The 288,358-nt window shown below is 42.5% G+C and overlaps 1 protein-coding gene across 1 annotated transcript; it reads left to right on the top strand.

Annotated features, from left to right (window-relative positions):
• The first annotated feature begins 67,747 nt into the window (after positions 1–67,747).
• On the top strand, positions 67,748–267,535 carry LOC126221762 (uncharacterized). The gene is made up of 5 exons (XM_049942180.1): positions 67,748–67,752; positions 69,476–69,606; positions 151,228–151,373; positions 175,917–176,032; positions 267,376–267,535. The coding sequence occupies exons 1-5, from the start codon at positions 67,748–67,750 to the stop codon at positions 267,533–267,535; spliced, it is 558 nt and encodes a 185-aa protein (XP_049798137.1).
• Positions 267,536–288,358: the final 20,823 nt, after the last annotated feature.

The raw sequence follows: 288,358 nt of genomic DNA, 5'->3' as shown, positions 1-288,358 counted from the left end.
AAAGCAGCATTTAGTTTCTGAACAAGATTCTGAACATGGGCTTTCCACAACAGCTTACTATCTATCCGTACGCCTAGGAACTTGAACTGTTCCGTCTCGCTTATAACATGCCCATTCTGTCTGATTAAAATGTCAGTTCTTGTTGAATTGTGAGTTAGAAACTGTAAAAACTGAGTCTTACTGTGATTTAGCATCAAATTATTTTCCACAAGCCACGAACTTATTTCATGAACTAAATTATTTGTTACTGTTTCAATATTACACACAAGATCCTTCACTATCAAGCTGGTGTCATCAGCAAACAGAAATATTTTTGAATCACCTGTAATACTAGAAGGCATATCATTTATATAAATAAGAAACAGCAGTGGCCCCAGCACCGACCCTTGGGGAACGCCCCACTTAACAGTGCCCCATTGGGACTGAACATCACTACCACTCTCAATATTGCGGAGAATTACCCTCTGCTTTCTGTTCTTAAAGTAAGAGGCGAACCAATTGTAAGCTACTCCCCTTACTCCATAATGGTCCAACTTCTGCAGTAATATTTTGTGGTCAACACAGTCAAAAGCCTTCGTTAAATCAAAGAAAACACCTAGCGTTCGCAACCTTTTATTTAATCCGTCGAAAACCTCACAGAGAAAAGAGAATATAGCATTTTCAGTTGTTAAACCATTTCTAAAACCAAACTGAACATTTGACAGCAAATTATGTGAATTTAAATGCTCCAGTAACCTTGTATATACAACCTTCTCGATAACTTTAGCAAACACCGATGGCATAGAAATAGGTCTAAAATTGTCAACATTATCAATGTCTCCCTTTTTATAAAGTGGCTTCACTACCGAGTATTTTAATCGATCAGGAAACCGACCACTCCTAAAGGAAAAGTTACAGATATGGCTAAGTACTGGGCTAACATACATAGAACAATACTTCAGTATTCTGCTAGATACCCCGTCATATCCATGAGAGTTCTTGGTCTTTAGTGATTTAATTATTAACTCAATCTCCCTCTTGTCAGTATCATGGAGGAGCATTTCAGGTAACAGTCTCGGAACACTTTTTTCTAAGAGCGCTATATGATTCCCTGTTGGAATTAGGTTTCTATTTAGTTCACCTGCTATATTCAGAAAGTGATTATTAAATACTGTACATATATGCGACTTATCAGTAACACGGACATTCCCACTACGCACTGATTCTATATCCTCGACCTGTCTCTGCAGACCAGCAACTTCCTTTACGACTGACCATATGGTTTTAATTTTATCCTGAGACTTAGCTATTCTATCTGCATACCACATACTTTTTGCCTTCCTAATAACATTTTTAAGCACCTTACAATACTGTTTGTAATGGGCTGCTGCATTTAGATTTTGACTTTCTAACGTTTTGATATAATTGCCACTTTGTTCTACAAGATATTCTTATCCCTCTAGTCAGCCACCCAGGCTGCCTGTTTGTGCTAGTACCCTGTTTTAAACGTTGTAACGGAAAGCAACTTTCAAAGAGCATGAGAAAGGTCTTTAGAAAAGCATTATATTTATCGTTTACTGTCTCAGCGCTATAAACATCTTGCCACTCTTGTTCCTTTATAAGGTTTACAAAGGTCTCTACAGCAACCGGATCAGCTTTCCTGAACAGCTGATGACTATATTTAACACGAGTTGCAGCATAAAAATCTTTTAAAGTTAAAATTTGCGCATCATGATCTGAAAGGCCATTCACCATTTTTCTAACAGAATGCCCTTCTAGTAATGAGGAATGAACAAAAATGTTGTCTATGGTTGTTCTACTGTTCCCTTGCACTCTCGTTGGAAAGAATACGGTTTGCATAAGATTATATGAATTAAAGAGGTCTACCAGCATCCTCTTCCTTGCACAATCGCCGGCCGCGGTGGTCTCGCGGTTCTAGGCGCGCAGTCCGGAACCGTGGGACTGCTACGGTCGCAGGTTCGAATCCTGCCTCGGGCATGGATGTGTGTGATGTCCTTAGGTTAGTTAGGTTTAAGTAGTTCTAAGTTCTAGGGGACTGATAACCACAGCAGTTGAGTCCCATAGTGCTCAGAGCCATTTGAACCTTGCACAATCACTTATACAATTAATATTGAAGTCACCACATATAACTAACTTTTTGTATTTCCTATAAAGTGAACCAAGAACCTCCTCTAGCTTTAGCAAAAATGCTGTGAAATCGGAGTCTGGGGATCTATAAATAACAACAGTTACAAGTTTAACTCCGTTAAATTTAACCACACCTGCACAACATTCAAACACCTTTTCAGTGCAGTACTTTGAAACATCAATTGGCTCAAATGCGATGCCGTTTTTCACATACATGGCTACTCCCCCACACCGCAAAGAGCTCCTCGAAAAGCAGCCAGCCAACCTGTATCCTGGTAAAGGAAGCCTCTGAATTATCTCCTTATTTAAGAAGTGTTCAGATATACCAATAATTTCAGAGGCAACATCTATAAGCAGTTCACTAACTTTATCCCTAATACCTTGTATATTTTGATGAAATATACTAATTCCCTCATTACTCGGATACCTAAGCTTTGTCAAAAGTGATTCCCTTGTTAGAGAGACTTCCCTTAAGCAGGAATACCTATCAGCTGACTTCAATCTAAAAAAGGTGCAGCTCTAACACACACTACTGCAGGAATTTTCCCATGAGTGATCCCACCAACCCCACCTATGCTGTCACCTATAAGCTTTGCCAACCTCCCCTTCCCATACCTGTTGAGGTGCAGGCCGTGTCTAGTGAAACCCATCCTGCTGATAGACTCCACCGACACCACTGAAATGTGACCCATGCTTTCTGTCATCAGCGCACCCCCAAGTCTCATGTTATTACGCCTGACGGCTGTATTAAGATGAGGCCGATCGTGACGCTGAAACAGTTCCACGAAATGCACATTCGTGTTGCCAGTCTGAGTGGCTATCTTTTCCAGGTCACCATCTATGTTATACTCCCCATCCCTACCAATACTATTACCAGCCCCACCCACAATCACTACCTGATCCTCTTTAGTAAAATCCCTACATAACCCCCCTATGTTAACAGTCACCTGAGCCAACCCTGCATTAGGCTTCACAATGCTGGTGACCTGGTACTCACTTCCCAGCACTTCCTGCAACTGCTGGCCTACACCTCTGCCATGTGAACTACCTAACAGCAGAACCTTCTTCTTCCTCTTCGACTTTGCAACTGTTCTAGGCACAGTAACTACTGAGGTCTGCTGCATACTTCCTACATCTGCAGCAGCTACTAGAGATTCCTCTCCACTAGACTCTGACAGTTGGTCATATCTATTGTAAACACCAATAGTAAAACTATCTGAAAATCTTCTTCTCCTAGCAGATCTCTTGCCAACAGCCAGCTCCCATTCCCCAACCCCCTTCTCCCTCCTCATCCTATCTAGCTCCTCCTGTGCGTTTTTCAACTGCACCTGAAGGGCACAGATCTTACGCTCCTGCTCCTCTATCAGTTTACTCTTGCTACATAACCTGCAGTTCCAGGAGAGGATCTCACCAGAATGCCCACTGGCTTCCCCACTGCATTCCCCCCAGTGAAAATACTTCGAACAAGTGTCACACCGCAATCCACTACTCACGAACCTACGGCAAAGCCCACACTTCTCACTCATGGTAAAATTTTACTTTTTCTAAGTTCCGCTACTACAATAAGAAGATGCTAAAAACCTGACTACAATAATCACAAACTTACTCTACAAGGGAAGTAACTACTATTATTAACAGTATTAATAAACAACAAATGTGAATATAACAAAAGACTAATACAGAAAGAGAATCAAACGTCTAATCACACAGTAACGAGCTGTAAACAGTTCCCAAAAGGTTCTTCTGAAATTATTTCACCAGAAAACACCACGAACACCGGTTGAAGACTACTAAAGTTCCTAAATAAATCACTATGCACAAACAATTAATTAGTACTTAGCTTTCGATGCGCCGCTACAGCTGCAACTGGTCAGCGCGGAATGTAAACACAGGCAAGAGGTTAAGTTGCTCGATACGAAACACTCACAAATATCACGTCACAACAGTAGAAAGGCAGAGCTGAATGAAGAAACCACTAATACGTCACTTATATAGTAAATATTATCACAAAAACCGTTAAAATATGTATCTGGAACCTAAAAATATATGAAAACTTAGAGAGCGATCTCACACGCAGTCACTCGCTTATGACTCGCTTATGACGTCGTATTACAAAACAGTTTTCATGCGTTTGGAGTGTACACATCGAACAATTAGAAGTCCAATGCATCCATTATATATATTACCTTCTCTGTGTGCGCCAATGTTTGAATTTCTCTTGTCGTTCTTCACATAGTGGACTAAAGATGACATTAATGAAGCGTCGAAACTCGTTGCTTAAACAGTAAAATTTTTAGGAAGAATTATGTCTGTTGGTATCCGTTGTCTGCTAGAAATTTATCAGCCACACTCCTGCACCCACATCTATATGATGGATCTCCAAAAATTACTTCTTTCTTTATCCACATGTCCTTTATTGATTCATTAAGAGCCTCCCGCAAATTTTAATAATTCAATCTCTATGGCGTCCTCTACTGGTGCTTTATTCTTCTTTAAGCTTTTAATTGTATTTTTCACTTCCCCCAAATCCGATGTCTCGACTTGTTACTCCTCTGCTTCTGATTCTACTTCAAATTTCAAATTCAGTGCCTCCTCTTCCTCATTCATGGTTTCCTCTGTGTTTCCACCTCTTTTCCCCTCAATTAACTAGCAAATAGTAATGGAACAGCAGACAGGTTTTAACAACTGACACACTCGTTGATTGTTTATTAGTCCAGTCGGTTTTTCAGTCAAATGAAACAATCAAATTACACTAGTCTTTGCGACCAAGTCAGCTGTATGATGGTCTTCACTCTCACTCCAGGTTTTAAGTGTTTCACCTAACGTCACACAACCGACTGACACAAGTCTCTGACAATTACGGCAGTTATATGAATGAACCGTGACTAAGGTTGGCCGCTTTTTTTAGAGGCAAGTAACGTATTTTGTTTCAAAGAGAGGCGAATGTACGTTTCTAAAAATGAAGTTAGTCCGAAAATTATATATTTATTTATTAAAATAAGAATTTTTCGTTCTTCTACCATTAAATATGGATTTTTAGTTGGCTTTGAAAGGTTATTAACTGGTGCTACATTACAAACTTATATTGATAAAAATGGCGAATTATTACTTTTTTATTTAAATTCCTTGAATCGCTGTCTGTCTTCTCATCGATAATGCTGTTTCGGTAAGTATTGAGGTGAAGCGAACAGAAAGCACATAAGGTACCTTGTTTAAAATCGTTTGGTGACTTAACCACCTGCTTCTAAAGCATATACTGCCACTTGTAGGAAGTATTCTGCCTCTTTTTTCTTTTCAAGGAACATTTGTCATTATTCGTAAATTTCTTTAACTAATATAGTTTCAGAATATGAATCATCCTTGCAGAAACGATATGCCGCATTGAATTTGAGTATCAGTTATTGTCAAACCATATCATTTCTTCCATTCCCATGCCACTGAGCGTTTCAGCATTTTCATGCAAACACAAAGTTGGCAGTTTCGTAAACGCCTGGTCATAAACTAAAAATTACGCTTTGGCACTCAAAAAAAGCAAATATCGGAACGGCTTTACCGCTGAAGGCAATTACCGGATGTCGTCAATAATGATTTAACAATGCCAAAACGATCTAATGTTTCCGCTCAGAATTTGATGATTCGCACCACGTCGATAGTTTTCATTCGGTTACTCCCTGAGACTAGTTTCACTCGAAAGAATAAATGAATAATTCAACCGATACTTGAAACTACAACCGAATAAGAGGATTGTTTTCCAGCAATTGTATGAATGAATTGTTTTCAGTCGGTTGTTCCCGTCACTATCGGTGAAAAATTTTTGCCATCTTCCCAAAGCTTTGCTTTTGTCTCCAATTAGGCTTCCGCCATCGCTAACCTTAAAAGATGGCATTTAAAGAATTTCATTCTGAGGGTTCGTTACACCATAAACGATGAAAGACAAAAAAATCTCATCTACTCTCTTCGGATATGTAATTTGCTTCAGCCTTTGCCGCCATGAAAGTAGAAGAAGAAGAAGAAGAGGAGGAGGAGGGGTGGGGGGAGAGGAGGAGGGGAGGGGGGGGGGACCGAATGAAGCGAGACGACAAAGACCTCAGCGCGCTTCCGACACTCTGTGACTTGCCAGCGCCACGTCAATCGCCGGCGAGTGGGTCTTTGGTGGGAGCGACTGCAGCAGCCAAAGTTGCAGAAACGCCACCTGCAGCGGTGCAGTCGCCTTCCTCCACTGCCCGACTGCCCTCCGACATCCGCTTCCGGTCCGCGTCGTCTTCCCTTCGCCTTTGGAGGAACGCGGCGCGTTAAAAGGCTCCGTTTTGTCCAAGGACTTCTGCGAGAGGCGCAGCCGACAGTGCACTGCGGAGCACAAAGGCGGCTCTGAGGATGTCGCCGCGTTACCGTGGTAACGCGCGCCGCTAACTAGCGAGCAGCCGAGCTGCCAGACTGAAACCACCAGCCTCGTCAGAGCGCTCAGACAGAAAATACAGCTTTGCATCGCAAATCAGGACACAAGTCTGCAGGCAACGCAGATTTAAAGGGAGGTAACGTCCTCTCCCGAGGCAGTTTGTTAGATGCTTTAATAGCTGACAACTTTGTTGCTTTTGCAAAAACTAAAAATGAGAAGTAATTCAGAAAATGTGACACAAAGCGTTACCGAGGCAGCACTTAAAGAAATCTCCGCTCTACGGACGTTTCGAATTTTCCAGATTCTCTTCGTCGGACACGTTGCGGCTGCAGGAGTCTCTTCTTATAACTTCAGGGATAACCGTAACACAAAATGACATTCCAGTGACACAGCAAACAAACAAAAGAGTAAATAATACAGCTGTCAAACAAAGAATAAACGTAGATTATAGGCTGTGTCAGAGATGTTGTTGCATGGAATCTTTCACTTGTGCGTAGCACTGAATCTTACACATATACACTGTACACTAGCTTGTATACACTTCAACTCCTGTGCGCCCTCTCAATACTTCTTAATCACTTGTAGAAAACATCGTTCCACTGTATCATGTGGTTACCTTTTGATTAAGAGATCCTAATGTTTTTGGAAACAGTGTTGCAAATATCTATGAAGTGAATAACATTATTGATAATTTCAAAAATAATATACTGCCTTAATCATTATCTACAAATTAAATTAAAACGACACGATGAAGCCTTCCTGTACGATTGTAAGCTTTCTATGTAATTTATCTATAAGTGAAATACTGAATACTCGTCTTTCAAAACCTTTCTCTTCGTGTACCATGTGCCTTGGATATTGTATTCAACAGCTGAACAAACTGCTTTTAGGTTGGCCCTGCGTTGCGCACATGAAGATTGTTGTTAACAAAACATTCATCTCAGTGAAACTCTGAACTTCAGTAAATGAAAATGAATCCAATTACATACCAAAAGAAACTAATTGTGTACTCTGGAAATACCATTTAACTGGCACTCGATACTGAAGTACATTATAAAAGGTACCTAGCATGAAATCCAACGTCTGACTTGAGATATTTACAAAATAAAATATTGCTCAACACGAAAGAAAGTAAATGATGTTACCTTCACTGTGCACTGTAAAAATAAAAAATATCTGCTTACTTCGTACAACAGTTGAAAATTCTGACTACGTACTATTTGCTCACAAGAATACAAAGTGAGATCGATCCTGAAAGAAAAGTAACTTACCTCTCGCTAAGCATGCTGTTTTGTGCCTGGTGTACTGACGTTCTCGAAAGTAAATTCAAATCATCAAATGCAGCAGCCAAAAGAAACATAATCTACTCTAAATTCGTTGCCGGTAAGAAACAATTTGCGGGGTGTAGAGTAAGGTGAAAAGCACACATGACAAAATATTTTCAGCTTTACTAATAAATTTCTGAGAATTTACGTCTAGAGTAATGTATTGTATGGTAAGAAGAAATCTAAAGTGATATGGTAGACGGAATGGCAGATCAGCATATAGAAGGGTCAAAATAACCTTCGGAGAAATTACAAGCAACGCCATCGATATTAAGAGGGTGGCAGGAATTCTGCTGTTAAACATAGAAGGGAGCACAGATAAGGGGAAAGAGCACACTGAAGGACCCTACGGCGGTGAGGAAGTTTCAGGTGTCGCAGTAAAAGAAGAAATGGGATTCGAAATGGAAGGCATGGAGGATCCAGTACCAGGAAGAGTTTAAGCGAGCTTTGTAAGACTTTGAAGCAAATAAGGCGGAAGAAATAACAAATGGCTTCGGAATTTCAAAAACCTTTTGGGGAAGTGGCAAATGGTTCAAATGGCTCTGAGCACTACGGGACTCAACTGCTGTGGTCATAAGTCCCCTAGAACTTAGAACTACTTAAACCTAACTAACCTAAGGACATCATTAACATCCATGCCCGAGGCAGGATTCGAACCTGCGACCGTAGCAGTCGCACGGTTCCGGACTGCGCGCCTAGAACCGCGAGACCACCGCGGCCGGCAGGAAGTGGCAATCAAACTATTGTTCGGTGTGTATGATCTACGAGAATGTAAGACTTTTGGAATTTCATTCACACAATATCGACAACAGCGAAAGCAGGTAAATGCTACAACTGCCACACAATCAGCTTAAAGTCTCATACATCGAATTGCTGATGAAGATAAGCTACAGAAGAACTAAAGAAAATTGGTGATCTGCAAAATGACGATCAGTCTGTGTTTAGCAGAGGTAAAGCCTCCAGAAAGGCGCATTTGACATTATAGCGGAACCAAGGCTTAAGAAAAATCAAGACAAACTCATTGGATATCTCGCCCCAAGAGAAAGCTTTCGACAATGAGAGAGCGGTTCAAAATTTTAAGAAGATTAGTTGTAAGCTACAGGGAACGAAGTGTCATACACAATATGATTGAGAATCGAGAGAGAAAAGTATGACGAAGTTCTTGAATTAGAAATCGTGTAAGACAGGGATCCAGTGTTCCGCATGTAATGTTGAATCCAAAATTCGAAGAAATAATGAAGGAAAGTACAGAAAGGCTCAAGAGTGAGATTAATTTTCAAGGTGAAACTATATCGCTGATAAGATTCGGTAATGCCATAGCTGTGGGACGTGTTTAACTGCATGGACGGCCGAATGAAGACACATTGTGGATTGAGAACAATGTGGAGAAAGAGGTGATGAGTAGCTTGAGCTTTTTTGGTGTTGATGATCCTTTGTGGTGATGCTCTCCACATTGATTGTCTTGTTTTAGGGGTCAAAATGGTGAGCCTGGTAGCGTCTGTGATCAGTAATCAAAGCACGGGTTCGAATCCCCCCACCGCTTAAATTTTGAATAATAAACAGCATTTGCGGCCGAAGACTTCCGGCATAAGAAGTCCCTCTCATTCTGCCTTGTCAAAGAAAGTGAAGCAACACACAGGCGTTCAGTCCACTCTTTTGCCTTTGGGACAGGGAACTTCCCATAAAGGAATAACAATCGGCAATGATCAACGGCATGAGCATGCAGAAGGCAACAGAAACTGCTGCATTAAAGACATATAATGTGTATCCTCAGGACAAGTGGACTATAACTGAAAAAGCGTCATGATGATATCTCCGCTGGCAAAAGATTCAGGAATCCTCCCCATTCGGATCTCGGGAAAAGACTGCCAGTGGGGACATGACCATCAGAAAAATATTCAATAAAAATAGGAAAGGATAACGTTCTACGAGTCGGGACGTGGAAAGTCAGGAGCTTAAACGTGATAGGTAAACAAGAAATCTGAAAAGAGCTATATATTATGTATAGTGGAAGTCAGTGAAGTGAAATCGAAAGAAACCAACAATTTCTAGTCAGATGAGTACAGGGTAATATAAACAGCAGCAGAAGAAGGTATAACGGGAGTAGGATTCGTAATGTATAGGAACGTACGGCAGAGAGTGTATTGCTGTGAACAGTTCAGCGATCGGGTTTCTCTCATCAGAATCAAAAAGCAAACCAAAACCTACAACGATCGTTCAGGTATACATGCCGACATCGCAATCTGAAGATGAAGAGAAAGAAAGAGTATATGAGGATAGTGAATGGGTACTGCAGGAGACGAATCTGGGAGATGAAAATAGTCACGGCGGACTGGAATGAAAGGCAAATTGAGTACTGTACGAAATTTCAGCTAGTAATAGCGAGTACTATGTTCAAGAAACACAACAGGGGGAGATATACCTGGAAAAGTTCAGAAGATACGGAAATATTCCTCTTATATTACATCAGGATCAGACAGATTCCTAAATCATATAGATTGTAGGGCCGACGCTGGAGCAGATACAAAATCAGATCACAACGTAGAAATAACGAAGAATAGGCTGAAGTTTGAATGATTACTCAATAAAAATCAGTACGCAAAGAAATGGGACAGACAAATACTAAGGAATGAAGAGATACGTTTGAAGGTCTCTTACTGCAAATAGCAATAGCTAAGTAGCCAGTAGTTGAAGAGGATAATTGCGAAGAAATCATGAGAGCGGAAGAAAGATCGATGAAAGAAGGAAGTACAAAATTTCAAGGAAATTTCGGTATACAGAAACACAAATGCCTGGGAAATGAAATAAATAGGAAATGCAGGGAAGCTAAGAGAACATGGCCGCATGAAAAAGTGAAGAAAACGAAAAAGGAATTATTGTCGGGACTGACTCAGCATATAGGAACGTGAAAACAACCTTCGATGAAATTAAAAGCAATGGTGGTAACATTAAGAGTGCCGCGCGAAATCCACTGTTGAATGCAGAGGAGAGAACGGATAGGTGGAAAGAATATATTGAAGGCCTCTATGAGGGGGGGGGGGATAGTTGTCTAATGTGAAAGAAGAACAAACAGGAATAGATTTAGAAGAGATAGGGATCCAGTATAAGAATCAGAATTTAAAAGAGCTTTGGAAGACTTAAGATCAAATAAGGCAGAAGGGGTAGATAACATTCCACCAGAATTTGCAAAACCACTGGGGCAAGTGGCAACAAAACGACTACTGACGTTGATGTGTATAATATATGAGACTGGCGATGTAAGATGTGACTTTTGGAGAAAAATATCTTCCACGCATTTCCCAAGAATGCGGGAAGTGACAAATGCGAGAATTATAGCACAATCACCTTAACAGTTCATACATCCAAGTTGCTGAAACTATGGTATACGGAAGATTGGAAAAGAAAATTAAGGATGTGTTAGATGACGATCATTCTGGCTTTAGGAAAGGTAAAGGCAACAGGGCGAAGGTTCTGACTTTGTGGCTGACAATTTTAACAAGACGAAAGAAGAATAAACACACGTTCATAGGATTTGTCGACATGGAGAAATCGTTCGACAACTTTATTTCAGGAAGAAATTTCTAACAGTGTACTTTGGCCGCACAGGACTGCATGTTAGTGAAATATGGGCTGTGGGAACACCGGAACAGGAAAGAATACATGCAGTTGAGATGTGGTGCTACGGATGAGAATTGAAAATTAGGTGGACTGATAAGGTTAGGAATGAGGAGCTTCTGCGTAGAATCGTAGAGGAAAGGAATATGTGGAAAACTCAGACAAGAAGACAGAACAGGATGAAAGGACATCTATTAAGACATCATGCAATAACTTCCATGGTACTAGAGGGAGATATAGAGGGTAAAAACTATAGGGGAAGACAGAGATTGGAATCCATCCAGCAAATAATTGAGGACGTAGGTTGCAAGTGCTATTCTGAGATGAAGAGCTTGGCCCAGAAGAGGAATTCGTGGTGGGCCGCAACAAACCCATCAGAAGACTGACTGAAAAAAAAAAAAAGATGGACCTAGCTTTCATCACCTGTCACAGTGTTGTTAAGGAACCCATCACCTTCACCCTCAAAGTGCAAAAGAAATTGTTGACATATTATGTCTGATCTCTTCTGTTACACGTCAGAAGTTAACATTCAAGGGACACACTGTGCTACTAGTTCTTGATACAGCAGTTCTACTATGATGGGCTGTATACTGTCTCGTGATACGTCGCACATACTTGATAGCTGTGTCTGTGTTGTCCGACACTTTTCTCTAACGATTTCATCAACCCGGTTCCGATTATTATCCTCGGTTGCCGTACGCGGTCAAGCACCGCCGTTTCCTTCATTACGAGCACACACAACCCGACGCCGCAATTAATACAACCATTTCATTCCCCTGTGGTTTTCAACTCGAGGCATGTTTCCTGCTGTCAGAAACACGATTACAGCATGCTGATTTTCACGAACCGTCATCGTTACGCTACCGTTTGGAGCCCCCTGGCGGCAGAGGGTTGCAACTGGTGTCAGCGAAGCAGGACCGTCGAACGAGTAATATGTGTAACATGTAACACCTCAAATGATATTGAGAATGGGATAAACAGTGTAGGCATTAATTTTCAGCACACCCTCGTAGAAAGATATTGTAAAATAAGTGGACGAGTGAGTCTTGAAGTTCGTAAGGTCAGCGAGGAGAGAGAAATTGATCTACATCTACATCTACGTGATCACTCTGCTATTCGCAATAGTGCCTGGCAGAAGGTTCAATGAACCATTTTCAAGCTGTCTCTCTACCGTTCCACTCTCGAACGGCGTGCGGGAAAAACGGGCACTTAAATTTTTCTGTGCGAGCTCCGATTTCTCTTATTTTAACGTGATGATCATTTCTCCCTATGTAGGTGGGTGCCAATAGAATGTTTTCGCAATCGGAGGACAAAACTGGTGATTGAAATATCATGATAAGATCACGTCACGACGAAAAATGACATTGTTTAAATGACTGCCACTGCCATTCAGGTATAATGTCTGTGGCACTTCCTCCCCTTTTACACTATAATATAAAACGAGCTGCCCTTCTCTGAACTTCTTGTCATCCGTCAGTCCTACATGATGCGGGTCCCACACCACACAGCAGTACTCCAGAATAGGGTGGACAAGTATCGTGTAAGCAGTCTCTTTAGTAGAGCTGTTGCACCTCCTATGTGATCTGCCAATGAATCTCAGTCTTTCGTTTGCTCTACCCGCAACATTATCTGTGCGGTCGTTCCAATTCAGATTATTTGTAATTGTAATCCCTAAGTATGTAGTTGAATTTACATCCTTCAGATTTGAGTGACTTATCGCGTAATCGAAATTTAGCGGATTTCTTTTAGTACTCATCTGAATAACTTGACACTTTTCTTTATTCAGCGGATTTCTTTTAGTACTCATCTGAATAACTTCACACTTTTCTTTATTCAGGGTCAATTGCCACTTGTCGCACCATACAGATATCTATCTAAATCATTTTGCAGTTCTTTTAGTTATCTGATGACTTTACAAGGCGGTAAATGACAGCATCATCTGCAAACAATCTAAGAGGGCGACTCAGATTGTCTCCTACGTTGTTAAGATATATCAGGAACAATAGAGGGCCTATAACACTTCCTTGAGGAACGCCGGATATTACTTCTGTTTTTCTCGATGATTTTCCGTTTATTAGTGCGAACTGTAACCTTTCTGACAGGAAATCACGAATCCAGTCGCACAACTGTGGCGGTATTCCATAGGCACGCAGTTAGGTTGGAAGACGCTTGTTAGGAACGGTACCGAATGCCTTCTGGAAATATAAAAATATGAATTTGACGTCTCCTGTCGATAGCACTCATTATTCCACGAGCATGAAGAGCTAGTTCTGCTTCATAGAAACAGATTTGACACTTAGAAGGAATAGCATAATTGGAAATGTGTTAAGATGTCAAGCAATAACTTGTATGGCACTTGACAAACCTGTAGAGGGTAAAAATTGTGGGGGAAGAAAAAATTTAGAGAAAAGAATTAAGGGAGACGGATACAAGTGTTACACTGAGATGAAGAGGTTGGCACAAGAGATGAATCCTTGGCGGTGAACATCAAATCAGTCAGAAGACTGATGACAAAATGAAGCTACGATCAAATAAATGGGAAGCTTTGCCCCTTCACCTATTGCAACGAACCATCTCGGTATTCATCTGTAATGAGTTCGGAAAACAGAAGTAGAATCGGTGGATCAGTTAAACAAGCCAGAACCGCTTTTGAATGAATTTGTTTTTCTTTTTCTGGCCCTGTGTGAACTAGCTGATGGACAGTCTGCCCTAGGACACCTGTTATCTCCGCTGGCAATGTCCGGTTGTGCCTCGTTTTGTGTGGCTTCCAGCTGCCGCCAGCGCAACCATCGATTAATCGCGCGTTTGCCTTCCGGCTGGAGCACTCGTATCGGCCGTTTGAGAGTGGTACGCCAAAATGAAATGTGCTCCAGTCCGGGTCTGTTACAGGACGCTCACTGGCGAATGCACGCAGGGAACTAGGAGACAAGGCGCGTCAGATGACATTGAGGCAGCGCTCTGTGAAATTCTACTGTACGTTTACGGTGAAAATGATGTCTGGTGCAACGTTGCTGGGCCGACATTTTGGCGATCCCTACACCCACATGAATGTTCTGCGAACGACACGAAAGCAAAAGACGTCATATGACAACATTTAGATATTACTTGCCACAAACATAAATTTACCTTCTGGTTTCTCTTCATTGGCAGCCAGCTGTAAATCTGACAACATCAGACGAATGAAACACACTTATCTTATCCGTTCTATGTTTTGAATGACTAATATAGCATTTTACTGAATCATATGCTTTTCTGGAGTAATCGACACTTGTATTAGCATCGGGTGTTGAGAAAAGCTCATGCTTCAACAAAGATAACTCACTTAAAATTTCCTTTATTCTTCGAGATACCAACAGCGTTCAATAAGCAATGCAACATTTTCTTTTTCTCGGCCCGTTTCAGTTGTAAAAATTTAAAATTACTAGACACTATGTAGGAAAGCAGCCTACTCACGCCGTATAAAATTCACATCAGTCTTTCCATTGTGTGCCAGCCAGTCCGCTGCAACTAGCTCTGACGTCATAAATGTTGCGCAATACTTTAAAAATCAAGTAAATAACCTGAAACGTTTCTAGCATTTCAGGAGTAATACTAAATCAATATGTGTTGAATATCAGTTCAATAACTTTAACCATTTTCGAAATTTGGATGTTTTTCTGTAAAAATCATTGGCGCAACAGAAAAGAGCTAGAAACTTAAAAATGTATATTTAGATTCCTTTTTCATAATAATTTAGTAGAAACAGTATTCTGGATCTCACAAATTAAAATTTTAGTTGAAATTCATGATTTTCTGGTTTTTGTCTTAAAAATTAAAGAAGCAAGATAGATTAAGTAGGCGAACAAATAAGGCTAGGATGTTTACATTTAAGTAGAAGGGAGATCCGCTATAATCATAAAGATGTGAGAAGTTTCAACCGAATAACCATAAAACTATAGCGATAGCGTATCTCCAAAGGGCAAGTTCAGAGCTCGTCTACTGCGTGTAGTGTAATTAAATTAATTCCCTCGCCCAAAATATGTAACTTAGCCACGTCAGACTTTTATTATGATTACTTACCTGTGTGCTGATTGCACATTTAAATTGAGAGCTTCATCGGCCATCAGCAAAGGAAGCAATGATTTATTCAATAACTTAAAGTGGTGCATTACTAGCCCAGCGGCTAGTCGAGAGAGCGGATTTAATCAGGCGTTCCCTTAGTCGTCCGCACCGCGGCTTTATATATAAGAAAGCTGCGCGAGAGAGAAAGGCCCCAGTTCTCTCCAGACGCTGATTAGCGCACCATCTGTGCCTGGAGTCGCATCGCATAGGTATCATTCCTATAAACAGCCTCGGATGCCGTAATAGGTTACTCGGGATACGCGTAACCATGAAATCGTTTTCGAGTGAAGTGTTAATTCTGGGATGACTTTAATGATCTATCTTCAGTTTGCGTATGTCGTATTTTCACGTGCCGCCGCGGGACAGACATTCTACCATTATTTAGCGTGGCGTTTGATCAACATTATCATCAAATTATGGCGAGCATTCACTTAAACATTTAATTTGAACAGTTATAGTTGCATCAGCGCATTAGACTCTGAACTGCTCTGGTAGTTGGATTGTGTGGATTCCTTTTTTGGTCTGTGACTTTCAGAATATAGTGAACATTTTAGACAGAATCGTTTTTGATTATGAATCCCAGACAATCTCCTAATTCCTCAGAGCTATAAGCTGTAGCTATAAGTGTATTTCTCAGATGAAGTGGGCACTAGGAATTCTAATTACAGGCTTCACATTTTGCTAATCACTTTCTGGTTGCCAATATTGTAGTTAGAGAGCCAGTGTTGAGAAAGGCAAACAACAGCACAGCATTAAATAAATAATAGGAACATTTTATATAACAATAATTTCCACCTGCTGCCCCACATATGGTGCATCGGCCAGGAAATACAATACAAAACACATATATTTAATAACAAAATAATTCCACCCGCCGCCCCACAACTAGACACAGAGCTTGTTGTGGGACAGTCCCTATAGTTTCACGAAGGTCCGATAGATGGCGGTGCAGCCTTCAAAATAGCCTCTGCAATGGGGTTGTGTTCCAGGCAGAGAGCTATCATTGAGTGGGTGTGAATAGTAACACTCTGAGTCGTTGTACGAGGCATCTGTCATCACCGCAGTAACATATCATCTTCTACCAGCTGCAAAGGCCGTGATTGCTGCAATACTGGAACGTGTGGACACTCTCATCCGAGATGATAAACGGATCACCATCAGACAACCTGCAGCTCAACTGGATGCCTCTGCTGGTAGTGCTGATGCACTTGTCAGGGTACTCAACGGCGTGTGCCGATTTTGTTCCCCACTGTCTAAGAGAAGATCATAGTTTAACCTGAGTGTTTCGGTAGTTAGGTTTTCGAATATCTGCATATTACTAGACACAGTTCGTCCGTTTCCGTCAGGGTCTAGAGTAGAGTTGGGCAGCAGGTGCCGATAGTCCGTTTATCTGCATAGTTTAGTTTTCGACGGTCTTTAGTATGGACAGGGACTGTGATTGTTGTGTGCGGATGCGAGTCGAGTTGGTGACCCTTCGCTCGCAGCTTCAGGCTGTGATGGCTTCAGTTACACAGCTTAAGGCTGCAGTGGATGGGCCGGACGTGGGGATCCAGCAAGTCAGAGTCCCCCGATCAGTCCTCACCAGTGGCCAATCCAGTTACTGCTCGCATTGAGGCTGACCCTTCGTCTGTGGTCGAGTGGAAGGTCGCCCTGGGGCGAAGCAGGCGGCGAAAGACTTCCCAGGCAGCCGCACGTAAAGTCTCTCCGGTTTGTATGACAAACAGGATCCAAGTGCTATTCGTGGCTGACACTGTCGCTGAGCCAGATGCTATCGCCTGTCCTGTTTCAGAGGAAACCACTCAGCCTGCAAGATCTGGGCAATCGCAGAGGGTGGGATTATTGGTAGTTGGGAGCTCCAACGTTAGGCGCGTTATGGGGCCGCTGAGTGACTTGGATCACAAGAAGGGTAAGAAAAGCAATGTGCACTCCATGTGCATACCAGGTGAAGTCATTCCAGATGTGGAAAGGGTCCTCCCGCATGCCATGAAGAGCACAGGGTGCAGCCAAATGCAGGTGGTTGCTCATGTCGGTACCAATGATATGTGTCACTTTGGATCAGGAGAGATTCTCTCTGGTTTCGAGCGGCTAACAGAAGTGGCAGAAGTGGTAAAGGCTGCCAGTCTTGCTTGCAAGATGAAAGCAGAGATGACCATTATCAGCATAGTCGACAGGACCGATTGTGGAACTCTGGTACAGAGCCGAGTAGAGGCTCTGAATCAGAGGCTCAGACGGTTCTGCGACCGTGTAGGCTGCAGATTCCTCGACTTGCGCCGAAGGGTGGTTGGGTTTCGGGTTCCGCTGAATAGGTCAGGTGTCCACTATACGCAGAAAGCGGCTACACGGGTAGGAGGGACTATGTGGCGTGGACTGGGCTGTTTTTTAGGTTAGAGGGTCTCGGGAAAACACAAGAAGGGCTTCAGTCACAAAGGGTGCAGGCTGAACACAGATAAAGGAACCACTGGTATAACATTTATAATTTGTCGTAGCTATGTTGGGAAAGTACCAGAGCTCCAAGCGCTAATAGAAATCACTGATGCTCAAATCGTTATAGGCACTGAAAGCTGGCTAAAACCGGATATTCGCTCAGCCGAAATTTTTGCGAAGAACCTAACGGTATTCCGAAAGGATAGGATAAACATGGTTGGCGGTGGCATGTTCGTTGCTGTCAGAAGTAGTTTATCTTGTCGCGAAATTGAAGTAGATACTTCCTGTGAATTAGTATGGGTAGAGGTCATTGTTGGCAATCGGAATAAAATAATAATTGGATCCTTTTACCGACCTCCCAATTCAGACGATACAGTTGCTGAAAGGTTCAAAGAAAACTTGTGTTTGATTTTAAACACGTACCCGACTCATACGATAATAGTTGGTGGTGACTTTAATTTACCCTCGATATGTTGGCGAAAATCCATGTTTAATTCCGGAGGTACGCATAAAATATCATCTGACATTGTGCTCAACGCAATCTCTGAAAATTATTTCGAGCAGTTACTTCACGAGCCCACTCGAATAGTAAACGGTTGTGAAAACACACTTGGCCTTTTAGCAACAAATAATCCTGAGTTAATAACGAGCATCAAAACTGATTAAGGGATTAGTGAACACAGAGTTGTCGTAGCGGGATTGAATATTGTAATCACCAAATCATCGAAAAATGAGCGAAAAATATTCCTATTCAAAAAGGCAGATAAAAAATCATTGACCCCTTCCTAAGAGACAATCTCAACTAATTTGAAATTAATAATATAAGTGGAGAACAGATGTGGCTTAAATTCAAAGAAATAATATCGGTAGTACTTGAGAGACATATACAAAATAAATTAACAAACGACGGACAAAACGGGTTAGAACACTGTTGCAGAATCAACGAAACAAGCATGTAAAATTTAAACAGACGCAAAATCCCAAAGATTGACGATCTTTCACAGACGCTCGAATTTTAGCGCGGACTTCAATGCGAGATGCTTATAATAGTGTCCACAATGAAACTTTGTTTCGAAACCTGGCAGAAAATCCAAAGAGATTCTGGTCGTATGTGAAGTATGTTAGCGGCAAGAAGCAATCAATGCATTCTCTGCACGATAGCAATGGACATATTATCGAAGACAGTGCTGCCCAAGCAGAGTTACTAAACACAGCCTTCCGAAATGCCTTCACAAAAGTAGACGAAGTAAATATTCCAGAATTCGAATCGAAAACGGCTGCCAACATGAGTAACCTAGAAGTAAATATCCTTGGAGGAATGAAGCAAAGTAAATCAATTAAAGCAAGTCTTGTGGTCCAGACTGTACACCAGTTAGGTTCCTTCGGAGTATGCCGATTCATTAGCTCCATACTTAACAATCATATACAACCGTTCGCTTGACGAAGGATCCGTACCCAAAGACGAAAGTTGCACAGGTCACACCAATATTCAACAAAGGTAGTATGAGTAATCCACTAAATTACAGGCCCATATCGTTTACATCGATATGCAGAAGGATTTTGGAACATATATTGTTTTCCAACATTATGAATTACCTCGAAGAAAACGGTCTATTGACACATGGTCAACATGGGTTTAGAAAACATCTTTCCTCTGAAACACAACTAGCTCTTTATTCACATGAAGTGTTGAGTGCTATTGACAAGGGATTTCAGATCGATTCCGTATTTCTGGATTTCCGGACTTCATTAGCCTATTATTTCGTTACATTAAAAACTCTTTTAGTTGAGCTGACTTATAATGTAACATTACTTGTATTTCAGTTTGGCTAAGTATATTTATTATGAAATGAATAAATTTCCCGCTTCAGAGTTCTTATAACTATTGACTGCGTTGCATTTTATCATAGTAGCCTGTTTGAGTTTTATTATAATTAACTGAAAGGTCAACCTTTTGTAGTCACAGCTGTCGTTATTACCTGTTAGTAAAATTCTCTATTAGCGAATGTAAGGTGATTATGCATCCGTGTATAAGGTACGTATTGACAGTAAAAGGCGTGTAAATATTTTCTTCATTTTGTGCGCTCTATGTCACGTGATCCGCAGCGTGCCGCTATGAAGTGCGGTCATGTTTTGATTCATCATCGTTAGCGTTGTGTGATTTCTGTTTTTATTAACTCCGGCTAGAAAAACAGTACATTTTTCATTGTGTTCAAGGTGCTACTTTTTTCATATGAGTGAATCAGTCTCCGTCAGCCATACTTCGTCCAATCTTTTCATAAAACTAGGCTGTTGAATTCGAGTTAGGAGACTCTCACTGCTACACTTCTAGTACTGATGGCGGCCCTTGAAGACCGGGCCTATTAAAAGCGTGTCAACATAACAGACTGCGATCTTCGTGTTAGATCATATTACACAAACATATCCAGTAACTTTCGTAAATATTGGGAAAGCAACACAGCAGGAAATAGCCAGTTAACATAAAAAACGAAACAACAATTCCCGAAGCCGCTAAAAGAATCATATGTGTGGGCGTTATACTTTGGGGAGGCCAGTTCTGGTAATTAAGATCTATTATTGTGACACGCTTTTGATAGGACTGGTCTTCAAGGGGCGCCATCAGCAAAAAGTTTGAAGCTGGCAGTAGGTGAAGTAAGATTCCTTATCACCAGGCATTGGGCCAAAGTCTTGGTTTAACTCAAAATCTATTCAAACCTAGTCATAACTCCTCACGGTGAGATGAATGTGAGGCTGTTGATGGTGATTAGTCGGTAGAAGGGGATGATAACCACCTCCCAAAGTCAATGAAAGTGACTTATCCCATTCCAGATGAAATAAAGTCTCATACCAAAATACTCCCCTTGTCATATTTTAAAGTACGTGCATATTGAAAATGTTCAGCTCACTATTAGGCATTTGCCTTTCGCCATACCATAATTTTCAGTGTGCTGGAAAATTGCCGGCCGGGGTGGCCGAGCGGTTCCTGGAACCGCGCTGCTGCTACGGTCGCAGGTTCGACTCCTGCCTCGGGCATGGATGTGTGTGATGTCCTTAGGTTAGTTAGGTTTAAGTAGTTCTACGTTCTAGGGGACTGATGACCTTAGAAGTTAAGTCCCATAGTGCTCAGAGCCATTTGAACCATTTTGCTGGAAAATTTAACACCGTTTCGTCACTCTGATCGTGATGTGTTTATGGTTCAAATGGCTCTGAGCACTATGGGACTCAACATCTTAGGTCATAAGTCCCCTAGAACTTAGAACTACTTAAACCTAACTAACCTAAGGACATCACACACACCCATGCCCGAGGCAGGATTCGAACCTGCGACCGTAGCAGTCCCGCGGTTCCGGACTGCAGCGCCAGAACCGCACGGCCACCGCGGCCGGCCGTGATGTGTCCCTACCGATCTAGATCATTTTGCTTCAGTTCATCGTATTCACATACGACTTCTTACTGGCCATTATTTTGTTGTATATTTCTTCTCTGACAGCCATCTGAGCAGTTTATTCACGTACTTGCTTAACATATTCTACCAACAGCTAGATTGCACGTTAAATCAGAGATTACATTTATTATTTTGTGTGAATAACCATCTTCGTCTTTCATTTATCTTCCGAGGCTGCTCTTTCTGGTAAACTGATTCTGTTGTATCCTCCTCTTCAAACTATCTTATCACATCCCTAACCATTCTTATGAGTATATTCAGAAAATTAAAAATATCTCCTTGACTGTGACGTTTCAGGGTGAAAAATAACAATGTATTTCTGTTCGAAAGTCGTTTTACATCTCTTGCTGCCCATTGTGATCTTGTAGATCACTTGCGACAATGGAACAATAGCAAGTGAGCGAACTGGAAGGAACTGGTTGTGACAAAGATACACAACGCTTGTTTACTGAAGCGAGTTCGTGTCATTTTCCTCCCGTGAGTGAATATTAAAGATTGTTCCCTTATGACGCTAAGAAATCAGTTATTTTCAGAAATGCTTTTTGTAGCTTTTTACAATGATTCAACGAAGCTTTTTTAACAGCTATCTGTCTACTGATGCAGGATGCTTTTGTGTGCAATTTATACATAATAGCTCTGATGGTATCGAAACTTATGAAAAAAAGTACCTGGCTGAATATTAAGGACAGTCCTTGTACTCTTAATTTGGCGCCTTTTGCTACTCTGATTAGTGCTTGCTGAGTGCCAGTTACATTCCGTTCAGTGTTCACGTAGAAACCAACGCTCAGCGTTGATTTTCATGTCATTCACATAGCGCTTGCTGGCTTCCATCTACATCTACATCTACGTGATTACTCAGGAATTCACACTTAAGTGCCTGGCAGAGGGTTTATCGAACCATTTTCATACTACTTCTTTACCATTCCACTCTTGAAAGGCGCGTGGGAAAAAGGAACACCAAAATTTTTCCGTTCGAGCTCCGATTTCTCTTATTTTATTATGATGATCATTTGTCCCTACGTAGGTGGATGTCAACAACATATTTTCGCATCCGGTAGAGAAAGTTGGTGATTAAAATTTCGTAAATGGATCTCACCGCAAAGAAAACAGCCTTTGTTTCAGTGACTGCCACCCCAACTTGCGTATCATATCAGTCACACTCTCACCCGTATTACGCGATAACACGAAACGAGCGGCCATTCTTTGCACTTTTTCGGTGTCCTCCGTCAATCTTACCTGGTAAGGATTCCACACCGAGCAGCAATATTCCAGCAGAGGACGGGCAAGTGTAATGTAGGCTATCTGTTTAGTGGGTTTGTCGCATATCCTAAGTATTCTGCCAACAAAGCGCAGTCCATGCAGTACCTAAGAAGAGCACCGCTAACGATGACAGTAAAAAGAAAAAGAAAAGTTCACCTGTAGAAAAAGCCGAAGGGGCACTATGCAAAGAAACAATAGTAATATCGTGATAGTATCCGTAGTATAAGTCTTGTATGACAATGGAAGAGCTTTATTAAGAAACCATTTAGAAGAACGCTCGACGACGACAGACAATAATAGTTTTTACTATCGGCCTCTTACAAGGTGATCTCTTGATCACCTGCGAAGAATCCACCTTCTGGACAAAGTCGCTAAGGCACGATTGTGCGTTGGCGCTCGACCCCGTCGTAGTCGGTGGAATTCTGGTGGTGGAAGTAACTTTTGTTTTTCATCCTCAGGTCACTCAAATGCTATTAAATACTATTTACCACCTTTCAACCAATTACCAAGTCATCACCAGATGATTTGAGAAAATCTGGACCCATTCATTTGTCTAATTACTATGTAATGTACTCAGTTAATTGAATGACGAGGTGGCAATACGTCAAAATCGGTATTAATTATATCTAAGTGACCTCACGTTGAAAAATAAAGCAAAAAAAAAAAAAAGAATTGACCGTCTCTATGCCTCCGTAAGGAAAGTAGGACAGAGAATAAATACAACCCATAAACTGAATTTCTACCAAATCTCCGTAGAACGCAAAGATAATCTAATTACTGTTACACTGTTACCAGTATAACAAAATAACTGCAGCAGGTTGCTGCTTTCCCAGGAAAATATTCACCGGAGCAGTCCTGTTCGCAAGAATCTTATCGGCTGATAACTAGATCAGCCAGTTTTGAGAACGTTTCTCGTGAAGATACAGCAATATGGCTTAAAGTACTTTAAAAAATGCACAAAAGCAGTCTCGACCCCTAAAACATCTACTTCGATGGGAAGTGGTTTCAGGCAGTTTTTGACCGTCCTCAGACCTCACACTAAGATTGTAGGCGATGGCGGTGAATGGAGCGGGTATTGTAATCCACGAACGTCAACTGCTCATGACGAGTTCGCTTAACAGTACGAATTTTTTCTGCAGATGCCAAGTCTGTACTTGGAAATGTAAATTACTTGCACAATCTTAAAATGAAAAAGTTATTGTAATGGATTGCAGAGGCATCATCCATATTGTGCAGACACTAATAATTCTCAAGGGAACTAATCCACTGGTAATGGATCGCTATCAAGCGATACCCCAATCTTAGAAAAAAGATAAAATTTATGTGGACCAAGGGACACACTAACATTAAATACAATAAAATAGTCGATGACTTAACAAAGACTGCCGCTGAAAACGGCAAATTTAAAATCAACTCTGCCATCAAACCCAAAGACTGCGTTATATACGAAGGGGCTTCCAAAGTTATACACTATTGTGGCAAGCAAAGGTGACTATTATTGATTGCTACACTACTCTTCAAAGTGACCCATGACACAATTTTTCAACATAAACACCAAGTCTCTGTAAACAATGGTCGGAACGGCGTACCGAAAGTTGAATTATTCAACGACACAATTCCCTTCCTTGTTCCATACGAGAACTGTTGTGTGGATGGCGACATTTTTGTAAAATCCCTTTCTCAAAGATGTTCTTTCAGATAACCGAAAACATAAAAATGACATGGTTCAAGATATAGAATATATTGACGAATCAGCATCATCCACGTCAACATGGCTTTTGTTAAATTGTTGGCACAATTTCACTAGGGCTTCACAAGACATCACATTTGATTCATATATCACCAGAACTTTACGAATAATCTGTGTGTAATTTAGTATTGTCCCATGTACGCCAATTTTAGATCTTGCAACTACAAACTTTATTTTTTTCTCTCTGTTAGTAAGGTACAATTTTCGTTAAGGCAAACTAGTCCCACTGTAGACACTAATTTGTATGCTTTGCACAGTCGTAGCCTTCGACGAACTAGAGCTGCTCAGCGAGTAACTGACAGACACTAAACTGGATGATTCACTGAGGCCCTCCGGTCAACGGCGGCGGTAGCCTAAATACACTACTGGCTATTAAAATTGCTACACCACGAAGATGACGTCCTACAGACGCGAAATTTAACCGACAGGGAAAAGATACCGCGATATGCAAATAATTAGCTTTCCAGAGCATTCACACAAGGTTGTCGCCGGTGGCGACACCTACAACGTGCTGACATGAGGAACGTTGCCAACCGATTTCTCATATACAAACAGCAGTTGATGGGCGTTGCTTGGTGAAACGTTGTGATGCCTCGTGTGAGAAGGAGAAATGCGTACCATCACGTTTCCGACTTTGATAAAGGTCGGATTGTAGCCTATCGCGATTGCGGTTTATCGTAACGCGACACTGCTGCTCGCGTTGGTCGAGATCCAATGACTGTTAGCAGAATATTGAATCTGTGGGTTCAGGAGGGTAATACGGAACGCCGTGCTGGATCCCAACGGCCTCGTATCACTAGCAGTCGATATGACAGGCATCTTATCCGCATGGCTGTAACGGATCGTGTAGCCACGTCTCGATCCCAGAGTCAACAGATGGGGACGTTTGCAAGACAACAACCATCTGCACGAACAGCTCGACGACGTTTGCAGCAGCATGGACTATCGGCTCGGAGACCATGGTTGCGGTTACCCTTGACGCTACATCATAGGCAGGAGCGCCTGCGTTGGTGTACTCAACGACGAACCTGGGTGCACGAATGGCAAAACGTCATTTTTCCGGATGAATTCAGGTTCGGTTTACAGCATCATGATGGTCGCATCCGTGTTTGGCGACATCGCGGTGAACGCAGATTGGAAGCGTGTATTCGTCATCGCCATACTGGCGTATCATCCGGCGTCATGGTATGGGGTGCCATTGTCTACACGTCTGGGTCACCTCTTGTTCGCTTTGACGGCACTTTGAACAGTCGACGTTACCTTTCAGTTGTGTTACGACCCGTGACTCTACCCTTCATTCGATCCCTGTGAAACCCTACATTTCAGCAGGATAATGTAGGGCCCCAAGGTTGCAGGTCCTGTACGGGCCTTTCTGGATACAGAAAATGTTCGACTGCTGCCCTGTCCAGCACTTTCTCCAGATCTCTCATGAACTGTAGTATCGTGTTGAAGCAGCATGGGCAGCTGTACCTGTACACGCCATCCAAGCTCTGTTTGATTCAATGCCCAGGCCTATCAAGGCCGTTATTACGGCCAGAGTTGGTTGTTCTGAGTACTGATTGCTCAGGGTATATGCAACCAAATTGCGTGAAAATGTGAACACATGTTAGTTCTAGTATAATATATTTGTCGAATGAATACCCATTTATCCTCCATATTTCTTCTTGGTGTAGCAATTTTAATGGCCAGTAGTGTACATGTTGTCGAGAGCGCGTTGGCGGCGTGTTGCATCCGGGTGTGTCTCCCTCGTGATGTCGCACTTGATCCAGAGTCTACTAATTGATCTTTCCACTTCATCTTTGCCAACAAGTGTCTGGCGACAGTTTACGCCAGCACATTCATGGCAAATCATTAAACACTATATTTTACCTACATGACAACTTGGCATGGGGTCCATCTTAAAACGAACACATTTTGTAACATAAATTTTTGAATTCGAAGATGACAGTAAAGTCTGTCGAAACCGGTGGTATATATAAATGGCTTTGGAAAGTATTTCCCATGGTGTGATTTATCTGGTGATCCCATGCTTCTACTCGAGAGGGCTAAACTGAGTGCCAGTATCACAAGCGTTCTCTTCTCCTGTCTCATCACCATACAACACAAATACGACACCACGCTATACAACCAGCCTTTATAATCACGTACACTGAAGTGAGGCACTTCAGATATATGTACCTCCGTTATAGGGCGTGTAAATTATGAAAACGCTTTCCGATTGGGTGGCTGAGGCTACCCTTCCAGTTCATTAGACAACAAGGCCACACTAATTTTTCTTTAGCTGTATGGATATGATGTATTTAGACTGTTACCATGGCTGTCTTTGTTACTGTGTTTCGCGTACCTGCTACATTCCTGTGTTTGTAATAAACGCACCCCGCGTGTTCCAGCAGCAACAGCAGCAGCGGCGGCGGCGGTGGCAGCGGCAGTGGTGGCCTCCCCCGCTGCCCACCCCCGCCGCCCACGCACCCGCACTGGCTGCAGTACCCCGGGCTGCCGCCCGCCGCCCACTACGCCCTGGGCTCCGTCCTGCTCGCCATCGGCACCGCCGGAGTCCTCGGCAACGCCCTCGTCCTCTTCGTCTTCACCAGGTGCGTGCACCAGGGCAGCGTTGCATTGCCACTTACCGCAGGCGTCATTTCCACTGGTGTTGCAAAGTGTTCGTAGTACGAATACGACGTGAAATGCTTGCAAAATCCACACTGGGCCAAAAAATTAACGGATCACATTTTTCGAAGTGCCATAATTGCCTCCCATTGCTGTGTAGAAGTCTGGAACTATGCTCAAAGGTGCCTCCAACGTGCCTCTGTTATTTATTTACCAAGAAAAATTGCCAATCAGACGTATGTTTTGAGAAGTTATTTTACTTAGACAAACAGTTTCGGTATCTTATTAATTCCATCTTCAGGCCCCTATGCACTCCATGTATAAACCATCTGTTGTATCGATATTTGCATAACTGGAGCCATCAATATCTGTATTCCGTGATTTCATTTTTGGCTTCCGTTATATAAATGTCGATATAATTGATTGTCTATACAGAAAGTTTATAGGGCCCTGAAGATGGAATTAATGAGATGCCGAAACTGCATGTCTCAACAAAATAACTTTTCAAATCATACTGCTGTTTGGCGGTTTTCCTTGGTAAATATTTGATCTGAAGCTGTCCCATATCCACAATGGATTAACAGTAATTCCTCTGTTAGGCTGCAAAAGCGTGGCGATCTTCTACCTTACTCTTGGGCTCTGCAACGTCTCAAACAGCAGAATGTCGACACATAAGAGAAAAGGCCATAGTTCAGACGTACGTGTCAGGTCTGTGGTGGGTTAACGGCGCCTGTAGACAGGCAGCCTCTTGACACAGCTCCAGTTCCTCGTGCCTACTGCAAGGCGTAAGAGCAGCAGCATAACTTGCCTGCAGGTGCCTAAGACTCTCGGCACAATTTTCCTCTGTACAGGTAGAATTTGAAAACGCTCACTACAGGCAGGGCGGTGGCAGCGTGAGTGTTACCAAACTGGGAGCTATCAGAGAAACTGAGTTTTATTCACACCCGTGTCAGTGTGGAAACACCCCTGTGATCACGACACGGGAGGTCACGAACCACATGGGCTGAAAAAGCGTGAATATTCTTTGCTGCTAGATCACATTCAAAGTTTGTCTAATGGTTTTTATTAGTACCTAGTGGTCCATGGCCACACACCAGGTCCTAAACTGCAGTCGCACTTCACTCCAAAGAGATGCCCTCACTTTCACTGGAGTTTCAGTCCCACGATGTCCTTAGAGTATGGTTGAATCATGCGAGAGCCGTTAGCAGTCTCAAAGCTTGTCAAGAACGTCGTACTGTTGCTCATCACACAATGAACTATTTATTGTCGAATGCGAAATGCGTGGGAATCAACGCCCAAGGTAAGGGGTGATTTGACTGCCACCCTTTCGACCACCCCCTAAGGCCTTTTTGTGTCAATTCTGAGCTGCGGCGTGTCTGAAGCATTTTCTTCGGCCATCCATAACACAACCGTGTGATTTCAACATTTGTCGTCGCTGTTCTGATTTCCATCGAACGAGATAGCAAAAGAAGTGGTGAATTCGCAACACAGGGCATAAAACGGGCAGACTTCTCAGTCTCTGTTATTTCGTAAGTAATACAGAAAATAGCTCGATATCCTACCAGTTAAAGGTGCGTGCATCTCTTGATGTAATTTTTTTTGGTTCCAGAATGATTGACGTAATGTTAGCTCGTCTTCCACTATGTCTACTAGACTGAATAAACGAAAATGGGAACTTTCCATCCTCAAATTATTGCCTCTTGTTCTTTATCTCTCCATCAAAAAGCCTTATACTCTTGCGGAATATTCTTATGCATCGAATTTCGGAATTAATTTGGATCTTGTGACAACAGTGAAACCGTCATGTTCAGGAAAGTTCTGAATTTTTCACGTTTTATCACATTTTCATTGAAATGACCTTCTCTTTGCACTGTGATCTTAAGCTCCTTCACATCCCACTGCTAGGAAACTAATCTTCCTTACACCAAAACAATTAATTTTCCCACTAATTAACTCTCCACTGGCCCCTATCCGTTCACGCACATCCCTGCCTCGACCAAAACTAACTGAACCTCAGTGCTGGCGATTCCTCCAGACTACAGCTTTCACTCTTTCGTACTAAGAAAACAATTTGTTCTTAAAATGTAGGCGCTTTTCTAGTAATAGTCAGACATGTTAAACCCGTCTCTTTTAATAATTCTGAGAACCACATTAGACTGACTCTACTTAATTTGCTACTTCTCAGCTGCCAAATTTTTAAACAGAGAAATGCTCCTTACCAGAGAAAAGCTGCGGAATACACAGATGTTACATAAAGGTTGGTCAGATACTGAGGAGTTTGTAAGGGCGTTGGCGAAGAGGTTGTGATTGGAAAGAAAAAATTGGATATATGCGTTGTTTTCGTGGTACTTGGCATTGAAGTTAGCCAGTCAGGTCATTGTGCGTGTAGATTCAAACATACTGCCAGAGGCAGTGTCGTCAAACGTATTCTTCGTTTGGTTCCCTCAAACGGAACAAATGAAGCTTTTGCTGACTTAGCTTAAATTTGGCACTTCAGAATAAGTCACATTTTAACTGGTAATGAGTATTCCAACTAGTGATAATTCACGGACACACAGATGTCTGGGCATTACCGCATTTTATCGCGTGCAAGCGCTGAATATGCTCGCGCAACCACCTGATTTGCTAACGTCAATGCTAAATATCTCGGAAACGGCACAAGGTAACGAATTTTTTCTCAGCAGTTACTTCTCACCACAGCTTCCTTGAAAGAACACCATTACAAGTTTTTCAGACTGTTTATGATCATCCTGTATAAATGCGACTGCCAGTCGGGGCCGCCTTATCGTAGCACTGTCCGTGAGAGTGGGAGAGTTCGTGTGCTTCAGTGAAGCTGAGAGCTGCTCTCATTAACGTGACCACCGTCTATGTTCGACGACAGCGTGCAGTAATCACTCGCAGACGGCAGATGCCAGCACCAACAGAGGATGGTATATAAAGCGTATCAGGTGGGGGGAGGGGCGACTGCGAAAAACAGTGCAGCTGGTATCGTAATCCGGGAAGGGGTCCCTTAGTCTGACGTCTAGAAGGCCATGGCCATTGGCTTTCGGAGCAAGGGTGGAAGCATTTCCGAAATGGTTAATTTTCTAAATGGTTCGCGTGCCGCCGCGATTAAATTACAGCGAACATGGCAAAGTGATACTATCCAGAATCGGCGCCGAGGCAACTGTTATGCACCAAGGGGTTAACATCGGCTACAGAAATGTGCAACTGTGGAGCAAGCTGTTCCACTGTTGAGCCAGCTGTCTATGCTGTCCAAGGGCGATCAACAGTGTCTCCTCAACGACTACCCAGCGTACGCTGCTGCTTTCGGGCGTCCACAACAGGCGCCTGGTTCATTCACCCTTGTTGACTGCTGTTCACCAGTGACGAAGGCTGGAATTTTCACACCAGTACCACACTTGAACGTCCGCTATGTGGCGAAAGGTGGCCTTTTCCGATAAATTACGTTTCTTGTTCCATCGGCCAGATGGCCGCTTGCGTGAACGTCGTGAAACGTATGAAAGCAAAGGTTCCAGGCTGAAGGAGGGAATGTTGTGATCTGGCGAACGTTTTTGTGCCACTCCCGGGATGATCTTGTCATTCAGGAAGTCACAATGGTTCAATACAGAAGTAGGCATCTCTCCTTGGGGACAATGTCCACCCCTACTTGCAGTTTATTTTTCCCTGGCAGAATGGCATCTACCATCCGGACGATGCAACGTGTCACAGAGCTCGCAGTGTACGTGCGTGGTTCGAAGAGCGCCAGAATACGGTTACTGTACTCCCCTGGCCACCAAACTTCCCGAGCCGGCCGGTGTGGCCGTGCGGTTCTAAGCGCGTCAGTTTGGAACCGCGTGGCCGCTACGGTCGCAGGTTCGAATCCTGCCTCGGGCATGGATGTGTGTGATGTCCTTAGGTTATTTAGGTTTAAGTAGTTCTAAGTTCTAGGGGACTGATGACCTCAGTAGTTAAGTCCCATAGTGCTCAGAGCCATTTGAACCATTTTTGAACCAAACTTCCCGGATTTAAATCCAAATAGACTGAGCTGTTCACAACATGGATCCTCGAGCGAGAAACCTACTGCAGCTGGCCACGGTGCAGGAGACGGCATGGCCCCACGTCCCTCTCGATATCTTCCAGAATCTCATTGCCACTCTTCATGAACCTTATCGACTCTCTTACTACACGTACGGGCTGCAAAAGTTGGTTATTCGGGCTTTTGCCAAGTGTTCATATTAATATGAGTGGACGATGTATATCGGGGGAGGAGAAGGTACCGGCTGTTCCGTAGGGCCGGGAGAGCTCTTGTGATGTAGTGAAACCCACCCTCCTAGGGGAGGAAACTCTGACGATAAATCCTGCTATCCCAGGAACAGAAAAATGCAAGCTCCACTACTGGGCTAGCTCCACACAGTGCACGAAACGCGGCCAGGTGACAGTTATCATTAGCAGGTACGTTACAAGTGTGCTTCGGAAAAGGATCGAAGGGTACAAGACGAAAACGGCTTGACGGATTGGTTTATTAGTCGGCACATGGAATATTGAAATGTATATAGACCAGGACAAAAATCGTACTGTTGGAATTGCAGTAATTTAATTTAATTAATCACTGCATTACAAGAAAATATATGGTGTAGAGAAGGGATTTTACTTCAGGAATATTCAGTAATATGTAATTGAGCTGCAAAGAGAATGGGAGGCATGGACAGGATTTGTTGCGAGTAACTGTTTGCTAAGGCAAATGAAGAGCTCCCGTTCCTACAGCAAGAGGATATCACGTCTCAACTATGTGTTGTGAGTATAGAGACATAACACCCCTTAACGCATATGCACTACAAACCGTGATTGACAAGGAGAGGAAAACTGTGTTCTATGATGAACTAGAAAGAACAGTGGAAATGACTGGTACAAGAAATATTAAGATAATTTCGGGTTTAGGGAGATTTCAGTGCCAAAGGGAGACAGAAAAACATGCGCAGGCCGACAATCGTGAAGGAGAGTATAGATGCGCAAACAAATGACAATGTGCTGCGTCTCATCAGTTTTACGCTAAGCTAGAATCTTGTGGGCTCGACGACTTTCCCCAGAAATAGATACACAAGGAGACCTGAATTCCCCAGATGGTAATATTATCAATCAGATAATCACATGCTTACAGATGAGATGTAGAAGACGTGTATGACAGATAATAGATGTTACAGAGGGGCCGATGCGGACATAGACCATTACCTAGCAATCAGTAAACTACAACTACGCTTCTGTTATAATAGAAAGAGGAACAACTTGGTCAAGAGATAGTTTGCTGATTAGAGGCTTCAAGATACAGATTTGCGTTACCAGTATAATGTCAGAAAGAATAACAAGTTTCAAAACAACAGTAAAGAGAGAGGTGTTGGTGATCAGCGCGATGATCTATGGGTCACTAACTGAAGCATCAAAGAAAATTATAGCAAAAATAAAGCCAATAACCAAGACCAAATGGTTTAGTGATAGATGTGAACAGGCTGTGAAGGCCAGGAAGAGAGCCAGGGAAACATATTTGACAGAAATTGTGCAGAAAATCCGCAGGCAGCAAAGAAAATAAAAAGAGAAACAAACAGGATTCCGAGGCCAGAGGAAAACAAATCAAAACCAATACGATTAGTGAAATAGAAGGAGCAAATAGAATATTATACAGAATAAAAGTGTTTCAGATCATGAAACATGTGAGGAAAGTCAAAGAAATGAGGCATTAGCTGTTAATGATGAGTATAGAAATACGGTAACGGACAAGGAAATGTTTTTGCATAAGTAGAGGGAATATTCTGAGGAGTTTCTGAATGCTGGAGACCCTGAAAATGTTTTCCCAGAAGCTAGGATTACTGAGAGTGTAGAGGAAGACGAAGCGGAAGTAATCCAACAGAATGTAGACAGAGTAATTAAGAAACTGGCTAATAATAAGGCGCCAGGAAAAGATAGTATAACAGTATAGATGTTGAAGAAGGAGGTCAAAAATAGTTCTGAAAAAGATATACATTCTCATAAAGAAAGAATGGAAAAAGGAGAAGATCCCAAAAGAGTTGAGGTCAGCAACCATTATTCCACTGCACAAAAAGAACAGTAAAATGAGTTGTAATTATAGAGGTGTTTCTCTGCAAAGCGCATCATACGAAGACTTGTGAATTATTCAGGAAAAGTTGAAGTCTTCTGCTGAAGATCGTTTTGGAAAGTACCAGGCAGGTTTACGTACAGGGAGAGCAATCGTTGATCAAATTTTGACGATGAGAAAAATCTAAGAGTAATACTGGAAATTCAGTTATCGATTTCTGGTAACACTGGTATATTTCTCAAAGGCTTTTAAGACAACACTGTGAGAGAGCTTGGCATACCAGGGAATTTAATTAAATTGGGCAAGTGTGTACAGGCAAGGGGAGATATTCAAGGATTTCAGCACCCGAACAAGTGTGAAACAAGATGATGCCATTTCACCATTGCTTTTTTTTATTCCCGGAGAATGTAATTCGGGAAAATGACAAAAGGGTGCAGCTAAATGGTAGAACACAGTTATTAGGACATGCAGACGACACTGCGACATTGCAAAAAATGGCTCTGAGCACTATGGGACTTAACGTCTATGGTCATCAGTCCCCTAGAACTTAGAACTTCTTAAACCTACCTAACCTAAGGACATCACACAACACCCAGTCATCACGAGGCAGGGAAAATCCCTAACCCCGCCGGGAATCGAACCCGGGAACCCGGGCGCGGGAAGCGAGAACGCTACCGCACGACCACGAGCTGCGGACAGCGACATTGCAGCCATAGCAGTCAGAGGAAGAGATGGCATTAGGAATTTCGGTAAAATTGGACTGAGGATTAATATCCAGAAGGTATAATAACCTAAATCGAGAAATCCATCAACATACTGTCAATGGTTCTAAAAGTTATTGAGCTGCGGACAGCGACATTGCAGCCATAGCAGTCAGAGGAAGAGATGGCATTAGGAATTTCGGTAAAATTGGACTGAGGATTAATATCCAGAAGGTATAATAACCTAAATCGAGAAATCCATCAACATACTGTCAATGGTTCTAAAAGTTATTTCATCTGAAGCAGATAATGTAATAAAAAATCTGTCGATTAACACCAAATTTAAAAGCTTTAACATAGTGATAGTACTAGTGTTATTAGGGGGAAGAAACCTGTACCACAAAATAAAGGGTACCTGTCCATCTTTGAAAGGAAAACCATTAGAAAGATATTTGGACCTATCCGCGAAGACAACACCTGGAGACTTAGAAAAAATCAGGATCGCTACGACTAGGACGCTAGACACGTGACGGGCCAAATGTGTGCTTACGGGAAAAACTTATGGAACTCGTCCAAATGTAAGATCAAGGAAGCGATGGGAGGGTGAACTGCAGGTAATTGTCCATGGCGGCCATCAATGCAGGAACAATGTAAGGACGTCGCATGATCTTCAGGATCCGTGATCGCCAATGTATGTGTCTGTATGTACGTATTATGTACAGGTGCATTAACAGAAGAATATTACACCCTCATTCAATATTTTGTCTTACGTTTCTATTGACATAAAGGCGTGAAATCAACAAAGGAAATTTAAAAGACTAGCGAGCAACAGATTTATAATACTTTCCTGCTAGATATAGGAGTGGTGATAGGTTGTTGTGTAATACTTAAGTAAGTGAAAATACATCTATCATATATGCCTCCACATTTCTATGGACATTTTATTATTACTGTAATTGCTTAACGTTACATAGATACGTATACAAAATACAGAATAGGAATGCAATACAAGAATTCTCTCGTTGATTCCCGTCATACGGAAAGCTGTAGCACCATGCTCACTGTATGTCAGCTGCCTGGCACGTCGTTTATAAACGTCACGTGACATAGCTATATGCAGTTTTCGCTCTTCCTTCACCAGATGGTGTTCCGCAGGCTACGCCTGTCTGCTTTCCATCATTCTCCCCGCAGAGTGGTGCCTCAGAACACAAACTGGTCTCTCCTGTTCGGCAGTAAAGTCCGGCAAATAGCAATGTCCTCTAATTTCGTCGTTGGTCTACCTGTTTGAACTGCAGTACAAGCTCCAATATCACGGAAATTCATTCTTTCTCTCTCACATATAATTATGACATTGACTTGAAGCAAACAAATACAACAGTCTGATAAAAAATTTTGTAAATTATAAAAATAAAGCTTTTCCTTGTAAGTATATTCTCACGACGAATTTAAATGGGCCATATTAACTATCTATCGTGTTTGTTAAGTCTGGTGGTTTCTAGATTGTTGACTTCAGTACATCCAACGGTATATTTTCTTGTTTACAGGGCCCGCCTGTTGCTACTCCTTCCCTTGCTTCATCCAGATCACTTAACAAAAAAAATTCCTGCTCTACCGAAACCTAGTCTTAAAAAATACGGAAGTTTAATTTACAAACTCCACTGAACTCATAATGCTGCTTCTCTAGAGTGTATCATATCTTTTGGTGTAAATACTTGTTGGTAGAACGTCCTACTGGCATTAATCTTTATACCTTTCTTTCTCTTACTTTACTCTGCCTCCATCTACATCCACACCATACTCCGCAAGCCACCTAGTGGTGTGTGGCGGAGGGTACTTTCAGTACCACTATCTGATCCCTCCAACCCTGTTCCACTAGCGATTAGTACGTGGGAAGACTGACTGTCGGTAAGACTCTATATTGGCTCTAATTTCTCGAATTTTCTTCTCGTGGTCAATACGCGAGATGTATGTGGGGGGAAGTGATATGTTGTCCGATTTCTCCTGAAAAGTGGTGTCCCCAAAATTCAATAGTAAATCTCTTTGTGACGCACAACGCCTTTCTTGTAACGTCTGCAAGTGAAGTTTGTTTAGCATCTCCATAAAGCTCTCTCGCCAGCTAAACGATCCCGTGACTAAACGCGCCGCTCTTCGTTGGATCTTATCTATCTCCTTTATCAGTCCTACCTGATAGAGATCCCAGATAGATGAACAGTACTCAAGAATCGGGCGAACAAGCGCCTTGCAAGCCACTTCTTTCGTGGACGAGTCAAATTTCCTTAAGATTCTTCCGATGAATCTGAATCTGGTGTCTGCTTTTGCCACTACTTGTTTCATGTGCTCATTTCAGTTAAGGTCACTCTGAATAGTTTCGCCTAGATATTTTAGGGCAGACGCTGTCTCCTGCTGTTTGTCAACAATAGTGCAGCTGTACAGTTATCGATTTCTTTTCCTATGTATGCACCATATGTTACATTTAGTTCCGTTCAGGATCAACTGCCAGATCCTGCACCATTCATCAGTTCTCTGTAGGTCTTTCTGCAAATTCTTAGTATCTTCTTGTGTTTCTACTTTGGTATAGTCAACTGTTTCATCTGCCAATAGCGTTAAAGAGCATCTGAGGCTTTCTACTAGATCATTTATATACAGAGTGGTCCATTGATCCTGACTGGGCCAAATATCTCACGAAATAAGCGTCAAACGAAAAAAATTACAATGAACGAAACACGTGTAGGGAGAAACCAGATGGCGCTATGGTTGGCCCGCTAGATGGCGCTGCCATATGTCAAACGGATATCAACTGCATTTTTTAAAAATAGGAACCACTATTTTTTATTACATATTCACGTAGTACGTAAAGAAATATGAATGTTTTAGTTGGACCACTTTTTTCGCTTTATGATAGATGGCGCTATAATAGTCACAAACATATGGCTCACAATTTTAGGCGAACAGTTGGTAACAGGTAGGTTTTTACATTAAAATACAGATAGTAGATACGTTTGAACATTTTATTTCGGTTGTTACAACGTGATACATGTACCTTTGTGACCTTATCATTTCTGAGAACGCATGCTGTTACAGCGTGATTACCCGTAAATACCACATTAATGCAATAAATGCTCAAAATGATGTCCATCAACCTCAATGCATTTGGCAATACGTGTAACGACATTCCTCTCAACAGCGAGTAGTTCGCCTTCCGCAATGTTCGCATCTGCAATGACAATGCGCTGAAACATGTTGTCAGGTGTTGTCGGTGGATCACGATACCAAATATCCTTCAACTTTACCCACAGAAAGAAATGCGGGGACGTCAGATCCGGTGAACGGGGCTATGGTATGGTGCTTCGACGACCAATCCACCTGTCATGAAATATGCTATTCAATACGGCTTCAACCGCACGCGAGCTATGTGCCGGACATCCATCATGTTAGAAGTACGTCGCCATTCTGTCATGCAATGAAACATCTTGTAGTAACATCGGTAGAACATTACGTAGGAAATCAGCATACATTGCCCCATTTAGGGTGCCATCGATAAAATGGCGGTCAATTATGCTTCCTCCCATAATACCGCACCATACATTAGCCCGCCATGGTCGCAAATGTTCCACTTGTGGGAGCCATCGTGGATTTTCCGTTGCCCAATAGTGCATATTAAGCCGGTTTACGTTACCGCTGTTGGTGAATGACGCTTCGTCGCTAAATAGAACGCTTACAAAAATCAGTCATAGTCCCGTAATTTCTCTTGTGCCCAGTGGCAGAACTGAACACGACGTTCAAAATCGTATGCATTCAATTCCTGGTGAACAGAAATATGGTACGTGTGCAATCGATGTTGATGTAGCATTCTCAACACCGACGTGTTTGAGATTCCCGATTCTCGCAAATTTGTCTGCTCCTGATTTGCGGATTAGCCGCGACAGCAGCTAAAACACCTACTTGGACATCATTATTTGCTGCAGGTCGTGGTTGCCGTTTCACATGTGACTGAACACTTCCTGTTTCCTTAAATAACATAACAATCCGGCGAACGGTCCGGCCACTTGGATGATGTCGTATAGGATACCGAGCAGCATACATAGCACACGCCCGTTGGGCATTTTGATCGCAATAGCCATACATTAACACGATATCTACCTTTTCCGCAATTGATAAACGGTCCATTTTAACACAGGTAATGTATCACGAAGCAAATACCGTCCGCACTAGCGGCATGTTACGTGATACCACGTACGTACATGTTTGTGACTATTACAGCGCCATCTACCACAAAGCGATAAAAGTGGTCCAACTCAAACATTCATATTTCTTTAGGTACTACACGAATATGTAATAAAAATGGGGGTTCCTATTTAAAAAAACTCAGTTGATATCTCTTTGACCTATGGCAGCGCCATCTAACGGGCCAACCATAGCGCCATCTGGTTCCCCCCTTCAAGCTAGACGAGTTTTGTTCTTTGTAGTTTTTTCATTTGATGCTTATTTCGTGAGATATTTGGTCCGGTCACTATCAATGGACCACCCTGTGTACTGCAAACAGCAACGCTCCTATCACACTTCCCTGTATTGGGAATGGTAGGGACTGGTGTCAAATAAACGTCATTCGTACAATTAGAGATTTATTATAATAAACCAGCGCAATGCTCGTTAGGTAAAATGATCAAAGTTTTGCTCAAAAGTTTTAAATGCAGTTATAAGCACCAAAATGAGTCCAGTTACCTTACCTTTACGGAGTGTGTTCAGGACTCAAATCAGCCACCAGTGTGGATGCACCCTTCTACTGGACACTGGCAGCGCAGTCACTGGTACTTGTAAAAGAACACATTTAAATAAGCCACAATCATCAGTTCACAAAAGTCGGTGGCTCTTCAATATTTCACACGATTGCACACTGCATTGTACACATCCAGATATATATGTTTGAAATACCCCATCACCATAGTAATAGATAATCTAAACCCCACAAATAAGAATAAGTTAAAACATGAACGCTCCTATGTAGCACCAATAGCTATTGATTGTTGAATATTGAACCAACAGCAACACATCCTGGAAAACATGGTACAAGCGTAGTACAGCAAGGATAAAACTTGCAAGCAACATTACTGATGACGGAAACCTAATCGAACACATTTTAACAAAAAGTGCAGCATTGACTGGAACAAGTCACAGTAGTCACATAATCTTAAGACAGGATGTGCCTACTGAGCAAGCTCAGACCAGCTGTAGCACTCATATCTACTCTCCCTGTGCGCGCTGGTACTCAAACGAGTAATGGCCATTTTGAACCTAAGCAGCGTGCGATTTGCAGGGGGGGGGGGGGGGGGGGCTCCTCTGCATCAGACCATCCCCTCCTCTGGTTTTAGTTTATGCATCCCAACCTGGGATGTTTATTTCCCACGCACTGGAGTAAAACTTTACATATAATTTGAAATTTGTGGAGCCGAACACTGAAAGTTTTTAATAAGTCTTACTATTAATACTATTAATATGTTTCAGTTTTCTATCATCAGAATAAGTACAGTTTTTCACAAATGTGCCTCCACTTTGTGAATTCCTCTCGTATACCTGTATGTAGATGATTTTGTAAGTAAGATTTACCTATAATGTACTTTTAAAGATATAACAAGGAATGGCTTTTCTGATAATGAATACGCGTGAATAGTGAGTTTCGGCATTAACATCTATTTATAAATAGCTGGTTAACTATGCGTAACGCCACGGTCCAAGCAAGTAACATATATAATTCTACTAACCGATTAAGGCATCCCCCCAACTGGTAAAAGCACAAATCGCACCCTGAACCTAAGGCAAAGAATATTTAGTTCCAAACCGCAGTAATAGGCAAAAATTAAGAAACAGGACCATTATAACACCAGACAATAAGTAATCAGCTCTTCAAAGGTGTGTCGGCTCCAGTAAAAAAATAAATAAAAATAAAAAAAGAATTTAATAAGTAAGAAAGTGACTGCAGACCAATAAGGATTTAAGTTCCAGAAAATAGCACTAAACAAGATTGGACTGTATCTTAAAGTCGTCTCTACAACACTAGCACACAGCAATAGGAAATGGTCTGAAACACGTTCACAAAGCTCAGTTGTTTTTGGTTGAACATATGCTGTTACAAGTGGGAATGGCAGCGCACACTCTCTTGGGTACCACGCGTAAAGCCGTTGCTGGGATACACGGAAAGAGCGGAATCACGCTATGCTTTGATGAGTATCGACTGTGACGCCAAATTTTTTCTGTCCTACTCCATTTTCTCTCCTGGTTCGTCGAAAATGACTCGTCTCTCATTTTTAGCTTGCTATTGCCTGTCCTTGTTTCATTTGCTAAACTCATCTCCAGGTCGACAAAAAAAATTGCTGAATATACATCAATGTTTTCCATTGCTTCTGGTGTCCATGTTCCTTAAGTGATATTCTTTTCTGCCTCCTGATCTCTTGCTTCTCTTACAACTTCTTCACATCGTAATGTACATGTATTTGCATCGTCTCAATCAACAGTTGTATCAGCTGATGCCTTGCCACTCTTCACGCTGCTTTCCGCCTTTTGAACATTTGACAACAACGTCAACATTACCGTCTTCTCTCCTTTCACCTTCCGGGGATTGCTGAAGGATGGGATATAACGCGTCATCCTTGACCATTACCGTCAGAAGTTCCCACAGATGATGTATTGCATTGACTGAATAGCAAAGACGCATGTTCAGAAAGAAAGGAATGGAGGACAGAGGAAAGAGATGGTAGACGTATATCACGTACACCCAGTTTTCGAACATAATATTAAGTATATCGCTTGTTTGATTCCTGTTCTTCAGTTGACCTACATTGCTCAACTGCAGAATGGGAAAATTGTGCAAAAAGGAAAGAAAAGAGAAAAGACAGAAGTAACGTTGGCATGGAAACATCAGTTGACACACCTGAGTTGTATCCTGTACTTCAGTTCATCTGTATAGGTTAAAGGCAGTTCGGGATACTAATTGAAGGTATATCAACTTTTTCGCCTTCTCTAGCACTAGGATCCTATTCATTAGTTGACGTATGTACGTCAACTGAAGTACGGGATGTAAATTTTTCAGGTGTTGCTTTTTTCACCTCCGCTACTACTATACATCATACAATTCTTCGGGTTATACTTGAGAAATCGACATACGTAACATTGGCATTCTGTACCTCAGTTTAACTAAGCGAAGGTGAAAAAAAAAAAAAAGACATTCATAAATTTGTATCCCGTTCTTCAGTTGACCTCTATTCGTCATCTCACGTATGGGATACAGATTTTTCGAATGTCGGTCTTTTCGCCTTGTATAGAACCAGTATGGACTGGAAAAATATCGTAGCAATACTATTGCTAGCGATGGTGAAAAAAAGCAACAACTTTAAAACTTGTATTCTTTACTACAGATTACGAACCCATACACAACGGAGAACAGTATAATGTGGCGAAGAAATAAACGAGAAAGACAAATTCAGTAAAACGCCAAAACAAGACACTAAACTTACCGTACACAAACTCCCCCAGAAAAAAGCGAAAGCTGGCCTTGGGAGACGTCAACAAAAATCACATACCTACATACAAACACAATGTCACAAAAACACACATACACACATACATATAAACCAGATGTTTACATCAACAAAACTGTAATTTTTTTTCTGTTCTTTACTTTCGTCTTTCTACTTCTGTCCTTGTAGCCTTTCGTCTGTTGTAATGTCGATAGATTCTTCATCTTTAAATACTGACTCCCAATCATCCTGTCTTCTGCCATTTTATAAGTTCGTGATGTTCCGAGGTCCTTTGTTCTGCCGATGTGCAGTGGGACTGCCATTGCGGTTGAACTCCTCATGCTACTCCTTCCACGTCGTGTTGTCGTCCCATTCGGGAGGACTACGGTTGAAACACGCGTCCCGGTATTCGGATTTAGGTTTTAGTCATTTCCCTTTACCGCTGAAGGCAAATGCCGGGATGGTTCCTTGGAAATGGCATGGCCAATTTCCTACTCCATCCTTCCCTAATACGAGTTTATGCTCCGTCTCTAATGACATCGCTGTCGACGGGACGTTAAACATTAATTACCCCTTCCTCCTACTCGTCTGAGTGACGTCAGGTTGGTCCGTATGCCGTTGAGTTCCGTGCTTCTTGCCTCCCTTGTACCTTGACTTTCCATGACGTAACTCTGTTCCAATATTCAAGAATATCACAAAGAACGGATATTTAAAGAAGAAGTATAATAAACATGTGATCTAACATGCGTATCTTCGATATTGTGAAATAAGTCTCTTCTACTGCAAGCTCTTTGCTTTCCAAACTTCATGATGTAATACTATAGACCAAAACAAGAAATAATGTCTAGTAAAGATGGGCTCTAAAGTGTTTACTTTAAGAGCTATACTAACTTGTTCATCTTCACTACTATCTCTGCTACTGAACAAGTGCTCATATATCTTAAGGTATGCATTTTAGATCCCTCATTTACTAGATAATTTTGCTTTGTACCTGCCATATCCCTGAATATTGACCATTCCTCGTGGGACATCCTGTGTAACAGAAAATATTAAAAACACCTACAATTATTCTCTTTAAATTTTCATTCACATACAGGCATGGAATACGTTAAGGGAATATAAAAGACTAGCTAGATTCAAATTTGGAATAAATTCCTGGCAGATATTAGATATTAGACTTATGAGGGCCTGCTATACAATCACAGGAGGGCCTCAAAATGTAGTCATTATAGTGTCGCATGGTATATTAGGCAACGATGAGAGATGAAACCAACGTTTCGTCAATGGTAACAGTGCCCTTCATCTGGATACACCAAAAACAAGGTTGCTGCGTCCATGGCCGAAACATTGGTTTCATCAATGTTAGATCCTTACATTATGTCACGGTTCCATACCTACAAAACTTATACTTTATAAGACTCTGGCCCTGGAAGCCTACACAGTTACTGCATGTAATTTAATGCACAAGGAATACAGCCTATCTACAATGCAGAAAAACTTATTTCTATTAGAATTCAGTAAAAATATTTGTGTCTTGATTCTTTATTACTTTTTATTTTTACTGTTTTAACGTTGAAATCACTCACATAATTTAATTAGTTAAGAATTTCAAGTCTTTTTAAGAAAATCAAGATAAAATTGCAATTAAAATTTTATCAGCTATTTTGAACGTTGTTATTTATGATGATATTCGGGATTTTAAATTGGAGATTAGGAAACAAGAAAATTACACAGGTGGCAATGAACAAGGAATAATATTAATTTAGAAGTAAACAATGATTATGTCAAACAAAGATATTCTAAAATTAATAAATATAAGAAATATCATTTCAGGAGCCATAGGTCTTAAAGTCTATCTAAATCTTTGTTCTTAGCGCAGACGATGCCAGTGACAATGAAGATGAAGTAATGATATTATATAGCCAAAACATCCCGTCAGATGCTCTTTAATTGGGCCAGTCTGGATGGTCTGACTGATGACTATGTCCGCTGCTACTATAGCGTGTTAGATACCTGACAACTAGTTTTTCACGTGTAGTACGAAGGCCCCTCATGAAGTCGCATTCACACTCAACAGACGGCCAAGTATGAATCATAGTTAGAGCAGACAAAGGTGTGTGACTTAGGAGTCACCATTCTCCTAACAATTACTATACGCGAAGTACGTAGCATGTCCCCAGTGACGTAATTTACATATAAATATGCAGATTTCATAGGTCATAAAGAAGCATGGTATAAAAAATAATTTTCATATGTTTTCACGTTACTCCAAAAAATATAATTCGAGTAGATACATATCGCGTGGTTGGCACTTGGATGGGTGACCATGCGGGCAGCCATGCGCTGTTGCCATTTTTCGGGGTGCACTCAGCCTCGTGATGCCAATTGAGGAGCTACTCGACCGAATAGTAGCGGCTTCGGTCAAGAATATCATAATTACGACCGGGAGAGCGGTGTGCTGACCCCACGTTCGTCCTATCCGCATCCTCCTCTGAGGATGACACGGCGGTCAGATGGTTCCGATGGGCCACTTGTGGCCTGTAGATGGAGTGGTAGATACGTACCACAGGCAAATGATCATACAAAATTTTGAGGTTATGTTACAAAATTTCTCATCTGTACCACTCATCAATATTATTTACCTGCATTTGTCTCTAATGGCTGTATGAAAGTAAATGAATGTGGTCTGGCACTGTCACACTGAAAGAGTGATTATGATGTTTAGTTTGTGGGGCGCTGAACTGCTCGGTCATCATATCCCGTACTAAGACCCAATTTTGTACACAGTCCATTCTAGCCACAGTCACAAATGATGATGAAATTATGAGGACAACACAAACACCCAGTTCCCAGGCAGAGAAAATTCCCGACCCGGCCGGGAATCGAACCCGGGCCCCCGTGATCCAGAGGCAGCAACGCTAGCCACTAGAGCACGAGCTGCGGCCACTCAAACAGTGGACCAACTCTTGCCATTCGAAACTTGGTTACAGCACGCTGCACCTCGCGCACCGACATACCGGTAGTTAAGTTATACACTGCCATGTTAACCCTATAATTCAGAGCCGTCTAGCGACAGGACTGCAAATTTCTAGATATGAAGAGTAAAGATGTAGAATGTTAATAGCTTTTGTTTTCCTTAAAAAGACTCAATGTTATTACTTTTCAGCAAGTTCTAGTGAAGTCGCTGTGTAGTCGTAAGTTGTTCCATATTTGTCATAAGAGTGCAAATTTAAAGTAACAGTGAAGGCATTAAAATGCTGCAGAATGGAACAACTTGCGTACTTGACTAGAGAGAGATGGAGGCATGCTACATAATTTTCGGTGCATCCACACTACAGTAGTTAAGTATTAAAACCTTAAGTGGTTACGTGATCAGATGATGCGACAGGAACATCAGCTACGGAATCAGATCATTGCCATGCCTTTGTTCAATTACCTGTATCTCGGTGCATGAAACTGATTGAAGATAGAAGAATGAAGTCGATGAACATCGATTATGTAACGTGATCTGTGATTTGTTAGTACGAAAGAGATCAAATCGACAAAACATTTTGCATAGAGTTTGTGCTGTATAGATAAACATACATCTAGAGGTTGATAGCGCTTTGTTGTCTTTGTTGATAGTATCCTCGTTGCGAAAACATTTGTATGTCTGTTGTAAACAAATGTTGAGCTTTAAACATAAATCGTCTTCGTGTGTGGGGCAATAGTCACATCACCGTAATATTTACTAGGTTTCATCATTTCGAGGTGACGAGTTTTCCATGTGAGGAATTGATTTGCTTAGTGGTATGCTGTGCGTTGCTTCAGATAGATAGATTGGAATACTACACAGTAATAAAATTCTATTATCTGGGCAGTTTATCGCCAGCGGTGATTCACGCAGACTAGGATAGGTTTGTGACAGGAATACTCCTTCATTTGAAATAGCAAAGAAAGGAAGGGCTCAAAACAGACGTACCCTTTCATCGTTTAAATGGGATCAACAAGATGTAAGACTAAATACTACAAAAACAGATGAAAACCTTTAGAAAGTGTTCACTGTGGTATTGGACTATCGACCACTAGAAGTACCAGATTTAGCTGACGTAAGGTGTATATCAGTCAAAACAGCACGTATTATATGAAGAACTGGCTGCATGGAACTGTATGAAAGCCCACCGACGCATTAGGTGAATGAGTATCAAAAGCAAATGCATCAACGAGTCTCTGATCTGACGTAAAAAAAAATTCAAGCAACTTTATGCCCGAATGTGTTTCTGTAAATGAGAGGAGAGTTTCAAAGGAAAGAGCAATCAATGCCGTTCGTGGAAGCTGGTACGTCTGTAACAATTGTGTCCTCGTTAGCGAGATCATGACAGTGTTTTGTAGGATCCAAAACGCAATATTCTTTCTAATAAGCTAGTAAAGTGTAAAAGAAGTACTAGCGAATACTACTTCACTCCACCGGACGAACTGAATCCAAAAGCGAATACGCAGCAGTGCGCTTGGGTTAAATAAGATAAATTCGTGTTTCATTTAGAAAACACACTCCCATGGCTGATTTTGCAGTAGTGGATATAAAACAGTAGTAGTTGTAGTAGTGGTGTTCAGTCCTGAGACTGGTTTGATGCAGCTCTCCATGCTACTCTATCCTATGCAAACCTCTTCATCTCCCAGTACTTACTGCAACCCACATCCTTCTGAATCTGCTTAGTGTATTCATCTCTTGGTCTCCCTCTACGATTTTTACCCTCCATGCTGCCATCCAATGCTAAATTTGTGATCCCTTGATGCCTCAGAAATGCCCTACCAACCGGTCCCTTCTTCTTGTCAAGTTGTGCCACAAACTCCTCCCCAATTCTATTCAATACTTCCTCACTAGCTACGTGATCTACCCATCTAATCTTCAGCATTCTTCTGTAGCACCACATTTCGAAAGCTTCTCTTCTCTTCTTGTCTAAACTATTAATCGTCCACGTTTCACTTCCATACATGGCTACACTCCATACAAATACTTTCAGAAACGATTTCCTGACACTTAAATCTATACTCGATGTTAACAAATTCCTCTTCTTCAGAAACGCTTTCCTTGCCATTGCCAGTCTACATTTTATATCCTCTCTACTTCGACCATCATCAGTTACTTTGCTCCCCAAATAGCAAAACTCCTTTACTACTTTAAGTGTCTCATTTCCTTATCTAGTTCCTTCAGCATCACCCGACTTAATTCGACTAAATTCCATGATCCTCGTTTTGCTTTTGTTGATGTTAATCTTATATCCTCCTTTAAAGATACTGTCCATTCCGTTCAACTGCTCTTCCAAGTCCTTTGCTGTCTCTGACAGAATTTCAATGTCATCGGCGAACCTCAAAGTTTTTGTTTCTTCTCCATGGATTTTAATACGTACTCCTAATTTTTCTCTTGTTTCCTTTACTGCTTGCTCAATACACAGATTGAATAACATCGGGGAGAGACTACAACCCTGTCTCACTCCCTTCCCAACCATTGCTTCCCTTTCATGCCCCTCAACTCTTATAACTGCCATCTGGTTTCTGTACAACTTGTAAATAGCCTTTCGCTCCCTGTATTTTACCCCTGCCACCTTTAGAATTTGAAAGAGAGTATTCCAGTCAACATTGTCAGAAGCTTTCTCTAAGTTTACAAATGCTAGAAACGTAGGTTTGCCTTTCCTTAATCTTTCTTCTAAGATAAGGCGTAAGGTCGGTATTGCCTCACGTGTTCCAGCTTTTCTACGGAATCCAAACTGATCTTCCCCGCGTCTGCTTCTACTACTTTTTCCATTCGTCTGTAAAGAATTCGCGTTAGTAGTTTGCAGCTGCGACTTATCAAACTGATAGTTCGGTAATTTTCACATCTGTCAACACCTTCTTTCTTTGGGTTTGGAATTATTATATTCTTCTTGAAGTCTGAGGGTATTTCGCCTGTCTCATAAAACAGTAACTGCGGAAAAATCTTGCTATTCGTTGTGTATGGTACCCTGCCATGTACACCTCTTACCTATATGAATTAAGATTTTGAATTTCGTTTATTATGTCTAAAACCAGCCTATTAATGTTCTATGTGGTACAAGTAATGGGCACATTGACAATTACTCGCATAAATCTCTTATGTCGCAGTTCTGAATTTCTGCAACAAATTTTATTACTAGGATCATGCACTGAGTCTCTTCTGATGCGTGTAGGTGAAGCCAGATCGTCAACTCGGCGAAATAATTCTATTCCTCGCTTTTGATAAATGAACCGACTGTCCGACAAGACAAAAAGTAATGCAGAAAAGTCTAATAGATGATTTGTCCTTACCAATTCATTTTAAGGAACTGTACAAGAATCGACGTGTTTTCATAGGCCTTTTTATGGATTGGAGGCTATAAACAACATTTGTAGTTGGACGCAAGACGCAATGTAGAACCCACAAAATCAAGCAGTTACCTACTGAACAATGAAGTTCTGTATGGTATCTACTCGATATGTTGTCCATCAGCTATTCATAGGAGAGAACTTTTACAGTTATTAAGGACACTGAAATTAAATCTTATAGAAAAATGACTTTAACTACAATAAATGGAACACATATTAACTTTTTGGTCCAGCTCCACGGTAGCAATGATAATCTGGCAAAATTTAGAAAGTCATCAATCACTTTGACTGCCACTTTTCTGTGCGTTGAAGTTGTTGGCCAATAGTGTACATATCTACAACTAGAGTCTCAGACCTAAGGTAAAATTTCTCTTTCTCTGCTGAAATGCCTTTTGGACCTCCCTCCAAGGACGAAACGAACAGTGAAACTGCTTTTGCCCATAATGGTCTAGAAAATGTAAGCAATGAAATTAAGTTTTCTTGCTGGAAGAATGTTACGCTACGTAAGATGTGGTCAGTTGATTAACTTTATTAGTGAGCATTTTTACGAGTGTGTTAAAGAGTTATGTAGTAAACAGAAATGTCACAGGGAGCAGAAAATCCTGGGGTAAAGTGATGAAGTGGCAGAACAAACTGAGAGAAAATTTGGAATACATTTCACATAAATTTTCTCAGCATGTTATAGTCTTAGGTGGAGATTTCAATTTACCAGATATAGACTGGGACACTCAGATGTTTAGGACGGGTGGTAGGGACAGAGCATCGAGTGACATTATACTGAGTGCACTATCCGAAAATTACCTCGAGCAATTAAACAGAGAACCGACTCGTGGAGATAACATCTTGGACCTACTGATAACAAACAGACCCGAACTTTTCGACTCTGTAAGTGCAGAACAGGGAATCAGTGATCACAAGGCCGTTGCAGCATCCCTGAATATGGAAGTTAATAGGATTATAAAAAAAGGGAGGAAGGTTTATCTGTTTAGCAAGAGTAATAGAAGGCAGATTTCAGACTACCTAACAGATCAAAACGAAAATTTCTGTTCCGACACTGACAATGTTGAGTGTTTATGGAAAAAGTTCAAGGCAATCGTAAAATGCGTTTTAGACAGGTACGTGCCGAGTAAAACTGTGAGGGACGGGAAAAACCCACCGTGGTTCAACAACAAAAGTAGGAAACTACTGCGAAAGCAAAGAGAGCTTCACTCCAAGTGTAAACGCAGCCAAAACCTCTCAGACAAACAGAAGCTAAACGATGTCAAAGTTAGCGTAAGGTGGGCTATCCGTGAAGCGTTCAGTGAATTCGAAAGTAAAATTCTATGTACCGGCTTGACAGAAAATCCTAGGAAGTTCTGGTCTTACGTTAAATCAGTAAGTGGCTCGAAACAGCATATCCAGACACTCCGGAATGATGATGGCATTGAAACAGAGGATGACACGCGTAAAGCTGAAATACTACACTATAGACCTATATCTCTGACGTCTATCTGTTGTAGAATTTTAGAACATGTTTTTTGCTCGAGTATCATGTCGTTTTTGGAAACCCAGAATCTACTCTGTAGGAATCAACATGGATTCCGGAAACAGCGATCGTGTGAGACCCAACTCGCTTTATTTGTTCATGAGACCCAGAAAAATTAGATACAGGCTCCCAGGTAGATGCTATTTTCCTTGACTTTCGGAAGGCGTTCGATACAGTTTCGCACTGTCGCCTGATAAACAAAGTAAGAGCCTACGGAATATCAGACCAGCTGTGTGGCTGGATTGAAGAGTTTTTAGCAAACAGAACACAGCATGTTGTTATGAATGGGGAGACGTCTACAGACGTTAAAGTAACCTCTGGCGTGCCACAGGGGAGTGTTATGGGACCATTGCTTTTCACAATATATATATAAATGACGTAGTAGATAGTGTCGGAAGTTCAATGCGGCTTTTCGCGGATGATGCTGTAGTATACAGAGAAGTTGCAGCATTAGAAAATTGTAGCAAAATTAAGGAAGATCTGCAGCGGATAGGCACTTGGTGCAGGGAGTGGCAACTGACCCTTAACATAGACAAATGTAATGTATTGCGAATACATAGAAAGAAGGATCCTTTATTGTATGATTATATGATAGCGGAACAAACACTAGTAGCAGTTACTTCTGTAAAATATCTGGGAGTATGCGTGCGGAACGATTTGAAGTGGAATGATCATATAAAATTAATTTCTGGTAAGGCGGGTGCCAGGTTGAGATTCATTGGGAGAGTCCTTAGAAAATGTAGTCCATCAACAAAGGCTTACAAAACACTCGTTCGACCTATACTTGAGTATTGCTCATCAGTGTGGGATCCGTACCAGATCGGGTTGACGAAGGAGATAGAGAAGATCCAAAGAAGAGCTGCTCGTTTCGTCACAGGGTTATTTGGTAAGCGTGATAGCGTTACGGAGATGTTTAGCAAACTCAAGTGGCAGACTCTGCAAGAGAGGCGCTCTGCATCGCGGTGTAGCTTGCTGTCCAGATTTCGAGAGGGTGCGTTTCTGGATGAGGTATCGAATATATTGCTTCGCCCTACTTATACCTCCCGAGGAGATCACGAATGTAAAATTAGAGAGATTCGAGCGCGTACGGAGGCTTTCAGACAGTCGTTCTTCCCGCGAACCATACGCGACTGGAACAGAAAAGGGAGGTAATGACCGTGGCACGTAAAGTGCCCTCCGCCACACACCGTTGGGTAGCTTGCGGAGTATAAATGTAGATGTAGATTGGGAAATAATTACATATAGTCGAAGGGTTTCCAATAAATGAAACATTTTGAGATACATTTACTTTCTGGCTGCCGCAGTGGTTCCCAGATGATATACCTCTAGTTGCGCTCTCATTAAGAACATGCTCTATTTAATTTGTGAATCGTTGAATAATTACTCTCACGTCAGAGTTCGGACTCTGACAATGAATTTTTTAGCTGAGAGTATCACAACAAACACAACATTGTCTGTTTTCTGCATTGTTGCAAATACATAGTACTGTGTGTCCCAGATTCGTATATTACTTCTGTAAGGCAAGCTATAGAATTTTACTTACCTTACTTGAGTTCCCTGGTTGCTTCCCAAGATGTTTTGAGAGTCTTGACCCGCCACGCTGGTTGTCCTCACACAATACCTCGCAGATACAGCAATATTCTCCAGAGAGAAGTTTGGTAAACAGGCAGCGTAGGAAGACTAGCGCACTGTGGCCTAAGACGGACAACCGATATTGACATTCGAGAGGAAAGCGGACGCAAAGAATTGGACGCTCCTACTGTACCGGGGGAAAGATCTCGAAACCAGCATCTCTGCGAATAATTTTACAAATCGCTCCACCGAATCAATCATTTCGTTAATTTGGGGATATGCAGAATCTTATGAAGCTTAAGTTGTAGAAAATCATTTAACAATGTCAGAAACAGAATAATGTCTGACACAAAACACCACTGTGAGACCAAATGGTAATGCTCTGATGGGTGCCAAGTACAGAAGCATCACATTGTCTTTGTGAAGTATCCATAATTGTAGATTATCAATATCCACAAGTGTAGATTATATGGTCTAGGGGCATGAGACGTTAATCACATAAATATACTGCTTTCAGTCATTAATAAAGTACATAATAATCATATTAATCATTCAGTAAATACTTCCCGATTTCGCCGAACGTTCTTTTGGTCTACTCCTTCATCACACGACAATGCTTTTCTTTCGTGAATTGCCCCTTTTTGTCTGATGCCCCCTCTTAGAACGAAAGGAATAAATTTGAGTGTAGGCTGTCACAGGTGGTGTCATTACAATAAAATTCTACTTGGTGTACCACCGCGACTTATTTGCTAACAGTGTCGAAGGATTAAGGCTGCCTGCAGCAATCGATACGTTGGCAAGTTTTACCACATGCGGTGCCGTCACACGAATAGAAGTGTTTTACTGAAAAAGGAACATATTTACTGAATAATCATAGCGATTTCTTAAAGGTAAGTTACGCACGTCTTTCGCGCTATTACCCTTACGCAACTAGAGCAGGGCATTGTCAGAAGAGAGTTATGTTGCGGTACGGTTAACAGGTGCTTCACAATGGGCGATAGAAGGGGCGCCGCATCTTTGCACACAGATTCACCGCGGCATGCAGACCAAATTCAGTGTCGCGTACAGCAGTAGTGAAACGATGTCAACAATATGACCGAGGTCGTACACATGTGCGTAATCCTGATCTGGAAACCCACATCATGTACCATTGGATTTCCACCTTTAGGCAAGCTGAAAGATCATCTGGAGGAAAAGAGATTTTCCGACGATGAGGATAGTCGCTCAACGGTCCTGAAATGGTTTCATGAACAATGTCAGGACATGCGTCGTTTAGCAATTCAGCGATCGGTAAAAGGTTATGAAATTGTTCACAGGAACCTACTACTCTGAAAATTGTGTCACGTATGTTTGTCACTCTCAAGTGCATTGCAGCATTCAGCAAAAGTTACTTGGTCTGCCACGTTAATGTGTGACTTTCTCTTTGAATTCCTCTCATAGATGAAAAACATTAAACACCAGAAAATTAGGAGATTCAGAGTTCTTATACAATCAATTGTGCCAGGTTACTCACAGTTAAAACAAATAATAAAAGCTACAAAATATATGCCAGTAAAGTTTAATTTTTAATTAAAAATAATTCGCGTGATAGAATTGTTAAAAATCAGTCTGATTTATCATAAGTTGTCATAGGCTATACAAAAATCACATGGTTGTTGAGTTATAGGGTTCCAAAACCTCTCAGTCGTACTGTTAGAGGTGCAGTAGACAGAGGGATGAATGGATAACGGGGAACTAGTATCATATTTTCCCGTCATCTTCCGTTTGCACTTTTGTCTATAGGACAATGGGATGGATCTATTTATGCATACATTATTTCATAACCAGATATGCTCTTTTAGCTTCACATAAAAAAAGTACGTGACAGGTTAATTAACGCACACATTATTCCAAATACACATTTACTTCTAAACATGTCATAAAATAAGAAAAGAAAACTTTCGAATACGTTTAGGGAGCTTTGAGAAATTGCAGCAGCCTTTAATACGACTGTGTCAGGAAACAAAAATAAATCGCAGAAGGTATAAAGAATGCTACAATGAAGTAAAAGGGCTGATATAATGAGACAGCGTTTTTATGCATACGGAACGAAGTGCGTTAGGATATCCTCGTTCATAAGCGATTCGTGCTCGGGAACTCGCATTTCTGCATTGCGACTATTAATTTTACACCATTTGGTCACTTAGCTTATCCCCAGAACTCAGTTTCAATACCTCTGCTTTTATATAACTGTAAGCAAGAAAATAGCGTAGGACAGTTATTACTAAATTTTCAGAACCTTACAAGCTCGGTTGCTTGAGGTAATACAGTATTAGTATTGGAATAACTTTTGTTCTTTCTCAGTGTAGTTTTGACGTGATGGCGGTGTTTTTATTAAGTTCACGGGAGAAAAAATGGCTCTGAGAGGATAGAGCTCCAAGCCGAGAGCAATAGATTCTACTATCGTAAACTCTACTTCTTGCTGAAATCAGGCAATAGTTTAAGGGTTAATCGCCGTATCTGTCCTAACATCTCACTGCTTAGGTAAAGGTCGAACCTATAGTGTTTCACCAGAGTAATTTCTTCAATCCGAAACAAGTGTGATGACGTGTAAATTGTTATGTATTGCTGACAACCAGAAAATATTTTGAACTGGAGAGAGGTTACTAAAGGTTCCAAGAACACTGAAAGGATTGATGCATTGGTTGAGAAAGGGGCTTTGTCTCGAAGTCACTGAAAGTCGGTACTGACGTCGGATAGCAATCCGTTAAAAGGTTATTTATCACAGGCGTCTCCGTCACGAGTGAAATTTTGTTACATCTGCTATAACTAGATAGTAGGTCAGCTTCTGATGTTTGTCTTCGATAACGCCGAGAACTGCTAATAGCAACTTTTATGGGGTAATTATTCTGAGAAATATTCATCTTTTTTCCACCAAAAAGTCTCATGCAGATGGCGCGGCTCAGGATAAGGCGAAAGCCATGTTGGTAACTTAAACAAGGCTAGAGCCACTTTACTTGTTCGATTCGAGTTTGTGCTTTAATTATTTCACAGTCGGCGAGATGTTAGTAACTGCCCTTACGTTCACAAATAACTGCTTATCCTACACTGGTAACCGCTACAACGAAAACCACTGCTTCATTACTACTACAATTTCATTAATATTTGTTCAAGTTCGTAACTTGCTTTCTGACACAGCAGAAACCGCAGAAACATACAGTATGGCACAGTGGTACAGCGTCGTAGGAAGCGCTTTCTGAATCTGGGATTAATTTCGTTACGACAGGGCAGATGTTACTCGGAATGAGTAGTGTGCGGTATGGAACCCCATTCCGTGTTTCTGCGCCGGCAGACAACAGCAAGATGTACAGCGTGACACCTCATCTGTCTCCGTGAGCGGCACTGCATACTTCGGCACAATGGATGGCAGTCTTCACAAAGCCGGAGGATAAACCTGCAGCGGGATGTGGGGCGCTGTCTCCACGGCCGACACGCGAATCATACTCGCTACCAAACAAACAGCTGATATTGCGGAATTAGTTAGTTAGTTAGTAAGTTAGTTAATTAGTTAATTAAATGTCCCATAGATTATTTGAAGATTTTTTTGATCGAAATGTGCGAAACGAGTCAGTTCACAAGATGATTCGTTTTAACGTGAATGAAAATACTATTTTTCATTTCTGTTCAGGCAGCTTCACCTACAAGTCGGCTTTCTTACAGGCTATCATTTCTTTAATACTGAAGAGGCACAGGAGCCTTTTAAGTAGCTGCAGGAGCAACAGTCTGAATGACTGACAGATCTAGCCATGTAACATCAGCCAAGATGACCTTGCTGTACTGGTACTGCAAATGGTTGACAGAAAGAGGAAACTACAGCCGAAAACATGTAGCTCTCCTGTATGATTAAATGAGGACGACATCCTTTGGGTAAAATATTCCGGAGATGAAATAGAGCCTGATTCGGATCTCCGGGTAGGGACTGCGAAGGAGAATGCTGTCATCAGGAGAAACAAAACTGGCATTAAACATTTCGGGGCCAGTAATATAGCGTCCTTAATCCGGTAGGTAGCTTAGAAAATTTTAAAAGGGAAGTGGATATAGTGGACATCGGTCAGCTTCGGGTGAAGAATTAAGAGAAACTCCTGATAATGGGAGTAAAGGTTTAAAAATGCATACATCAAAAAACGTTTTGAGTCACCTCGGTTCCGAGAGTTCCGGAACTTGTACAGAAAATTGGAACAGAGATCAAAATAAACATCATTTCCGCCCTTTTTACTGCTCATGAAAACCACACATTACATGTTTTATCACCATACAATGAGACCTTCAGAGGCGGTGGTACAGATTGCTGTACACACCGGTACCTCTGATACCCAGTAGCATGTCCTCATGCATTGATGCATGCCTATATTCGTCGTGGCATACTACACACAAGTTAATCAAGACACTGTTGGTACAGATTGTCCCACTCCTCAACGGCGATTCGGAGTAGATCACTCTGGGTGGTTGGTGGGTCACGTCGTCCATAAACAGCCCTTTTCCATCTATCCGAGGCATGTTCGATAGGATTCATGTCTGGAGAACATGCTGGCCGCTCTAGTCGAGCGATGTCGTTATCTTGAAGGAAGTCATTCACGAAATGTGCACGATGGGGGCGCGATTTGTCCCCCATGAAGACGAATGTATCGCCAATATGATGCCGATATGGTTGCACTATTGCTCGGAGGATGGCATTCACGTATCGTACAGCCGTTACGGCGCCTTCCATGACCACCAGCGGCGTACGTCAATCCCACATAATACCACCCCAAAAGAGGAGGGAACCTCCAAGTTGCAGCACTCACTGGACAGTGTGTCTGCCTGAGCGGGTTGCCTCCAAACACGTCTCAGACGATTGTCTGGTTGAAGGCATATACGATACGCATTGGTGGAGAGAACGTGATGCCAATCATGAGCGGTCCATTCGGCATATTGTTGGACCCATCTGTACCGCGCTACATGGTGTCGTGGTTGCTAAGATGGACCTCACCATGGACGTCAGGAGTCAAGTTGCGCATCATGCAGCCTATTCTGCACCATTTGAGTCGTAACACGACGTCCTGTAGCCGCACGAAAAGCATTGTTCGACATGGTGGCGTTGCTGTCAGGTTCAGCTAAATGGTTCAAATGGCTCTGAGCACTATGGGACTTAACTTCTGAGGTCATCAGTCCCCTAGAACTTAGAACTACTTAAACCTAACTAACCGAAGGACATCACACACATCCATGCCCGAGGCAGGATTCGAACCTGCGACCGTAGCGGTCACGCGGTTCCAGACTGCAGCGCCTAGAACCGCTCGGCCACTCCGGCCGGCCTGTCAGGTTTCCTCTGAGTTATAATCCGTAGGTAGCGGTCATCCAGTGCAGTAGCAGCCCTTGGGCGGCCTGAGCGAGGCATGTCACGGACAGATCCTTTCTCTCTGTATCTCCTCCATGTCCGAACAACATTGCTTTGGTTCCCTCTGAGACGCCTGGACACTTCCCTTGTTTATAGCCGCCGGCCGCGGTGGTCTCGTGGTTCTAGGCGCTCAGTCCGGAACCGCGGGACTGCTACGGTCGCAGGTTCGAATCCTGCCTCGGGCATGGATGTGTGTGATGTCCTTAGGTTAGATAGGTTTAAGTAGTTCTAAGTTCTAGGGGACTGATGACCACAGATGTTAAGTCCCATAGTGCTCAGAGTCATTTGAACCATTTTGTTTATAGCCCTTCCTGGCGTAAAGTAACAATGCGGACGCAATCGAACCGCTATATTGACCGTCTAGGCTTGGTTGAACTTCAGACAACACGAGCCGTGTGCTTCCTTCCTGGTGGAATGACAAGAACCGATCGGCAATCGGTCCCCCTCTGTCTAATAGGCGCTGCTCATGAATGGTTGTTTACATCTTTGGGCGGGTTTAATGACATCACTGAAGTCAAAGGGATTGTGACTGTGCCGGCCAGTGTGGCCGTGCGGTTCTAGGCACTTCAGTCTGGAACCGCGCCACCGGTACGGTCGCAGGTTCGAATCCTGCTTCGGGCATGGATGGGTGTGATGTCCTTAGGTTAGTTACGTTTAAGTAGTTCTGAGTTTTAGGGGACTAATGACCTCAGCAGTTAAGTCCTATAGTGCTCAGAGCCATTTTTGATTATGACTGTGATACAATATCTACAGTCGACGTCTATCTTCAGGAGTTCTGGGAACTGGAGTGATGCAAAACTTTTTTTGATGTGTTTACAAATCCAAACAGAGATTATGTATGAGTAGATCTAATTATGAACAAGACAATAGGAACACGGGTAAGCCTCTATAGCACTTTAGCAAATGGATTATCGTGGCCAAAATAGATGCAAAGTCAACACCCAGTTTATACGCCAGCTAGCCTACCAAATGATGAAGAGATTGGAAGAATGTGTTCTCACAGAGAATAAATTATTCATATAGTCAAGCAAGAGGAAAATTTATTCAATAGTACGGAAAGGAAGAGACGGAAGATGGTTTAAGTGGTACAAATGGCTCAGAGCACTATCAGACTTAACATCTGAGGTCATCAGTCCCCTAGAGCGTAGAACTACTTAAACCTAACTAATCTAAGGCATCACACACAACCATGCCCGTGGCATGATTCGAACCTGCGACCGTAGACGTCGCGTGGTTCCAGACTGAAGCGTCTAGAACCTCTCGGCTACACGGCCGGCCAAGAGACGGAAGAATAAGGATTGGGGGAAAGTAATGAAACAAGAAGCTACCTGGTAGAATTTTGCGCGAAGCATAATAGAAAGAATAGGTTTAAGAATCACGATTTTATAATACATAGAAAAGACCTGGATACACTGGCGGTTTCAGACTAATAATGCAGGGTGGACACTAAAAAAACCGACAAACTACAGGGATGGATTCCTGACTGGTAATGCGGGAAAAGCTGTCCTATGAAGATGTGTCCGGAAATAAACGGTGTGCGTGCAACGACAACAAATCGTCCCTGAACACAGTACAGAGCCGCGTCGCATCCACGTCACAACAGATGTTCGAAGTGGCCTCCAAGGATGGAATGCACGCGGTCACACGTCACATCGTGGACTGGCGTACACTTATGCACGTTTGTGCCTGTCTCCGCATAGCGGCACGGGCGTCGTGAACACACTGTCGAAGGGTCTGCACATCAGGAGCTGAGATAAAAATTCGGGGGGTTTAAGTTCGGTGATCTAGTAGGCCATGCTACAGGGCCTCCGTGTCCCATCCAACGTCCGAGGAAGGTGATGTGCTGGGGAACTGTAAGGCGGAAGTGCGGGGATGCTTCGTCATGTGGAAACCACACAAGCAGCCGTATTTCCGGAACTACATTCTGAAGCAACCCGGAAAGAGTATTCCGCAAGAAGTTCAGGTACGTTCTTTTGTTCCGCGGAAGTTCAGGTACGCTTCTACGTCGAGGCGTTGTGGAATACAAACCGAGCATGTGATCGCTAAGAAGCCGAGCACATACAGGGATGCTGAACCAATGATGACGAGACGCGTCAGCCATTCCACAACTGTTTTCTGTAGCTCACAGATGACGATTATGCAGTTTGATGATGCCAATTCTAGTAAAGGTTGCTTCGTCGGTAAAGAGGACTGATGACAGAAATCCCACAATTACGTTCAGGTGCATAAACCACCGACAATATCCTTCCTATAGAGAGAAATACACTGCTGATAAAGCTTAGTCGTTGCAGGTGATAGGGACAGTAGCGGTTTCATTGCAGGATACCCTTCATCGTATCGTGTTGGCAGGCCACTTGCCTGGAGCTTGTACTAGGGTTTGTCTCAATATTCTATGGAAGTCGGCTCACCAAATCTGGTGTAAGCACAGTCCATCGCATCCCTTTACGTTCATCTGTCTGAAAGGGCCCATGATCACAAAATGCCCAAAAAGCGCTTGAAATGTTATATGATGTGGTTGGTGTCTGTGAGGGTACTAGTACAGCCGTGCTGCCTCTGGATAATTTCCATCTGCTTGGCCGTACACAAACACCATCTTGGCTTGTTCCCGTCGTGAATACCGGACTATTCTGGTACTTTCGGTACGCTACGTCGATCACATAGCCTGCAACACACAATGAACATACGGCACGTGGTCAGATAAACTTTTATTCGCCAGCGCCATCTAGCGTGGCAAAGATATATTTCTAAACACATGTTCTTAGAATCTTCTTTACTCCATTTCATCAGGAATCCGTCAGTGCAGTTTGTCGGTTTTATTAATGTTCACCCTGCGTAAAGCAAAGATAGAGATTCCAGAAGCGTATTTTAAATTGTATGAAATTTCCGGGAGTACATGAAAACTGATGGATTTACAAAAAGCATAGGAAATTAAGGAGATGAGAACGGTATGAACTGAACCAGAGATTGATGACAGTTTCAAAGGTAGCATTAGGGAACGACTGATTGAAACGGGGAAAAGGAATAGAGTTGAAGATGCGTAGGTAGCTTCGAGGTACGAAGCAGTGAAAACACCAGAGGATCAAATAGATAAAATGGCAAGACAAAGTAGAAACCACTGTAGATCACCGGAGGAATTGAATTTAACTGATGACAGGAGAAAATATAAACATGCAGCGAATAAAGCAGGTGAAAGGGAATGGAAAAGACAAATACCAACTACAGAGAAATTGCAGAGGCCTTTGAAGAGAAGCAACTACATGACTATTAACAGCTCACGTGGAAGGCCAGCACTAAGCAAAGAAGGCAAATATTAAAAGTGGAAGGAATACATAGAAGAGCTGTACAAAGAAAATGAACTTGAAGGCAGATTGTAGAAAGGAAAGAGGAAGAACATCACGATGGAATGGGATATATGATACTGTGAGTGAATCTGATAGAGCACTGAAAACCCGAAGTTAGAATAAAGCCCGTAGAGTAGACTACATTCACTCTGAACTATTGATATTCTTGGGTGAGCGAGCCATGACTGAACTATTGCACCCGGTGTGAAAGATATACGAGACAGGATAAATACTGTCAAACTTAAAAGAGAACGTAATAATTCAAATTTCAAAAAAAGAATGAAGAAGGGATGACAGGTGAAATATTACCGACCTATCAGTTTAATACGTCATGGTTGCGAAATACTGACACGAGCTATTTACAGAATAATGAAATAACTGGTAGAAGCTGACGCGACCACTGGAAATGATTATACTAAAGGATAGCTCAGACATATTACATTGTCACTAATTAAAATAACAGCAGCATACTGTGTGCTGCTGACGTGACTTGACAGAATAATTAAAGCTATAAGCAGATAAACTCACACATTTAAAGAGGAGATACAGACAACGTCCACTTAAATGAACTGCCAGAATTTATTGCAATACATCATGTGATGAATGCTCGCTTATACAAACAGATGGTTCAAATCACATCTCACATAATTGATGAGACATTTGTATTAGGGTTAGCCAATTATTAACCGCAATTTAGTTATATTTTTCTTTATTTTGATAGTACTGTCGTTTTACGTTGATGACGCATGATTTGTTTATTTGTTGTTATATCTCTGCAATTTTCATGCTGCTAGGTTAGTTTCGCTATCGCTGCCGTGCTGTTAATCATGGCTGTTCCACTGTCTATCTGCACCAAAGAAGAGCAACGTTCAGTGATTCGTTTTTTGTGGTCGGAAGGCGTATCAGGGGCCGAAATTCATCGAAGACTTTCGGTACAGTACGGAACAGTGTTATGCCACAACGGAGTGTCTACGAATGGATTGAAAAATTCCGGAATGGTTGGAGAAGTGTTACGCACGACGAAGGAGCCGGACGACCGTTTACCGCCACAAATGAAGAAACCATTGAGGTTCTAGTGAAATGATTCTCTTAGGCAGACTATTAACGATTGAAAAAGTGGCACATCGTCTGCAAATTAGTCACGGTTCTGCCTGCGAAATCATCCACAACAAACTTGGGTTTCATAAAGCAAACTTGGGCTTCATAAAGTTTGTGCAAGATGGGTCCCAAAACAACTCAGTAACGAAGGGGACAACTTCTTAGAAAGGATCATTACTGGTGACGAAACGTGGATCCATCATTACGAGCCGGCCGAAGTGGCCGTGCGGTTAAAGGCGCTGCAGTCTGGAACCGCAAGACCGCTACGGTCGCAGGTTCGAATCCTGCCTCGGGCATGGATGTTTGTGATGTCCTTAGGTTAGTTAGGTTTAACTAGTTCTAAGTTCTAGTGGACTAATGACCTCAGCAGTTGAGTCCCATAGTGCTCAGAGCCATTTTTTTGAACCATCATTACGAGCCTGTGAGTAAACGGCAGAGTGTGGAATGGAAACATCCAAATTCGGCGTTCATGAAAAAGTTCAAGAGCAAACCGGCCGCAGGAAAACTGATGCTTACCGTTTTTTGGGACGCACAAGGTCCAGTACTGAAACATTATGGTGAAAGGGGCACAACGATAAACAGTGTACGCTACAGTGAGATACTTATCGCCAGACTAAAGCCTGCAATTCGAAGCAAACACCCAGGATTGCTGTCAAAAGGTGTTGTGTTGTTGCACGACAATGCCTGTCGGCATACTGCTGCCCACATTGCTGAAACGCTCCAGAAACTCAACGTTGAAGTACTGGATCAGCCTCCATATAGTCCCGATCTTGCCCCTTTTGAGTATCACTTGTTTGTTCCATTCAAACAGGCATTAAGGTGCCGTCGATTTGCCTAGGACGAAGCAGTGAAAGAAGCGGTGCATTTCTGGCTCGAACCGAGAACCTTCTTTTATGAGGGCATCAGGAAGCTTGTACAACGATGGACCAATAGCGTTGAAACGCAAAGAGACTATGTCGAAAATTGATGTTCTTGTACATTTCCTATTTTATTACAATAAAATTTTATAACTACTTTGCAGATAGTAATAGACTTACCCTCGTATTTAATGTATGACTAACATAAAAATTTTGTAAAGTAATATTTATACACTGATTAAAACTACTCTATATACGTTGTACCACTAGCGTAAATTCTGTGGTTGCTTTGCACTGTAGCAGACACGATCTCGTATACCAGGCGCTGAAATGAGAGATCAAATTTTGTATGTTGCAGTGTAAAGCATCAGATTAATTTACAATAATTGAACACTCTATACAACATAGTTTTAACAAGCATGTTTTCCGCTCCTTCACAAATTTTTTATATTAGTCTTACATTAGATCCAACTGTCAGTCTAATCATTTGTGTGAGATGGGGTTTGAACGATCTGCTCATACATGCTAGCGTTTCTCATGTGTTATATTGTAATACACCGACGGAAGAAAATCGCAACACCAAGGAGTTGTGCGTCATAAACGACATTTGGTAGGCGTGTTTCTTCACCTGAAAGATGTCTATTCAAATTTCGCGCCAGTCGTATAAGAGTGGCAGTAATATAGACACTGTGAGGATGCGAATCAGGTTTGTTTTAAATACAGGCTGTAAAGTTCGCGAACGTTAGTTACCTTTGAGATTGATCGTGGTAAGCTGATGTCAGACAATAATGTCTTTAATACGACAAAGACGACACTATCAATACCTCACTGAGTTTGAACGAGGTCGTGTCATAGGTCAACGACAAGCTGAATGTTCCGTTTGCAATTCTGCAGAAAGACTTGGCAGGAATGTAGCCACTGTACATGATTGCCGGCAGCGGTGGCAGCAGGAATGTACGACCGCAAGAAGACGAGACTCCTGACGGCCACTTGGCACTAGCGAGAGGGAAGACCATCGTGTTCGGCGTATGTCTCTAGCCATTGTACCGCATCTGCAACAGCAATTGGAGCAGCGATTGGCACCACAGTGAGCCAACGAAATGCAACAAATCGGTTGCTTCAAAGATAGCTCTGAGCCACTCGCTTTGTAGCGTGGATGCCACTGACCCCAAAGAAGCACCATTTGCGACTTCAAGGTGTCAAGTGAGAGCTCGTTTGAGGGTATGGTGAAGGTCTGTTGTGTTTTCTAACTAAAGTTGGTTCTGATCCTGAGCCAGTGATGGCCGTGTGTTGTTAGAAGGTAGCCAGTGGAGGACCTGCAACCAACCTGTTTGCGTGCTAGACACACTGGACCTAGCGCTTCAGCTACGGTCTGGTGTGCGATTTCGTATTACAGCAGGAGCACTCTAGTGGTTATACCACACACCCTGACTGCAAGACTTTGCGTCTATCTGGTGACTGGATTCGTTGTACTGCGACTCATGAACAGCGTTCCAGAGGATGTTTTGCAACAGGATAAGGCTTCCCCACATACACTACAGGCCATTAAAATGCTACACAAAGAAGAAATGCAGATGATAAACGGGTATTCATTGGACAAATATATTATACCACAATTGGCATGTGATACATTTTCACGCAATTTGGGTGCATAGATGCTGAGAAATCAGTAACCAGAACAAACATCTCTGGCCATAATAACGGTCTTGATACGCCCGGGCATTGAGTCAAACAGAGCTTGGATGGCGTGTACAGGTACAGCTGCCCATGCAGCTTCAACACGATACCACAGTTCATCAAGAGTAGTGGCTGGCGTATTGTGACGAGCCAGTTGCTCGGCCACCATTGACCAGACGTTAAATTGGTGAGAGATCTGGAGAATGTGCAGGCCAGGGCAGCAGTCGAACATTTTCTGTATCCAGAAAGGGCCGTACAGGATCTGCAACATGCGGTCGTGCATTATCCTGCTGAAATGTACATTTTCGCAGGGATCGAATGAAGGGTACAGTCATGGGTCATAACACATCTGAAATGTAACGTCAACTGTTCAGAGTGCCGTCAATGCGAACAAGAGGTGACCGAGACGTGTAACCAATGGCGCTCCATACCATGATGCCGGGTGTTATGCCAGTATGGCGATGAGGAATACACGCTTCTAATGTGCGTTCACCGAGATGTCGCCAAACACGATTGCGACCATCATGATGCTGTAAACATAACCTGGATTCATCCGAAATAATGACGTTTTGCCATTCGTGCACCCAGGTTCGTCGTTGAGTACGCCATCGCAGGCGCTCCTGTCTGTGATGCAGCGTCAAGGGTAACCGCAGCCATGGTCTCCGAGCTGATAGTCCATGCTGCTGCAAACGTCGTCGAACTGTTCGTGCAGATGGTTACTGTCCTGCAAACGTCCCCATCTTAGACTCAGGGATCGAGACGTGGCTGCACGATCCGTTACAGCCATGCGGTTAAGATGCCTGTCATCCCGTCTGCTAGTGATACGAGGCCGTTGGGATCCAGCACGGCGTTCCGTATTACCCTCCTGAACCCACCGATTCCATATTCTGCTAACAGTCATTGGATCTCGACCAACGCGAGCAGCAATGTCGCGATACGATAAACCGCAACCGCGATAAGCTATAATCCGACCTTTATCAAAGTCGGAAACGTGATGGTACGCACTTCTCCTATTTACACGAGGCATCACAACAACGTTTCACCAGGCAATGCCGATCAACTGCTGTTTGTGTATGAGAAATCGGTTGGAAACTTTCCTCATGTCAGTACGTAGTAGGTATCGCCACCGGCGCCAACCTTGTGTGAATGCTCTGAAAAGCTAATCATTTGCATATCACAGCATCTTCTTCTGTCGGTTAAGTTTCGCGCCTATAGCACGTCATCTTCGTGGTGTTGCAATTTTAATGGCCAGTAGTGTACAACTGTTCTATGCCAACGTGCTCTACAGAATATCGACAAGTTGCCTTGGCGTGCTCGATTACGAGATCTCTCTCCAATCTGACACATATAGGACTCAGACGACAAATCAGGTGTCATCCACAAACAGCATTAACCGTAAATTTTCACTGTGCAGCGGAGTGTGCGCTGATATGAAACTTCCTGGCAGATTAAAACTGTGTGCCGGACTGAGACTCGAACTCAGGACCACTGCCTTTCGCGGGAAGTGCTCTACCAACTGAGATACCCAAACACGACCTACGACCCACGACCTGTCCTCACAGCTTCACTTCCACCAGTACCTCGTCTCCTACCTATCAAACTTCACAGAAGCTGTCCTGCGAACCTTGCCAGACTAGCACTTCTGGAAGACAGGATGTTGCAGAGACTTGGCTTAGCCACAGCCTGGAGATGTTTCCAGAATGAAATTTTCACTCTGCAATGGGGTGTGCGCTAATATGAAACTTCCTGGCAGATAAAAACTATGTGCCGGACCGAGATTCGAACTCGGGACCTTAACCGTTCCTATATTGACCGACGAAGTGCAATGGCCATGGAAATCCTTCCCGCAAACTGGCATCTGGCACCTGTACATCACATTAGATGCACGTTTGCAAGCTTACATTCAACATTCTGGTGGTTACACTGTTAACGTACGAGAATTTCACATTCTCAATGACTTATCTCGCAGTCATTACGGTAAACTGCTACTATTGTCAAATATAATAACGCATGACAAAGAACATACACTGTATATCTGTTAGACACTAGTCAGTGGAATCGTATTGGAGCTAATGACGCGCGCAGACAGTAGATGATCTGGAAAACAGTTATCAACTGTGCGGTCCGTAGTATGTGCAGTAGAATTTCTTCGTTCGTAAAAGTTTTAGCTGACTGTTAATATGACATGAATGAGTGTACTATTTAGCACATTATTGTGACTGAAGAAGTAATTTTGTACTATTTAACAACAGGTAACTGCGTATAAATGTGACGCATAGGAGGCAGTCAAGTGAAAACGAGACAGATGGATAAAAATAAGTGAACTGTATATTATTATATAAAAGTTCATGTCACTGTGAGACAAGACTGTCAGTGCCTCCATGAAAAGAATTTTTGCGGTTGCCTACGGAATCATGTTGTCCGTCCACATGCTGGCAAGATTGTTTCGACTACGCTCCAAAAGTTTCACTGCGAAGCCCTTACGAATCATTCGTCGATTTTCTTCGGAGGAAGAGATGACCGTATAATGCCAAATTTAGAAGAACGGAAAATCCCCAAGACTGGCAAAGTTTTTCAGAAGTTCGAAACATAGCGCGTACTCCAGTGCGAGATGCTTTTAATAATTTCCACAACGAAATTCCGTCTCTAAATCTGTCAGAAAACCCGAAGAGATTCTGGTCATACATAAAGCATACCAGGGGCAAGATGCAAGCAATACCTTCATTGCGCGATAACACTGATGACAGAGCCACTAAGGCACCGTTATTAAACATTTTTTCCGAAATTCTTATACCAAAGGAGACGAAGTAAATATTCCTGAATTCCAATCAAGATGAGAAAAAAAGAAGTAGATATCCTCGTTGTAGCACTTAATAATGGCAAGATCCTCCGGTCCAGACTGTATAGGACTCAGGTTCCTCTCAGAGTATGCTGATAAAATAGCTCCATATTTAGGAGTTATATATAACGTATCGCTCACAGAAACATACGTACCTAAAAATTGCTCAAGTCACACCAATACCCATGAAAGGGAAGTAGGAGTAATCTGCTGAATTACAGGCCCATATCACTAACGTCGATTTGCGGTAGGGTTTTGGAACATATACTGTATTCGAACATTATGAAGCACCACGAAGAAAACGATTTATTGACACATAGACAGCACGGATTCAGAAAATATCGTTCGTACGATACACAACTAGCTCTTTATACTCATGAAGTAATGAGTGCTATCGACAGGGGATGTCAAATTGATTCTGTATTTTTAGATTTTCAAAAGGCTTTAGACACCTTTCCCCACAAGCGTCTACTAACCAAACTGCGTGCGTATGGAATATCGCCTCATTTGTGCGACTGGATTCGTGATTTCCTGACAAAAAGGTCACAGTTCGTACTAATACACGGAAAGTCATCGAGTAAAACAGAAGCAACATCCGGCGTTCCCCAAAGAAGTGTTATAGGCCCTATGTTGTTCCTGATCTACATTAATGACGTTGGAGACAATCTGAGTATACACCTTAGATTTTTTGCCGATGATGCTGTCATTTACCGTCTTGTAAATTCATCAAACGACCAAAACGAATTGATCTAGGTAAGATATTATCTCTATGGTGCGAAAAGCTGCAATTGACCCTGAATAAAGAAAAGTGTGAAGTTATTCACCTGAGTACTAAAAGAAATCCGCTTAATTTCGATTACGTGGTAAGTTACACAAATCTGATGGCTGTAAATTCAACTAAATACTTATGGATTACAATTACAAATAACCTAAACTGGAACGATATCACATAGATAATGTTGTGGGTAAACGAATGACTGCGATTCATTGGCACTTAGAGGGTGCAACATATCTATTAAAGAAACTGCTTACACCACACCTATCGGCCCTATTCTGGAGTATTGCTGTGCGGTGTGGGATCCGCATCAGGTGGGACTAACAGATGACATCGAAAAAGTACAAAGAAGGGCAGTTCGTTATGTATTATCGTGAAACAGGTGTTATAGTGCCACAGACATGATACGTGAATTGGTGTGGCATTCGTTAAAACAATTGTGTGCTTCGTTGCGATGGGATCTTCTCATGACATTTCAATCACCAGTTTTCTCCTCCGATTGCGAAAACATTCTGTTGGCACCCACCTACATTGGGAGAAATGATCATCACGATAAAATAAGAGAAATGAGTTCTCATACAGAAAAATTTAAGTGGTCGTTTTCCCCGTGCGCTGTTAGAGAATGGAACGGTAGAGAGACAGCTTGAAGGTGGTTGATTTAACCCACCAGCCAGGCACTTTATTGTGAATAGCAAAGTAATCGTGTAGCTGTACAACCATGATTTGCTAGGCAGTCGCAAACATTTTTCTATACCGGCATTGACTGTCTTATTTCAAAGTGGGATAAAGAATAATGAGTTTCTTTTCGTCTGTCTCGTTTACATTTGACTGCCCATTATGGTTTTCGTGATATACTCTGACAGTGTCTGTTACATTATTAGATATGTCATACATTTATTTCTAGTGACAGATTCATGCATTTTACTACTGGCAGCCATTAATTTTATCACCTAGTATGATGTAAACGTTTTTATGTTAACGAATGACATTTTATTACGCTTTTTCTGTTAACATACACTTCAGTTACTAAGATACAGACAGTTCTGTTTTCTAATGGTCTTTGTATGTTGTTTCCTTTGGTACATAGTCTCTTGATGATGGTCTGTGCACCGAAAATTAGTTATTCAATACAGGAAGTGTCCTAGCAGCTCTTGGCGGAGCGGAAGATCATGACACTCTTCAAATACACTACTGGCCATTAAAATTGCTACACCAAGAAGATGAATTGCTACAGAATCGAAATTTGACCGTCATGAAGAAGATGCTGTGATATGCAAATGATTACCTTTTCAGAGCATTCACACAAGTTTGGCGACGGTGGCGACACCTACAATGTGCTGACATGAGGAAAGTTTCCAACCGATTTCCCATACACAGACAGCAGTTGACCGGCGTTGCCTGGTGAAACGTTGTTGTGATACCTCGTGTAAGGAGGAGAAATCACGTTTCCGACGTCGATGAAAGTCGGATTGTAGCCTATCGCGATTGCGGTTTATCGTATCGCGACATTGCTGTTCGCGTTGGTCGAGATCCAATGACTGTTAGCAGAATAGGGAATCGGTGGATTCAGGAGAGTAATACGGAACGCCGTGCTGGATCCCAACGGCCTCGTATCACTAGCAGTCGAGATGACAGCACCTTATCCGCATGGCTGTAACGGATCGTGCAGCCACGTCTCGATCCCTGAGTCTAAGATGGGGACGTTTGCAAGACAGTAACCATCTGCACGAACAGCTGGACGACGTTTGCAGCAGCATGGGCTATCAGCTCGGAGACCATGGCTGCGGTTACCCTTGACGCTGCATCACAGACAGGAGCGTCTGCGATGGTGTACTCAATGACGAACCTGGGTGCACGAATAGTAAAACGGCATTTTTTCGGATGAATCCAGGTTATGCTTACAGCATCATGATGGTCGCATCCGTGTTTGGCGACATCGCGGTGAACGCACATTGGAAGCGTGAATTCGTCATAGCCATACTGTCGTATCATCCGGTGTGATGGTATGGGTTGCCATTGGTTATACGTCTCGGTCACCTCTTGTCCTCATTGACGGCACTTTGAACAGTGGACATTATATTTCAGATGTGCTACGACCCGTGGCTCTACCATTCATTCGATCTCTGCGAAACCCTACAGTTCAGCAAGATAATGCACGACCGCATGTTGAATTCCTGTACGGGCCTTTCTGGATACAGAAGATGTTCGACTGTTGCCCTGGGCAGCACATTCTCCAGATCTCTCACCAATTGAAAACGTCTGGTCAATGGTGGCCGAGCAACTGGCTCGTCACAATACGCCAGTCACTACTCTTGATGAACCGTGGTATCGTGTTGAAGCTGCATGGGCAGCTGTACCTCTACACGGCATCCAAGGTCTGTTTGACTCAACGCGCAGGCGTATCAACGCCGTTATTACGGCCAGAGATGGTTGTTCTGGGAACTGATTTCTCAGGATCTATGCACCCAAAATGCGTGAAAATGTAATCACATATCAGTTCTAGTATAATATATTTATCGAATGAATACCCGTTTATCATCTGCATATCTTCTTGGTGTAGCAATTTTAATCGCCAGTAGTGTATATTTCATGACCGTGGACTAGACAAAGTTCTTCGAGATAGATCCTCGACACAACAGGAGAACTTGAGACTGCTGAACTATGTGGCACTCTTTTGATGCAGGTTCCGGCGCCTGCGCGGTCCGTTCAGCGCGTTCATCGTGAACCTGGCGGTGGCAGACCTGTGCACGTCGCTGCTGCACGCCGCGGCCGCCGCCTCCTCCTTCAGCGGACACTGGGTGTTCGGCGTCGCAGGTGAGTGCTGCCAACCCACCACGCGACAGCACGACTCCTTTCCTAGACTACACTGCAGGCCACCTGAACTGCAACAAGATGGAAGGGCGTGCAAAAAACTTAACATTCCTATGAAGCCTTTTACACCGATTGTCAAGTGTCGTATTTCAACAGGATTTGTATTTTGACGTACTGATACAGCAATTTACGGTTCCGCGATATTTCTTCTCGCGTTGCTCGAACTCCCACGTCTGACGTCTGTATTTGGAATCTATGGCTTCGGTAGAACAATACTCAACGCCATGCATTTTCGGGGTACATAAAGGCATTGTTAAAAGTGCAGTATTATTTGCAGTGTATATTCATGACAGTTATCTGCGGCTGCACTCGCATATCAGTGGTTTTGTTATTAATGAATGATGGTGCGTGAATAAGCTGTTGCTTTGCAATAATGTCACATGCGTGCCAACCCACCAAGTGACCCAGGGCATGGCGATAAGGCGCGTGTACCGTCGATTTCGTGCAGCAGCGTGGATTTATGTATCGTGTCACTGAAGAAGCTATACATTATACGACGTGTACAGTAGGCAACAAATTTAACAATTTTCCAACCTGACATATGTTCAGACTTTGAACTCACTATTTCACCCTTCTAGGGGTCAATCTTTCTCTTTTTTTCCCTGAAAGTGCCTATATGCTGCATTAGCGTTTAATCTGTCTCCATATCAAATTTAATCGAAATCGGTTCCTTGGTTTAACAGTGAAAACGTAACACACAAACTTACACATTTGATATTAAAATGATAGTGTGGATTAAACATGTCGAGGATTGTTGAATCGCCGGTCGGGGTGGCCGAGCGGTTCTAGGCGCTACAGTCTGCAACCGCGAGACCGCTACGGTCGATGGTTCGAATCCTGCCTCGGGCATGGATGTGTGTGATGTCCTTAGGTTAGTTAGGTTTAAGTAGTTCTAAGTTCTAGGGGACTGATGACCTCAGAAGTTAAGTCCCATAGTGCTCAGAGCCATTTGAACCATTTCATTGTTGAATCCTATAACGGAGAACATATACAATTTTCACTAATATGATAAAGTTCAAAAGTCAAAGAATAATCTGCTTTTTTAAAGAGCAAATATTGCTCCTACGTTCGAGCAATAATCTTCAAAACAACAAATATCTTTTGGACACACTTTCTAAAGTAGCCTATGTTGTTCCTCATAGTTCAAGCCATCTTCCTGTCAAATTTCATAGAAATCAGTCGAGCGGTTTAGATGTGAAAATGTAACAGACAGAGTTACACTGAAGTGTCAAAGAAACTGGTATAGACATGTGTAATGAAATGCAGAGAAATGTAAAAAGGCAGAATACGGCGCTGCTGTCGGCAAAGCCTATACAGGGTGAGTCACTAACTATTGCCACCTAGAATAACTCCGGAAGTATGATATTAGCTGAAAAGTTTGTGGGACAAGTGTTGCATGCGACAACGTTGGCCATAATATGACGTTGGTTTTTTGTTGCTAGGTGGGGTCGCGTCAGAAATATAAAGATCAGCGTTGTTTTTTAAACGGAATGCTATAGTTTGGTACTTATTTTCTGATAGCGTCTATCGAGACGAATCCACTGATTTGTCACAGTAAGGTCTTTGAAGGTCAACGAAGGTCAAGAAAGAGCATGAACTTCCATTTACAGAAGGTTTTCGAACAGATGGCCATTGGTATCACTGCAGTGCTGCAATCTTCTTATCATGGATTGAGTCATATTCCTTACCACTTCTGCACTTATCGAAGCAAATGCTCTGACAATTTCTCTCCCATATCGAGCAAATAGCAAGTGTTCACTGAATACGGAGTATCCATCTAACGTGCCATTGACATGTGAACACCATTCCACCGTTTCGCAATAGAACACTAATAGGAATGGGTAGACTAGTAACGTCGAATGAAGCGAATGTGAATGATGTATTCCTTTGAAGAACAAGTCGATATGCTTCTCTGTTACAGAGAATACCAACGAAATTCAGTGAGAGCTAGAGACTTACACGCTGAAAGATATCCTCAACGTACTCACCCTACACGTCGTACATTTAAATATGTGTATGATAAATTAGGAACAACTGGGTCTTTAACGCATCGGAAACATATCCAGCAAAGGAAAGTTGCTAACGAGGAAACGGAGATTGGTACTCTTAGCACTGTGGATCGAGATCCTTGTGTTAGTTCACGCCAAATCGCAAGGGAATCTGGCATGTAGTCTTGTTAGTGTTCTGCATCCCCATAAATATCATCCTTACCATATCAGTGTCCACCAAGAATTAACTGGTACGGATTGTATGCGTCGCATTGAAATCTACCGATGGGCTCAACTTCAGATTCAGAAGGATGACACATTTATTAACTTGATTTTATTTACTGACGAGTCTACAAGGTATTTCTTCCAATAACAGACCAAATGTTTGTTGCAGGAATGTGGTGTACTTCCTACCATTAAGATTTCCTTCGATGAAACAGGGACCTATAATTCTGTCCTCCAGAATCCCGCACTCTTCATTCACCGACCACGGTTTTTGTGTGCAACTTGCCCCAGCAAACATGAATTTTCAGTTGCCCAGTAATGCATGCTACAAGGAACAGTATGTGGTACCAACATGATGGGTGCCTGGCAAATTTTTCGTTGATGGCTAGAAATGAGTTGCAGAGACAAATCCCAAATCGTTGGATTGGACGCAGAGGCCTTTGGTTTTTTTTCTTGTGGGGATTCGTAAAAGACATTTCTTATAAAGACATTCCAACTACACCGGTAGATATGCGAGAGAGAATTGTCAGAACACGTGCTTCGATAGCGCCGATGTGATAAGGAATACCACTCAATCCATAATAAGAAGATTGCAGCACATCGTTGTTACCAATGGTCATCACTTCGAACATCTTGTGTAATTTGACGTTCATGCCCTATTTTCACCTTGTTTGACCTTCAAAGACCTTACTGTTACACGTCATTGGATTCGTCTCGATAGCCACTATCAGAAAATAACTACCAAACTATAGCATCCCATTTAAACAAACAAAGTTGACCTTCATATCTCTGACACGACCCCACCAAGCAACAAAATCCAACATCATTTTGTGGTCTCCATTGTCCCATGCAACTTTTGTCCCACAAAGGTTTCAGCTCCTATCATACATACGGAGTTATTCTCTGTGGCAGTAGTTAGTGACTCGCCCGCATCTCGTGGTCGTGCGGTAGCGTTCTCGCTTCCCACGCCCGGGTTCCCGGGTTCGATTCCCGGCGGGGTCAGGGATTTTCTCTGCCTCGTGATGGCTGGGTGTTGTGTGCTGTCCTTAGGTTAGTTAGGTTTAAGTAGTTCTAAGTTCTAGGGGACTTATGACCACAGCAGTTGAGTCCCATAGTGCTCAGAGCCATTTGAACCAGTTAGTGACTCACCCTATATAATACAACTGTCTGGCACAGGTGTTCGATCGGTTGCTGCTGCTAAAATGGCAGGTTATCAAGATTTAAGTGAGCCAGAACGCAGATCAGCGAGTCTCTGTCGACAGACTCTTAGACCACCTCGTTCTTGGCGCAGATCGTCATTGAGTCGAACAGCGCCATCCACCCGCCTCTGCATTTAACGTACGAAGGGGGGAGAGGCTGTGACTCGTCTTCTCGGTTCTTCTTGGCTTGGTCGGCACACTCAGTGAGTCGCACAATCGAAGGCTCCCTCGTGGCAACAGGTTTCTTCTGCGTGCTCTTCTTTCGCAGGCTGTGGCGCGCAGAACACGACTATTTGTTGCGTTGTAAAAACAACACACGACGATTTGCTTCTCGCAGCGCCCACAGCACAGAACTTGTTCGTAAGCTCTCGTCGGCCAAGAAAGAGTAGAGCGCTGCGGCAGGGATGCTCACACCTCGCTGTCTCAGCCCGAACTCAGAAAAATCAAGAAATGTCTAAGGATTTGAGAGCAGGGCAGCGGGAATCGGCATTAGCGATGCAAACACCGCCAATCAGAGCTCTCGTGCTACGCTGTGTCAGAACGTCAACACACCTGTCTGTTTAATTGTTCGTACTGCATGCCGTCCGTTTCCACTTCAACATTCGTTGCGTACAGACGTGTATACTAATGAGGAGAAGTTAGATGTATTATTTTTATATGACGAATGTAAAATAAATGTCATGAAAACGCTACAACGATATAGCACTACCTATCCGGATCGTCAATATCCGACATGCCAAGCGATTGCACAAATTATTAAAACCCTAGTCCGCCCAGGCTGCTTGAACGTCGAGTAGAGGACAAGTAGGAAGACTGGAGCTGAGAGAGAACACGAAGAAGCAGTTCCGGCTACGACGCTAATGAATCCGCACGACGCTAATGAATCCGTACGAGACGTATTGCCAAGGATTGTGGAATCAGCCAGAAGAGTGCCGTTCGTATCCTGCAGCTAGACTATTTCCATTCCTATCATCTCTCAGTATATCGGGCAACCACCACGGTGATTTCGATCGACGTACATAATTACAGCAGATGAGAAGATAAATGCCTTTTGCACATTGTACATTAAGTTGTTTTTTATTATTATTTATCTCGTGCACCCAGACGCGTTTCACCTTCATTACAAGGCGTCTTTACGTGTGTCATGAAATAAAACACCATTTTCTTCTTTTGCACATACAGGTTATCGTTTACACTCATATTGTATAGAGCTTAAACAGTTTATTGAGATATTTACAATAAAATGGAAAACTATTTACAAGCCAGTGTCTAATTCATTATTTATAAGCCAGAAAGCTTTCTCTCTGGTGGTAAACTAGTTGAAAGTCCTGCACATTTCCTTTACATCATTGTTTCCAGTGTATAGCAATAACTTGAATTTTTGTGTGTATTGTGTCATCTGTTTTTGTAAGTGTTGCCAACTTACTCAGGTCTTGTTTCCATCTGCTTTTTCTCTGTGAATGCGTATGTGTGTACTTTTATTTTTATTTACTTTTCATCCTATTATATTCTTGAGAGAGAAATAGGATTTTGTTATCAATCATTGGTATTAATCACTATTCTACAGACATTAAACAGTGAGTAGTTCGTCATTCGCACGCGATCATTCAGTAGTATGTTCCTTTCAGCTTTTGTTTTGTGTGTGTGGTGATTTTCATGTAAGGATTTCATCACACCCATTGTTTGTTGCTATTTTTGTTAGGATGTCTGGTTCTTTCTGGTAGTTTTCTGTGTTGTACTGTCTACGGAGCATATACACTGAAGGGCCAAAGAAACTGGTACACCTCCCTAATATCGTGTAGGGCCTCAGAGAGCACGCAGAAGTGCCATAACACGACATGACATGGGCTCGACTAATGTCTGAAGTACTCCCTGTTGGAGGGAATTTAAGCCATGAATCCTGCAGTCCATAAATCCTTTGCAGTACGATGGGGTGGAGCACAGCACGTTGCAGGGAATCCCAGATATGATCAATAATGTTCATGTCTCGGGAGTTTGGTGGCCAGCAGAAGTGTTTAAACGCAGAGGAGTGTGCCTGGAGCCATTCGGTGGCAATTATGGACCTGTGGGGCGTCGCTTTGTCCCGACGTAATTGCTCAAGTCCGTTGGAATCCACAATGGACATGAATCGATGCATGTGATCAGACATGATTCTTACGTACGTGTCACTTGTCAGACGTGACGTATAAGGGGTCCAATATTACTCCAACTGCACGCGCCCCACACCATTACAGAGCCTCCACCATCTTGAACAGTCCCCTGCTCACATTCAGGGTCCATGGATTCATGAGGTTGTCTCCATACCCTTACACGTCCATCCGCTCGATACAATTTGAATCGAGACTCGTCCAACTAGGCAACATGTTTCCAGTCATCAAAAGTCCAATGTCGGTGTTGTGCCCAGGCGAGGCGTAAAGCTTCGTGTCATGCAGTCATCAAGAGCACATGAATGGGCCTTCGACTCTGAAATCCATATAGATGATGTTGAATGGTTCGCACTCTGACACTTGTTGATGGCTAAGCGTTGAAATCTGCAGAAATTTGCGGAAGGGTTTCACTTCCGTCCCGTTGAGCGATTCTCTTCAGTCTTAGTTGGTCCCGTTCTTGCAGGATTTTTTTCCGGCCGCAGCGATGTCGGAGATTTGATATTTTACCGGATTGCTGATATTCACGGTACACTCGTAGGGGAAAATCACCACTTCATCGTTACCTCGGAGATACTGTTTCCCATCGCTCGTTAGCCGTGTATAACACCATGCTCAAACTCACTTAAATCTTGATAACCTCTCATTTTAGCAGCAGTAAGCGACTGAACAGCTGCGCCAGACTTAAGTCTTATATTGGCATTGCCGACCACATCGCCGTATTCTGCCTTTTCACGTATCTCCGTATTTGAATATGCATGCCTATACCAGTTTCTTTTTCGTTTCAGTGTATAATAGTCAGTAATCACAACGACTTAACTCAGAATCAAATTTCTCCTCCAAGAATACATACGTATAGAACATAATAAAGTAAACTGGGAATATAAAATAAAATAAAAATACAGACACAACGAAGTTACATCAGCACACGGATAATCACAGAAAAAGTTGAAACGAAAGCCTGAGAATGTTAGCAACACTTACAAAAGAAACCAGATGACACTATGTACACAAAAAGGGCAGTTTAATATGCCGTACATTGAAAACAGTGACATAAAGGAAAAGTGCAAACTTTCGACCACTGTGCCGCCGGAAAAAACTCTTTGGCTTAGAAATAATGAATTATACCCCGACCTGTAAATACTCTGTCATTTTATTGTAAAAATCTCAATAAACTGTTTTGAATCTATAACCAATAGGTGCAAACGATAACCTACGTGTGCAAACGACAAAATGGGGCGGTATTTCAGCACACCCGCTGAAGATGTCTTGTAATTAAGGCGTACATGTGCACAATATAAATAAAAAAAATTTAAAAAAGCTTAATTTGCAGCATGCAAAAGGCTTTTTTCTTTTGAATTACTGTAATTTATACACCGCTGCTGCGAAAATGGCCAGCTAAAGATACTTTGTCGGTTTGCCCTTCGGCAACGGAGAGACAATCCTACGTTTTTCCAACGTGTGCTCTATACCGAAGAAGCAAAGTTTACTAAACACGCTGATATAAACTTCAGGTGCAACATCTGCTGCCATGGAGCATAAATGTATGGTGCGGAAACTTTACTTCATCTCAGGGCATCTAAGTGAGCATTCGTACGCACACTTTCTGACCAACATTCCGCCCGCTCTTCTAGAAGAGGTACCACTATCCAGTGTCTGTGGCTGCAACTGTCATATGCTAGATTCTAGCCCGTGTCGTACTCCCACATACAACTTTCGTAGACAAGCCTGAAACTAGGTCGTCAGTTGATTCAAGGGCAAATAAAGCTTTATTCTCGTAGCGCAGGCCTACCCTACGGTCTACAACTACGCAGTCTGCTCAGAGACACCTGTCTGGCAGTGTTTTCACCGCAAATGCCGTTTCAGGCCACCGCGCTCTTACATTCTTGGACATTTCTACGAATTTTGGTCACAGGTTTCAACGACAACATTAAGAAACGATATATCACTGTAATTATCTTCTCAAGAGCTATCGAATCCAATTATAAAAAGTGATACCAGTGCTGAAAACGCTCCAACACTTGCCGAAACCGCGTTTTACTACGTGTAACCGTTCACGAAATAAAATGGGTGTTGTGTCTTACGTGACTATATACAGGGTGATTAAAGTTAAACATTTAAACCGCAGTAGAAATAACATCACTGGTCAGAATGACGTCAACTTGCAAAGGAATATTATCGACGAAAGGGGAAAACTTATGGCAGAAGAAAAATAAATAGTTACAAAATGTAGCAATAGATGGCGCTGTAAGCGCCATAATTTAATAGTAGTCGATTACAAATAACAAATGAGTCGTACAACAATGCCTAAGGCGTACGTTTTACGTTAAAAAAACTGTACTGCTAAGTGTGCATGATTGTACAGGTACAATACTGTTAGTTACGTAAGCCCATCCAACCCAGCCAGGTCATATCACATCGGATGGGAAAAATCGGGTTTTAATTGCCCGAGGCAAAAATCCGCATAAAAATCATCACCCACATAGGTTTTTAATTTTCTTGAGGCCAAAAACCCCATAAAAAGCATCAATCAAAACCAAATCGGATTATTAATTTCAGTGCAACTGCCGCAAAACATGTTCATTACGCTGTCCACCGTTTTCTGCAACAGGTTGAACTCGAGAAACAGCATGTTCCACAACTGGTCGAAGTGTTACCGGGATCACGTTCAGAATTGTGGCCCAGTGCGTGCCTTAATGCAGCTATGTTTGCAATCGGAGCACTGAACACAACATCTCTCATATAGCCCCACAGACAGAAGTCAAACGGATTAAGATCAGGTGATCGAGACGGCCAGGCTGTGGGGAAATGGCAGCTGATAATACTAGCATTTCCGAAATGGCGCTTCAGCAGCTGCTTAACTGGATTTGCAGTGTACGTAGGTGCGCCATCTTGCATAAAAATGATCCCATCCACGCTGTTGGAGAGCTGGAATGACGTGGTTGCGCAAAAGACACTCATAGCGCTTACCAGTGAGGGTACAGGTAATAGGAACTGAAGCACCTGTGCCCTCGAACAAATATGGCCCTACGATAAACGATGCCGCAAACCCGCACCACACATTACTTTTTCAGGATGAAGTGGTACTGGTTGATTTGCGTGTGGATTTTCCGTTGCCAAAATTCGACAATTCTGTGTATTAACATATCCTGTCAGATGGACGTGGGCTTTACCTGTCCACAAAATATTCCACGGCAAATCATTGTCCACCTCCACACGAGCAAGAAATGATAAAGCAAAGGTCTCTCTTGCTGGCAGGTCAACAGGAATCAACTGGTGCACATAGGTAATGTTGAGAGGACAAGAAAGAAGGATATTTTGTAGGATTTCACGCACCGTGCTCACGAGTATGTCCAATATTCGGGCAATTCTCCACACACTACACGTTTGCGCTGCACCACTTGTCTCCTCCTGCATTGCTGTGGCCACTGCTTCCACTGAAGTCGAATCAATTCGTTTAGTGCCTCTACCAGGTTGCACACCAAAAGAATCCGTCTTTTGGAATTTCCGAACCATTTTCTCCAGACCCACGGCAGTCATCGGACCAACGCCTTTTTTCAAATCCTTGAGTGTCCGGAACTTCTGCAGAGTGATGTGTGCACAGTCATCATTCTTGTAATACAGCTTTACAAGCAGAGCGCGATCCTGCACTGAGACAATCATAGCGTACGTTGCAGACGCGAAAGGAGGAATAGACGTGTACCCGACGTGTTTACACCAACTTCAGTGGGTCGTGAGCATGACAGGTGTTTTCATTTACATTTTCTGACACATACAGCGACATTCATTGATCGTTTCTTACACTATTTTTTTTCTTCTGCCATAGATGTTCCCCCTTCTCCGAAAATATTCCGTTGCGATTTCACGTCATTCTGACAAGTGGTGTAATTTCTACTGCGTTTTGAAAGTTTAACTTTAATTATAAAACACCCTGTATATTAAAATGTATAACCTATGTCTGAGCGAATGTTCGTTAGAGTATTGTAAATCGTTCAAGATTTTTTCGAGATTTTTCTAATAACGTTTCCTCTTTATTTCTCTTTATTTATTTATATACTATATATGTTGAAACTGGTATATTAAAACACCTGAGAAGGCGAATTCAATGTTGTGTAAAAATTTTAAAATAATCGGCGGCGATCATTCTGAGATTTACGGTTTTGTACAAACGAACATTTGCATTTTTATTTGTATAGATTTTCTTACTACCGAATTTTCCATGTTCAGATTAAAACTTAATACTTCTAAAATAACATTCAGTGTCAGCATCAATAAAAGCTATGCTCTGCTTTGGGATGGGTTTAATTAATAACACTGAATGCGGTTTTGCAATTTCCAGAGCTTGATCTTGAAGCGGTATGGACACTTATATTCCTAAAGCATCCACATGATCACAGATTCGTGAAGGAAATTTTGTTTCCCTTATAAATACAAATATAACCATAATTTTGCCTCCTGTTTTCTATAAGCCCAGTAGTTAATATAGCGTTTGCAGTATTCTTACAGGTGTTCCAGTTTTAACGGCGCGCTGTTTGGAAATTACTTCTGATTCTCGTCGTGTTCCAGTGGCTAATTAATCTTGATGTAAACTTTGTGTTTGATTTAGTGAATAACTGTCGCCATGAGGTTCATTGATCGATAATAGATGGATACGATACGATGTTAGCTCCTAATATTGCTGTTACTCTTTCTCATATTGGAAGATACGTTCCATTTGATATGTCAATGAGAATTTAGAAACGCGTTTTTAAAACGTGAGTCAACCTGCATCTCACGCTTGTACAGTAACGTCGATCCTTTGGAGGAAAAGAACGGAAAAATGAGCGGAAAAATGTGTTTACTTATTATGTATTAGCACTCTTGTTACCTCGCGTACCTTCCTTTATATCTTTCCTGAGTAATTAGATCAATGATTGTGTATAAGTTACGAGAAGGACTACAGGAAGGACTACACCAGTATGCCCGAGTTCTACCAAATTAACTGCATTCTGAGCGTAGAGAGTTAGTGATAAACATACAGCGAATCAATGATGATCATCCCTCAAACAATGCTCAACTGAAGTTAGAAGCGACTAACGGTAGCTAGAGTTTCGAGATGTGAGAGAATTCTGTTGAAGGTAAGATTACGGATTGCAAATGATTCAATGCCTCAACGGCCTAGTGGTTCTTCATTTTATTTCAAATGTAATGTGAACGATTCTCGTTGGCTACCTCAGCTTATGTTAGGATGGGAGGCTTGTCAGTGTCATTCAGTCTGAAATTAGAAACTGGGACACTACGTCAGCAACCACCATTGTGACATGCCGCCGTAACGATGTCATGCTGAATCTGTTACAAATGGCTCTGAGCACTATGGGACTTAACTGCTGAGGTCATCAGTCTTCTAGAATTTAGAACTACGTAAACCTTACTAACCTAAGGACATCACACACATCCATGCCCGAACTAGGATTCGAACCTGCGACCGCAGCGCCTAGAACCTCTCGGCCACTGCGGCCGGCGAATCACATCTGTGATGGCTTTTTCGGGAAGTTCGATCGGTCTACAATTGAAATTGAAATAGGATGTATCTGACACAGTGTCTTCAGTTACTTCTCTACATAGTCGCCTTTCCGACTTAGACATTTGTTGAAGCGTTGTACCATCTTCATGTGAACACACATGAAAATCAGACGAAGTGAAGTCCAGGCTGTGTGGTGGGTGATGAAACACTTCCCACTGAAAACGTTGCGTGGGTGTCCTCATTGCCCTTGCATCGTGCGAAAGAGAATTACTATGAAATGACATGTATGTTATGTGGGGTTGCGTGAAATCAGGTACAACCTTGTAGCGGGCATCCAGACTAGGCGGGAGACACTATTGTTCTCAAAGTCCGTGTCCACCTAAAACGCAACAGCACCATGACCTGTTCCACAATTATAACCACTGCTGTCAACATCTGAACGTGAGGATCAAACTTTGCCTCTATGGAACAATGATCCTGTCATCAGTCTTATTAGGATGTTCTTCTGGGGGATCACCTGTGACGGCAATCTCAAAGAGCTGCAAACTCTACAAAACTCATACATATGGTTAATCCTTGGAGCACCTAGATCGGCAAAATATCAGGGACCTCGACCAGGAACTGCACATGAAGACCATCAAGGAAGTAGTCCTATCATCCACAGAAAAACAGCTCGCTACCACTGAAGCATTAAGGCACACTAACTACGAGGCACCTCCATTATGTGGATTCTGACGCGCGTCAGAAGTGGCGTAGCATCAGAGTTCCCTGCCCCATTATAGAGGCGCCATATTGATATAACAAACAAATATAAGTTTATAAACAAAAAAGGAGATAAATCAATGTAACGTTGTGTGATAGACATGCCATGCCAACTGAAACAGTATATAACATTAAATGAAATGTAATAAAGTAACCAACACCTTAGGACGACTAAGGGACCTAATGCCCAACACCCTTCTCATGCGTAAATAAAGAGAAAATTACCCCTTCAGCATTATACCTAGGAAGTCCAGCCACGAGGTGGTAATGCTTCTATTCTTCTAGGGATCTGTACGTATGCATTGTGTGCTTAGAACTGGAAAGAGCGCGATATGATGTTATCGACAGGCGTATTAGAGACACTTCCCAATACATCTATGCACAGCCTTATCGAATTTTCACTACCGTTTCCGTCTCGCGACTTTTCGGACCTGAGTTTCCGAACATCCTCGTACACAGACTCTGGAACATAGCTGTCATGATGCGTCGGTGTGGACGCCAAGAAACATTGTTAATCGCATCAAATCTGGGAAAACATTTTTTTTAGTTGTATTATATTGATGCATTAAGCACTTACGTACGACTTTACTGGAGTCATTTCGGTTTCATGCTTCTCTGCTGTATTATGTTCCGACAGTAATGTAACTAAATTAGTCTCGTATATTTATTTTACTCCGTCACGACAGCAACAGTCTCTCGTTGAAGCCACTGGGTGAAATTAACGTGCGGCGTTTGTCTTTAGCATTTTCGGACGCATGTTGTGTCAGATGCTGGGTACATCAAAAAAGGTACTGTGTTACGATTACGTCCACGTGGGTACCACACGACGGAACGGAAAAGGAAGAATAGATTCATTTTGTGACATGACTCATTCACACTTTTATGAGCTATGATTTAACCAGCAAGCGCTGCACTTAATTCATACTACTCGGAGCTCGGTACTCTTCTTTAATGTAAAACTCGTCTCTAATTAACACAAGTTTGGTGGGGGGTCAAACCCCAGGATTAATTTCGTATGTGAAAAAGACGACTACGGTCTGCATGCCTATACGTAGCTTCCTGCACTAGTTACATATTTGCGTATCTTGTATCTTCTTCATCCATCCCTTGAGTGGCGTACTGTGGAGGCTGTACTAAGTGATTTCTCTCCATGCCCGACGTCCGATAGTGATCAGGCACGCCGCTATCAGCCCTACTCTAGTCACACGAATGAGGAGGAAGTTCAACAATTTTCCATTTTTTGAGCAAAAGTCGGCCTTCTTAAACTATACTGCAGAGATTAAACTGAATATTGCAGCTCACGGCAATGGGCAACTTAGAGCTACAGAACAGTATGCGAAAACTAAATGAGATTTTCACTCTGCAGCGGAGTGTGCGCTGATAAAAGGGGACCGAGACTCGAACTCGGGACCTTTGCCTTTTTTATGCGAAAAATGATTTTTACAGTTTGAAGTATCTACATTCTCAATTCAGTTTCCTCGCTGCAATGTCTATTATAGGGTGTATTCTAGAAAATAACTGGTGCATAGTTGAAATCTGTCTTGCTTTATTATGCCCGATGAAGTATAATAGCGTTGGCATCATGTTGTGAATAGTAGAAGCATATGGGATTCGTTCCCAAGTATGTGAGTGGCTCGAAGACTTCTTAAGCAATAGAACCCAGTACGTTGTCCTCGATGGTGAGTGTTCATCGGGGGTGAGGGTGTCATCTGGAGTGCCCCAGGGAAGTGTGGTAGGTCCGCTGTTGTTTTCTATCTAGATAAATGACCTTTTGGATAGGGTGGATAGCAATGTGCGGCTGTTTGCTGATGATGCTGTGGTGTACGGGAAGGTATCGTCGTTGAGTGACTGTAGGAGGATACAAGATGACTTGGACAGGATTTGTGATTGGTGTAAAGAATGGCAGCTAACTCTAAATATAGATAAATGTAAATTAATGCAAATGAATAGGGAAAAGAATCCCGTAATGTTTGAATACTCCATTAGTAGTATAGCGCTTGGCACAGTCACGTCGATTAAATATTTGGGCGTAACATTGCAGAGCGATATGAAGTGGGACAACCATGTAGTGGCAGTTGTGGGGAAGGCGGATAGTCGTCTTCGGTTCATTGGTATAATTTTGGGAAGATGTGGTTCATCTGTAAAGGAGACCGCTTACAAAACACTAATACGACCTGTTCTTGAGTACGGCTCAAGCGTTTGGGATCCCTATCAGGTCGGATTCATGGAGGACATAGAAGCAGTTCAGGGGCGGGTTGCAAGATTTGTTACTGGTAGGTTTGATCATCACGCGAGTGTCACGGAAATGCTTCAGGAACTCGGGTGGGAGTCTCTAGAGGAAAGGAGGCGTTCTTTTAGTGAATCGCTACTGAGGAAATTTAGAGAACCAGCATTTGAGGCTGACTGAAGTACAATTTTACTGCCGCCAACTTGCATTTCGCGGAAAGACCACAAAGATAAGATAAGAGAGATTAGGGCTCGTACAGAGCCATGTAAGCTGTCATTTTTCCCTCGTTCTGTTTGGGAGTGGAAGAGGGAGAGAAGATGCTAGTTGTGGTACGGGGTTCTCTCCGCCACGCGCTCTATGGTGGATTGCGGAGTATGTACATGTAGATTTCAACAAATCAATTGAAAATTTTTGTTATATAGGGTGAACCAAAAGTCATTTGATGGAATAATGTAGGCAGAGAGGTAAAAATTGATAAAAATACTTGAAATGACGTTAGGTTTTACTCAAATATAAAAGAGAGCAGAAAATGACCAACAGATGGCTCTTCATATGATACAAAAGCTATAATTAACATAACAACTGATTTTTAGCAAAGACGATGAGGTTTTTTAACATACGTTCAACATATCGGATGTTATTCATCAACAATACATTTAGTCGAGGGACAATGTTGTGAACAGCACCGTACAGCGTATCAGTAGGTATCGTCAGAAACTGCTGTCGGATGTTGGATTTTAGCCCAATGAAGTCAAACAAATTGGGGTAATCGTTATAACCAATACTCACACAGACTGACATCTGGGGACCTGAGAGACCAAGTATGACGGGCGTGGCGGCTCAGCGCGCGATCTTTACCAAACGATGTGCGCAAGAGATATATCATATATGCAGCAATAAGGGGTGGTGCGCCAGCCTACATAAAAACAGGCATTTATCGACCAGGCTATGGATGATCTGACTCCCTCGCTCTCAACAGCTCATTTTATACCCGATTCTCTTGCGGCATCACTGACGTGGTCTTTGTGCAGCAGCATCTGTTGGCCAGTTTTTGCACTTGTTTTTGGTTTCAATGAAACTCAATTTCTATATTATTCCGGTAATTGGTGCACCAATTATTATTTGGCATGACGTTGCAAGAACTTTCACAGGTCCCTGCCATTGGAAGATGAGGACAAGTGTCTAATGAGGTACAGTTTTCTTATCTCACTGCAGATGAATGACTTAATTCATAACAGGTAAACTTCCTTGTTACTGTGAGTAAGCTCCAGAATTTCATCACTAATATTCGAATATTTATCACTAGTAATGTGTTTATTATCTTCTTCAAACATTTTATACAGTTAGTGACCTATTAGTGTGACGATTTCTTAAAAACAACCTGTGATGAAGTCATCGTAGGAAGTAAATTCTTCGTCGAAGAGCAATGAAATGAACATTTACGTTCAAAATGGCTCTGAGCACTATGGGACTCAACTGCTGAGGTCATTAGTCCCCTAGAACTTAGAACTAGTTAAACCTAACTAACCTAAGGACATCACAAACATCCATGCCCGAGGCAGGATTCGAACCTGCGACCGTAGCGGTCTTGCGGTTCCAGACTGCAGCGCCTTTAACCGCACGGCCACTTCGGCCGGCGAACATTTACGTGATGACCACATTGTGGAGTAACAGCATAGCGATATCTGACGTGTATGATAGGTGAGTAATATATCGCTTAGTGTACGTCCAACAGTTCGTGCTGACAGATGTGTTGGGAGTAATACAGGGCGTTCCACACACAGATGACGCGCTGTGTCTTGCGCTGTGCGTAAATAAGTCGCGGCAAGGCAGGCTAAGGTCATGGCGCACGTTCGTAGGCATAGAGGGAAAGAACTCACGTGTTGACATCCAGCAGCCATCGGGGACTGTCGCTTCCAGGCCACAAGCTGCCTTTGGCATCGGCTCACAATAAGTCAGGATGTGAGTAGTTTCCAACTCCTTTGCGGACTTAAGTTCCACAGTGACTAACTGACAGTACTAGTACATCGCCTGCCGCTCCCTTCATGACTGGGTGGTGCTATGCAAATGAAATACGGCACACCCATATTACTTCAAACTAGAAATGAACTTCTACGTCATTCATGAACATCTCTACATGTATTCCAGTGGGCCATAAAAGAGACCAATACTTCTGACTACCTTCACAAACCTCACATTGCACAGCACATGCATTCCTCCTCCGACTGCACTGTGACCTATCATACGTCTTTACCTCAAGTAATCTTAAAATGCACATTAGTGTCCTTACTTAGCAATACGGTTCTTTGCTTTTTCTGCGAACAAGTTTAATTGGCGTGATACAAATGAGGATGGTTGCAATTTTCTGTTAAAACAGAATATAAAACTATTTTCTTTTTCACATTTAGCCTCCTCCGTAACATATATCTCTCAGTCTACATCTGCATACGCCCGCGTGCAGTATTAAAATGTGTAGTCTTGGTCCGATGAAGCACCTGTTTTTTTTAAAGGTGGTACTCAGTACACGAGCTGAAAGTACATTTCTCTCTAAAGAACGTCAGAGTGAGGCTTCTGGAACATCTCTCCGTTTTTCATTAAGGAAGAGCGGAATTACGTGGAGTACGCTGGCGCGATTTTTCGGGAGATCTTCAAGCTTATCACTGGGGCAACGGTCAAATATGGCAGTTTCCAGTCTCAACCCTGGGTCGTCAGTGAAACAGGATTTGACATAGAGACTGAAGTAGCGCAGAATGTAGTTTGATAAAGTTGGGAACAAAATACTGAGTTATTTTGGAGGAAAATGAAAATTTTTCTGTTGTACATAGTTACCCACTTTCATACCTTCACAAAAAATATTGATGTGCTTTGTGTAAGATTTAAACATCCAGTTGAAAAATCCAAAGCAGTATAGGAATTCAGTAAAAGAGCATGCTGATATGTTTTAGTGGCAAGGGTTCACAATCAAGTCAATGTTACTGTTTATTTATGGGGTCGTGTGCTTCAGCGATAAAAATGTAAATGTATTCCGTATCTTACCATTAAGATTATATTTATTGCTATTCATTGTGATAACCACGACGACGATGTGAAAGAACATAATTTTATTGTACACAGACTTGTCAATGAATTAATAAATTAAAATTAATTCTAAAATAACTGTGGTTAGACGGTCATGGCACGACTGATATTATAGTGAGGGAAATGTCTGCCACTATCAATACACGAATACATTGTTGACCCTGTATTCCACTGTAAATGTTGCACTTCACAGCTGTGTCGTGATTAAATGGATTTCGACAGCCCGTAAGTCCGCTGACTTGCTAGTTTGATTACGTCAAAACATTTACATCTACAGCAACATTCATACCCCGCAAGCGACAGTATTGTGAATGGCGGAGGGCACCCTATACCATTACAAGTCATTTCTTTTTTTTTGTTCCAATCGTAAACAAAGCGAGGGCAAAACGACTGTCTCTATGTCTCTATACGAGCCTTAATCTCTCTAATCTTATCTTCGTCGTCCGAACACCAAATTTACGTTGGCCGCGGTAGAATCGGTCTGCAGCCAGCTTCAAATGTTGGTTCTTCAAATTTTCTCAATAATGTTTCTCCCTTCGCTTCAGTGACTCCCTTTTGAGTTCCCGAAGTGGCTCCGTAATACGACTAAATACGTGTCGTTTGAGCTCACCGGTAACAAATCTAGCAGCCACCCTCTGAACTGCTTCCATGTCTCCCTTTAATCCTACCTGGTGCGGATCCCAAACATTAGAACAGTATTCAACGATGGGGTCACACTGGTGTCCTCTGTGCTGTCTCCTTTACAGATGAACCACTTACTTTACTTTACTTTACATGTGGCAAGGGCGTTATCGACCACACGCCTGCTCTATGAGCCTCTTCCACTTCTGCCTGTCCAATGCGCTGTTTGTCCAGTTGCTGTCGCAGTTCATCCTAGTTGTGTCCTCCCGAATGTTATCCCGCCATCTGATTCTGGGTCTCCCTCTTCCTCTCGTTCCATCTATTGTTCTGCTGAATGCCATTCTAGATAGTCTGTTCTCTGTCATTCTTGCTATGTGGCCTGCCCAATTCAACCTTCTCCTCTTGAACACTTCACGATGTTACGGTGTTTGTACAGCCCTCTTAATTCTTCATTTCTTCGTAGTCTCCATTCCATGTTATTTTCGTCGTATACAGTTCCAAAAATTTTCCTTGGCACTTTTATTTCGAATATTAACAGTTTTTCTTCATCTTTCTTTCTAAATATTAATGTTTCACATCAGTATAACATCACAGGTTTAATGGTCGATTGATATAAGCGGATTTGGAAGTTACTGCTAAGTGACATATCTGTGAATCTATTCCGTATGCTTGTAGCTCCATTCACAGTCGGCAGTGCGATTCGGTGTAAAATCTATGAATGTGGTTTTCATCTATTGTCTTCCATCCATCGTTCGGAGGATATAATGTGAGGAAAGGGCAAGCTCAGTTTCCCATGAGTGATGCTGTCTAAAACCGTGCTTATTTGTAAAAACAAAGTAACAGTTTCAGCAACAAAATAACAATTTTAACCAATGATCATACCGGGTATTCAACTATTACTGAGTTAGTCTTTTGTCGCACATTTTTGTACAGTTCTTAGAAGACACCTTCGGCGAGCTGGAACAGCTTCCTTTCACAGTTATTGACTTTATGCATCAATTTTGACTGAAAATGAAGTATGCCAAAATTTACTAAGCGGTAAACTTGTATCATGGATTGAGCCACTTCTTAACTTGCAAATCAAGACAGCTTTTACTGAATTTCTGGATATTTTAAAGCATGAATCGGGTGTTACCAATCTGTTAAATACCGAATTGAGTTGACTGATAACTTCCCAGATGGAGAGGCCCCAATAAATTATTCCTAGGATGAAGTCATGAAAGGAGCATACAGGAACGAATAATTCTGTCTTCGAAGTCTCCTTAGGCTTTACCGATTTTTTGTTCTGAAATGTAATGGCGAGTATTGGCCAGTGGAGAACTATGGGAAATGAAAAATTTAGTGTTAAGACCTGTTCCACTGCCCGATTTGCACATCTGTTGTGTATGACTTGACCAAGTGCGCAACTTCATCACCCTTGACCTTAATCTAGTGTATAATCAGATACCATTGTAGGAGGTGAAAGTCTGTTTCGGCGTTTGTAACATCTAAACAATTTTTGAATTCAACTGCATCTCCTTCGGTTTCACACAGGTGCAGCTGTGGTTTCTCAGTTAATGGCCAGTGAGTTTCCTGACACCAAATTGTGGTACGTGTGAATACTTTGATGTCAAAAGTGATACATTAGGGTAGACAACACCCCTGTGAGGTTTGTGGGCGGTTGAGGAAGACAGGTCTGACGGTTAACCCGCTGCAAGCAGCTTTTGCCTGTTCACCCATGAAGATTTTAGACCACGTCACTTTAGCAGCGGGTATTGCAATTGATCTGGAAAGAGTAAAGAGATGAAGGAATTTTAAATCCCTGGAAATGATAAACAGGTTGCCAGATTCGTGCGTTTGATCGATGTTTTTAGAAAATTTACTATCGAGTTTGCAGAGATTGCAGTACCTCTTAATGAATTATACAAGGAAGGTTGCAAATTTCTTCGGCGTCCCTCAAATAAAGACTTGAAATCAGAACCCATATTAAATCTACTAGACATGTTACCATTCATCCTTCAAACTCATGCATCGACATTCGGAATAAACAGTTTTACTTCAGGAACAATATCGTGGCTAGATAATTAAGATCTGTGATCCTTTTTTACATTAATATATCAATTTTGTGAACATAGATATATTTTAACCACATGTTAATAAATTTGTAACCACACAACAGCAAAAAATGAAGAAAAGCGTGGTATCTGCGTGAAACGTACCTACCTCCAGTCCTCTAAAACTGAGAAAAAGCATTTTAAATTAACTCCATTAAAAAAATTAATTTTTTGTTTTGTTTTGGAAACAATCATAAGGATAAATTTTGGTAAATATCAGGCTGTTTTACTACCGCACAGCCGATTAAAATATTGCTCTCTCCTCATAACCTTATCGTTGACAATGGCTGTTGGTTGAAATTGATTTTATTTAAAACGAAACAGGTAATATCTTACAACAGATAATTGGGTATTAACACATGAATTGTGAAGAAATATGAAATACATAGATTGGAAAAAATTAAATAGCTACATGTGAGGAGCTAATGAATACAATTTTTAGAACAATGCATGTTAGCATTCCACCAATTCACTGACTTGAATTATGAAGTCTGCAACTGTTCCAAAGCCATATTACGTCATCTTCAACGACAACACAGGAATTTAGTTTATTATAGAAAGGCTAGATATCTTTTGGTCAAAGTGACCAACAAATTCGAGATCCTTAAACTTTTCCTTGCCTATTGGTATTTCCTCAGACTGTAGGGACGTCTGCTTAGCTAAATGAAAGCTATCTGATCTTCTTTCTTGTTTTTTGCTCTTAATATCTACCCAAATGAAATTTTCTTGCAAATGGGTAGGTTTCATCTGAAGAACAAATGGTTTAGTCCTCGCAAGTTTACTGGCACGAACTCTGAACCAGCGGATTTTGTTTCCTTCAGGGACCATTTTCCTGTTGGTGATATTTTTTTTTCGATTTCCTTCATTATCTTTTAGTCATCTTTCTGCATTTACCTCGACACTAATTACCTTATTTTTCGACTTTCTGGCGTCGTAGTAATGTTTATAATCGTTAATAGTTTTTGAGGGCAGACTCGATAACTCTCAAATCGCAATCGTATGGGACATACCTGAGTCATGAAGTGAGGTATTCTGTCACAGAATTCTGCATATATAGACCAGAAAACAGTGTATACATCATAAGTATATTTTTATGTTTCGGTTCTACTCTTCACGTAAATCAGACCACAAAAATAAATCAGACACATTTCTTCAAACAATGAGTAAGACTGTATTTTCACAAACGGGGACCCATTGCCTTAGTTCCTCGTCCTGCAGTGGCCTTTACCCTAACATAAAATAAACTTTTTTTTCTTTTCCATAGTGGAGCCCCATATTTGCCTCTTGTAAAAAAAATGGATTATTGGTAGGAGCAATATTTTCTACATATCGCAAGATTAAGTTTCCACATGTTCATGCTCGGCATCTTTGGTGAAAGCTGTTGCGTTCATTGCAGGTATGTTTCTTCACCTCCATTCTTTTTGTATTAAAACTCGATGGAAAACCCGTAACTTCCCGAATATTCATTTGCCTATTTTCTATTAGAAACGAAAACAAAAAATGAAATTCCTTATAGTGTAATATATATATATATATATATATATATATATATATATATATATATATATATATATATATTTGCGTGTATTCGTGAGAGCACCTATCATATTGTGAAACAGCTACTTCGAGTGTCTTAACTCCATAGCTCTATAGAAGGCTATTATTTTCTCCTACAGCCGTTTGCGTTTCTCAGTTGAAAGATGTTAAAAGCGCTGCCATGTGTCAGAGATTTCTTCAGGTTCAGCTGACTACAGGAATGTGTTAGTAGTAAAGAATAGATATAGCAGTTACATATTTGCAGTACCTGTTTATCTTAGCATACAGTGAAGTTGCCTGGAACAACTACGAAAGAAAATAAATTGCTCCTAACCTTTCCTATCCTACCGGACACTGAGTCCAAAGATTAAAAGAAAAAGTCACCTGCTTGTAACAGGAATTTCTCTGACCAAGACAATTTGACACTTAGGCAACTGTAAGTCAGTCACGATGGTACACTCAGTGATGAAACAAAGCAGTAGGCTCTGACAGAAATATCGACTCTTAGACAAAGTGTCTAATAATGTATTTTAATACGACAGTATGCCATCCTAGGCAATGTATGACACTTGTGAGTAAACATTATAAATATGGAATCTTATATGGTTATATGACTTGTTATGTATTTCACTGTTATTGTCTAATCTGCTTTCACAAAACAATTGATAATGGCACTTTGAAGCCGAAATCATGATTGTGTAAGTGTAACACTGTAAATAAACAACAGTCTAATGGCGGTACTGACTTTAAAGAAATATATTATCACTGTGACCCCACATTATGAAAAAAATATCAAAATTCTGAGAATGTATCATTGGCGCACAGCAGTCTATGGTAATTAATGGTAAACTCTGGGAAATCCAGAAAAGAAGAGAATCAAAGCGTTTGGGGGTGTGGTCCTACAGCAGGATAATGAGTGGACACCGGATTATATGCATGTAAAATGCGTAAAACGCATGAAAAGTGTCGAAGTATGCAAGATCAAATAATAAAAGAACGTGGTAATGACTGCGTGCATTATATCTCAAAGTCGAACCTGTGCATATCAGTTACGAGGAAGAGTGCCGGCCACGCGAAAATTCGGTACATTGAGAACGTTAATATCATTTTCTGAATGGTTTCTGGTAGAGGTTAGAATGGGGGCCATTCTGAGATTATTTTCTAAAAATTTGCAAAATGGAGACGCATACTGTGTTTCAAGAATTGTTCAAAAAAATGGTTCAAATGGCTCTGAGCACTATGGGACTCAACTGCTGAGGTCATTAGTCCCCTAGAACTTAGAACTAGTTAAACCTAACTAACCTAAGGACATCACACACATCCATGCCCGAGGCAGGATTCGAACCCGCGACCGTAGCGGTCTCGCGGTTCCAGACTGCAGCGCCAGAACCGCGCGGCCACTTCGGCCGGCCAAAGAATTGTTCCTTCTTTGCTGTTGTTGTCGGTAACATATGGATGGGATGCCAGTGAGTCGCAGCGAATCTATCGATATGTACAGGACCTACAGTACTTTGAGATATATCACACACAGAGGGGCAAGGCTGAAAAGCTCCGTAACATTTTATTTAAAAATCGACATAGTCATGAATTTTTTTGAACAGCGTTAACTTTTAATTAATACTATTGGACCAAGCATAATTTACAACTTATTTTACATTGGCCGGCCGGAGTGGCCGAGCGGTTAAAGGCGCTACAGTCGGGAACCGCACGACCGCTACGGTCACAGGTTCGAATCCTGCCTCGGGCATGGATGTGTGTGATGTCCTTAGGTTAGTTAGGTTTAAGTAGTTCTAAGTTCTAGGGGACTTATGACCACAGCAGTTGAGTCCCATAGTGCTCAGAGCCATTTGAACCATTTTTTATTTTACATTTTTCTACTATTGTAAACATAAACGACCAAGTACTGTTCCAAATGTTCGGTAGTAAGATTGTATATTCAATCATTCAAAACATTTTTATAGATAGAAAAGGACCGCTCTACATCAGCTGAAGTAACTGGGCGGGGTATGAATTTGGGTGCCTTGTTTGTGGCTTAAAGTTCACCTGTCCCATTAATAAAACTATCAATTTGGCACAATGGTTCAAAGCCTGGGTTATTATTTAAAATGTTTTCAAACTTTTCTTTAAGTTTTCTTGGGAATACCTCTGGCAATGAGGACTTCACACGTATAATTTTATCCATTAACTGAATAGATTCATTCAACGCGTAACTTTGAGTTTAAATCCTTTTAATTCTTGCATATATATGGGGAAAATGGTGCTAATCACAGCAATGTTTCTTTTAATACCAGAATCATTAAAAACTTCGCTCCACTGGCAAACTGCCAAAGCCTCTGCACTATCGAAGTCGTTTACTACCCCTCTAATGGCCTCGAAATGTTCCCTGGAAAACAACACAGCATCGACCCACAGACCCCAACGAGTTACCACTGGTTCGGGAGGTAAAGGCACATTTGGTAGTTTTTCTTTGTAGGTCTTGATGTGAGCAGGAGCCTTTAGACACACTTTCTTTGTGGATGAAATCAGTTTATTTTCATTCACAAACGTGGAACGTACTTCTTCAGCAAAGCGATACACTCCATGAACAAAGCACATTACTTGAATGAAACTGGGATAAAATACTCGGAGGGCTTTTTCTGGTTTGGTCATATGGGGAGCAGAATCTGAAATAAACACAAACATCCATTCATCTGCAGAAGATTCTGCAAATATTTTTCTAATACCCTCATTCACATATCTGGCATTCATACAATGATTTACTTTTCCAAGTTCTTTGCAGGCCGCTAAATAGGAAGAAGAAGGCTCTTCTTTTAAAGCGCCAACAATTAAATTTGCAATGTAATGGCCACAAGTGCATTTAGTTTCGTCAACTGAAATCCAGAGAATGCTGTCCTTGAGTTCATTGTGTATTTCTTCCAGAACATTTGGGTAAATTGTCGTATATAATTTTAACGCAATGATAATTCATATGGTATATTTTGATTTAAGCAATATTTGCGCTGGAAGCCTTTGAGGATAGTGTGTGTGTGTGTGTGGTTTGAGGTTTTCGGGCACCTAAACAACGTGGCTTTGAGGATAGTGTTTGTAAATTTGTGAAGAGGAATATTGGTTGCAATGGATGCGTCACCTAGATCCATGTTAAACCGACTTTTTTGGTTAGTCGTGCTCCTTTCTTCTGCGTTCCTGCGATATGTAGACTTGTCTTGAAATGCTGGTCTATTTGAAACTTTTTTTGCACGAAACATTTTTCTCTCAAACTTTACAATATAAAACAATTCCAACATATGTAAATGTTACAGGATGGTCAGCTATTCACGAAACGACGTTTCTTTTTTCGGGTGGCATGGCGCACAACACATTACACACTACACGTCGTAAATACGTTCAGCTGTGTACAAGTAAAAAGAAAGCTAAACTGAAACAATGGGCGTGCGACTAAAAGCTCCCGCAGTTTAACTGTTGCCGACGCGTATGGTATGACAGCGGAGGGGATTAACCGGGGGTGCGGGCGAGGGAGCATTGACCCTGTCTGCCTGTTCCTCTTCTGGAATGATTTCGCTAGGTAGTGGCCTCTAGGTTAGCGATTGCACGCAGTTCTAAGTCGCGGTCAATTTGTGAGACATCAAAATCAGATCGTCTAAATTTTTAAAATATTGTAAACATACAGCGAAAATTTGTATCGTCTCTTGTTTTTAGTTAAAATATGCATTAACCGGTGAAAAGGAGTCAAATATGCAAGTGCATATGCAACAGGCAAATGCATATAATCCGGTCTCTAACTATGAGAATTAGATAGAGTGATAAGATAAGGAATGTGGAAGTTCACTGCAGAATTGGCGAAGAAAGGAACAAATAGAAACACTGACAAGGAGAAGGAACAAAATGATGGGACATGTGCTAAAACACCAGGGAATAACTTCAGTGATAGGGGGTAACACTGAATGGGAAGGCAGAGATTGGAATGCATCTAATAAGTAAATGAGGACCTAGGGTACAATCGATACTTATGAAGTACTTGGTATCAAATCAGTCGGAAATGTGATGGCTGAAGAAGGACTATATTATTGACAAATGTAGGACAGCTGTGGCGTAGAGGTGTCTTGTGACAACAATACGACTGCGGTTTGGCTGGAACAGAGTTTGCAACTCCACATGTAGAACTTGTTTTATACCGAACATTTTGAATAGAAATACATTACATCAACATAGTTCACAGAATTATTCGCAACTTTTATCCTTCGTGGATGTATTGCATCATTACTATTTAATGGTTGTCGAACGCGGGACTTCTGTTTGTTGAATGAATTCTTCTTATAGAAAATCCGGTTACTGCAAGCTAATTGAGGATTAGCCCAGCCACCTGTAACACTACCTATGGCTAGTGAGAGAGGGCCTGTATGCTGAAACGAGCAATATTCAGCTTTTTGTTTGAGAGGTTCATTTGTTTGTGACTGTAATATTGGGGGAAGGGAGGCAGTTCGCGATAACAGCCGGTGTTCAATGGATTGGCGACCAGAGCATAATTACAGCCTTGTCTATCGCAGCGCAGCATTCCTAGAAGATATAAGTTCTTGTAGATACTACGGAAGTGGCCCAAATCACAGCATAATAACTTTGACCATGTTCATTGGTGAACAATGGGATTCATTGCCTGGAATTCAGAAGACAGCATTATGAACGCTAGACGCATTTGCCTTTCGTTTTCTGGATCTACTAAGTTTATTTTTGGAAAAGGAAATTTCATCACGATCGTCGCTGCGGTGTAGCACTAAGGATTTTTAGAACACTGTGCTCAAACCCCGCTACTAAGAAATATAGCAAACTCATCTTTATGAACGAGACAATTAATTCGAAAATTGTATTAAAAGGCTAGTACAATATGGAAAAAAATTAACGGGAATATCCTACTCTGTAAGACATATGGGTCAAGTATGGAGGACGAAAATCATTTATAGGACATTTTCAGATTATTATGTTTCATTGTTATGCTACTGTGTTTCTTTTAAAGACTCCTTAGCATGCTATGTCTAGTTCCTGCCATTAGTAGTGGGATGGACATGTTATCTCACCTCTCGCCGATACAGACGTTAAAAGCTGAAGTATTTCATACTCGCTTACTGATTACCTTTAGTAGGCTACTCGTATACAGAGTGTTAACAACTATGAATACAAATCTGTAGTGTCATTAGAGGAGACAAAATGGAATACATTTGAGCACAGTTGAACAATTTCCCCATCAGGGGTCCTTGAAGGTTTTGACCCTGGAGTTCTCTTAAGCCTACGTTCTCAGTTGCTTCGTCTGCTCCGTTTGCAACACATTGACAGTGCAACACAGTTGGGTCTTGTTTCTAGAAAGGATAAGATTTACTGATGGCATTAACAACGTCCCGTGATAAACAGGTTGTCATTGTGTATGTATCTTTGTGTTCTCTTTAAATTTCTGTTGGTGTTTACAGATACTGATGACTGATTACGCTCTGACCGAGTTACCTGGTATGTAAGTCATTTATACTCAGCAGTCGAGCATCAAGTCACTTGTTGCTATACACTAGTGAAATCAAGGACACAGTAAAACTTCTGCTCGCACACACCTTTATTCTCACACGTCCATTTTACAGTTACAGTTGAAATATATCCGCTGCAGAGGGCAGCACAATGTACAGACTTAACAGGACACCAACAAATGGCGTAGGAGTCTTCATTCCCCGACATCCTCCCCACACTGGTCCATCTCGAGGGGGATGACCAGCTGGACCGGTCGACAGATCTTCATACCATCTGGCTGGCGGAGGATGATGCACGGTATTTTACTGTCTCTGCCATGCCGCACCTCTTCTACCACAGCCCTCTTCCACAAGTGCCGTGGTTTGCTGTCTTCTTGGAGCAGAACAACCTCTCCAATTCTCGCTTTCCTTTGCGAAGGGTATCCCTTCACCTCATGATATTGTCTTAGCAGCAGGAGGTGTTCTGTCTTCCACCTGCGCCAGATGTCGTCATTGACTTTTTGTCTGAGTCGGAACTCCTTGGCAAGGTCCTTTCTAGTTGCTGGCTCTGGCCCACATGGAATTGTTACTAATTTCCCACCATTTAGAAAGTGGGCTGGCGTCAATGCAGTGTCACTCTCTCCTTGAGTGATGAGTCGTGAGTTTATTGCGGCTTCTATGCTGATCAAGGTGGTGTTTAAGCTCTCTTCATCCACCTGGGAGCGACCAAGAACTTTCCTCAGGCAGCGCTTGACTGAGCCTATCATGCGTTCCCACCAGCCTCCCCACCAAGCCGCACGTCGTGGTATGAATTTCCAAGTGATTCCATGGTGGGCACAGTAGAGCTGTACGTCAGTATGCTGCATGGTTTTGAAAAGCTCTACCAGTTCTGAGTTGGCTGCATGGAATGTTGTAGCATTATCTGAGTAGACAGTGACTGGTAGGCTCCTACGTCCTGCATGGCCATCAAAAATCTGTCAGTGGACATGTCAGTTGGAAGTTCAATATGAATGGCCCGTGTTGTTGCACATGTGAATAGGACCATGTAGGACTTTTTTGTTTGATGTCCAGATTTGACACATAATGGTCCGGCAAAATCGATGCCTGTTACTGCAAATGGTCTTGAAGGCTGAAATCTGTCCAGTGGTAGTGGGGCCTGCATCTCTTCATACCGGCGACTGTGTATTATCTTGCATGGTAGGCAAGAGTGAAGAACTCTCCTAACAGCTTGTCGACCTCGCAGAATCCAAAATTCTTCTCGCAGTTCCCCTAACACAATCCGCACACCGAGATGATGCAGTCTTACATGTGTGTGTCTGATGAGAAGCTCAGTGAAATGGTGACGTCCATCCAATATAACTGGAAGCTTCTCTGAGTGTGACAGTGCAGCACATTGCAGCCTACCACCAAGACGAAGGATGCCATCCGATATAAAGGGATTGTATCGAGCAATCTTTGATTCATGGGCAATTGTTCTCCTGTACGCAATGCAGACAGTTCAATAGTGAATAGTTCCTCTTGAACTCTTCTGATCCAGTAGGTGCGGGCATTTTGTAATTCTAAAGCACTAAAACTGCCGGACATTCTATTGTTATTTCTTGTTGTGCTGATAAATCGCAATACAAAGGCGGTTATATGCAGTACTCGCCAATATGAACTAAACCTTGCAATGTCCAGTAATGGTTCAGTGATGCTGATCAGAGTGACATTTGCTCTCGTTTTGGCTTCTGGCATTGGTGGAGGTGGGGATAAGATTTCCAATGGCCAGAACTGCTTGTCTTCTGAAAGCCATGGTGGACCACCCCACCAGATATCAAGAGTGGCTAGCAGATTTGCTTCTAGTCCCCACGTGAGATGATCTGCAGGATTTAGGCTTCCTGGACAATGCCTCCATTGGCTGGGTGTGGTGTATATCTCTGTCACGCGATTACAGATAAATGTTTTCCATTTGTTTGGATCACTCCGTACCCAATCCAAAGTGACTGCTGAGTCGGTCCACAAGGTAGCTCTGTTGGCATCAAACCCTGTTTCCTGGCAAAAGTAATGAAGGAGTCGTGATCCGACCAATGCAGCAAGTAACTCCAACCTGGGTAGAGTTACCTTCTTGATAGGAGCCAGTCTGTTCTTGCTACAGGCAAGGTGCACAGTGCATCCAGTTTCAGTAGATGTCCTTATATACAAAACAGCGCCGTAGGCTCTTTCAGATGCATCACAGAATACATGCACCTCCGCAGAGCCACCTGTGCCCAGCTTCCCTATCCATCTAGGAATATGTAGTGATGACAAGTGATGAAGCTTTGAGACCCATGAGTGCCAACGACATGAAAGATCTGTGGGCAAAACTTCCTCCTATGTAAGACTCCTCAGCCATGTGTCTTGGAAAATTATCTTTGAAACGATCCCAACAGGAGTGAACACACCCAGGGGGTCATAAAACTGAGCAGCTGCTCGAAGAACATTTCTCTTGGTAACCAGTTTGTCCATTAGATTTTCAGCTATCTTCTCATAGTCACTGCAGATAGAGTCATTTTCTGTGTTCCAATTAATTCCTAAAACTTGGGTTGTGGTCTTTGTTTCAAGGCCTTTGACATCCCATATTGCCTTCAGATCATTCGAATTAGTTGCCCATTTGGACAATGGAAGACTTATCTGCTGGAAAAGTTCTGTCAGTTCATGGTAAACAGTTGCAGCAGTATCGCTGTCTCTAACACTCGCTACAAAATCGTCCATGAATACTGACTTGTTTACAAGTCCTGAAGATTGTGGATATTTTTCACTATTTAGTGCTGCTGGCTCCCTTATGGCAGCTGACAACAGGAATGGGATTGGTGCAAGTCCAAATGGCAAACGTTTGAAGCGATATGTAATCACGTCATTTGTGGTCATGTAGGCTCCACTTCCAGCTTGCTCAACACGATACCAAAGGAACCTCGTGAGGTCTCTGTCTTCTTCTTTCAACGTTAACTGCAGGAAAGCTAGGTCCACATCACACACTAAACCCACCGGAAGTGTGCAGAATCGCAGTAAGATTGCTGGAATATCCGGAAGTAAATTTGGTCCCTTTTCGAGGGCATCATTCAGCGATAGAGACTCTGGCTCATGTGAGGATGCACCGAAGACTATTCTGTACTTCACACTTCCACTGATGCATTTCTTCACAATGCGGTGTGGCAGGTAGAATGTGTTTCCAACAGTACAGTCCTCAGGTGCTACCTCTACCTGGTTCTTCTCAATACATTTCGACATGGTCTCGTGGCAAATGACCTTCAGATCTTCATTCCCTCGCAGCTTGTTTTGTAAGGAGCGAAGACGCGCTTCAGCAGTTGTGCGGTTGCAGGAGAGAGGCATATCCTTCTTTCGAGGCAAAGATACAACTCTGCGGCCATATTCCACACAGTATGATTCTCGGAATTCCTGATAAATACGGTGGTCCATGGGTTTTAATGCTCGCTCTTGATGTCCTGTTATCCCGATTGTCTCCAGGTCCCAAAATCGGCGCACTGACTCATCAGATACATCACTGCAGCTGCCCTGAATAAAGTTGACAGTTGCTCTGTTGACGGTGGTGCTAAATCTGTTTCCACTGAGAACATATCCAAAGATTGTTGGGAGAAGAACCAATGATGGTGATACCTTGATTGGTTGTTCCAAAATCACGATTCTCCAGTAATAATCAGCTCCAATCAGGATCTCAATAGGTAGATCTTCACTGTCTCCTTTAGGGTCTGTGAGTGGTGTACCACCTCTCAAGGCCATATCTCCTACATCTTGTGGCACTGATGGTTGCTGTGAAAAGTTATTTGTGCTTTGAAAGGCTGTTACTGATATGTGGGAATTAGTGGAGCATCCCATCATATTAAACTGCACCTTCTTCCTTGAGAGAGATGAAGCGTAACTGTATTCGAAAGTAGTTATCTCGAGAGTAGTGTTTCCAATGACACTTAGTTGGAGAGATTCGATCAGTGAATGGTGAATTAAACTCGATTGACTCCCTGTGTCCAGGATGGCACGTGTCTGTTTGCTCTTACCAGTGGGTCCTGTGATACTCACACGAGCAGTCTGCAGGTATGTGAAGTTAGAAGTCATAGTTTCAATTTTATTTACTGTTGTGGTATGGCTACTACAGATAGAAATGTGATGCTCTCCGTTACATTTCGCACAGGACGCCTTTCCCCGTTTGAAACACTGATTTCTGTTGTGGCCACGTCTCAGGCATAGAAAGCAACGGTTCATTGTCTTGAGGGCGTCGATTCTTGCCTGCAAGCTTGCAATCTTTTGGCAGTCTTGGCCCCAGTGCCCTCTTTCGCCGCAATACACACAGAAGGGCTCTGAATTCTGTTGTTTCTCCTTGTCCCTCTTCGTTTTAACCTTTACATGGAAGGCAGATGCTGTTGGTACGTAATTTTCGCGTGGTACAGTATCTCCACGAATTTTGCGTATGTTGATAGCTTCTTCCACCTCTTCATTTATGAACTCCATAAGGCGGGTGAGGTTCCCTTCTTCAATCTTTTGCCTTCGGGCATGAACAAGCCAATTTTTGCAAATTTCTTCAGGAAAGGCTCGAAGAAGTTTGGGTGCAAGCACTCTCCCATAAGTGTCCACATTTTCTCCTAGAGCTCGTAGTGCTTGGATACGCTTATGGCACTCAATGTAGGTGGAATTGAGAGCCTCTGGACTGCCTGAATTCGAAGTGTTAAGATTCTCCAAGAAATCCAGGTGACTTTGGATAATTCTGTTCCTATCCCCATATTTGGATTTCAAAATTTGCTTAGTCTGCTCATATGTATCAGCTGTAACAGCAATGCCATCGACCAAGTCCTTAGGTTCCCCATCAAGGTAACCACGGAGGAATACATGCTTGTTCATTGTTGACACCATCGGATTCTCGTCTATGGAGGCTGTGAACTGCTCCCAAAATCGAGGCCAAGCTTCTATGTCCCCTGAAAATGGGTGCAGTTTGATAGTAGGCAATTTTATGTCCATACAGGCGTGTTGTTGAGCCGCTGACATCGCGTTTCTGTCTCCTGAGCGCGCTCCTCCTAGAAGGCCTTCCGCCTTTCGGAGGGCCCGTTTGCATTTATCAGTATATTCCTCACAAGCTTCCGTGTCGGCTTCGTATTCAGAGTCATCCAGCAAGTCCTGTATTGTATCGTTGAGTCGGGTCAACTCTTCTAGTGTTTCCTGTAGGCGTTCCTGGAAGTGTTCTACTTCTTCTGCAGCTGTAGAACCATCGAAGGCGTTTATTTGGCTGACGAAACGCGTCGCATTCTATCTCAAGGTCGTCCGCTTCCGGCGCAGCCTCCCCAAGTTCGTAGCTACTGCTTCTGCCATGGTGAGTTGGTGGTTTTGCTTTCTGCCGCGAGAGTGCGATCAAGGACAAGACACCCCGTCAGTTGGATGCTATCGCTAAGGGATGGCGCTGTCCTGGAGTGTGAACCGTTAGCAGCCCCCTAGTGGTGTTCGTAGTTCTCAGCAGATGACGCGACCGTGAAGTTTTCATCTTCCGCGACCTTTAGTAGTGGTCGCTGTTGCTAATAGATGGCGCTGCAGTCTACCAATACTTTAGCAAGTCCCATTTGTGCTTTGCAAATAATACGCCAACTACCCTCTATTGCTCTGCCACCAACAAACATGCACCAAGTAACATCACATACAAATCAATCGCCCCGCAGTGTCCTTTGCTACAGTTTCAGAGCAATGCCGCAACTTATCTGTGTGAGCTGAACGTGGCGTGACGTGACCGGATTTTGAGATTGAAGTCGCTCAAAACCTTCTCCGTCGGCGTCGAGTCCTCTTTAATGTGTAGTAGCACTCTATCTCTTCATGTTCTCCCGGGTTTCGGCACCAAAATGTTGATACACACTAGTGAAATCAAGGACACAGTAAAACTTCTGCTCACACACACCTTTATTCTCACACGTCCATTTTACAGTATAGATGAAATATATCCGCTGCGGAGGGCAGCACAATGTACAGACTTAACAGAACACCAACAGATGGCGTAGGAGTCTTCATTCCCCGACATCACTTGTCTTCAGAACGATTTCTATGGTGCTGGAATTCAAACCAGGTCACATGTGGAAGACTTAAACGTCCATCTTCGTGGAACAGAGTCCCTTAGGCGAGAGCAACTCGAAACTTTTGGACCTCGCGGTCTAGAACACCAACAGATGGCGTAGGAGTCTTCATTCCCCGACATCACTTGTCTTCAGAACGATTTCTATGGTGCTGGAATTCAAACCAGGTCACATGTGGAAGACTTAAACGTCCATCTTCGTGGAACAGAGTCCCTTAGGCCATAGCAACTGGAAACTTTTGGACCTCGCGGTCTATTCATTTTGAGGAAGCAAAAATTACTTCTGTATTGGAGGATAGGTAACTTATCGCACAGCGAAGAGTCCACAGGTTCGACATGCTGTAGGCCACACCAGTCCTGTATTTTACGTGGCAACGCGTAACATCATAGTTGATAAGGCCTGGCTTTTGCCGTTGTGCTGTGTAGTGTTCTCTTGATTCGGTACTTTTCCCATCTAAGCCAACTGGATGTATTGGTTTTCGTTAATACATTGGGCGCTGTTACACTTTTCATTTAGAATAATATATCCCTTTAAAAAAAGTTTTGAATAATCTGCCAAATGCGCTGCGAAATTATTTGTCTAAAAGTAAGAAATGAAACATACTAGGGAAACGTTTGACATAACTTATTTGCTGTACAGGATTTTGAGCATCATTCGAAGACTTCTCAATTGTTCCTCTAAGCTGTGAGTAATTTCTCATTTTTCTTTAAATACTCAAGTTTTGTTCAGAAAGCATTATCTTATTGGCACCTTATTTGCTATGCTATCGTCGTCTGTTCTCGAAATGTCCTGAAACTAGCACCAAATTCGAAGGAAACCATATGACAAATATCATACCAATATTTCTTATGCACAAAATAAAGTAGGTGGGCACTTCTCAGGATCTGTTTCATTTAACTGTCGCAGCGCAGATTCTGGACAGTATAGTGGTTTGTGTGCAGTGGGGGAACGAATTCTGGATCTTTAATTAGACTGACACAATCGTTGATGATTGCTCACCATTTGCCAGTTTCAGTAGAGCTCTATCCCGTGGTCAACATCAGCCAATGACCGCACTGTAACAGTTGTGATACTAAATGTGACACTTCTGTCACTAAATGTAACTGGGTTTTCTCTTTCGATGCTGTCAATTGTCAGGATGAGCATTCTAAAGCATTCTGTCAGGGTGAAAATATTAAATAAATTAACTTTTCTCTCTTAACAACATGTGGGCAGGGTGGGTTCTTCCTTGGCTCGGGTATGAGGTCGAATGAAACATCATTTTTACATAAGATAACTTTTATTGAAGATTTGTACAGCTGTATCTTACTGAATGTTCTGGTTCGGAGAGCGGCAGCTGTGTCGCTTGTGAAGTCTTCTGCTGCGGCAGCGGCGGCGGCGGCGGCGTCTGATTACGCGTAGCGGTGTGTATCTCGTGTCGCCGTCTCGCCCAGCTGACTGGAGACGCGCAGCGTGAGGTGGCCGGTTTAATTATTGCGAGCGAAGTCGCGCATCGGATGATACCTTGGGTGTGGCGTCCCAGTGTTTCTCTTCTCTAAGCGGCCGCGTGTGTTGTGCGTCGGCCAGCGGAGCGGCGCGGCGGGGCAAGGCCAGTGTCCCGGACTGGAACCACGGACTCCCGCTTGCCAGTCTTCGGCTGTCAGGTCTTCATCCCAGCTCACAGGTGACTGCTGAGGTGAGGCCGTCTCCTTCCCGTCCTCACGAGTCACCCGGGTACGTAAAAATCAGACTTCAAATACCTTTTAACTTCTGTCTTCTGGCGCTGCGGCCGCTGCTTGCTATTCCATTACAGCGGCGGACTTGGTGCGTCTATACATGATGTAGACTCTTCTTGCATGACGGTCTTCAGCACCGAAACTGACTGAAAACTACTGCTACTTCTTCGTCTTCTTCGTCTCCGTCTCCGTCTCCGTCTCCCTCCGTCTTCGTCTGTCTGGCCCACTGCGTCTCGCGTATTTATTCACTTCAATTTAGTCGAGGTGAACGACTTTACGGTCATTGCCTCTTCTGTCACATTGAGAAGCTCCTCGAAGAATCTTCTTAACGTCGGTCATTGGCTCTTGGAATGTAGGCGAGGGCCTTTGATCCCATGTGACGACTGAGAAACACGTGAGCCGGTCATTGCCTCTTCTGTCACGTTGAAAAGGTTCTCGAAGAATCTTCTTAACGTCGGTCATTGGCTCTTGGGATGTAGGCGAGGGCCTTTGCTCACATACGACAACTGCGAAACACGTGAGCCGGTCGGGCGATGCCCTGACGGCTGAATCGACAGCGCCCGCTTATGTGGAACTTGCTGACTTCACGGTCATTGTCTCTTCTGTTCTGCTGTTCTGCCCGCTGTTTGCGAGTATGTAACTCTCTAAACTAAACCAAGTTTTTCATTTATATTCTAATTTCTAGTTCACTTTGATTTCACTAATTTATTTACTTAAGTACCACTCAACAGCACATTGAGACCTCAGTTCTTCACGTACGTAGAGAGAAAAGTTGCAATGGCACCTGTGACCTACCTGGATCGTTGTGGTGATTATAGGACGAGAAAAACTGGTTATGATTCCACTGTTACTGTTACGAGGAATGTGAAAACCGTTTCTTCCAACAGTCAATGTACGTGTGTCGCTCATGATTCGAGCCCCGCTTCTGGTAACGAACAGACGGTGCACAAACTCTGTAGCTCTGCAAAGTGGCATTTTATGGTATAGCAAGAGAGGTGCTGTCTCCTCTATCAGTCGAGGACTTGTATGCAGGAATAGTCTATTTTTTACTACATTGTGGCCGTTTCTCATTATCATTGGTGGTGTGGCGATGACGTATATGCTTCGCATTATATCCGTATCTACTTATGTGCCTTACAGTGATGTCGCACACTAATTTTTCGAGAGTAACATGTCTTTTTATTCTGCCTGGGAACCCTAGCCGATCTCGTGCATAGTTATCGTGCTTCCCGGTTTGTACAATCGTGTTATGGTGGGTTAGTAGTAGTAGTAGTGGTAGTGGTAGTACTGTGAGTAATGTCTTGGCTTACCATTATTTAAGCATACATATGTATATGATGTCAGTCATTATTAATGCACGGATCAGTTTTTAAAGCATCAATTATTTTGTAAATAAAGTACTGCAGTATACTACCTGTCCTTAGTGTGTATTCAGAATTTTAAAGGTCCAAACATTTAGTTTTGAAAGATGTATTCTAATTATCCAGAGAGAAGGGGGGAGGGGAGTGCTCGGCGGAACTAATAACAGTGTTTATCCACAAAGTAGTCCACAGGTACCCACGTAGGCAGCTGCGAGTTACGACTGGTTCATTGCGGTAGTATGTCCCTTCCTGAATGATGATTTCGTAGCAGTGCCTTTTGCCCTAGCCACCGGGTTGGTCACGTCCGAAACGATTTCAGAACCATTATTTTAATAATGCAAATTTATTTGCAATTTCAGGAATGATCTGATGTAATATTGGGCAGATATGCGGAGCTCTCCCGTTCATGGCCAGAGATTCAGTTGTAGTCCCGGCCTTGGGCTCTCGAAGAGTTCCATACCATATTCGAGTGTCACTTGGCTCGTTCGACCTGTGTTATCTGACGGATGCAGAGGTCGGGGGAGTACCTCGTAATCTAGGTGTGTATTTGAGGCAGTCTTTGATATTTCCACAGATGTGTTTGCCATTATTTCTATTGGAGGAAGGCCTTTCGTCCAGAATTGATATAGCAACAGTGACTTATGTACTAGCAGCCTGTTAGTAGAGGATTACACTTGTAATAGCGTAACTTCCTTGGCCTCTTCTGGGTTGGAGCAGTGTTCACGGCTATACACCACACGTCAGCGTTAGAGGAGTGCGTCTGTTCCAACGGGCGACCTACTATTCGCTAGGACGTTTGCTGATAATGATCGACTCAATCTCTAGCTGCGTATTTTGTAGCGCTGTTCTACACAAACACTATCTTTTGTTGGAAGCATCAGAATCATGGTATCATGTCACGTAGTCTATTAATGTGGTGGTGGCTTTGCAGTGGGTTTATCTACCACGTTGTGGAATTTCTTAGACATACAGTATCTTCAATTGGAAATCGGTAGTGCTAATAGAATTTTCTATGATGTCATTAATATGACATGACGCTATTATTTCTACCAATGCGTTCGTATCTAGTACATACATTACGACGTCACACACATACGAGTAATATAGTGGTGCCCTAGCAATGACAAATAATTCGGAGCCACGCTGCACTGTGATTGGATGAGGGCATCACAAGGTCGAGGCGATGCGAGGCAGCGCGACGTGATGTCACACGACTCCCACGATGATGATGTGACGTCGAAACAGAACTCACATTAATTGATAAAATGCATACAATTATAAAAAATTGGGACAAAGCGTAAAATGTTGGTGGTAGTGGTGTTGGCGGGGAATAAGAGTATTTACATATCTGCCTGGGTGTAGCTTCTGTTGGTGCCTTAAATAACATAATATCAAACTGATATTAACAATCATACCTTGAGTGACATGGACTGACGTCATTTGTCATTAAGACACAGATAAAGGCTACAACCTCCCCCAATGTTTCACATCTCCAGAGATAAATCTACCGATTGAAGTGTGCCAGTTATAAAAGATGAAAATGGAGAGGAAGTGCTTCAATAGCAGTTATAAATAATTTAGGAATGTGATCTACTGTGACTGTTTGAGAGCTTCACGACGTCGAGTCTTGTCGGGAACAGCGGGGTAGAGCTCTCGTAATTGTTTAAAGTATAAAAAACGTGGAAAAATACGTAAAATTGTGAAAAATGTAGAAAAAATAAGAAAATGGGCGAAAAATACTTAAAACTGAGGAAAATATGAAAAAATGTGGAAATTACGAATATGTACGTAAAACTGTGGAAGAATGAGAGTACTTAGCTATCTGCTAGTGTGTAGTATCTATTGTTCAGTAGCACACATTCAAACCGATACCACCAAATATCTAAGGAACACCGCCTGAACACTTTACTCTTAATTGGTGTCATTAAACCAATTCAACCCCCAGTGACTACTCATATACATAAAGGACACCGCAATAAAAATGTTTACCACAGTCAACAGCAATATTTACACATTAAATTAATCAAATGATCGCACAAGTTAGTGTTGGCACTACATTTGGAAGACATACGTATATTGTCTAACAGTTACAAGAGCAGATACATCCACTGGTGTCTGAGGATGGTGTACTGAACAACATCACATTAGATTTTACGTCATTTGCATATTAATAAAACCAGCTATTACAAGTAGTGCCTCTAAGAACAAGTTGTACGAGAAAAGCAATTAAAGCTTATTTCCCTCAGAGCAGCAGGTCAGATGCTGAAGTGTGGACACGAGGGCGAAAAATGGTTAGTCTACACTGACCGGCGTAGTCAAGTTGTGGTACAGTTACAGTCATGCAGAAAACATCAGGTTGTAAAATTTGTGACCCGTGTTGTGGGAAGACTGTTCGACGCAGAAAACATACAAGCAATACACTGATGTGTCCATGTATTACGATACCACAAATAAAAATATCTGTAAGTTGTGACGAAGTCACGCAAACGTTTTCAGCTATCCAGGAAAAAAATTGCTTTATTATAATTCCAGTCTTGCAACACAATTTTTATTTGTAATCAGATTATTAATTTCAGTCAGTAATGACTATCTTCAGATCTGAGTAAAAACTTGTTACATGAGACATATCACGGCGTTACATGTGATGGTGCAGTCAAAATCATTAGTCATTTCTACAGAGACTGATACTGTGAACCAAGACTGGAATTATAACGAAGCAAAAATATCTGCACGTATACCCATTACACCCAGTATTAGAAAAGTAGATATATATTTCATGTTTCCTCCTAAAATACTGGATCAATTTAAACCATACTACGTACACACACCACTTACTGTCTGTAAATAAACACTGTGGGGTAAGAAACACCTATCTCTCAAATAGGTAGGTTGAAAAAAGAAACATAGCTCACGTTGCACTAATAGCCTGACTATTCACGCAATGTTTGAGAAAGAGAGTACTTAGTGAGACGCACGGCGAAAAAATAAAAGGGAGTAGACTAAAGTTATGAAGCCGAATAGTGACGTTATTCAGATGCTGCTTGCGCTTGTTACGTTTTGTAGTGTCGGATCCGTCACACACCTTTATATTATTCTTGATTGTGTGCGGTCGTCTTCATGAACTGGTGGTCCAGCTACTGTGTCCCTCCCCTGTGTACGAACTCGCTCTTCTTCTGGACTTCGATCCTGTCCTGGGTGATACTGAACTATGAGATCACGACGACTACTTCGTATCACATTTTGTAGGCAGTGTCTGGATATATAGCACTGGATACACCAGAACAATTATATCATTTTATGACACGTATTTCAGGAGATATCCCAATATAAACATGGAGCAGCATGAAAAGTAAACTGGAAAGCTCAGTTTGCTAGAGATGTGAAATACAGTAAGTGTAGAAATATGAGTGACATATGATTAATATATGTGAAATATAAGTGACATGTCCATACGCAGGCAAAGAAGTGGGTAAATAGCTCCTCCAACAGCTTCTAACCAATTTAAACTAAACTTGGTACCAATGCTGCTTACTGTCTGGAAAGAAATATTGTGGGGATAGGGAATAACACCCTACAGGAGTGTTGCGATAATTTGTGGAGAGAAACAGAGAGAGAGAGAGAGAGGAGGGGAGGAGAAGATGGACGTCAGGAAGGAGGTGGATATGAAGAAGGGGAGGAGAGGAGGCGATAGAGAGGAGAAGAGGATATGAATAGAGAGAGGACAGAGGAGAAGGTGGACTTAGAGGGATGAGAAGGAAATAGAGTGGGGAGAAGATGGTCTTAGAGTGGGGAGTACGAAATGGACAGAGGGAGAAGGGGCAGATGGCTAGAGGGGGTAGAAGCAGATGAGGATAAAAAGGGGGAAAGAACAGATGGAAAGACAAAGGCGGGAGAAAGAGATGGACAGAAAGAGGGGAAAGAAGCTGATACTGAGAGAGAGGGGGGAAAGAGGAGGAGATGAACAAAGTGTGGGGTGGAAGAGGGGGATAGTGTGAGGGGTGAAGAGGAGATGGGCAGAGAGAAGTGAAAGGTGAAATGGACTAATAGACGATTTGAATACATACTTACCTGGGGCAATGCTGGGTACTGAGCTATCACAGTGGTAGGCACCTGATTTTTAAACTTCAAACACAGAACCAATTTTCGTCAACGTGTAAGTGAAGTGTTCCAGACAAGCAACGGAAACGCCATGAAAGGACCGAAGAATTTATCTGCGGCAATCGGTCACATAACCAACTCAAAACTGAAAAGCCCACCGCCTCTCCAAGTTGAGAATAGTCACTGTGCGTGGGCTATGCTGGTGTGCTCGCCGCTTCCCGGGGGCTCTGTGGCCAGTCTACTCACATATCGTGCTTGTGTACCGTCTCAAACCTTGCGCAGCAGGAACTTCAGTCTTTCCGCGAAGCACCACAGGTCAAGGCACCAACCCTGGCTTACAATGTACCGCTACAAAAGTATCAAAAATTGTTTCAATTAAGAATCGGCAATATCATCTGCAGAGATGAATCATAAAGTTTACGAGATTATACTGAGAAGCTGGAAGCTGTACAGTATTTGGTTTAGCAACGGTTTGGCTGAAAGAGATAAATGAAAGATTGCAAGAAAGCTAAAGATACAGAATTCACTCGAACTAGCCACCTTTCGATATTCAACATCACCTGTTTATTCAACCTGCGTCCAAAATGTAGATTCGCTTCTTGGATTCCCGTGAACCAATAGCAGCGTAGTGGGAATTCTTCTAGCTCCGAATTCAGAGCCTTTGTGCAAGACTGGCTTAAGGCCAAAGAGTTTTCATGTGCGAGCGACAAAGGGAACCAATGAAAGACAAATGAAAGAATAATAGTTTACACACATTCATGTTTCAATAGAGACACCATATAGTAAGTAATTATCGACGAGGATAGTATGGCCGGAATGTATGAAACGCTGCCAGGCAAACTAGTGGGAGAGATAAAAACTAAATTAGCGACCTGGTTCGTCCACGACGTCCAGGGCTTGCCGTTGCTGCTGCGATGGCCAAAACTTTAATGGCAGATGCTGACACATGTGTATATTACCGAACATCTAACTGTTCCTGGTAGCAAAATGCAGGAACGAGGTATTTACAGAAAAATTAAAAAGTTTTGAAGCCGACATCGGATGAGATAAATTTTGACACAGTACCCAGCTACTTGGCTTTCGTTAACAGCAGCCAAACCCGTTCAGATTTTTTCGGTTGCGTCCATGTATCGTCCCTTTATAATGAAGGCATCATTTGGAATTCTCTTATATTTCCACAAATAATGGTCACCTCCGTCTGAAATTTTACCAGGGAATATCCTAGTTCTCTCGTTCCTTCTGTGCTCTGAATATTCTTAAAAGTATCTCTCGGAGCTTGAGTGGACCCGGAACCTTGGCCTCTCCGGGAATAAGCTCTCCAGACAGATATATCCAGGCCCGACTGACGCTTTGCTTCCGTCAGTACCTCTTTGCTACCTGCATATGTTGCGAGTCTAGCAATCCAGTAGGAAAGGACGTTACAGGAAAATGGCTTTACAGATTTAATATTAACTCTGATCTGAAACATCCCGCGAGAGAGTTGCCAACGAAGTACAGCCGTTGGGCTGATCGTGACGTGTGCGTGGACAGCTCTGTTGGAAGAGCTTATTCTCGTGAAAGGCTTAAGTTTCGGCTTCCATTACCAGTCTAGCACAAAGATTTAAACTGCCAGGAAGCTTTAAATCAGAACACACACTCCGCTGCAGAACGAATATTCGCTTTGGAACCTATAAGGTTTACACGGTCCAGTCACGTTATTATGACCACTGCATGCGTTGGACGTCAATGTTCAATAACCAATTACAGAACGCATGAGGCAGCACAAGCAGGGGAAGATACGTAGAGCGTGTATGGGGCAGGAGAAACGGAAAACAGTGCTGCTGTTATCGTGAGCGATTTATTTGGCGTCCAAAAGCGCATCGTGAGTGGCTTTCGAACCAAGGACGGAAGCGTTACCGAGACGGCTAATTTTCTAAACTGTTCGTGTGCCGCTGCGGTTAAAATATACTGATCAGCCAGCACGTTATGACCACGGTCGTACTATCGATATAAATCCGTCCAGGCGATAGTAGTGTCACCTGGCGAGTAATGACTGTCAGTCAGACACAAGTACGGCGTATGTAGTGTCAGTGAGAGTGCTGTCCGTGTGTAGACTGTGGAAGGTGCGCTATCTACCTGAGTTTGACCGAGGGCAGATTGTGATGGTCTGGAAGCTCGGTTCGAGCATTTACTTAGAACTACTTAAACCTAACTAACCCAAGGACTCGAACCTGCGACCGTAGCAGCAGCGCGGTTCCGGACTGAAGCGCCTAGAAACGCTCGGCCACAGTGGCCGGCACTTGAGTCAACATGGCTCCATAGCACTGCTGGTACCTTGAAGAACCTCACAGACTCCCTCCCTACACGTACACACTGGAAAAGAGGGTTTTTCAGGTGTTTCACAAGTGGTCACATAAGTGTGACTGGACCGTGTATGTAGAACTTTTAAGGTTTTATTAATTAATCAGGTTCTGTAATTTTCATTTACACTAAAAAGTTTCCGTATTATTTATATGCAAATTATGTACGTGGCTTGTTTGATTGTGACGTCATGCATGAGTACTGTCGCAGGATGGTGGATAATGTCCTTGGTTACAAAAATTTTCTGAACGTCCGCAAGGACTTAAGTTTCAGTTATATGACAGCCTGTAGAAATCGAGTTATAGGCTGTCTTTTCACCGCATTCATTGAGCAGAGCAGAGCAACTCTAGGCGCTGAGCTGTGTATGTAAGAAAAAAAGTTCTAAGAACAGGAACTCAGTGGAAGTAGCAGCGTAGGCCATCGTCCGCTCCCTCGAGTTCCCGTATCTCTGGGCAGGAAAGGGAGGGGAAAGGAGAGGATAAGGGGAGGGAGGAGAATGAGGACGCGTGACCTGTACTTTACGCTAAGCATTGTTTCACAGCTGATGTAATTTAAAGACCTCTGGTTTCGTATCTTACCCTCACTCCTCTATTGTGACTGTTAGCTGCGTTGGTGACAGATTTTGTAACACCCTTTTGACGGATGTACTTTTATCATCTCTCATTACCTAAAAAACACTCCAATTATGAAATACATCATGACTTCGTGCATATGAGTGTATCAAACTACAAGGCAAGGAAGCGCAATATGGCACAAAAAATAGTTTCTGGCTATCGTAAATAATGTCTAACTGCAAAGGACAAATGGCTTTCTGTTTCCATTTCGGACCTAGTACCTTTACAGAGACGACCAGTTGCCGCTGCCTGCTTAGCTGTCGCCTCTGCGATAACGTAAATTACCGTGGACACTGTACTGGAACGACTGTTAAGCTTACCAACAGGAGAAGATAGTTAGCTGTAATGAAGCGACAGCTGGCACTAAATTGACTGCTGAGCTTATTGTGTGCCTAGAGGACACAACATCGGCGAGAAAAACACGGCAGGAAACACATAAACAAAACATACATGGTAGAACGGCCATTGATAAAATTCTTATAAACACTGTGAATTTTGAATTAATGAGTGTAAGATGTAGTCTCCGTATTAATTAAAATATAAAATGTTAGCAGCTCCTACACTATTGTTCAACAGGACACGTCTGCGTATTGTAATGAAGCGATTTATCACACTGAATTTTATATGACCAATGATGCAATTATATTTATGTGACTACTTACTGATGATTATCAAATTTTTTCTTGGCAAGTGCCCGGCAAGGTAAGGTTAGCAGGTCGCTTTTCTTGTCGTTACACATCAGACCGTGCACATTTTTCCAGATAAACTTACATATTTTATGACCAATTATGCAATTCTATCTAGTGACATATTAATTTTATCAAATTCTTTGTCCATTAAAGTCTTCAACTCTCGCCTCTATCAACTACACAACATACAAGATGAACACAAAGAAAGTCATTTCTTGTCGTTATATATCAGATCGTGCACATTTTCCATTTTTCGTGTATGTATGATTGTTTTCCTGTTTTGTTTGTATGCACTACGAAATCTTTAAGATATAACAAACACCAGTTGACTTTGACATTTTGCCTTATGATATCTCAATATCGTGACTATTTTACTTTTTTTTGCTACTACATTATGATACTCTGTGTACATATTTGCACCTGAACACTGTCTATGTTTTGGACATAATACGTTTTCTGTCATGCTATGCTTAATTATATCACTAGAAACCAGTTTTTATTTAATGGGTATATGATTTAAATGCAAGATATTAATCCTTATTCATCATTTTGAGAAAGCAAGAACGTGTAAAAGAAGTAAATTAAACAAACCACAGTGGATTACTATGAAATGGGAATTTCACCTTCGGAATGAACGAAAGAAGATGCAATACCTCGTCATGAAGAGTAAATGGATCAGAATTAACAAAAACTAACAAGAATATACTATACACATCGTATGATAGCAGTCTTAACTAATTATTTTTCTTTCAGAATATGAGGCGATTGATGCAGGCTGTCAGACAGAACTACACATCTTAGTTTTAGTGATGAAATATGCTAGAAATAAGAAACTCTATACTATGAATAGTTGTATGAAGTAAATGGTAATATGAATAATGAAGTGTCTTTTTGCTGATGATAATGAATGATGATGAATAGTGATGAAGAATATGCTAATATGAATAATGAAGTTTTTCTTTGCAGGTGATGATAATAATGAAGTTATGGTAATATGAATAATGAAGTTTTTCTTTGCAGATGAGGATAATGATGGAGTTTATATATTTACTGTTAGTTAAGAAATGCTATGTAGTTATTTAAGTATTTGTTGCAGTTCGTTTTGACAGTATGTCTTATGTCGCATGGTATAATAACTGAATGTTTTGGAGAGGACAGCTAGAGTACATACATATTGAGTACACGTTTCATTACCTGTTAATTCGAAGTTCACTACTTTTCAGCATAATATGCGTTTCTTCTTTCAGCTTAATAATCCATTTTGTATTTTTTCCAGGAGAAGCTATTCATGAAATTAATGTGCTACAAGCAGTTGGTGATTAAACCTGTTCTAGTACTTGAATTTTTTTTTACCCATTTGTGTGTGTCATTCATGAATGTGATCACATATACTCTACTTGTTTCATAACCTTGCTACAGCTGACTCATGACGAATGACGTAATTAATCCTTCTTTCCAGCAATAAGTCAAAAGCAAATATTTTCATCCCCCAGTAATTAATTATCGATCCCAACGCAATGCATTGCTAGCACAAAAAAAATAGACCTTGAATAATAGTTACAGTGTGTTACATTTTAAATATGTCTTATGTCACTGGAATGATGAGTTCTGAGTAATAGTGAATGATGTTTTCTAACCACAGACCTTGAGTAATAGTTATAGTGTGTTGTATTTTAAATATGTCGTATGTCATTTGAATGATGAGTTCTGAGTAATACTGAATGATGTTTTGTAACAATGTATAAATGCTATGCCAATAATTTCTGTAAATAATATTTTTGTTATACTCTATAAATGCTATGCTAATAATTAACTCTCATCTTGAAAGATGACTTCTGAATAATGCATACGAAATGGTTTGTAACTGGTTAATGAGTGACAGTAATTACCGCAATCAGATTTAGTTATGAAAAGTGTTTGTAATATTCAATACTTGCTATATGTTTAGTAACTGGCCAATGAATGCCACTGTTTCTTGTATTTTAAATTTGTCTTATGTCACTTACATGCTATTATATATGAATACCAGTAGCTTGATGCTACACTCATTAGCTCCTGTTTTGAATGATGAGTTCTGATGGTTTGTAACTGGCCAATGAGTGCCAATGATTACTATAACTAGATAAATTATGTTAATACTATGCCATTAATTAACTCTTGTTTTGAATGATGATTTCTGAATTATGCATAAAAATGGTTTGTAACTGGCCAATGATTACTATAACTAGATGAATTATGTAAATACTATGCCATTAATTGACTCCTGTTTTGAATGATGACTTCTGAATTATGCATAAAAATGATTTGTAACTGGCCAATGAGTGCCAATATTTGGTCTATTTAGACGACTTATGAATACTGTTCTGTAATACTCCATACATAGTACAGAAATGTTTAGTAACTAGCCAATGAGTGCCAACAATTACTCAAATCGGTTGATAGACTAGTGTAATTCTCTATGATGAGTAGTATAGGACTTAATGTCCTTCACCTTCTGACCTAAATGCAATATCTGTTTGTCCTGTCCATCCTCATGATCATGGAGCACTATATTTGGATTTTGCACTAATTCTACGTTGGTGAAAAAGTATCAGTTCTGCAGGAGTGTGGTGTTGACACATCATGCTGTCCACCACTTGAACAATGGAGATGTCATTATGGTCCCACTGTTTGGTGTACCTAATGTACTACCAAAATATAACATTGAATATTAAAACGACATTTCAGTGTCTTGGCTACACTGATTAATACTTCAGGGAAGAGAACTTCAGATTGTCTCACTTGGTGTTGTGCTTCTGTAGAAAGATATGGACTTTCAGTGCCACTACGTGCAACCTACTGTGCTGCAACCATGATGCAATCCTTCCCTTTCCTATCCTAGTTCTTGTAAAATGGTAAAAATATATACAGTGCGTGTACACTCTATGTCATTTATTAACATGTTTTATACTCATTGCGTATACTAGTTCTTGTAAAATGGTAGAAATATATACAGGGCGTGTCCACTTTATGTCATTTGTTAATATGTTTTGTACTCATCGCATATACATTTTGTCATTGCTTGATATGTTCTGTACTCAGTGCATGTGCACTCTATTTCATTTCATGTTCTGCACTTATATACATGTATATACTCTGTGACTGTAAACTTAGTTAATTAAGAAAAATTGCATTTACATTTTGTGATTTCTTGATATGTTCTGTACTCAGTGCATGTGCACTCTATTTCATTTTATGTTCTGCACTTATATATATATATATATATGTATATACTCTGTGACTCTAAACGTAGTTAATTAAGAAAAATTTGTTGCTCATGGCAAGTCCTATTGACTCACCATCGCTGCCAAATTTTTGCCCCCCCCCCCCCCTCCCAGTGGAGGGTTATGTAAGAGGTCCGAGCAGATGTAATTTTATGTAAGAGGTCCGAGCAGATGTAATTTCGATGTATTGCTCATGCGCTGCCTGCGATATGCAAGGTATAAGAGAATCGCTGACCAGAGAGCAGTGTTGACTGCAGTAGGAACTGTGTAGATATAGCAGTAAGTTGTCGCTAGTCTGCGCTAGTCTGCGCTTGTCTGGTCTGGAGTCTGCTCTGGTCTCGTCTGGTGTATCGAGTTGGCTGGCCCGGTCGCGGTGCACCGATGCCGGAGCCTGAGTTTTATTGTATAAGGTAAAAAGCAGCCTTGCGCATATCTATTAATGTTATGTGAACTCCAATGTAAATCTTTTAAAAATGTCCTAATAATAATCTTTGTCATATAAAGTAATTTCTAAGAAGCATTCATTTCAATTTAAAGAATTTACTAATTTCTCCAATCCATGATCATTCCGATTGTTGGAAAGAAAAAAGTCAGTTGCATCCTTCCATAAATGACAAATCTATCGGCCAGCATTGCACACAGCTGTGCCGGAAAAAGCTATTGTAAGAGCAGATAGTTGGGGACTTTATTGAGGTATGAATTTTTGCTATTTTTATTAAGAGTGATCTAACAGGGCCATGACGCAGCACTGCTGTCGTCCAAAATTTACCAGGGTACTGAATTTATTTTTTATTACGAGGTTTAGGAATTTTTCTCTTTTGAGCTTACATTAAATGAGAAAAGAATTTTGTGGGTACATTAAATGTGAATGTATTTCTGTACGGAGATTATAAATGGGAACCAATTTTGTTCTGAGGTTACACTAAAATTAGAATCATTAACCAAATAATATTTATTTTATTTTGTGGGGAAGTTACGCTAAAATTAGAATCATATTCTTATTCATTATTATTATTTATTTGATTTTTTGTGGGGAGGTTACAGTATCAATATCACAACATTTGTAGAATCTGGAAAAAGGCCTACCTTCTTGGTCTTGTGAATTTAGTTGTGGGGTTCTTCGGCACCATTTTGCCAATAACTTTTCGCATGTGCAAAACATCGATCAAAATATCATGTGCAGTGAAAGCGTTTCAGTGAAAGGGGTCAGCCATCATCCTCATTGCTAAACGGTGGTCTGATTTCAGAAGAACACGCTCATATTCCATGTTTTCATAGTTTCTGAAGTTGAAGGTCTCCCTGAGCAAGGTTCGTCTTGAACGTGTCCCAAAAATGATTTGTGTCAGCGAAAAATTTGTGCTCCTGATAATGAATGTTCGCCGTAGGTCTGTTTCAACTTTTCAAAGTTCACACTAGGCGGTTCCCTACTTTAACACAAAACGTGTTGGAATGAAGTTGCTCTAAATTCCTGTGTTTCATTTTCGTAACACACAACAAAATAGAACTTCACTGGTGGCGTTCTCAAAAATCACGTGATGGTATACGGAGCTGAAACTCATACTGGGCATCGAGGAGGGACCGGTCTACACAAATAGACCAACACCGCATTGCGAGATCGCTCGCAGTATTTTCGGTCTCATTCCTTTCCTCAAACAGCTCGTCATGTTCACTAATGCTGTGTTCCAGCATGTGCTTGTCTTGAGAAGTAGGTAAAAATGCTCTAGCCGGAGGATGAAATTTCCAGGAAGCACCACAAGTCCAAGTTTAGTTTTGCAATCTTTTATGTATTATCCATGTTAATAACTTGGATATCTTTGTTGTTAAGCTGCTTGTGTTACAGTTATGGTAGTTATCTGCTTCTCCTATCTCCAGGATGATGTGGTCCCCAGCCGCATAAATTTTATATACTACTTTGAATAATTGTTTCGTTGCCACTACCCTAAATTTGTAATGCAATAAGATAGGAATTTTATTTCCCTGTCCTGATAATATGAGGGCAATTTTACTAAGGTTCTTCCAGATGACGCAGCAGATCGTTATTAATTTCATCTTCCCTCACGAGCAGACAATTCCGCGCTTCTGTTTAGACCCTCGAAGTACCCTTTCCACCAATTCGCTATCTCCCCTGGATTTAACAATGGAGTTCCTTTGGCCGCTTACTGTTAAGGCCTTTTTTTATTAAACTGTCGGAAAATTATTTTCCTTTTCTCTTGGCTGTATGCGTCTTCCGATGATTTTAACACATTCTCCCCGCAGCTCTTTAGCTTTAGATTCCTTGAACTTTCTGTTCGTTCCATTTGCAAGTGACGTTCCTTTTCATTACTATCCTATTCTGAAGGTTTTCGAATGTTATTCTTTATACGATCAAATTAACTATTTCTTATGTTAACCACAGTTTCTTCGCAGCTACCGTATCTTACAACTATATCAACTATATTTTTCTGCCAGTGTTCCGTGATAGCTTTGTTTTAGGAATTCCATTCCTCCTGAGCTGAGGTACCATTACCGCATTATTTAAGTTCTTCCACAAGTTCAAAAGCATGCCATTACGTCTCAGTACTTCAGTATCCCACCTCCTTGTACGTTGATTCTTCTCAACAAGTTTCCTGAACTTCAGCCTAGCCTTCACCATAATTACAGTACAATCAGAGTCTGTATCTGCTTCTTGGTATACCTACCACGATGTAATCCTGCTGGTTTCTTTCTGTGTCTGGTGGTCGTTTTCAAATATAAGTCTTACCCTTCTGATATTCAAACATTGTTCTTGTTGTTGCTAGTTGAAATTTTTTGCAGACTAGGCGAGAGTCTCTTTTCTCTCGTTCCGTATTCTTCTGTTAACTCTCTCCCATATAATTTCCTAGTATTCCTTGATTATTAGAATTTCGTCTTCCTGTTCATATGCAATTACCGCCCCGTTTCTGCTCCCTCAGACAGGCTGCGAGAGCTAGATTTGGGAGACCGCTAAATGTTGCTCATTCTGCTACATACTCAAGAACTGGCTTTACCCTTTACAGTATCACTGCTTTGGCGTTCTGATGTAGATGCAGGCTTCACCAGAGTGAAGCATATTTTTTTGTAGCGAATTGAGCTTTTATAGTAGTCTCATATACACTCCTGGAAATTGAAATAAGAACACCGTGAATTCATTGTCCCAGGAAGGGGAAACTTTATTGACACATTCCTGGGGTCAGATACATCACATGATCACACTGACAGAACCACAGGCACATAGACACAGGCAACAGAGCATGCACAATGTCGGCACTAGTACAGTGTATATCCACCTTTCGCAGCAATGCAGGCTGCTATTCTCCCATGGAGACGATCGTAGAGATGCTGGATGTAGTCCTGTGGAACGGCTTGCCATGCCATTTCCACCTGGCGCCTCAGTTGGACCAGCGTTCGTGCTGGACGTGCAGACCGCGTGAGACGACGCTTCATCCAGTCCCAAACATGCTCAATGGGGGACAGATCCGGAGATCTTGCTGGCCAGGGTAGTTGACTTACACCTTCTAGAGCACGTTGGGTGGCACGGGATACATGCGGACGTGCATTGTCCTGTTGGAACAGCAAGTTCCCTTGCCGGTCTAGGAATGGTAGAACGATGGGTTCGATGACGGTTTGGATGTACCGTGCACTATTCAGTGTCCCCTCGACGATCACCAGTGGTGTACGGCCAGTGTAGGAGATCGCTCCCCACACCATGATGCCGGGTGTTGGCCCTGTGTGCCTCGGTCGTATGCAGTCCTGACTGTGGCGCCCACCTGCACAGCGCCAAACACGCATACGACCATCATTGGCACCAAGGCAGAAGCGACTCTCATCGCTGAAGACGACACGTCTCCATTCGTCCCTCCATTCACGCCTGTCGCGACACCACTGGAGGCGGGCTGCACGATGTTGGGGCGTGAGCGGAAGACGGCCTAACGGTGTGCGGGACCGTAGCCCAGCTTCATGGAGACGGTTGCGAATGGTCCTCGCCGATACCCCAGGAGCAACAGTGTCCCTAATTTGCTGGGAAGTGGCGGTGCGGTCCCCTACGGCACTGCGTAGGATCCTACGGTCTTGGGGTGCATCCGTGCGTCGCTGCGGTCCGGTTCCAGGTCGACGGGCACGTGCACCTTCCGCCGACCACTGGCGACAACATCGATGTACTGTGGAGACCTCACGCCCCACGTGTTGAGCAATTCGGCGGTACGTCCACCCGGCCTCCCGCATGCCCACTATACGCCCTCGCTCAAAGTCCGTCAACTGCACATACGGTTCACGTCCACGCTGTCGCGGCATGCTACCAGTGTTAAAGACTGCGATGGAGCTCCGTATGCCACGGCAAACTGGCTGACACTGACGGCGGCGGTGCACAAATGCTGCGCAGCTAGCGCCATTCGACGGCCAACACCGCGGTTCCTGGTGTGTCCGCTGTGCCGTGTGTGTGATCATTGCTTGTACAGCCCTCTCGCAGTGTCCGGAGCAAGTATGGTGGGTCTGACACACCGGTGTCAATGTGTTCTTTTTTCCATTTCCAGGAGTGTATTCAGGAAACAATAGAATTTTATGCATGTTAGTACGTTTAAGAAACTTAGGAAGGCCCCTGAACATATTGTAGCGTATTCATCACACGAATTGCTTCTCGCTGTAAAATGTTTGCTCAAAACGACTGTCAAACTAATCCGAATCGTATGTTGTCAGCTGGCATTGTGCAGGTAGTACCGTTGTGTAGTGTCTATGTCGTACAACATAGTCCGAAGGAGCAGCCACTGCTTTGACGATGAACTCACAAATTACGATTATTGTTCAGCGTCGGCTGCAGAATATTTCACAACTCAAAATTTGTGCAAAACTTATACTTGAACCAGGATTTTCCGGCATGTCGCGAACGATCGCGTTAACAACTTCGAGTATGAGAGCAATCTCCGTTTGTGCTTTCTCTCATCATATTGCCTTGCCAGGCATATGTGTCCGGAGGAAAATTGCTTGAGACTATACAGCACGTCACAGACACTGCACTGCAATATTTCATGTGGTGGCAAGGCAGTAGAACGAGAGACTACAACGTCTCAACGTGCGGGAGAATCGAGGGAACATAGTGTGAGCACAAGGGAGTGTAGGGACACCAGAACAAACTGAGATTGGGCCATTCCTGGAGGCGTTCTCAGACAGCCGAAGATGTTAAGACAGCCGCTCGCTAGGAGCAGGAAATCTGGGCTCGAGTCCCGATGTAGCACGAATTTTCAATTGTTAGGAAATATTCTACAACTGATGCTGAACCACAATCGCAATTTGCGAGTTCATTCTTGATTGTGTAAATAGGCTTCAAACATTGGAGGCAACAATCACAGCTGATCGGTGGCACTCTTCATTAAACCAAAGTTCTTAACAAATTTATTTTCTGAAATACGGTAGGAACGGACTACGTCTGTCGGAGAACACAGCTGCTATTACGGTATTAATGTACGGCTTCTTTAACTGGATCAGCTAGGTGTTCGCAGACGGAAATTACAACGCACCAAATGTCGCTGCTCCTGATAGTCGCTTCCTCTTACCTCCCCCTCCCCTGTTCTTCCTGCCTGCCATCAAGCCCTCGATGTTTCATTTTTATGAGTGCGCAGGAACGTTTTGTGAAGGGAACGACATACTAATTCACATACTCTACATTTAAGCATCATCTTCGAGGAAGAATGAGTGTTCATCGTGAACTGATTCCCTCAGCCCTGTTCGGAATGTTTTCGATACTAAATTTAATGGATAAATTTAATTAATAGGATTTGTGATAGACTATGTCGATGGATTTAATGTGGAATGACTGGCCTGGTACCAGAAATTTTACTGCGGGGAGTAAAGTGGCCAGGTTTAGAAAAGCACCACTGGTTATTTGATGTCTTCAGCAGTGCTGCTTTCTACCAAGAAGTGACCAAACTAGCTGTAATTGACACTATTAGAGGTGTCAGTGACGTTGGCAAAGGAAGCTTTCTCCGTTTTCTTTCGGTCAAAACATTTAGGTTTTCAGATCGTTTGGTGATATTAGGGTTCACGAAGTGCCTTTTGGCTTACAAATATAAGTCACTGTCGTTTCCTTCGGTTGCATAGTTTCGCGTGTAAGACACTGATACAGACATGGCTTCAGATCGGGAAAACTGACAATTTATTCACTTGCTCTTGTCCTTCACTGAAAACTACCCGTAAGTTGCCTTGAATTTTATTACTGCCAACCGCACCTGTATTTTTCCCTAGAACTGTTCGTTTTAGCGTATTACGTGGAATATTGAATAGTTTTGCTGCTGCTCGAAGGTGTCCACTTTTTCTGGCAGATGGCCACTTTTCCCGACACATGGCTAACTATTCCCGACAATCCATTTTCAGTCTTTCTGTCTCAATGAGAGTTAGATAATTCCGTATTTTATACATAGTGCAACAAACATTAGAAATCGTTTTGTACGCAAAACTAGTATCTGTTATCCTACTCCTCTTCAAAAGTTTGAAAGAGCTTCAAGATGCCAGAAAATACATCCAGAAACAGAGCAACAAATGTGGGACCCGGATGAGATGCAAAAGGTAATTGAAGCAGTAAAGATGTGTTTTTGAGCAGCCGCAAAACTATTCAATATGCCACTTAATACGCTAAAACGAACAGTTCTAGGGAAAAATAGAGGTGCGGTTGGCAGTAATGAAATTATAGACAACTTACAGGCAGTGTGCAGTGAAGGACAAGGGCAAGTAATCCTTAATTACATTTTTGAAACATAAAAGACATTTTATGGAATTGCAATGAATGACGTGCGGCGATTAGCATTACAACTGGCAGAGCACAACAAAATACCACATCATGTCAACAAAGAGTCTGAGACGGCAGGCAAAGGCTGGGTGGATAAGGTGTCGGAGCTGTAAACGCTAGGCTCATGAACTGTGCGCTGGACGTGATGAGGACGACGACAACTTCACGAGCGAATTTTGTACATGACTTAATATTGTTTCAGAGTGGATGAATTGTGAAAGAATTAGGCTGAAATAGTAATCCATAATTAATCTCTGTTTATATCATTAGGAATGCAACAAGTATTTTCTCATTTGTGTTATTGGTCTCCTAGTAATAATCAATGGTGAAATCGAAACTACAAGCCTATCTAATTTTTTTAAAAACTAAACAGCCTATTTGGGAATGGTGGCAAAGGTTTGAGCGCGTTACTCCACTAAGTAGAGAAAAGTGGCCACTATATAAGCATTCAGAAAAAAACGTTTATATATCCTGTAAAATATACTCTTACCGTAGCTATAAATATTTCCTGTGATATCTTACAGTATGGAGATCCGAGATGTATATGCCACGAGCTTCGGTTAATAGGTACGATTTCGTGAAAATTCAGTTTCGCTCAATGTGATTATTTTTTCCCACCTTCCCCTATTGTTTGTTTAATGTTACGCTGATGCTGTCTCTCACAGGTAACCGATTTCAGTATTTTTGAACAGGAAACTCTAAGTCACTGTGAACTATAAAAGCAGGGAATATTTCTCTTCTGGAAACGTATCCGAACAATGGTGAAACATTAGCTTGTTAATGATGTAATGCGTGTAGCGAACAGTATCCGCATAAATACAAAACAACACAAGCGTGCAGGAATCAGAACATATGTTCTGTAATAAAGTCGTTGACCGCGCTCTGCGGAACAACATAGGACGATTGGCCAGTGAACAAAGCGGCGTGGGAACTGTATCAAACGATAAAGCGACAACAGACGGGAAACCGACCGCTTTTGCGGCAGTACTAATAGATCATAGAGAACGCAGAAGCGTGAAACCGGTCCGGACTTTGCGTAATGAGCCTGCGTAACATTCGATGGTATTCATTGGCTCTTGGGAAACAGTTTTTGGAAAATAAAAATTTTCAAGTCTAATAACCCTCTTAACGTCAGCGGATGTAATTATACGATTAACGTTTAGAAAACTACACTATTGGCCATTAAAATTGCTACACCATGAAGATGACGTGCTACAGGCGCGAAATTTAACCGACAGGAAGAAGATGCTGCGATGTGCAAATGATTAGCTTTTCAGAGCATTCACACTAGGTTGGCGCCGGTGGCGACACCTACAACGTGCTGACATGAGGAAAGTTTCCAACCGATTTCTCATACATAAACGGCAGTTGACCGGCGTCGCCTGGTGAAACGTTGTTGTGATGCCTCGTGCAAAGAGGAGAAATGCGTACCATCACCTTTCGGACTTTGATAAAGGTCGGATTGTAGCGTATCGCGACTGCGGTTTATCGTATCGCGACATTGTTGCTCGCGTTGGTAGAGATACAATGACTGTTAGCACAATATGGAATCGGTGGGTTCAGGAGGGTAATACGGAAGGCCGTGCTGGACCCCAACCGCCTCGTCACACTAGCAGTCGAGATGGCAGGTATCTTATCCGCATGGCTGTAACGGATCGTGCAGCCACGTCTCGATCCCTGAGTCAACAGATGCGGACTTTTACAAGACAACAACCATTTGTACGAACAGTTCGACGACGTTTTCAGCAGCATGGACTATCATCTCGGAGACCGTGGCTGCGGTTTCCTTTGACGCTGCATCACAGACATGAGCGCCTGCGATGGTGTACTCAGCGACGAACCTGGGTGCACGAATGGCAAAACGTCATTTTTTCGGATGAATCCAGGTTCTGTTTACATCATCATGATGGTCGCATCCGTGTTTGGCGACATCGCGGTGAACGCACGTTGGATGCGTGTATTCGTCAGCGCCATACTGGCGTATCACCCGGCGTGATGGTATGGGGTGTCATTGTTTACATGTCTCGATCACCTCTTGTTCTCATTGACGGCACTTTGAACAGTGGACGTTACATTTCAGATGTTTTACGGCCCTTGGCTCTACCCTTCATTCGATCCCTGCGAAACCCTACATTTCAGCAGGATAATGCACGACCGCATGTTCCAGGTCCTGTACGGGCCTTTCTGGGTACAGAAAATGTTCGACTGCTGCCCTGGCCAGCACATTCTCCAGATCTCTCACCATTTGAAAACGTCTGGCCAATGGTGGCCGAGCAGCTGGCTCGTCACAATACGCCAGTCACGACTCTTGATGAACTGTGGTATCGTGTTGAAGCTGCACGGGCAGCTGTACCTGTACACGCCATCCAAGCTCTGTTTCACTCAATGCCCAGGCGTATCAAGGCCGTTATTACGGCCAGAGGTGGTTGTTCTGGTTACTGATCTCTCAGGATCTATGCACTCAAATTGCGTGAAAATGTAATCACATGTCAGTTCTAGTATAATATATTTGTCCAATGAATACCCGTTTATCATCTGCATTTCTTCTTGGTGTAGCAATGTTAATGGCCAGTAGTGTATATTACATATGGGCGCGGAGTCAGGAGCTGAAAATGTATGTTACGGTTATGTAACTGAGATGAGAAACGTTGTAAATCGTCCGAGACGGGTTGTTGGGACATTACAGCAATGGTGTGGCTAGACGTGCGCTGTTTTGACATAGATATGACACCGGCAAACATCACTCTGTGGTGTACCTTTTGCATTTCTTGCTTTTTTATTTTAGTTTTCTTCAAAGGCAAAGAGAAGATGTAGTGCGGTAGCCCAGCGTAGAGCCTGCGCCTATCATCATGAATTTTTAATTTTCAAATGTTACAAACATCAGATGTTTTTCCTGTTCCTCAGTAAGAGGACTCGCTCTCTGTTAATGAAAGAAGGTAAATGCACATTATTTTAGAGCGTAATCCGAGGTAATCATTTTGGTTGTGAGAATAAGTAAAGAGTCTGTATTTTTGATCAGCAGAGAAGGATGAATATATTATTATTTCACCAGTGAAAAATTGTTTGAATCGTAATTCTAAGTAGTACTGCAATATATATAAAAACTCAAGAAGCCCACCTGTGTACTTATTCTGAAGATCCGATTACAAAAGTAACGACGAAAATGGTCAAGATTCTGTAGGTGGACACGGCGATCGCACGTAGTATTATTAATTGATGAACATAAATCTACAATAAGAGAAAGACTATTACGTTTATGTGGAACTAATATGAAAAGATTCTTTATCTGTTTACATGAATAGCCGAGCTCATTGTGCTTGTCCAACACGCCGAAAAACTCATCTTATTATTTACATCTTTCAAAACATTATTTTATTACTATATTATAACTCCGAGGAGGTAGCATTTGGATGTGTCTGCTTGCAGCAGACGACACTTTCAAACCCTACCGGAACAAGGACCATTAGGCTACCAGGAGGGCAGCAGGTAACCTGGAGTGTCACTGCAGGATGGGAAAAATCTGGACACTTGGCCATTACAGCGCCATTGTGTGGAGAGGTGCAGACATTCGGCGGAGACAGGAGCCGAAAGTTTATGTGAAGGACACAAAATAAGTAAAAATCAAACCGTCATGTCACTGATGATTATAATGTCTGTGTCTTTACTTCCACATCACAATATCTCTCAGACGTCGTAGCGGCCCCTTATCGGTTAGAGGGCCCGCACAGCTGACAAGCAAGAAGGGCTGCCGACCTCCCTTCTAGAGCTCAGATCGAAATATCGCCAGTGGATGTAAACAACAATAGGCTTTTGAATAAACACGGAACTACATCCTCAGAAGTTCCACCAATTGGAACTCATGTGCCTCATGTAGCACTCCAGCGACTTGGCATTATAAGCACGCCCAGACAGCCAGACCGGTGAGTGTTTATCTATCTCTAGGACAGCTCCGGTCAGCACTTACGCCGGCTCTAGCGTAGTATACACTCGCCATAGCATACAGTAGCACGTTGTATCTTGAAATTGGTGAGTAGATTTGGTCATTATTTTCTTTCATTGTCTTCTATTCTTTTCTGGTTTTGTCACCACAAGAACTGTGCGGTTTTATTGATTTTCTTGCGTTTGAAAATTAATGCATGCCAAAAAGGCGTTTTTTTTAAAGTATAATAAAGTGTGTTCATACTTGATTCTTAAGTTATTTCCTGCCAACCGTAGGACACTACATCAGATATGCACAGTTATAGCTATTGTAAATATTACGAAGGGGATTCGCAATTTGTGAAAACGTATTGACGACAGCTGTTTGTGATACATGAAAATTTACGTCGGACCAGAACTCGGGCCTGGATTTCCTACCTAACGCTAGTTGTCGCCTTAAGCACTTCGGCTCTCCTAGTATGCCTTGAAGACCGACGACCTACAGTTCCATATGGCACGTTGTCCACTATCCTTATTCTCGCACATTCCGTGAAACCCACACAGGCAGTAACAAATGTTTCAATATCTCTCTTTATACTACTGATCATCGCAATGTTTGTGTTTATAAAGTGTTTTTATCTTCACGTTACAATGCCACAGGACACTGTATAAACACAGACACTGTAATCATCAATTTTTTATTAAGGCGACCGCTCGCATTAAGTGAGAAGGGTTTGAGCACCGGTCTGGTGCAATTATTCAGATGTCACAAACAGCTGAGGTCAATACATATTCGCAAACTGCGAATCCATTTCGTAACAAACTATTCTACTTAGAAGTTAAGCAACAACACGAAATGAAAAAGTAAAACGATACGTGGCAGTACGTCTAATCGTTCATTAAGTAGACCGAATAGTGGTTAAGATATTGTAGATGAGGGATTTGAAAATACTTATTGACTTAAGAAAAAACTTCTAAAGCCCTTCACCAAGTTTAGAACCCCGTGTCTACATAGAGCGCCTAAAGAGCGCTATCTAAATACTGCTTTAGAATTTTTGAACGTAATAAATATTGGCTTGTCAAGTTCATTCCGAGAGCTACGAAGGTATTTTAATATCAGACAAATTATAAATCACTTTATACAAAGTCAGTAACCACCTTTAATGTAAATTCAACTATTTCTTATAATAAATATTAACAAACAAAGTCAAATTAACAATCTGGCTAGTGAAAATGTGAATAGCAGGAAAACTAAGAAGTCCAGTTATAATCTAAGTACATGACATGAAAGATTGTGAAATTCTCTTCCTAACTGATATCGAATATGTGGACGAGCAAGAATCTGACAAGGGAACCTCCCCATCGCAACCCCCTCAGATTTAGTTATAAGTTGGCACAGTGGATAGGCCTTGAGAAACTGAACATACATTAATAGAGAAAACAGGAAGAAGTTGTGTCGAACTATGAAAAAATGAGCAAAATATATAAACTGAGTAGTCCATGCGGAAGATATGCAACATCAAGGATAATACCCGCACCGCAGCGTCGTGGTTCCCTGGTTAGCGTGAGCAGCTGCGAAACGAGAGGTCCTTGGTTCAAGTCTTCCCTTGAGTGAAAACTTTAATTTTTTATTTCCAGTTTATGTGACAAACTATTATGTTTTCATCAGTATTTTGGGAGTCATTATCACAACCACAAGAAAACCTAAATCGGGCAAGGTAGAAGAATCTTTTTACCCATTCGCCAAGTGTACAAGTTAGGTGGGTCGACAACAAATTCCTGTCATGTGACGCACATGCCGTCACCAGTGTCGTATAGAATATACCAGACATGTTTTTCTGTGGAGGAATCGGTTGATCTATGACCTTGCGATCAAATGTTTTCGGTTCCCATTGGAGAGGCACCTCCTTTCGTCTACTAATCGCACGGTTTTGCGGTGCGGTCGCAAAACACAGACACTAAACTTATTACAGTCAACAGTGACGTCAATGAACGAACGGACAGATCATAAATTCGCGAAAATAAAATTTTCACTCGAGGGAAGACTTGAACCAAGGACCTCTCGCTCCGTAGCTGCTCACGCTAACGACGGGACCACGGCGATACTCGACTAACGCTCTCCTTGATGTTATATATGTTGCGCATGGACTACTCAGTTTCTATATTTTGCTTATTTTTTCGTAGTTCCACATAACTTCTTCCTGTTTTCTCGATTGATCTTTGTTCAGTTTTTCAAGGCCTATCCACTGTGACAACTTATAACTAAATCTGAGGGGGGTGCGATGGGGAGGTTTCCTTGTGAGAAATCTGAGACGACAAACCGCATACATAAGTGCGGCAGCCTTAGTGGTTCAGGTGACAAATTTTATGGGCAACAGTTTTGTGGACATGTCAAATTTTGTACAGGAGCGCTGTAAACTCATTTGCACTTGCAAATATTTCCATACTTGACCTGGTGAACTAACATTTCCACAGAATCGCATTTGGACTTGAAAAGTTTTGGACAGTTGGTGTCTTGGTCACTAATAATGAGCAGAAGCATTTGGATTTGTGAAACGTTTCGTTGCTTAGCTTCAATTACTTAAGCATTGAAAAGTAACATGGTGTGCTGTTCTTACGCTTTCTTCCTTACTGCCAGGGTCTCTGCTTGACATTGTGTTGCTTTCACTAAGTTAAAGATTTAATAAAAATTTTTATTTTTATACGTTGCCTAGCTAGTGTTCGGGCCAGACTATCAATTTTAATCATTGACTACAACAAATAACAACTATTAAGAAGTAAAAGTATTACATACTGCGTGATGCGACAGATGTGGGATCATACCGTTCGCCACCAACATTGACAATGAACACTAAATCAGTCACTCACTTAAATCCATCGATTTGCACGACAATAACGATTTTAAAGAAATTCAAGGTGCTTCTCTGTTGTCTTTTGCCATGCCCTTTTGTTGGCATATTAATATGTCTATGCATATGAAACATCAGAATATCTATAGTTCTTAGTGGTATTCAGTAGCGAAATTAGGTTCGGGTATTTATCTTAAATTATAAATCAGTGACATTGTTAGTCGATAAACTACTTCCCATTGCGATTTTCACTGTCGTCCTCAGTTTTCAAGACTCATACATTTACGCATCTACTATAAAACTTTCTCAAACATCGTCACACGTTCATCAGTAAATAATATTGTTGTACCTTTCATTCTAGTGTTACATAAGTCACCACGCAGAAGTACTCCACAACTCACAGCAGACAGCATGGCTAGAGTATTTCGAATTGTTACTTCAGTAATATTATATCTACGTACAAGCGTGGCTGAAGAGAATCCATTGGCGTCTACATACACATTGAACCGTGGATTTACTTTCAAAATCTTCTGAAAGAATTTACTTTATTTACTAGCGATTCATCAAGAACATTAACACATTTAATCACACTATGTGAGCGTGGAAGTAGTTGCCAGTGGGTAACTGATGAAAACAAATTTCTTTCAACAAATTGTAATTTTATTCCTAAAAACCCTTTCTTTTAAAAAAAAATTAAAAATTATAATCAGAAAGCACCATCTAAATATCAAGTTACAATTTATGCTGAGAAGCTTGCCGCTCCCTTTCAACACGGCCGTAGTCACGACCGCTCACAACAACCTCTGAAAGACTACACTGGTGCAAATCTGCAACACACCAGATTACTTTAAACTAAAAATTTTAACAACTCACACAAACACATAAACTATGCACCCCATAGAAGGGATGGAAATGGTACAAAACACTCATATTTAAAAAAATTACTTGCCCCCGAAAGTGCAACTTGTTTTTAAAAGAAAACTCTCACGGTGGAAGGGTGGTAACTTTATATACTAAAATGACCATTTAAATAAAAACACATGAAATGCAGTCTTACATAAAATGTACAAACATGCTCTACATTACACATATACTGCCTGTCAAGATGATAGACAAGATAAAAACATGTTTCAGGGATACGGCCTTGACACCTTAAGCAATAAATTCGTTGACACCGAATCCGTCAAGCATGACAGGCGCAGCTATTAACGTACGGCAGACCGACAGACAGACACTAACTGCCTAACAAATGCGGATGGGAGACAGACGAGCAAGCTGGGGACGAGAGATTGACCAGGAAAACAAGCAGAATTTAACAATTAAATGCAACAACATATCACGAATCACTTAACTTATAATAACTGCAATGTCTGGCGAAGACCTGGCGAAGCGCCCCCAAAACGCTCTCCCGAACCGTCCGCAGTCAGCCGCTTCAACGGACGCAGGAAGGCGCGCCGATCTCCCGTCTCACGGCGTCGCAGCTCGTGCCGGCCAGACCGATGTTGTCGGTTGGCTCCTGTTGCTCTCGTGTCGGCTGCGAAGCCACTACCCCTCGCTATACGGCGTGGCCCACTGGACTGAAGTGGCGACCTCATATGCGCGGACGCTCAAGACGGAGAAGTCATCTTGTGTCCCAGTGCCCGAACGACCAACCGATCGATCCAACCGCCGATGACCATTGCCTGAACAAGCTCGAGCAGACTGGCGGCCTAACACATACTAGCACTCCGGACGACAGACAGACGCTGACTGCCCCACACTGACCCGGCTGACCGACTGACCACACTCGCCCAGACTGATAGACTGACACTGACTGCCCCACACTGACCCGGCTGACCAACTGACACTGGCGAGCTTATAGTCACCCTTAAATGCACGTGAACAGGCAACCTTTCCCCTTTTCCACCAGAGGCAGACACCAAAGCTGCGATTGCCACAACGGCGCAACCGCCAGAAACGGAGGGCGACTGCTTCACACAACGCGCTGCGGCGCGCTCTTCAAAACAGCAATTTTTACCACGGCTCACACATTCTAGTTTCCACTTCGCCTCTTTAATGTTCTTCCGTCACAAATACGAAATACATAGCAGGTAACATAAACTGAAGCGTCTAAGAAATTGTTGAAGGCATGCTTATTCAGATACGTAAACAGGCAGAATACGCCGCAGCGGCCGGCAACGCCTATATAAGTCAGCAAACGTCTGGCGCAGTTGCAAGATCGGTTACTGCTCCTACAATGGCAGGTTACCCAGATTGAAAAGAGCTTGAACTTGGTATTACAATCGGTGCACTAGCGACGGCACACAGCATCTCCAAGATAGCGATGAAGTGCGAATTTTCCCGTACGAGTATTTCAGGAGTGTACCAGGAATCGGGTAAAACATGAAATCTCAGACATCGCGGCACCAACGAAGACTGAAGAAATCGTTCAAGTGACGGAAGTGAACCTTTCCGAAAATTACTTCATATTTCAATGCCCCACTCGTATACCCTGGATGACTGTTCAACACAAAGCCTTACGCCTCGCCTGGGCCCGATAACACCGACATTGGACTGTTAATGGCTGTAAACATGTTGCCTGGTCGGAGGAGTCTCGTTTCAAATTCTGTCGAGCGGGTGGACGTGTGATGTTATGGAGAAAATCTCATGAATCCATGGACCCTGCATGTCAGCAGGGAACTGTTCAAGCTGGTAGAGGCTCTGTAATCGTGTGGGGCGTGTGCAGTTTGAGTGATTGAGTCCCCTGATACGTCTAGATACGACTGTGTCAGAGAACACGTACGTAAGCATCTTGTCTGATCACCTGCGTCAATTCATGTCCATTGTGCATTCCGACGGACTCGGGCAATTCCAGGACGACAATGCGACACACCATACATTCAGAATTGCTACAGTGTGTCTCCAGGAACACTCTTGTGAGTTTGAACACTTTCGCTCGCCACCAAACTCCCCAGACATGAACATTTTTGAGCATATCTGGGATGCCTGCACGTGCTGTTCAGAAGTGATCTCCACCCCTTCGTAATCTTACGGATTTATGGACAGCTCTGCAGGATTCATGGAGTCCATGCCAAATCGTGTTGCGGAATGCTGCGTGATCGCGGAGGCCCTACATGATGTTACGCAGGGGTACCAGTTTCTTGGCCTCTTCAGTGTATGTTTGTTTATTGTCTCGAAAATTATACCTGCCGGCCGTTGTAGCCGAGCGGATCTGGGCGCTTCAGTCGGGAACCGCAAGACCGCTACGGTCGCAGGTTCGAATCCTGCCTCGGACATGGATGTGTGTGATGTCCTTAGGTTAGTTAGGTTTAAGTAGTTCTAAGTTCTAGGGGACTGATGACAGATGTTAAGTCACATAGTGCTCAGAGCCATTTGAACCATTTTTTTGAAATTATACCTTAAAATTTTCCAATTGCAAAACTTCAAGAGAATGCCTTTTTTCTCCAAAGCTCATTTTATATATAACTGCGGTAGTGTTGATCAACAATGGAAAGCCGTAGTCACACTTAATAGACCGCGACTATATCGAAACACGACAAGGTTTATCAGGAACCGTTACCGTTTTTGTTGACTTAGTTAACTTATATTACAAAGCAAAACGTTTCGAGTTAGAAACCTGAGCTTCATTTATAATGGCAAAACAAATATCTTTTAACACAGGTACATGTAGATTTTAATGTTGTTTGTACAGCCTGTACTCTTCGTTCAAAGAAAGAGAAGCACAATGTGATGCGGGAGAATATTCTCTTTATTTACTGGTTTGCTGTTCACATAATTTTTTAAAATACTCATTCACTTTGTTGATACTAAGTGGATGTTTCTTGTTGTGTGTTCTGTTACATCAATTCCTATGGCTCCTTGTATCATGTTAACATCTATACAGAAACTTGCAAAGGACCCTTAAAACACGTAGCTACAATCAGCTATACTGTGCAGGATTTTTTTAAAAATACTAATTAAACTATAGATATATCGACCCTGTTGTTATTTGTCACAAGGACTGCCTTTGAAAACCTAACTGTCTCATATCTGCTGATGATCTGAAAAATAGCTACAATATGAGGGACTGTGACAATTTAATGTTAACGAAGACAGTTTGGATAGTACAGTTGTAAATGGTTTAAACGCAAAAACTGGATATCCTTGAAACACTCCCAATATATATCCACAAAAGAAAACCACCTGAACCCATCTTAAATGTAAAAAATGACAGCATTTACAACAGTGTCTCCTCTGTTTTCAGCTACAGCCTGCATGATTAAATTTGCATTGCGTGCGCACGCGCGCGCGTGCACACATACACACACACACACACGAATACACACAGACACACACACATACACAGATCTTCGTATTTATCATATTTAGTTATGTTACCATGACATGCCCCAAATGAACAACGGATTGGTATCATTTATATATATATATATATATATATATATATATATATATATATATATATATATATATATATATATATATATATATATATATATCTTTCCCTCCCTCCATCTCCAGCCTTTCATCCCTATCTCTGAATCGCAACGAAAACTGTTATTTATGTATAATTTTACCACTGATGGCAACAGAATTGTTGTGCTTAAAGTCTACAAATAAAATAAAGGAATATGAAATTTAAGTTTTATGAACGTGACAGAATCGGATTTGTACACCACTTGACTTTATTACTCCAACGCATGTTGTATTCAGTATCTCAAACAATGATCTCCATAATCCCTTGAAACTTATTCCGAAGTAATAATGTTGTTATGATGTAAATTCTTTGTACTTTGTGATAATGTTTCTCCTTTGCAATATGTTCTTCGCACCTAATAGTTTCCAGACGCCATCTTTGTTTACAAAGTACGACTGTTCACATGTGATGTGTTATAGCAGTGAAAGGAACCTGTGGCCACTGAAGGTATTCTGTTTTACTAGTTTTATTTTCACGTTTAGTTTTTCTCCAAAACCACGTTCTGGAGGAGTGTTTTCTTCGTCCACTAGACAGTGCCACAAGTTCCCCCAAAACTGTAACACAACGCACACATTTGATAAAGTAACAAATTTAAATCCACTTGATGACGGAGCTTTACACCTTCGAAACGTGTCGTGGAGATAAACAAAAAGTTTTTATTTCTCCTTCTAGCTCCTTATACAAGTGTCGTCAATATAACTGCAGTAGTGCGTAATTTTATAAGTGATGTTGTCATTGTTGTTCATGAATTTATTTTGAAGGTAGTTAAAAAATTTCTGCAATGATCACATTGATTGTCCTGCCCACTGACAGGCTGACACCCTGTTTATACATTAAACTACTGAATGTGAAACTGTTTCAGGAGAGAGCAAGATCTGTTAATTGTATTAGTCTGACTAATCAGCTCTGGACATTGTGTGTTACTCGGTACATTACGTATAATTATCTCAATCGGTTGTTTGATGGGTATGCTGCTGTATCTAGCAAAATAAGTTTTACACTGACTGGGACCTGAAGTTTTATGATTGTCTTGTACTGCCTTCCAGATATTTTTTTATTGAGCAAGATGTTTGAAATTTATATCGGTTTTGTAAGACTGGATGTAGCATTTTCATAATTTTGTAGTCTGGATGGTTCACAGTACTTACAGTGAGTCTGAGGGATATAGGTCAATTTTACGGATTTTTGCTTGGGCCCGTTACCTTGGGGCTGTCGGGTTCACTATTCTTAATTCCTGCATTTCTTGCCTTGTGAATAAGAAACGTTATTTATTCAATGCTTCTTTCGTTTTTTGAAGAACTTCTGTGGATGGTCATGTGAGATTTTCTGTATGCCATTAATTTGAAAGAAATCAAGTGTCTTACTTAGATACAGTTGTGATCGTCACCTTAGCGGAACCTTTATCAGCTTTCAGTGCCACTGCACTGGCCTCTATTTTTAATCAACTGGTTCTCCTCTTTAGTAGCTGTTATTGAATATTTGTTCAAGTGTTTCAGGCAACTCTTGCACTGCTGCTAGTCGGCCACAAATTAAATGCGTGTTACGTGCGTGTGCGATAACAGAAAAGAGCGCTGGCAACTTATTTCGTCGTAGCAATTCTTCTTACTCAGCTCTACACAAGAAACAGTGGCGTAAGGGGAACAAGAACTTCTTTGCGGAAAAATGATATAATAATGACGTATCGTCAAGACCGATAACAAGAGAATAATTGACTACATTATAAATCAAAGAGATTCGCCGTGACGCTCTATGGAGCACGGAATAAGCACGAGGGGAGCGCTCCGCGCAAACGTGCGAACCTCTCTGACTGACAATGATGATTAGCTGATCGCACCCGTAGCATAAACGATCTGTTCTGGGCGGCATATGTTTCTATATTAATTAATTAGCTTTGTGATCTCTTAGGCCGTTTGTTTAGTTCTACCCACTTTTGTAAGATTACCTACTATTTTTACTGAGCAGATGATGTCCTCGACTTTATTCTCACTATGATCTGCGTCTAAGTTGTGTTTATGGCTTTTGTTTACTATAGGAAGTTTACCAGCAATTGAAGTGAATGCAGAGTTGACTACTGTTGGGAAAAATCTGTGACTTCTATGACTCTTAATGGTAGATGCACGATTAACACTCGACTGAGCTGTTATAATTTTTTCATGTGATGCACTAATCTCGTCTTATCTGTCACTCAGAGCTTGATTTAGGAAAGGGACTTGATGGTTCAAATGGCTCTGAGCACTATGGGACTTACCATCTGAAGTCATCAGTCCCCTAGACCTCGAACTACTTAAACCTAACTAACCTAACGACATCACACATACCCACGCTAGAGGCAGGATTTCAACTTGTGACCGTAGCGGTCGCGCGGTTGCAGACTGAAGTGCCTAGAACCTCTCGGCCACAGTGGCCGGCGAAAGGCACTTGACAAAAACATGAGAGCAGTTCTAATTGATATGCTATTTAACTGTTTCTACTTCCTGTAGTGTTGTTTCACTTAGAATTTCAATAAGATTTTCTCATCATTCTTTTGCGCAAACTTGGCACCGGGGGGAGGTATTATGTGCTTGAGTTTCACATATTTTTGGGCCACCAGATCCTTTTTGAAACAGATTCTGCGTAAATGGTCCTACGTTGTTACTCAATATTTTAATTTTAACGTCTCTGTATGTCTGAAATACTTGAACAGCTTGGCTTGTTGGTGTAAAATTAGTGCAGGCTTTATAGAACATCTAGACAACAGAAATACTGGAGAAATATTCGTTCATTACCATTTTTACTGTTCAGGGTGCAAGATTTAAACAAGTTGCGTAATAAATAAATGTCTATCTGCCGCTCTTAGCAGTTAATCACGACATTTTTGATACATACTTCATTTTTCATTATTTGCCTTTCTGAAAAACAGGGTCAACAGCTGCTCATAACGAAGGAGATTTTGAGCTATATCTTAAATGTTGACATAGTATGCAGCTGCAGTCCTTTATAGAGTGTGCAATGCTTTTAATTGTTGATCGTGGTGGTTTATTCAACGTAACATTGCCATTGACGACTAACAGAGTTATGGCTATTTCAAAGCGAGACAACTACGTTGGTGTCGTAAGACAGGTACTTTATTACTGCGAAAGCAAAGAGAGCTTCACTCCAAGTTTAAACGCAGCCAAAACCTCTCAGACAAACAGAAGCTAAACGATGTCAAAGTTAGCGTAAGGAGGGCTATGCGTGAAGCGTTCAGTGAATTCGAAATTAAAATTCTATGTACCGACTTGACAGAATATCCTAGGAAGTTCTGGTCTTACGTTAAATCAGTAAGTGGCTCGAAACGGCATATCCAGACACTTCGGGATGATGATGACATTGAAACAGAGGATGACACGCGTAAAGCTGAAATACTAAACACCTTTTTCCAAAGCTGTTTCACAGAGTAAGACCGCACTGCATTTCCTTCTCTAAATCCTCGCACAAACGAAAAAATGGCTGACATCGAAATAAGTGTCTAAAGAATAGAAAAGCGACTGGAATCACTCAACAGAGGAAAGTCCACTGGACCTGACGGGATACCAATTCGATTCTACACAGAGTACGTGAAAGAACTTGCCCCCCTTCTAACAGCCGTGTACCGCAAGTCTCTAGGGGAACGGAAGGTTCCAAATGATTGGAAAAAAGCAGAGGTAGTTCCAGTCTTCAAGAAGGGTCGTCGAGCCGATGCGCAAAACTATAGACCTATATCTCTGACGTCGATCTGTTGTAGAATTTTAGAACTTGTTTTTTGCTCGAGTATCATGTCGTTTTTGGAAACCCAGAATCTACTCTGTAGGAATCAACATGGATTCCGGAAACAGCGATCGTGTGAGACCCAACTCGCTTTATTTGTTCATGAGTCCCAGAAAATATTAGATACAGGCTTCCAGGTAGATGCTATTTTCCTTGACTTCCGGAAGATGTTCGATACAGTTCCGCACTGTCGCTTGATTAACAAAGTAAGAGCCTACGGAATATCAGACCAGCTGTGTGGCTGGATTGAAGAGTTTTTAGCAAACAGAACACAGCATGTTGTTATCAATGGAGAGACGTCTACAGACGTTAAAGTAACCTCTGGCGTGCCACAGGGGAGTGTTATGGGACCATTTCTTTTCACAATATATATATAAATGACCTAGTAGATAGTGTCGGAAGTTCCATGCGGCTTTTCGCGGATGATGCTGTAGTATACAGAGAAGTTGCAGCATTAGAAAATTGTAGCGAAATGCAGGAAGATCTGCAGCGGATAGGCACTTGGTGCAGGGAGTGGCAACTGTCCCTTAACATAGACAAATGTAATGTATTGCGAATACATAGAAAGAAGGATCCTTTATTGTATGATTATATGATAGCGGAACAAACACTGGCAGCAGTTACTTCTGTAAAATATCTGGCAGTATGCGTGCGGAACGATTTGAAGTGGAATGATCATATAAAAAAAATTGTTGGTAAGGCGGGTACGAGGTTGAGATTCATTGGGAGAGTCCTTAGAAAATGTAGTCCATCAACAAGGGAGGTCGCTTACAAAACACTCGTTCGACTTATACTTGAGTATTGCTCATCAGTGTGAGATCCGTATCAGATCGGGTTGACGGAGGAGATAGAGAAGATCCAAAGAAGAGCGGCGCGTTTCGTCACAGGGTTATTTGGTAACCGTGATAGCGTTACGGAGATGTTTAGCAAACTCAAGTGGCAGACTCTGCAAGAGAAGCGCTCTGAATCGCGGTGTAGCTTGCTCGCCAGGTTTCGAGAGCGTGCGTTTCTGGATGAGGTATCGAATATATTGCTTCCCCCTACTTATACCTCCCGAGGAGATCACGAATGTAAAATTAGAGAGATTCGAGCGCGCACGGAGGCTTTCAGACAGTCGTTCTTCCCGCGAACCATACGCGACTGGAGCAGAAAAGGGAGGTAATGACAGTGGCACGTAAAGTGCCCTCCGGCACACACCGTTGGGTGGCTTGCGGAGTATAAATGTAGATGTAGATTATGTTAAATCGGCTTTTAATTTCTCTTCTTTCTGTCTAGGATTCAAAGCGGAGAGTCAATAGTCGTGCTCTTAATGTTATAAATGCCTCAATCACCCATTTTGCTTTGCATGTAATAAATACTGACTTAAAAGGAGAAAGTTAACTGATGTATGATCGGATGTCATATAGTACATAACGTACAAATGTCATACTGGTTACAGTTCGCGAGATGCAGCATGCACTGTATCGGTTCACTGTATGTATTTTGGTTTAGTCAGATCGGTTCTAAACTGTTGCCATCTACTTTTATCTCTCTTGGTTATTCTCCCTGTACGACTCCAGTAGTGTGTTACATGATTTTTCCCTATCCCCCTTCATAAGCACTCTTTTATGTTCTTGAGAGTTCCTTATTTTGTTAACAAGACTGTATATTTTTAACGTCACACACAAAACTGAACTACGGTATTTGCTATATTTGCAATATCCATCCGGATAGCCGAGCACGTTTTAAGCAGTATGTTGGGTAAGGTAAAGTAAACTAATGCCATAAGTAGCGATAGTCAAGCCCTGAACGTTTTAGTTATGAAACAGGTGTAAAGCTTATGCTCCCAAAAGAAATTTGGAAATGCAGTCTAATCACACACACTTACATAATCTAGAGGAACTAAAATGTGGGTTTGGTACAGCTACCGTTAAAATATTGATTAGTGAATAATGATTCATCAGGAAAGTGAAATAGTATCGATTAAGTGTTTAATTGAAGCAGTGCCAGTGAGGAAGTTTCTTCAATTTTGTAATCATTAGCTTTAGGCGTAAAAAAGTATCTGACTCGTCAAAATCACCACAAAATTTATGATTATAATTTCCCCGTAACATTACAGTCATGTGCAACCTCATTTCGCCACATATTTAGCAAACAGCAACCGTCGAAGTATCACTCGTCGATCTACCTTTTCTGCATCTGTAACCTAATAGCATACGAAGAGAAACTACAAATTTTTAATATTTTGCGATTGCTGTTCAGTAGGTGGCCTGTGATGTAACAGTACATTCACGGACTGCGAATCGAATCCACAGCATGATGGAGGCCATACAACATGGCATACTATAAGACACGAGTTTGAAAGAAATGACTTCTTTTGCGTGGAAAGAATGAAGAAAGAAATTCATTAGTCAACATGCACATTATTACCCAATAAAAGAAAACAGATTTATATGCCTACATGGGATCTTAGAGCAACAGATGTAAAATTCAGTCTCACAATGCGCGATAGAGATATTAGGTTCTCAGGAGGCGACTTTAAAGTACATAGAACGCCTTCATAATTCAGAGGAGCATGATAAATTGAATCTACAGCATGGTGGATTGAAAAGGTAATATACAAATACGCTCCTGGAAATTTAAATAAGAACACCGTGAATTCATTGTCCCAGGAAGGGGAAACTTTATTGACACATTCCTGGGGTCAGATACATCACATGATCACACTGACAGAACCACAGGCACAGACACAGGCAACAGAGCATGCACAATGTCGGCACTAGTACAGTGTGTATCCACCTTTCGCAGCAATGCAGGCTGCTATTCTCCCATGGAGACGATCGTAGAGATGCTGGATGTAGTCCTGTGGAACGGCTTGCCATGCCATTACCACCTGGCGCATCAGTTGGACCAGCGTTCGTGCTGGACGTGCAGACCGCGTGAGACGACGCTTCATCCAGTCCCAAACATGCTCAATGGGGGACAGATCCGGAGATCTTGCTGGCCAGGGTAGTTGACTTACACCTTCTAGAGCACGTTGGGTGGCACAGGATACATGCGGACGTGCATTGTCCTGTTGGAACAGCAAGTTCCCTTGCCGGTCTAGGAATGGTAGAACGATGGGTTCGATGACGGTTTGGATGTACCGTGCACTATTCAGTGTCCCCTCGACGATCGCCAGTGGTGTACGGCCAGTGTAGGAGATCGCTCCCCACACCATGATGCCGGGTGTTGGTCACGTGTGCCTCGGTCGTATGCAGTCATGATTGTGGCGCTCACCTGCACGGCGCCAAAGACGCATACGACCATCATTGGCACCAAGGCAGAAGCGACTCTCATCGCTGAAGACGACACGTCTCCATTCGTCCCTCCATTCACGCCTGTCGCGACACCACTGGAGGCGGGCTGCACGATGTTGGGGCGTGAGCGGAAGACGGCCTAACGGTGTGCGGGACCGTAGCCCAGCTTCATGGAGACGGTTGCGAATGGTCCTCGCCGATGCCCCAGGAGCAACAGTGTCCCTAATTTGCTGGGAAGTGGCGGTGCGGTCCCCTACGGCACTGCATAGGATCCTACGGTCTTGGCGTGCATCCGTGCGTCGCTGCGGTCCGGTCTCAGGTCGACGGGCACGTGCACCTTCCGCCGACCACTGGCGACAACATCGATGTACTGTGGAGACCTCACGCCCCACGTGTTGAGCAATTCGGCGGTACGTCCACCCGGCCTCCCGCATGCCCACTATACGCCCTCGCTCAAAGTCCGTCAACTTCACATACGGTTCACGTCCACGCTGTCGCGGCATGCTACCAGTGTTAAAGACTGCGATGGAGCTCCGTATGCCACGGCAAACTGGCTGACACTGACGGCGGCGGTGCACAAATGCTGCGCAGCTAGCGCCATTCGACGGCCAACACCGCGGTTCCTGGTGTGTCCGCTGTGCCGTGCGTGTGATCATTGCTTGTACAGCCCTCTCGCAGTGTCCGGAGCAAGTATGGTGGGTCTGACACACCGGTGTCAATGTGTTCTTTTTTCCATTTCCAGGAGTGTATATCACCGTATCCAACTTCCAGTCGATGAAGCTGGAGCAGCCTACAAGTTTCTATTTTATCATGGAGAAATATATTGCCCCTTCCCTAATCACGGTGTAATGATGTGCAAGCCCAAATAACATTATCTCCTTGTAAGGATCCTGTAGTATACATAAAAATTGAAGCAGTAAGGAGGAGAAAGGAAAGGAAAGGGAAGGATCTATGATGCCAGCTGCATCGGGAGTTTACGCTGAATCAGCAGTGTCGGGTGAAAATACGAGGCGTGCTTTTTAAGTAAGTACCGTTTTGAAATTTAAAAAAGATGTGCTAAGATTTCTCAATAATTTTATTTTTACATTAAAGCCTGTACCTAATTTCCGTCAATATTGTGGCACTTGTCATAACGTTGTACCAGTTTCAGAATACCCTCCTCCTAAAAGTCTGCCACCTGACTTGTTAACCACTGCATCACCAGTGTTTTGGCTTCGTCATCGTCTTGAAGACGCTGACCGCCCATGCGTTTCTTCAAGTGCAGGAACAGTTGGTAGTCACTGGGCGCAAGATTAGGGCTGTACGGAGGATAATCTAGAGTTTCCCATCAAAAAGATGTGATGAGATCTTTGGTCTGATTCGTCACATGCGGACAGGCATTGTCTTGCAGCAAAACGATGCCCTTGCTCAACTTACCACGTCTTTTGTTCTGAATTGAACGGCGCAGATTGTACAATGTGTTACGGTATGCTGCTGCACTGATTGTCTCATTACGAGGGAGAAATTCCACAAGCAATACTCCTTTTCTGTCCCAAAAAACTGTGCACATAACTTTCCGTTTAGAAATTATTTGCCGAAACCTCACTTTTCTGGATGAATCTGAATGCTGCCATTCCATGGACTATTGCTTTGATTCTGGTGTGACGTAGGCCACCTATGTTTCATCGCCCCTAACAATTTGGCTTAAGAAGTCATCACTGTCGTTGTGGACCGCTCAAGGAAGAGCAATGCACTGTCTAAACGTTTGGTTTTGTGCACATCCGTCAACATTTTCGGCACCCAACGTGCGCACAATTTTCGGTAATTCAAGTGCTCGGTCACAATGCCATGGGCCGGCTGCGGTGGTCTCGCGGTTCTAGGCGCTCAGTCCGGAACCGCGCGACTGCTACGGTCGCAGGTTCGAATCCTGCCTCGGGCTTGGATGTGTGTGATGTCCTTAGGTTAGTTAGGTTTAAGTAGTTCTAAGTTCTAGGGGACTGATGACCACAGATGTTAAGTCCCATAGTGATCAGATCCATTTTTTTTCACAATGCGATGAAAAACAATACGAGAAACATTAGGAAAGTCATCCCACAAGGAGGAAATAGTAAAGCGCCTGTTTTCTCTCACCTTATTGTCCACGTCCTGCACCAAACTTTCATTAACGACAGAAGGACGCCCATTCCGTTGTTCATCATGCACATTTGTGCGGCCATCTTTAAATGCCCTCACCCACTTTCTTACCATTCCATCACTCATAATGTTTTCTCCGTAAACTGCACAGATCTCACGATGAATATCGATCGCTTTTCGGCCTTTAGCACTAAGAAATCTTATAACAGCCCGCATTTCACAGTCGGCGGGACTCACGATTATCGGAGGCATCTTAAACACTCAGTACACAACGTAAACAAGGAAGGCTCAGACTCTAATGGCGTCACTGCGTAGGTATCCAGTGCGCATGTGCAGAACGCCGACCGCAGCGCTGCGGCCGCGGTGTGACAAAGCAGCACTTACTTAAAAAACACGCCGAGTATGTGCCGAACCAGGGATCTGCTGGTTACTAGGCAGCTGTATCAACCACTGTGAAATCCGGGACACAGTGTTCTTCGCAACTGCGCTGACTATATCGCCACGCCTCACAGCAAACCTGCAGTACATTTTCACCGAGTGTCACCTATCAGCATTCTCTGTCCATTTTCTCCGTGCTCGCTACTCTGAGATTCCCGCAGGAGGTCGAACGTACCTGTGCATCTGCACTGAAGAAGGTGCAGCCACTGCCCATTTGGGCGAGTCCTGTACTTCCTAATAACTGCTGCCCACTGACAATGCTCTCATAGGTAGTGATTGTGTTGTGTCGATTCCCCAAGGTCTCGACACAATGAGTGGCCAGGTGCACGCGAAACCAACGCAGACGGGCGCAAATTCTGAAACAGGAGACTGGATGAAAACTATAAAGAAAAGAAGAGAGATTTTAATATACTTAACTTCAATGCAGTCCTGTTCTTGTTGAAATACATCTCTTGCATAGTAGCAAGCAATTAGCAATGATACACATGGCGCCCTGCTAGGCAGTAGCGATGGACTAGCTGAAGGCTATTTAATCTGTCTCTCGGCAAATGAGAGGAATACTTGGTAGGTCCAGTCGCAAGCTATGTCGTCCGTACAACTGGGGCGAGGTCAAGTCCGTGTCGTGTGACCTGCCATGTGGTGGCGCTAGGTTTGCGATTACATAGTGGCGACACGCGGGTCCGACATGTACTACAGGACCGCGGCCGATTTAAGTTACCACCTAGCAAGTGTGGTGTCTAGCGGTGACACCACATTCCTCCCCCGCAAATCGGCGAACGGTCGTGAGATAAGGCTTCCGCCCGCCGTGGGGAGGACCCCATGTTGACGTATGCGATGAGGTGGGGAGCCTAACAACAGGCGAGGCTGTGCCACCCGCACCCGGCCATTCGGTCCGAGGGGAGCTAGGAAACGCCTGCAAACCTAGTCCAGGGTGCACGTCAACATGAGGTGTAGGCGCACGTAATGAGACAGAAGGGTCGACCTCCATGTGGTCGGAGCACCCGACGGGCGAAGACGACATCTGGTCCGGAGTGGGCAAGAGGTCCATGGCGGAGGACGGCTGGTCACGGGAAGCGAGCGGCGGCGCGTGACCCAGGGAGGCGCGAGGCGGCTGCAGCGAAGCGTCCGCTGCGGGCGGCGCCGGCGGCGGCTGCGGCGGCGCGACGCCATGAGGCAAAATGGAAGGCATCGTCGGTAACACCTGGGGATGAGGCGAGCCAGTAGATGGGTCCCCAAGGCGCTGACCGGACGGCTCCGTCGCTGAAAGCAGACGGGGAGCGGCAGAACCCAGGCGACGACAGAGGCGCAGCTGATTGAGATGCCGACGCACCTCACCAGAGGCCCCCAAAACCAAATACATCGCGCGGCCGAGGCAGCGAAGAATGCGCCCTGCGAGCCAACGCCGTGAACCGCGATAGTTGCGATAATAGACAACGTCGCCAGGAGCAAAAGCAGGAGTCTGCCGCTGCACAGGAACCTGATGCGGCGGATGCAGCAAAGACATCAAAGTTCGATGAGGACGACCATGGAGCAATTCAGCCGGCGATCGACCATCGCGAGACTGAGAGCGATATGAGGACAAAAAGAGCAACAAAGCGTCCTCCCGAGAATGCGACTCTTTCAACTTCACCATCTGTGACTTGAAAGTCCGGACCAATCGTTCAGCTGCACCGTTTGACTGAGGCGAAAACGGCGCGGATGTCAGATGTTGAATACCATTGGCCTTGCAGAATGACTGAAATTCGGCGGACATGAATTGTGGGCCATTGTCGGAAACAAGAGTCTGCGGAAGACCTTCAATGCAAAAGATAGCAGACAAGGCTTGGATGGTGGCAGAAGACGTCGTGGAAGACATCCGGACAACAAAAGGAAAATTACTGAAAGCATCGATCACAACCAACCATCGAGCATTCCAGAATGGACCAGCAAAATCGATGTGCAAGCGTTGCCAAGGGGAAGTGGCTTTCGGCCATGCAAAGAATTTCCGCGGCGGTGCGGATTGTTGTTCGGCACACGCCACGCAAGAGGAGCACATATTGGTAATCGCAGCATCGATTCCGAACCAAGTACAGTGCTGTCGAGCAAGTTGTTTCGTTCGCACGATACCCCAATGTCCTTGGTGAAGAAGCTTTAAGACAGAGGACTGTAACGAACGTGGGACCACGACTCGGGATTGATCATTATCGGAACGCAACAACAAAACACCACGTCGTACAAAAAGTCTCTCCTTGTGAGCAAAAAAACGGCGAACCAAAGGATCCTCGATCCGTGACTTTGACAAGGGCCATTGCGTAGCAACAAAACGCAAAACGGGAGCAAGGACAGGGTCAGCAGCTGTGGCTGTAGCTACACGACGAAAATCAATCGGAAACGATGCGACCACGTCATCGGCTTCCGAATCAATGAACATGCAAGCAAGTTCGGAAGAATCGAATGCCTTATCCTCAGCAACAGGCAAACGGGACAACGCATCAGCGTTGCCGTGCTTAGCAGTGGACCAATACAAGATATCGTAGCGGTACTGCGAGAGAAAAAGAGACCAGCGAATGAATTTCTGCGCTGTACGTGGAGGTACAGGCTTGTTCGGATGAAAAAGCGATGTCAAAGGCTTGTGGTCCGTGATGATGGTAAAGTGACGACCATACAAGAAGTCATGGAACTTGGTAACACCAAACACGAGAGCTAAAGCTTCTTTCTCTATTTGTGAATAATTTCTTTGCGCAGATGAGAGCAATTTGGACGCAAAGGCAATAGGGCGATCATGCGAGCCATCCTTGTGCGCAAGCACAGCACCGATCCCGAAATCCGAGGCATCTACCATCAACAAAAGGGGTTTTCGGGGATCGAATGGCGTAAGGCAAGTATTTGAAAGTAACGCCGATTTCAACTGGCGAAAGGCGCGTTCGCATTCCGTCGTCCAGACGAACGGAACACCTTTACGGCGTAAGCGATGAAGCGGAGCTGAAATGGAAGAAGCATTGCGCACAAATCGGTGATAATAATTTACCTTACCCAGCACACTCTGTAGCTGTTTTAAGTTCCGCGGTGACGGCAAGTCCTGAATGGCACGAAGGTGCTCTGGACTCGGATGTATACCTTGGGCATTTATGACATGCCCCAGGTACGGTAAGGCACGAGCAAAAAACACACATTTGTCCTTCCTCAAGCGAAGACCATTCTGACGCAATACCGGAAATAATGTTCGGAGATTTTGCAAATGTTCTGCTTCTGTCTTTCCTGAGATTACAATATCGTCCAGATAGTTCGCAGCCGTAGGGACCGACGCACAAATAGTTTGTAAATATTGCTGAAATAAAGCAGGGGCGGATGCACACCCGAATGGCAGTCTTTTGAAGCGATACAAGCCAAGATGCGTGTTAACCACTAAGACGCGCTGGGATTCTTCGTCCACAGGTATTTGCAAGTACGCATCTGCTAGGTCCAATTTTGAAAAATATTTTCCCGGGCACAGTTTGTCAAAAAGATCTTCCGGGCGGGGCAAAGGAAAAGTAGCAGTCACCAGTTGTGGATTCACAGTTGCCTTGAAGTCCACGCAAAGTCTCAGTTTTCCGGAAGGTTTTGGCAAAATGACTAAGGGTGAGGCCCAGAGAGAAGCCTGCACACGTTCAATGACACCTTGAGATTCTAATTCGGCTAATGTTTTTGCGACCTCATCACGCAATGCGTGGGGAACATTGCGCGCTCTGAAAATTTTTGGTTGCGCGTTGTCTTTCAGTTCCAAATGCTCTTCATAGTTCTTAGCGCAACCAAGGCCCGGTGCAAAAATGTCTGCAAATTCTTCACAAAGACTAGAAACACTGGCGGAAGGCACAGTCTGATTCACTGATAGGACCTGATTTACTATAGACAAATTAAACAATTGAAACAAATCTAAACCAAACAAGTTCACTGCACTAGAGGAACGAAGAACATAAAATGACACAAGTTTTGTCTGTCCCTGGTATGTTGCAAGAAGGCTGCACTGTCCTAACACAGGTATATGCTGTCCTGAGTAACTAGTTAACGTAACATTTGCGGCACGCAATGGCGGGGCGCCCAGTTGTTTGTACGTGTCGTGATTAAGCAATGAAACTGCAGCTCCGGTATCGAGCTGGAAAGGTATCACTTTGCCTGCAAAGTCTAGGTCCACAAAAAGTTTATTGTCTTGTTGACGACAAGAGCGACTGTCTCGTGCAATTTGAACTGATACAGGTCCAGAAGCACTGGCAACTTTACGGGATTTCCGGCGACGTCGACGCACACTTTGGGTGGGACGAACACAGTCACTGTTAGCTAAAGTGTCACTGGACGGGTGGGCATGAACTACATGAATGTCCATGGGCGAAGGTCCACGAGCCTGATCGTCCTGGGTTCGATTCCGGCGCGAAGCAAAAGGCCTGGAATTTGTGCGATTGTCTGATCTTAACTTTTTCTGGCAAACACTTTGTACATGTCCTTTCTTGTGACAGTAAAAGCAAAGAGCTTGGCGTGACGGGCAATTTTCACGCGAATGTCTAGTTGCACACCGCGGGCAAGATTTCACTGCATTTGCTTGCTTACGCGGCGCACGTGGTTGCAAGCTAGGCGGCCGCAGCGAAGTCGGGCGCGAGGGCCGCTTAGCGTCCCGTGCAGCGGGCCCGGCGGGCCGATTAACGTGACACACTGCCGGCGAAGGTTCAAATGATGCCTGAGCAAAGTCAAGTGTGTCTTGCCTGTCCAATATGTCTATCACTTGTTGCAGGGAGGGATTAACGAGTTTCAAAATCTGTTCCCTTATGCGAACATCAGAAACGTTCTGTGCAATTGCATCACGCACCATAGTATCTGAATATGGGAGGCCACATTCACAGGCAAACGCGCAGTCTCTAGTAAGTCCTTGCAAAGTTGCTACCCACTCCCTGTTAGTCTGACCGGCGGTACGTTTTGTACGAAAAAACGTATACCGTTTTGCAACAACATTAACTGTTTCTTTGAAATAGGCATCTAAAGCCGACAAAATTTCCTCGTAGGTCAGAGTTGCTACGTCGCGTCGGGGAAACAATTTCACTATCACCCGGTAGGTAGACACACCGACACAAGAAAGCAAAAACGGCTGCCGCTCTTTACCTTGAATTCCATAAGCAGTGAGGTGGAAGTTGAACTGGCTGGCCCACTCAGTCCAGCTTTCGGTTGTGGCCTCAAAGGGCCTAAATGGCGGTGCGACAGCGTTGTGTGGCTGCGGTAGCGAAGAAGCGGCTGCCGCCGCATCGGTTTGCAGCGCACGTTGACCCTGGACGAGCTGTCCAAGGGCTTCCAATAACGCCTGCGTCTGCTGATTCTGCAAGCGAAAAAATTCGGACAGTACATCTGGAGAATGCGGCGAAGCCATGACACAAGCAAATTAGAGCAAGTATAACACAAAGACTGCAACGTGGGCGCGGCACCACTCCTCGGCGCCAAAATATTGTTGTGTCGATTCCCCAAGGTCTCGACACAATGAGTGGCCAGGTGCACGCGAAACCAACGCAGACGGGCGCAAATTCTGAAACAGGAGACTGGATGAAAACTATAAAGAAAAGAAGAGAGATTTTAATATACTTAACTTCAATGCAGTCCTGTTCTTGTTGAAATACATCTCTTGCATAGTAGCAAGCAATTAGCAATGATACACATGGCGCCCTGCTAGGCAGTAGCGATGGACTAGCTGAAGGCTATTTAATCTGTCTCTCGGCAAATGAGAGGAATACTTGGTAGGTCCAGTCGCAAGCTATGTCGTCCGTACAACTGGGGCGAGGTCAAGTCCGTGTCGTGTGACCTGCCATGTGGTGGCGCTAGGTTTGCGATTACATAGTGGCGACACGCGGGTCCGACATGTACTACAGGACCGCGGCCGATTTAAGTTACCACCTAGCAAGTGTGGTGTCTAGCGGTGACACCACAGATTGTTGTTGCTTGGCACGAGCGCTAGCCAAAGTCAAGTACGACACGGGCAGTGGAGGTCAAGTAACGTTCCCGGCATTTCTCAGATGTACTTGCTAGTTTGCTTTCGGTATAACTATTCACGCTGTGTTCTGATTGCTTTGAAGGCATCAGTGTGAAACGATCAGTGTCGTAATGTGGCATGCATAATATATCTGAAACCGAGTGTATTTAATAGTGTTTGAAATGAATAATGATTTCGTCTTTCAACAGACGGTACCTACTCCGTTCCACGTCGACCGCCTGCTAAAATTGGAAATTGCCCTGAAGATAGTCTAAAAATTGGCTCAAACCGTTCACCATTGGGATAAATGTTTTTATGCGATCTAGACTTTCAAAATTTCTTACTTTAAAATTTTACGCTGAGATCGCTGTTAATCCAGTAACTTTTACGAAAATCACTAGCACGTTCTCAAGTTGTGTCACGCTCACAGAGCTGGTACCCTGTGACGACAGCACCAGCTCCTCGCGCTCTTCATACCTGACTGGGTATGACGCAACAAGCATTGAGATGCGTGAAAAACTAGCTTTGATTTAAAACGGAGGGCAAATTAGCGACACTATACTCATCTAGTTTGATGACGAGAGCACTTAGCAACTTCCAAGAAACCTTGCCGATAATTTCAGTTTCGTTAGTCTGTCCAGAACTAATTGTAAGACATATAAAAAGTTGTTAGGGTCTTGCACCTTCAACGTTAAATATTTTACATGCACATTAACTCATTTGTATTCAGATCTTGGAAGCTTTATTCAAATGGGTGTTCGAATCCTTAAAGAACTGGGGTGGGGGCTACTCGTGCCCTCTAACCTTTCTATAAGTATCGAAGCAGGAAGTGTTTTTTTGTCGATACTTTTGGGAGTGCAATACCTTTATTCTGATAGTACTCGAGAGTAAAATAGAATTACTTTTTGTTCGATGCCGTGTCCCTGTCTTCATAGACCGTCAAATTAATCGACTATTGAGAAGTGCGCGCTTTGTTGCAGGCTGCCAGCTGTACGCATGCGCAGTGGGTCACTTCGGGCTGCTGTCCATCGTGACGTTGGCCGCCATAGCCGTGGAGCGCTACATGGTCATCACGGCCAAGCCGCTGTCCGCCTCCTGGAAGATGACGCAGTACACCGCCAGGAAGGTATGCACTGTACTGCTGGCGGAAATGAAAATTGTAGTAGTCTCGTATTACTTACTGTTTACTCTGTGAGTTACATCTTTCAGTTATTCATTGGATATAAGAGATGTTTGAAGCATGAACGACATCGCAAAAGGACTGGCGCCGACGATGGAATAATTATGCTCCTAAAAAAAAAAAAAAAAAAAAAAAAGAGCTGCCTCTGTTCATCTGGAATACACTGTTCTATGGAGTAATAAAGGAAAGCAATGCCTTTCTGGCCACAGACAGGCCGGTCGGGCCCAGCCGACTGCTATGTCATCGTCAGCCTATGACGTCATCGGTATGCGATAAGAGTAGGCGTGGTGTCAGCACAAAACCCTACCAGCCGTTGTCGTCTTAGCAAACCTATTGCTGCTACGTCGTAGACAAGCAGCTCGTCAATTTGCATCACGAAGCTGGTGGCCCTTGTTCCTGTCCTACCCTTGCAGAACAGAGAATCGAAACTAGGTCCCACTCATGGCAGTCAACTGCGCTGGCACTTCTGTTACGGAGGCGGACAGTATTCTGTGTAAATGTTTGTGAATGTCGGAATGGGAAGAAGAGCAGGGAAGCACCGAAACTGTGACAATTGAGTATCTATTGGCTTATGTCTCGGATTTTTTGTCCGAATTTTGCTTCACGATTTTTCTAACGTTTCGCCATCACGAGTGACAATGTAAAAGCATAACCTTCGACTGTTCATGATGGACTTCACCAGTAAAGGGGGATAACGTTTTGACAATGCCAACCACTCTTTCCACGTCAGAAAAATCAGCAAACAAAAGTCGGCCAGAGAATCCGAGACAGAAGCGTTCAGCAGCTTTGTCAACATGTGGCTACGAAAGCCTTAATAATTTTCCATTTACAGACTGAAATTTTCACACTGCAGCGGAGTGTGCGCAGATATGAAACTTCCTGGAAGATTAAAACTGTGTGCCGGACCGAGACTCGAACTCGGGACCTTTACCTTTGGCGGGCAAGTGCTCTACCAACTGAGCTACCCAAGCACAACTCACGCCCCGTCCTCACAGCTTTAATTCCGCCAGTACCTCGTCTCCTATCTTTTCATTCTGAGTCGTGCTTGGGTAGCTCTGTTGGTAGAGCACCTGCCCGCGAAGGGCGAAGGTCCCGAGTTCGAGTCTTGGTCTGGCACACAGTTTTAATCTGCCAGGAAGTTTCAATTTTCCATTTAATCTGTGGTGGTGTACAAGGACATTAAGAAATAAGTCGACACATTAAGTACGAAATCATTAAGTAATTGAAGGCATAAGCAAGCATAGGAGGTAATAGAAAGACGGTGCTACAAGAAGGTAAAAGATGTGGAAAGTTTGCTAAGCAGTAGAGGCAAAACTGTAAGTGCAAGCCGGCCTGAGTGGCCGAGCGGTTCTAGGGGCTACAGTCGCAGGTTCGAATCCTGTCTTGGGCGTGGATGTGTGTGATGTCCTTAGGTTGGTTAGGTTTAACTACTTCTAAGTTCTAGGGGACTGATGACCTCAGAAGATAAGTCCCATAGTCCTCAGAGCCATTTTTTTGTAAGTGCAAAACGTAGACCAAATTTACATCTAAAACTACGTGAAATCTCTGCAATTCAGACTTCTACATGAAATCTCTGCAATTCACACTTAGTGCTTTGTAGAGGATTCATAGAACTAAATTTAGATTATTTCTCCGCCGTTTCACTCTCAAATAGCACGTGGAAAGAATGAATATCTAAATCTTTCCGTGTGAGCTCCGAGTTCCCTTATTTTTCACGATGTTCGTTTTCCCTGTGTAGGTGGAGGTCAAGAAAATTTTTTCACATTCGGTGAAGAATGTTGGTGACTGAAATTTTTTGGAAAAAGCTCGCAGCAACGGAAAACGTCTTTGTGTTAATCATTGCCACCTTAGCTCGCTTATCACATCCGTGAAACTCTCTCCTCTATTTCGCAATAATATAAAACGAGTTGGCCTCTTTTGAACCTCCCCAATGCCTTCCGTCAATCCTGTCTGGTAACGATACCATACCACTCAGATGTACTCCACAAGAAAAAGGACGCGTAGTCTAGGTCGTCTAGTAGAGTTTGTTGCATCTCCTACATGTTCTCCCAAGAAACGCAGTCTTTTGTTTCGTTTTCCCTACAGCATATGGTACATGATGGTTACAGTTTAGGCTGTTCGTAATTGTAATTTCTAGGCATTTAGTTAAGTCGACGACACTCGAATTCATACCATGTCGTATAACCGAAATGTAACAGAATTTTTTCAGAATACATGTGGAGGAACTAGCACTTTTTATTGTTCAGAGTCAATTAATACTTGCGGCAGAGGCAAATGTCTCGTTTAAGTCGTTTCGTAATTTGTACTGACCTTCTGACAAGTTTACTAAACGGTAAACAGCACCTTCATCTGCAAAAAGTCTGAGGAACTGCTCAAATCGTATCCTAATCATTCAGATAGATTAAGAACAGCAGGGGCCAATAGTTACGCAGTTTGATTAGAAGACGCTTTTGAACAGTGGTATCGAAAACCTAAAAGGGTAGGATACTGAGAGGGATACACATAAAATTACCGTCTGCTACTGTTATACGATAACCTCCTCAAAGCTGGAGGCAAACTGTATCGCGTAATTATTAGTCAAGGCAATTATATTATAAAGAAGCAGAGCAGTGTTACCCTCTGGAAGGGATTTTGTTATGTTGATCGTGATATACCTAAAGGGATGGCTTATCGGAAGTGAAAGTCAGGATTACGTAAATATTTAAACAGTACAAAATAATAATTTACCTATCCAGTGTCCAAATTATGATAAAAACGGTCGCCAGCCTAATTAGGCATAAGAATGAGTAAGATTATTGTTCAAGAAAATAGATATGAGTAACTTTAATGGACAGACACAGCCTATACTTTATCACATGAGAGTGCAATGAACTCTGTCACTAGCAGATGTTGACGCTAAAGAAAGTGCTAACAGTTATAGGAGAACAAGGCTACTTGCATAAATAGAACCGAAAATGACACACACTTTTGCCTTCAAGGCTTGGTCAAACTGAATGGTTTCAATAATATTGCTATTAAAGTTCACTTTAGGAATATACAGTTAAGCATGGATTTAGTCTCACTTTTCAAACATTTTCCTATCTGACATGATATGTGAATAAAGTTCAGTGCAAAATTATAAATTTGGCATGGGTTTAATCTTTCTTTTACCAACTACTTTTCTAATTGACATGGGAAAAAATTCATTAGCAAAATATTCCTCACTGTCCCCTAAATAATAGAAGTTCATATATAGTGGTCTTTCTGTTACTTGTTACCTAGTATAAGCACAATAGACAAACTGTGGATCCTGTTACACTATTAGTATGCACTTCCAATACACAAGCACTTAGCAAACATGGATCTATAACTTTCCACAAATGCAGGTCACGACTGTTACTGCAGTGAGACACAATATTGACATATTTGTAAGAAACTGACTCACCTTTTACAATTTACAACAGGCAGCACTATGATCATTAACTAAGCAAAACTTTATAAGCTACAGTTTTAAGAAATTTTAATTTTTAAAAGTGACAGAAAATTGTCTTTATTACTACAGTCTTCTACTTTCAACAGAATGATTAAATAAGTAACTTTGAAAGTCCACAAAACGTTAAATTGGACTGTTTCAATCACTAGGAGGCTTTCACAAAGCTGCATTTACTACCTCCCACAATTTTACCAAATCCACAGTAAATCTGAATACTCCCTTTTTACCAAATGTCAAACAACATTATTTAATTAATTGTTTGCTTTGAGGCTTTCATTTTTTCCACAACAAGGGCACTCTGTAATCATAGTTCGAACGGAGAGGAACCTGAGAGGTGTTGTGATAAGGAAAAAATCAAGGTAGGTACATAAATTCAGTTATAAGTTACCTCATATTTGTGCACACTAAAACATCCAGTGAAGTGATTCTTCACTTTACATATTTAAAACTCTTTGGTTCCTTTTCAGTGATTGCGCAACGTGGTGGCGAGTGCATGTCGGTGGGTGGATTTCCAGGCGGAAATGCTGGTCTCCGTCATTTCTTGGTGGGGATGATAGGTACCAGTTCCAGAATAGTTCCAACTCTTTGTCCGTCCATCCGAGGCATTGGAAAGTGACACGAAAAGCCTTTCTCGGCACCAGCACGATACACAACTTTTACATGAGCAGTTGACAGTTTGGTAGATCGTCCCCGACTGACTCTTTCTTTCACCTTCCTATCCATGGCAACCACATTTTGCGCGCACTGCATGCTTCGTTCCCAAGGGGAACCACACCACCTTTTAGCTACAAAATAACTAAGAACCCTAAGTGAAGGTCAGCAGTTTACAAAACAGCAGCCAAACATATTAAATAAAACAGAGCATTTGCTCATACTGACATTTCTACAAAAAATTATTTAAACAAAATTATTCAACCTCAAAGATAAGCAAAGATATTATGTGAGAAAGCCAAAACATATAATTTGCTCATATTGTGCATATTACAGAGATTACACTTCATTACAGTATCGAATTAATCATACACTAATTACAGAAATTCAACGATGGGAAGCCGGCCGCTGTGGCCGTGCGGTTAAAGGCGCTTCAGTCTGGAACCGCGTGACCGCTACGGTCGCAGGTTCGAATCCTGCCTCGGGCATGGATGTGTGTGATGTCCTTAGGTTAGTTAGGTTTAATTAGTTCTAAGTTATAGGCGATTGATGACCTCAGAAGTTGAGTCGCATAGTGCTCAGAGCCATTTCAACGATGGGATGTTGAACAGAAAGCTAAATGAATCAACAAAAGGTATGTACTGTGTTAGCTATGGTGTTACATACATCATATAACAATGAGCATTTGAACTCACGAAGCTTCCCCAATGCTTAGACGACTTCTTGTGAAAAAAGGGACTCAAAAATTTATCCCAAGAGACGAATATTTACTGCAGGGTACCTTCTATTTTTTCATGAACCTGAGATTCAACTCATCTGCTCAGCTGTATGTGTGACCATGGTGTCTTATTTTAACTGCAGCAGATTACGAGGTCGAAATTTTCCCTGTAGCAACATCGTGGCATTGCTCCAAATTAACGGCGTCGTGATTTTAGATTTGATGGCGATATCGCTTGCTGTGAGCTGTTGTTTGTCTTCTACAGCAGGCGCGCTTTCTTTTTGAAAATTTTCCGTGATTTTGTTTTGTTGATATTTTTATGAGCGTATTACTTCGTTTGATTTACCAGGCTTCTCATATGAAGTCGTTAATTTAATGTAAGTCACGTAAGGGGATATTTGTGTTGTAGTGGGGTCCTGTGCGGGTGTTTTCAGTTTCTGCATTTACTTTTCATTCGTTTATTGAGGGATGTCGTTCGTCACGTCATATTTTAACATGTGGGGGTAAGGATTTAATCCTTTGTGGAACCACAGCTGGCACAAAGTCGAGGTTCACCATCATTAATTACGAAAGCTTTGTAAAACTGTACGTTTTTGTATGACCCAATATTTTCCTGAAAACTTTTTTTACATTCGTTACCCAAATATCAACATTGAACTGCTTGTTATTCGCACAACTTCCCCATTTTATTTGAATTATCGTAATATCTGATTCCAGAGGTTGCCGCGGGACATTAACTCTTCTATTACTATTCGATGTAATTCGCATACATGCTTCAATTAATTTATAAGAAACTGAGTTACGAAGAAAATCACGTTGCAGCCATCGTTCCTGTGTTCGTCGCAAACCTACATGTTCGGTAGCTCACTCACATATGTCGCATACTTTTGGTTTTCGCGAATATGTGTAAAACCAAATCCACGGTATATTTCCCGGTAAGGGCCAACATAGAATATACACCCATGTTCAGAAAAAGTAGGCCACCTTGAAGGGCTAGTAATAGGACGTTCATATTCTCAGAACATGTGCATTAGTATTTTCTGCAGACATAATTAGCATTTCAGTCAGCCGGCCGGTGTGGCCGAGCGGTTCTTGGCGCTTCAGTCTGGAACCGCGCGACCGCTACGGTCGTAGGTTCAAATCCTGCCTCGGGCATGGCTGTGTGTGATGTCCTTAGGTTAGTTCGGTTTAAGTAGTTCTAGGGGACTGGTGACCTCAGATGTTAAGTCCCATAATGCTCAGAGCCATTTGAAGTATTTGAAGCATTTCAGTCACCTCGGTTCAGCATGTGTCCTGTTGTCTAGTAGGCAAAGGGTCCGCCATGGACATTGATAACTTGTTCCATGTGTAATGGCATCGACGCCAATAGGGCGCGATTGGTGTCCTGTAGTACAGCCATTCGTGCTGCATTCACCTGGTTCCAAAGTTCATCTGTGGTAATCGGCATTGAGTCAGAGCACTGCACACTTTGTTGAAAATGTGTTATCATCAGAAATAGCTGTCATCATCTAGAATGCTCATAACACCATAATAGATGACTACGTAAAATTGGTAAGTGATTTTTCTTGCATCAATATTACGCACTTCTGGAGGCAGTATTCGTATTTTTAGAACTGATCAAAATGTGGGTCAAATAGCCCTAGTATGCACATTACAGGTACCATTTGAAATCTGTGACATTAGTTTTAAGTGCCACTTACATTTTCGTCTTTATACCACACATTTACATAACCTGGTTCCGATGGACCCCGTTGTTTATGTTGTAGTGTCATCAAATTAGATTTGGTTGTAATTGGTTACATTTTGTTGGTCTGCAGGGAATGCATTATTGGTACACCTTCATGTTGTTGTCAGTGCTGAAAATATATTATTACAACCCGCAACTCTGTTCAACTGTCAGCTAGTGTACTCCTGTGTTGTGTAACAGACCAAAATATTGTAGTGGATTATTAAGAGTATGCGAAGCAGTATAGTAATGTTGTAGGAGCTTGCTGCACAGCAGTGTTGTGTTTGACAGTCGATACGAACTCACACGAAAGCTGTCATTTGTAACACTAAACAATACAACTAACAGCAGCTACATCCCTAAAGTCTACAAAACGAGAGAGTAATGAGGTTAGTTCTTCACATTATTTTTTCAGATGTAGTGTCAGAATCTGCATCTAGAAAAAGGAGCAGGAAAGAAGATAGAAAACGCTTATCAAGCCCAAATCCTGAATTAGTTGTCAGTCAATGGGTAGCTGAAGATGATCATTTCCTTTCAGATATAAGTAGTGCTTCAGACGAAAACCATGAAGTTGTTCCTCAGGCAGCAGCATGCAACTCCTTGAGTTGTAAGTAGGCTGTTTAGGTTTTCTTATTGGTAAACGCCACGTAGCGCTCTGTATGAAAATCACTGGCTGTGCTGTGTGCAGTCTGTGGCTAGTTTGCATTGTTGTCGGCCATTGTAGTGTTGGGCAGCTGGATGTGAACAGCGCGTAGCGTTGCGCAGTTGGAGGTGAGCCGCCAGCAGTGCTGGATGTGGGGAGAGAGATGGCGGAATTTTGAGAGCGGATGATCTGGACGTGTGTCCATCAGAGACAGTACATTTGTAAGACTGGATGTCATGAACTGATATATATATATATATATATATATATATATATATATATATATATATATATATATATATATATATATATATAAAAAATGACTTTTGAACACTATGAAGGTAAATACCTTGCTTGTTCTCTATTAAAATCTTTCATTTGCTAACTATGCCTATCAGCAGTTAGTCACTTCAGAAGTTAGACTGTTTTATTTAGCTGGCAGTAGTGGCGCTCGGTGTATTGTAGTAGTTCGAGTAACGAAGATTTTTGTGAGGTAAGTGATTTGTGAACAGTATAGGTTATTGTTAGTCAGGGCCATTGTAGGGATTTTTGAAAGTCAGATTGCGTTGCGCTAAAAATATTGTGTGTCAGTTTAGTGTTGATCAGAATAAGTAAAGAGAGTAATGTCTGAGAACGTTCAGTTTTGCTCAGCTGTTTGAAAAGCAAATAACGTAAGAGGTTTATCAGCACAGTAATTCATTAATTTTTCTAAGGGGACGTTTCATAGAGTGAAGAACAAAGTAGTGGTGGTGGTGATGATGATGATAGTGATGATGATGATGATGATGATGATGATGATGACGATGATGTAGCTAATAATGCCTCTAGACAAATAAGCAGTGAAAATGCTAACATATATATTGCTCCTAATGGTAAGCGTCCCTCAGTACAAAATAAATTGCCTGCACACAATTTAGTGAAATTTATTCCACGACGATCAAGGGGCATAATCACTTACGCCCCCAAAGATGCATTCCTATAGCCATTGGGATGAAATTGTGAGATGCAGAAACCTAGAAGAAAAGAAGAGTTTGTGTACTGGAACGATGTAGCTAGAGACGAAATGTTCGCCTTCTGGAGAGTTTTACTTCATACTGGAGCGGATAAGAGTTGAGATGTTCCAGTCAGGGAACTTTTTCTGGGAAAGTTTTCCAATTCATTATATAGAGCTAAAATATCTGTGAGTCGGTCCGAGGTAATGAGAAGATTCATTAGATTTCATGACAAAAGAACAAGACGGATTAGGCCACAAACTGATAAACTTGCTGCTATATCCTCTGTATGAAAAATATTTACAGGACAGTGCAAGAAAATAATGATACCTAAAAGTGATGTTATAGTGGATGAACAGCTAGTTCCATTTAGGGGCCGTTGTGGGTTTGTGCAGTATGTGCCAAACAAGCATGGAAAGTATGGAATGAAAATATTCTGGAAGTGCGAAGCTGAAACTGGGTATTTCATTGACGGGATTGTGTACAGTGAAGACCTTTGCAGGCAATATTGCTGGTACAGCCAGAAATGTTACCGTAGATGATTATTTTACAAGTGTACCATTGGCAGAACATCTGTTAATTAAAAACCTAGCTGGAGTGGGAACAATGAGGATGAATAAAAGAGAAATTCCATAAGAGATGAAGCCAAATAGGAGCAGAGCAGTAAATTCAAGTCTATTTGCATTTGACGACGGTTAGTGTTTTGCCAAAGAAAAACAAGTGTGTAGTCCTCCTAAATACCATGCATCATGATAAATCTATAGATGAACAACATCATAAAAAGGAGCCTGAAATTGTGAAATTTTGTAAGTTATGGATCAACTAGTCCGTAATTACACATTTAAAAGACAAACTAAACGGTGGCCAAAGGGTCTCTGGTGCAACATAATGGACGTATATACTCTAAATGCTTTTATTCTTTACAAAATCCAACATCCCACATACCACGAATGGATTTTGCACAAGAGGACACTTTTCATCATGAACATTTCAGTGGAGATGATCCAACTGTTTAAGATCAGAAGATCGTCTAATCCCCTTTTACAGAAATCCGTACATCTTTTTACAGAAGTCCATACATCTGGATATGGAAAAGTTCATTACTATTCCTAAAACACAAAACAGCGGAAGATGTTCATTGTGTGCTGCTTCAAAGGACGGAAAAGCAAAGACAGTGTGCCGTAAGTGCACAAAACATGCGTGCTTGGACCATAGAAATGTGCTGCCTAACAATTGTAAAAATTAATTTAATCATTGTTTGCTTAATAATTTGTTCTTTGTGAGTATCATAACCGCCAATCTGAGAACAGTTTGTGATAACACTGGTGGCTTATGTATCGATTTTTATAATGTAATTCATTTAATGAAAATGATTCATTATTAAAAATATACTCCCTTTAATTTAATAAAAGTATTAAAATGATCACAGCTGCCTTATATTATACTGACAAACCTTAAAACAAAATATTTGTGCCTGTCAATATCCACAAAGTACTTTTCTTCACTTAAATTCTTGAATTAGGCATAACGCTTCCAATGTGCAAAAAATACAGGTCATGCACAGAAGGTCAGAGCAAGAGAGTACTTTGTGTGCTAAAGAGGTAATTACGCCAGTAATGCGTTTTAAAAATTGCGGTAAACGAACTCTTTCTTCAAAAGAATTTCCATTTATTAGTAATGCTGTAATAGTTATTAAAATGTCTAAATGAGGTCGCGTACATGGACGTATCACAGGTATTAAAACCGGCTCCAAGGTTCAGGGATGCTATCATATGTTTCCTTTTACTGCTTAACACATATTCGAAGACTGAAGCAAAATGTCATTTACGATATAGATTTCTTATGAAGGAAATTATTTCGTTGTGTACATTATCATGGGTGACATAGCACATCATCACTGAAAAAGGTATTGGTCACATAAAGAAAGATGGTTCGTAGTAATATCTACTCCGAATGGCGAAAACTCGAATACAATGCTGCAACCCAAACGTCCGTACCATTGGTATAAGAAGTATCGTCTAAAATTCCTCTGCCTCCCACAAAGTATGGAAAAAGCGAAGTATATCTGTATTTTCTTCTACAGTACAAAAAAATATCAGCTTAACACACGAAATATGACAATCTGTTCACGGCTGTAATAAAAGTACTGTCTGCAGCTGCATCGTTACCAACGAAAATAATTTTTCCTATGAATACGAGACTAAAAATCTGGCTACTGAAGATGTCACAGTCCTTCCAGTTCAAATTAACAATTTAAACGAATTTAGCGCGATATTACGTCATCAGTCTGCTCCATTTTTCAGCTAATACTGAAGCTACTGAAGTACCAACTGCATTTAGTGCAGCAGAACAAAACGATGAAATGATAAATACATGATCCACATGTGTGATGAAATGATAAATACATGATCCATATGTGTGGTTCATGTGTGTCATTCAATGAACGATGCGTTACCGGCATTAAGACGTTGCTCAGGGTAGCCTCATGTCTGCAAAAAGAATGCAAAGCCATTTTGAAAGCAGATAGTCAGAAAATAATACATGACATTGAATGACTGTATACTAAAGATATTCTGCTGTGCAGTAATTAGTTAATAGTAATAAGCAAAGTGATGAACGAACTTCGTCAGCCGCGCGGGATTAGCCGATCGGTCTGGGGCGCTGCAGTCATGGACTGTGCGCTGATCCCGGCAGAAGTTCGAGTCCTCCCTCGGACATGGGTGTGTGTGTTTGTCCTTAGGATAATTTAGGTTAAGTAGTGTGTAATCTTAGGGACTGATGACCTTAGCAGTTAAGTCACATAAGATTTCACACACATTTTTTGAACTTCGTCATCTACAGCGATTGTCAAGTGCGATTGAAAAAGAAACGGCTACTAAATCTGGCACGTACTCGTCGTCTCTGTGTCCTGAGTGGATTAATGCAGCAGCATCAATAGGTTCGAAGTGAACAGCGTACTACATAAACAGAATATTGATACTCGCTAATGGAAACACCAGATAAAAGCCAAACGACTTGACTTTTTCAGAATCAAATCAGGTGCACACAAACAAATCTACAGCACTCCAGAGCAGCAACTAATATGATGCTGCTTACCACGCAATATCAGATTACCGCTGCATTCATGTAAGAGCCATATCGTTATCAAAAGTCTTAGGTAAAATCACAAGAGGCTGTAACATATTTAAGGCTGGCAGCATCAGGAAGAGAGAAGAAATACCGATAACAAACGAAGTTGTTATTCCGTAATGATTAGTCAGTTGTCCAACAAAGATTAGGTATTTGTAACAGTAGCAAAATAATTTCCGATTTTTCATATCTAGCATGTACTTAGACACCACAAGACCTCTCAGAGGTGACTTGGGAAAAACCGTATGATGGCCGACAATAAAGGAGTTTGTCTAGTAATTGCTATGGACAGCGTTGCGAGTTCTAGCATGTGGAATGATACAGTTATGTACCCCCCCCCCACCCCCCCCCAAAAAAGGAACAGTTTTTGGCTTGCTGTAATCTACACCTATTGAAAACAAGAATATTGACTTAACTACAGCAACTTCTCATCTTCTACCATTGCTAAGCGGTTGGCAAGTGTGTTGAAGAAGAGAGTTTCTCGGACTATGAGATTATTACTTTCAACATATGAGTGTGCCAATTCGTGTGCTGGAAGCATACTTCAAACTGAAGAATTTATTATTACAGATGAAAAACTTAGTGAGAGGCTTCGAAGGTTAACTTTTGGAAAAACCTATACTCGACTACAGGGTGTCTCAGGAGGAATGGTCAGGTATTTGAGGATATGACAGGATCGATCAGTTGTAGCAAATAATTACTTGTGGACAACTGCCCTGTTACGAACGGTTTCCTAGATAGAACAAATCATTTTAATGTGCATTCTTACTTATTTTCTGTGTTATTCAATACATTGTCGGGTTTACCCTTCTCTACATGAACAACAGTTAGTAAACATTACAACATGTGTTGGACCAAGTATGAACTGAAAATTACGTAACTTTAACACATTCACCTCTAAGCATTATCGAACCCCTCACACTGTGATTGCTGTATTGTTCAAAATGAAAGTCCGAATATCCCACCGCCAATTTGAGTGCATTTGTGCACTCTTGGGGGACCACGTTGTGTTGCTTGTCTGACTGCGTCTGCTCATTCTATAACGAGGACAGCGGAGGCCATCATGATGTGAGCAAGCAATTCGTCTCGCTTATTTACCTTTCGTTTGTACTCCCCAGACTTCATCCAACCACAAAACCGAAAATCTAGTTGCGTAAGGTCGATCGAGCTTGGTGGCCAATTAACTGCTTAACCTCGAGGAAACCAGCGACTAGTTAAATGCGTGTAGTGACCGTTGTGTTTATATAAGGAAGTGCAGATTCGTCGTAGTGTCAGTGGTGTGTACTTTACAAATGTATGTGTGTGTGTGTGTGTGTGTGTGTGTACAGTCACTGAACAATAGGTGTGAGTACACTTGTGCTGTTCGTAACACATCGTAAGATGACACAAGGCTATGTGCACCACTTCACTACAACTTCATTCCACGGGCAAGTAATTTTATCTGTGATATTGTTAAGGCTTTCTATATTCAAGTGCCTCATAAATAAATCACTTAACGAATATTTGTACAGACGTAAAATAAATTACGAACACGGCAGTGTGAAGCACCTTAATCGTTAACTTTTAGGAATATCATAGTATGAAGGCTTTCACGACCGGATGGAGGTAAATCTTTTCGGATGTGAGGTCGTGGTCCTAGAAACTCTTCTGTTCGTGACGTTTCGTCATGACTGCGCTGGACATCCTCAGAGGCGCTCCTCCTCCTCTTGCCGATTGACCGGTCGGACGTCCGAGAACCACATATACACTGTAGGAAATCGGGCGTGGTTGAAGTAATAGGTGATGAACATAGATAATCCTTGTCAGAGATAAAACTTAAGTATCGATTGTCGTCTTGTCACAGATTAAATTGTCTAGCGATTCTGCAGAGCTGCTGTCCATATGTCACTAAGTTTCATTACCTCCTATTTCCTATTAAATTTATCCTGATGCTTATAAACTTTGATGGCGTCCCTACATAGTCGTGGGTAATAGTTTGACGATGTAGATAAAATTTCTATTTCAGGAAACTTCATTTCGTGGTTTCCTGACTGAAGAGCATGCTCTGCTACAGCTGATTTCTCTATTTTTCCTAGTCGACAAATACTTTTGTGCTGTTTTGTCGATATTTACGATCCTCATGGTAGTCTCAATATAAACTTTACCACACGTACACTGAATTTCGTATACACCACATGTCGACAGAGGAGGGCGTTTATCCTACATATATCGGTGTGCCTGGCTTATTATCTTTGTTGATCTAAAGATCGGTCTGATGTCATGTTTCTGCGAAATCTTACCGATCTGATCCGTTACTGTTTTAATGAAAGGGAGAGAAACTATATTTTTATGTCGTTGTGGTTCATCCTTGTGTTTCTGTCTTCTGTTCCTTGGTCGCAAAATTCTCTTTACCTCATTCCCTGAGTAGCCATTTTTCTTGAAGGCCTACTCCAGATGTTTTATTTCAGCAACCAGGTGTTCCGATGTGCATATCCTTTCGGCTCTATGATCACGTGTTAGTTCGACCACGCCCCATTTCCTACAGTATATAAGTAGCTCTCGGACGTCCGACCGGTCAGTCGGCAAGACTCGGTGGAGGAGCACCTCTAAGGATGTCCAGCGCCGTCATGGACGAAACGTTAGGAACAGAAGAGTTTGTTAGACCACAAACTCACATCGCGAAAGGTTTTAGACGTATCCCAGGGTTGTAATAAACTGTCTTTTAGTACGGATAATAATTTATACTTTCGTGGGTCCACGTAGAGAAATACCTTTCGCGTGGTACACTTATTATTAATTCAAAGCTGAGCACTTTCTTGACTGTGAAAAATCTCGTTACTTGAAGAAAAGATGGCCATGAAATGACAACCACGAGAATGTTTTTAATATCGATACTACTCTTTGCAGAATGAATGAAATTAACTTCACTTTAGTCTTTTGCTCCAGAAATTAATAGTGAAACATCTCCTTTTAGCTGTACGTCACGTAGTACTGGAGTAATTTACAAACGATTCAGCCGTCTTGCAAATGGCGACCAACAATACTAATTGCAACTCGCTCTGTAACGCACTTTATTATCTCCGAAAAATTGACAATTAATTTTTTATGCATGTAGGGAAGCTAACGTTACTGAAATATGTCGCTTTTGTTATCAATAACAGTATTTATTTTCCAGAAATACGTTACAAGATACATGCGTTTCAAATCGTGGCTTTCTCGTAGAATAATTCAAATCAGAGTAAAAACATCACGACACACTATTTCTGTTCTTTTCATTGTTCCCAGTGTCTTTACTACGAAACACAGATTCATTATAATGAAATGTCGATGCTGCTCTTCATACAAATCATAAGGAGACAATTAATATTTTACGTACTCTTTAGTACACAGTGCAACAATTCATTTTATTACGGAAACATTTTATGTCAACCATAAATAAATGTTACTCGTTGCCAGAGAACCAGTACAATGGCCACTTGGAATAACATTACCACAATTATATGAAATTTTGTGGAGAGTCATTCCACACTTACTGTCTGTTAATTACTCTCATTGTTTGTCACAATGCACAGTCTCAAAAACAAAACGTCAAGTTCATAGCGCTTTGGCAAGTGTATTGTGCGTTCATAATTGTATTTGTTTTGTTAATTAGTCAGTTCATATATCGTTTTCACCCACAAGCAGTTTTCAGGTGACGAGTTCACCAAGCGTTTTGAGCTACACACGATTACATAGGTTGTGAGTTTGAAAAAACATCAGTTAGTATTATTAGATAATATTTTTGTATTGTTTTTTGCTATTACTTGGGCACTATATTAATGACTTTTGGCACATTACCCACTATACTGATGCAACAAATGAAAACTGTACGGGAAAGTTGAACATTCCCTGGAAAGATGTTTGTTGAGCTGACCATTCGAGTTACAAGCAGTGGGGAAAAAACAGAGGGTGACAAAGAAGACCAACCCTTAGTCTGCAGACTGTTCCCATCTGAGCATTCACGCAATAATTACCAGTTTAATTAAAAACTAGTCTATTGAAGCTGTTAATGATGTTTTCAAAATTCACACTCCCAAGTTTTTAAAATACCAGTACAAGCATATATTTATTAAACGAAGTCATGCAACAGTTTCATTTAATTGTTCTCTGGATTTCAAGAATGCAAATGGGTGCTATAGTCGCTGAGAGTGTAGTGGGTAAACTGTTCACGTGTAACATAATATGCTGGAGAATTGGGTTTTACAACCTTGCAGCGCAATACATTGAGAGTTTGTTCTTCGAGTATCTGCGTCGGCAATGTAGACTCAGGCTACAGGAACAGACGCTCATAGATCGACGTGGATTGGCTGGTGAGCTACGACCAAGCGGGAACACGGCCACGCCCCATCGGTGGTCAGCTGCTGCAGCCAGTTCCGCCCTCCGGGTCAATCAGCTATTTGTGCGGCACGCGCCCATGTTGTCGTCGCCCGTATTGTTGCCGTGTGAACATGTTGCCGACACAGCATTAATACACTGATCAGCATTGTTGATTTAGCTGAAAAGACTCATGATTAGTTTACACTCTTCCAGCAGTTACTCTTGCATGTGAGTGTAATATTTTGTGTTTAGTGTGAAGCACTCAGTATTTTGTACATTTCTGGGTTGTAGGCATTAACTGTTTTAACTGACCTAAAAGAATATTACTTTCTTATCTGTCAATGCTCTTCACTAGCCACCACTATTTGTGTACACCAGTGGTTCCCAACAGGTGGTCCGTGGACACCTAGGAGTCCGTGAGCTGTGCCAGAGGGGTTCGCAAGATGCTATTAGAATAAAAAATATATTACATATATTTCAAAGACAAAGAATTTGAGCAATAATCAGAAATTTAACAATAACAATGATGGCTAAATTGAAAAAGATTTAAGCTCAATATTTTTTCAATAATGATTATGTCAATGTTTTTTCTAAGTACCAAAAATAGGAAACGTATAAAAGAATCTTAATTTGGATTTTTTGGGTACTTCATACTGTGATATGACAAGGTACCAATCAGGGGGTCCTAGAGAAAATTTTGTTGGGAACCCCTGGTATACAGCATGGTGAGCGTTTATTACGATCGTAACAGGTATGTAGCGCTTTCCGAATTCACAAATAGCACACCTGGCCTCGCAACATTCAGATGCCACGTTTCCAACTGTCTCTGACAGCTTGGAAAATGAGCACAGTCTATTTCCACTCGTATATGTAGCATAGTCCCAGTTCTGAATATCACTAATTGATGCGTCAGTCACTCGCTTGCTGTGGTTACAAAGTTTATGTTGCTTAGCGTCACTCACAATATAATCACTTGCACACAGTGTTCTTTTGATCACATTTTTTCATGCTTAGAATGTCCTCTTACATCATAGAGTTCGCACATTGTACATGATGAGAAGAAACACTGTAAGTATTTTCTCTTTAAGGGTCGTTTGCACACACAGAATGTAGCTTATGTCTGAGTGTCACATTTTTTCATTTACAATATGTTGTTGTCGTTACTTTTGACCACTTCAGAAAGTAGTAAGCGTCCGTCCGTGTTGAAAATCTGTCCATTAGGTCATGTGGACTAAATGATTCTTTTGGTTTTACAATTATTCATAAAGGGTCATTCCATAACCTGGAGTCACATGACACTGTCGCATCCTGTCGAGCTTCACTATAACAGAAGAAAGCTTCATCTAGAATTAATGTAACAGTTATGAAACGTACATGACTGTGTTCAGATGTCCAAAATAAGGGTAGATCTCGTTCCACATGAGGTGCAATTACTAGCAAAATCAGAGATCAGAGCGATATGATCAAGAATTCAAAGCTGGAAATAAGTAACAAGTGCCACCGGTACATACAATATTTGCTTGCTAAGGTCTCACTCAAGTGTACTCGAAATTGCTGACACGGCCCCTACACTGTCGTTATCTATATAATGCAGTCAAGTCAGCTGTGACATTTACCAGTGACACCTCGTGTTTAAGTGTGTCATTACACATATAAATTACGCAATACATCAAAATCCTTAATACTACAAACATACATAAATAAAAATCAACCAAATTAAAATGTCATATCTATACTATTTACAAAAACATAATCGTTGGTTTTCCTGCTATCAGACCTTTAGTATCAACTTATTCAGGGAGAATAAAAGGCTTTAAATTCCAGTGTGGATATGGGCCTTTCACGGTTAGTGTCCTTGGATTGGCTAGAAGGTAATTACTTTCATGAGCTATTCTCACAATTACGTGTGGCTCTACAACAGTTGCCATCCTTTATTAATTTTCTTTATGCTAGAGGTTTTAGGATGAGTCTTCAGTAAAACCAGACAGCCGTCTTGATACTCATACAACCACCTCTTCTGCTTATTGTAATTTCGGCTCCTAAGTGGAGCTTGTCTACTTACAGATGTATGAACTACCATTCATGCTCTTGAAATAGTTCAAAAACACTGTGTTTATCACAGGCATCAGACAGCAGTTACCCTTTCAGTTGTGTTTAAGAAAGTCAAATGCAGTCACGCACTGCGCGCATTACATCTTAGACAACAAGAAAACGTTATCAACAGCCGCAATTAAAATCGTAGTCTAATTTCTTAAGTTTGTGATTGACGGACTGCCTGCATTGAAACAAGACTAACCGTATGTACAGTGTTACTACGTTAACGAAATTAAGCATTTCCTTTGATAGAAAAGATAAGTAACACTATTTATACTGAAATGAAAATTATCTACTGTAAGCATGGGGAAAAAGAGGTCTGTGAAAATTGTTTTTGAATTTATAGCGACGAAATATAATTCGTCTTCACTTATTGTTCTGGGTTACGTTGCAGGTAATGTAGCCGGCCGGGGTGGCCAAGCGGTTCTAGGCGCTACAGTCTGGAACCGCGCGACTGCTACGGTCGCAGGTTCGAATCCTGCCTCGGGCATGGATGTGTGTGATGTCCTTAGGTTAGTTAGATTTAAGTAGTTCTAAGTCTAGCGGACTGGTGAACCCAGATGTAAAGTCCCATAGCGCTCAGAGCCATTTGAACCATTTTTGAGCTTACAGTGGTTGTGTAGAGTCTGACGCCTGCACATATTTGGTTGTGGGTCAGCCATCATCTCTACTATTCTGACGCTGTATGAGGCCAAGTTCGTCAACAGTGGCCATAAACTGTTCCAGGTCCGGATCAGTGAGAGGAAAATGTTTTTCCCGAATGACAATTGGTAGTCTGCCTCTTAGCATTCGCAGTACATCTCTTAGCGACATTGTCTCATCCTAATCTTTTCAAAGTAATTAAACAGGTTCCCTGTATAGAGTCTAAGGTTAGGGACTGTAATCCCGCTTCCTCAAGCGCTCTTGAACGCACGTCGACCAGATGCGTGATAGAAATAACTTTTCTAGTTCTGAAAAGTTCTGACGGGTGTTGGCGATTTCCATCGCCCATAATGCTGTATCTTCAGTAATCAAAGAAATCACAAACTGGCCTTTTTGCCTCTCTGACCAAGAAGCAGTCAGTATATTCCTAAAACTATTTATGAAAATTGCGGGATTTACCGTCTTTTTCTCTTCCGTGAAAGTGAAGTGTTCTGCTGAACCTCTTCTGGTCTGTTTAAAAATGGTTCAAAATGAAATGGCTCTGAGCCCTATGGGACTTAACTTCTGAGGTCATCAGTCCCCTAGAACTTAGAACTACTTAAACCTAACTAACCTAAGGACATCACACCCATTCATGCCCGAGGCAGGATTCGAACCTGCGACCGTAGCGGTCGCGCGGCTCCAAACTGAAGCGCCTAGAAACGCTCGGCCACTCCGGCCGTCTTGGTCTGTTTACTTGTGAGTGCAGAGCATTCACTTTACTAGGTAAAAAATGCTTATTTTGAGTAACTAGTTATTTAATTTGTGTTCGTATTCTGTACATTTCCTCTTTTATGTGATCCACGACACGCTTATAACGAGTATCGAGTACCTTGTTTAATCGTTCGGTTGTTCTTTTCCGATTTCGCGTATTCTTTCTCTTTCTTCTCTTTCCTTTTCCTTTACTGTTTCCCTTTTTTCTCGTTCGTGTTCCTTTATACTCTGCATATGGCAAGTGACATATGCGATGTGTTGAATCAAATGTTTGTGAAAGAACGTCGGAAATCGGCCGAATGTAGCAAGGAGACTAATGAACACATCTACTTGACCACACACAGGGACTACAGCGCTTGAAATGGCCATCGAAGGTGCTTCACAAACAAAAGAAGCGAAACGCATGTGAGAGTAATCAAACTTCCTGCAATTGGTTTCAGAGACGGAACGTACCTCCACGAATTTTGAAGCAACTATGCAACGACGGAGAAAAAATTACAATAAGTTAAACTTCTGTAGGCTTGGGTAGACAAACACCTTTTGAGTTTTACACTTATTACTAATTCAAAGCTGAACATTTCCTTAACTGTTAAAAATCTCGTCACTTGAAGAAAAAATAGCTACGAAGTGGCAACCTCAAGAATAAGTTTTGATATCGATACTACTCTTTGCAAAATAAATGAAATTACTTTCGTCTGTTTATTCGAGAAATTAAATCTAAACTGCATTATTTTGGCTTTATGCACCGTAATACTTGAGTAATTTAAAAAAAAGATTCTCTCGTCTTGCAAATGGCGTCCTACAATGCTAACTGTAACTCGCGGTTTACCGCGCATTATTAACGTCTGAAAAATGAACAGTTATTTTTCCATACATGTAGGCACGCTAATGCTACTGAAAGAAGTTTAGTCATGAATAAAAGCATATATTTCCCAGAAATACGTTACAAGTTACATATGTCTCCATCTGTATCTTTCTCGTTGAAAGACTCAAACCAGAATAAAATGACAATCAAAATCTATATCTGTTGTTTTCAATGCTGTCGGCATCTTTACTAAAAAACATAGATCTCAGTGGCATACTTAATATTTTTACGTAGTCTTTTGTACACAGAATAATAGATCGTTTTATTAAGCAAGCATTTGGAGCCACTATAACAAAATGTTACTCGCTCTCAGAGGAACAGTACATGCGGTTGAGATGCTCCCTCAAACCTCTCGTAAAACGTGAAGGTGCTCGTCGTGCTGGAAGTACATAGCAGTCTGCATGGCCAATGGAACATCCTCAGCGAGGTGATGTGGGTTAGAATGAAAAGTGAAAGAGTTGGAGTGGGTAAGACACAAACTTTCGAGCCACTAGCCCAAAAACAAATGTGCATTGTATGTGTTCTATCTCAGAAACAAGTCGGAATAGGGCATGTGTGAATCTGAAATTTTATGCCGCAAATAAGCGTTTCTGTCACATCCCTGAACATTGATCATTCCTCCTGGGACACCATTTGTTTAGTAAACATAGATTTACAAAACACAAAAGAAATATACAAAAATTTGCCAGAAGAATTCAAACCAGAACAAATACTGAAACTCTGATCACAGAACTTGACGTTTTACACGCCTCATGCAATTAAGCGTTCAAGACGAAGAACTACATGAGTCACAGAATTGGGAGAAAATCTGTCTTCTGGTGGATTTCTGAATTAACAGCAATGCGGAAAAAAATAAAACAACGCGTTAAGGCGATTTTATGAAAGGACAAGCGACAGCAAACAGCTGAGGGAGAAACGAAGGCAGCAATATCGGAAAGAGAAGAAGGAATGCAACGAATACAGAACAGCTATTCGGAAAGCAGAAACACAGTCCTGGAAAGAGTGCTGCAGACAGACACCAAAAAGCAACCCTTCAAACACATTCTATCGACGCACATCATGTGGTGGTGCTAAGTACATATGGGACCAAACTGCTGAGGTCATCGGTCCCTAGGCTTACACACTACTTAATCTAGCTTAAACTAACTTACTCTAAGGACTCCAACGTCCGACGGGGGAAGTCGCGCAAACCGTGGCAAGCCACCACAGACCACACGGCTACACCGCACGGCAGGCACATTGGGAAAATCATAATAATACTCCCAAGACAACTGTAAGCTAGAGTGATAACAGAGCCGTTAAGCGTTTAACCGGAACTGCCAACTGTATGGTCGAATATTTTGTGCCCGAGGACAATCAAACACAACACACGGAGATATCGCAAGCTAATAAGGTCTAACGAGCTGCTATCCAATGGAACGGTATATGTAGAGGTTTTTATACAGCCACAAATACAGTAAATTTTAACGAACTTTCCTGCAAACAAGACTCCTGTTGAAATTGATGTTAATAGTAAACTCCTCTTCGAGGAGTGTATGGCGCGTTCCCAACTATCTCACCGCTTTTTACGACAGTTGCCAAATAAACACTTTCTTTCAGAGATTGTTGAAATTAGGCAAAATAGTAACCTTTCTCAAAACTGATAAATAAAACAACTAACAGTGCCAGTAACAGTAGCAGATGACCAATGGAATTTCTGTAAGTTAAAATTAGTTAAGAACTTTGTCCGTTCAACTGCTGCACAAAAGCGCTTGTCAGTTTGGATACGTTAGCAGTTGAACACGACACTGCTGATCAAGTAAATTTTAAAGATGTAATAACGAAGGAGAACCGAAAGTGAGAGAAAAAGTTTAGTAATTTTAGCGTAATTGGCATTACACTGATTTATTTTCAAAGTAATTACTTTTAAAAATGAAAAAAAATATGCTTAACAATTTGTGGCTTGGTACAGATATTCGCTAATTAATTTCAACTGTTTTGTACTGCTTGATTATCAGTGGTATCTTAAGTTACATGTTAAATATATACGTACATCAAGTAATAGCAAGTGTTATATTGTACCTAGTTTACGATTCACGTAAATCCATTAAAACTCCACTCTCTGGAGAATAAGGGAGAAAGATTTATCTGAAACCCATAAACGGGATTAACTTAATCGCTTTTTGAGAGCTCTGAACCTAGTATAGCGTTAAATCTAGTGAGGATATGTCTGTGGTCTCCACTGAAGGACATGAAGAATTCTATAGTTAAGTAAGTTCGCTGAAAAAAAAACGTACTTATCATTTCAGCAGTAGTACGTATGGAAAGGATGACTATGCGATGTGTGAATTAGTTGGGAAAAGCTGCAGGAGTCCATCAAGATAGTCAATAGCCTAATGACTTAAAAAGAAGCTACGCCAATCAGTAAGCGATGACATTTTCAGCTCAGTTACTAACGAACATAAAATCTCCTTAATTCGCAACGGATTTCTTAACACATAATGTCTGTAGATTACGATATACAAGTGTTTATGTGGATAATACGAAACCGTCCATTTTATGAGGCTTACTGGATACTGATTTGATTTCATAGCTAGTTGAGGATCAATTTACGCAGTACTCCAAGCGAGATGGCAGGGTGGTTAGCACACTGGACTCACATTCGAGAGGATGACAGTTCAAATCCGCGTCCGGCCATTTAGGTTTTCCGTAATTTCTCAAAATCGCTCCAGGCAAATGACGGGGTGTTTCCTTTCAAAGAACATGGTTAATTTCCTCCCCCATCCAGGAAACAGTCCATGCTTGTGCTTCGTCTTTCACAATCTGGATGTCGAAGGTACGTTAAACCTTAATGCTTTTCCCCTTATTTCATGCAGCACATAAGAAACAATGATAAAAAATGAAATCTGTGAGTAAAGTTTCGCATTTTGTCGTTCTCGGGTCTAAGTAGTATATGCTTTTGCAGTTAGAAGCACAGCAGAGATTAATGTACACAATGAGGGCATGCACATTGTTGTACGAGCTTCGTTTGATATTTCAAATTATTGTTAACTTCTATGAAACTGCGAAATTTGAAGACATTATGTACATAATTATAATTAAGTAAATTATAAAATTCGGCCAATTTCTGATAGGGAGAACAGAGATGTGGGCATTTACACTACCACACAACTGTTCCCCTTCACGAGGAACACTTCTATTCAAAGAGGAACGTACAAAGATTGCTAGTAGTACAGTTTACAATTCGTATGGGAAATAAATTTTTCAGTAATGGGTATGGACGCTCTAAGTGAGAACAAAATTTAAAACATAACATTACACCAGACATGACGAAGGCGATACTGTGGCACTAGTAAACTAAGTTACCTAACGTGATCTGCATTTCACTTTGTCTTCCTGTAGTATCTAACTATGAGCGTTTTCGTGGAGGAACAGATCTGATATCGTTCTTAGTCAACAATACGCTGACATCTAGACATAATTTCGATTTCTTCCATGAACAGGAAATATTTCGCAAAATAATCAGGCATTTGAGAATGAATAAAAGAATGCTGCAATTGTCTCATCTTTTAGAAATTGTCCTGAATTCGTTTTGGTTTCCGAAAGAAATTACAGGCTTCATTTATTCTTTCGACGTATCTACTGGTAGCAAACGTTCCGTATTATCTCTGTAATCAGTAAAAAATGTAAAGCTTTGCAATATTATTACGTAACACATTCATCCGAATTTTACACTTTATACTACACATTTAACACAAACGGAAAAGGCGCTATCTTATCGCTGGCTCGCAATGTTAACATGGAGCCGGCCGGGGTGGCCGAGCGGTTCTAGGCGCTACAGTCTGGAACCGCGTGACCGCTACGGTTGCAGGTTCGAATCCTGCCTCGGTCATGGATGTGTGTGATGTCCCTAGGTTAGTTAGGTTTAAGTAGTTCTAAGTTCTAGGGGACTGATGACCTCAGAAGTTAAGTCCCATAGTGCTCAGAGCCATTTGAACCATTTTGTTTACATGGAATTGAAATCGATCAACATACTGCAGGTGTCGTTCCGTAAATAATTCGTGTCTCTTTGCTATTATTATGTCAGTATGACACAAACAATATCCGATACACGACAATAGGAAGTGAAAGTCTCGAGGGTATTGAACCGTATAGGATAGAAATAAGAGCACCTTTCTTGTACCGTGCAACAATACTACAACGGGTTCCTGTGACTTGAATAATTTATTTAGTTGAGTCATCCTGCATCTGAGTCGTCTAAGTAATTCTAGGTTAGTTATAAAACCGTAACAACTTCTCCTTTTCATGGTACAACAAGATATTTTGTCTGCTGTCTAAAAAAACACTCTCTTGTTCCTCTGTCAGATATCTTAAAGTAGTTGCGTCTTACGCGGAAAACACGAAGCGCCAGATGTTTCATGGCTGAAAGCAGCTAAATTACCTGAGAGCCCTACTCGCGAATGCAGCCGTGTTGAAAACTTCTGTTTCAGGGGGCACACGGCAAGAAGTGCAAAGTGGATCTGGCACGTCGCCAGCAAAGCCTTCACTGCGCCTGCTTACTGATATGCCCTGCCGCTCTTCCAGGCAGATGTGCCATCGCCGAACAGTAAAATGCTCTCACTCTGCATTTAGCTCTCTCCTACTCAACGAACAGTATTTGCAGTTTGCTACAAAATAAATAGGGTAAGGAATATTTATTTAGATAAGAAAACGTAAGGACCGTTACTTTTCTGTCGCGATATCCAGTTAATCATACGCTGTCAAGTTGAGTAATGGTATTTCACCCTATGCCTGTGTTAGCAAAACCCATTTCACTAAACGCGAATCATAGTGACTGGCCATGGTTCACAGACGAAGCACAACCGTTGCAATAGTCGTCTTCTCTCGCTATGATGCGATTTTACTGTAGGTGACGCGCGTGGTTGATATCGGCCAACCTTTTGGAAGGTTCAAATGGCTCTGAGCACTACGGGTCTTAACGTCTGACGTCATCAGTCCCCTAGAACTTAGAACTACTTAAACCTAACGAAACTGAGGATATCACACACATCCATGTCCGAGGCAGGATTCGAACCTGTGACCGTAGCGGTCGCGCGGATGCAGACTGAAGCGCCTAGAACCGCTCGGCTAAATCGGCCGGCCCCTTTTGGAAGAGTGGAACGCAACTTACAATGGAAACACTCCACTGCACCGTCCCCCCCCCCCCCCCCCCCCCAATCAGATTTTCCGGTAAGATGGCACGGTGGATAGCAGTGTTGGACTGCGAAAGGGGAAATCCGTGTTCAAATCTCCTTCGTGCCCCTTGCGTCTATTTTTTTTCCCACAAAATTATAAACTGTCCGTCCGGTGATTGACATGGCTGTTAGCTGTATTCAGATTTGTGTCTGTGTCGTGGTGTAACGTCCGTTTGCAACAGTGAGGTGTAACGAAGGGACCTCCAGACATACATACCTCCTATTTGTTCTACACCAGTATCGCATGTTATGATTCTCGCGTCCCGTTTTGGAAGTTTTGTCCCTTGCATTCCTTTGTTCCAACATAGTTCACACCCGTTATTTGTTGTTTTCATTTCTGTGAGATTCAAATGGTTCAAATGGCTCTGAGCACTATGGGACTTAACATCTATGGTCATCAGTCCCCTAGAACTTAGAACTACTTAAACCTAACTAACCTAAGGACAGCACACAACACCCAGCCATCACGAGGCAGAGAAAATCCCTGACCCCGCCGGGAATCGAACCCGGGCGTGGGAAGCGAGAACGCTACCGCACGACCACGAGATGCGGGCATTTCTGTGAGAGATCTGTGTGGTATCTCACTTGCTCTTAGCCGGCCATTGTGGTCGAGTGGTTCTAGGCGCTTCAGTCCGGAACTGCGCTGCTGCTACGGTCTCAGGTTCGAATCCTGCCTCGGGCATCGATGTGTGTGATGTCCTTAGATTAGTCAGGTTTACGTAGTTCTAAGTCTAGGGGACTGATGACCTCAGATGTTAAGTCCCATAGTGCTCAGAGCCATTTAGACCATTTTTGGACTTGCTCTTACTATTTATAATGTGTAGTTGCAACGGTAATGCGTGTATATTCTTACCACGTCACTCTTAATCTGTAACTCATGTATAGTATGACAACTGCCAAGACTACATGAGGAGAATACACAGGTCAAACGACCGGACAGAAGGTTCATAATTTTGTGAAAAAAAGAAAGAAGTATTACACGAGGAATATTTGCACACTCATCTCCAGCTTTGCAGCCCAATAAATATGGCAAATTTTTACGTGGTTTTTGCAGTTAGCTAGATGTTGCTCTTCTTGAGCTAGGATCGTTCACTGTTTCTACTTTTCTTCTTTTTTCACAGTTCAGTAGATCTTCTTTCTGTTTTCATACATGACCTATGCTCAGTATTTTATGGGATATCCCCTACGCCTTCTTACCACAACATCAGAGGGGGTACGATGGGGGTTTCCCTTGTTAGATTTTTTTGAAATAGCCAGTGATGGAGTGCCCAAAGTGCCATCTGTACGGGCCAGGCTAATTCATCAGTGACTAGAAATAATGCGGTACTTTACTGGACCTTCGACGTTCTGCGAATGGATTAACGGATCATAACTCAGAATAACGTTTCTTTGGTGACTGACCACTCTAGAAGAAAGACACCGCCAGGCTGATTTATATACACGGTATCAACTCGTAATACGGGTCATCTACAGATGCACATAACTATAAGCAACACAGAAACATGAAAGATAGAATAATTATAAGAGTAATTTTAAATTAAACGTATTATCTGTATAAAAGTAAAACTTCAAGAAGTAATTCATACATACTAGCGCGGAGACCAGTTTGTCGACAGCGCAAGGATTCATAGATTCAGTAATTATACGGAAAGCAACTTCGAGTGATGAACTGCACAATCATCTTCCGCAGCAACTGTTATAATTAATTATTATTGGTTTCCCCATCTGAAGCTTACCGCAGTAAAGAGTATTTTTCACCAAATGCGTTTTGCGTTTGTTTGTAAATCATCTTCTGACTTCATTCTGAAAATATGGATACAGAACATGTCTCTACATTTTCGTATGTATGGATTAAAATGGTATCATTGCTTTTTACTTCGTTATTATCGTAGGTTGAGGTCGAAGTAAAGTTAAATACCCACTCACTTTTGTCAATTTTTTGCCCTGTTTGAAGTCAGTTTGTCTTGCGCTGCATTTCACTTCACCTCCCTTTAGCAGAAGTTTGTAGTGCAAATAGTAATTTAGTTTCATATTTTCCAATTTCAGCACAGTGTTTATTTCATTCATTTGTTTCCAGTACTGGTTGTGAAAATGTCTTTTTTGCGTCAGCGTGCGAGCGCACGCGCGCGCGCGTGTGTGTGTATGTGTGTGTGTGTGTGTGTGTGTGTGTGTGTGTGTGTGAGAGAGAGAGAGAGAGAGAGAGCATGTGTGTTTTGTGTTTTGGCTGACGGGTGGGGGGTCTAAACGCCGATTACAGGCAGATCATGGGAACTTAGGGAGACCGGGGGTTGTAATTGGATGAAATATGTAGAAGGTTGGTTGATTTGGGGGAGGGCACCAAACAGCAAGGTCATCGGTCCTGAAATATCTAAAAGTGTGATCATATATCTACGTTTAAAATTTTTAAATTGTGCATACTAAGTAGACTAGTAATTAAAAAATTACATGGATTACCAGATTGATCTGGTGGTTCAAGACTTGTTTCGTACTACGTAGTTACGTTGTCATGACTGTGGTATTTGTCTTGTAGGATGAAAAGCTGTTTTTCTTGTTTATCCCTATGATTTTCACGGCTGTGTCTCTGGTATTGATATTATGTAGTCGTTGTAAGTTTTCCGTAAAGTTGAGTGATTTGCCCTGTATTTCCATCCTCTTTGTAACTCGTCTCAAATCTCGTAGTATAAGCTTTCTTTACATATATTTCATTTCAACTGATATATTCCTGATATGGATATGTTTTTTTACTGATCTTGAAAACAGTTTTTGAATTGAATTTTTGGTTTCGTGAGATACTTTTATAATTTGTTTCCTGAAAAAGGTAGGTATTCTGCGTATATATTTGTGACTGTACGTGACTGTATATGAAAATAAAAAGAATGTAAAAGATGGTATTGGCCGGCCGGTGTGGCCGAGGGGTTCTAGGCGCTTGAGTCCGGAGCCGCGCGACCTCTACGGTCGCAGGTTCGAATCCTGCCTCGGGCATGGATGTGTGTGATGTCCTTAGGTTAGTTAGGTTTAGGTAGTTGTAAGTTCTAGGGGACTGATGACCTCAGATGTTAAGTCCCATAGTGCTCAGAGGCATTTGATATTCAATGACATACAACTAAAGATATAGAGGCAGGTGTTTTTCAAAGATTCTGGGGAACAGGAACTGCCTTACAGCCTAAATACAAACATTAAACAGTTCTGCAAGTGCCTTAAGACAATATGAAATCTTCTGTGGTATCATAATGGGTGCAGGTAATCGCAGGACAATGAAGTCAGGAAGTAAACATAGCACCAAACCACATAGACTGGATCAGGGAATCCTTAAATAAAAGCGGTCAGCAAATATTTTGGATACTACATGAATGTGTAAACTGTATAGAAAACCCTCCCCGCGCCAAAAAAATGGTATCTGCGAGTGCTTTCGTTATAAAAAATTTAAGCATGTTTAACCACTGATTGTGGTATCATGATGACTCCAGACACATCTGCGGCACTTGTAACACTATTTAATATTCGTCTCTTGGACTTCACCTCATGTCACCTTGGCGAAACGCTTAAATATCGTGATAAGTTCTTAGAGTAGATCTCGACTGCTTTAATGTTGCCAGCGCTCTGCATAACATCTAGACACTGCGTGGCAACGTTATGAAGCATAGCCGTTGCTTTCTGAGAAACAGAAAATTGCATAACAGGTAAATAAATTGTGTCCTACAGATGATTTGAAATACTATGAAGCAAATTTCTCATTGTAAGGAATTGCAGGTAATCTGAGTGCAATACAGAGGCGTGTTGGAAAAAACTGAGACTACCACAAATGACTAATAATTGGCCTTGGACACTTGATGACGAAATGCGGAAGAAGCAGGTGCCGGTAACATTGAAATGATCTTCCGCAGCAACAGTGTACTGCCCCAACACTTGGCAGAGTTAATAACCAACAATGACCAACCACTACCGATGGAAGCCATGAATTTGACATTTGCTTGTAACGGAGCTGTGTCCATCCAGGGTAGAGGTCCGTAAAGCTTCTTAAGCACGGCTGCGTATTGATAGGAAAAAAATATTAAACTAAAAGAATGGAGTCTAGCTTTTGCACTGATATACGTATCTGGGCAACAACATCAACAATTAACAATATCTGGCCCTTGGCCGTAACAAATCATCATATCTAAGATCACTTAGGTAGTAAAAAATAAGACAGTAAAACAATTTTTGGACATATCTAGCATCATATCACACAACTACACATTAGTCTAATAGTACTAATGTCAACTGATACCTACCACAACTCTTTATCAAACTATCTACACATGCATATTAATAAATTCTCATACAAAAACAGAAGTATTTGGTTATTCAAATAGAACAAGTAAGAAGATGAATCTCAGAAGACACACTGACAGTTTTGTTTAGACGAAATACTTGGATATTACTACAATTAATCAGTTTCGTCGTTTGTGTTTAACAACTAGAACTACTCTCGCTCAGGGTGCACACACCAACAAATCTGTGTGCCACCGACAAGTAACTACGAGTACAACTTGCTACTCGACAGCCACAGACTTACGTGCAGAATACTGTCACTAGGAAATCTACCCAATGCACGACTCCTATACCACACAGTACACTGTATCAACCATACAATCACTAGCTGTAAAAGCACTCGGGTAGCGGTGCTCTTCACTCTCAGAAGGCTCTTTCTCCACCTCGGATAACTGTCCGTCCGGCCGAGAAAACACTCCAACCGCTCCGGCAGGCTGTTGTGTCTACACAGTGAATCCGGCCGACAGTACCGCAGCATACCAGTTTCTCTAGTCCCTCGCTCTCGTGTCTAATCAGAACAACCTTGTTCGTCTGAAGCAGCAAATGACCCAACACCTCCAGTCCCAGCCCACCATTATGGATACCTCAGGCGCCACGCCAATCCGGCACGTGGCGATGCTCTGCAGGCTTGTCCACTGCTTTCAATGCGGCTACGGCGCCTCCAGAAGTTGTTGCTGGTTCCATCTGATGCACCTGACTGCTACTCTCCAACAGTCCTCGCCACCGACTCGGCCAAGGTGGTGTTCACGGTAATCACGCCCGCGGCGTCAGCTCTCTCGCGGTAACAGCAAGAGATCTCACACAAAATGACTTTCTGCGGGCGAGTAAATCAACCATGCCGCTTAACATTGCGCATTGGTAAAAACAACAGCACTAGCATTTTGGGATATCACGTTTCCCGTGTAGTACAAATCCACCACATTAAGCAAAGTTGTTCTGCACACATCAGTACATTTTGACCGATCACTGGATGCCTGGAACCTACAGGGTGTTTCAAAAATGACCGGTATATTTGAAACGGCAATAAAAACTAAACGAGCAGCGATAGAAATACACCGTTTGTTGCAATATTCTTGGGACAACAGTACATTTTCAGGCGGACAAACTTTCGAAATTACAGTAGTTACAATTTTCAACAACAGATGGCGCTCCAAGTGATGTGAAAGATATAGAAGACAACGCAGTCTGTGGGTGCGCCATTCTGTACGTCGTCTTTCTGCTGTAAGCGTGTGCTGTTCACAACGTGCAAGTGTGCTGTAGACAACATGGTTTATTCCTTAGAACAGAGGATTTTTCTGGTGTTGGAATTCCACCGCCTAGAACACAGTGTTGTTGCAACAAGACGAAGTTTTCAACGGAGGTTTAATGTAACCAAAGGACCGAAAAGCGATACAATAAAGGATCTGTTTGAAAAATTTCAACGGACTGGGAACGTGACGGATGAACGTGCTGGAAAGGTAGGGCGACCGCGTACGGCAACCACAGAGGGCAACGCGCAGCTAGTGCAGCAGGTGATCCAACAGCGGCCTCGGGTTTCCGTTCGCCGTGTTGCAGCTGCGGTCCAAATGACGCCAACGTCCACGTATCGTCTCATGCGCCAGAGTTTACACCTCTATCCATACAAAATTCAAACGCGGCAACCCCTCAGCGCCGCTACCATTGCTGCACGAGAGACATTCGCTAACGATATAGTGCACAGGATTGATGACGGCGATATGCATGTGGGCAGCATTTGGTTTACTGACGAAGCTTATTTTTACCTGGACGGCTTCGTCAATAAACAGAACTGGCGCATATGGGGAACCGAAAAGCCCCATGTTGCAGTCCCATCGTCCCTGCATCCTCAAAAAGTACTGGTCTGGGCCGCCATTTCTTCCAAAGGAATCATTGGCCCATTTTTCAGATCCGAAACGATTACTGCATCACGCTATCTGTACAGTCGTCGTGAATTTGTGGCGGTACAAACTGCCTTAGACGACACTGCGAACACCTCGTGGTTTATGCAAGATGGTGCCCGGCCACATCACACGGCCGACGTCTTTAATTTCCTGAATGAATATTTCGATGATCGTGTGATTGCTTTGGGCTATCCGAAACATACAGGAGGCGGCGTGGATTGGCCTCCCTATTCGCCAGACATGAACCCCTGTGACTTCTTTCTGTGGGGACACTTGAAAGACCAGGTGTACCGCCAGAATCCAGAAACAATTGAACAGCTGAAGCAGTACATCTCATCTGCATGTGAAGCCATTCCGCCAGACACGTTGTCAAAGGTTTCGGGTAATTTCATTCAGAGACTACGCCATATTATTGCTACGCATGGTAGATATGTGGAAAATATCGTACTATAGAGTTTCCCAGACCGCAGCGCCATCTGTTGTTGAAAATTGTAACTACTGTAATTTCTAAAGTTTGTCTGCCTGAAAATGTACTGTTGTCCCAAGCATATTGCAACAAACGGTGTATTTCTATCGCTGCTCGTTTAGTTTTTATTGCCGTTTCAAATATACCGGTCATTTTTGAAACACCCTGTATGATCCAAGCTTGGCAAATAAGTACTTCCGTTATTTGACTAAATGGTGCAAAAATTTGTTTTTATGCTTCGGTTACCGAATTTCTTATGGCGGTGTGTTGTTATGGCCCAGAGACACAGTCACAAACATAAGTCATCTCCAAATATCGGCGGCAAAATATTGCCCTAATGGGAACGGGTCCAAGGCGCTTGAGTGTAGGCCCCTATGATTCAGGCTGGTGCTTTGCACTACTTCACAGGACGCCTGTCTACATATTCGTTCTTAACTTGGGGGGGGGGGGCTTGGTGGGAGAGACCTTCTGCCGTTTTATTCACGCCTGTATCAATGTCGCACCCCTCAACTGATCACGCCACTCATTTTGAATGGTCCCTAGTGGCTCCACGCTGTACATGAAAGCTAAAATGGAGTTCATTTTCCACTCTATAGCGGAGCGATCACATTCATGGGGATGTAGCTCCATAGTGTCTTCAAAGAAAGGTTGTAACGTCCGAGGATGTCAGCAGAGGGAAAGGTTGTCAAGAACTGCATGTTGCTCATTGTACTGCAAACTGTCGAATCCGACCGCGAAATGTGTGGGAATCAACGCCTCATGGGAAGGGTTGTTTCATTGCCGCCCTTTATGCCAATCCTTTAGGCCTCTCGTCCCTATTCTGTGCGACGGCTTGTCTTGAATGTTTTCCTGGCCGTGCATAAGGAAGTTACGAGATTTCAATGCCGGGCGTCACGGGTCTGACCTGCATCACGGCGCGTCAAAGGAAGGGGCGAGCTTCTGAGTTTTGGACTTTATTTCACTTGTCTTGTGGCGTTGCTATTTGGAGCGTCGTCGTGCTCGAGGGTGACTTCGGCGGGCACCACGTTTTTGTAGCATATAAGGGAAAATTGTATGCATCTTTGAGACAACTTGTGCGTCGCAATGGGAGTTAAATAATAAAAGGTGATCCTTTAATTTTGTTGAGCAATGTAGTTCCTGGAATCACTCCTTGAACTCTGTGTAGTTCATAGTAGTGCGAAGAAAATCTGCCACGTCTTAACAAAAATAATCTTAATGACCTGTGGAATATGGCCGAATTTGACAAACAATATTCTTATTTATTTATTCTCATAGAATCACATCGCATGAGACGGAGGTATGATCCAGCCTCACCACAATATTCTCATAATCGTAACTTCTGTCACACTGTTATCAACATAGTTTGGCATGTGAAGCGTGAGCGCAGAAATTCTTTGACACCGTGCTACATGTTACGTCGCAATGAAAGCCAAAAATGGTCAGAAAGAGAAACATGGAGCTCGTCCAAATCGTATTCGTGAAGAAATAGTCCAATCTGTCGCGAAATAATCAGAAGCATTTCCACAAACCACAGACATTACAGACGAATGCCGAACCGGTACGAAGTGTACAATTGTGGTCTGAATATAGAAGCATTTTATCGTAATTACTTTCTAAACTGCTCCAAAGGAAGAACGTTCAACCGGATATAGAAGACAAAGGAGAATGTTTCTTCAGTTGTTTAATACTGTGTTTCAACTACCAAAGTCAGATACTTTCAGGATTTGTGATGGGCTGTACACTATACTTACCATTCCGAAGTGTACTTGCACAGTGGAAAAAATGCAACCTACGAGTGTCCACATAATTAGCCCTGTTAAAACGTTCAGCCACCACTCCGTCCAGTACACGAGAAAATCGAGAAAAAATATAAATTAAATAATTTTGATAATTACTCGTGGAGCGGTGCAATAGAATTCTATCCAACTTCTCGGAAGAAAAAAGAATCCCAGAAACACTGCAACTATGTGACCAATAAGTATTCGTATGTTCGATCGAACTTGTAATTCTTCCTCTCAGGACTATAGCAAACTTACCATTAATCGTATGACCAAAAAGGTCCATCATCATACAACAGAGGGAATGCACGAGTGAACTCACAAGTAATGCAGTGCCTGTTTTGTAAAGAATTCTCACAAAATATATCATTCTCTTAGTAGATGTAAATTAGCATGTAGCACCATTCCACTAAATAACTAAAATAACTCTTCTGTCAAAAATCAAACAATGGAAAATCCAGGATGGAATGTAGCAATACTAGAGAAGGAAAGTTGCTACTCACCATATAGCGGAGATGCTGAGTCGCGATAGGCACAATTAAAAGATTCACACACTCATAGCTTTCGGCCATTAAGGCCTTTGTCAGCAGTAGACACACATACACACACACACACACAGACAGACACACACACACACACACACACACACACACACGCACACACACACACACACACACACACGCACGCACTCAAGCAAACGCAACTTGCACACACATCTGCAGTCTCAGAGAGCTGAAACTACACTGCAGTGTTCAAAAACGCAACTTCGGGAATAAAATCGATAAAAAATATTTCTCTTCCTTAATGGCTCAATTTAACCGCTATACACAACAGTTTCAAGGTTCACACTTTTAGATGCTGTTTATTAGCTTTGCTTCTACTGTTTAATACTGCGAAACCACTTCTACTCACGATATACGACATACCATTGCCGTATACAGACAAAAGGGAACTGTCCTTTCCGCGATTCGGAGTGGCCGAGCGGTTCTAGGCGCTGCAGTCTTGAACCGTACGACCGCTACGGCCGCAGGCTCGAATCCTGCCTCGGGCATGGATGTGTGTGATGTCCTTAGGTTAGTTAGGTTTAAGTAGTTCTAAGTTCTAGGGGACTGATGACCTCAGAAGTTAAGTCCTATAGTGCTCAGAGCCATTCCTGAACCTTCCGCGATTTTTGGATTTCAAAAGTACATCGTATACTCTCCAAAGTTTAATATTCATTATTGTCCAATCCTAGGAACAAACCTAGGCACGGTAGCCAAGATAAAACACTGCCGAATAACTTTGCAGTTCTTGGTGATCTAATAATGTAGCAGCTTAAACTTTTATTATAATGTCCATGACCTATTTGATAAGACCTAATATGTTGTAACTGCTACACAAGTTGATTAAGTCGAATTTTCGCTGCTCAGTAGTACTCTGCTCATGGAATAGAGGTTTCGCAGTAATCAAGGTCACAAAAGTTTGCACTAAGTAAAGAGCTATACGTTTTCATGAAATACAGTATGAGAGAGCCACTACCTTTGTCGCGCACATCAGCTCACGGGTAAGCTCGTCACACGCTGTTCTGTTCTAATAATTTGCACATATTCCCACTGCTATCAGTTGGCCAGCGTGGCAGAGGCGAAGACGTAATATTGGTACTCCGTTTTTATAATGTCTTTTTAGTAGAATAAGTTTGTCGTCATTCAGTATAATTCTTATGCTTTTAATGAGGGGTTACCCATGGTAATGGGGACATACTTTACGTTGGGCGCGCTCGGCACTTGACAGTCGATTCTTGGCCTACTCTCGACATGTGCCAACAGAAATAAGATTATCTCTGAGTAAGGGGCCGTAGATCTCTTACATCGAGTCACATCCCCTTACGTACCCCTGAAACGATCTCTGTCGATTTCTGTTAATTAAGAGCAACGTGTTGGATTCTGTCTGCAAGAAATTCTTGAATCCAGTCACAGACCTAGTACACGTATTCGGTAAGATGAGACTACTGTAAGCACAGCTGTATCGAGGTTTAGCACTACTCACCCGTCTCACCAAAGTCATCAGAGGCTGGCAGGTCATTGTACCATACTTAGGGTTGTCAGAAACCCTAATACGACGTGATAGCTCTCAGACTGACAGTTAAAGACGGCTGAAAGACATTAGCTGGTAGGTCTTTCTGAAAACTCATAATATTGATTGTTCGGTCGTTCTTGTTGTTTATCTAGCACACTCAGAACCTTATTTTTACTTCTGCATGAATGTCATCATGTACATGAAAGAAAGATGAACAATTAGCATAAATTACAATATATTATTTAAAATAATTCAGAACTTACAATGCGAAATGGCCACCGAAGCGTGCGTTTTCTTCAAGACTAGAACAGGGAGCGTATGTAATATCGCTGGTCTTTTTGGTTTCTTGCACTAGCGAGTGAAAGAACAATTACATTGCTAGATAGATTCTATACGGTTATCTTATAAAGTCTGTTTGTACCGTTATTATTTCGTTTCATTACAAATTACCGTTCTGACAGTTAATTGTACGCGTATTTTAAGAGTCCCCGCGTGATGCTTTCAATATTTTTAAGGTTTAACAATTTTCATTTTACTTCGTTTTTTATCTGACTTGTTGTCGCACGGTTTTATATTTCGTACTGTGTATCGGTATAACTTCACATCATAATGTTGTCCTTAGCTGGTGGGAAAGATTGTGACAGTATTCCATTTTCCGAACACTTCATTGCAAAATGTAGAATTCCTGTCAAAATCAAAGGACAAATGTTACAAGAACCCAAATATATGGTAATGAAATGACTCAATGCATGTTTTTATAAGGCTGTTACAAGAACTGTGTCATATTTGCCTACTTTTAGGGTTATTAAAAATGAAAGATGTTATTTTTAATGAAAATATAACTAAGCATTAAGGTAATTAATATTTCTTTTTAAATAATAATTAAATTATTTCGATGTAAAAACTGTTGATATTAGCACGATTCTAATTAGCGACTTCATGATACTTGTTTCATGCTGCAAACTCAGCTGCTGACAACTACAGGGTGGCGCACGAAATGTGTTACAATTTTGTTTTTGAATATAAACTTTATTGTTAATACAACCTGAAAGGAACATATACTACAATGAAGAGCCGTCCATGGAGATTTCTTCTAACTCAGCACATGCTCAATATGTCCACCATTTCTTTTCATAACTTCCTTCAAAAGAACACTGAAGTTAGTGATTACTCTACGGCACATGTTTTCCGTAACTTCACTACAAGCTTGAAGAATAAGTCTTCTGAGCTCCATAAAATCACGTGGACGTTTCGGGAAAATTTTTTCCTTTAGGTACCTCCAAAGAAATAAGTCACATGGATTGAGGTCTGGAATATTGGGGGGCCAATTTTGTCCGTCATTGAAGCGACCTGGAAACCTGAGTGAAATGATCGTGTAAAAACTCCAACACAGTATTTGCAGTATGTGGCCTTGCTCCATCTTGCATGAACCACTGCGTGTTGAAGGACAAGAAGCTGTGGAATGAATCTATTGCGAAGAATGCTCAAATAACGCTCGCTGTTCACAGTTTCTTCAAAGAAAAAGGGTCCAATAAGTCCGTGACTGGAGACTGCTGCCCACGCTGTAATTATCGGAGCATAATGTTGTCGTCCATGAAGCACTTGTGGGTTTTCAGTGGCCCAAAAGCGTACATTTTGTTTGTTAACCACACCGTCTAAATGAAAATACACCTTGTCTGTAAACCAAACGTTGTTGAGAGTTTCTTCCCTATCCTCCACCCACTGAGCAAATAGTAGTCTCTGCTGATTGTGTTCTTCAGTGAGCTTCTGCGCACAGGTCATCTTGTATGGGTACATATGGAGGTCACTTTTAAGAATGCGTTGAACGGAGCGTCTGGATATTCCCAGTTGCACTGCTGCCTTTCTACACGATTTCCCGGGACTTCTCTGTACAGCAACTCGTACCGCTTCAATATTCTCCGGCGAACAAACAGGCTGAGGCCGAGGTAGCTTCGCTTCCAATAATGTTCCTTCTTGTACAGATTTATCGTACATCCTGTGGATGGTCTTCTTGCAAGGGACCCATCGTGTGTTAAACTGTTGTCGTAAACGCCTCTGAGTCACAACAAGGCTTTTCGTCTCATGAAAAAGTAACACGATTGCCTATCGTTGCTGTGTCGTCAGTCTTCCATTGTCAGCCATTGCTGCTTACTAGTCTCCTAGCGGCAATATCGTGAATTACACGTCATTTAGTAACTCATTTGTTTTTCCAAGCTCTGATGGTACTGCTGTAGAGATCGCAGCGGGATATCTAATGTGCGTCGTAAATTGTGAAAGAAACAATTGGTAACACATATCGTGCGCCACCCTGTATATTTAGTCATAAAATTAACCTTTATCAACTTTTTTGAGAACTACGACATACTGTTTTAGAAAAAGTATGTCTGAACACTGAGCTTCATATACTAAAGATTAAAATTAAAGAGTGCCAGTGCTGGAGGTCCTGCTGCCACACAGAGACGTGTCTTCAGGGAGCTCTGTCCGATCCTTCGACGGCCACATCTTGTGGGACAGTGTTTCTCCCTCGAAAACATCTGCATCCACGTCATAAAATCGTCTTCTACTTGCTTTCACTTTGAGGCAATAAATTTACTGTAATCAAAATAATTAATAAAACAGTGTCACAAATGTTGAATAAATTTCAGAAAGGACGGGTGTAGTTTCTTTCAGAACATGTCTCACACGAATAATCAAGTTCAGTTGGTAATGGTGAATTTTAATCCAAAAGGAGGACCAAAGATGGAGAGCAAAGAGTGTGAATTCGCACAAATACTGGCCACTTTGGTGTGTAACACAGATTCTTACAGTGTTTTTGTTGGTATTTTATTCACTTTTTGCCTTTCGTTTCTTTAGTGGTATAATCCATGCTACATAAATTTTAATAACTCAGTTCAGTTTTTCGCTATAGATATTACCCGTTTTACTCTTTGCATGCAGTATCTGTATGATATGTGTATAAAACAGTTTCGTTAAAATGAAGCAATTGGTTGTTATCTCGTTCTGAAGTCATTTCTCTTACCTATAATTGAATTGGTAATCCTGTACGACTATTACGTGGTTTTAACGTGAGATACTATTTACATTTCATAACGCAAAATCTACAGTAGTTTAAATTTTTTATATATTTTAAAGCAGAGGAATTGAAACGGATCCGCCGTATCAAATTCATATAATGAAGTCTCTCTGTTAATTCTGTGTTTCGTTGCCAGTGGCTGCCTGTATCCGACGGTAACAAACATCTAAAAAGTAAACGAGTCTCTGACCTGTATCTTTCCTGTGTCCTAATCCAGTAATTAAAGCCATAATGTATGATTGTAATGACCTGAATGCGTATTTATCACGAGTGGCGTAAAGTCTGTAGACTATTGTAACACATTTCACTAACTTTGGGTGCCATGGATAGAAAAGTAGAGAAGTTTAACTGTACTGACAGGACGAGCTGTTCGTCAGAGGATAACAGTGAATTTAGCGAGGGGTACTTTGTCTTCTGTTGGTAGTTTTCCCCATCACATTTTCAAAGCAGGACCACTGGTCAGGATCCTGTTCTGTCAGCGTCCTGTTCTCCGACACTTCGTCGCGGCACTAAGCAAGGGTTCAAGTATTTTGGTAGATGCTACCTAATAGTTAAATTTGTTAACATCGAGTACAGATTTAAGTGTCAGGAAGTCGTTTCTGAAAGTATTTGTATGGAGTGTAGCAATGTATGGAAGTGAAACATGGACGATAAATAGTTTGGACAAGAAGAGAATAGAAGCTTTCAAAATGTGGTGCTACAGAAGAATGCTGAAGATTAGATGGGTAGATCACATAACTAATGAGGAGGTATTGAAATTGAATAGAATTGGGGAGAAGAGAGTTTGTGGCACAACTTGACAAGAAGAAGCGACCGGTTGGTAGGACATGTTCTGAGGCATCAAGGGATCACAAATTTAGCATTGGAGGGCAGCGTGGAGGGTAAAAATCGTGGAGGGAGACCAAGAGATGAATACACTAAGCAGATTCAGAAGGATGTAGGTTGCAGTAAGTACTGGGAGATGAAGAAGCTTGCACAGGATAGAGTAGCATGGAGAGCTGCATCAAACCAGTCTCAGGACTGAAGACAACAACAACAACCTAATGGTTTCGTCGCAGGTGTTGGAAGGTTCTCTAAGTGAGTGATGATTGTGTTGAATAATTTTGTTTCAGTTTTTGGACGTTATTGGGAAATTATGGTAGTCATTTCGGTTGTAATTTTCTGTGTGCTCGAGTATTCACGACTTCTGTGGTAGGTACTTTGTTTGCGGATCGAAATGCTCCGACGTGTTGTAATAGTAAAAAGAAACCATGTGCTTTTTTTAAAAAAATAATGACGTAAATTCACCTACATTGTTTCTAGTAAATTCAGGGGAAATATTTTCAATTAATGTGGAATTAAAATTCTTATTTTCAGTGATGTCTGGTGAAAGGTACGTGTTGATTTAGTATAATTAATAGTAGTAAAAATCATTGGAAATGTCCTGCGATTATAATATTCAAAATTTGTGAATAGTTAACAGCTGATTTTTCCAAGCCTATGTAAGTATATAAGCGTCTTCTCTCACCACAATCACACCATTTTTGTTATAATTTTGTATCGTTCGTCAACCAAGCGCAGTGGACTTACGGGTTTCTATCGACAGAAAAATGAATCACTTTGGCCCTGAATTTAAGATGGAGATCTTGACCTAATACTACTGAAGGTAACGCTAACAAGGTACTGCCTTAGGATGAAGACTACTAGATCTTTGCATGCAGGTGATACTTTTTGATTTGTTCTGTCGACTACAGTTACGTTGAACGGGGACGCATTGTGAACTACAAGATTTATTAATATTCTCTTGACCAACTAACACGGAATTTGAAAGCAAAAGCATAGAAACTTAATTAAGCTAATTGTTCCGTACCTGAGTACTGGCTGAAAAATAAATAAGAGAAAGCTAAGTGTGAGGCATAGTCCGTGTAGTGAAGGAACGGATACTACATTGGAGAGGATGTTAATCTTTCAAACGCGAGATATGCTCCAACAAAAGGATCTATGGCGAACGAAAGCGAACACTGATGTTTTAGCAAAGAAACCCACAGAGTGTGTACGAAACAAACGTAAGGAGGCAAGCTTGAGCTCGCTAATTAAAGATTCTGTAGTCAATAATAGGATGGACCTTTTTGTGATCTGAAAGAACAGACCACACACTGAGTGCGAACTGAAACAAATGTCTTAAATTGTTTGAGAAATTAACCATTCTCCAGAAGAGGAAAGATGAAACACAGATGAAGTTATCAATTACTATGTGGTCCACAATTGTCGGTAATCTACGAAAAGAAAGCTACCATTAGCTTCAAGGAGTCTCTCACAAGGAATATGACGAGCCAGTGGAACGTTACATTGTCACGCACTTCAAAGAACCGGCACAAAGTAGGAATTTGCTCGTTCGAAAGGGCACTCAAAAATTAAAATAACACTTAGGTTTACGCCGACACATCCTTTGAAAGTCAATATTAACCAACGTAATTGAAAATAGGCAAAAATATATCTTGATACCAAGTTCAGAAACCGATCGTATAGTCAATGAAAGAGGCACGAAGCCAACGTAACAAGTAGGACCTAGGCTCAGCCACACTCTTACGTGGACCAGGATCAGGGATTAAGCATTATTCCCTAGATTAGTAATAAATATTTTGCCTTTCAGTACCTGTGGATTTCCGAATTACGGTATATTATGTGGTTAAAGAGAGAGATTTTTCTTTGTGTCTTCGTAGATGTTGTTTGCAGTGGAGAATATAAATTGCTATGCTTATTTAATGAACGAACAAATGTATATCTCTTTGTATACTAACACCACGTGTTACCACATGCGGTTTTCAGATCTTAATAATACAGTGCTATGTTGTGAACTCTCGCGCATACAAAGAATGTTCTTTTATTTTATCACGAGTGAGGGCCATTTTAATTATCTGCGTGTACGTGTTTTGTGTTCACAAAGATCAATTTTCGTTTCTCAGTAATTTACTCAGTGGACAATTTATGGAACTGGGGTCTATCATGCAAGTCTCCACCAGATCTTTATTTAAATTAATAATTTGTAAGAGTGTGTTATCCGTTGCCTAAATTTAAATGTTGATTCAGTGTTATCCGTTGCTTAATTTAAATACTGAATATTCAGTCTCCGTTAGCAATTACATAACCCACCAGAAAGCACAAATGTTTCACACGATGACCCCATTCAATATAGATTTTATTAAATATTCTGCATAAAGAAGCCGTTTTACCATGTCTATGAAGCAGATGTTTGCAGTAAAAGGACTGAATGAGACGGAGTAGAAAGGCGAGCATTCTGTCAGCCTCTGTAAACTGTTAACAATTTTGCTAATGCATATTTTGACGGCTGAAAAGTAAGTAATTAATCACAGTTGTATTTCATTTGGGACTAGAGTCTCGTAGAGTTTTTCAAAAAACATCTTGTTAACACTGACTGTATAATTTTTTTACATTTTCCAGTGTTGCTGTTTCAACCTTAGATCATTTTAAAGTGTTAAGCAGTTGTCAACGAAAAAAAAAAAATCAGGGGAGTGTGTGCGAACCTCTGTGGCTCATGCAACCAGTCATACAGATGCTTTATGTGACGAATGCTGAAATGGGGCATACAGGCTCACATGTGTTTCACTCATCTTATTAATGCTGGCACTTGATAACGACGTATGGTCGGAGCGGCAGTCATGGAAATTGTAATAAATAATACGATCAATGCAAAATAGGAGTGATTTAAAAACTAATTAATCTTTACACGAATAGAAATAGACGAAAAGCCACAATTTCTGAAGTAGGAAACAAATTAAGATAGCAGACATGCCGGAGGCTACACATTAGTTGTATTTATCTCTGGAGGCCAATCATATGTTTTTCTTACATATAAAATAGTGAATCTACTGGGTAAGAACAGATGTACACAAATGTGTACGAAGTATATTTTATCATCAGTAAAGACTCTGCACGGGACGTAACAATGGTGAACCCCATTACAAGTTCGAGTTATTAAAGTCTCCTATGATGCGGAATAAAGATATATACAAAGCTAGAGAGAATCACAGTCAGACGGGAAATTAGGGGTAGACTGCGGAAATTATTTAAGAATGTAGTGGTACATCAAAACAAATTAGACAAAAATTGTGATTTGACTGCATCTCTGCCTTTCCTCGAATCGAATTTTTACTGGCGTCTAATAATATGGACGTGAGGATACGTTCCTTCCCTCTTCGATCTATTCGCAGGGGTTCGGCACGTTGGTCTCTGATAGCTGTTAGTGTCATTTGTTTATAGAACTACGGTCGCAACACATGTAGCACGTAAAAAATTATTGCCCACCAAATTACGCATGTTATACTGCAAGGAATGAAACACTGTTGGGAGAATAAAGGGGTTCAGCACGTAAATACTCATCAAGATGCTGTGATGTTCAAGTCCATGACCGAGCGAGGTGGCGCAGTGGTTAGCACACAGGACTCGCATTTTGGAGAAACCCGCGGCCCTCCATCCTGATTTAGGTTTTCCGTGATTTTTCTAAACTGCTTCAGGCCAATGTTTCCTTCGAAAGGGCACGGCCGACTTCCTTCCCCCTTCTTCCCTAATACTATGGGACCGATGACCTAGCTGTTTGGTCCCTTCCCTCAAATAAACCAACCAACCAATCAAGTCCACGAGACAGAGATATACTTCAGCTCTCCATAGACACGTCATTTAATTGAGAAGCTACTTGACTGAATAAGAGTGAAGAAGACAAGCAAGCTGCGTACCTGGTGTCAGATTAAAAAAAACTTTAAACAAACTGTAAGGCACACGACAATTATTTATTTTTTTCGAGTTATGCAAGAGAGGTTCCTCATGTAACCAAGAGGCGAACCGTACTGTAGCCTCTTGTAGAAGTCCAGGGAGTATGGTGGATGGTACAGCACTTCCCAGTCCCACCGACAGAACAGAGTAGCCACAGCTTGCGCTGTATGCGGCCGCTCATTGTCGTGCAAAATGATGGGTGGGTTGCGCAGAAAGTGACGCCGCTTCTTTCGCAAGGCTGCTCGCAGGTGATACTCCAAAAACGAACAGTAGTACTGTGCATTGACGGTCTGCCCTGGAGGAACGTAATGCGTTTGGATAACAAGCTGTGGCTGCTCTGTTCGGTCGATGGAACTAGGAAGTACTGTACCACCCATTATACTCCCCAAACGTACGTCCTTGTGACTTTGGTTTGATTCCGAAGATGAAGGAGCCACTTCGTGGCATACGCGTCAGAACTGTTCCAGAGATTCGACAGGCAGTAGACCGCTCCATTCGCACCATCAACAGAACAGGCTCTGCTAACGGTATAAAACGCCTTCCACATCGCTGGCAACGGGTTCTACACAACGCTGGTGACTACTTTGAAGGACAGTAACAGGTGCAAACAGGTAACTCTTTTGTATCGGTTGTGAATAAATAGTTGCACTATTCAAGTTCCAACCCTCGTATAATATGTACAAGAGCCAAGAGGAAACAATGAGAATGGAAGACGAAGAACGAAGTGCTTGAATTAAAAAGGGTGCAAGACAGAGATGTACTCCTTCGCCCCTTCTGTTCAACCTATACGTCGAAGAGGTAATGACGGAAATAAAGGAATGGTTCGAGAGTGTAATTAAAACTTAAGGTGATAGGCTGTCAGCGATAAGATTCGCTGATGACATTGGTATCCTCAGCTATAATGAAGAAGAATTACAGGATCTGCTGAATAGAAGGAGATACGTAATGAGTACTAAATATGCACTGAGAGTAAATCGAAAAAAGACGAAATGAGAAGTAACATAAATGAGAACTGAAAGAAATTTAACATCAGGATTGGTGATCATGAAGTAGATGAAGTTAAGGAAAGCTGCTATCTAGGCAGTAGAAGGAGCAAGGAAGACATCAAAAACAAGGTAGCATTGGCAAAAGGGGTATACATGTCCAAAGGAAGTCTACTAATAGCTGACATAGGTCTTAATTTGAGAAGTGAGCCTGTGCATTAGACGCACAGCATTGTATCGCAGTGAAACATGAACTGTGGGAGAACAGGAAAAGACAAGAATCAAAGTATCTGGAATGTGGTGTAACAGAAGAATATTGAAAATTAGGTGGACTGGTAAGGTAAGCACCAAGCAGGTCCCCACAGAATCGGAGAGAAAGGAATATATGGGAAACACTGGTGAGAAGAAGGGACAGGGTGGTAGTACGTCTGTTAAGATAAGACGGAATAACTTCCATGGTAGTAGAGGGAGCTGGACTGGGTAAAGTCTGTACAGGAAGACAGAGTTTGGAATACACCCAGCAAATGATTGAGGACACTTATTCGAAGTGTTACTCTGGGATGAAGAGGTTGGCAATGGAGAAGAATTCGTGGCAGGCCGCATCAAACCAGTCAAAAGGCTGATGACTCAAAATAATATTTAAAAATACTAGTAAAAAGTGAAAAAAGTCTGTTGTAATCGAGACTAAACAAATAATGAAAAATATCAAATATCGATTATTCGGAAATAGAATACCGTTTACAGTTTCAAACAGTCAGTTTTCCTATCCATAGGACAGTGAATCACTGGAAAATAGTGATCGCTTTGGATTTGGCGAAAGCGTTATTGCCAACGTTGAATTAAGGAGGAGGTAGTGTTAGGGCATGTGGGTGCTTTTCCCGGTTAGCTTGTGGTCCCCTTATTGCACCTAAGGAAATGCCTAATGCGGAAGAACATGAACACATTAAATGGGATAGTGTACTACGTACAACAAAGATGGTGTCAGGAAGGGAGGTTTGCATCAACATGACAGTGCATTTTGTCGTAAAGCAGCATGTGTCAAGCAGTGGTGTATGGGCAGTAACAGTTCTGTAGTGACAACTTTTGCGCCCAAATGGATCAGGATGGCCAAATGTAGCGGGAAGAGGTAGAAGGGACCATATTAAGGCTCGTCCGAGCTTTCCAAGTGATTTATTGTTTCCAACAACAGTGCCCTCATACACCTTGGTCCGCATCACAGGGCCCCACAATGCTGAGGAAGCACCCCAGCAGCCCATGCAATGCAATGCTGTGTCAAGCCGATCTTGTAAGCCATTGGAGTTGCGTCACCGCCAGGATGCCGGCATTTGGCTCGGCGGTCTGTGGCCCGCCGCTGGCTGACTACGGACCCCGCATCAGCCTCAGAGGGTTGAACCAGCGACGCGCCATGGACTGGAATGCTGGCGCCCCATCTGCTGCTGCATGTCACTGGTGGTTTGACACGCCCCGCCGTCCAGGAGAGCTGCCACACTTGAATGAATCTCGTTAGAAACCCGCACGTATTTACATGTTAGGTTGGCCAGTAAGCTCCTTCTGCCTTTGATTTGCGACATGCAAAACCACTGTGTATACTCTTTCAGCAATCTGACGGCCCTGTGGCCTCTATTCCACTTCGCAGCTGTTGGTATGCATAACTCACTGCAATCTGACTGGCACCTAGCTGTAGCTTGTGCTCAGAATATTGCACGAAACTTTCTTTCCATATCCTAAACAGTGGTGCCGCTACAGTACTGAAATGGATTAGCCAGCTGAAGTCCCAACCTGAACCCAGTGGAACTTTCACATGTGTTAGAATGTCAACTTCAGTCTAGACTCCAGTGTCCGACATCATTACCTTTGCAGGTTTCGGCTCTGGAGGAATCATGGGCCCTCCTTCCCCCCAGCAGATATTCAGACTCAAAATTGAAAGTATTCCCACCAGAAAGTAAGACGTCATAAAAGTGAAGGGTGGGACACGTCATATTAATGTGAATGATATGTATAGGCATAATTCCAATAAGATATTATTTTTCGCTCTGTTGTGCAAGATCGTACAGCCAAATCACATACCTTGAGCGAGGAAATGGGACTGTGTGTAGCAATGCAAGTATCAACACGAAGGTTGCAACGACTTCTGGAGTGATACTGAATGCACACAGTAGCAGGGATTGTTGCACCGATAATTTTTGGACCAACGACAACACAGGACACAGATGGACACTAAGTTGTTGTTTGAGACGTGTCCTCATTCTGCGTATGACATCACAATGGATGTATGCATGTGTGGTGGTTTTGTGAAGAACTGTAGTTCGAAAACTGTTTTCAGGATGGTAATAGGGGCTCAGCTCCTTGCTTGATGGTATCGGACTCTATTGGGTACACAACAGGACCACCTCCGGTTCATATAGCCGGTAATGGGGGCAGCAAGTGTTTGTTACATTTCTGATGTATTATGACCAGTGGCTGTGCTCGATTTTAGAATTGTGGTTCAAATGGTTCAAATGGCTCTGAGCACTATGGGACTCAACTGCTGAGGTCATTAGTCCCCTAGAACTTAGAACTAGTTAAACCTAACTAACCTAAGGACATCACAAACATCCATGCCCGAGGCAGGATTCGAACCTGCGACCGTAGCGGTCTTGCGGTTCCAGACTGCAGCGCCTTTAACCGCACGGCCACTTCGGCCGGCTTAGAATTGTGGGTAACGTTCAACATGATAACGCAAGATCTCATGTAGCTCAAGCTAACCAAAGCTACCTCGATTAAGAATGTGTTCTACTGTTGCTCTGGCCTGAACTGTCGCTAGATGACTTACCCACTGAAAACATCTGATCACAGACAGGCACGCCAGAGCAAGTCGACCAGTATGATCAATGAATTCTCGCAAATATTTGAAGCAAGAAGCAATGAGGCGCCTGTGTTTGTCATCCACATTCCGTTGATTTTATAACCAGCAGGGTAAGAGCCGTCATTGCTCCCAGAGGTGGCAACTGGAGCACCTTGTATACTGCAAATCGTCCACAAATTTAACGATACATTCTTCTTACTACACTGTACCAGTACAATAAGTACTATATTATTTTATATACATCCAGGTGTTTCTGTTCTAACCATATGTCATGAATTTTATATTTGGAACACGTGATGAATTCGATTATATATCAAACATACACGTTGAGACCAGGAAATTGTAAATAATTACTAATATAACCCTGTAGGTTTCCGCGGCTGTAGTCAGTATTAAATATTCACTGTATGGTACTGTGTCATATTACTAATAGTTGTCTCTGTTGAAACCTACGTTTCGGTCGCTGTGGCGACAACTTTCTCCTGACATACAGGTGTGTTTCTGTCGTCCCGAGTAACATATTTTTGTCATGACTGCTCTGCGTAAGGAGAGTATTGCACTAGAATATTTCTTTGTCAGAGTTAATATGTCAAAAGTATATGTCAAAGAAATTTGATAGTGTGATGGGGAACTTGGTGAAATCTCGACTTTCGTCCAACAAATGTGATCAAATCTAGAGCCTCGCCGTAGATTTGATCATGAAAGTCATTCGTCTTCTATTCGCTGCGATGTAAAATGTAACTGCTTGCCACTGGCATCGCTGCAGCAACTTGACGTCTCTGTAGTGTATTTGTCAACATGACTTCAAAGTTTAAGTTGGCGTGTTCCTTCGACTCTTTTTAATAACCTTGATTCTACTTGGGAGGGGGGGGGGGGAGGACGGGGGTGGGGTGGGGTGAGCGAGGGTTATCTTAGTTGTGTGCTGATGGGCAGGCGGAAGAATATACTGCAGCTACAGCCATTCGCTTTTACATCTGGAAACATCCAGGGAGTTTTTCAGCAAGCCGGAGTATGGGAGGTGGTCACACTCTATAATAACAATAATAGTTCTTATATTACATTCAAATTTGTCTATTTTTGAACTCTGTATGCCTCTAACTCAAAAGCGCATCATCTCTTTCGTACTTCTTATAAGTTTTGTAATTATTAGTACCCTAATTCAATTAATTATATTAATCAAAAATAAAAATAGTACTTATTGCCGATGCAGCTTACTAAATATGTATTTACCTTCAGGTATCCCTCTTCCAGTGCTTTATACATAGCTTCACATGTTGCGGGAGATATTTTGTTTAATGTGCATCGTGGCACTCGAGTGCTGTAATTGTAAACTAGAGTACCCTGTCCTGTATTAATAAATTGCAGTGTTATGGTGAGTCTGTCTTCTACATTTACTGTAATTCTCAAGTGCGTATTACATTTTCTAATGTGAGATGCCACTTTATTGAGCAAATACTAAAATGCACTCTCATTCACTCGTAAGCGATTTATTTGAGACTTGATGTCTTCCACTTACATCTCTCGTAACGAATTTTGCTGAATGTTTTTAGTATCTCAACCTTCGTACTTCCCGAGCAGTCACAGATGGTGAAATGCAATGTTAGAGAGGCCAAACTGCTAAAAACACCGTAAAAACGTGAACAGATAGGATGGGTAGATCACATAACTGATAAGGAAGTATTGAACAGGATTGGGGAGAAGAGAAGTTTGTGGCACAACTTGACTAGAAGACGAGCTCGGTTGGTAGGACATGTTCTGAGGCATCAAGGGATCACAAATTTAGCATTGGAGGGCAGCGTAGGGGGTAAAAATCGTAGAGGGAGACCAAGAGATGAATACACTAAGCAGATTCAGAAGAATGTAGGTTGCAGCAGGTACTGGGAGATGAAGAAACATGCACAGGATAGAGTAGCATGGAGAGCTGCATCAAACCAGTCTCAGGACTGAAGACCACAACAACAACAACCTATAACCCGCTGTTTCCCTGAACTATGTTTCCTTTTTTCCGCCGCTTCTCTTCAAAATGCTCACGCAATTCAATTGTGGTACAAGCAATTGCAGCGCATAATAACAAGTTTTTGCTGTCCACCATATTGAACTTCGACGAAAAATATGATGACAATGCAACTGCCCTTTTTACCACCATGTCAAACATATTTTCTAAAGAAATTTGCCCAATATTTCAAAATATTTCTTTGTGAAAGAAAAACGATAGCGTAATATCGGCCTAAGCCTGATATTACGTCTTAATTAAGAAAAAGTTGATATAATTGGTATCTTGTAGCAGGAGGAGTGGGAAACTTTTAGTAATAAGTTACTGTGGTGCTGGCAGGGAAAGGAGGGGGGGCTATAAATTTTTTTTGCCTCTTGCAATTTGTGCCGCGACTGGTGGTCATCGGCGAATGGGGTGTGTAGATCCCTGTTCTCCACATGCTGGTCGTGGGCCGCGCGGCGGCAACAACTCGCCGGTAACGCTCTGGTCTCGTGTTGTTTATGTGGGCTGGCGATCTGTCAAGGCTGGCAGCCAGAACGTTGCAAGTGAAGTCCATCGTATCTGTTCACGTTTTTACCGGGTTTTTAGTAGTTTGGCCTCTCTAACATTGCATTTCACCACCTGTGACTGCTCGGGAAGTACGAAGGTTTCATTAAAATATGTTTGGTTGACGCATTGTTTCTGCCGTCCGGCCACTGTAGATTTGTTATGCTGACCAAGTCTAATCCAGCGCCCGTGGTCCAGTATGTGCACTGCAACTGGCCTGCCGGTTTCGCCGATGTACAGGGGATAGGCAAGATAATTTGAACAGTAGTAGTAACGGGATGGTTGTGTTTGACGGTCAACAACGTAGGTGAGGCACTTGTCGCTCTGGACTACGCGTGTTCAGTACGGACTAGGCATCAACCTGCACTGATGCAGGTTCTTTACGGGTAGTGCACACTTCGTATTTGCATTCAGAGATTGAGGTCGACTTGCAATGGAAGACCTAACAGCGTTCCAAAGAGGGCAAATTGTGGGAGCCCGATTAGCTGGAGCATCAGTAACCAAGACAGCCAACTTATTCAATATTTCAAGAGAAACTGTTTCAACAGTCATGAGTCATGACAGCCCACACAAAACATGGAAAGACTTCATTGTGTAAATGTAATAGCGGACGGAAAACAAAAATAAATGACAGAGATCGTCGTACGCTAACACGAATTGTATCAAAAAAACACAAAACTACGGTGGCTAATGTGACTGCAGAGCTCAATAGCCATCTTCGAGATCCCGTGTTTATGGACACTGTCCGCCGAGAATTCCATAAAGCGCATATTCGTGGACGATTTGCTATACTGCAACCGTTAGTGATGACAACCAACGCAAAAAAACGTAAAACATGGTATCATGAGCATAAACCCTGAACAGCTGATCAGTGGAAAGAGGTCATATGGTCCGACGAGTCAACTTTATCGTTATTTCCAACATAGGACCGGGTTTACGTCTGGAGAACGCCAAAATAAGCCTACAATTCTGATTGCTTGATTCCAACGGTTAAGCATGGAGGTGGGAGTGTGATGGCGTGGGCAGCCATATCATGCTATTCTGCTGGTCCCATCATTACTCTCAAAGACTGTTTTATAGTCAACGATTATGTGAACATTTTAGGTGATTAGGTGCACCCTCTGACTCGCAAGCTGTTCCCCATAATGATTTCAGGATGATAATGCACTGCCTCACACATCCATGACAGTACAATCACGGTATGAGAAGCACGAAACTTAACTCCACCGTCTTCCCTAGCCAGCACAGTGCTCGGACTTGAACATTATAAAACCGTTGTGGGCGGTACTGAAGCGTTGACTTCGGAGCAGATTTCCGTCTCCCTCGTCACTACAGTAGTTAGAAGAGGTTCTGACCTAAGAGTGGCATCAAATTCCACTGAAGACTATACAATCGTTATATGCCAGTATTCCGAGAAGATTCGAAGCTGTATTACGGGCAAATGGGTGTCCAACCCCTTATTAATAAACCATTCCCAAGTCAGTACAGGAAGTGTAGGTGTTCATATTATTTTGCCTATCGCCTGTATGCTTCTCCACATTCACAGTGCAACTTGTGCACACCCGAAGTGCGCAGAGCATCTACTTCATCCACGGTGCAGCCACGGCTGCTGTAGAAGACAGGCTGGACACCAAGCCGTCGAAGGTGTTAGCCAATTCAGTCAGTGACATTCTTCACAGTTTACTACTCATTCCGCTACAAGAGACAAACTATATCGACTTGTTTTAAAAATGCTCAGTAGAGTAGTCGGAGCAAAAAGACATTGGCCGACTCAGAAAACGGCTGCTGTAACCGTGCCCGAAACGTTGATTTCAATTGAGATACTTAATTACAATATGACGTGGTACGTTACCCAGAAAACTTTCGTGTCAAATACTAACTGAATTTCACACACCGAGATAGTATGCGTTATGGCAAGATTGGACTCGTATTTCCTTCATCCGCTGAAGCTGAATACCACGACGGTTTCTTTGAAAGCGAGTGGCCGATTTCCCTCCCAATCCTTTCTCATTTAAAACGTGTTCTCCATCTCTAGTAATTTCGACATTGACGGGATGTTACATGCTAATCTTCCTACCTTCCTTCCTGAACTGCACACACGCTACGAGCAACCACTGCCACAGCTGTACCCTGGCTTACTGCCCGGGCGCCGCTAGTGGCGCCTCCAGCTCCCTCGAGGAGGCTGACTGTAAATCATTTTCAATATCTCGTAAGCCGCGCGCACGTCTCAGCGAAGATCCGCTGCAGCCGCCCCTGCCAGCGCCTCGGCTGCATCTGTGGGTAGCTCGCTCCGCCTGGGAGATGCAGCGCTCCGCCATTAGGGCCGATAAGCGGAAGGGGGGGGGGGGGGCAACGGGGCCCAGGGGCTGCAGAGTGCAGAGTGCAGGGAAGGGCAGCCGTCGCGCCTATTGGCTGGGCGCGCCGTCTATTTCGGCAGATACCTGAACCAGCTGCCACTTGCACGCAGCAAACCTGGGGGCTGCATCTTGCGAGGCGTCTGGAAAATTAATTCTAACCCCTGAAAAATGGAAGGAGCGGTAAAGAGACGTGGAGTGTAAGTAACGAAAGTTTGATTTTCCTGTCGTTTCCGCCTTTCTTTTGTCGCTTGAAGCTCTGCACACCAAGATAATTGGTTGATTCAACAACTTCACATTGTGCCCAAATTCCAGTCACTGGGTTACATTACATTGGATTAGGTGTACTTGTCGTTTCAGTATATCAACAGCGAGTAATTCCTCCAGCCAGTTTTCTCTGCCTCGTGATGATTGGGTGTTGTGTGATGTCCTTAGGTTAGTTAGGTTTAAGTAGTTCTAAGTTCTAGGGGACTGATGACCATAGTGCTCAGAGCCATTTGACCCATTTTCTGAACCTCCAGCCAGGATGTAGAGCATGTCAGAAAATTAAATAAATATTAGCGTAGAAAAACAGATATGCTAATGTTCTTCCCACATGTCCCAAGTGAAATTATTATGGATATGGAATACGTAAAAAAATGTCTTTAATAGATTTTGATTTAAATGGTAGTAGCAAACGTGTCACGAAATATGTAAATGTTCAATACACGGAGGTAGATATGATAATTCGTAGACTATGATAATCATGCATCATGAGACAGTAAACCGTATACAACAAATATTTAAACAATCGAGTTACGGTTCTGAAACATTATATGTAACAACAATCACGTCATTCCATTTTATTAGTTAAGTTATACAAATTAGTTGTTTCTGAAGAGAAATATGTCAATACGGTTCATCACCTATAAATCTCTTAGGCTCTTCTTAAAATGAATCTTGTAAATAGTTTTTTTTACGGCTGCTGGAAAGTTACTGAAAATGTGTCTTCCTCAGTGGATACTTTCAGACAAAGTCAAGTGACTTTAAAGCTTGTTGACGATCATTCTTTTTTCTAGTATTAATTCCATGAATTAAACTATTGATTTGAAAAAGAGATATGTATTTTAATGGCACATTTCATTAGGGAATAAATACGTTGTGAAGCGGTACTTAATATCCCTCCATCCAGAAAGAGGCCTCTGCAGAATGTTCGTTAGTTCACACCAGAAACAATTCCTATTACACGTTTTCGAGCTCTAAAAACTTTAGCATTTCTTTGATGAGTTGCGGCAAAAGACAATCGCATGTGATATTATGAACTGAAAATAAGCGAAGTATACCAGCTTCATCATTTTTATGTCAGCTACGTCTGACAAAATATGCAACACAAATGCTGTACCTTACCAAAAATATCCGAAAATCACCACATAAGACAGAATTGACCACTACATATGGCCAGAGGTGGACTCTCTAACATGAAATGGAGCGAGGAATATGCTGTCGTCAGAAAGGAAGCAGAAACAGCATAACATGGGGGCCAGGAGAGCTTAGTGTCTTCGAACGGGGACTATTGGATCTCATCTGAGCGGCAAATCCAACTGGGACATTTCAACCCTCCTGATGCTGCACAGGTCAACTGTGGGTGACGTGATTGTGGAGTGGAAACACGAAACCACAGGCAAGTCCAAACCTCATGTACTGATGGGTACGGAAGATCGAGAATTGAGGCTAATGTTCGCAATAAATGGCATGAAATCAGCAGACGTGACCACTCATGAGTTGCAGCGCGCTGCCAGCACTCCCGTTAGGACAGGGGCTGTGCGTATGAAATTAACGTGATACAAAGGTCGCTCAGAGCCCCATGTGCCACACCTTTACGAAGTCGGTGACACGCGGTTCTTGGGATGGCGTAAGGATCGACGCCAGTGTATGGTAGTTGACTGAAAACGAGTGATCAGGAGCGTTGAAGCGTGCTACAACGTGAGACAACTAGGTTGAAGTGTTCGAGTTTGGCGACTTCCAGGAGACAGTTATCTGTTACTATGTGTAGTGGCATCTGTGGTGCACAAAGGAGGTGTGGTTATCAAATGGTTCAAATGGCTCTGAGCACTATGGGACTCAACATCTGAGGTCTAAGTGCCCTAGAACTTAGAACTACTTAAACCTAACTAACCTAAGGACATCACACACATCCATGCCCCAGGCAGGATTCGAACCTGCGACCGTAGCGGTCACGCAGTGCCAGACTGAAGCGCCTAGAACAGCACGGCCACACCGGTCGGCGGTGTGGTTATCATATGGTTTTTCGTGGTTAATGTGAGGTCACCCTACTGCGCATAGGAAAATGATAAATGTGGGAATACACTCCCGGTCATTCAAATTCCTACACCAAGAAGAAATGCAGATGATAAACGGGTATTCATCGGACAAATATATTATACTAGAACTGACATGTGATTGTATCTTCACGCAATTTGGGTTCATAGATCCTGAGAAATCAGTACCCGGAACAACCACCTATGGACGTAATACCGACCTTGATACACCTGGGCATTGAGTCAAACAGAGCTTGGATGGCGTGTACAGGTACAGCTGCCCATGCAGCTTCAAAACGATACCTCAATTCATCAAGAGTAGTGACTGGCGTATTGTGACGAGCCAGTTCCTCGGCCACCATTGACCAGACGTTTACAATTCGTGAGAGATCTGGAGAATGTGCAGGCCAGGACAGCAGTCGAACATTTTCTGTATCCAGAAAGGCCCGTACACTGAAATGGAGGGTTTCACTGGGGTCGAATGAAGCGTAGAGCCACGGGTCGTAACACATCTGAAATGTAACGTCCACTGTTCAAAGTGCCATCGATGCGAACAAGAGGTGACCGAGACGTGTAACCAATGCCACCCTATACCATCACGCCGGGTGATACGCCATTATGCCGATGACGAATACACGCTTCCAATGTGCGTTCACCGCGATGTCGCCAAACACGGATGCGACCGTCATGATGCTGTAAACAGAACCTGGATTCATCGGGAAATGTGAAGTTTTGCCATTCGTGCACCCAGGTTCGTCGTTGAGTACACCATCGCAGGCGCTCCTGTCTGTGATGCAGCGTCAAGGGTAACCGCAGCCATGGTCTCCGAGCTGATAGTCCATGCTGCTGCAAACGTCGTCGAACTGTTCGTGCAGATGGTTGTTGTCTTGCAAACGTCCCCATCTGTTGGCTCAGCGATCGAGACGTGGCTGCACGATCCTGTCATCTCAACTGCTAGTGCTACGAGGCCGTTGGGATGCAGCACGGCGTTCCGTATTACCCTCCTGAGCCCACCGATTCCATATTCTGCTAACAGTCATTGGATCTCGACCAACATGAGCAGCAATGTCGTGATGCGATAAACCGCAATTGCGATAGGCTACATTACGACCTTTATGAAAGTCGGAAACGTGATTGTACGCATTTCTCCTCCTTAGACGAGGCATCACAACAACGTTTCACCAGGAAACGCCGGTCAACTGCTGTTTGTGTATGAGAAATCGGTTGGAAACTTTCCTCATGTCAGCACGTTGAAGGTGTCGCCATTCGCGCCAACCTTGTGTGAATGCTCTGAAAAGCTAATCATTTGCATATCACAGCATCTTCTTCCTGTCGGTTAAATTTCGCGTCTGTAGCACGTCATCTTCGTGGGGTAGCAGTTTTAATGGCAGTAGTGTATGAACACACTTAACAGTACTGTGTACCCCGTACAATAGATAATCAGTGAAGAGACGATGATTGTATCAGAATGACAGTGCAGCGGCTTTAAGCAGTATCTGTGAGGCAATGGTTTGTGAACAATAACATTCCTGAAATGCAATACCACAGCTAAAGCCCCGTGCAGAATCCAAAGAAACACCATTGGCGTGAGCTATAACGTCGACTTCACTCGTGATCTTACGTCCAGCATCACTGTGTTTTCTGATTTCGGCTGTTGAGGAAGAACGGGTTGTCATTCGTGCACAGACAATCAGACACTTCATTGAGAGTAGCTCCAGCAGAGTTAAGGCCGTTAGAAAGGCGAATGGTTGACTCTTCATGTACTACTGATGTTCACTAATGTGTCTAGATTCTTTTCATTAGCCGCTTCAGAAGTTCTGTGGTATGGCTCTTTCTGTTGAATTTATTATGAAACTGTAATCCTAAGAAGACTGTTGACTTGTTCCATCTGCTTGCAGTCATATTTTAATCATATACTGGAGGGAAACTTACAATTCCTGAAATGCATATGGCGTGATTTTCCAAAGTTCACTGATAAAGAATTCGCAAAGACTCGTTAATGAATGTGCATTAGAATGTCGTTAACTGATCTGTTTTAGACTTTACTCGATTTTCCCTTTATTGTAATGTTAACAAAACTGGTATCAGATCACAGTCCTGATGTCCGTTATGCAGGCACATACATGCTCAGAAACGACTGTGGAATGCATGGAGGATGATGGATTTTGTTGTACCATGTGCCGTTCCGTATAATAAGGCAGGTGGGAAGAACGTCTGCTTGAAAGTTCCTATTCCCTGTTATGTGGGCTGCCTCTAACTGGTATCGCATCTGATTGATTTAAAGTTGTATCTCACAAAAGAGAATTTTCTGTAAAAACTCAGCTCATAAGTGTACTTATCGAGGAGCTCAGAACGGCAGAACGCAAATAAACATCAGAGTCTAACTCTTACACGGTGATTCAGCTAATCTGTTCACTTCAGATATTTTCTGGAGCACTTAATATATTGTAATTCTGTGTTCGCCCAAATGAATTCTGGGGAAAGTTTCAGAAACCGCCTTATGATCTCTTTAAATAGCTGTATTAATTACAAGGATATCGGTATCGCTTTTTCAGATGAAACTAATCGAATTTTTGTTCCTCGTATTTTAATTCTGAGAGAGTTGAATGCAGCAGCGTTTCACACTTTAAAACCCGATCATTATGTTGGTAGAAATTACAATATTTAAAATAGAGAATTAATCGGTTTTGAACATGAAACCAACTGCTTTCTAACGCTAGTTTCATGTTGTAAAGAACTTTCGCATGAAGCTGTCGGGGCGCTTCAGTTGAATCAGCTAAGAGAGTCCGCTTGAAAAAGCTAAACAGTTGGCAAACCTTTCCATTCAAGCTGATACTAATGACACTTGGCTACATGTCGTCCAGCGTGATGTCTAGGGTTACATCATTAGTTTGCTACGGTAAGAGTCCTGCTCTGGTTTCTGCCAAAAGGGCACGGATGACAAATTGAATGGACTTCTAAAACAAGAAACTGAAATATAAGCAGCGTTAAATACAGACTTCTCGTCATGCTTTTAAAGGCAAGGTACAAACTTACAAACGAAATTACATACAAAAGGAAAATCACAAAAGACAAAAGAGTGTTGTATCTATTTCCTTAAAGTTCCTTTTATGTGTGTGTGTGTGAAATCTCATGGGACTTAACTGCTAAGGTCATTAGTCCCTAAGCTTACACACTACTTAACCTAAATTATCCTAAAGACAAACACACACAACCATGCCCGAAGGAGTACTCGAACCTCCGCCGGGACCAGCCTCACAGTCAATGACTGCAGCGCCCCAGACCGCTCGGCCAATCCCGCGCGGCTCCTTTTATGTGATTCGAAAAGATTCCTTTTTGATGGTTCTACTGTCTGCTGCAGTATACGGTTTCAGCCGCTGGTGCTAGGATTTTTAGGCACATGCTGCAGCAGTGCAATGTTTCAAACCTTATTAGGTAGTCGAAACTTGTTTATAGAGTTAATATTTGAGTTTACCCCAGGGAAAAAGTTCAAGCGAAAGTGCAGGCCAACTGATAAAGCGTTAGCGTCCTGTCCAGCGACTAAGAAAGTGCTGAGAGCTTTCCTCGCCACAAGCCAGCAATGAGCCGGACACCCGTGGTGCTGGTACTTCTCTAGGACAGCCGATATCACTTTCGTAATAAACAGAGAATGTCTACACGCAGTCAGTATTCTCAGCAGCACAGTAATGCATTTTTTTTACATCAGACCTTCCATGATAACATGCATCCATTAGTAAAGTTTCCATTGAAGGTATATCTTGTTGTCCTGTTGTCTTATCAGAACCGAGCGACAGAATTCCAACAATGTCCTGCGATATGACAGGCAAACCTACTGGTGAAGATGATACATGATTCTGACAAAAGCTGTTTCCGCGCAAAATGCAAACAACGCTGGGTTGGCTCATTCCAGAGGCAATCGCAATCTCGCTGGAGCTAGTAAGTGGATTATGAACAGCAAATGCAAGAGCGTCTATTTCGTTCGCTCTGCTTGTTACTAGGTTTCTCGTCACCGTTTTTCCTTTTTTTAGTTGACTTTTTATTCTGCTGGACACTGTCCGTCGGCATATTTCTGTGACGTTCTGCCGAACTATCGTTTTCAAGTTCCTTCAGCATTCTCCCTAGACAAGTTGCGTATTTAGTTTTTCTTGGTTTGTGGAAGACACTTCTATTTTTCAAAGTAACGTGGGCTTAACACACACGTGAACAACGCAGACCGAATAAAACCTACATTTCCACTGTGCCTCTTTTGTACTGTTATCGCAGATGTACAATAATGTTTCCTCCTTATATGATGTCTTTCCTTATTTGGTTATGGAACCACGAACTACCACTTGAGACAGTAATCGGTTCCATATTCGAACCAGATAAATCCTAACTTTTCAATTTTGTAATTATTCTGACTCTAAAATTAGATACTGAGGAGTAAATCCGACTCTTTGGTCAAGTGATATATACTTGTAGTTCCGATGTTGATAGCGATATCTCTGTAACCGATATAGCTGTGAAAGTAGACTATAGGTCTCGTTTTAAAAAGTCATCGCGGTCATCTCTGACTGTAAAATTATTTACTAAAAACCACTACTGTAATATCAGTCCTGTGGCCATTATGAAGTGGTCTTTCAGAGCGTTTCAAACATGAAATTTTATATTTGACACCTCACGACCACTACGTTCGCAGGTTCGAATCCTGCCCCGGGCATGGATGTGTGTGATGTCCTTAGGTTAGTTAGCTTTAAGTAGTTCTAAGTTCTAGGGGACTGATGATCTCAGAAGTTAAGTCCTACAGTGCTCAGGGCCATTTGAACCATTTATATTTGACAAATACACACACTGAAGCGCATTCAAATACAGATATACGTAAGCAGGCAAAATACGGTGCCGCGGTCGGCACCGCTTGTATAAGGCAACAAGTGTCTGGCGCAGTTGTTAAATCGTTTACTGCTGCTACAATGGCAACTTTCCAGATTTATGTGAGTTTGAATGTGGTGTCATAGTCGGCGCACAAGCGATGGGCCACAGCATCTCCGAGGTAGCGATGAAGTGGGGATTTGCCCGTACGACCATTTCACGAGTGTACCGTAAATATCGGAAATCCGGTAGAACAAAAAATCTCCGATATCGCTGTGGCCGGAAAAAGATCCTGCAAGAATGGGACCAACGACGACTCAAGAGAATCGTTCAACGTGACAGAACTGCAACTCTTCCGCAAATCGCTGCATATTTCAGTGCTTGGCCATCAACAAGTGTCAGCGTGCGAACCATTCAACGAAACATCATCGATACGGGCACTCGGAGCCGAAGGCCCACTCGTATACCCTAGATGACTGCACGACACAAAGATTTACGCCTCGCCTCGGCCCATCAACATCGACATTGGACTATTGATGACTGGGAACATGATTCCTGGTCGGACGAGTCTTGTTTCCAATTGTATCGAGCTAATGGTCGTTTTCGCGTTTTCGGGTATGGAGACAACCTCATGAATCCATGGACCATGCATGTCAGCTGGGGACTGTGCAAGCTGGTGGAGGCTACTTAACGGTGTGTGGTGTTGGGATTCCTGATAAGTCTAGATACGACGCTGACAGGTGACACGTGCGTGAGCATCCTGCCTGGTCACATCCACCCATTCACGTCCAATGTGCATTCCGACGGACTTGGGCAATTGCAGCAGGACAGTGCGACAGTCCACACATCTTCTGACTTTAAACACTTCCACTGTCCACCAAACTATCAGACATGAACTACAGACATGAACATTAAAGAGCATATCTGGGATGGTTTGCAACGCGGTGTTCAGAAGAGCTCTCCTTGTAGTCTTACGTATTTATAGACAGCCGTTCAGGATTTTTGGTGTCAGTTCCCTCCAGCACTATTACCGACATTAGTCGAGTCCATGCCACGTCGTTTCGCGACACGTCTGTGTCCTCGCGGGGTCCTACACGATAGCAGGCAGGTGAACCAATTTTCTAGCCTCTTCAGTGTATATCATCGTCACGCTGCCGTTTGTTCGTTGTTTAATGTGATTATAATTTTTTATATAAATTACACATGAAACAAGGCCCCGGGAGTAGATAACATTCAATTAGAACTACTGACAGCATTGGGAGAGCCTTCCCTAACAAAACTCTACCATCTAGTGAACAAGATGTATATGAGACAGGCGAAATACCCTCAGACTTCAAGAAGAATATAATAATTTCAATCCCAAGGAAAGAAGGTGTTGACAGATGTGAAAATTAACGAACTATCAGTTTAATAAGCGAAGGCTGCAAAATAATAACACGAATTCTTTACAGACTAATGCAAAAACTGGTAGAAGCCGACCTCGGGGAACATCAGTTTGGATTCCGTAGAAATGTTGGATCACGTGAAGCAATACTGTCTCTACGACTTATCTTAGAAGAAAGATTAAGGAAAGGCAAACCTACGTTTCTAGCATTTGTAGACATACAGAAAGCTTTTGACAATGTTGACTGGAACACTCTCATTCAAATTCTGAAGGTGGCAGGGGTAAAATACAGGGAGCGAAAGGCTAGTTACAATTTGTACAGAAACCAGATGGAAGTTATAAGAGTCGAGTAACATGAAAGGGAAGCAGTAGTTGGGAAGGGAGTGAGACAGGGTTGTAGCCTATCCCCGATGTTATTCAATCTGTATATTGAGCAAGCAGTAAAGGAAACGAAAGAAAAACTCGGAGTTGGAATTAAAATCCATGGAGAAGAAATCAAAACTTTGACATTGTAATTCTGTCAGAGACAGAAAAGGACATGGAAGAGCAGCTGATCGGAATGGACAGGAGGATATAAGATGAACATCAACAAAAGCAAAATGAAGATAATGGAATGTAGTCGAACTAAATCGGGTGATGCTGCGGGAATTAGATTAGGAAATGAGACGTTTAAAGTAGTAAATGCGTTTTTTCTATTTGGGAAGCAAAATAACTGATGATGGTCGAAGGTAGAGAAGATATAAAATGTAGACTGGCAATGGCAAGTAAAGCTTTTCTGAAGAAGAGAAATTTGTTAACATCGAGTATAGATTTAAACGTCAGGAAGACGTTTCTGAAAGTATTTGTATGGAGTGTAGCCATGTATAGATGTGAAACGTGGACGATAAATAGTTTAGACAAGAAGAGAATAGAAGCTTTGAAAATGTGGTGCTGCAGAAGAATGCTGAAGATTAGATGGGTAGATCACATAACTAATGAGGAGGTATTGAATATAATTAGAGAAAAGAGAAATTTGTGGCACAACTTGTCTAGAAGAAGGGATCGGTTAGTAGGACATATTCTGAGGCATCAAGGGAGCACGAATTTAGTATTGGAGGGCAGCGTGGAGGGTAAAAATCGTAGAGTGAGACCAAGAGATGAATACACTAAACATATTTAGAAGGATGTAGGTTGCAGTAGGTACTGGGAGATGAAGAAGCTTGCACAGGATAGAGTAGCATGGAGAGCTGCATCAAACCAGTCTCCGGACTGAAGACCACAACAACAAACAACACATGAATGTGATTTATATCGAAAGTATGTAGCGACTTAGAATGCGAGAACGATATATTTTAGAAATGCTTCCGCGCGGGATTAACCGAGCGGTCTGTCACGCTGCAGTCATGGACTGTGCGGCTGGTCCCGGCGGAGGTTCGTGTCCTCCCTCGGGCATGGGTGTGTGTGTGGTTGTCCTTAGGATAATTTTGACCTCCGAAGTCAAGTCCCATAGAGCTCAGTGCCATTTAAACCATTTGAGGACGGGGATTTTGCTGTCTTTTCCCCGAATTTTCGAAAATGTAGTGACGTCTTTCAGCCAACACGTTAGCAAGAGAATAGAATCAGTCCTCCGCAAGGATTTTTTGAGATGTTTGAAGTTGGACAAAAAGAAGGATTTTTTCACGCAAATGGGAACAGAATTTTGAGGGCCACGGTCGGTGATCGAGGTAGATGGAAGCTGACAGCTGGCAGAAATTCGTTATTCATATGTTTTGGAAGTGTAACCTAAACTGCTGACTTAATTGCAATTCGAATTTGGTTTCCTTAAACCTAGCAATACAAAAGTATTTTCCGCAACGCGCATTGCCAATGGGTGGGTGGAGGGAGGCGCTTTATGCCCATTCTAAAACAGGTAAAATATCATTAATTGCTGGTGAGATATTTCGAGGGTTAATCTTGCATCAGCACGCTCCACCGATGAGGGTATCTAGGTGCTATAGCCTCTGTGCAGTTTTTCTTTCATAGTGTTCCTTCCAGAGCTTTAGTCCCATTTCTCGTTAACTTAACTCCAGATTCAGCCAATTTTGGTTCACTGTTAACTCTTGATTAACTTTTGCTTCATTTAGGAGCAAATGAGATTGTGTTGAAAGGAGATTACTTGTTACTAACTTTTGTTCCCTTAAGCGAAATGAGATTCTGCTGAGTAAGAAAGCTTTTGATTGATCTGTATTCAATATCAGAGGAAATAAAATTCCGTTAAAAACAGACTTCACTTCTGTTACTTGTCCTATAGATTTTCCTGTTAGTTAGTGCAAAGGAAACGTAGTAGACTAGCAAGTTCCGCTTGCTGTGTCGGTGTTGTCCTTTGAGTAAAGGGGCCGGATTAGTCGATGCGACAGTAAAAGCAGCTTGAACACACATTCATACATATATATCTCTACATAGAGCGTGAGCCAGAATATCGGAAATTAGTAAAGTATGAACGTATAGTTTCGCTGTTACATTTATCCGGGATTGTACTTTATGTGGAAAATAACGTTCCCTGCCTGTTGTACGTCTGTCTTCTGGCAGGGATCACTCAAAATACAACAACGCAAGCGGTAATTGCTACGTGTCAAACGGTAACAACGAAGTCGTCACTCCATGAAATTAGGACATGTGATCGTGTTGTTTTGCTTGTGGAAAGGCAAATGCTACGGCAATTGACTGTGTTGCTACGAAGGTGACTTTTATGTAAACGTTTGTGTTGTGATGGCGGATACAAGCAGATTCACAACTGAAGAACGTCTTCTTCTTAGCAACAGCTACATGAGACGGAACGAAAAAGTGAATTAAGTTATTAAACTGTGGACTACTTTTTAAATGGTTCAAGGAAGAACCGCCAACGGAGGTTATTCTTCGAAAACTGGAAAGAAATGCCTCTGCAACTGAATCTATGACAGATGCACCAAGCAGTGGAAGACGTAAGAAATATGACCACGCTAATGAAGTCACTGAACGCTTCATTGTATCACTGCTTCTTTAACCAGATAAATCTACAGGTAAGTGATTAGCAGGTATCGACATTCCCAGAAACTCCATACGTAGTTGGATGGTGAGAGAACGTTACCGTTTATTTTGACCCAGCAACATAAATGAGGTAAGTGCTCATGATGCGAATACGCATACAGAAAGACAAAGTGTGAGTGTTTAAGAAGTATCTAAGAACATTCGTTTCAGTGGTATTTCATTAGTTCAAGTGTCTTTTTCTGTGAAATACTATATCTATTCGAAGTACAGAGTCGTTTCATGTTTTCGTTTGCTTTCCATGATGCTTGTTGTTTCAATACAATAACATTAAACGTACCCGATAGTGTCTTCTGGCCCATCCTGTAGAATCTGATTTCAGCTGAAGGATTTAAAAGGAAAGCAAAGGACTGCAGTCTGGCCGCCCTGTGACCATATGACAATAGTGTCATTTGGATGCGGAATGGTGGCGCATAGGGTCAGCACACCGACCTCCCGGCTGCATTCATCACTTTAGACAATGGAGCCTCTACTTCTTACTCTAGTAGCTGCTCATTCGGAATAACGAGACTGTATACACCCTATTCCAGTCCTGCCACAAACCAAAGATCCCTGGCAGCACCTAGCATCGAAGCTATGACTCCCACATAGCAGCCAGACACGCTGATGACCCAGCGACGGAGACCCACAGAGATGTAAACACACAGTATTTATTTATCTGGCAGCATCTCCGAAAACACAATTAGTTGATCTCGATTAGACTGGTTCTTTGTTGGTTTTCGGTTACTTAAACAAAAATCATCTTCTACCTAAACATTTACAGAAAATACATACTGAATCTAACATGCTTAACTGAGGCAATGAAAAGATTACAGAATAAGAATGAGTATTGAATGCAGGTTTTACAATTGGATTCCATTAATAACTTCGAACGTATCATATCACATATTAAACATTACAACCATAATTATTTCATTCATTGATTTTACTTTATTTCCCATTTAGGTCTACAGGTACTTATTGTGAACATCTACTAAGTGTATAAATTATTCCTGTTGAGATATTTTTCACTGTGTTATAGACGGCAGCTGTTGATTCCAGTAGAGTGCTGCAGGACGCAGAGAGAGGTACAATTTACTTTATCAGACCCCTCATTATAAATTCCTGTTGAATCATTAACAGAGAACAAGCGGTAGATGGTTCTTAGCATCCGCAAGGTTACATATATGTCACAGTACGATGTTCAAGGGGGCACATATGGCTTGGAAAATCCCAAGATTCAGTTCATCTTCACGTGCTGCAGTTTGATGTGACATGGTTTTGAATTGATGTATAGTGTCTGACTATTACCCGCATTTATAATTTCCGCCTTCTCCCCAGATAATGTTACAAAATTTAGTGTCGGATATTTTTTACATTGAACTGTGTCATCGTTAATAATGATTGATTAGCGACTACAAACGTTCCTTCTTTGTATCTGACTCAACAGCGTGCCTACATGGAAGTTGTTTCTGAAGTTAATAATGACACTCACTGTAATACATACAATCAGTCACTGTCCTAGAACTTCGTAATACTTTAATACTGGGTACCAGTCCGTGTTTCAAACTTAGAACCTTGGCTTTCAAGGACAACGATCTTGTAAAACACACCTTGCACTTTTCTCAAATGCTACCCTGCGATCCACGGATGAAGGGCAACAGGCAGATTCCATACTCCTAGATTTCCGGAATGCGTTTGACTCAGTGATCCAGAGCAGTCTACTAACGAAGGTCAAAGCATACGTAATACGTTCACAGCTACGAGAATAGTTCGAGGACCTCTGAAGTAATACCACTCAGTACGTTGTCCTCGACTGCCACTGTTCATCAGAGAGAAGCGTAACGTCATAAGTGTGTGAAATGTTCAAATGTGTGTGAAATCTCATGGGACTTAACTGCTAAGGTCATCAGTCCCTAAGCTTACACACTACTTAACCTGAATTAACCTAAGGACAAACACACACATACCCATGCCCGAAGGAGGACTCGAACCTCCGCCGGGACCAGCCGCACAGTCCACGACTGCAGCGCCTAGACCGCTCGTCTAACCCCGCGCGGCCGTCAGAAGTGCCCCAGTGTGATAGGACTACTCATGTTCTATAGATTCACGAATAATCAGACTGAGTACTGAACGCTGATGACGCTGTGGTGTACGGGAATGTGTGTCGCTGACTGAGTGTAGGAGGATCGTAACTGACACACACAAAATTTCTGATTGGTGTGATGAATGGCAGCTTTCTTTAATTGTAGAGAAGTTTAAGCTAATCAGAAGAGTAGGAGAAACAATCCTTCAATATTCAAATTCTACATTAGTGATGTGCTGCTCGACAGAGCCGAGTCGATTAAATATCTAGGCGTAACGTTGCAAAGCGATGTGAAATGGAGTAAACACGTAAGGATGGCAGTAAACTTTATTTTATTGGGAGAATTTTGGGAAGGAATAGCTGATCTATAAACGAGATAACGTATAGATCACTAATGTGGCCAATTCTTGAATATTGCTGGAGTGTTTCGGATACCCACAAGGTCGGATTAAAGGCGATGTCGAAGCATTTCAGAGGTGAGTTGCTAGATTTGCTACCCGTAGGTTTGGTTATCCCTCGAGTATTACGGAGATGTTTCGTAAATCGACTGGGAATCCGTAGAAGGTAGAAGTAGTTCTTATCGCAAAACGCTGTTGAGAAAATTTAGAAAGCCGGCGTTTGCAGATGACTGTAGAACAGTCGTTTTGCCTTGCTCCATATGCGATTAGAAAATGAAAGGAAATGGCTAGTAGCGGGAAAGGTACCTCCGCCATGCATCGTGTGGTGGCTGACGGAGCATGTATGTAGACGCAGATGTAGGTGCAGATATACGACTGACCTACCCAGGCACGACGAAGGACCAGTCCTCGCAGCTTTGCTTTTGCCAATATCTCTCCCTATTTTCCAAATATCTAAACACTTTCGGGGACTAGCATTCCTGGAAAGAATGGATTACCATAACCTAGGGGACTGTTCCCAGAGTGAATCTCACATTTTTAATGGTAGTCTCTTGAGGTGTCCAGGAAAGCCTTTCTCAGGTTTGAGAAATAGTTGATACCGGAAAAAGTATAGTTGCAAGGGCAGGTCGTGAGACATACCTGGATGGCTCATTCGGCAAAATAAATCTTGGTTGTTCTACATCCTTATTTATGTTAGAAGGATTCTATTGTTTTCACTGGAAAAGAAACGCTGATGTGAAAGAGTTTACTCGTCTGTTTAAGACAAAGACGCTGCTCTATGACAGCGTGCATCATGATACACAAACAGCATCGGTCACCGTCTAGAACCATCGTCTATACAGACTACACAAGCTCATTAACGTTTCCTTAGGTGGAATAGAGAGGCCTCCCCTCCCCCCCCCTCCTCCCTCACACACGCACACATATATATACGCCAGGTTAGCCGAGGGCGCTAACGTGCTGTATGTGGTTTTTAGGCTAGGTGAATACCGGGATGGTACCCATGTCTCGCCTCAATTACACGACTCGCAGACATTTGCAACACGTTCGCACTATTTCATGGCTTACACTAGACGCAGACAGCTGGAGTACATTAATTCCATCCTGGGGGGTTATGGGGTGGCGACAGGAAGGGCATCCGACCGCCATTTGACACTAACATACATCGCCAAATCCATAGTAACACATCCATATAAATATATATTCGTGGTAGTTCGCATGGAAACAGTTAGTAGTATATATATTCCGAGTGTTTCCATGCGAAACGCCACGAATTCATCTCCTGCATTAACCTCTCCATCTCAGAGTAGCACTTACACTTGTGTTATTGTTGTGGTCTCCAGTCCGAAGACTCGTTTGATGCAGTTCTCCTTACTACTCTACTCTGTCCGGGGCTCTCAGCTCTGAACAACTACTAAAACCTGCAACCTTCTGACTCTGCTTACTCTATTCATCTATGGGTCTCCCTCTATGATTTTCATTACCCATACACCCCTCCAGTACTAAACTGGCGACCACTTGACGTATCAGAACGTGTCCTATCAGCTGACGCCTTCTCTTCGTTAAGTTGTCCCACAAGTTTTTCGTCTCTGCAACTCTATTCAGTACCCTCTCGTAGGTAACCACCAATCTTATTTACAGCATTGTTCCGTAGCACCATATTTCAGAAGCTTCTGTCCTGGAAAGGACGTTGGCAGAACGGGGATGACTTCACATGCTGGAAATCTTCGGCCGCCATTGCTGATAATTTTCAATCAAAATTTAAGCAGTGACTGCGTTAGAAACCAGGACAGAGGACGTTTTAATTACCAATCAATGCTGCTGCCCCGACAGGGGTTAAGCACACCCCAACCACGAGATACACCACAATACTTTAACACCATTTCCTCCGTATATCACTGCTGGCACTTCACGTGGTGGCAGGTAAAGTATTCTCGACATTCAACAAGTCTAAGCCGTTCCAACTGTTTGCCACGGTGTATAGCGCGATTCTGTACGTCGAATCACTCGTTTCTAATCATTCGGTGTCCAGTAGAGTTGCTCTTTACATTTTCGCAAGCTTCGTTTGTCATCGATTATTTGGTGGCTCGTAAGGATTTTCTGGACCATTGTACCCTATTCTTTCGAACTTCCTACGCACAGTCACTGTCTAAGGAGGATTGCTGATAGCAACTTGGAACTCGCGAGTGACTCCTTCCGTTGATTTCATGCGATATTTTTGCAACCACTTTCTGCGATGCTTGGCGTTCTCTGTCCGGCAATACAAGAGGCCAGTCTAGTTTTTGTTTAGCAATGATTGTTTTTTCTCGTTGCCACTCCACAGTCACATTCCCAACTATCGACTTGGGCGACGTTAGAAGGATAGAAATGTCCCTGCTTGATCTGTTACTCAGGCGACCTCCACTGACTAGTCCACGATGGAAGTCAGTGAGCTCTACAGACCGACACTTGCTGTCGCTACATCTCTGCTGACAACTCGATGGTGCCGCTAAGGGGCCGCCTCTCGTGACCGTTATCGCTTTCCATAATAGTGTCGGGATTCTTTTGATCAGACAGTATAAGGAATCCTGCTTGTTCCAGAAACGGAGCTTTATTTGCTTTGGAAAAAGGGTGGTATTTGTTTCCGAAGGGGTATCATACTTGTAATTTGAAAAGGAGAGTTTTCTTCTTATTTCGAAGAGAAACCATCGTTGTTACTTCTCTACAAAACGTAGAAAATAGCTTGAGCAGCTGGTCATAGAAGGCATTTTTGGACACAAACAGCACTGGTTAGAAGGAGAGATGGGAGTCACTCTCTCGACCTCTCCGCCCAAATAAAAATCGGCATGAGGATTGGCTATAAAAGGCTAGTTTCTCGGTTCTAGTCCCTGTCCGGCGCACAGTTTTAATCTGCCTGGAAGTTTCAAAACAGCGCACACTCCGCTGTTGAGTGATAGATTCTTCTGTTGACAATTGTAAATTTATTTGGAACTATGTCCTTAACGTGCATCAGTGCTTCAAGCAAATTGACTGATTCTGCAGTAAACAGTGAGGTACCTTCTGGTAATTAAACTTTGTATTATTTTCTGGTGGTCGACGATAAAAGGAATTTTCTACGTACTCTTTTAAGATGCTCGAGTAGGCAATAGTTCTGGAATTAATAACGTGGCTATATGTTGTGCAACTGCCCATAGCTCTGTGGTTATTGACAAGATCATTGTCTGGATTCAGAGACTCGTAGGTAAATCGTACATTACGACACGATAGTTAAAATCCTATGCTGGACATATTTTTAGTGATAGTAACTTACATTTTACAATAACTCCGTAACTCGTGACTGTGGCATAATGCTGGAGTGGTATTTTTAACTAGCTTTGACGACGGCAGAGAACGGGTGCTCTGATTTTCGGATATCCATCAAGTGACATTCTGTGAGCGTGATATCCATTTCTCGGCACCTCTCTTCATAGATGGAGTGTGAAGACACGTGACTCTACAGAGTGTTGGTTAGAGTAGCTTTCCATTACTCATAAGCATATCCTTAGTCCTCCTTATTGCAATTTGTCAATCTGATTTGGCCTTTTTTGGATTTTAAAACGTTCATAGTCGATTTTGGATCATATGTGGTCTATAGATACTGAATAACATTTTAAGATGGGCTCGCCACCACACAGGACGTAGGGCTGTTATTATAATTACAACTTTCCACAGGACTGCACTGAATTGCTTCTATGAGGCTTTCACGTTAAACAGAAGTCGAAATATGTCCCAGGAAATTGTCGGTATGGTTTCACTAGAAGAGGTTGTACCATAATTAAGGAACCGCCTTGTGAAGATTACTGATGAGGGTTTTCAATATGAACTTTGTAATTCACTGTGAGATTTCTGTCCATTAGTGCATCTAATATTGCATCAAGGTTCTCTTTAGCGCCATTCATGTTCTTCCTGTTGATGTCATCTGCACATTGTACTATTTTCGTGAATGGATGAGCAATATTGTCGATATCTGTTGTACAAACTATGCAGATTAAGCGACTAAGAATTGTTCTTGGACCATTTCATCTTTGAATCTGACTAAAATCGTTCTTTACGCTTTGAAACTGCAGATTCCTCGTATAAACTTCGTCGGCACGCTAAATCCTTGTATTTTTTGAGATAATATATTTATTTCCAAATTCTAATATGTTTTATGAATACGAGAACATGCAGAAGTTCATGTTTGTTTTCTTTCAAAAGCAGTAGACGACAGCGTTCAATTATCTTTTGTCACTTTGGCCTTCCTGGAACCACACTGAGACTTCGACAGAGCGTTGATTTACTCCAACGACCGTTCTGACGTTCCCTTGAACAGTATTTCCAGCGTTTTGCCTAAGAAAAGTAAATACCTCCCGTGAATAGCCGAGTATGCAGATATACTGGCCGTGATTTACAACAAAGACCTGACATATTATTGAACTACTAGCTGTTATCTGTGGCTGCACTCACATATCAGTAGTTATGTTGTGACAAGTGATATAGAGTAAGCTACTGTACACGCAATAACTTCAGCTGGCTTCATGTGTGTGCTTGTTCGGCAAGCACAGTTGGTAATGTGCATACACCCCACCCGCTACCACCAAGTCGCCCGTGCAAAATATTTTGTTTGTCCATCCTTTTAGCAATGAAGCGTTGTAACTGGTAGCAACAAAATAAAATAAAATCATAAAGACGGCTGTAGATGTTTTTATTTTTTGTCACATGCAAAATATGGTGGCACGTGGAGTGTCGCAGCTGAGCGATGGGTGCAGAGGAATGTGGGCAGGGGCGCAAGTCTATAATCGCGCTACTGAAGTAGCTATACATTACACGACCTCTAAATGTTCAAAGGTGTCTGAATTCCTAATGGACTAAACTGCTGAGGTCATCGGTCCCTAGACTTACACACTACTTAAACTAACTTATGCTAAGGACAACACACACACCCTTGCCCGAGGGAGGAATCGAACCTCCGGCGGGAGAACCCGCGCTGTCCCTGAAAAGGCGCCTCAAACCGCGCAGCAACACCGCGCGGCTACATACATCTTCACAGATGTAAAAACGATGTACCATTTCCTACTTCACCGTTTTAGGAGTCTTGTCTTCTACTTTCTTAAATAGTGTATATCTTTCCCTAGTGTTCAAGCTATCTGCATTACCAAATACGAGTATCTTGGAAGTCCGTTCAACATTTTAGTGGTGAAAGCGTAATAGACAGAGTTACTTTCGTATTTAATAATGTTAGTGTAGAAGTAAGGACTGAACATTTTGGGGGCTGTATAAGCAATGTATTCATTACGTTGACTCATATTATGTCGAACATATCAACCAATAAAAGCAATTTCACAACTGTTACAAAGTCCAGTAGTCAAAAAGTAAACAGCTTTCTCAATGAGTAAATATATATTCCCTAACTCTGGTAATACTCTTCAAACCAACAAAAATTTTGCACTGTGCCTTTTCTGATGTGGCCTATGTTCTTCCTTAGGACTCAAGCTAGCTGAACGAATACCACATGTCATAGAAATCGGTACAGCCTTTTAATTACGAAAACGTGAATGACCGAGTTATTTTCGCATTTATAGTATTTCGAAAGAAATCCTTAAATTACAATATATTATTTTCTTCTGATCCGATATTTACGAAATAGAGTCTGCACGTTGCGCGAAGCTACGCTCAGGATACTTGTGGAAAGCCCTTGAAAATTCGCCTAGTAGTTTTGGAGGTAAGCGTGTTCAAACACACTAAGAGACACACACGATTTTACAGTTTTATTAATAGCACAGATGAGGAGCAAAGTACATTTCTAACTTCGGCGCTAATACATTTGTGGTTCAAGGAATTATCTAGTGTGTGATTTTTCCTGTATTCCAATTATGCTAGACGTCACCAAGTTATAGGTCTTGAATATATCTGATTCCACCAAACAGGTTGGAAATACTTTGTTGTTCCTTTTCTATATTCTTTGAACAGAGTTTGCGGCCCTGTTATCCCTGTTATTTTGTTACACAAGATACGTTATTGATATTCTCTTTGAAGGCCAGTTACAATACTACATAAAAATGATTAGGCCTTTTTCTACTTAGCTAAATTAACAGTGGCCGGTAGCACAAATCAGCAGCTACAAATGTGAAGAACAACTTGCATATGACAGAAAATTCGAGACATTGATGTCTATGACATTACAAACACGCACCCGAAGTATCTACTCTCTCTCTCTCTCTCTTTCTCTTTCTCTGGATATATCTAGGGTGGCCTGGATGAACTGCTGTAGACTCAGGACATGAGGGTCTCTGTAGCGAGGTGTGCTTGACAGTAACGTAAACAGTCGCAGAGCCTCTGTGCCTTAGGTTAACAGTGACCCACCGTTTCTGTATAAGACACTGCGTGCTTCTGTGGCCAAAGCTAAAGCAAGTATATTAAAATGGTAACCGTTCTTTCGGGCATGTCCGAAAGAACAGATACCACCTTCATATATATATATATAGTTAAGGCTCACCGGCCGTTTGACCATCTTCTTCTGTGCGGATGCACAAACAGTGCCCGAACTCTTACCGGACTCGGCAGTAACGCCACGAGTAGTGAGTATAATGGGCACAGGCACTATGAATATAGTGCGGAACAATAAGTTGCAAATGTGGTTCTCACGGGTGGCGTGCCAGGGATAGGTCCCTGCACTCGCACTATCCTCTGTGTCCGTGGCTCAGATGGATAGAGCGTCTGCCCTGTAACCAGGAAATCCCCGGTTCGAGTCCTGGTCGGGGGTACACATTTTCAACTGTCCTCGTTGACTTATTTCAACCCCTGTATGCAGCTAGGGGTATTAATTTCATTGTAATTTCATGCTAAAGCAAGTATAAGGCATTTCATGGATGAAACAAAAGGGTCCATCACATACCTTATTCCGTGAATATGTTGAAAGACGTATGTATTCATTACCAGCGATGGCGAGGCATGACAGAATCTCTGACCAGAGAGTTATTTATCGTTGCTAGTCTGCGCTTGACCGCGCGAGAGTTCAGTTGTACTCTGTCTGTAGTAGAAGTCAGTCAGTGCTAGTGTGTAGCGAGTCGGCTGAAGTAGTAGTCAGTCGACAGTAGTGGCGAGTGGACGGTTGTACTGAGCAGGCGTCGGCATGCGTCGACGGCGTGTTCTTCTTTCACTATGTCATTTATTAGCTCCTGTTTTCAATGATGACTTCTGATGGTTTATAATTAGGCAATGAGTGCCAATGTTGTCTGTAAAACGACTCATGAACATTATTCTGTAATACTATGCCACTTATTAGCTACTGTTTTCAATGATGACTTCTGATGGTTTATAATTAGGCATTGAGTGCAGATGTTCGCTGTAAAACAACTCATGAACATTATTCTGTAATACTACATACACGGTACAGAAATGTTCAATATCTGGGCAATGAGTGTCACCAACTATTAGTTTAATTCTCAATGAAGACTAGTATGTGACTTAATGTCCTTCACCTTCTGACCTAATTACCTGTAATTACTGCAATATCCATTTGTCCTGTCTATCCTCATGATCATGGAGCACTATATTTGGTTTTTGCACTAATTCTACGTTGGTGTACCTTGCAAGAGCGTGGTGTTGACACGACATGCTGTCCACCACCGTGAGCGATGGAGATGCTATTGTGTTCCCACTGTTTGGTGTACCTAATGTACTACCAAAAAGATAACATGGAATATTACTACGACATTTCAGTGTCTTGGCTACGCTGATAAATACTTCTGGGAAAAGAACTTCAGATTGTCTCACTTGGTGTTGTGCTTCTGTAGAAAGATATGGACTTTCAGTGCAGCTGCGTGCAACCTAAAGTGCTACAACCATGATGCAATCCTTCCCTTTCCTATCCTAATTCTTGTAACATAGTTAAAATCATTTTTGCAAACATGATTTGTATTCATGATCTATACATTTTTTGATTTGCTGATATGTTCTGAACTACAGTGCATGTGAAATTATGTCATTTGTTAATTTGTTTTGTACTCATTGTATATATATTTTGTCATTACCTGATATGTTCTGTACTCGGTGCATGTGCACTATATTTACTTCATGTTCTTCACCTATTTATCTGTATATTCTGTGATTGTAAAGTTAGTTAGTTAACAAAAATTTGTTGCTCATGCCAAGTCCAAATGACTCACCATCGCTGCCAAATTTTTGCCCCCCCCCCCCCCCCCCACAGTGGAGGGTTATGAAAGACGTATGTATTCATTATGTGGTGTCACTGCCAGACACCACACTTGCTAGGTGGTAGCTTAAATCGGCCGCGGTCCATTAGTAAATGTCGGACCCGCGTGTCGCCACTGTGTGATCGCAGACCGAGCGCCACCACACGGCAGGTCTCGAGAGACGTACGAGAACTCGCCCCAGTTGTACGACGACGTTGCTAGCGACTATACGGACGAAGCCTTTGCTCTCATTTGCCGAGAGACAGTTAGAATAGCCTTCAGCTAAGTTAATGGCTACGACTTAGCAAGGCGCCAATTGTATCAGTGCATGTATCATACGAGTCTCATTTGTATCGCCACAATCTCCAGATGTTTCATCAAGAACTATGTATACAAGGACGGATTAAAAGTTAAGTATATTCCAAAGATACGTATTTTCTTTATCACATTCATTAAGTCTCCCGTTTCAGACCTCACTCCATCCTTCGTGAGTTAGCGCGTGCATCTTGGCCGCCTCTTTCAATTAGTGTGCGTAGTGTTGGCAAGTCTGCCGACACTACACATTACAAGCGATGGCGAGGCATGACAGAATCTCTGACCAGAGAGTTATTTATCGTTGCTAGTCTGCGCTTGACTGCGCGAGAGTTCAGTTGTACTCTGTCTGTAGTAAAAGTCAGTCAGTGCTAGTGTGTAGCGAGTCGGCTGAAGTAGTAGTCAGTCGACAGTAGTAGCGAGTGGACGGTTGTACTGAGCAGGCGTCGGCATGCGTAGGCGGCGTGTTCTTCTTGTGACTCTGGTCAGGATTGTGGTGGACGATGAGTCTTGTTGCAGAGGGTAATGAAGCAGCATTGCGCACATCTAGTAATGTATGTTAATTGTAATTAATTTGTTCAAAAAATGCCCCAGTAATAATTTTTTATAAAGTAACTTTTTTAAAAGAAAAACATTCATTTAAATTTAAAGAATATTTCCTATGCATTTCCTCCAAGAATCAAAATTTAATATAGACCAGCATTGCACGAAGCTGTGTCGATAAATAAGAGCAGATATAGTGGCAGTTTATTGAGGTAAGAATTTTGCTTTTTTTATTCAGAATACAGGGCCGAAGGTCAGCGCTGCTGTCCTTATAAAATTTATCAGGTTTAATTATTACACAGGGCCGAAGGTCAGCGCCGCTGTCCTTATAAAATTTATCAGGTTTAATTATTTCACAGGGCCGAAGGTCAGCGCTGCTGTCCTTATAAAAGTTATCAGGTTTAATTATTTCTGTTGATATGTTAGATACGGTTCGTGGTTCATTAGCTAATTAATATTCTTGTTGGTTTACGATCAATCTTCATTCTTTAATTTTGTGGGGAGTTTACATTTGGGCCATTATTATTCTTTAATTTTTGTGTGAGGAGATTACGCTTGGATTCATTTCAGTTTAACGATATTTTGTGGGGAGTCAACATTTGGCTCATTTTTTTTATTATCATTGACTTTTATTTTTGCGGGGAGGTTACAATGTAAATGGTATGGAAGTGGTTTACGGTGGCAAGTGAATTCGCAAGTTCAAGGTTGGTAGTAGTCCTTTCACTAGCTTTAATCACTATTGTGTTCATCTTTTTCACATTTATGACTTTAATGATGACTGTATTTCTTCTAAAATTCCTCGTTTGTTACATGTGAAAGCCCATTACTTACAACACCTGTTTAGATAATAAATAAGAGAAAAAATATGCGTTAATATCTGTACGACCGAGTATTGAAATTCGCATCGTTGCTCTATTTAAGGCTGTTTCTGCGTGAACTGGAAATGTTTTGTATGTTATCTCTAATGACACGAACGGAAGTATCATGCAGTTTCCCGACTGCCACTGTCTGTTAGTTGAGTATGCTCTTAATTTTTCTCAGTGCGTACGAAGTTTAAATAGCCCAAGCAGAGCGTGTAAAACGCTTTGATAGGCTACATGCACTAATAATACTACGTGTAGGTTTCTCATTACTGTCTGTGCACGCACAAAATGTGTACTGGGAGTTGTATGTTAGTTAAGACGTCACGCTGGGTTTCTTAGAAGGTATGATTTATGTCCTGCCGTAATTAGAATATGCACTTGACTAACTGGGCGTTTAGGGTTCTCTGGTAGGTGAACTACGTCCTCATCCATCAGCACCTGGCAGTGTATAGTTGGTTCTGGTGTTGCAAACATCATAATTGCGACAGCCGCAGAGATTCACCCACCGCTTCTATTTCTGTGGCAGTACCTACAATCGCTGCTAGCCACGCTTTACTGGCCTCCGAGCATGTCGTATGGCAAGAGCTCTTTGAGCACAAATGGCGCTGGATTTCTTTAAGCGTTCACTTTCAACAGAAAATGATAAAGTAAAATGCCAAGCAATTTTCAGTGAACAAGACCAAAGTCATCATTTTTATGGAGAGAGTCAGAATGATTAACGTTGCTGGGTATATTTTATTATTTTTGATTTTTCTCCGACGTTGATGTGTACTGGTGCGAAGGTGAATACACTATGCGATCCAAAGTACTCGGACACCCCCGAAAACATACATTTTTCGTATTAGGTGCATTGTGCTGCTACCTACTGACAGGTACTCCATATCAGTGACCTCAGTGGTCCTTAGACATCGTGAGGGAGCAGAATGGGGCGCTTCGCGGAACTCACAGACTTCGAACGTGGTCAGGTGATTGGGTGTCACTTGTGTCATACGTCTGTACGCGAGATTTCCGCACTCCTAAACATCCCTAGGTCCACTGTTTCCTATGTGATAGTGAAGTGGAAATTTGAAGGGACACGTACAGCACAAAAGGGTACAGCCCGACCTCATCTGTTGACTGACAGAGACCGCCGACAGTTGAAGAGGCTCGTAACGTGTAATAGGCAGATATCTATCCAGACCGTCACACAGCAATTGCAAGCTGCATCAGGATCTACTGAAAGTACTATGACAGGTGGGAGGTGAGAATACTTGGATTTCATGGTCGAGCAGCTGCTCATAAGCCACATATAACGCCGGTAAATGCCAAACGACACCTCGCTTGGTGTAAGGAGCGTGAACATTGGACGATTGAAAAGTGGAAAAATGTTGCATGGAGTGACGAATCACGGCACACAATGTAGCGATCCGATGGCATGGTGTGGGTATGGCGAATGACCGGTGAATGTCATCTGCTAGCGTGTGTAGTGCCAACAGTAAAAATCGGAGGCGGTGGTGTTATGGTGTGGTCGTGTTTTTCATGGGGGAGGGGGTCAGGGGGCCCTTGCACCCCTTGTTGTTTTGAATGACGCTATCACAGCACAGGCCTACATTGATGTTTTAAGCAAGTTCTTCCTTCCCACTGGTGAAGAGCAATTCGGGGATGAGGTTTTCTTCTTTCAATACGATCAAGCATCTGTTTATAATGGACGGGTTGTGGCCGAGAGGGTACACGACAATAACATCCCTGTAATGGACTGGCCCACACAGAGTCCTGAGCTGAATCCTGTAGAACAAGTTTGGGAACGGCGGCTTCGCGCCAGGCCTCACCGATCGACATCGATACCTCTTCTCAGTGCAGCACACCGTGACGAATGGGCTGCCATTCCCCAAGAAACCTTCCAGCACCTGATTAAACATATACCTGCGGGAGTGGAAGCTGTCATCTAGGCTAAGGGAGGGCCAACACCACATTGAATCCCTGCATTACTGATGGAGGGCGTGACAGACTTGTAAGTAATTGCCAGCCAGCTGTCCGGATACTTTTGGTCACAACAGTGTAAGAGTAACGTGAATCGCAATGTTTGCGCAAGAGTAATTATACGCCACAGCCTTGTTTGACACCGTTCTGACACGACCTTATATTGTCTTCAATTTTTTCACGCTTGTTTATGTTCGCAAATAGCGAAAATAAATTAACTTTACTTCCAGTAATAAAAGGTATTCTACGTTTTATGTTACCTTAATCCGTCACTCTGATTTTGTTTTATTCCCCACCGACGAATGTCTTTGTATTCTTCAAATATTACTTCCATCGCTGGATGAAGTTGATATGTCAATTTGAGTAGTTCTATCACTTCCGACTTTGAGGCTAATTTCATTTTCATTCTGTGACTTTTCTCCATAGGTTATTGAAAACATGATGGTTCTACGAGTATATGTACTCACGTGTAATCGTTACAAAATTAAATTAGATTAGATTAGTACTTGTTCCATAGATCATGAATACCATACTTCGTAATGATGTGGAACGTGTCAGGTTAATAAAAGGTGTCTATACAAGATATTACATTACAAAAATATTACATGACACTTAATACTTTTTTTGGGTGGGGGGTGGGGAAATTACCGACTTACTACATCCAAAATTCATCAAATGAGTAGAAGGAGTTGCCATTCAGAAATTTTTTTAATTTCCTTTTAAATGCTATGTGGCTATCTGTCAGACTTTTGATGCTATAAGGTAAGTGACCAAAGACATTTTTGGCAGCATAATTTACCCCCTTCTGAGCCAAAGATTTAACCTTGAGTAGTGAAGATCATCCTTTCTCCTAGTGTTATAGCCATGTACACTGCTATTACTTTTGAATTAGTTCGGATTGTTAATAACAAATTTTATAAGTGAATATATATATATATTGCGAGACTACAGTGAAGATCCCTAGCTCTTTAAATAAGTGTCTGCTGGATGATCTTGGATGAGCTCCGGCAATTATTCTGATTACACGCTTTTGTGCAATGAACACTCTTTTACTCAATGATGAGTTAACCCAGAATATGATGCCATACGAAAGCAGAGAATGAAAATAGGCATGGTAAGCTAATTTACTGAGATGTATATCGGCAAAATTTTCAATGACCTTAATAGCATAAGTAGCTGAACTCAAACGTTTCAGCAGATCTTCAGTGTGTTTTTTCTATTTCAACCTCTCATCAATGCATACACCTAGGAATTTTGAATATTCTACCTTAGCTCAAAAAAATGGTTCAAATGGCTCTGAGCACTATGGGACTTAACATCTATGGTCATCAGTCCCCTAGAACTTAGAACTACTTAAACCTAACTAACCTAAGGACAGCACACAACACCCAGCCATCACGAGGCAGAGAAAATCCCTGACCCCGCCGGGAATCGAACCCGGGAACCCGAGCGTGGGAAGCGAGAACGCTACCGCACGACCACGAGATGCGGGCCCTACCTTAGCTACCGATTTCTGATCGAAGTCTATATTTATTAATGGTGTCATTCCATTTACTGTGTGGAACTGTATATACTGTGTTTTGTCAAAGTTTAATGAGATCCCATTTTCAGAGAACCACTTAATGATTTTCTGAAAAACATCGTTTGCAATTTCGTCAGTTAATTCTTGACTGTTGGGTGTGAAAGCTATACTTGTATCATCGGCAAAAAGTACTAGCTTTGCATCTTCATGAATATAGAATGCCAAGTCATTAACATATATTAAGACCAGCAGAGGATCCAAGACCGAACCTTGCGGCACCCCATTCTTGATTGTTCCCCAATTTGAGAAATCACCAGTTTTTTGCATATTATGTGAAGCACATATTTCAACTTTCAGCACTCTTCCAGTTAGGTATGATTTACACCATTTGAGCGCTGTCTCATTAATACCACAGTACTTGAGCTTATCTAGAAATATTCCATGATTTACACAATCAAAAGCCTTTCAGAGATCACAAAAAATCCCAATGGGTGACTTCCGGTTACTCAGAGCATTTAATATTTCATCAGGTTACCCTCCATTTAGAGGTTGTTGCACGCAGCGACTGTTATTTTGACTAGTAAATAATAGATTTCAGCCACCAGTCCACCTTTGGAATTTTTATTGGCAGATGTAGATTTCAGCAAGAAACTAGCCATTCTCAATGCACTATCACTTTTGGTCAATGCATGTAATGCCTGTTGGTCGGACTTTGTCAATGAACTGTGGACAAAGCCCGACCAACAGGCATTACATGCATTGACCAAAAGTGATAGTGCATTGAGAATGGCTAGTTTCTAGCTGAAATCTAGATCTACCAATAAAAATTCCCAAGGACGACTGGTGGCTGAAATCTATTATTTACAAATTTAATATTTCATTAGTGAAAGTATATATAGCATTTTCCGTTCAAAAACCTTTCTGGAAACCAAAACGACATTTTGTTAAAACTTCATTTTTACAGAAGTGTGAAGCTACTGTACAATAAATTACTTTTTCATGAATTTTGCATAATGCAGTCACAAGAGAGATTGGGTGGTAGCTGTTGACATCAGACGTATCCCCTTTTTATGTAGTTAATAGTGTACCATCCAGTTTTTTCTATTCATTTTCTTAAATAAAGATTGGATCATGTAACGCAGCTTTACGGAACTTCAAAAGCATATGACCTGTCGGGAATAATGTAGAGGGCAGTGAGAATAAAAACGAACACCTGTCGTAATACACAGTCAGCGCGCAGGTGACCGCACTGTTGTTACGTTTCGATACTGTCACCTCTGATACGGGAACTGAGTAGTGCCGTATCACTGGTGTACACAGTTGTTCGGTTAAGACCTCGTTTATGGACGGACTGATCTAGTGTGTTCGTTCAGCTGTTGACATGGAGGCAAGCAAAGAGGAGCAGAGAGGTGTGATTTGTTTTCTAGTGGCTGAGATTGCTGGAGTAAGCGACATTCGTCGTCACATTCCCGCTGTGTGCGGTGAACGTCCGCCCAGCCATTACCCTTGATGTGATGGAGCGGATTGATGGCTTTACTCGGGGTGACGGACGAATCTTCAGGCCGCCATTAACCGTGGCTACGTGCACGCCTCCATCAAAGACGTCTTATCCCACAATTTGCTCAAGGAGGGTCCCACATCGCCTGACGGAGTGACAAAAGATGGTCAGAATGTCGTCAAACCTGAGCCATCTCCTGTGGTACCAAGAGGAAGTGGTTGCGTTTCTGTCCCTTATCGCCACAGGGGCGTCCGCAGCTCGCGGTCTAGTGGCTAGCGTTGCTGCCTCTTTATCACGGGGTCCTGCGATCGATACCCGGTCGGGTTGGGGATTTTCTCCGACCGTGGACTGGCTGTTTGTGTTATCCTCATCGTTTCATCATCATTATCATCGTTGTCATTCGTGACATTGGCTAGATTGGATTGTGCAAAAATTCGATTGTGTAAAACTTGGGACTTTGTACGGTCACTGATGACCGCGCAGTTGAGGCCCCCCACAAAACAAACATCGTCGTCGCCACAGGGCACGGGTCCGATGGCAAATGGCAAGGCCAACAGTGGGAACATCTCCATCTCCCCCACCAAATAAATCCAAAGCCATTTACACAATAATTTTTTCATAATGCGAGGCGACAGTCATAATATTTTTCTTTAAAGTTAGTACCGCCATTAGACTGTTATTTATTTACAGTGTTACATTTACACTTACACAATCATGATTTCGGCTTCAAAGTGCAATTATTAAGTGTTTTATGCGTTGTAAATTGCCAAGGTTGGCATACTGTCGTATTAAAATACACTATCAGAGTAGCTCATCAGAAGATTATCTTGGGAATTTGTCACCGTATAGAGTAGGGTAAACATAGTCATGTGTAGGGACTGTGGTTGTTGTGAGCGGACGCAAGGAGAATTGGCCACTCTTCGGGGACAGGTGGAGGCTTTGTCTGTTAGGCTCATCGAGCTCGAGGCGCAGGCGTCGGCTCGTAGTGGCGTTGGGGCAACTGTGGTGAGACCTATGCCTACTTCGGTGGCCTTGGAATCACATGGAACCCCTGATGTCGCTGCGTCTTCCGGCAGTGAGCATCTTACCGGTCAGCCATCACTCCAGGGTGAATGGCGGACAGTGGTGGGCTCGCGCGTGCCTGGCCGAAAGGCGAAGGTGGGATCTGGCCGCGTGGCGGCTGCCTTACCCCTTTCCAACAGGTACGGGGTGCTTCCTAGTGGTGATGACATCGTTTCCGAGCCACCACAGGATGCCTCGCCTGTTGGGCCAGTGGCCGATTCTCCGGCAAGGTCCCGACAGTCACAGAGGGCGGGCCTATTAGTTATAGGGAGCTCCAACGTTAGGCGGGTTATGGAGCCCCTCAGGAAAATAGCGGGTAGGTCGGGGAAGAATGCCAGTGTGCACTCGGTGTGCTTGCCGGGGGGTCTCGTCCGTAATGTGGAGGAGGCCCTTCCGGCAGCTATTGAACGCACTGGGTGTGACCGGCTGCAGATAGTAGCACATGTCGGAACGAATGACGCCTGCCGCTTGGGTTCTGAGGCCATCCTTGGTTCCTTCCGGCGGCTGGCTGATTTGGTGAAGACAACCAGCATCGCACGCGGAGTGCAAGCTGAGCTTAATATCTGCAGCATAGTGCCCAGAGTCGATCGCGGTCCTCTGGTTTGGAGCCGTGTGGAGGGTCTAAACCAGAGGCTCAGACGACTCTGCGACTATAATGGTTGCAAATTCATCGACCTCCGTTATTGGGTGGAGAACTGTAGGGCCCCCCTAGACAGGTCAGGCGTGCACTACACACCGGAAGCAGCTACTAGGGTAGCAGAGTACGTGTGGCGTGCACACGGGGGTTTTTTAGGTTAGAGGGACCCCCCCCCCTTGGGCGAAACGATAAAATACCTGACGGCTTACCAGAGAGAACATTATCATCGTTGATAAAGAACGTCCGTCCTCAGAGACCAAAAACAGGAAAAGTTAACGTAATATTGGTAAACTGCAGGAGTATCCAGGGCAAGGTTCCTGAATTAGTATCTCTTATTGAAGGAAATAGTGCGCATATAGTATTAGGAACGGAAAGTTGGTTAAAACCGGAAGTGAACAGTAACGAAATCCTAGACACAGAATGGAATATATACCGCAAGGATAGGATAAACGCTAATGGTGGAGGAGTATTTATAGCAGTAAAGAATTCAATAATATCCAGTGAAGTTATTAGCGAATGCGAATGTGAAATAATCTGGGTTAAGTTAAGTATCAAAGGTGGGTCAGATATGATAGTAGGAAGCTTCTATAGGCCACCTGCATCAGCAACCGTAGTAGTTGAGCGCCTCAGAGAGAACCTGCAGAACGTCGTGAAGAAGTTTCGTGATCATACTATTGTAATAGGGGGAGACTTCAATCTACCAGGTATAGAATGGGATAGTCACACAATCAGAACTGGAGCCAGGGACAGAGACTCTTGTGACATTATCCTGACTGCCTTGTCCGAGAATTACTTCGAGCAGATAGTTAGAGAACCAACTCGTGAAGCTAACGTTTTAGACCTCATAGCAACAAATAGACCGGAACTTTTCGACTCCGTGAATGTAGAAGAGGGTATCAGTGATCATAAGTCAGTGGTTGCATCAATGACTACAAGTGTAATAAGAAATGCCAAGAAAGGAAGGAAAATCTATTTGCTTAACAAGAGTGATAGGGCACAAATCGCAGAATATCTGAGTGACCACCATCAAACGTTCATTTCTGAGGAAGAGGATGTGGAACAAAAATGGAAAAAATTCAGAAACATCGTCCAGTACGCCTTAGATAAGTTCGTACCGACTAAGGTCCAAAGCGAGGGGAAAGATCCACCGTGGTATAACAATCATGTACGAAAGGTACTACGGAAACAAAGAAAGCTTCACCATAGGTTTAAGAGTAGTCGAATCATAGCTGATAAGGAAAAGCTGAACGAAGCGAAAAAGAGCGTAAAGAGAGCAATGAGAGAAGCATTCAACGAATTCGAACATAAAACATTGGCAAACAATCTAAACAAGAACCCTAAAAAGTTTTGGTCATATGTAAAATCGGTAAGCGGATCTAAATCCCCTATTCAGTCACTCGTTGACCACGATGGCACCGAAACAGAGGACGACCGAAGAAAGGCAGAAATACTGAATTCAGTGTTCCGAAACTGTTTCACTGCGGAAAATCGTAACACGGTCCCTGACTTCAGCCGTCGCACGGACGCCAAAATGGAAAATATTGAAATAAACGATATCGGAATTGAAAAACAACTGCTATCACTTAGTAGCGGAAAAGCATCCGGACCAGACGAGATACCCTTAAGATTCTACAGTGATTATGCTAAAGAACTTGCCCCCTTTCTATCAGCAATTTATCGTAGATCTCTGGAAGAACGTAAAGTACCTAGCGACTGGAAGAAAGCACAGGTCGTTCCCATTTTCAAGAAGGGTCATAAATCAGATGCGAATAATTATAGGCCTATTTCACTTACGTCAATCTGTTGTAGAATAATGGAACATGTTTTGTGTTCTCGTATTATGACGTTCTTAGATAATACAAATCTCCTTCATCATAACCAACATGGATTCCGCAAACAGAGATCATGTGAAACCCAGCTCGCCCTATTTGCCCAAGAAATTCACAGTGCCGTAGACACTGGCGAGCAGATTGATGCCGTATTCCTGGACTTCAGGAAGGCATTTGATACGGTTCCGCACTTACGTTTAGTGAAAAAAATACGTGCTTACGGAATATCGGACCAGGTTTGTGATTGGATTCAGGATTTCCTAGAAGAAAGAACACAACATGTCATTCTTAACGGTTCAAAATCTGCAGATGTAGAGGTAATTTCGGGAGTACCGCAAGGAAGCGTGATAGGACCTTTATTGTTTACAATATACATAAATGACTTAGTTGACAACATCGGTAGCTCCGTGAGGCTATTTGCAGATGACACGGTTGTCTACAAGAAAGTAGCAACATCAGAAGACTCGTACGTACTCCAGGAAGACCTGCAGAGGATTAATGAATGGTGCGACAGCTGGCAGCTTTCCCTAAACGTAGATAAATGTAATATAATGCGCATACATAGGGGCAGAAATCCATTCCAGTACGATTATGCCATAGGTGGTAAATCATTGGAAGCGGTAACGACCGTAAAATACTTAGGAGTTACTATCCGGAGCGATCTGAAGTGGAATGATCACATAAAACAAATAGTGGGAAAAGCAGGCGCCAGGTTGAGATTCATAGGAAGAATTCTAAGAAAATGTGACTCATCGACGAAAGAAGTAGCTTACAAAACGCTTGTTCGTCCGATTCTTGAGTATTGCTCATCAGTATGGGACCCTTACCAGGTTGGATTAATAGAAGAGATAGACATGATCCAGCGAAAAGCAGCGCGATTCGTCATGGGGACATTTAGTCAGCGCGAGAGCGTTACGGAGATGCTGAACAAGCTCCAGTGGCGGACACTTCAAGAAAGGCGTTACGCAATACGGAGAGGTTTATTATCGAAATTACGAGAGAGCACATTCCGGGAAGAGATGGGCAACATATTACTACCGCCCACATATATCTCGCGTAATGATCACAACGAAAAGATCCGAGAAATTAGAGCAAATACGGAGACTTACAAGCAGTCGTTCTTCCCACGCACAATTCGTGAATGGAACAGGGAAGGGGGGATCAGATAGTGGTACAATAAGTACCCTCCGCCACACACCGTAAGGTGGCTCGCGGAGTATAGATGTAGATGTAGATGTATTAGGCACATTGTCTAAGAGTCGATAATTGTGGCAGAGCCTACTGCTTTGTAGTGTACTCAGTAATGAAACAAAACAGTATGCTCATCCATCACTACAATGAAGAGTAATGGTGGAAGTGCACTTCCCTGCCTCAAGCCATTATTCTGTTGCCGCGAGGGATTAGCCGAGCGGTTTAGGGCGCTGCAGTCACGGACTGTGCGGCTGATCTCGGCGGAGGTTCGAGTCCTCCCTCGGGCATGGGTGTGTGTGTTTGTCCTTAGGATAATTTAGGTTAGGTAGTGTGTAAGCTTAGAGACTGATGACCTTAGCAGTTAAGTCCCATAAGATTTCACACATGCACACACACATTATTCTGTTCAATCCAAGCTGATCTCTCTCCACCCACTTTCATACGGCTCACACTTGCATGGTACATTTCTCTTACCCTCCAAACAATCTGTTTTGCTACTCCTCTGTTCTACAGGGCTTTCCATAACTTGCTTCTACGTACCCTATCATAAGCTTTCCCAATGTCCAGGAAGGTCATTAGTAGATCTATTCCATATTCATAGTACTGTTCCTGCAGTTGTCTTGCAGCAAAAATTAGATCCACTGTGGACCTTCCTGGTGCCATGTTGCTCTTGCCTCATTCTTCATTCTAATTTCGCCCGAATTCGTGCTTCCAAAATTTTCTCAAAAATCTTTGGACAATGACTCATTAATGTTATCCCTCCGATCTTGCACTCTTCTCTATTTCCCTTCTTGAAGATCGTGACAATGATTCCCTTCTTCCAGTCTTCTCGGATCATCTTCTGTCTCCACACAATTTTCATTACTCGATATAGCCATTGTATCTCCGTCTCTTCTGCTGCTCTCACCGTCTCTACACTTAGCTCATCTAGACCTCATGACTACTCTCCCTTCATCTTGCCCAATGCCTCTTCCCCTTCTCCCCGGAAGCCGGCCGCGGTGGTCTCGCGGTTCGAGGCGCGCAGTCCGGACCCGCGCGACTGCTACGGTCGCAGGTTCGAATCCTGCCTCGGGCATGGATGTGTGTGATGTCCTTAGGTTAGTTAGGTTTAACTAGTTCTAAGTTCTAGGGGACTGATGACCTAAGATGTTAAGTCCCATAGTGCTCAGAGCCATTTGAACCAACCTTCTCCCCATGTAAGGTCTTTTTCTATTCGCTGTTCCCCTCTTTTTTCTCCTCGCCTTGTTCCTCCTCATCCAGGTCTCTATTCGGGTTCAGAAGTTATTCAAAATGCTCTTTCCACATATTCTTGAGTTTCCCCTTATTCTCTACATCTTGTCCACTTTTGTTCACTATTCGAGCACAATCTGTCGTACCGTTCCTCCTTTTGCTTTTAATCATCCCATGTAACACCTTTTTTGAACGTTCACTATCCTCTTCCATCACTCTGGTCCACTGTTTCATCCGCTTTCTTCTTTCCTCCGCCACCACTCTTTGTGCTTCTTTCTCTCTTGCCTGCTACTCTTCTCTTCACTCTACTGTTCCCTTCTGGAACCATATCCTAAAGGCTCTATTCTTCTTCTGTACTATATCCTTTGTTTTATCATTCCACCAGGGTGTTTTTTTCCCTCTCTTTTTGTTACTTGTCCTCCCTCATATTGCTTCCGCCGCACTTACTAATGTTCCCTTGAATCTACCCCATTCCTCTTCTACCGTTTTTGGTTCATCCTTTGGAATGCTTTCCTTTACTACTTGTAGGTACTGTAGCCTGCTTTCTTCCTCCTTCAACTTCCATACCCTTATACGTCTTTCCTGGTTTTCTGTCCCTTTATTATCCTTAGTCCCTCTCAGGTTCATTACCAGCAAACGGTGGTCGCTCTCCAAGGCCTCTGACGGTATTACCTTAATGTCAATGATGTTCCCATTCATCTCACTGTCGTACAGGAAGTAGTCAACTATCGACTTTCACTTTAACTCTTGACTGTACCAGGTAATCTTGTGGTTTTCAGTTTTCCTGAATCAAGAGTTCTCAACCAGCAAATCATTCCTTTGACAGAACTCGTCTTTGATCTTCCTCATTTCGGCAGCCCCAACCCTCTGGTCCAAGCACACTTTCGCAGCCTTGTCTTTCTCATCCAGCGTGTTCGTTTAAATCCCCCATTACTATCATATTTTTCCTTCCCATCTGCTTCTACATTTCCTCTTCAATCTCTTGCTTCACCTCAGAAGTGCAACCCACCTGCGGTGCATACACTTGTGTTACCTCTACGGTCGTACCTTCGAGTGATATTTTGATCTTCATCATCCTATCACTTATTCTCTTCACTTCCTCTTCTAATCCATCTCTTACTACTATTCCGACTCCATTTATCCTTCTCAATTCCACTCTATTACAGTCGGTAGCCTTTCCTCAGTTCTCTCCTTCCTTCTCCTTCCATCTCGTTTCAGCTAACCCCAATAGGTCTAACTTCCTTCTTTCCATCATGTCTACCATCTCCTCCACCTTTCCAGTCAATGTTTATATATTTAATGTTCCGAATTTCCGAGCCCTCATAATAGAAATGAATGTAAACGTTTACCGGTAACCAAATATTACGCCAGTGGCCTTGCATTACTGACACTGCTTTGATCAAGGAACCGTCCATCTAAATAGAAGGTTTCTCATTTACTTGGCGTGGACGTCCGTTACTTATGCCAGAAAGGCTCATGTTTACTGTCACTTTCAAAAATTCCTTGTGTTAGCGACATTCTGTGCCAAACAAATGCTAAAAGACATGGGTAAACACAAATACTGTTGGACGTTTGCTACACAGTAAAATTCGGAGTTTCAGCTTTCTTTCCTGTGACACAAACAGGAAGCTTCACTGGCTGCGCATGCCGCTCGATCAGGGTGAATGAAACAACACCATAGAGTAAATGTTTTCAGTGCCTACATTACAATAAATTGACGTAACGGCAGTCCTCTCTGCGCTTTCCAGCCGTGACAAAACATTGCCAGCACAAACACCAGGCATATTCACGGCGTTACTGCATTCTTACCCGGCTCCACGTCACACGTAAACATCACACAATCAGCTGCGTCACGCCGTCACGCGGAAGCAGAATCATACACGTTATCTGATCCTAATAGTTCATCCGAGCAGCGATTTGAGTTACAAGGAGAGGCCAGGACTTGCATTTCGGATAACTTCAACGCACTAATTAGAGGACATTTGAAAGTGATTCCGGTAAAATGATTTAGCCATTCTACAGTTTGCATGAGATTTAATCATGGATCATTCCTCAGCAATGTGTGCGATGTGGAAACAGATGGGTCAAAGTGTAGTGACGGCACTAATAATACCCATTGTGTACCCTGAAGCAAACGACAAGGTCTACACAAGGTGGATCCACACTCCAATATTATGGCAGCCGAAAGAAGTGTTTCAAATGGCTGTAAGGACTACGGGACTTAACATCTGAGGTCATCAGTCCACTAGACTTAGAACTACTTAAACCTAAGGACATCACGCACATCCATGCCCGAGGCAGGATTCGAACCTGCGACCATAGCAGCAGCGATGTTCCAGACTGAATGAAGCGCCTAGAACTGTTCGGTCACAGCGGACGGCTATGGCAGCCGAGTTGATGGCCATTTTGCAACCTGCTATTCGCACAGATGGCTATAGCAGACTCAATAGTCGTAATATCTGTTAGTATGTCAGCCCTACAACTGATTATAAGCCATCTTAATAGTTGTACCAACCTCATAGTTGCACGTATTGTCGACGCTGTGTTTTGAGTGCAGAGAAAGTATCGCAACGGCGTGAAGGTATGGATAAAGGCCCGGTGGGATATCTAGAAATGAACAAGCAGATGTGCTTGCAAAGAAAGCATCTCCGCAAGGAGCTCCTAAATACGATAAACTCCCTCTCACAGATGTGAGAGCAATGCTCAGACTGCTGTAAAAACTGTCAAGAGGATTGGTCTATGAAATCTAAATTCAAAGGCAGACACTACACACTAATTAATCCCACGATTCCAAGAGTACCATGATATGGTAAGTCACAAATATGGAGCTTCACAGAAGTTACAGCATGGTTGAAATTTCATCATTGGAACTTCAATAAATACCTCTACCGGCTAAATGTAAGCGCCACCCCTCTATGTGTTCGCGGAAAGGATGAAGATCCGAACCATATATTCCTACAATGTCCTCGGAACATGTATCACATAAGTGTCCTTGCAGGTAATCTTCCGGCTCTTGGTCATCATTTCCCAAGCAGCCTCCATACACTGTTAGCATGCAACGACATATCAACATATAAATTGCTATACGAGTTCGGCAACAGTGCCATATCAGCAATATAGTTCCCTGAGCTGTTAATATAATGCTCTTGTTACCTTGTTAATTAGTTACCACTCCACTGTTCACATGTGCCGTCGCCGTCCTCCGTGTTCTGTGCGCCGTGTCAACAAGTGTTATTGTTTTTATCGTCCAGCGTGAATGGCTTCATGTTTATTGTTTTTTGTCTCTACTTTTTTTGCCCGCCTTTTTCATTGTATTGTCTATGTCGCCTCTTTGTCATATGATTGTACCACTTAAGGCTGAAGAGCGGCGTACTATGCTGCTGACAGCCCGCCTGTATGAGGTGCTAAAATTACAATAAAGAAAAAAAACTTGTTAATTAGCACGCCAGGGGAATACCAAACTCAATTAACTGATTACATTTCCACGTGCAACTCAGCATGATATGGAACGCCGGCTGGCCGATGTGGCGAAGCGGTTCTAGGCGCTCCAGTCTGGAACCGCGCGACCGCTACGGTCGCAGGTTCGCATCCAGCCTCGGACATGGACGTGTGTGATGTCCTTAGGTTAGTTAGGTTTAAGTAGTTCTAAGTTCTAGGGGATTGAATACCTCAGATGTTAAGTCACGTAGTGCTCAGAGCCATATGAACGCTCCGCCTATAAATACGTGTCACTATGTAGTTCCTATACGTTTGTATCTGAATTCTGGAGTGTCTACAGTTATGGTTGTAATACGCAAAACTGGTTCATGTATACTTTTCTCACGATCTGCATGCATGTTACAAACCTGCACAATTCTTCAATTTTCTATCCACAGTATTTGAAACAAGTCTTACAAGACACACAAAAGAACGATTTACTGCTAATTTAGATACACAATCATTAATATGGATTGAAATGGGAATATCCCAAATGTGTACCAAGAGCGATTTATCATTTATATTGCGTTACGAGTAGGATTATTATAGTATACTACCTCTGTGTACCCTGTGCTACATTAACGTCCAGTTTACTCGTTTCATTGTACTGTGGACGTAAATTTTGTTTTATCTCCTAATCTGTCCTTTGTTAAACCTTTGTAACTTTGTACCATATGCTGAATTGTCAAAACAAACTGTAGTGTACAATTTCCAGTGTTGTGGTGGCTATAGGGGCGCATTCTGAAACTCAATAAACTTAAAAAAGAAATATCATTCCGTGCCATCGGCACGGAAATCAGGTTCCAATCAGCGAACTGATTTCGTACAACAGCTGACCAGACGTCAACAATAATTACCAACGCATCCGACACTCTTAATATTTTAGTAAATGCAAACTTACCCTGTGACTTCCTAGAACCTTTTAACATTCCTATATCGCTGAGAGTTGGCCGTATCGTCTTCAAGCCAAATAATGAGTCTTCGATCAATTCATTATCGTTTCCGAAACAAATGCAACCCAAACATCATGTGAAAGGATCTATTTCTAAGCAGGTAGAATCACCAGAATACTCGGAAATCCGGAGTTCGTTTTATACATATCAGGGACGCAACCTAATAGTGTCCGAGAAACTGAAGAATTTCTGAGACTGATACGTTTGGTGAGGAACGATTAGCGGACAAAGCACGAGTCCAAGTAGTGTAAGACCCGAATTTTTTCAGAGTCGATTTCTATACTCGTGAATTCGAATCGAATTTCTTGCAATATTTGCAGCATTTAGTAAGACAGTGAAATATGTCGTGGAACGTACACATTGGTAATTAACTCAACAATAAATTTTCATTGTGGAGAAGGAGGGAAAATGTGACGGGGATCTGTGGCTAGTTACTTCGACGATATGTTTCTAATCCTGGGTGGAAACTGTATGTTCTAGGTGTTTCTCCTGTGTTTTATCACCATAACATGTTAGGTTTTTCTTTAGGAATATGAAGATCAAAAATGGACGATAGTGTTGCACATATTTTTGCTGACAAACTTAAAAGCTGAGTCTTCAACATGGAATTCCAGCTCACAGATTAATCATTTTGAATTTAGTGGATCCTGGGCTGATTAAATTGACGTAACTATGAATGAATGCACGTTAATAGACGACCACAGTCAGCGAATTAGCACGTTAGAAAGCTCAAATATTTTCACAATGCACCAGGGAGATGATGCCACGGAGATCCATAGCCGTCTACGTAATTTTAGGTTATGTTACGATGTTATTGAACACGCGGTACAGTCTACACTACTGGCCATTAAAATTGCTACACCACGAAGATGACGTGCTACAGACGCGAAATTTAACCGACAGGAAGAAGATGCTGTGATATGCAAATGATTAGCTTTCCAGAGCGTTCACACAAGGCTGGCGCCGGTGGCAACACTTACCACGTGCTGACATGAGGAAAGTTTCCAACCGATTTCTCATAGTCAAATATCAGTTGACCGGCGTTGCCTGGTGAAACGTTGTTGTGATGCCTCGTCTAAGGAGAAAAAATGCGTACCATCACGTTTCCGACTTTGATAAAGGTCGGATTGTAGCCTATCGCGATTGCGTTTTATCGTATAGCGACACTGCTGTCGCGTTGGTAGAGATCCAATGACTGTTAGCAGAATATGGAGTCGGTGGGTTCAGGAGGGTAATACGGATCGCCTTGCTGGATCCGAACGGCCTCGTATGACTAGCAGTCGAAATGACAGGCATCTTATCCGCATGGCTGTAACGAATCGTGCAGCCACGTCCCGATCCCTTAGTCAACAGATGGGGACGTTTGCAAGACAACAACTATCTGCACGAACAGTTCGACGACGTTTGCAGCAGCATGGACTGTCAGCTCGGAGACCATGACTGCGGTACCCTTGACGCTGCATCACAGACAGGAGCGCCTGCGATGGTGTACTCAAAGGCGAACCTGGGCGCACGAATGGCGAAACGTCATTTTTTCGGATGAATCCAGGTTCTGTTTACAGCATCATGATGGTCGCATCCGTGTTTGGCGACATCGCGGCGACGCACATTGGAAGCGTGTATTCGTCATCACCATACTGGCGTATCACCCGGCGTGATGGTATGGGGTGCCATTGGTTACACGTCTCGGTCACCTGTAGTTCGCATTGACGGCACTTTGAACAGTAGACGTTACATTTCAGATGTGTTACGACCCGTGACTCTACCCTTCTATCGATCCCTGCGAAACCCTACATTTCAGCAGGATAATGCACGACCGCATGTTGCAGGTCCTGTACGGGCCTTTCTGGATACAGAAAATGTTCAACTGCTGCCCTGGCCAGCACATTCTCCAGGTCCCTCACCAATTGGAAACGTCTGGTCAATGGTGGCCGAGCAACTGGGTCGTCACAATATGCCAGTGACTACTGTTGATAAACTCTGGTATCGTGTTGAAGTTGAATGGGCTGCTGTACCTGTACACGCTATCCAAACTCTGTTTTACGCCATGCCCAGGCGTATCGAGGCCGTTATTACGGCCAGAGGTGGTTGCTATGGGTACTGATTTCTCAAAATCTATGCACCCAAACTGCGTGAAAATGTAATCACAGGTCAGTTCTGGTATAATATATTCGTCCAATGAATACCCGTTTTATCATCCGCATTTCTTCTTGTTGTAGCAATTTTAATGGCCAGTAGTGTATTAAAAGACGAAATGAATTACGTCTTCTTGAAGTTTATCAGTAGTCGAGAGTCTCACTCAATGACATTGTGTGAAGCTTCACAGAACAGAGATGGGAATTCCAATGTGGAGCCACTAGTCCTGAGGGGCTACGGGTCGTTTCAGAAGTGCACATGCTACCATTGCCGAGAGAGGCGAGATAGCATGCAGGAAGCTGCTAGGCCCGATGTAATGTGTCTGAGCAAAGCCCGCTAGACAGGATCCATCCACACTTTTTCGGGTGACAGACGTACTTGCGTCCTAATTGATGGGAGGCTATGGAGTAATAAACGTTTTTAAAGTTACGTGTCCATCAACACCAGAGACACGGAGCGACGTTTTCTTACAAGCTGACAGGGACAGAGCATACAGATTTGCAAGGAACTGCGAACTGCAGAAGCCCCACAATGTGAGGAATGCTGGGCTAGCGGCTATTTAGACATGTTGCGTAAGAGCTATAACGAGAAGAGGCCATCATGCACCTTTGCTCTTTGCAAGGTGGCAGCAGCCGCTCTCAGTTTTACGACAAGCTGATTGAAGTTGATGATTTTTACTAAGACTCTGTAACAAAAGTAATCATCAGGTAGGCTAAAAAAATTCTGGAGTGGGAGAACGGAGCTCGCCTGTACGCAGGTGGAGAACGCATTATCTGCTGAAGCACGAAACAGGACAGATAGTGGGAGCTAGACGCTGCCTTTTCCGAGCTCTAGCACTAAAAATACCCACAAAACTAAGTATGGAAGGGGCACTGCTTCCTTATTAGAACGAGCCTAATTGATCAGCAGTTGGAAGAATCGTTGTCATTGGCAATCAAAATAATGCACCTCCACCAAGTAGGGGTGAAATTCACTTCTTGCTGGGAGCAGTCTGTAGAACACTTACATCCAAGACTGGACAGGAGACACTGCGTCTGGGAGATGAACTTCGACTCTGGGCTCTGAGGGAGCAGCCACTCGTGGGCACCGGTAGCTCAAATCATGGTGAGCTACAGCAGCATTTGGCAATTGACTTGTCCAGATCAATTTAGGACTCCCACATTTTTATTTCAAGTTCGCTGATTAGGAATCACATTCTCAACACGTGCTCAGTCAAGCCAGGAGATGCGTACATGATTCCTTCTGTTGGTCTTACATTCCTTCTTGGTTAACAATCGGCAGTCGCTATACGGCTTCTGCGAACTAGGTTTCTTCTAAAACGCGTGCTGATTCTAACTTGTTTACCGTAGATCAATTATTTGACCTTTGTAACCTGTTTAGGTATATCCTGAACGTAACTGTTCTTTCTTATTTGGGCACTTTGTCCTTAACGTGAAGACTAAACGGACTTGTAAGACGACCTCATGCTGAAAAGTAATTCCTCCGACTTTATTATGCGAAAACTCTTTTAAAATGTTGTGATAAATGGAACGTTTTAACATTCTACGTCTTTACTTTCATGTTTATGTATTTTCAGCCCTCTGCCGCTCTAGGACTCCGAATTAAAGCGTGTAACATGGCGGTATGTAACAACTATGTCAGTGCGTCAAAAACAGTGTTTTATTATCGAGTTTCGAATTCGAAGAGTTCGTCGAATATGGAGCGCCACCTCCTTCAGCATGACAATACCAGACCACTGACGAGCGCTGCGACTCCCTGCGTTCGCTGTCATTGATCATCCTCCGTAAAATACCTATTTTGTCCCATTCGATTTTACTCTATTCCCAAAAATTAACCTTCCAGGACTTCACTCTGATAGTGACGAAGCGATGCATGCAGGAGTAAGTTTGTGGCTCCATTATCAAAGTCGAACATTCTACAGTGAAGGTATCAACAGAATAGTCTCGTGTTACGAGAAAGGTGTTCACGCCAGGGTGAGTGTGTTGAGAAATAAATATGTAGACTTGAAGAATAAAGATGTAGAACGTTAAAACGTGTGTTTTACTTTAAAAGCTTGAAATGTTTTCACGTAAAAAATTTCGGGGCGTTACTTTTTAGTGAGTCCTCGTAAAGAGTGCTTTATTATGACCATTCTCTCATTCAGTAGTCTGAGTAAGAGCACCCATGTTTTATGCATGTAAGGGTCATCCATGTTTAATTAATTCAGTTCACTCAGTTATCCATTGCACGACATGTTTCATGTATGTTAGCAACGTCCTTGTTTAACTAATTCAACCCACTAAGTTACCTGTTGTGAGACACGTGTAACTAACTTCACGTCCTGCTGTGGTGCGAGTTGTTTATCGATAAGGTCACCCGGTAAGGTCATTCTGGCACGTACAGGAGTATTCCGAATGCTCAGCTGTAACCTCACAATAGGCGTGGTGACTGTTTCAATCAGAGCACACTCCACTGCAGAGTAATACATCATTCAGAATCCTTACATTTGTTAAAGTTAAAAGCTACTAGTTACTTGGTACCACGGTATACACTTGAAAAGAATTTATTTCCACTGATTAATGTGAAAAAGGAAACAATCTCGGCGAGTACACACTGCCATGATGCAGATCTAGTGGAGATGTGACCACAGGAGAGAAGACCATCCATAGGACGACAGGCAGATCTCTGTGCATTTTTGCTTGCAGTGTGACTGCGTCCATATAAAATGGTACAGGTTGCACAAAGATAAATATGGAACTATATTTAATACGCGGTTATAGTCAACTGAACTTTCAGAGATGTTTTATATCGGCTTTATATCTGAGAAACGAAATAAGCGTAATATCATCCATTAACTTGACACACACACACACACACACACACACACACACACACATACACACACCACTCTCTCCGTTCGCAGTTCATGGGCGAGTTCACAGACTCGTGAAAAATAGGAAGATTTGCACAACAACCCCAGACGGGGTCTCCTGGCCAATAACCACACACGATCATTTCACTTTACACTTTTCCTCCGCTTTACTTTTGTTGCAGTCACCGATAAAAAAAAACACCACTGGCCATTAAAATTGCTACACCACGAAGATGATGTGCTACAGACGCGAAATTTAACCGACAGGAAAAAGATGCTGTGATATGCAAATGATTAGCTTTTCAGAGCATTCACACAAGGTGGGCGCCGGTGGCGACACCTACAACGTACTGACATGAGGAAGTTTCCAACCGATTTCTCATACAGAAACAGCAGTTGACCGGCGTTGCCTGGTGAAACGTTGTTGTAATGCCTCGTGTAAGGAGGAGAAATGTGTACCATCACGTTTCCGACTGCGATAAAGGTCCGATTGTAGCCTATCGCGATTGCGGTTTATCGTATCGCGACACTGGTGCTCGCGTTGGTCGAGATCCAATGCTGTTGGCAGAATATGGAATCGGTGGATTCGGGAGGGCAATACGGAACGCCGTGCTGGATCCAAACGACCTCGTATCACTAGCAGTCGAAATGACAGGCATCTTATCCGCATGGCTGTAACGGATCGTGCAGCCACGCCTCGATCCCTGCGTCAACAGATGGGGGCGTTTGTAAGACAACAGCCATCTGCACGAACAGTTCGACGACGTTTGCAGCAGCATGGAATATCAGCTCGGAGACCACGGCTGCGGTTACCCTTGACGCTGCATCACCGACAGAAGTGCCTGCGATGGTGTACTCAACCTGTGTGCACGAATGGCAACACGTAATTTTTTCGCATGAATCCAGGTTCTGATTAAAGCATCATGATGATCGCATCCATGTTTGGCGACATCCTGTTGAACGCACTTCGGAAGCGTGTGTTCGTCATCGCCATAATGGCGTATCACCCGGCGTGATGGTATGGGTTGGTATTGGTTACACGTCTCGGTCACCTCCTGTTCGTACTGACGGCACTTCGAACAGTGGACGTTACATTTCAGATGAGTTACGACCCCTGGCTCTACCCTTCATTCGATCCCTGCGAAACCCTACATTTCAGTAAGAAGTGGATACAGAAGAAGTTCGACTGCTGCCCTGGCTAGCACATTCTCCAGATGCCTCACCAATTGAGATCGTCTGGTCAATGGTGACCGAGCAACTGGCTCGTCACAATACGCCAGTCACTACTCTTGATGAACTGTGGTATCGTGTTGAAGCTGCATGGGCAGCTGTACCTGTACGCGCCATCCAAGCTCTGTTTGACTCAATGCCCAGGCTTATCAAGGCCGTTATTACGGCCAGAGGTGGTTGTTCTGGGTACTGATTTCTCAGGATCTATGCCCCAAATTACGTGAAAATGTAATAACATGACAGTTCTAGTACAATATATTTGTCCAATGAATACCCGTTTATCATCTACATTTCTCTTCTTGTAGCAATTTTAATGCACGGTAGTGTATTTTCTGAGTGAAATCATTTGGGTGCAAATTGCACATTAAATACATTTTAATGTTGCTATATACAATCTTTATTGCCTATGAAGTTAAAGTTTTTATATCACAGGGCAGCCGATAGTTATCAGTTTTATGGTTCTTTCACGGGTTTTTCTTTCCAGGGTAGATCTATGAAATCACTGATCTGCGATAAAGTACCACATTTTCTGCGTCGGTTACTAGTAACCTCCCTCCTCCGCCTCTTGTGATTCTTCAACAGAGTATTCGCTATTACCATTTACTGCAGAATTTACTTAATCTTTCACCTCTGTAGATCCTGCTGCCCAACTCATTTTCTTCCGTAGCCTTTTCTTTGATTCCTGCCTGTATTACTGCGTCCCATTGCACTGCATATACTAAATATTCATCTTCTTTGTTCAGACGTGCAGTTATAAACTTTCTCTCTCTTGCGACGTTGGCATGTATATCTGAACTACCGTTTTCGACGTAAGTTTCCTGTCGAATCTGCTGAGGACAGTCGCACCATTGAACAGTTCATAGTTGTTCACTCTTTGCTGTATCTTCCTATCCATAACGAATCCTATTCGCGTCGTAACATTCTCTGCTGCTGTTAACATTGCCTTGCATTCAACTGACCCGAAATCCTTGCTTTCTTTCCATTTCACCTCACTTATCCCCACTGTATCTATACTGAGCCGCTGCATTTTCAGATTTTCTAGCTTTCCTACTACGTTCAAACTTCTGACATTCCACTCCCCGACTCGCAGAAAGTTATCCCGTAATTGGTTGTTCCCTCTTTTCCTCATCGCCACCTCCTCCTGGAGATCAGATTGGGGGACTAAAGCGGAATCTTTTGCCAGTGGAGAGATGAGCATGAGACCTTTTCACATTTCCGCCAATCCCAACAGAGATCTGTGAACCTCAGTCCACACTCCGACCTCGTGGACAAAGCCGTTAGCTATGGAAGTTAAATTTCCATGCTGCATGCCTTCAGTCGCCGTTGTTGATGATTTTTATCCAAAACTAGCTATTTTTTCTTTACTAGATCAGTTACATTGAATATCTCATATTTGAGATCTAGCAGAATACCCGACGTTGTCTGTGTATGTTTTTATTCCCATCTGCTATTAATCCTTCCCGTCCTTCCCCTCTTTCTGTCCATCTGCTCCTCGTCCTTCTTTCTGTCCACCTCCTCCTGATCCTTATCTCGGTCCACCACCTTCTCTCCCCTTTCCTCCTCTTCCCATTCTGTCTATATCGCCCCCCCCCCCCTTTCCCTGCCCACTCCTCCACTCACCTATCTGTAGCCATCAGCTGCTTCCCCTTCGCTGTCTGTCCATCTTATCTTCCTCTCTTCTCTCCCCACTTTATCACCCCACAGCGCCGGCTGTTGAGGCCGAGGGGTTCTAGGCGCTACAGTCTGGAACCGCGCGACCGCTACGGTCGCAGGTTCGAATCCTGCCTCGGGCATGGATGTGTGTGACGTCCTTAGGTTAGTTAGGTTTAAGTAGTTCTACGTTCTAGGGGACTTACGACCTCAGCAGTTGAGTCCCATAGTGCTCAGAGCCATTTGAACCATTTGAACCGCACAGCAATAGGAGGTTGCTGGCTAGTAGATAATTTGGTTAAATCCATCCAAGGGCATAGGAGGACCTTTTTTTTTTAGCGCATACGCACATGTCACATATTTCACATTTATCTAACCCATTTCCGCGATATTTGTACACACATTTCCACTGTATCTCAAGAGAATTTCTTCAAATTTTGAGCTATGTGTCGTACAAAGAAACAGTTTTGCAGGTACATCCCGTGGTACTGTCGATACGGTCTACGTAATCGTTAATGATGCTGCAGTTTTTCACGTATCTTTGTTTTATGAAATCATACCTACTGAAATATGGTCCGCACAATTACATATTATTGCAGTTACATTCAGTGATATATGTGAGTACTGCGTGCAAAATATGTCGCAACTAGAGAAATAGAGTTAGAAATCAAGAAGTAACGAAACATCACGCTTATGCGCCAGTTTAACTGAATGAACAGTGAAAATATAGTAAGCGATAAACTTTTGTCCTTTCATCATTTTGTAATAGGTCTCCTAAAGGTTTTAAAATATATAACACTGGATAAATATAGTTTGGCTGTTATACGTGGTGAACTACGCTTCTAGTTTAACCCATCCCTTCCCTTTTGAGAGGTAAGTGGTCCTTAAGCCCACAGTTGGTCTTTCCATAGAGTAAGTGATATGTGTACCAAATTTTATCGAAACTGATTCAGTTGGTTGGCTGGTTGATTTGGGGGAGTGGAAGAAACAGCGAAACATCGAACGAGGGAAGAGTCGGGAAGGAAATCGGCCGTTCCCTTTCAAAGGAACCATCGCTGCATTTGCCTGAAGCTTTTTAAGGAAATCACGGAAAAACTAAATCAGGATGGCCGTACGCGGGTTTGAACTGTTGTCCTCGCGAATGTGCGTCCAGTGTGCTAACCGATCCAGTAGTTTAGGAGGAGATGTGGAACATTGCATATATACATTCAATTCTCGAATTTTTTTTTGCTAGTAAAAGACGCTAAATCTACAGTAGACAGGAGTTCTAGGGGCAGCTTGTATTGAACGAAAATATTATTCTAATAACGTCATTAAACTACACACGCTTTCATACATCTTGTAGGCTGAAAAGCTCTCTGTGACACTCAGCGAACTACGTATCACTACAATATTAATTACAATATTCGACACATTCTCAACAGAAAGAGCTTATTAATTGCTTCACTATCGCATCAGAGGTATTTACGTGTTTACGAATGCAAAGAATTTTAATATGTTAAGATTTACAGCTCACATGATTAACAAAAACAGTTGGGTGCCAAATCGAGTTTGGCAGCACAAGGAAAAAATTTAGCGAAGTTTGGGTGTTACACTCGAATGTTTTGTGGCCACGTGTCGCTCCACTTCTGGAAGTTCTATTCATTCATTTGAAAACACTCCGCGTCCAGCGTTTCCGTTTCACTATCGTCGTTTCGCCGAGTAAATCTACGGGCGAAATAAAAGTTTATCTCGTTTGACGATAACCTTGTATTTGCTATCGTTTACCAGCTATTAAACATCGCTGTTAGTGTCAAGATCAAACGGAAAGGAGGAAGTATATCAGGATTGCGTTCCTTTATTTTCACTGCTCCAGTTAAATCCAGCTTTCTGTGATGTACGCTGGACGCTGTTTGACAGTGATCATTGGTAATACTACATCGCAAGAGGGATTTGTAACAAATGAAGAGCTGCTACCACACTGAAATATGTGTCCAGCATTTTCTTTGTTCCACAGAAATTGTTCGAATTGAACTTCGAGCAACAGTATGCGTGGCAGTGATCGTATGCAATAATATGTAGATTTACTGTACGAGACACAGGCATGGAAAGAAAGAGAGAGAGAGGGAGAGGGAGGGAGGGAGGGAGAGAGAATGGTGTAAATGACGACAAAATCTGGGAAGAACGCCCTTGATATGCTATAATAACATTGTTTATTTCGTAGTTCCCAGATCAGACTATTTCTTAGTATTTGCGATTTCAAACGCGATATGTTTTTGGTGGATCATGCTCAACAGTATAGGATGCCCAAACACTGACGCCGTGTATGACCAAGGAACAGCTGCAGCCAGTTTTCTGATTCCGCTGGAAGACAAGATGCAGAGATATACGTAGTCTCTGAGATGTAAATCGTGTCATGGCAGCCAAGGGTAAAACAAAATCACATCCATTTATGTTTGTTGTTTTAATGGCATAGACCATCTACAACATTTCATGTCTCATAGGTGGCTGATTAGAAGGCAACAAACAGCATGCTCCTTAGATCACTGTTCATTAATAATAGCTTCCCAAAATAATTTGCATTTCAGACCAATAAGACATAGTTGTGCAAATGATGTTTTTATCCGTGTACATCTCTGTATATTTTCAAGTTACATTTATTCTTTAGTGTGTGTACAGTTAGGTCTCGCACTGAAGCCCTCTCTCAGGGAAGGTTGTATGTAGCCTTTTCGGCAATGCTGACTTTTCACTGGAATAAAGTGGTTCATCAAATGAGACATAATTTTTTCACAAGTGGGGCCACAGTCATAATATTTTTCTTTAAAGTCAGTACCACCATTAGACTGTTGTTTATTTATAGTGATACATATACACTTACACAATCATAATTTCGGGTTTAAAGTGCAATAATCAAGTGTTATCTGAAAGCAGGTTACACAATAACACTGAAATACATAACAAGTGATATAACCATACAACGATACATATTTGTAATGCTCACTTACGAGTGTTATAAATTGCGTAAGATGGCATATTGTCGTATTAAAATACTCTATTAGAAACATTATCTAAGAGTCGATATTTCTGGCAGAGCCTACTGCTTTGTGTCATTACTGAGTACACCATATTGACTGAATAACAGTTGGCTAAGTGTCAAATTGTCTAGGTCAATGAAATTCCTGTTACAAGCAGGTGACCTTTTTTAGTCTTTGGACTCAGTGTCTGGTACGATAGGAAAGGCTAGGAGCAATTAGTTTTTTTGGTAGTTGTTACATCTTTGCAGTACGCGTTTATCTTCGTATACAATGAAGTTGCCTGTTCATAAACATAAACAGCATCAACCTCTCGATAATATTCGGTGCCTCCATAAATATAAAAGTCTAGCTAGTCATTGACGTTGTTTGAAGTACATTTTAGTAGGTAAATATACAGCTTTGTGCGTGAAATTAACACATGGCCAACTCTAAGATGTGTAATTTTGCCTCAATTCACAATTAATATAGTAATGTGCTATTACTTATTCTACTCACTCATTAATTAACGAGTGAGGTTAGAAGCGATATGTATCATCAGGCATGTAAATCCTGTTATATGTGTTGAAACATTACTTAGGAATAAGTGCAAATAACACAGGTATGTAAACATGTTATGTGCATAAATGCATTGAAGAAAATAAAAGAATCAAAAGATTTCATATTAAACATCACATTTAAATATAGTATAAGAATAGGGATATGCTAGCGTTTGTTAATGATTGATGAGATACAATTACAAACGTGGGTGCACCGTGGTATTGATACATATGGCTGTAATCTTGGTGCTACAAATCTTATTTATATGTTATAGTAGTGACATCTCATTTATATGACATAAAGATGACATAGTAATGTTAACAACGTGATCAGCTACCACATACGAAAGCTCCAAGTGGGTTAATTTCTATTCCTTAATAACAAAGATAAATGTAACAATATTGGTCATAGTTCCTTCTTAGAGAGGTAATAAACAATTGAGAAGAAACTCAAGAACTAGAATACTATAAATCATTCATTGAAGACTGTAATCATGTGGAGTGTAATTCTGAGGGCGGGGAGGGGGGGGGGTGTAGAAGGATGGAGGGGAGGGTGTTATAAAATAACTCGTAATTTTGAATTCCATCATCAGGTGCAAAAATGTTACGTGGACAGGTCACTTTTACAGTCCCTGTCGCATCTTGGGTATAACATCGAGCTTCAGTTTCATAACTAAGATGATTCTAAGTTAGTGATAGGTGTTTCATCCCTGTGTACACATATGCTTGGCAGGTGTGCTGTTTACAGAGTTAATGACGACATGATGTATAACTTCAGATGTTGGATGCCGCTGATATGCGTTTATCTGTTTCCTTGCAAGAGGTATTCTCCGAAACTAAAGATCATTTTGCATAAGACTGATGCAGGCAATGGACACTATACATCTCTGAAAAGCGATGGCACATTGGGTCATTCAGTATATAGAAAGCCCACTCACACAGCCCTTTACTTGCAAGCCGCTAGTTGCCACCTTTCCGCAAAAATGATGGGTGTATTGAAGACATTGATTCACCAAACCCACGTCATCTCTGACACCGATAGTTTGTAAACGGAGCTGGAGCACTGCAGACTGTATTTCTGAGGAATGGGTATTCGTCCCAGCAAGTGGAGAAAGCGCTGCAGACCTGTAAAAGACGGAGAAAAGAAGAGGAAAAGGCCTTTAAAACGACTGCCTATTTACCACATATTGGTAATATTTCAGCGCAAATAGGCAGAATACTAAAAAAATATAAAGTGAAAGCAATTTTTCGCCCTCCTGCAAAAATTTCGTCGCTGTTGGTATTTGTCAAAGTCGACCTAGAGATGCGCAAGGCAGGTGTTTACAGGATTCCGTGTGAATGCGGCAAAACTTATTTAGGGCAAACGACGTGTACTGTGCTGGATCGCATTGTAGACCATCAGCGGCGTACTCGCCTTCTTCAGTCTTATAGCTCTGGAATCGCCGAACACTGTATTTCCACTGATCATGTCATGAATTACAGTGGGACAAAAATTGTGGTCTATACGTCTAATTTTTGGAGTTCTATTATTAATGAATCCGTGGAAATACGACTGTCTGACTGTGAATCTCTTATTGATCGAGACTGCGGTTTTCAGATGAATTCGGCATGGAATCCAATCGCTGAAAAACTTCATGTCCTCCGTAGCCGGCGTAGTTCTGTGATGGGACCGTGGGAAGAGAATCGAACTGATATCGATGCGGCGAGTTTACACAACGGAGGGCGCGCGGCGAAGCAGAATCGAACGCACTCAATTAGCGCACGCGCAACGCTAAAATGAATCCACAAGGCATGTGCCTGCGGGGCCTTAAATACCAGAGCTCTGTGCGTGTTCGCCAGTATCACCTGAATATGGCCAGAAGACTCTGCGCCGAAATATTGTGGCAGGAAGTTACGAACATCCGGCAGTTATACCGAAATTTTGGGGAACAATATGTACGCCGGGTAAGTTTTAAATCGCATCCTTTAGCTTACTTCCCATAGCCTTATTAAAGGTTTTTCTTGGGCTGTAGCCACTTCTCTTGAATGTTTTCAGGACATAGATCGTTAGGTAGTACATTGACTACAGACTTTAAGTTATATATGAGTGATTTTTGGTGACAAGCGAACGTTAGTCCCGCTGGAGTCTCCTTATGTGCCTCATATTTGACGTGTTTAAGAGGCATACCAACCACTCCAATGTCTCATCCTAGTTTGTGTAGTCTTGGTAGTGGTACTCGATCATAAAAATGAAAAGGTTCCAACTGAATCTCTCAATCAAGGAAAGGTTTGAACCCTTAACCCAAATGCAAATGAACTCCCTGCAAATGAAGTGGTACCCTCATCCGATAACATAGTCTCCCTTCGACCAAAGGTACCAAACAACTAATGGCCGCCTGTGACGTGCTAATTGTTTCTCAGCTCGTTATGAAGCTAACACAGAGAACACTGTAATATGTTTGAAATCCCCAACAAGCGGAATCTGGAAGTAGGAGTTTCTGACATCCAAGGTAGTAAAAAGCTGAACACAAGTAAACCATTTAAAACAGATGTTCAGATCAGGCAGTTTAATAGGACTACCTTCCTTTTATCCTGCAATAGTCTACCACTGCTCTAGAGTTGCCAGAAGCCTTCAGCATGAAGACAATAGGTGCTGAATAAGGCGATACGGAGAATCAGATCACATCTTGTTCTAACACTTCCTCTATGACAATTTTCAGTTCCTTTGTTCACTGAGGAGATAACGATAAGTATGTTTCGTCACTAGGACTGGATCTCTATGCTCAATCTTATGCAAAATAAGATTCGTTAATCCCAGTTTGTCAGTCAATATATCCGTAAATTTATTACATGCTACATTCAACCGCTTCTTCTGATCTAATACCAAATGATCCATTTATGTCCTGCTATGAACAGCTTTCTTCAGTTGGATAGAAACTAGTATAACCTCCACACATTTTCGAAAATAAACTGTGCATTGTTTAAAAGATGTAATTGTAAACTGGTTTTCCCCAAATTGAAGATCAACTCTGTTTCATACATAACGTCTGAACCTAAAGTAAATTCAGTAGACTACTTCTCAGATATTCGCAATCTAATAACCAACGTAAAATTTTGAACATGCAGTTTTATCTTCATCCTCCATAGCACAAGCAATGAAGCGGAATTATCTGTTATGGGTAAGACAGGATCTGGGTTCAACTCAGGCCACTCGCACACAGATTGGTGGGCTCGAAACAAAACCTCCCCCAAGACGAAAACTCAACTACTTTGGAAAAAGATATGCTTGCCATACAAATGAACTCGAGACCCTGTGCTTTAGGAGCCAGAAACATATCAACTCTTTCTGGTTCTGTCTGTATGTTTGTATTGAACAGTTAACTAAACGTTACTGATCTATTAACTGTTTTACATTTCCATATTAGTAATTAGTCAGTCCCTGTACTAAGTAGCTCTTGATCCCATTTTATTTGTTGATTTAGTGTCATATCATTGGTGTTATTCATTATTAGCACCATGAATAGTACATTGTTTTTATCCTTTTTATCTTGCTTTTCGTTCTGATGCTTGCAGATTATTTTGGCTCTCTTTAGTGCAATTCGGTTTTCTACCAGCACTCCGCTGTCACATGTCTGCTGCAAACGCAGCTGATCTTGGTCACAGTATCTCCCTTCCATGAAACTGCCTCAGTCACTTTCGCTTGCTGGACACCCCCACATCCCCACCTCCAGCACCCACGCCTGCCCATTGCTCCTGCTTTGTTCCAGAATGGGCGCTGGTCCGTAGCCGGATGATGAATCAACCAGTGGTATCCGGATATGTGCTCAACCTGAATGCATCTTGCTCTGTTTCACACACACCTACGTTAAGTCTTTTTCACCTAATCTCAGTGTGTTTCGCCATACAACTGTATATCAAGCCGAAGACGGACATGCGTGTTATACTTCCACCAGGGCCACACTCAAATGAAGCATTCCCAACTTACACTGTGATATATTACCTTCTGTTCTACACATTTATAAATATAAATAAACAAATGGAAAATGCGTTCACTGAGGTCTAATCCCTTAACAGCACGTGTCTAGTCTCCTAAAGTAGGTGGGTTCGCCTGCTTTGAAAGTGGACTGTCGGTTTTCGAATTAAAATACGTGCACTCAATTATAACCGGTGACACAAACATAAACTTCCTGTTCAACAGTATTCTAGCACGAAATTCAAGGGCATGCTTTCTTCTCCGAATGTAACACTACTTTGGTTTGTATCTGCTCATCACACTGGCAGTAGTCACACTCTCGTAGATGTATTTGCAAAGAAATCCGCAAACGGAATAACTCATACCTCAAAAACATCAGCTGCTGGCGTGTCTACGCACGATATACATTTCGTGATGTACTTACTAGAATTCCCCATCAGTTCCATTTCCCCCAGAAAATCGTGTAAAAGACAAGCAGGAGCAGAATGTAGTCAATGAAGCTATAAAAAACTGTAAATTCTGGCATGCCCACACATTAACCGACAGTAGAAGCAGACCAGCTGCCCTGACCCGCCCGGGTAGCCGAGAGCGTTTATGCGCTACTTCCTGGACTCTGGTAGGCGCGACGGCCCTGGATCGAATCCACCCGGTGGACTGACGACGAGGGCCGGTCTGCCGGTCAGCCTGGATGTGATTTTTAGGCGGTTTTCCACATCCCGTTGGGTGTATACCGGGCTGGTCCCCAGGTTCCGCCTCAGTTACACGACTCACTGATATTTGCAGACGTTCACACTATTTCATGGCTTACACTAGACGCAGACTACTGGGGTACACTACTTACGTCCCGGGGGTTTCAGGGTGGCGGCAGGAAGGGCATCCGGCCACCCTCTGCAACTAGCACTGCCAAATCCATAATAACAAGGCCCACCCCACGTTTCAGTGGGACACAGGCCAAAGAAAGAAAGAAAGACACAGACCAGCTGCCTGATGGAAAAACCTTTGTACAGAGTGCTACAAGAAAGTAAAAGTCGCATTTGATATCAGTGCCCCATTCGAAGAACTGAGTTGACAACTGAACCACAAACGAGACAGAGCCTTCGTGATTACTTCATGAGATAAATGAAGGTACTCTCGAAACACTCTCTCTTCACCACATTAGTCACAATGTTGTCAAAATGTCGTAATGCGTATTAGATCAACATCTACTGTACTCGAAGTCGTCGCAGTCCAAAGGATTTAGCTTGTTACCGACCAACTGCTGCCCACAGTAACACAAATCTTTCACCAATTATAAACCACAAGTATTTTTCCGCGCGCTTTTCACATAGAGACTTGTTAGGTGACTATCTGAAACGTACGTTACGACAACACCCTCCGGTTAGCAATCAAGTCATTCATCTGGCACTTCCCTACGCCATAGAATACATGGTCCACGACCTGTTAAACAACTGCTTAACAGCTAACACGTGCAAGACGAATACCAATCACATTTCCGCGACCGTGGCAGCAGAGCATCTGCTTTAATAAAAGAAACTGGCGAGCTGAAGCTTGCCATAGATGTACATGAGGCGACTCTCATGTGGCTCTTAGACTTCAGCAAAACTATTGACACTGTCGATTTTGACATTTTACTTGCCAAACTTTACATCCCAACATTCTCTCCAAGTGCAGCGCAAGGGCTTCGCTCTTACCTGACGTCTCAACAGCAACGCCTCTGTCCGGTACCATCAAGCTGCAGTGTAGTATTAGGTATCTCCTAGAGTTCGATGTTAGGTACTATACTCTTTCTATTGTAAAGTTAGCCGTGAGTCGTCAGCTTTATGCTACTCTAAATACCACATGTATGCTGACCACCTCCACTTGCACCTAAGTGATTAACCAATATACTTGAGTTTCAGTGTTGGGCTGTGTGCACTCTGAAATGGACACAGACGCCAAAATCGTTCCTGGTTGGTCATTCTAGGCTCAGTAGCCCGAATCGTTTTTAGTCCTAAATGGGACAAACACCAAATTCGCTCACTCAGAAAAAGAGTCTAGTAGTAATAATAGATGAGAAGCTAAAGTTGGCTACACACACAGCTGCAGCGTGCATGTCCCCATGACCTGTAAAAATATGAACTCTATCAAACTTCCTGACAGCTTAAAACTGTGTGCCGGACGGGACCCGAACTCGGGACCTTTGCCTTTCGCGGGCGGGTGCTCTACCATCTGAGCTACCCAAGCACTACTCATGACCCGTCCTCACAGTTTTAATTCCGTCATTACTTCGTCTCCTACCTTCCAAACTCCACAGAAGCTCTCCTGCAGACCTTGCAGAAATATCACTCCTGGAAGAAAAGATATTGCAGAGATATGGCTTAGCCATAGCCAGGGGGATATTTCCAGAATGAGATTTTCACTCTGCAGCGGAGTGTGCACTGATATGAAACTTCCTGGCAGATTAAAACTGTGTGCCGCACCGAGACTCGAACTCGGGACCTTTGCCATTCGCGGGCAAGTGCTCTACCATCTTTCTCTTTTTTCTTTTTTTTTACATTCTATTTGAAGAAAGAAAACGGGAAAGAATGGAATTCTATTGATGAGGAAGGAAAAATAAACAATTTATCCAATTTGGGATGTGAGTAGAATTATTTGCAGCCCTCCGTTGCGCAATATATGAAATGAAATTTCTCCTTGATATTTCTTCAAATTGGTATACAGAAAAACTTATATTACATGAATGACTATCACTTCCTTGTTGAAGGAAATTTGCTCTCCTGTTCTGCGAGAGAATGGAAATGTAAGAACATTAAATGCGAAATAAAAGTGCCTTCGCCAGCCTTGGTGGCCGAGCGGTTCTAGGCGCTTCAGTCCGGAACCGCGCGATTGCTACGGTCACAGGTTCAAATCCTGTCTCGGGCATGGGTGTGTGTGTGATGTCCTTAGGTTAGTTAGGCTTAAGTAATTCTAAGTTCTAGGGGACTGATGACCTCAGATGTTAAGTCCCATAGTGCTCAGAGCCATTTGAACCGAAACTGCCTTCTGCAAAAGTAAGCGCCTGGAATAATATCTTAAAATTTCGACAATAACTTAAGTCTCAGGAAGCAACTAGGATCCTTATATATAGAAAAGTGTCAGCCTCTACTATCCGAAATACTGGATTTGAAGTATGTAACCGTTGATTATGATGTGCAGCTTAATTCGAAACAATCTCCTGTAGTCACGATGTTCGCTTATTTTAAGGTGTTCAATTTCGATGTAAGAGTGATAATTTAGTTAAGTAGCATGCCTATTCTGCGTAATAAACGATGCTGTGTGGCCCATGACCCTCGTCGCCACTTTGTTTTTTGCTCTTTGATACCTCAGCTTGTGTGGCTGAATGATCTCTAAAAGGTCTACACTGTTGGCGTCGTGCGGTCTATCAGCGACAATCTTTGAAGAAGAAATGTGATTTCTTCTGCATGTCCGCACGTGAGCCTATGAATTAGTGTATCGACCCTCCCGCATGCGTCACAGTTGGGCGTCGGAGAAAGGCCTATCTTATGTAGCTTGTCATTCGTTGTTACTTTATCGTTTACTGTATGATACCAGTCGGCTACGACGCGTGATGGTAACATGTCGCTGTGCACATTCCGACATACTATACTCCATGTTATATGTGAATATTTGTCTGCGAGACGATTCCTGTGATTCGTTGTCATGAGACGATTATAAAGTTTCCTGTTGGTCAGACTGCCGGTGTCGACGATGTTGTGTCGGATGTGGCTCAGTTCCATGTAGTACAGTCGCACATGTCTGAAATGAAACGGAATGCCGGTGATATCAACCGGTGGGTCAAGGCTCTGAGGCTTCCACCACTGGATGAGCTTTGTGATGATACTGGTCCTCCGCGAACGAACTTCCTTCCTGATGCGATTTAGGTCCGCTGTTGTTTTCTATCTCCATAAATGATCTTTTGGATGGGGTGGATAGCAATGTGCGACTGTTTGCTGATGATGCTGTGGTGTACGGGAAGGTGTCGTCGTTGAGTGACTGTAGGAGTATATAAGATGACTTGGACATGATTTGTGACTGGTGTAAAGAATGGCAGCTAACTCTAACTATAGATAAATGTAAATTAATGCAGATGAATAGCGAAAAAAAATCCCGTAATGTCTGAATACTCCATTAGTAGTGTAGCGCTTGACACAGTCACGTCGATTAAATATTTGGGCGTAACGTTGCAGAGCGATATGAAGTGGGACAAGCATGTAATGGCAGTTGTGGGGAAGGCGGATAGTCGTCTTCGGTTCATTGGTAGAATTTTGGGAAGATTCATCTGTAAAGGAGACCGCTTATAAAATACTAATACGACCTATTCTTGAGTACTGCTCGAGAGTTTGGGATCCCTATCAGGTCGGGAGGACATAGAAGCAATTCAGAGGCGGGCTACTAGATTTGTTACTGGTAGGTTTGATCATCACGCGAGTGTTACGGAAATGCTTCAGGACCTCGGGTGGGAGGCGTTCTTTTCGTGAAGCGCTACTGAGGAAATTTAGAGAACCAGCATTTGAGGCTGACTGCAGTACAATTTTACTGCCGCCAACTTATATTTCGCGGAAAGACCACAAAGATAAGATAAGAGAGATTAGGGCTCGTACAGGGGCATATAGGCAATCATTTTTCCCTCGTTCTGTTTGGGAGTGGAACAGGGAGAGAAGATGCTAGTTGTGGTACGAGGTACCCTCCGTATGGTGGATTGCGGAGCATGTATGTAGATGTAGATGTAGATGTAGGAGCGGGGTGACACATTTTTTGTGTACCTTAATGAGGTTAAGGCCACCTTTGGGAGTAGGTAAGGTTAAAGTATCAAATTGAACTTTGAAAATGTGCCCTCTACAAAGAAACCAGCATAGCGCTTGTTGTATACTCTTTGCTAGATGGTCGGATGTAGGAAGTATTTGCGCCAAATAATTGATCTTGCTTGTAATGGCGATCCCTACTGTCTTAACTTTCAGCAGCATATTCAGATCACGGTCGGAGTGGAATGTGAAAGCAGCGCGTAATTTATTAAGCATTTGTGACCAGTTCTTCGTCAGGAATTTGTCTGCGATGGCCTCAAAGGTTACACCGAGAGTTTTGTGACAATCGTTTACATTGCACCAGGTAACATGGGATATATCTCCCAATCCGCCTCCGATGGGCAGACCTGTGGTTTTAGTTCTATTTAATATTGCTCCTGAAAGAAACGTGAATGCTTGTAGAAAAGTTTCTGCTGACATAATTTGTTGTGACGATGAAACAGCTACGCATATATCGTCAGCATACGCAGTGCATGGTATAGTAACAGAATTGATGCTAAACCCGATCCCACAGAGCCGTAAGTTGTGCAGTAGCGGATCTACTGCAATGGAGTACAAAATCATTGACCGAGGACATCCGTGTGGGGTGGATTGCCCAATGGAAACTTCTTTTCTAAACTAGCCATTAATGAGAATCCTGGAAGAGACGTTTGTAGCAAGTTTGCGAATTAATTCTATGAGATGAGGTCCAAAACCTAGTTTTGCCATGCCTATAAAGAGGAAGTCGTGACGTACACGATCATACGCCTTCTCAAAATCTAGAAAGATCAGAGCTCCATTTCATTTGGTTTCAGCATATGTCCCTCTAATCACAAACAACTGAGATTACACTTCGGCCTTACACTGCACTGTATTGGTAATTACCTAAAACATTGTGCATTACGGTTTGCATCCGAAACTTAATCGATCTGGTAGTGGTTTTGAAATCGGCATTCAGGAGAGTGATGGGTCACATGTTTTCTACCTTCCTGCTGTTACCTTTCTTCGGTAAGGGCAAGATGATACGTTCCTTGCATGTCTTGGATATTACTTCGAGATGCCAGATTTCATTCGCAATCTCGAGGAATGTCGGGCCGAGGATATTCCAGTAGCGCTGGTAAAACTCAGCGCTGAGACCGTCGGGTCCTGGTGATTTCCCTTTCTTTGCACTGTGGACCGCAAGTAGGATTTCGCCCTCCGTGAAAACATATTCCAGATTTGCATTATCCTCGTGTGACAAGCGGCAGCTCAAGGTTCTCAGAAAACCGTCGCACAAGTGTTCATAAATTGATTGCTTCTTGTAGAGTTGACTATAATAGTCATAGACGTGCGAGATGGTGTCACGTTGCTTCGTGATGGCATTCTCGGCGTCATCAAGGACGGCTTCAATCAACGTGGCTTTACATGGTTTCGTCGTTCTCAAAATGTGGTACAGAGAGGCCCGTTCTTCGGCGGCAACGTCTTTTGGGTGGGCTCGAACGAGTATTCTTTCCATTCGTTTGCGTTGGATCGCCGTGATTTTCGATTTACATCGATTGATCGTAACACTGATATCGCGAAAAGGATTGGTAGTGTGACTGTACAGTTCTCCAAACAGTGATAATACAATTCCATAGTCTGTTTCGGCCAAAATCTTTGTTGTCGGGCCGGCCGAGGTGGCCGAGCGGTTCTAGGCACTTCAGTCTGGAACCGCGCGACCGCTACGTCGCAGGTTCGAATCCTGCCTTGGGCGTGGATGTGTGTGATGTCCTTAGGTTAGTTAGGTTTAAGTAGTTCTAAGTACTAAGGGACTGATGACCTCAGCATTTAACTCCCTTAGTGTTCAGAGCCCCCGCCCCCTTTTTGTCAGGCGTATGTCACGATGGTGAGGCGTAATTTGGGCTTGGCACGCTGAATCCACCACCGTAGAACGCTAGAATAACGACGTCGGTACCACTGGAGCTGTTGCCACATTATGTTCACCTCCTCCTCACGTTGGGCATCCTGCAGAAGGCTGACATTCAATTTCCAGTAGCCTTTACCGCGGTATATTTGCTGACGTTGTAGGTTAAGGTGACACTGGTACGCGCTATGGTCAGAGATGTTGACAGGAGCTATGTCACAGTTCACAGTGAGTCACTGTAGGGCATCGGAAACGTAGATCCTATCCAGCCGACTGGCAGAATGACTAGTTACGAAGGTGTACGCTATCTGTTCACCGTGCAGTTTTCCCCACGAATAATGAAGAGGCATACCATGAATTAAATGTTCAAGTTCTACACATCTGTTCGTGTTAGGAGTATGGCCTCTGTCGTTAGGCACACAACTGAAGTCACCAGCAAGAATGAGATGTTTACGATAAGCGCTAAGGAACATGGGAAACTCGTTTTTATAAAAAGCTGAAGCTCTCTTATGACTGCTACCTGAGGGGGCGTTAACAATCTTCACACCATTCACTCGAAGAGATATGCCACGACCACTAGGCAGCCGTTGTACGTCCGTAAAGGGTATACGTCGCTCCAAAGCAGTGCCAACAGCATCCTGCATATTAACGTTATCAATAAGTACACTCCTGGAAATTGAAATAAGAACACCGTGAATTCATTGTCCCAGGAAGGGGAAACTTTATTGACACATTCCTGGGGTCAGATACATCACATGATCACACTGACAGAACCACAGGCACATAGACACAGGCAACAGAGCATGCACAATGTCGGCACTAGTACAGTGTATATCCACCTTTCGCAGCAATGCAGGCTGCTATTCTCCCATGGAGACGATCGTAGAGATGCTGGATGTAGTCCTGTGGAACGGCTTGCCATGCCATTTCCACCTGGCGCCTCAGTTGGACCAGCGTTCGTGCTGGACGTGCAGACCGCGTGAGACGACGCTTCATCCAGTCCCAAACATGCTCAATGGGGGACAGATCCGGAGATCTTGCTGGCTAGGGTAGTTGACTTACACCTTCTAGAGCACGTTGGGTGGCACGGGATACATGTGGACGTGCATTGTCCTGTTGGAACAGCAAGTTCCCTTGCCGATCTAGGAATGGTAGAACGATGGGTTCGATGACGGTTTGGATGTACCGTGCACTATTCAGTGTCCCCTCGACGATCACCAGTGGTGTACGGCCAGTGTAGGAGATCGCTCCCCACACCATGATGCCGGGTGTTGGCCCTGTGTGCCTCGGTCGTATGCAGTCCTGATTGTGGCGCTCACCTGCACGGCGCCAAACACGCATACGACCATCATTGCACCAAGGCAGAAGCGACTCTCATCGCTGAAGACGACACGTCTCCATTCGTCCCTCCATTCACGCCTGTCGCGACACCACTGGAGGCGGGCTGCACGATGTTGGGGCGTGAGCGGAAGACGGCCTAACGGTGTGCGGGACCGTAGTCCAGCTTCATGGAGACGGTTGCGAATGGTCCTCGCCGATACCCCAGGAGCAACAGTGTCCCTAATTTGCTGGGAAGTGGCGGTGCGGTCCCCTACGGCACTGCGTAGGATCCTACGGTCTTGGCGTGCATCCGTGCGTCGCTGCGGTCCGGTCCCAGGTCGACGGGCACGTGCACCTTCCGCCGACCACTGGCGACAACATCGATGTACTGTGGAGACCTCACGCCCCACGTGTTGAGCAATTCGGCGGTACGTCCACCCGGCCTCCCGCATGCCCACTATACGCCCTCGCTCAAAGTCCGTCAACTGCACATACGGTTCACGTCCACGCTGTCGCGGCATGCTACCAGTGTTAAAGACTGCGATGGAGCTCCGTATGCCACGGCAAACTGGCTGACACTGACGGCGGCGGTGCACAAATGCTGCGCAGCTAGCGCCATTCGACGGCCAACACCGCGGTTCCTGGTGTGTCCGCTGTGCCGTGCGTGTGATCATTGCTTGTACAGCCCTCTTGCAGTGTCCGGAGCAAGTATGGTGGGTCTGACACACCGGTGTCAATGTGTTCTTTTTTCCATTTCCAGGAGTGTACATAACCGGGCACATCTAACAACGTGACTACCTCCTGTAGCAGGCCAATGTCAACGCTCGTACCACACAAGAAATCAGTTAGCGAACGGAGTTTCACCGTACTTTGGATCTTATGCAGAACTATCCTTGATAGATTGTGGAGGTAACAGAGAGTCTGGAAATATGAGCTCTTGTTTGCATGTGGCAGGGATAGTTCTCCCGCAGGAACTCGCTGACGTCAGTCGCAGCCCCGAGTGATGGCCAGGCGGATGCGGCCACGTTGACAGGCTCAGCCGGCGGTGGCGGGCAGGGCCGCGCCCGCGCCGTGCTGCACCCCGGCAGCAGTGAGCCGTGCTGGCAGCAGGACGAGGAGATGCAGCGGTAGCGGCCGTCGCACATGACTATCGCGCTGCGACCCTCTGCCACTCCCTGACACGTTATGGCTGTGGCGTATTGTAACAACAACAACGCTGTACTATTGTACATATAATAATTTTTTCTTCTGATTTTCGATAAATTAGTGTAATCGATGTTCTGATTTCATTTCTTTTTTGTTTCATGCCATTATGTTAAAGAAACTGTAAACAATTTTCGATGTGAATATTAATGTTTATGTCAAATTTCAAGCAATATTATAACAGAATTGAAATGTAAGAAACGTTGAAACTATTGTAAGATGTTAAAATTGTAATTGTGCGTCTGGTCCATACATAGGCAATGTATTAGGATATGTAGAATGCAAAACCTCGGGTGAATACCCTGTCTGTAGGGGAGCGGTAAAAGGTGGATGGCAGGCGAGCGCGGGAAAATGCACACGGGCGCTGCACGGCATAACGGGCTCAGCAGTGGTAGTCGGAGTTGGGCATCAATCTGAGTAACACGTTCTGGATCGAGGAGGCTCTCCTGGAAGACGTAATTTCATTGAGCCTCGGATATGCCGTTCCGACGCCTATACAGCATGGCAAAATTCCATAGGCACTAAATGGGAAAGTACTGCGACGCTATGAAGAAGTAAAGTGCCGATACATCAAGAGCCATTGCTGTGGATGTATGTGTGCTCTGTGCCTCGCCATCTCGCCGCCCGCCAACCGCCGCATCGATACAAACAGGTCGAAACTTTTAGTACTGTATTCGTGTGGACCAGTGTTACTTTTGTTCCATACTGTTCAATAACAACTTAAATTTTACCAGAACTGTCCTATCATTTAATTATCCTCACAACTAACCTAGACAGGGTCCTTTCCAAATGTTGTGCAATCCGAGAGTCCCGAAATGAAGAATTAAAGTTTATGTTAATAATAATTACCGGCAGACCTAGCTATGTTAGAGTGATGTTTAAAGAACTTTTTTGTTAATGAACCAATAGACGAATAACAAGGTCTGACAAAGTTGGAAGATAATTTTGATATTGATTTAGTAATGAAGCTTAATTATTTCGAGACAGATATAATGGTATTTAAATGAGCAGGAAATAAGATAAAAAGAGTAGTAACTCATATATTGGAAATCTTGAGTGCATACTGATTTCAGTAATTAATTGTTTTAATACAGTGATCATAACAGTTTCAAGGTCCTCCCCCCCCCCTCTTTTTTATTCATTAGAATTCTGAAGTTTTCTAAACTGATTTGACCAGCAAAGTTAAAGCCAATATAAAGGCCAAAATTTATCAGTGTTTTATCTTTATCAAAATTGACATTGTGTGTGTGTTTCGAAAGTGCTATTTCTAGGGTAACCTATGCCCGATTTTAATCAGATAAATAGACAGTACGAAGTTTTATAGTAAACATTATAGTGTAATGTTATGTATTTATGGTTTATCCATATTAGTACAGAAAGTGAAATTATAAGTTCAGTAGATTTTCTGGTTCTAAAATTTACCATCAACTTGTACAGGGAAGAAACTCAGTTAATGCCTAATTAGGCTGGCGACCGTATTATTAACAAGTTGGTAACATCTTCTGTGTTGTTTCTTGTCCGTCCTGACGTGCTGTTGCATTTCGAACTTGCTTGACGTATCATTGTTACTACAGAGTGGGTGTAAGTCTGATTTGCCTCCATTCAGGTACACGCGGTCAATATCTATATAAAAAACCTTTCTCATAAGGTGAAGCCCGTCAACTTACCATAGTACAGGCTTTAATGAGTATCGTGTACTCCGCGCGCACGTTACAGTATCGCCTCCTACTCTAGACGTTGCAAAACGAGCCTAGTTTGATGCTGTCGAGAAGAGCTCGATAAAGTGATGGAGTGAGAAAGAAAAGAATTAGCCCTGGAGGGAACAAATGTTTCTGCTATGTTTTCCAGACCAGTGTATTGAGATAGAGGAGACATACTGTATAAGGGACAGCTCTGCTAGCTCTTCCTCTTAGCTGGTACAGCGCTCTGTTCCCTCTCGGCCGCAATGCAGCGCGATCGTAAACACACCGCTGTTGTCTCTGGTAGTCGAGACATCCTAAAGAAAACAGACGTAAGCAACGCTCCCACACGCTGCTCGGCTCCCCACCTCGGCCTTCAGATGTTTGGTTTGCTCACGAATGCGTTCTTGCCTCGCGGTGTTCTCTTATCGCACTGAGCAAGAAGACTGAAGCTCAGTCTAGATGCCACTTTCTGACATGGGTACGGTTATCAAATCATCCGACTCTTCCTCTTTTCCGCTTTTCTCTTTGCTTCTCCTTCGACGTCCTTTCTTCATGTCTGCCGCAGTCTCTGCCGGTAGGGGTGGTTCAGGCAAGCTGATCTGCACCTGCTCCTGCGTCTCAGACGGCTGACGTTCAGAGGTGGCCGTCGCAGCGTCTGTATCCAGCGGTACCCGTCCCGGCGTGGATGACGGGGCCGAATTACCATCCAACCTACTGGGAATGTCTTTGTCACTGCTTTCCACCTGTATTTTCATTGACGCTTCGTTAACATATTCCGGCTGCCGAGGTTGTGGTACAGTTCCCGCGACTACCACACTCAATAATGGAACAAGCCTCTCCCTACCGACCGCAGGGCGTTCCCGTGGAAGCTGAACTGGACGTCGACGTGTGGAATTCATCCTCAGATGTTCTGTTGAATGGCAGATCGAACAGGTAGGAGGTTGACCAATGTAAGTTACCTGCGCTCGACAGCCACCAATGACAACAAATGAAGGTATATGCTTTTTTAAGTCTGTATGTCCACTTCTCTCGCCACTGTTAACTTGATAACGATATCCACATGACCATTTTTCATTGGTAACCGCCAAAACAACGCCGTACAGACAGAGAACGTGCAGTGAGCTCATTAGGACACTCATGTGGCACATTAAATACCCTGACGGTTCGCACACCGTATCCCTAAGGCACGATCTGAACATTACTAATACCACCGTCAGTATGACGACGTTGTCTTATACCAGCATGCTCCTCAATGAATTTCTCGTAAGCGTCACTCGAAATAAATTTGGCGAATAACGAGTACTGCACATAGTCCAACTGAAACGTGTCGACTATATCTTCAGGAAATTTAAAATCCTCAAAAATCCAGTCGTGCATTTCAAACGCCGTCGGCCGCAATGCAGCGCGATCGAAAACACAGCGCTGTTGGCTCTGGTAATCATCGACGTCGTACTTACAACAGTTATAAAGAAAACAGACGTAAGCAACCCTCCCATACGCTCCTTGGCTCCCTACCTCGGCATCGCTCGCGATGTAAACACTGGCCCCCGCGACCGCCCGTCGCTGCACGATGTGCACTGGCCGAGTGCGCGAACACGACTGTGTCCAACCGAGCTACCCAGGCACGACAGACGACCCGTCCTCAGGGCTTTAATTCCGCCAGTACCTCGCCTCCTACCTTCCAAACTTCACAGAAGCTCTCCTGCAGAGCTTGTAGAACAAGCAAAATATGCCCCAGGCTGTGGCTAAGCCACGTCTCTGCGATACCCTTTCTTCCAGGAGTGCTAATTATACAAGGTCGGCAGGAGAGCTTCTGTGAAATTTGGAGCCGGCCGTAATGGCCGAGCGGTTCTAGGCGTTACGGACTGGAAGCGCGCGACCGCTACGATCGGAGGTTCGAATCCTGCCTCGGGCATGGATGTGTGTCATGTCCTTAGGTTAGTTAGGTTTAAGTAGCTCTAAGTTCAAGGGGACTAATGACCTCAGAAGTTTAGTCCCATAGTGCTCAGAGCCATTTGAACCATTTGATTTTTTTGAAATTTGGAAGGTAGGAGACGAGGTACTGGCGGATTTAAAGCTGAGAGGATGGCTTGTGAGTCGTGCTTGGGTAGCTCAGCCGGTAGATCACTTACGTGCGAAAGGCAAAGGTCCCGAGTTTGAGTCTCGGTCAGTTCCACAGTTTTAATCTGCCAGGAAGTTTTATATCAGCACACATTCCACTGCAGAGTGAAAATCTCATTCTGGATGAGCTCTATCGTTTTGACCTGATTAGAAACTTGCACAAACGATCGTATTGCCAAATGCCGAACACAGCGATGCTTTCCTGTAATGTCCTTCCGAGGAAAGATCATTGGGCTTGTAACTAGTGATGAAGGTCTGCATTCGATATATATGTGACGTTAGATTCTTTGGCAATATTATCCCATCTTATGCAGAACTATCCCTGCCACATGCAAACAAAAGCACATATTTTTAGTTCCTCTGCTACCTCTACTACCTTATCAACGTACACTGTCCCTTATATGTCTGCTTGATCTGAATGCTCTTGTCTGGAAAGCAGAGCAGAAACATTTGTGCCCCTCAGGGCACATTCTTTTTTTTCTCACTCAGTTACTTTCCCGAGATCTTTTTCAGTAATAGGAGTCCTACTGTGAACTGAGCTTTCTCATTATGTCGCTGAATTTAATAACGTCTGCCGGTTCAAAGGACGGTTAATGATTAGAGGATAGATATAGATAAACTTTCACTATGTGAGGGGGCCCCAAGGAGAAAAAGAGTGATCGTAGGGCAATGGGGAACGTATTTCAATTTCCACATGACAGAGTAATATCCATTAACTGCGTACCTTGTTTATTTTCGAGATTACAATCGTTACTCAAAGTAGCTACGATCTGCATCCACGGCAGCCTTGATAACATTTCACAATTATTCACAACAGCAATTCTTCGAGAATATGTAGCGAAAATGGCCGTTAGCCTCCCCTTTCCGAGGAGCAATTTTCAAATCGCCAGTTAATTCGAACTTCCGGATCACGTTCTGCAGCCCGAAGCGGAAAGAGGACCTCTCAGCATTTCTTTAAAGTGCCGATACTCGTGAAGCACAGCAGCTATTTCACTCTTTTTTGATAGAGCTGCTTTGTAAGTATAGCCCTGCTCACCTTGTCAATGATGACGATGTTGGGTTTGTGGGGCGCTCAACTGCGCGGTTCTCAGCGGCCTTTCCAATTCCCAACCTTTTTTCAGTCCAATCTAGCCACGTGCATGAATTATGATGAAATGATGACAACACAAACAACCAGTCATCTTGAGGCAGGTGAAAATCCTTGACCCCGCCGGGAATCGAACCCGGGACCCCGTGCTCGGGAAGTGAGAACGCGACCGCGAGACCACGAGCTGCGGACCACTTTATCCAGACCCATGTGGTCTGTGTGAGATTGTAATGCACACTGATGCTAGTTTCAACCGTACATCACCGTACTGTGTTTGACGAACGCCGCGAGAACGTTATCTGTTTAGCGCCAACAGTGAAATACGGAGGTAATGTGATGTTTCTCATGGTTAGGGATTAAGGACACACTAAACAAGTAGGATTATGACGTAATCTTTACTACATTGTGTAGAATACAGGAACAGTTTGTAGACGATGATTGTTTCAGAATGATGATGCATCCTGTCATTAAACAGCATCTGTGAGGCAGTAACAGTGGACTGTCCTGCCCAGGCTCCCGACTTGAACGCAATGGAATAAGGCTGGGATGAGTTTGATCGACGACTTATGTCCAGACCCCGAGTCCAACATCAATACCTTCTGTGGCTCCGGCAGTTGAGGGAGAATGGGCTATTTCTCCTCCACAGACCCTCGGAAACCTCTCTGAAAGTGTCTCCACCAGAATTCAAATCATCATAGAGACGAAAGCTAGGCACGCCTGATTTTGATTTACTCTATCAGGTATCGGCATACCTTTGAGCAGGTAGTTTATTACAGAGTCCCGTATGTGTTTTTCCGTTCGTATGTGAATACTAATTTCTGTGTACTGTGGGGATTTTGGTGCCATTTTGAATGAGAGAGTTATTGATAACGAAGTCTTTTGTGGATAATTTATTACTGCTACGCCAGAGAAGGCGTCTGGCGTTAATGCTACCTGCTGGATAATATATTTAAAAATGACAGAACTCAATAACTGAGTGACCTAAGTCGTGTAATGGAATGTGGTTTACATACAAGAAATATAGCTGGTTTATGGAGAACAATTTCATGTGACGAGGGCCTCCCGACTAATAAAATTAGTCAGAGGCTAGCAGCAACTGGAGTAGAGATTTACCGATAATAAAAACAAAAGGTCAAAGCCTAATGTTCAGACAATGAAATTAACTTTAAAGAAAGAAAAATGTAATCGTAAGATCAGTAATATCGATGGGAAAACATCACCAGGCTCCATATGCCCTGTACTAAGTGAACTACGCTCCATAAACGCTAAGCACTGTCGGATGGCATTATAGTACAATTCAGTGTAATTTCAGTGAAGCAGAGCAGTTCTCTAGTTGGGGGCTGTAGTACAAGGCACACATTACGGGGCATGTGCGTTTCCTGTGCACTCCAACAACAAGAGTCTGCAGATACCAGGAACAAAACCGTTTATACTGCTCTGTGTAGTCGAAGCCGCTACCTCAGTGACGTGCCTACAGCTAGACGACTATCTCAGTGCATGGTTTTCCTCCCACTAAGCCAGCAGGTACCCAGATAACATTTCCAGACTTTAAGACCGTTAACAACATAATCCGCTTACACAATGAATTGCTTTGAAGCGTGCAGAAGCCCCCAAAGGAGTCTTCAATAATTAATAACAATCGATGCAGATGCGAAGCAGTGTCTCATGTCCGCGGTGACCACAAATGGTAAATGCTCGCAGTTACTAATTTTTCGCCTGTTACTGAACAATGATATGGAATAGAATGGTCAACATATTTACAAGTTCCGCAAATCGTATTTCAATGAATTACATCGTCAACTCACGATCAAGATATAACGTATCGCTTTATCGTCACATTCATATGATTGTTCAGTGGACGTTTCTCGTGAAAGAACGATTTAGATTCTAGTGGACAACAAATGTCCAAGAGAATCGAAGGTAACAGCGGATGTAACACCAGGAATGTAATATGACTACATACTCCTACATAAACGATTTATCACACAGTGACAGAAGCGCTCGTCAGTTGTCCGGTGACAATACCGTTGTCTGCAGGAAGTTATTGGCTTTGTTTTATTTTATTTTATTTTGGTCATCAGTCTTCTGACTGATTTGATGCGGCTCACCCCGAATTACTCTCCTCTGCTAACCTCTTTATCTCAGAATAGCACTTGCACCTTAAGTCCTCAGTTATTTGCTGTAATTATTCCAAGCTCTGTCTTTCTCCACAGTTTTTGCCCTCTACAGCTCCCTCTAGTATCATGGAAGTCATTCCCTCATGACTTAACATATGTATCAGCCGGTCCCTTCTCCTTATTAGTGTTTTCCATATATTCCTTTCCTTTCCAATTCTGCGCAGAACCTCCTCATTCCTCACCTTATCAGTCCACTTAATTTTCAACATTCGTCTGTAGAGCCTCATCCCAAATGCTTCGATTCTCTTCTGTTCCGATTCTCCCGCAGTCGATGTTTCACTACTATACAATGCTGTGCTCCCGAAGTACACTATGTGATAAAAAGTATCCGGACACCTGGTTGAAAATAACTGAAAAGTTCGTGGCGCCCTCCATCGGTACTGCTAGAATTCAATATGGTGTTGGCCCACCCTTAACCTTGATGACAGCTTACACTCTCGCCGGCATTCGTTCAATCAGGTGCTGGAAGGATTCTTGGGGAAATGACATCCCATTCTTCATGGAGTGGTGCACTGAGGAGAGGTATCGATGTCGGTCGGTGAGATCTGGCACGAAATTGGAGTTCCAAACATCCTAATGGTGTTCTATAGGATTCAGGTCAGGACTGTGTGCAAGCTAGTCAATTACAGGGATGTTATTGTCGTGTAGAAACTCCGCCACAGGTCGTACATTATGAACAGGTGCTCTATCGTGTTATAAGATGAAATCACCATCCCCGAATTGCTCTTCAACAGTGGGAAGCAAGAAGGAGCTTAAATCATCAATGTAGGCTTGTGCTGTGATGCCAGGCAAAACAACAAGGGGTGCAAGATCCCTCCATGAAAAACACTACCACACCATAACACCACCGCCTCCGAAGTTTACTGTTGGCAGAACAAACGCTGGCAGATGACGTTCACCGGCCATTCGCCATACACACACCCTGCCATCGGATCGCCACATTGTGTGTCATGATTCGTCACTCCACACAACGTGTTTCCACTGTTCAATCGTCCAATGTTTACGCTACTTACACCAAGCGAGGCGTCTTTTAAATTTACCGCCGTGATATGTGGCTTTTGAGCAGCCTCTCGACCATGAAATCCAAGTTTTCTCACCTCCCGTCTGTCATAGTACTTGCAGTGGATCCTGATACAGTTTGGAATCCTGTGTGATGGCCGGACATTGTGGCCGAGCGGTTCTAGGCGCTTTAGTCTGGAACCGCGCGACCGCTACGGTCGCAGGTTCGAATCCTGCCTCGGGCATGGATGTGTGTGATGTCCTTAGGTTAGTTAGGTTTAAGTAGTTCTGAGTTATAGGGGACTGAGGACCTCAGATGTTAAGTCCCATAGTGCTCAGAGCCATTTGAACCATTTGAAACTGTGTGATGGTCTGGATAGGTGTCTGCCTATTACGCATTACGACTCTCTTCAACTGTCGGTGGTCTCTGTCAGTCAACAGACGATGTCGGCCTGTACGCTTTTGTGCTGTACGTGTCCCTTCACGTTTTCAGTTCTCTAGCACATCGGAAACAGTGGACCTAGGGATGTTTAGGAGTGTGGAAATCTCGCGTACAGACGTATAACACAAGTGACTTCCAATCACCACGTTCGAAGTCCGTGAGTTCCGCGGAGCGCCCCATTCTGCTCTCTCACGATGTCTAATGACTATTGAGGCCGCTGATATGGAGTACCTGGCAGCAGATGGCAGCACAATGCACCTAATGTAAGAAAGGTATCTTTTGGGGGGTGTTCTCAGAAATCTCTTCCTCAAATTGAGGCCTATGTTTGATACTAGTAGACTTCTCTTGGCCAGGAATGCCCTTTTTGCTTGTCTGATTTTAATTTCCTTTTTGCTATGTCCATCATTGGTTATTATGCTCCCTAGGTAGCAGACTTTCCTATCTTCATCTACTTGCGACCATCAATCCTGATGTTAAGTTTCTCGCTGCTCTCATTTCTGCTATATCCTTTTAATTTCGTTTTTCCTCGATATATGGTCAATCCATTTTCTGTACTCTTAGATTGTCCATTCCATTTAGCAGATCATGTAATTCCTCCTCATTTTCACTCAGGATAGCACTGTCATCAGAGAATCGTATCATCGATACCCTTACACCTGGAATTTTAATTCCATTCCTAGACCCTTCTTTTATTTCCATCACTGCTTCTTCGATGTACAGTTTGAACGGTAGGGCCAAAAGACTACATCCCTGTTTAACACCTTTTTAATCCGGTCGTTTCGTTCTTTATCGTCCATTCTCATTGTTCCTTCTTGGGTCTTGTACATATTGTATATTGAAACTTCCTGAGTTCGAGTCTCGTTCCGGCACACAGTTTTAATCTGTCAGGAAGTTTCATGTCAACGCACACGTCGCTGTAGAGCGAAAATCTCATTCTGGATATTGTGTATAATCCGTATTTCCCTATAGCTCAAACATATTTTCCTTAGAATCGAAGATCTTGCACTATTTTAAAATGTCGAACGTTTTTTATATGTCGACAAATCCTATGAACGTGTCTTGATTTTTCTTTAGTCTTGCTTCCATTTTCAACCCCACGTTATGATTGCCTCTCTCGTGCCGTTATCTTTCCTAAAGCCAAACTGATCGTCATTTAACACATCCTCAATTTTCATTTCCGTTCTTCTATATATTATTCTTCTCAGCAACTTGGATGCTGATTGTGCGATAATTCTCACACTTGTCTACTCTTGCCGTCTTCGGAATCGTGTGGTTGGTATTTTTCCGAAACTCTGACGGTGTATTGCCAGACTCATACATTCTACACACCAACGCGAACAGTCTTTTATTTGCCACTTCCCCTAGTGATTTTAGAAATTCTGATTGAATGTTATTGATCCCTTCTGCTTATTTGATCTTCAGTTCTCCAAAGCTCTCTTAAATTCTGATTCTAATACTGAATTCCCTCTCTCTTCTAAATAGTCTCTTGCTTCTTCCTCTTTCACATCAGAAAAATCTTTCCCCTCATAGCGGCCTTCAGCGTATTTTTACCACCTATCCTCTCTCTCCTCTGCATTTAACAGTGAAATTCCGGTTGCAGTCTTAATGTTACCACCCTTGCTTTTAATTTCTCTATTCTGAGTCAGTCCTTCCGACTATCATTTCTTTTTCGAATTCATCACATTTTTGATGCAGCCTTTTCGTGTTAGCTTCCCTGCCCTTCCTATTTATTTCGTTCCTCAGCGACTTGTACTTCTGTATTACTGAATTTTCGTGGACATGGCTACATGGTCAGCGATCGTTTACAAATTAAATTAAAGCAGTTACAGCCCTCAGTCACAAAAATTAAGTCTTTTGACCTGGCTTCGGCAGTTCTATGAGTGCCTTCATCAGAAATTGAATATTCAATTTGGTGTATAACGTAAGTGCGAAATTATGCGAAGTTCTTTATATAAAAGCGTTAGTACTGAGTAACAGTACAAGAAACAGTACTTACATGTCACGTATAAAATAAATACCAAGCGAAAAAGCTTTAGTCATAATTTTTTTTAAAAATGTTCATCATAATATTCGTCTGTCTTTATTTAAATGTTAAGTAGCCAGTTTGTATTTGCGGCCACTAAATGGCACTCTTTTAATGTTTACCTGCCCGCAGTTGTTAACGCGGGCGCCTCATTCTGATGTTACCCTAGCTCGACATATGTGAGCAGCCCGGCGTGTATTGCTTTCCACGTATTCTACTTTAAAAATTCTGTGTTTATAGCTTTATAGCTATACTCACGTGAGCAGAAATCCTTGTCTTCTTTCCATTTCACTTCCCTGACCAATACTATATCTAGATTGAGTCTTTGCATTTCCCTTTTCAGATGTTCTAGGCTTCTGACATTCCATGCCCCGACTCGTAGAACATTATCCTTTCGTTGATTATTCAATCTTTTTCTCATGATAACCTCCCCACTGGCAGTCCCTTCCCAGAGAACCGAATGGGGGACTATTCTGGAATCTTTTGCCAATAGAGAGATCATCATGAGACTTTTCCAATTACAGGCCACATGTCCTGTGGATACATGTTATGTGTCTTTAATGCAGTGGTTTGCATTGCCTTCTGCATCCTCATGTCCGTCATCTTTGAGAAGACCGTTGGCAGATTGAGGGTGATTTCTTATGCCGGAAGTCTTCAGCCGCCAATACTGATTATTAATTAAAATTTTAGCGGCAACAGATTTCGAACCCGGGACCGAGGACGTTTTGATTATGAATCAAACAGCTTACCCCTAACCACGCGTAGACATGCAAATTGATGTTAGATCTGGAGACGTATTTTATGAGTCATGTAAGTTAAAATTAGTTAACTAGAGATGTTCATTAATAGCCCTAACTATTATTCTAATAGATATTCTAACTTCTCGAAACATTTCTCTCATTCGCCGTTTATAGTACAATTCTTTTGAGTCGACATTGTTATTCTCTTCACAGTCAATTGCACCACACAATATAAAAACACTATCTACTGTTATGAAACGTATGATTTCAAATACAGGTAACAGTTAGACAGATGAACACGGTCTAACTGATTTACTATATCTCAAAACATGTCACTCATAAATATCAGTGTACCATTTTTGTCGTATCGTTTTCTCTTCAAAGACTTCACGAACAGTGGGTAAAGCATTGTTTGTAGACGAGTCACGGCTTAGTCACTTATCGTTCAACGGTTGTACACTAAAAACGTTACTATAAATGAACGACGTCTGAGTCACTGCTCTTAACTTCTTCACTGTGATTCATTGACTAAAACTCAAATAATTATTGTGACACTTGCTGCTACCTTAAGGGGGGTTGGACGTCAAACGGGCCGACTTGGAGCAGGAGAGGCACCACAGGACATTTTAATTTCCACTGTCTATACTTGTACAAATAAATTCATAAGACTTTGTCAGCATGACCAGGTAGGATTCGGGACTCTCACTCATAGCAGTGGAGGTTCAAAAACATAACAAAATAAATTTTCTTACATGTGAAATTTCATCATTTTTTCGCTTACTATTGGCTGCATTTGTTGCTATAGGTACATTTTCCTTCACAAGTAAGAGAGAGTCTTTGATGAATTTTGCACAGCACACAAACCATACTTACAGGTGTATGAAACTCTAGAATTTTCCAAATCTATTAAGAACTGTGGTAAAAATTGAGATATAATTAACTACAAATTTGATTTTTTTCTAAACACAAAGTTTAAAACGTAACAGCAGATTCACTTTTTCATAAATTAAATAGATTCTAGAGTTTCAGACACCTGTAAGTATGGTTTGTATGCTGTACAAAACTCATCGAACAGCCTCTCATACTTACGAAGAAAAGTGTACCTATAGCAACAAATGCAGCTAATAGTAAGTGAAAAAATGATGAAATTTCACATGTAAAAAAATTATTTTGTTATGTTTTTGAACTTCCGCTGCTACGAGTGTGAATCCTGAATCGTTCCTGGTCGTGCTGACAAAGTTCTATGAATTTACTTGTACAAGTATAGACAGCGGAAATTAAAATGTCCTGTGGTGCCTCTCCTGCTCCAAGTCGGCCCGTTTGACGACCTACCCCCCTTAACAGAATAAACCGGTTATCAACAAAATGCTTACTTTTTATTATTTTGCATTAACGTCTCACGTCTTCACTTGTAAACAAAAGTAAACAGAAGTTCTGACATGCACAATCAACGAATCGTACCACACAACTGAATATAAAAGTACATCCATGAAGTTACAATCACGTTTGGTATTCAGCTAAGTAAAAAAGGCAGGGCCACTGAGTATTAGCGTCGGTAATGCGAATTATCCTAACGTGAAGTTGTAAATGACTGACCTCTTACGAATCTCCTGAAATCACTATACAGTCTGTGCCTAATTAATTGTAAATTGACTAAAACTGTAATGTGGAATATGTTTCTGAACGATGTAGTTGGACCAGTAAGCTGGCGATGTGATGATGAGTCGCCACTTCAATGATGAAAATTACAGTGAGTTATCCTTCAAGTAGATGCTTCAAAAGGTACAAAATCACTTAGCTATTTTTTAAGGATACGCAATTTTTTATTTCAACAATGTATGCTAATGCTATATTTTAACTGGGTGGGTGCTTAGTCATCCAGTGTTTAGTATCTCCAAATTAATACCTACTAGAGTCCCGCAATAAATGCTCTGATAATAACCACACCGCCATAACGTACCTTCCGTAGCACAAAAATCAGGCAACTGTCACTGTCTATTTACAAGGTCTACTCTCACTGTTGTTCACCGTTTCTGCACTTCTCTTAGTCAAAATGCATGGCTGCTAATTTCTGCATCTACTATCTCTGCTGTTGTCACTTTCACTCGCATTTCTCTGACCAAAACCCGCACCAATCTTGTTCTTCTGACGTCCTGGTTTCCCGTAGATCTCCTGCGTCGACCCTTCTTATAAATCTTCAGCGTCGGCAAATAATAATTCAGTCTTTTCCCATCTCTTCTATTCCTCGTGAAACCTTCTCTGTTGAAAACTTCAAAACCCGAACGTTTCATAGTAAAATTTAATGAGTCATTATAACAATGATGTCATCTCCCATCTCTGGAAACTTCTTCATTCCACTCGTAGTTAAACTTCTAAATTTGCTTCCCTCTAACTCAATATTTCGATTCTCCTCACTAAATTTTACGATTGGATCTTTATCACAAAGAAACAACTTCCTATGTCTAAAATAGAACTCAGTTCTCAACTAAAAATCTACTATATTCTTTCTGTCTTTCTGCTTCCGACTTCCCCCTCCCTCCACAGGCATCAACTTTCTCCCTCCTCGACATTAATTACTATGATAATTTTTATCATATTGGGGTACAGTACTTCGTAATACAGTGACATTACATTGAATTTGTATTAACCTGACGTGGAACATAAGAAACATACATCTGCGTACAACATAGGATTCGATTACATTTACACTACAATTTTAGATTTGAATCTATAAAAAGTTATGCGGGTATCCCTATTTTGGAAACGAGTGAATGTGGTCTCACCACTGTTCTCCTCTGCGATGGCATCATGATATCTGCTTGTACGCTATTTCCTGTGTTTCCTAAGGATGCTACGAAATGCATTTTAAGGACTAGCATCTTTCGTCGGAATATGCACCTTTTCCACGGAGTGCTTCTAGCTTTCTTCTGAAGGACCGAACGAAGCTGGTAAAGTGTCCGTGTATATAAAACACGAGGACATCAAGTGTGTCGACTGATCAGCCCGGCCGCTGGAGTTAAATGTAATTGAACATTAATCAGAAGGTTGAAGAATCGCAATCCTAGCAACACCACCGAAGATTGTCACCTGAAACAATTGCCAATTCGCGGAGCGTGCATGTCCATCACCTGATGGCATTCCCGGGAGCGATATGTGTTAGTCTGAACCAAACTGTGAAAAGTCTTTGCGTGTGTGACATGATCTTGTGTTTCGGATCTACCGGATCAGTATCAATGACGATGATGTGTACGACAGTGCTCAAGGAACTCAAAACATGGTGACTCCCAGCCATTGCCATTTGTCCGGTATATTTAGTGCCTGTATCACTGTTTCGTATGTCACAATGTTGCACTTTCAGTGCATACATTTTAGAAATACCACGTTCGTCATGGATCTCTATGATATCCTATCATATAGCTAAACAGTTAAGTACTATAACTATTTCATACAACTTATTATGTTTGTTAATGATTACAAATGGTGACGTAGGGAAAATTACTACAATCTCTGAGTCACAGGCTTACTTGTTCAACTTTTTAGATGTGAGAAAGGTACTTGTAAAGTGAGTCTCGAAGATGGAAAGCTCTCATTAATTTTTCCAGCTGCAGGAAGAATACTCATTGCGTCACACGTATCAGTGCTTCGCTGGCTTAGCTTACTATTAGAAGTGCTAGACGCAACATTCCTGACCGACTGACATACTGCTGTAACTATAACTTCCTCGCCATTAAGCATTGTTCCCTTATTTAGCGCGAAGGGAAAGTTGTTTTATAACAGCTGACATTATTAGTAAACGTGAGACAGACGCTTGTCAACAGTTCACACTCATATGTGAATCAAATGAGAAAAGGTCCTTAGAAGATGTTGCGAGATATTCCCCAACCTGCGCGTCGTCCACTTCTCAGCCTACCTACTATGAATTTGCAGCATTGTGCAGAAACATACTAAACGGCAGTGGGGTATGGAACGTCGTCACTGGGTACAGGAATGGCTTCAGACAGTGTTTTCAGTTCAATTTAGTTTCTGCTTGTTAAAAATGATGGCTACATTTTGGTTTGCCGCAGACGGGGGGAACGGCATCACAGTGGCTGCTTCCGCAGAAGACGTACAGCGCGCCAACTCAAGGCCTGATGGTGTGGGGACGTGTTGGGTACAACACAAATCACAGTTGGTGGTTGGCCAGTGTGATTTACGTGAGTGAAATTCATCGACCCGTAGCCATATCCTTTCTACATATCACACCAGACGTCACTTTTCAGCAAGACAATGCACGACTACATGCCTTCTTGGTGTCACAGGATTTCAGCGTTTTGCCCTGGCCCGTCAGGTCACCAAACTGATCGCCAACCGAAAATGTGTTGGATACGGTGAAAGGACGGGTGCTGCGCTCTGGCCCAATGCCAATCACCAGAGAATAACTTGGGAGCCAGCTGAATGCAGCATGGATGGTTGTACAACAGGACTTTGTTCGCGCCTTATACGCGTCGATGCCATCACGCATAAAAGAATTTATCAGGATCCCTGGCGGACCCTGTACCTACTACGCAGCAGAACACATGCTGAAGCGAGGTGAGTGAAATGCGAATCATTTCTGCAGGACATACTGATGTAGATATCCTGTGAATATGAATGTCGTACCTTTAGTCGCTCAAGATGTTCTGCTTTTTTATAAACATGAGTGTATTTATTTTACGCGCCTCATCTTCCTTAAAACTAAAGATTGTACAATTCCGTGTATGATCATTTTAGTATGGTGTAGTTACGGAAGACATCGAAAAAGAAATGACTGTCGGGAGGACAGACTCAGCATACAGGAAAGTCGAAACAATGTTCGGTGACATTAAAAGCAAGGGTGGTAACATTCAGAGTGCAGCTGGAATTCCACTGTTAAATGCAGAGGAGAGAGCGGATACGTGGAAAAAGAATACATTGAAAGCCTCTACGACGCGGAAGATTTGTCTGATGTGATAGAAGAAGAAACAGGAGTCGATTTAGAAGAGCTATTGGATCCAGTATTAGAATATAAAAGAGCTTTGGAGGACTTAAGGTCAAATAAGGCAGAAGGGATAGATCACATTCCATCATAATTCGTAAAATCATTGGGGGAAGTGGCCACAAAACGTTGGTGTGTAGAACATATGAGTCTGGCGACATACCATCTGACTTTCGGAAAAGCATCATCCACACAATTCCGAAGACGGCAAAAGCTGACAAGTGCGAGAATTTTCGCACAGTCAGCTTAACAACCGATACATCGAAGTAACTGACAAGAATAATATACACAAGAATGAAAAAGAAAATTGAGGATGCGCTAGATGACGATCAGTTTGGCCTTAGGAAAAGTAAAGACACGAGAGAGACAATTCTGACGTTGCGTTTAATAAGGGAAGCAAGACTAAAGAAAAATCAAGACATGTTCATACGATCTGTCGACCTGGAATTAGCTTTGACAGTGTAAAGTGGTGTAAGATGTTCGAAATTCGGAGAAAAATAGATGTACGCTATAGGGAGAACGGGTCATATACAATATGTACAACAGCCAAGAGGGGTAATAAGAGTGGACGACCAAGAACGAAGCACTCCTATTAAAGAGGGTCTAAGACAAGCTTGTAACCTTCCACCCCTACTGTCCTATCTCTACATCGAGGAAGCAATGATGGAAATAAAAGAAAAGGTGCAGGAGTGGAATTAAAATTCAAGGTGAAAGGACATCAATGACACGATTCACTGGTGACACTACTATGTTGAGTGAAAGTGAGGAAGAATTACACGATCTGCTGAACGGAAGTACAGAGTATGGATTGAGAGTAAATCGAAGAAAGACGAAGGTAATGAGAAGTCGTAGAAACGAGAACAGCGAGAAACTTAGCATCAGGATTGATGGTCAGGAAGCGGATGAATTTAAGGAATTCTGCTTCCTAGGCTGTAAAATAACCAATGACGGACGGAGCAAGAAGGACATCAAAATCAGACTAGCTATGGCAAAAAGGACATTTCTGGCCAAGAGAAGTCTACTAATATCAAATATTGGCCTTAAGTTGAGGAATAAATTTCTGAGAATGTACGTCTGGAGTACAGCATTGTATGGTAATGAAACATGGACTGTGTGAAAACCGGAACAGAAGAGAATCAATGCATTTGAGATGGGGTTGCTAGAGACGAATGTTGAAAATTAGGTGGACTGATAAGGGATGAGGTGGTTCTACGCAGAAACGGAGAGGAAAGAAATATGTGGAAAACACTGATAAGGAAAAGGGACAGGATGATAAGATATCTGTTAGGACATTAGGGAATGACTTCCATGGTACTTGAGGGAACTGTGTAGGTCAAAAACTGTAGAGGAAGACAGAGATTGGAATACATCCAGCAAATAGTTAGGGACGTAGGTTGCAAGTGCTACTCTAAGATGAAGAGATTAGCACAGGAGAGGAATTCGTGGCGGGCCGCATCAAACCAGGCAGAAGACTGGTGACAAAAAAAAGTTACGGAGACCAAGGAATCGGATGTTCGCTGTGAGGAACTGGTGCAAGAACTACTGGAAAGAAACATCATGCTACTGTGAGTCGAAAAGAAGACCTTTTACGCCATAGTCAGCGTCTCTGTGTTGGTGCCAAGCGATTCAGGTTTCCCGCAGGAAAAAGGCATTCGTTGGTAGCCAGTCTTGGCCAGAGTGGATTCAAGAACGTTTGTCCCAGCCTCTCCGCTATCAAGCATGTTGTCTAATGAGTTGGAGTGTTAATGCAGTGTTGCAGCCGTTAGTAGTGAAGTCAGCGACTGTGACAGGCCACTGCGGCGTTCTGCAAGGAAAGTGGGAGTTTGGTGCGGCGACAGCAGAGTGAGGGGATGCGACACGGGGGGTTACGCACGGAGTCTGGAGTGTGGATGAACCCCAACTCCTCAGACAGTCTCATAGGTAGTGCAGGAATATTTTCACACAATTTAGGTGTGATGAGCTCGTGATCTCGGGTCGGTCGTTACAGAGTTATCTTGTCCCATTCCAGTTTTTACGCCCTCCCCCTCTGTTTATATTTGCATGTGAATTGCAATGAAAATATCTGTAGAAAAATGCTAATGTCGACGGTGTGCACTGTTTGTCTTGTTTTGAAACAATCCTGTTCCACCGTATCACGGGGCTTGTTGTGTACGGCAGTAATTTGTACGTTAAGTGTGGAAAGTATCTTCGTCACCTGGATAGGTGCAGCCACGTTCCACTTCAAAGTGGTATACAGTACGACCTAGCAGTGTGAGCAAGGGAAACTATTCCGGAAAAAGACTTCACCGGGAGAAGTGAAAATGGATCAAATGGCTCTGACCACTATGGGACCTAACATCTGAGGTCATCAGTCCCCTAGAACTTAGAACTACTTAAACCTAACTAACCTAAGGACGTCACAAACATCCAAGCCCGAGGCAAGATTCGAACCTGCGACCGAAGCAGCGGGAATAAACAGAGACAGACAATGTTTCACTGTAGCGAATGCAGAGTATTGTTCTGTATTTATTTGTCCTCTTTTACTGTAACAGTAAAACTTCAGATTATCGTGTGGAAATGGGGGGAAGATTTCATAAATGCGTGGAGATACGGCTTCATTTCCGCGGAACAGCTTTCCGATACCATCCAAGATATATTTCTTTAATTCACTGGAACAAGTAGCTACCGGAGATTTAAAGTAGTACACGTGTACAACATAGGAGCATAACTATGGTTTGCTGCTATGCCCACACCTATGAACGTGACAACGGGTGACCAAAATTAAATGATACGGGGGGGGGGGGGGGCATAGTGCGAGATACTATGTACTATGTAACTACAGTACCATGTTAGTCAGTGAAATATTTCCGTTAGAGAATTTAAATCAACAGAAAATTCATGGTGAACTTTCTAAATCCTAGGATGCACACAAGTGACACGCAATACTTCCGCTTCACCGTGCAGCTACAGTGGGACTGTTTGAACACTCCTGCAGGCAGCAGCTGTAAGCATGGCGTCATAGTCACGAAGACTACCGACTTGTGGCGGTATCTGTCGAGCAGAACTAGACAGCAAAGTGAGACTGCTACGAGGAGAAATGGTAACACCTGTTGTCCATATTAAATCATGTGGTTGTACTGTTTTAGTTACAACAACAAAAATGGTTCAAATGGCACTGAGCACTATGGGACTTAACAGCTGTGGTCATCAGTCCCCTCGAACTTAGAACTACTTAAACCTAACTAACCTAAGGACATCACACACATCCATGCCCGAGGCAGGATTCGAACCTGCGACCGTAGCAGTCGCGCGGTTCCGGACTGAGTGCCTAGAACGGCGAGACCACCGCGGCCGGCTTAGTTACAACAAATTATGTTTCAGAAACCCGAAATTCAGAAGAGTGTTTCGTAAAATATGATTTCTGATTTTAAGTTTTATCACAAGTTTTCAAAAATCGGAACTTGTAATTTATATTGTCGGATTAGGTGTGAGGAGATGGGGAGGGCGTTGTTCGGTTTAAGAGGCGCCGTTCAGCACCAACAATGTTAGAAATTAACCACTGCGTGGAGATTAGTATGACCGAAATTTTGCCCTTAATTTTGTGGAGAAAATGATACCCTTTCTACTCTAACGATATTGTCTGTATATAACTTCCAAAGAACTCGTGCGGAAGCTTGCGAAGTCATGATACGTCCAGCATATCACTCTGCAACGCGAAAAAATTACTGCTTATACCTTTACTGTTAATTAATAATACACTCCAGAGCCAAAACAACAGGTGTACCTACCTACTTTACGTGTAGGGTCCCACGAGCACGCAACAAGTGCCGTAACATGACGTGGCATGGACTCGACTAATGTCTGAAGTAGTGCACGAGGGAAAAGACACCATGAATCATGTAGGGCTGTTCATATAGCCGTAAGAGTACGAGGGATGGAGATCTCTCCTGAACAGCACGTTGCAAGGCATCCCGGATATGCCCAGTAATGTTCATGTCTGGGCCGTTTGGTGGCCAGTCTACGTGCTTAAACTGAGAAGTGTGTTCCTACAGCCACACTGCAGCAATTCTAGACGTGTGAGGTGTTGCATTGTCCTGTTGGGATTGCCCAAGTCCGTCGGAATGCGCTATGGACATGAATAGATGCAAGTGATCGGACAGGATGCTTACGTACGTGTCACCTGTCAGTCGTATGTAGACGTATTAGGGGCCCCATATCACTCCAACTGCACACGCCCCACACCATTACAGAGCCTCCACCAGCTTGAACAGTCCCCTGCTGACACGCAGGGCCCATGGATTCATGAGATTGTCCCCGTACACGTCCACACGTCCATCCGCTCTACACAATATGAAACGAGACTCGTTGGACCAAGCAACATATTTCCAGTCATCAACAGTCCAATGTCGTTGTCGACGGGGCCAGGCGACGCGTAAAGCTTTGTGTCGTGCAGTCATCAAGGGTAGACGAGTGGGCCTTCGTCTCCGAATGCCCATATCGAAGATTTT

Source organism: Schistocerca nitens, chromosome 1, assembly GCF_023898315.1.
Source record: "Schistocerca nitens isolate TAMUIC-IGC-003100 chromosome 1, iqSchNite1.1, whole genome shotgun sequence".
NCBI classification, from domain to species: Eukaryota; Metazoa; Arthropoda; class Insecta; order Orthoptera; family Acrididae; genus Schistocerca; species Schistocerca nitens.
The sequence above is the reverse complement of the archived record's forward strand: the minus strand, read 5'-3'. Positions and strand labels throughout refer to the sequence as shown.

Excerpts from the sequence above, each read along its gene's own strand:
- LOC126221762 (XM_049942180.1), top strand. Across the intron at positions 151,374-175,916 it reads CGCAGTACACCGCCAGGAAG|GGGGCACACGGCAAGAAGTG; the intron begins GTATGCACTGTA and ends CTTCTGTTTCAG. Across the intron at positions 176,033-267,375 it reads AGATGTGCCATCGCCGAACA|GAACTCGCTGACGTCAGTCG; the intron begins GTAAAATGCTCT and ends GTTCTCCCGCAG.